The sequence below is a fragment of the Trachurus trachurus genome (genome assembly GCF_905171665.1).
Source record: "Trachurus trachurus genome assembly, chromosome: 5".
Lineage (NCBI taxonomy): Eukaryota > Metazoa > Chordata > Actinopteri > Carangiformes > Carangidae > Trachurus > Trachurus trachurus.
Genome location: NC_139896.1, coordinates 36,079,816 through 36,297,290, shown reverse-complemented (window position 1 = coordinate 36,297,290; position 217,475 = coordinate 36,079,816). Strand labels below are relative to the sequence as shown.

Genomic DNA, 217,475 nt, shown 5'->3' with positions numbered 1-217,475 from the left:
TATATCTGAAATTGCTGTTAAGAGCAGGGACCACATGAAGGGCACTGCTGCCACAGACAGATTTACCCATGCATGCCGTTCTCCTCCCATCCCTCTTCTCAGCTCTGTATCCTCTTCCATAAATCTCATTGTCGTTCTTCCCTGGTTAATGGTGACCTCAAGCAGGCTCCTCTCAACTGCCGAAGCCCTCGCGTTGCATATATGATGAGCATGGAGGGGAAAGTCAAAGTGACCCCCAGCGCTGTGATGAAAACCCATGCAGCCTGAGTGCAATAGAGGCTCTTCTATAATTCAGCGACCGCAGAAGAAGACAGAGCGAGCAGCGTTTTCTTTGGAACCACACAGCACGCGGCGTGTGAGCCGTGCTGCAGCAGCCGGCCGCCACCCCTCCGTCCCTAACATCACTTAAGTGCAAGAAGAAGAACAAGGAGTAAACAGAGCAGTCTGACCGGGGCTCTGAGTCATCTGAAGAAGAATAGAGGATGAGGGTGCTGAAAGATGAGCTGCAGTCTTCGGCACAGAGACGAGCGCAGAGCACCTCTCCAGTTGTGTTTGTGTACTAAAAGAGTTCTCTTTAAGCCATTTTGATTCAGCTGAGTCACTGACAACCTGCTATCCAGCCTCTATGGCTGGGGGTTTTATTGTCAGCTTCCATCTTTTGAGTTGACATTGCTCTTCCTGTAGAACAAAGCTATATTTCCACTCAGACTGATCTGCCTACAGATGTGCAGCCTATATTGCTTTTGCATGCATAAATCATGACCTGACAGGCAAAATGCATTGCCTTCGGTGGAGCCCAGACCCCGGCGAGTGTATGAACGAGGAAAATAATCAAACACAGTGATGCAGAGCGTCCATGTGAAACTGTGAAGCACATATGTCCATATTTCCCAGACCACTGCACATGGAAATCAAAGAACTTATTCCAAAGAAATCTGTATGTTTTCTCAGTGGCCAACCCCAACTCCAACACTCCACCCCCGCCCCCCACCCCTCCATCTTTGCCCATATGGTTTCACGGGGCAGAGGATGCCAAGGTTGGAGGTAGCTGGCACGAATAATTACGATCAAAGAAATTACGGTGCAAAAGGAACAGCTGCTACCTCCACTGCTGACAAATCACTATGAGCAAGAGGAGACGGCGTTTGACAACAAGCGAGGGAAAGAGAAACAGGGAAGAGGAGGAGAGGTGGCGCATGCTCTACTATTCAAAAAGTTTCCCTCTAAGTATCTGCTGCTCCAAAACCCATTTAACATTTAATCCACAGTGCAGATAAGGCCTTTGGTGTCCATTCACCCGAAAGCTGTACAAATACAAGCATCTGTCCAGATTATCTCAGCCTGCCTCCATGTTCGGGCCAGGCTTGGCCCTAATTCTAACCTACTCTGAAACTTTATCCCGTTTCCTAAGTCTCTGACTTTGATTTTGAGTAAATGCACAGAAATTTCACCAGTGTTCGGAAATAGAAATAGCCTGGTTAAAAGAACAGCACCCTTGTGGGCCAGAGGTCTACCAGGACTGCAAACACGGGTGAATTTCCTCAAATAGAAATCCACTGGAAGACAAATAGGGCACAGGTTCCTTAAATCTTTTTTACTAAATCTCCTTCAGGGATGACACATACTGGGAAAACACTCAAGCATCCACAGCAGAGAAGATTTCCCCCTGCTACAACCTGTCCTTCTTGATGGGACTTGATCCTCAAATTAAAATTGAATCCGCCAACTCTATTAACTAAGTCCAGTCCCACCTGGTTTGTGGCTGCCAAGGGCTGAACATGACAGCAGCCTCAGATGTAGTTCAGGTGCTCTGGGCTTCAGGGACATGTGGTATAGGTAACCTGATGGGCACCATTTTGCAGATGTTCATACAAGTAACCGCACTGGGTATTAACGGAGAAACCAACGACTTACTTTTTTTTTGTAAGAGCGTCTCATTCAGCAGGTGTTTGCTGTCGTTCCCAATCATGAGGGAAAAGCAATAGAGATTTTAACTTAGAAAATGTACTGTAACCTTCATAAAACTTCACAACTATGAAACTTTGCAGTTGGAGGTTACGGGTTAGTAACGGATGGAAATCGATGGTTTAAGAGAAGTGACACATGTTTACCATGCCTCACCACGTTAAGACCAGATTTCATGTGCTCTCAGTGTTTATGTATAACCAATATTTTACATCTAATTATAATTTGTCACATATTAATAAATCAGTTGACTGAAAGTCCCCTCATCAGGCACACTATCACCCAAACTGGATATGAGCAGGACAAGGCAGCAGCAGCAGCAGCAGCACACATTTATTGTAAAAAGGTCCAAATCAGTGTTGTGAAGCTCCAAAAACACTGAATCTATACGTCCCAGTACAAATAGCATCTTTTCGTGAGATGATAGAAGCCAGTGTTTTTGAAACTCCATGCTCTGAGTTTGTCAAGCCGTTTCTCTAAGCTCTATTGGCATCATCTGTGTTATTCTCTCAGGCTTTAAAAAGCTCCCTCAGAGCCACAGAAGTGTTCCAACTGTTTTTATAAGTACTGCTGTTCGTGACGACTAAATTGATCTTCATGTGTAAAAAAAAAAAGAAAAAAAAAAAACACTGCAGTGCATCTTTGAGGCAAAGAGAGATAACAAATTCTTCAAAGTTGCAAAAAAAAAAAAAAACAATGTGTCAATATTCTTCTAGGAGAAAATAGACGTGACATCCTTCAACTTTGTCAGCTTTTCTTTACGGCCATATGTCGTCTGCTGCTTCCACCAGTGCCAAAGAAAACCAAGCAAAACACACACATCAGCAAAGTTATTGCACTGTTTGTATCAACAACGGTGTGACAATCTGGAGGCGATGCGCCATATTGCAAGACCGCCATCACTGCATGCTGAGTGCTGCCAAAGCTGCCATCTGGCAGGTGAGCTGCACGCTTTCCACTTGTACCTCTCCTCCCTCTCACTTCTCTCCTCCACTGTTTGTCACCACCTCTCTCTCTCCATCTCTCTCTCTCTCTTCCTCTGTCTGTCTGTCTGTCTGTTTTCTCTGTCTTTATTAGTCTTCCTCACTCCTGCTACCTGCAGTGTCTGTTTCCTCCTCTTGCTCTCCGCTCTACCTCTGCACCATCCTCACTCTCCACCTGTGCATGCACCTCCCTCCAGGCCTGGATCACACACTGAAACAAGCAGAAGCATGAAGATTGAAAGAGGGATGAAGGAAGAAAAAAAGAGTGAGTGAGTGAGTGAGTGAGTGAGTGAGTGAGTGAGTGAGTGAGTGAGTGAGTGAGTGAGTGAGTGAGTGAGTGAGTGAGTGAGTGAGTGAGTGAGTGAGTGAGTGAGGACAACAGCATATCAGCAGTGCCTGACGGTCTGCAGTGTTTTGTTGTCTCTCCCATCACTGTTGGTTTAATATCACTGTTTGTGTTTCTTCTCTTATTGCCCCTTCCTCTGTGCTCTCTCATGTACACACTGTATCTGCACACAAACAAATGCACACACATATAGTAAAGCAAGCGCATATGTATGAACACATACAAACACACAATGCAGACACACACACACACACACACACTGGGGGCTCTCCTTCTTCTTCCTTGGAGCTGTAGCATCTGAACAGTCGTGTTTAATCAGTGTCTCCGTGGGCAACCGGGGTAGTGGCTGGGGGGAGGGGGAGGGGGTTTGGGTTGGAGGTGGGGGGTCTCCAGCTATGGGTTAGTAGCAGTGAGCTGCTGTGCACTCACACACCGTGTAATTGTGTTACATACACTAATTCTCCTGATGCACTATGGTAGAGACTGCATGTCCCTGAACCACACCACACACACTGATATTTCCAATGACTCCAGAATCAATGTCATGGATTAAACTGCTGGTCATTTAAATCAGAAGCTGTTTTTCACAGGGCGGCGTTGTGCTCCCGTTTCCCCTTTTCCTCCCTTTGTAATATATCTTCTCAGACATACTAGTAGAGCTCATTTATCTCTGTAGAAGTCTGAGATAGCTCTTAAGTCATGGCGTGAAAATGGCAGAGACAGATGTTCTAAATTACTTCACCTACACTGGTCCAGGGGTTGCCTGCAGGGTCAAGAAACTCCCAAATAATACGGTTTCACTTGAAACCCTTTGTCCTTAAAAAAATATATCACAAAATTCATTGACCAATCCAACAGAAACCCATTTTTACACCTAATTACGCCTTGTGTTTCTGGAAATGTCCTCTTTTGCCTCTACTCTGATGCTACAGTGTTGTACAGTGAATTGCATTAAGGAAAGATTTCACCCAAATTAGAAAAAAAAACATTTTCTCTGATGTGTCTAGCCATTAAACTACAACCATGGTCTGAATGAATGGATATTTCTTTGTGACCTTCAAAGCATTTTGAAAAACCTCATCTGCAACTTTTCTTGTCAAATTTGTCCAGGTTTCACCGGATGATCTGGAGACCCTGGATTACATGATACTCATTCCTTCTAAAGCAGGCTAGTTCAAGTGAAAAGAGATCACAGCTAGATCTGTGGATTATCCTGAATAAGCAGCACATTGTTATGAAAGAAACATTGGCAAATCAAGTTTTGAGCTTTGCAAATGTCATGTAAGTGGAAATTCATTCAATCGTTCAAAATATGTGTTGAATATCAGAGACAGATCATTCAAAGCCTGTAAGCTTGTAAGACCAAACTGAGTGAGTGGCAGGGAGCCAAAGGAAGGAACATGTGTTTTCTTGTATTTAAGATAAAGTCGTGCTCTAAAAATTGGTCTGCTTTTGAGTTTGGAGTGGTTAACCCTTGACTACATAACTAAGGCTTCTTAGATGAGCAGAAATCATGAACAACCCGAACCCCAGTTTCATTTATGCCGTCAAATGCTGCAAAAGAGAGAGAGACAGAACTAATATGGAGATTCATTTAAATTCTAAAATTAGCAGGCAACTGATAAAGTGCCGGAGCGCATGACTGGCATCATCATGCCAAGAGAGAAGCCACTCTCTCACTCTCTCTCTATGTGAGAGGCTTTACCCACTCTGGAGGGGCCCAGAGAAGAAAAGCTAGTCCAACTGGCCAGCCAGATAAGCCAGACCAGAAAGAGCACACAGAGAGAAGAGGGGTTCATCTGGTTTGGTTTGCATGAGGAGGGGAGAGCCAAACAGTCGTGAATCCACCAAGCAGCCAGCCAGCCCCCCCCCCCCCCCCCCCCCACTACCACACAAACAGACCTGGGCTCCAACAAAGATGCACTTGGTCAACAGCATTGTTGAGGTTGGCGCTGTGACAGCTGCGTGTGTTTCAGCTCTTTCAGGCTCCGGCTCCATCGTAGCCCCCTGCCCAGCCTTATCAGGGTCCCAGTGGCTCCTGCTCTGCACGCGCTGCCAAGGCTGCACGAGCCCCAGCTGCACGAGACAGGGGCAGCAGCAGCAGAGGACCCACTATCTGCCCGAGAAACACTCACTTCACTCTGGTGCTCTCCTGTTCACCACTGATCTGATGGCTGCATCACAATAACACACAAGTGTAAAGAGTTCTGAGGGGGGGGGCAGGATATCTGCGCAAGCATGCAGCTTGTCTGAAGTGGACTGAAATTTCCATCCCACTGATAACGAAATGATTTTTGAGGCAAAGCTGCTCTGCCTCCTCTCTGTGGATGTGGTGCTGAAGCTGAGGCGTTCACAGTCCCTCTGTTTTCAGAGCATCGTCGTCGTCCCACTGTTACAAGTGGCCACCACGGACACAATCTGACCGATAACTCATGCAACATTTTCCTATCACACCTTGGATTCAGTTTGCACCGGCATCACTGAACGTCTATATCGCTGCGTCCGCGGCGCGTAAAGTCTATAGCCAACTTTACACAGCCGGGCTGCTGCTGCTGCTGCTGCTGCTGCTGCTGCTAGGTTACAACTGTGAAGGATAGACTTCTCACCTTGAAAGAAGAGGAGACTCATTCATGAGTAGCGCAGATCCGGTTATTTCGCAGATTTTTTTTTTCTTTTGGAGGGAGGAAGGCTGGAAACGTCCCGCGTCTCAGTCAGTCAGTCAGTCAGTGAGTGGATGTTTTGCGTGAGGACGCCAGATAAAGCGAGATAAACTGCCGCTTAATTTATTCTACACGCTGCCTGCCTGTAAAGTCATCTGGACAGCAGAGCATCTCCCCCGTCAGCCGCTCACAAGGACGGTACCAAGTGACCCTCCGCCTCGTTCAGGGATTGATCATCCTCTGTAACAGGCTACCACACAACCTCTCTCTCTCTCTCTCTCTCTCTCTCTCTCTCTCTCTCTCTCTCTCTCTCTCTCTCTCTCTCTGGATGCCGGTGTGGCGCTACGTGAAGTCACCCATCAGTTCTCTTGCACCTCACGTAGCCTACTACAGTGTGCGCTTTTCAGACCCAACCTCCGTCGCGTCATCCTTTGGCACAACTTGAGCGCATTGCAATACATTTTGATGTCATTTAGAAACGAGCCGTCCGCTTCAAAGTGTTTGCGCATTAATACACGAACGCAGATTAATATTGATAATATAATTATTACTAGTGAGAGATAATCAACATAGTATGCATAAAACGACAGATTGAACATAAATAGGCTACACCAATCTTCTGCACATGTCAGCGATAGACAGGATGGAGATATTGTCAGTGTGAAACGGGCCTGTTTGTTGGATTGATTGCTCTCTTCATGTGTTTATAATGTGTTTGCCTTCCACTTGTAGCTACAAATTGATAGGCTATTTTCCTGGTTTGAATCGTATCCTATCCACACATCTCCTGAAGTCATGTGGTTTGAAGTAAGTTTGAAGAAACAACCTGTTTAAATATCCACAAACTAAGGGATGAAAACCATTCACACATTTTATAAAGCATTCACATTTGTGTGTTTTTTCATTCAGAAGTCCAAATAAATCCACACAGCAGCATGCATAAGTTTCCTTTGAAATACTGCCATCTATAGGCTGAATGGTGTGACTGCATGTCTTTGTAATGTAAAAGCTGTGAGACAGCGCCTTTGTTGTACAGAGAGAGCCTTATTAATGCTATTACATGACTCACCTTGTCTTCTTAACTCAGGTAAACGTCCTCAATACATGAACCAGAGATATGTTGTATTAGCCAACAGCCAAATGTGTATGTGTTGTGTTTGTGTGTGTGTGTGTGTGGATGAAACTCCCCACAACCATCACAGAACTGCTTACATTGTTGAAAAGCTCAGTCGGCACTTCTGACAGTTTTCTTGATGTTTGTGGTGGTTGTGTGTGTGTGTGTGGGGGGGGGTCCATCAGCCAGCTGTCTGCTGCTCATTATCTGCCGTTTGGTGGGTTGAGATGAGTTGAGATGTCAGGCGGGGCTACCTGTTCCGGCCGGGCGGCTCTGGGTGGCCGGCGGACTCCCTCAGGGCTGGCCAGATGGCAGCTACCCCTCACTGGCACCGCGTCAGGGCCGTGGTCATGAACCCCTGTGACGCACAAACACACACACACACACACACACACAAATGCACACAAACGCCTGCAGACACATGAACAAATACAAACAGCTATGTAAACTTACACTTGAGGCAGTGCACATGCACATTAACAGTGCTGGAAATAGGTATGCAGATGCAGTGGAGGGGCTGGAGGGAAAGTGCAGATTCAGGTGAGAGGGGAAGTAAAAAATAGAAAAGCTCAAAGCTCTTTCCTGACATATGTTTGGAACAGGATTTCTGAGAGGTGTGAGGATGTGATTCTGCTTTTATAGATTCACTTGTACTTTATTAGAGTGCCTCCTGTATGCTTACATCAAATTTGAGTCTGTTTACTCCTTTAGGTTTAGGTTTAGATTAAAAAAAAACGCCCCAGGACAGACCGGTATGCACAGTACTGAAATCACTTGATCTAATAGGCTACTTTATGTGTCTTGACATGACACTAGTGAGGCAGAGGGCACCTGGAAGTTGAAACTGGTTGCAGCAGTTCACTCATTAGTGCCTCTGCCCCCCCTCGAGCTGAAACCTGACCCTAAATAGAACTCTGTACACACAGTAGAGATGCAGAGCCTTTGCACACTAACGGGTGTGACTGAAACTAGTCGGGCACAAACCGATGGAAAAAGCAGCACCTGAGGGGAAGCAGAGATCTACAGCTTCATCATCGTTTGTAATTAGTTACTTAGGTAACCACGGTGGTCACTGAAACAGCCCTGGCGTGCGTGATATTTCGCTCCGGCATTGTTCTGATGTGTTCATTATGATTATTATGCTGTTGCTCCAGGCTTCTCTCACAGACTGGGCCCAAGTGGAGCAGCCGACTAGATGCAATCTACTTTATGAAAATTACCATAACAACACAAAGCTGTGGAAGGAGGCAAAGGGAGGTGCATGCAAATGGAAGAGCAATGAAAGAATACCCCAGGCCCAATCAAGCTGTCATAACATACAGAATAATAACAACTGAAAGCCATTAAAACCTTTCACTCTGAACCGTTACACCTCACTGTGCAAAGAATAGGGCCGAGACATTCTCCTATCTCTCATTTTCCCTAAACAGCCACATATACACATCAGGCTTTATCTGACTCACATCCATCATCTCCAGATTATAATGAGACGTTCATCAAAAGGAGTCTTCTGCTGCAAAACAATTATCTATCTCCTTGTCACTTGCTGCTGTTCAGAAGAGAAAAGAAATTTCTCTTTTCTGTCGTTGTTGTCCGTATAAACATTTTCAGACAATGTTTTCCATCTGAAAGAAAAGCAGGGTTTTTCAGGTCAGACTGGTGCTTAGTGTGGGGGTTAATTATTTGTTTATGTGACTCCTTCAGATCCTAAGGGAAGCTGCTAGAATCTGGACAAGCCAGTGAAAATGTAATGTTTCCACCTTTGAACACAAACTACAGTGTCTTTGGTTTTGAACTTAGCCGACATTCATGCACACACACACACATCTGACAATATTCTGTATTATTCTTATTGTCAGAAAATCCTATGAAAAGACCAAAATCTATAATAAATTTATTCTGCTCAAAAAGCTGAATCCTGATGTATCATTTCCCTCTGTGCCACAGCTCCGTTGTTGTCCAGAAAACTTAAATAAACACATCAAACCACCGCATCACACTGCATGACATGTTCTCTCATTACCATAAACACAGGTACTTTAGTTTATTCTCAGTCCCACACTCACCATCCTGCTGTCATAAATACTCACTGAGTGTTAGTCCGTCCACAGCTGAACAGTGCCCGAGGAAAACACTATTTACTCCACAATGAGTAATGTTTGTGCCAGTCTGCTCTAGGAACTTATCTGGTCTTTTTTATAGAGGAAACTATATTTTTGACCTATTTTTACAGATTTCCATCTTCACTAGGAACAAATGGGCTCGAGGATAGTTCCCCCTAAATCCAGCACTGGTCTTAAAATATCTAGATGTGTAGCTAGAATGATAAAAAAGAAAAAGAGAGAAAAAAAAGAGGCCAATCATCAGGCAGGATACCTGTTTGCTCATTACTGTATTTTTTCACCAACAGAGGCAGTGAGACGATCTCATCTTCACCTGAAATGCACATACAAACTGCAAGAACAGCAAGCACTTAGAATCTAACGTTCACTCAGCCAACAACCAGACAGAGACTGCTGCTAAAGGCCCCAAAGCTACAGCCTCAACCCCTCACACCTCTACATAACACTGCTGTGACAGAGTTTCAACAAAACAAAGCACTGTGAGCTTCACAGGGTTGGTATTTATAGTTTTACACTGTAAAGGGAGCAAAGTCCAAACCCAGAGCCATTCATTGTACTTACATTAACTCACTCTGTGAACAGCAATTGTCCTAATAATAGCTAAAGACCGGCTTGGCATTCTTCTTTTAGCCAAGAACACGAGCAAAAGTGTAAGAAATGGAAAATGGTCTACCTGCACTAATAGAAGATGCTATTATTTTACTATTTATTACAGTAAGATGCTTCCAAGCCCAAGAAGCACATCATAACCTAACTACATAGTTAGTTGGTTATGCTGAAAGGATTCCTGCTTACAACTTGTGACATTTGGATTACTGATTCTGTACTGGATTCTAGGTTAATTTTCCATACAGTCCTCCTCATGGAAACCGTTTCTCATGTAACATCAAAATTGAAAACACGAATGAGCAGCTTTGCAGGGTTATGAGGGTTATAACTTAGACCAACAACCCCACCACCGCAATACAAAAAGGGCTGTAAATAATGATGTTTCTACCTGAGACTTACTGCTTCAGCCTCCGTCTTTTAGCACAGTATCTATTACTGTAAGTGCATATCTGAACCCCCTTTTACAAGAGTCTCATTTTACAAAGTCAGCCAGAGACTACAGTATGCTTCTAAAACTGATACAAGCAGCAGATGACATTTTACTATTTCAACAGCCACACAGTAGAAATGAGAAGCATTATTCTCTCTGCCTTTTTTCAGAATTAAAGAACCAGTTGTTTTAAAAATGTATCATCATTTTATGTAGTAAACCTCTGTTATCCCTTTAAACTATATTCAGTGTGACAATGAAAAACATGGGTGTTGCAGCAGTGAGAGGGAACCAGGGCAAAGATACATTATGTAGAAAAAAAAATCTCTCTGACCCCATTTTACATTTCAAGAAAGCCCCATGATGTTCTTAAAGCACAGCCGGCCCTGTTGTAGACAGAAAACAGATGATTGGCTGAGCAGCCATGTGGTGGGGGGGTCACCGGGTCACATGGTCATGTTGTAGCAGTTTAGGACGATGACAGCATTTCACAGTCACAGGAGCAGATGCACCCTGAGCTTCCAACATGTTCCTCACATGATGTTCCCATGTTCACACATGATGAAGCTCATTGGCTAACAAAGCTGAGAAGCAGAGGTTGGATGAAAACCAAAATGATATTGTCACACGAAATGAAAGACAAAGTGACAATAACATTATTACAACTGTAATATAGGAAATAACTAAAGTGAATGGAGGCTTTAATCTTAAGTGTCACATATGACCCCATGAAGGGGAGAAAACAGGCATTAGTGATGTCAAAATATGCAAATGAAATTACCATGCAATAATTGGAGCTTATCTAAACCTCTATAACTGTTATGGTTTTGCAAGCCACTTCAGTTTTGTCTGCATGTATTTTCTTTGACCTGTCACCTACCCAGGACTTCAGAACAGAGGATGTAAAAGCCTTTTATACAGTGAATAGGAAGTCAGCTTCTGGATTTTTACTGTGAAGCAAAATGAAAAGGAAACATTATTTAAGGAGTTGCTGCTAGGAAGGATGTGTCATGCAAACAGATCACCAGTATTATGAGCTCACACTTTTCTGCCCTGTTCATATTCTGCTCACTCAATTCTCAAATTGAATTAAAGCTGTAAATTAAAAACTAATGACAGAGGTCTCTTTCAAAAGTTCTTGACAGACTAGAAATGCTGCAGGGCAAAAGATTTCCGCCTCTCTGAGTTTTATAAACAGTCCACCTCCTCCACTGATTGAATTGAGAGTAAATTGACCCTTTTTCTCGGTTACAACACAGAGTAAATGAAGTTCTCTGATCTGTTTATGACCACACAGTGTTTATCATCAGTTTATTACCCCCATTGACTCTGAAGGTATTTTGCAGGATGCTGCAGCAGGATGGGTGGGGGGGCAGACAGTGTGTGAATGTGATACGAAGACACTTCACCCATCAGTCATGAATTTTCATCAGCTGACATTTGCTGACATTTTGTGGCTTCCCATTTATTCCAGTGCCCGTAATGCAACAAATCAATACTGTAAATATTGAGAACACAAAGCAGAGATGGACGACCAAAATAGTTTTGTGATGATGTTGAGTCAGTATTGATCGAATCAAAACTTTTAGGTCATTTAGGTGAAAAATAAATGCCACATTAATCGGCTCTAATAAATGTATGAGGCTGTGGGAAATTAAACACCACATTTAATTTTGGAGGAGAAATATCTGAATAACACTCTGAGGAAATTTCTCAAATTCGGCACAAGCATCCACTTGGACTCAAGGAGGAACTGAATAAATTATATACATGTAGGGCAAAGGTCAAACGTCGAGGTCAGTGTCGCCTCACATTCTTGCCCATAAGTCACTAATTCCTTGTCATTACATGATTGTCTACAAGGATACAGTGATGACGTGATGACATTTTATATCCAAATGGTCAAAGATCAGCTTCACTATGACATCATAATGTTCTGTAAAAACATTCCTGACCATTACACATCACTGTAACTCAGGAGGAGCCAGGTTGTGGCCATATTTCCTGTCATTTGGCTGGTTGGTAGAGGCAAACAATCACTTCTATTGTTCTCTACCACTTCTTTTTTATATGTATATATTTTACAGGAAATGGGGAGGCAGAGAGCGGGGGAATGACAGCCTTTTAAATAACATTAATTGTGTAATTTGTAAGCTATTCTGTAAAAAAAAAAAAAAAAAAAAAACCTGCAGCAACTCTGGACTTCAAACAACATCAGAAAGGATATTTAACACAAATTCACAATGAAGGTCAAGGGGATCAAGGCTCAACACATAAGAACATGTGAGTAGTTTATGTTGACTGACAGAGATCTTTCCCTTTTAGTGCAGCACATATTCAGTCTACATTAGTGCTGGTAGATTTACTTAATATCAACAGTAATTTAAAAAAAAAAGTTGTTGAAGCAAAGACAAAAGGAGACATGTAGAGTATTTTCTTTGAGGGGGTGTTCAGTGTACGCTGAGGTGAAAGCAGCTGCCTCATAACTGGATGATTAAGAGCATTAGTGTTGAGCTAGCTGGTAGTGCTATTATTGTACAGTAGAGTATGTTATTGTTAATATGTTGTCATCATGCTACTGTTAGTTTTTTGGAGACCACTTTAGGAAAACATATTTGTACATTAATTAGCCTAATGCTTTCATGTTTTTACAATAGAAATTGATTTGAGGATGAGAACAAATTGATGGCAAACATGTTGCAGCTCAGTTTCTCAAGCATCATCATCTCAAGCCAAAAACAAAACAAAACCAAGATGTCTCTACCTTTAATCTAAGCTCTTAACCTTAGATCCCAAAGGATGAATGTAAAGTCGTGAGCAGGCAGCTCTCTTGGGGAACCTGTAACTGTGAACATAAACTCAGTGAAATATATTTTAGCCTAAACTAATGTACATTCTGAAGAACTTTGTCTTATGGATGATTCCTGTTTGCCCAAAACGCCAGATGGCACCTTAGGTTTTGCGCGGTCTCAGGGTATTTTCTATCTGTCTTGTTTACTGACATGTCTTTGCCTCTTATTTAAATGTTGGGTTTGAGTTGAGTTCACTCCTCTTTCCCACACTGCGTTTATGGCTTCATCGCTCAACTGTGAATCACCTGCATGCTTGGCTTGAGCGTGAACCTGAGAGTCCTGCTGGGACATCTACCTGTTCCTGGAGGTCATTCCCTCTGCGAACAGGTGGACACAACTTGATAATCTCACTCAGCGTTTCCCCGTTTCCTGTGGAGCAGGATGCACTCTTTAAGCCAAATTGCTCTGGTACCCTGCCCACTGCACACATTTGAGCCCTGTGCAGGCATGAGGTCTTCAGAAAAATGCCAAGCTCTATTTTTTCTACCTGAGGCGAATGATTAGATTTTTATTAATGTAAAGTGAACTTAATAAAACTTGTGTTTTGCCATCAAGCGTGCAAATCAGTGTATTAAGAATGTGTTACAAGCCAGCACTCAGTGCAGTGTGCATCATATTTTAAGAGCACTTCCATATTTAGACCAGATCAGACTCCTTTTTTTATATAAAAGAGGGCTTTGAAAATGTTGAATATGTTTGACCTTCTTTACTGGAATTCATTTGCATCTGGCTTAGTGGATGAAAGTAGTTTTGTGTGCCACGTAAATTGGCGTTTTCTTGTCAGAGGAGGATGCTGTATGTGTAAATATTCAGCAGGAGCAGCCTGAAATCTTCCTTGGGGCTGCAAATTAATGTGGTGAAATATAAAAATGGGATGTAAAAGATGGAGTCGGCGGGCATGGTCGGACAGGGGCAGGCAGAGGTGCACTGTCGCAGAGCCCAAAGAGAAAATGAAAAGGCGAGGGAAATGTCTATCACTGCCATTTAACCACCAACTCAGCAAGATTTCTGAATGGCCCCTCCTGCAAATGCTCTGCGGGTCGCCCATTGACTCCTCGGCACAAATGACGGATTTTGGTTTAATTTGTGCTATAATAAATGTACCACATGAAATCAAGCGATGACAATACTTAATTTTGGCTTCTGAAAATGGCTGCTGATGAGCCCGGCCCGGGCATACTACATTGGACACTGACTCAGTACAATGTGTGGTGCTGATTAGATCTCTGCATGGTTTCTCTCACTTTCAGCCTTATTATTGGATTATTTCACAATACACAGGAAGGATGAAGCCTGTGCTCAGAATAGAGTTTAATGTGTGCTGCCTCTACCTTGGCACAAGAAATCATTGCACAGTGGTTGAGCAAATAAAAGGAAGCAAGGCAGAGCGAGAGAGAGTGTGCTTCAGCATCCATCCCTGGTTTTTGGAAAGGATTTGTTCGTCTCGTCATTAGAATTATTATATGAGCTAAAGCAGAGCAAAGGTGTCAGGAGGCATGTTAAGTCTCTCAACTTCAAATTAGCTCATCTTTTTTTCACCGCCACGCTGTAGGTGTTTCAAATGGATTTAATGGTCTCTGTGCTCTGAATTTGAAATCAGCATCTGTGTCCGTATTTATCAGAGCATGAAGATTTTTTTCTGTTCATACTGGCAGTGATGGTGTTAGATAAACTGTAACTAGACCACTGTTGCACTCCTGAGATATTGTTTATTACTCACAAACAAGAGAAGAGCCATGGAGGCTCACGGCTCTGTGAGGCTGTATGTTGGCACAGTGGAGGTTGAGATTTCATGTTGATATGCTGATATTTAGCAGCTATAAAAAAAATTTTATTCACCATCCTAGCTTTGAGTGTCAGCATGCTAACATTTGGTAATTAACACTCAACAATACGTTTAGCAGAGGCTTACTGGAGCTTCTCTGATTTAATTGGCCCAAACTGGAATAATTAGATTTTGACCTGGTGATGGTTGAATATGAGGAAGCTGAGGTTGGAGAGTTTTGCTCCTTCAGTCAACATACAGCAGTATTTTTGAACCCCAAATTGCTTTTGATGTGTCATCGGTGTGTGTTTGTGTGTGTGGGCGTACATCTGTGATAGAGTGTACTGTAGTGTGCACTGAGCATGCTGTAGGAACTGAATGAATGGGTGAATGGGGTTTGTAGTGTAAAGCACTTGGTCGTGGTCGATAAGACAAGAAAAGTGCTATGTAAGTGCAGTTGCAGTTTATCCTGAGGAGCAGTGAGGTGTTTCAGTATCAAGTAAACTGGACAGACTGACATCACTGACCACAGACACACCAGTAGCACGGCTGAAAGGTCATTTTAACATACCTCAGTGATTTCACATTTCTAAAATACTGATTCCAATTTTCCATGTTGTTCATACTGTATCTGACAGCAACATGGAACATAACCTTGTACTTTCACAGAGTCCAGTTTTGAGGTACTGGTATTTTAATTGAGTATTTCCATTTTTAACCCTGCTTTGGTTACCCACATACGGTTACTTTGCAGATTAAGATTTTACTCTCAGATCTTATGTGATCGGATCCATTGTTTGAGATTAAACCACCCAACAGTAGATTTAACTGCGCAGTTTTAATTAAATTAAAAGCTTCCCCTCAGCCAGCTACAACAGTAAAATGCTTCACTCTGTACGTATTGATGCAACTCTGACAATAATTCAATAATGTAATATAACACTGTGAACAGAGCAATTCTGCCAGCATAATACTTGAGTTAAGTTTAAAAATAGAACTTTTACCGTTGCATGTTTTTACAGTGTAATTATAATCTTACTGTTACTGGATTAAGGGTCTGTACACTTTCCCCACCACCATACATATCATGATTTAAAAACTGTTTTTACTCATACGCCTGAGATGAAATGAGGCTTAATGAACATGTTATCTCCCCACTCACTTCATAATCATAATAATGTTGAAAGCCTCTGATGTTAGAGAGGCATCAAGTTAGATAAATGGTGTTTTAATTAGCCTAGAAAATTCCTCGTAAGATATGAGTAAATGTACTTTGAATAACCTGTTCTCCTGATGGTGAATTTCCCTGTGTCGTATGCAGGTATAGGAGGAATTACAGGGACAGCACTGGAGGGGGAAGCTGTATCTCTGGGTGCTGATGAATCTAAAATGAAAGTAATAATAATAATAATGAAAGCAATGGAAATGTACAGTATAAAAAAAGAAAAACATGCAGGTTGCAGGTGGCTTTTCATCTGCCTGCTGTCGTATATGCTTTTAACATTACAGCTCTCTAATCTGCTTATTGGCTCCTCGCCATGAATGCACTTCACAGATAAAACCACCTCTGATGGACACTTTGTTTATCAGGCTTTTATTAATCAAAACACCCCAGAATACATTTTTTATTTAAAGTAATGTGCTGTCGGTCACTGTCAAACCATCACATGGGGAAAGCAAACACGCATGAGTTTTTTTATATGTCAGCTCCAGCATCACAGGCACCTGAACTCAGTCATCTTCCTCCACACTGCGTTTTCAAATTGCCAGTCCAAAGCAATCAGAAAAGTTTTGATGACAATATATCTGTCTCCGCAAGTTCTGATGTGACACATTTACCTGCTGAATGTCCACCCACCTGAGACCAAATACATATTTTTCTTTAATAAATAGATAATAACGGCTCTGACAGTCCTCTGCCTCGCCCTTGTATCATGCAATCACCCCTGCAGTCCCTCATATGGTTTGACGTTTGAATTAGGTGATGCAATGTGTTCATTTTCAGAGATAAGGCCAGTCTGTATTTGCTGTCACATGGAGTCACTACAGGAAAGATGATGACCCGTGCACCATGCTCCGCCGTAAAGCCTTAATAAGCGTGGCCCAGCACCTGCCCCAAGGAAGATCTGCAGTATCAACCATCTGATCAGCAGGTCAACTGGGATTTGTATCCGGGGTCTTGTCTGATGAATGAATCATTTCCTCTCATCTGTCTCTGAAAACACAGCGTGTCCAAAGGCTCGATTGTGGAGGACATCAAATACAGAGAGCCATGTGAAGGGAGAGGAAAACACAGACATGGTGCTGTCATGAATATATGAAAAAAAAACCTCTTCAGGGAGAAACATGTTGAGGCGAAGAAAAATGGATTTATGTAGGATGTCTTCAAAATTTTCTTTTTTGGGTTTGATGAAAGCCTACAGACATTATTTCAAGTAACATGACAATTTAACACTGCAACGCTATTCCCTCTTTGTTTCTCCCTCTGCATCTCTTTCCCTGTCTCACCTTTCGTTTAATTTATTTTAATTAGAACCTTGAAATAATTGCTTCTCATTGCTTTCAAGCAGAGTGATTTATTTTTCCCCCCTGGTGGTGGCTTCCTGTGAGCACATACTATGTTTGGCTGCTTTTGTCATAACCTTTCTCCGTGTGACGTGCTTTTACTGTAGCTGAGCCCCAACGCACTCTTCCACCCGCCATGCTTCACAGTGCTTCAGGGTTTGTTGTCATGGGTATAGAAATATATTATTATATTATAAAATATTTATTTATTTATTTACCATAGAACTTCATGTTGTCTCTTTAAAGCAGAAGTAAGCGATCCGGTGGTTTTGGCTAACTTCCTGTCAGCAGATGGAGTTAGCAGTCCCCGCCCTCGTCCCTACGTCACCACATTCACGCACATCCCTTGGCTGCACACACAGAGAGGACTGCCCCTTTATGCCGTTCTCTCTCCTCATTGGATAAAGGTGGTAGGATACAAGGAAAGTTTTCTCCTCGGCTCAGAGCAGAGTGACTGACAGACCCGTGTTTCAGACCAAACACTCTATAGAAGTGATTGCTGTTGAAAGATAGAACTATTTAAGACTTATATTAACACAAATATTCCGCTTACTTCTGCTTTAATGCAATGAATCAACATTTGTGGAGAGACGGAGGCTGTCTGTGTCTGTGTCTGTGTCTGTGTCTGTGTCTGTGTCTGTGTCTGTGTCTGTGTCTGTGTCTGTAGCTGGTCTGTTTCTTCCTCTGTGACACTATGAGCTCCACTGTTCACAGCATACTGAGTTCCAGTGGATGACATTTGGCTTCATTTCACTGAACATCAGCAGTGTAGTTTATTTTAGGGCAACCCAACATCCACTGCTGCCCCAAACACTAAATCCACAGCTGAATGCAGTTTCCAAAAATGCACCACTTACCCTGGTTTGTGTAAAGTTTGCTAGAAAAGCTCCCTGCTGTTTCAGCAAGGATGAAATGTTACTCATTCAGTAGGAACCAACAGGTTTTGGGCTGAGTGCCTTACAGACAACAGGGAGTTTGGATGATATAAAGATGGCCAAACTTTTTGCTGTGTACATAAGAAATAAAGTGAAGAATAACACCAGATTCACATTTAAAGCAAATTTGATATGCATTGGTTGAACTGGCACATATGTCTCACCGAGCTCCACTTAAACATATGCTGCAGTTTTACAATTAACATAGGATTACATGTCCTAATCACAGGATTTCAGGCTTCAACCGCCTGTATCTTGAGTGAATCCACATTCATATTCCCCCAACTAAACGCCGATCAACTTCTGATGCTGCTTTTCTCCCACAATAGCTTCCACGAGTCGACTAATCCTGGGTTTTCTCCGCTAAGACATATTATCAAAGGTTAAGCTACCTCGCAGACATAGAGGGAGCCCGCAGAATTCAAATATCAGTTGGAGTTGTGTGAGGGAGTTAATGAGAACGGAGGGATTATCAGAGTTATTGGCCATGATCAGGTCAATTGGAAGGTAGTCAAGCATCTGGAGGCTGTAATGTCTGCTGGAGGAAGGCTGAGTGGAGGTGGAGATGGAGCCCCAGACTGTCTCGGTGACAAGCAGACATGCTCTGGGTCATGCACAGTAGTAATTCCCAGAAAGGTCACACAAAATGACACCTACCAGCATTAAACCTGGCCCTGCTCTCTCTCCTCTCTCTCTTCAGAGCTATAATCTGTCTGATTCGTTTTCCTCGCACTGCTTGTGTCATCTCTCACACTGTTTCCAGCCCTGCCAAAGCCACCTCTGACAACAAGAGGGCAAAGGGGCAATCTCTGTCACATTGCTCAGTTGCAGTGTTTCTCCAGCTACATCATACCTGACTTAGAGGCACAATCTGGTGGCGTGTGGAACACCAGGGAAATCAATGAAAATTGATTCCACGGCGAATGTGTATAACGTTCTATTATTTTTTTTATTACCTAAGGAGGAATAGTATATCAAGGATTTATCACAGCGTTAGTATTACAATGCTAAAGCAATTTGGTCAACTCCCGCAGTAAATTGGCTTGTCACATAAGATAGCATTACTGAGATGAACGGAAAATGCCAGGGAGCACATTAAATTATGAATGATGGGAATTATATTAACATTTAAATGAGACAGTCATGGTCCAGTGGGATTACAAGTTTTCAGTGTTTATGGTGTGGAATGATGTATTGTGAGGAAATCAGAAAAGCACTTTAGTGTGTTATTGCATGCCTGTGTTTTTTTTCACAACAGCAGTTTACTAATAAATAGCAACCTTTTAAACTGGTGTGATAACTAATCATCATGATAGGCCCATTAACAACCGGTATTATGCAGTATATAAATAAGAAAAAAGAGCAGAAGCCCTAGCAGAGAGAGTCCATAAGTTTACATTTCTGTTTACTCCATATATATCTGTTCCATGTATGAGAAATATTTTTGATCCTGTGAGCATTTCCCTGGAATTGCACCTCCTGATTCCCCCTGCTCCAGCTCCAGCAAGCTATAAGCAATCACAGCAAAACACGTCCAGAGGGGACGGAGAAGGAAAATGAAAGCGGCGAGTACACGCAATGACCTTTGCAGACTCCAAGCATGATAAATGTCAAAGGTTTTCTGTTTTTAATTTGTCAGAGTTTCCAGAGAAGCCTGACCTATGCCTACTTTCAGCCACAGCGTTCCCATCACAGCAGTCGCTGAAGCGGCACCTCAAAACCTATTACTACCCGCCTTTGCTGAGGCTGGTGCTGTCAAAGCTGCAAATTAGCCCATTTGCAACCTTTCATAATGCACTGTAGCAAGGAACAGCATGTTTTTCTCAGGGAGGGCCAACACTGAGCAATGTAATGTATTGCAAATGTGACATATTGCAGACAGACCAGAGAATACATTCAAATTTGGCAGGTGTCACTTTTGTGCTGTTCTGCAATACATTATGCTTTCTTAGCAGATTTTGGCCCTTTTTGTGATTCTATGTGTGGGATGTTGATAGAGGAGAAACAGCAGCATTGTGCAAGAGGGCCTTGGTTTCGTGCTTATGAAAGTACAAACATCTTTAAATTCCTTCACACTGTGTCATCAATATGGATTTATTGCTAATATCTCACAAGTCTCCTGAAATCCCCAAAATCTGTGCAGTATATAGAATAGGTAGACCATTCTGTATCCGCTAAAATGTTCTCCTACATGTCTTCACCTTGATCTTACTCCAGGGAAGAAGATAACACAATTATTTCAACTCTGCTGGTTATTTGCTGCTGCCAGCTTTCTTTTCAAAGTGTGAAATATTATTTTAAGGGGGGAAAAAACTAAAGTTGCAGCAGCAGAACAAATCCAGAGGTCAGAAATAGGGACGCAGCGGCAGATAACCACACAGGGGTACACATTTTGGCTCAGCACCAAGAATCCATGAGACTCATATGTTCAAATCAATAGCTGTCATTCCTGTGCTGCAGCTGCATGAATACATTTTTGTGAGAATCCGAGTCATGGCAACCTGATGAAAACGTCTTTGTCCATGATGCTGTGGGTTGTACAGGTGCACTGAACAAGATAGGCCACAGCAATTTATTTATTTATTTATTTTGACAATACTCTGACTCATTCTAATACTAGAGCAAAAACTATGAACACATGAATAAACCTACAGTAGTAGTAGTATGGTAGTACAGTGTTTTTGGTGACATAGTAAGTTAGGAATACTACCACAACATATCATGTTAAGCAGTTGAAACTGAACTTTGAACTTGAAGTTGTTGGAGAACTTGTTAGCAAACTGTCGCCAATACACAACAGACCTGAAGCAACCACAGCATTATGGGACATGGTTCTGGGCACCTGTCCAATATTCAGTGTCATTTTTTGGTCTCTACCAAGCCCTGATTTATTACCTCGCTCTTTAGCTACCAAATGTTCCACTTAGTTCACCAGCTAGTTGCAAGCAGGTAGCCAAGTTGCAGGCTGTAGGCTAAAAGAAAAATAATCTTAAAGCTAATAAGTCACTCTCAAATTGTCGCTAAAGTTATTTAATTTCATCATATAGCAACCTAAAGAACCAGAGTAGTTATGTGATGGTAATTGCTAAGATGATGCCAGCTTGCCCACAATAACAATACCATCTTGCTCATTTTTTAGCGTAATGATTCACCATGTTCACCATAGTTTAGAGTGCAAATATTTGCTCCGTAATTGGTTTTAATACTAAGTGCAGCTGATAGAATTAAATCCAGGGGCAAACATAACGTTTTGCCTAATAATGGTAATAAATGGAAAATTCAGCAAAGTCATCATCGCTAGTTATCCTCTGGGACTATGGCTGAAGCAAAGATAATGGTGTTTGAAGAAAAACATGAAGTTTTGTGATCATCAAGAGACATTTTAGTCTGGAGCAATTTGACCGATTGACCAACCAACGTATTTGCTGCCATCCTGTGAGCCACTCGGGTTGAAAACATTTAAAATGAGTGAGACCTTGATTTCTTTCCCCACAAAGAACAGACATTTGAGTGTCAGAGGTTTGATTTCAAATTTCTGAAGTAGAGGCAGTTGGCAGAAGATTCATCCCCCGCAAAGTGTTCTTTGTTCCTGTCTTGGAGTGCTTGATCAATGAATAGGGAGCATAAAAAACCCTCTGGTCGATTCCACATTAGACTCCATCTTCCTTAGGCCTATTAATGGACATTTCTTTTTCTGCCTCTGCCTACTTTCAGAAAAGCAAGGTCGTATTTTCAGATGAAAGTGTCATTTGAATGGTGGTACTGGTCCCTCTTTATAGCCTGTCTGTTGCTCAGAGGTTTGCATTAGCCTGATGGAGTTTCAACCAGCTACTACCATCCTCATTTTTTAGGACATCTGCTTGGAAAGGCATTTGCACTCTAGCCACGTTACAAAGTCTGATCATCAACTGGTCATCAACTAAGAACGTGAACTCAAACATGAAGATTTTAATGCAAAGTTGGACCCATCAGATCGTTTTAGACAGATTTATGCTCAGAGGTTGTCTTTTCTGTCAAAGACAGAAAGAGAGAAACCTTTGAAAACCTCTCCCATCTGAAAAGCAGCAGAGCTCTTCAGCATTCATGAGGCTGCGGTACGCTGACCTTCATCCCATAACCTGAACCTTACTCCCCTCCTGAGACCCGATGTGCTGCTGGCTTGGACATTTTCCAAGGTCAGGTGGAGGGCCTCCATCCTGTGGGGAGGTGATGAGGTGATATGTCCAATGCCCTCTACTGTTAATGAGTGTATCTTGAAGGACCACAGGGGGTAGAAGTATGGCAGACAGCTTGAGGTAAAAGTGTCTCACACCACCATGTTTGTGTGTGTGTTTTCAGCTGAAGAGTGGTTGCTGCTGGAAAAGGATGCACAGAAAAAGAGGGGTCATATTTCAGTTTTCTTTTTCTCTTGCACAACAGTTTCAATGAAAATTAGAGACAAAGATCACTGCTGGGTAATTATCTGTAAGGGCAAACCTGCAAGCAATTATTTTTAGGTTCATTGATTTATCGGAAGTAAGATGGATAGGCTATCTTTTTGTAATCACATCTTCTCTCCTGTCTCCTGTTCAGCTTCTAGTGTTAAAGGAATAGTTGCTGTTTGTTTTTATACAGTGGTGAGAATTAGTGCACATTACAGATCCTGTATAGGTAGCTGAGGTCTACGTGTCATCATCAATAGGAATTGATGGGAGCATTTTGAGCCATTCTGAAAGGTGAAGGGGCTTTTGTTATTTTTTAAGTAGCTAATTTGTTGGGGCTGCTTTTTCTGCATTAAAAAGCAGGACATGACATGCAGCAAAGGGCCACAAGCTGGACTTAAACCCAGGCTGCTGCAGTAAGGATTAAGCATAAGTGGTATGATTTTTTGATTGTGAGAAGGTGTTCTTGAGGGGTGAAAAAAGACAGAATAACTACAACATCTATAGCTTTAAGGATCACCGCATCCGTTGGTCAGTCCACCACTTTTGTCCAGACTGAAGTATCTCAACAAAGTTTGGATGGATCACTATAACGTTTAGGACAAAAATTCACATATCTCACAGGATGTAATGACATTGACAACCGTCATCATCATCAGGTTTAGTAATGGTTTATGATGATGTATATCTCTGCTCAGCCTCAGTCATATATTGTGTTTAGTGCTAATTAGCAAATGGCAGCATGCTAACAGGCTAAACTACAAGGCTGAACAACTTACCTGCTAAACAACAGCATGTTAACAATGTTACTGTGTATGTCACTATTCATCTACTCATTCATATTTAATCTAATCTGAATTAGTAGTCTCTTTTTCTCTGTTACACAACAGATGGATCATGCGCTCTTTATAGAAACACCTGTCATGCTGCATTTAGTTTTTCAGATGTATGGTCGGTGCATAAGGAGGACAGGAACATCTGGGTATTGTTGTCTTGATACAGTCACCATCCCTACAAATCCTGCTAAGCAGTAGTGACAGACAGCACCGTGTGTGTAATAGCCCTGTGCTCCAGGATGAGCACCAGTACCTGTCTGTGAATTCAGAAATTACCATCCGAATAGTTTTCTAATGCTGGGACGGACAAGGCTGCGCTGGGGGGAAAAAGTTCTATAAAAGCTAATCTGGCACTGCTGCTGCGCCATTGATCGTCTGGCTTACTGTGGCTCTCCTCCAGACATATGAGTCAATAGATTATTCAGCACTGAGACTTCTATAAAACCTGTGACACTAGAGAAAGCTGGTGGCCTCTGCTGCCTGCTTACCTTAAAATATCTTTATTATCATTAATGGAATCATACGTTTGCGCCTCATGTTTGTCGTCTTACTTGTTGATTTTAATTTCTTTTTTTATGGTTTTAACTTTTCTAACTAAGCTAACTAGTGCTCAGATGTCAAACATCACTGCAGAGATGTATGCATTTTGTCGTTTTGAAAATGCAGCTCTGACTGTTATATAATTTAACCCAATGTTAACAACAATAGGCTACGTGGTGACAGGCATATGAGAATCTTTGACTGATGTTCATCAGTTGTTGAATTTCGCAGTAAATATGGTCCAGCGGCTCTTATGTTCTCTGGGCTTCTTAAAATAAGCTTCTTATGTGTTTACTCCAGTGTTTACTGAAGTGTGTCTGTGACCAGGCTGAAAAAATGCTTGATGGGGAGTGTTTTAGTGTTTGTTTAGTGAACAAGACCAATTAGGACTTCCACTGAGTCCAGTCATACCAGGATTAGACTGGAAATGTCAAAATGTGATTATATTTGACAGCATAACAGCTTGTGAAAATCCTTAAAAAAGATAAATAAATAAAGATGTACTTAAGGAAAAGAGGAGTTACGAGTTTTGACCAGTGCCTGTAACTTCAGAATACAGCAGGACAAGAATCTATTTAGAGCTGCTTCACTGCTGGTTTTCATTAGGATTATGAATTTGCCTTTTATATACTGTAGACGCAAGTACAAACATTACTCTCCTGTTCTGTGTATGAAGGTGTCTAATGAATATTTTAGGTTGGACTGTGGCCACGTTGTGTTGGATCACATTACCACAAACCAGCTGACTAGAAAACCAGGGTAGTCCAGTATTGGAGTGTTTGTTGGTTTCAGAGTCTGCTGTGCCAAGTGTAATGAAGCTGCCATCTTTATTATTGTGTGCTGTGAAACCTGAGGGCAACAGGGAGGGGTCCAAACCAACTGTTCCCCCACAGAAGTTAATCCAGTTGTGCTCTTGAGGCTTTGCTTCTTTGAGTTCTTAGCACTAATCATTTAATATAATTGTTCATTAGTAGAATCATAATGCTTTGGATTGCTATGACTGTATAGTGTTAACTGTTACTTACTGAAGTCTGCTGAATACACAGCTAGACAAACAGCTCTGTAAAAAAAACAACAATAAGAAATGGATCTATATATTGTATGTGGAAAAGCCATATTGCCCAGACCTATTTAGGATGTTACCCATGCAAACTGCCCCTTTACTGTAATACCTTAAAGAATCAACAGGTGGTACTCTCTCCTCCCCCATTTCCAAAAACGTAAGTGCACTGCCTGATTTTGCTATAGAACCCACCAGCCATCCAAACTCCCCAAATGTCCCCAGTCCCACAGTTTATGGTTAGTTTCAAACATCAGGACAAATGTCAAAAGTCTGGCTGGACTCTCTGGCACTTAAGGGTATAAAGGGGCAGCTACAACAACCGTGTGTGTGTGTGTGTGTGTGTGTGTGTGTGTGTGTGTGTGTGTGTGTGTGTGTGTGTGTGTGTGTGTGTGTTTGTAGGTGTGTGTGTGTGTGTGTGTGTGTGTGTGTGTGTGTGTGTGTGTGTGTGTGTGTGTGTGTGTGTGTGTGTGTGTGTGTGTGTGTGTGTGTGTGTGTGTGTGTGTGGCTTTCATTTCTGAGAATCCAGCAGCCCGTGGAAAACAAAATCATCTCAGCCTCCAAAACAGAGAGATGCACTCGACTCATGCAAAGTCTGAAATAGCTGTTTGAATGCTCTACTCAAGTCTTTTGTAATTACACTGACAGCAGCCGTAAGATACACAGAGGATCCATCATATCTATTATTCAGCTTTAAGTGGGTGGAGTGACACCGCTTGTTCTGAAAAAAGCACAAGGAGACTCAATTTTTCATAATATGTTGGAGTAACGCTCCTTATCACCACATGCCAACAACTCCCCACTGCAGCCTGTTTGTCATCTCGTATACATCCCATTAACAGCGTGAGACTGTGTGGTACATTTTAAATACCGTGTAACCGTGCATACAGTGTGTGGATGGATTTCATCCTGTTATTTGTCTTTACAGAATTTTGTCTCAAAAGTGACACAATGTTTCTGTCATTTTCTCCACACATTATTCTCCACTTCCTTAACCTGTGTGAAGGCTGGTAGCAGCGGGATGAGATATGTGTTGCAGTTATGTCAGCACATGCCCGTGTTGTATAACTTTACAAGGTCTGTTGCTCTGAGGCACAGATAGCAATCTACGGCTGTATAATAGAGGGCTCGTAAATGTCTCCAACAGCTTTGAATTTAGAGTTGCGTTAAAACATCCTGCCGCTTTGAGGGCTTTTCTGATTTACTTAGACATTTGAACATATTGAATGATGTGCCTTGTTTACTTGCTTCAAAGCTCTTTGCAAAATAAATGATTATGACATTCAGACTATGTGAATAGGTTTGCGCGACAAAATGAGAGAATGTAGTGCGTTGAGATTACTGGTCCTGGATGAGTCCTCTGCAAGATACTCGTGAAAATCAGCAGCAACAGTGGCAGCCAGCAGCACCGCAGGACAGAGCTGCACACGGAGTAATAAGCTTAACAAACTCTCTGAAGGGAGATTTAAGGAGGTGGACATGACGTGCACAAGCGAAGCACCTCAACATGCTGTTACCGCCGAGATACAGAGCTCTGCAGACTTGCTCCATCTTGTCTGCATTCCACAGCAAACTCAGGGAAGTGGCTTGTGGAAAATTCCACCTTTGTGGCATTTAAAAGGAAAGATCATAAAGATAAAGGGCAGGGTCTCAGATACAGCTAATTTGATATGAAGAAAGTTGTGTTACTTTTGGATTAAAGGTTTTTTTGGGGGGACCTGCTGTTTGGTTTTATGACCGATCGTATACCCCTGATGTTTGCCATTAAAGTATTAGTTTGACATTTTGGGAAATGCACCCAATTCATTTCCATGCTAAGAACTAGATTGGAAGAAGGTCACAGCTAGGACACTTTTAGCATTACACACAGACACAGGAAACAGCTGGAAAAAGCTGATCTGACATCTGTGTTGGTTGTCTGGTAACCTTAAGATGACAGCATGTGGTTTTTTGTACAGATTAATCAAGAAAAGTGTGTTGATTAGTCTCCAGTTATGATGCTGAGCTAGGCTAAGCTGAGTGGTGTCAAGCTTCTCGTTTTACTTTTGGCAAGAAGCTGTTGTTGGGCTGTTCTTTTGACAGCTGATACTTTTTCAAAGTTACTTTACAGGTATCGTTTGTGCTGCTGCATCCCACACCCTCACCCCCTCACCCCCTCCCACCCCTCATTCGCAAGTTAAAGTCATAAAAACACACAGTGAAACTTTTTATGCAAAGTCAATCAGCCTCTACCTGAGTGACTCTTTGGTTTTAGGTTGGACTTGGCTTCACATCAGATTGTCAGAGTGTTGCATAAGATTGGAAATCTCAACTGTGCTTTTTGAGTCAGGTTGGAGTGCTGAGGTTTGCATTTGGCTCAGTTTTAAGGCTTTTTACTTCAAAATACCAAAATTACAGCATTGAACAGCTCCACTATTATTCCTGGAGTTTAATTCAACTTTCAAACCCCCAGTTTGAGCCCTGCTGTGTTCGCTGCCTTTTAACCGCAATCATTTAAAGAGATTAAAATCTGGGCGCTGGGTTTTCTGCATTCACACAGCATTCAGCATGAATCAGTGTCCCTGAGGGACATTGGATTGGCTCATCAAAGGATAAATCTCTGCAAACTGACATGTCAATGAAGCCCTTCCCTCCCTGATATACATTTATTTCTCTCTTGAAATGTCTCTTCTTAAAAAAAAAAATAGGTCTTGATCTCAGCAAGACTACCTGAATATGGATAAAACAAAACTAATTCACTCCTGAGTAATAAATTATGAGCTACATATTGAGAGAATACTGACATGTCGGTACTTGGTTCACGTCAGGGCAGGTCTCGGCTTTCAAATCCGGCCAATTCAAACCGTAACACCCGTCTTTCCTCTGAAATATTATTAATATTCAATTATTTCTATGAAGGTTATATGTCAGCATTTCCATGCCTGTCTTTACTGTTTTTTCAGCGACCCAGCCTTCTTTCTTCCACTCCTTAGTCCTTTCTTCTTTTTCTTCCCCTTATAGTGTGGAACACTGCAGGTATAGGGAGCAGCATTGTGAACGTCTTTCAAGTCTCAGCATAGCAGCACATATCTAACCTGTAGTTGCAGCAGGCTGCTGCCCCCAGGGCCAAACCACCCCCACAGCCCTCCGGTGTGGTCCGTGTAGTGCTGCTGTAGCGCGGGAAAGGGTGATGGTGGTGATCTTCCTGACTGCTGATTGTCATTTGGTCAACTCTGTTTGTCATTTTTTCTGCCTGTATGAAACGTTGTCTGTCTTTTGAACTGGTTTTGTCTTGAAATTGAAACGAAAGAGGTTTTGTCTTGAAAGTCAGTCAGTCAGTGTTTAGATTTTGGGTTGATCTTGACCTACAGCCACCAGCAGTTGCTTAGTTGTGCGTGGCAGAAAAAAAAAAGCGGGAACAGGAACAGCTTTGCCTGGCTTTGTCAATACTAACCACCCGTGAAACTAGAACTTGTCACGTTTACGCTCTGGTTTTTGTGATGCACAATAGGTGACATGTTATAGGGAGCTGGAGTGTTGTGAAGTGGACTTCGTTGTTAATGAATGAAGAGATGCTATCTTCTTTCCCCCATTACTCATCTTTCTATGAAGCTGCCGGCTTCAACAATATAGAGTATGATGTGGGAGGCATTAATCTTCTCATGTAACATGTCTAACAAGTTTTTTCTTAAATGTCAAACTCTGTCTTTAATATATTGCCACAAGAAAAACCAGTGAAATCAAGCTGTCAGAACTGTAAGATAAACCATGAAACACCAGGACCTGCAGATCTCTGTCTTATTGAATCCAGCATATTGTCAATAATCAACATAAATGATGCAGTATTGCTGCGTTTGTCGAGACTGAACAGGTCTAACCTTTGTCTTAACAGTGTAAATTTTCTTCCCACCATACTGTTCCTCGCCTTCATGCAGTGCAGCATTCCAGGCAAGTTGAAACTCGACAGTGTGTGTCTTCTGTCGGAGGGAATCAGTTAAACTGGGTGGATTTGAGGCGGCACATACAGCTCTGTCACATAAGAGTGTGAAAAAGCAAAAATAAAATTCATGTTATACTCAAGTCACCTCCTGGCAGGTAGAGTTTAGACCACATGCCTTTCACACAATTTAAATGCTTTCTTTATTTGTTCTCTGAAGAGCACAAAATGGGCACTGAACTGAATTAAAACCATTTCTAAGATGGGTTTTTTTGTCCCGCACTTTAAAAAAGACTAAATGAGTTGATTTACATAAAAGTACGGTTTTTCTATGGCATTCCCCATCAGTGGCTTCACTCAAACAGGGAATAAATCCTCTAAACAACATCCCTTTGAAGGAAAAGCAAAGACGGTATCAGCAAACTTAAAAAGGGCTTATTATGTCTGTCATTTCCATAAAATTTGGGGTTTGAAAGTACCGCAGGATGCGTTTATTACTGATACATTTTCACCACAGTAATAAACCCACAAGTTTCCAGTTGCCGTCATCAGTCAGAGCTCCTCTTAACTGGAAGAAACATAAGAGAAAAGATTTTTATGGGATTAATAACTAAGTTATGGTTTAGTCCAGCAAAGTAACATTCAAGGTGACCGGATTAATTAGTGATTCAGAGGTAAACAAAACGACGAGTCTTTCAAAGTACTTTCATGTGACATTATCAAAACTTTAGGAGCCGAATGTGTTGCTGACTCATGCTTGTTATCACTATTCCCTTGCATTACCATATTAGTCGTCAATTTGTCCCTGCATCAGTAAAAACAGAACATTTTGCTCACAGTGATCGTCATGATTCAAAAAACTTTTGGGTAGGGGGAGGGGAGGGTTTTGGTTTAACATGCACTTCCTGCCAGCAAAAGGCCTATATTAGGGTGTGTAGTGGCTTCAAGGCAGATGAGGGGGCGCGGCTTAGCCCGGTTGCTGCTTTGCTATTGGTGGACTAGGGAACAAAAATACCTGTACCTGCAGCAGGTAAACAGACTGACATCAGACACAGCAGGGATGGATCACCTGGCAGGATTTACTGCAACCCTTCAACTTCTTTTCAACCAGCCAGTCTGGACAACTTGTCAGCTTTTTCTTGGTGTGTGTCTTTTTGTTTTGTTTTGTCTTGTTTGTGCCTTTTCTACAGGTTTGTGTTAGAGAGAGAAACAGAAAGGTTTTAGACATTTGTAGATGTATTTCTTTGGTTAAATGTCAGCAGCAGGTTGCAACGGTTGAGTTATTTTTTCCTGGTGTGCGTTTCACATGTCTTGCCTTTTCAAGCAGGTGAGTTGAGGTTGGACAGATGACAAAATGCACATTTATCAGCTATTGAAAGTTGTGTTTATCTATATGCAGGGAAATGTGTGGAGGTGATTCAATAGAGAGGCAGTAAGAGAGAGTTTTATATATATATATATATATGTTTGGTCTCTACATGTTCAACAGCATTTAGAGGGCTGGTAGGACTTCAGAAAGATGAAAAACTGTGAAAACAGGTCCTGTCTTGTGCTGCCTGGCACACCCTTCCACACACACACATACACACACTCACACATAGAAAAAGAGACATGAGCATAGACACCAATGGAAATCTTTTTTCATGTATTTGTTTCTTTCAGCTAAACTGCCACTTCTTCCCTACCAGAAACACAGAGGATCACGAAAACCATTGAGTGGAATCATCTGGATGATTTCTCACCAGAGGCATCAGCGTGTTCCTGCTCTAATGAAACCATCCATGTTTTCTATCCTTCATTCCACCGGAGTCTGTGTAAAGTGCCAATCAGATTTCAGTGGTTTGAAGAGTAAGACACATGGAATTTGTCATCTGGAGAGAGCTCTACAAAAATGAAGTCACATTGTGGTGGGCTGTAATGGTTGCAGCTTTTGAAATAAAGGCAAAATGTGCTCTGTGAGAAAAGAAAATTGCCTTTAATATCCTTTGTTGTCAAACTGCATGAATCAGTTCTACACAAGCACAGGACCTCCATTCCTCCTTCTTAACCTGCATTGCGACAGCAGTTGAATATCACTTGGCTGACTGCACTTTAGAGTTACGGCAGGATCACAGAGTGCTGGCAGCCCTACTTTGTGTCTTTTAGGCTGTCACTCAGGGGTTGTTATGTCCTCACCCTGTCTCTCTGCCCTCACTTGTGCGAGACATGGCAATAACATAATGACTACTAAATTCCCACGTTTCCACATCCACAGCAAACTCCTCATGCAGGGCTTGTGCCAAGAGGCAGCTTTGTGTCCGTCTCCTCATCTTATAACTGCACACGCAGAACTCAGACATGCATTGTCGTCATTGTACTGAGTAATTAAGTATTGAGTAATGAACATCTTTTACATCTTTCTTTCTCTAAAGAGTATAGTTTTCCCATCAGGTTTCTATCCAATTCCCTGTGGGACAATTAACCTGCCTCATTAGTACGGGACATTTCCAAGATTCTATTCGAAGCCTTAATTAAAGCTAAATGGGCAGTTGAAAGTCACTTGACAGCTACATTGAGCCCTGAGTCACCCAGCTATATTTCTTCCACCCAATTAGGATGGTGAGAACATAACGAATAAACAAACAAAGCAAGACGATGCCAGATAAGCAGCGATTCATACAGGCTAGTATTGAGTCACAGGGTTGTTAAGACAGACTTTCTCCTTAATCCTAGTCAGTGAGACAATAACAACCCCACCCTCACACAAGTACACTATCACATCCAAAATTACAAGTGGTATTTTGCAGTTTGTCCCATAAATGACATGTTTTAATGGCATATAAAAAGGGGGGGGCATCATTTTTATGAGCTACTGTACACCACAGATGAAAGACGAGTCTTTCCTGCAACGTGCATCACAAAACCCAAAGTCCCACTGCGTTACAAAGACACACTGACCCATGCTTTAAAATAAAACTCAGTCTTTATCATCACAGCTTCTCCTGCAGCTCAGTGAGTAATCAGCCATCCCAGCATGTGCCCTTACACATGAGAAAGACTTGTGGCTTGCTCCTCGACCGGCTTCTCCTGCACTACGCACCTCAGCCTGCTATTCACCTTCCTGTTGGACACAATGATGACCAGAGGGCTTAGCGCTGCATATAGAGAGGAGAAGAATATACGCAGGTCAGAGATTAGAGAGGACGTCATGGTCTTCCTCACAGTCAGAGTGTAGACCCAGAGCCCGTTGTCTACCCCGTAGAGCACCACATACAAGGTCACAAGGGTCACCACAGCTTTGGCAGCCCGTTGCTCGGCCCCACTACTTCCTGCACCGCTGCCACCGACACCCCCACTACTGCTGCGGAGTCCCTTCACCTGCCGGCTGTGCTTGTAAAGGAAGACCAGAATGATGAGACTGGCTAAGGTCATGAGGGTCATGGGAACCACGTCTCTGCCCACCTGGGCTGCCCCGTTTGCCTGTTTGGACAGCTTGGAGGGGAAGTTGACATAGCAGAACTCTACATTAATGCCATGGTTTGTGAGGGTAGAGTTATTTAGTCTGCCAAAGGAGAAGAGTATGGCTGCCGAGCTCATGCAGGTGTTGAGGAGCCAGAGGAAGAGGAAAACAAAGCCCAAATAATGAGCTAGCAAGGCGCGGGCAGAGGCCCAGCGTGATCCGGGAGGGGCAATGCTCAGGCACTGGTAGGCACTCAGAACAAAGGTGAGCCAGATGGAGAGAGAGCGGGAGGTCCTGTAGACAAAAATCACAGCTTTACAACCTATATCGCCAAAGATGTTGGCCAGACGGAAGGAGGCCAGGGTCTCCAGCAGACAGCGAACACCCACCACCAGCAGGTTTGCACAGGCCAGATGCAGGATGATGGCATCCGCTGGGAGGAGGCGGTTCTCCCGGTGCAGCAATAGGAGGAATGCCAGGATGACAGCAGCGTTACCTGGGACTCCCACAACAGTGAGGGACAGATAGAGCATCCCCCGAACAAACTGTTCTGATGACATTCCTGCAGAAAGAGGTGTAATAAATCACTAAACATTATCGCTATATCATGCTTTTTGAATGAAGTGATATCAGAAAAGTAGATAGATTGTCACACTCACCTGAGAACAGTCAGAGCTGAAGGTGTGGACGTTGTCTCTGATCCCCTTCTCCTCAAGTAGTCGAGTGGTTTTTGTTCTTATACTTGCAAACAGGTAATGGTTGTTGGATCTGTTTTTCATGGTCCATTGACTTCTCTTCCCTCAGACTCCAATTACTTGAGATCAATTCAGATGACTGCTTCTGTCCCCTCAGTGGGCTGTGACAGACAGGATAACACAGAGAGAGCTGTGTGTTTGGATGTACTTACATAGATCTAACCAGTGGACAGAGAAAAACTGTGTTAATGAAAAATGATCTCCTAGCTTCATGTTTATACTCAAAACTGATTAAAACTATTTCTCAATGTCACTGTTTCACTGCTTTCTCTAATTACAGATACTATAGTTAGATTTCCTTATTAAACCCTCAACTCTACTTTTATACTTTTTTTAAATTTCTGCAATCAATTTGAAAAGCCTCTACCTATTAAAGACACCTTCCTTGTGTTGGTTAGTCAGATACCAACACCACAGTGTCCTCCAGTGGAGGAAGCTGAAACAAAGTGGGAGCCAGAGTACGTTCCACTCTGTCTGCGTGATCAATCGCCTCCAGTTTCATTTGTAGAGCTCGACATAGTGTTCAAATTTATGATTGTGTAATTCACTCAGAGCAATAAAAGATCTAAAAATGGAATTAAACCTAAACCATGAGGATGTTTTAAGGGTGAATCAGTGTGGGTGGGCTTAGCTCAGTGATTTAGCTGCAACATGTCCCACAGCAGGGTCCTAGTAATGATTATTAAACCCATTTCTCATAAGAAGATAATGAGTTGTGTCCTCCACCAAAATTGAGACTACTACTACTACTACTACTTTCATAATTATAGTGAAATTAGTTCAATGCACAATAACCTCATTGGACTGGTTGTATTTATGCCTGTTTCCACATGTTTGAGTTTTGAGCCAGGTGCATATAGTAAAATATAATAAAATAAAACAGATCATATGACATTTAGTGAAGAAGAGAGATGTCTTTCCTGCTCTGCTTGATTTTTTTTTCTTTTTTAAACATATTTATATAAAAGACAGAGAAAACAAGTGCTGCAGGCAGGTGCCGCAATTGATAAATGAGTCTCTCTATGCAAAAGAATGAAAATACATTTTTGGCTCAGGGTTCCATTGAGCATTATGAATGAATCAATTATTTTTGAACGTTACCACAAAACCTAATATGTCACAGGGCTTAAGGTAAACATATTGTAGATAGTGTAAAAGATAAATCTAAAGTCATGGGAGGTCATTTTTTGCCCTCACCCTCCCTTTTAATGCAAATCATGAGTGTGAGAGTGTGAGACCTATCAATATCAGAGTGAGAGGCTGCTGAGCCAAAAGCTTCTTAAACCTCATTTTTGCTGTGGGACAGATTAACTGGCACAGTGAGAGATGCACTGAGTATTTCCTCGTCCTGAGTCAAACATGCACTTCAGCACATTCTTTTAGCTGCAAAAGGTTGAAAAGTGACAGAATTAATTGAGGTTTTATGTAAATAGCTTAGATTAGATAAGATAATTAGGTAATTATGCAAGAGTGTGATTTCTCTATTATTGCATCTCGCTGTCACTGTCAGAAAGTAAAAGATTGATGATATTGGTTTAATTCAAATTAATCAGCTAAACTAATATCTTAGAGACAGCCGTCAAGAAAATGAACACATTTAAATTTTTATCATGAACGTAGAATCATAACTGACATCATTTTCACATGTATAACTCACTCACGTGTCCAATACAAGAAAGCTACCATAAATTTAGTTTAGTTTAAGTTTAAGTTGTTGTATTAGAAAATGTCTATCATTTAAGTAATAGTTAAAGTTAGTTATAGTTTCCACGAGTTGGACAAAATATGAGAAACATTTGTGATTTTGAATATAATATAGTCCAATCTAACATTGTCACCTTTGCTCCCCTCAGTGTGAAAACAGTTTATTTAATGTACAGTGTTACTGAAAAGAACACAAAGCCAAAGAAGACTTGATGACAGCACCTGTTTGGGATTAGATCAGACTGTAAGGTTTTCTTTAAAAAACCAAAACCAAAAGTGTAAAATAGTAAATTTGTCTTTTATTGCACACAGAAAACATCATTTCCTCATCATAGTAAGACATGCATGGTAGGGTGGTATGAGCTGTACTTTGTGCATCAATGCTCTGGGTATAATGGAAACACTTCCTGTGAAATTAAAAATTAAATTAGCGTAATGGGGAAATAACAGTTTACATCAGCCATAAACAAAAAAAAAGGAAAAACTCAAAAAAAGTCTGCTTTTTAAAAGAACTTACCATGCAGGATGCTGTACATGATGAAATCCCCTTGGCAGGACATGCTTGAACTTGCCATTTTAATTAGCTCTCATATTAACATGTTAAAAACACACAGAAAAACAACATATCTTATGATGCTTTGTTCCAAGGCTTATTCTTGGGGGAAATCAAGCTACTCAAACAACAATTTCACTGCACAATCTGAATTCTACAGCTGAAAACACAGGTGGATAATTGACCAACAGGTTCAAGTGCTTTTACTTTGAGACATGTTTGCCATTTAAAGCATACTGTACACTGCTGGAAACCTGGAGACATCTTACAAACTTTTGTTAAAGCATACGTCAGCACTGAGAGTGAGGAACATAAATGAATAATGGCTGGTTGTCCCTATGCCCCCAATTAGTACAGACATGCATTGTTATATGGCTAATTGTCTTGCTCCTCTGTGTCTTTTAACATGCTCCCAGGACGTGAAGGAGGAAGGAGCGCACACCCAGGCACCAGCTGTGCATGTAAAAGCCTCTTGATGGCTCATTCAAGGCATCATCAGGCTGCTTTTGCATCAACAATAACCACACACTGTTGTCTCCGCAGGGGTTATTTAACTCTGCTTTTTCTATATAACTCCACAGGGAAAAAGCATTAAAATATTTCAAAAGATTGACATGCAGCCCCTCTGTCCAAGGAAACTGAAAACTGATGTGGGATTTAAAGACAGGAAACATCATTCAAGTTTAGAATTCATATAAGGATTCGCATATGCTATTCATATGACCTAAGGCATATCTCCTTCTGACGATGAACAATTTCCCCACATTAAAGCCTAAATCTTATTTGGGATGCTGTATTGACATTCAGCCTGCAGCACCTTCATTTCATATTAACAAAGGAGGGATTTCTGCACACTCATGCCACATTTGTTTGAAATTTGCTACTATATCTCATTCCAATACAGAAAATGGACTGTAATTACTGGCCATATAGTGATTGATCTATTGATTTTTTTTTTAAGTTTTGCTTGCTGTCATAGTTTTTCATCAGAATATCCCTTCACATGGGCGTAGCGGACGCGGGGTACACGGGGGACATGTCCCCCGCACTTCAGGGTCATTCTATGTTAACTCAACCTGAGTTTGGCAACTTTAGTTTAGATTTTGACTTTGTATATCATTTTTAAAGAGCTAAAGTCGGTTTCCTGGTGCTGTTCTGTTTGTTTGTGTGATTTTTAGCTGCTAAGGAGAGGTGCAATTGAATGCGAGAGGATGATAAATCACTCAATAGACCTTTGAACAATTTGTCCCCCTCACTTCTAAAATGATGGTTACGCTGCTGTCCCTTCATAACATGTTTTCAGGGTAGGACACCTTGTTCTGTGCAAAATTACCCAGTATGTTCTGAAAGGTATCTGCTGAATTAATCGTATTGAGTCTGTATCCCCCAAAACCTTTGTATTGCGGGTCATCCACTGCAGTGCAGAACAGAAACACAAAAAGGAATCTCATACTTTAACATACTTTACCTTTGGACAACAGACTTGATTTACCTATAAGAGATGGCCCCCATCACCTGCATTGTAAATGTAAGGGATCTGTTCATCAGTGCAGTAGTACACACTGTACATATAGGATATTGTTTTAAGACGACTTGAAAAACAGTGTGTATCCCTCAGTGCTATATGCCCTTGCTGTGCTTGCCTTCAGAGACCACATCAGATTAAGTGTTGTTACTGTAATTTGCAAAACTGGGCTGAACACTGCAATGTTGGGAAATGATCTCAAGGGACATAAAAGACTATAAATTGAAATTACAGGGGTGATTAAACAGTTATTGCACAACAGGCTGCAACTTAAGGTGAGCATCAGTCTAAACATAAAAAAAAACCTGTTATTAATACTATCATCATCTGTTATATCAGATGTTTACTGGATGAATGTCTGGTGTGTGCAGTGTGTTTATAACAGATTTGATTCTCTGTCTGCTTTGCCAGTCTTGACCGGTGCAGGCCTTGGCGTCATGGATCTGTGTGTGACCATCAAAGGGGTTTCCTTCCTCTTGCAAACAGGTATGGGCATCTTGGGGAACACCGTGGTGCTGCTGGCCTACAGCCACATCATTTACACAGAACCCAAGCTCCTCCCTGTGGACATGATCCTGTGCCACTTGGCCTTTGCCAACCTCATGCTTCTACTGACCCGCTGCGTCCCTCAGACCATGACTGTGTTTGGGCTCCGAGACTTGCTCAACGACCCCGGCTGTAAGGTGGTGATCTACGCCTACCGCATTGGCCGGGCTTTGTCGGTCTGCATCACCTGCATGCTCAGCGTGTTTCAGGCGGTGACCATCGCCCCTGCTGGACCGCGTTTGTCGAGGCTGAAGCCTGCACTTCCCTCCCTGGTCCTCCCCACATTCGCAGGTCTGTGGCTCCTCAACATGGCCATATGCATCGCAGCCCCTTTCTTCTCTATGGCCCCACGGAATGGCACTGTCCCAGCATTTACCCTCAACCTTGGCTTCTGTCATGTGGACTTCAGAGACAACCTGTCCTATGTGATCAATGGCGTGGCTGTCTCTGGGAGGGATTTTGCCTTTGTGGCTGTGATGCTGGGCTCCAGTGGTTACATCCTGCTGCTTCTCCACCGCCACAGCCGACAGGTGAGAGGGATCCGCCGCTCTCAGGGTGCTGGGGCAGAGACCAGGGCTGCAAAAACAGTGGTCACCCTGGTGGTTCTGTATGTGGTCTTCTTTGGGATTGATAACATCATCTGGATTTACATGCTGACTGTGGCTAAGGTGTCACCAGTGGTGGCTGATATGCGGGTGTTCTTCTCCTCCTGCTATGCCTCTCTCAGCCCCTACTTTATCATTTCTTCCAACAAGAAGGTCAAGGCGAAGATCGTGTGTGCATCTGAGCAGGATCAGCTGTCAGCAGACACTCAGGAGTCGAATGACAAATGACTCCTTCTCGGTCTTGACAGGCTGTTGACTCACCTGCAAGACAGCAGAGTTGTTAGGCATTTGTGCACAGAGAACTGTCATTTAGCTGAGCAATGGACCCTTTAGAAAGTAGCCTAGTGCTCGATAGAAGCGTCACTTCAGTGGTGCTACTGGTACCTTTTCTCGTGTATGTATGCCTTAATTTTTAATAGAATTGTACACACATGCACATGTGTGTCTATCTACAATAGCCAGTTTGTGATCAATTTGTATCAACATATCATTCTCATCATTATCACTGTAGGTGAAAAGAAGAGTCAATTCAACATTGAAGTTATTAAATCATTGTGCCAGCAATGCCAATAAGCTTATCTTTCTCTCTGTTTCTAATACTAAATGGATTGTCTGTGAGTTTGGGAATTTGACAAGAGGTCATTTGAACAGGGCTATGGCCTGTTCCTTTACTGTTTCAGGAAGCTTGGTGGTTCAAATGTTCAGAGAAGTTTTTATTTAGAATAATTGTAAATTAAAAGTGTGGTATTTATCTATCAGGATTATATTTTTGGCCCTGTATGAAATATTTTAGACTGACGTTGAATGCGTATAAAATTGAGATGATTTTGGTCCCTTGACGAAAAAAAAATCTTTGGGTAATCTCTGTTTTTCAATTACAATCATACATTTCAGGATTATTATTTTAGTTTAGTTTTTCACCTGTCTCCAAAATTTCCTAACGAAAGCCTGTTTTTGAGAACACAACCAACAATTTATCAATACAATGCTGCTCTCTGATTGGTCCAGACCGTTGTCAAGTATAATGACCGTTGCTAGGGACGGCGCTCTGATCAGCGCAGCACAGAAAAGAGAAATTTTACCTTATGTTTCATTTTTTACCGTCATTAAACAGCTTCGGACTAATAGTGATGTTAGAGATAATGACTTGTAACTTGTTACAGGGAGAGTGGAGGCTCCTTCCACATCCTGGCTGGAAACCAAACCTGCTGATCAGAGCCTCTGACCCGGTGTCACAGCTCCTCTCGTCTCAGTGGCACCGCGGCTCCGAGACACAAACGCACCCCGTAAACAGTAGAGTTAATCTCTTGTTTATGACAGATACGACTACACACAATACACACATCTTAACACGTGTATGGTAATCCATCGATCCACTGATTGATTATCAAAGGCTTCAAATGCACGACCGGGAGGCTCAGCAAAACAGCGGACGTGACCAGTCTTGCAGATTCGCTAAATGCAATTTTTAATCGATGAAAGTCGTATTTTGATCAACATTATGTTTCAAATTAATTATTTCACTCGTAAACCGTGTAATAAGCGGGGTAATGTATAGCCTCCGAACTATACATTATCCCTTACTTAAAACAATGGCTAGCCCATTCCAGTCTTATTACTTTTTTTTGCGTGGTCTCTGTTGCTGATCTCTGATTGGTTAAAATTTCAGGAGCGAGTTTTAGGGAACTTTTTATCCTTAGTTTAACCTTTCAGGCAGCCATCCTCACCTTCTGGCTCTCCTGTTGGAGATATGTATCTGAAAAATGTCTCTGTGAAAATGTAAATCACAAATCTTTCCTCCACGGTTTTATGTAGTAGCCCCAGCTGCATGTTATCAGTCGATCTTATCCAAACGACAACACCAGGTTGACAGCGCTAAGTCAGCCTGATAGACACTACCCGGGGATGAAAAACCCCATACGGAGACAACAAACCCCGGAAAAGGGAAGCGGAAAATGAACAAAATGTTAAAACAAAAGTGAAGTGAGACAAGTACTGAATACCTTGAGCACAGACATCTGTAAACAACCATATACCCACGAAGACAATGACTTATGGCACTTGCGAGTCATTTATCAGGACAAGACGAGCCAGTTAAGGTAAAGCTCACAGCATGCGCAGCTAGTAGTTAGCACAGTTTGACAACAAGACGCTGCGACGCCCCTGAAACTGAAGACTGATGATAAAGTATTTAAAGAGCCGTTTGTGATGATACCAAAGGTCTCCTCCAGTTTGTGCTTCATGGACAAGTGTTGTTTTATTTCAGGTGAGTTGTCTCGGTCGTTTGCTAACTAACGGGCGGCTCCTGCTAGCTAAGGTTTACCACGCTGATTAGTTTATCGTTACTCAGAGATAAGTTACTTCATAACTTAACCAAATACACGCATCAAATGTCTCTTTCATATTGGAAACTTTGATTTTGGTTTCGGTCTTTTCTTTACTGTTTTTTTTTTCTACATTATCTCTGCGTCTGTGTCAGGTTCAATGTGGCCGTGGTTGTTTTTTGTTTAATGAACAATCCTGGACGGATGCCCAGTCCTCCTCCCTGTCTCCTGTGCGCTGTGTGAAATGACCTGACTCTGACTGAACTGGTTCCAGCAGCACAGGACAATGGCCAGAATAGCCTGGTACCAAGAGAAGGTAAGACCAGACCACTGTTACATCAACACGTTTAAAAATGTAGCCATCGATGTGATTTCCAAGGAAGTACATCCAGTTTTACCTCAATTCAATGTCATTATTGTTAGGCTATATGTAGAAATAAACATGCAGTGCAATTAAATGCTTACTTTGCTGTTTCTACCCTGATACAATCAGCTATTTTATCTCACTAAAATCCTAGAAACCAGTAAATGAAAAATATAATGAAATGATGTACAATACAATATAATGAATAATCAGAGCAAATATTGCCCAGTCTTTGAAAAATATTTTGTAGAGTAATGCAAATGCATTTATATCTACATACTTTCCCCCATATACATCCACATATGCACATTGAGGTAGACAGGATAAGAATTATGTCACATAGAGAATAAAATAGTATCTGAAAAGATGTAACATTATTGAAATCCAGTATATTTTGTGATATTGCCACAATGTGCTGTCATTTTCCAATTGGCCAGCATTTATAAATTGTTTTCAAACTCTATAAAATTACATGCACAAACCTTTCTTTGATGTGATCCTTTCAGGGCAAAACCTTGGTCTGGTCCCTTTAGTCACTATGAACAAACTAAATCTTACTGATTTGTCAATCAATCAATCAATCAATCAATCAATCAATCAATCAATCAATCAATCAATCAATCAATCAATCAATATCCTTTATTTAACCAGGTAAAAAACTCATTGAGATTTAAAAACCTCTTTTCCAAGAGTGACCTGGCCAAGACGGCAGCACACAACAGCTCAGTTGCACATCACACAAGACTCAAATAAAATACGATCACACATTTGTGCCTAAATAAGGGCTGCAAAGCCTCACTAAATGCCCCCATAGTAAAAGTAAAGTATTACAACAGTTCTGTTGTTGTTACAGATCGGTGCCTACGATCAACAAGTCTGGGAGAAATCTCTGGAGAAGGCAGACCTGAATGTAAGACACCTATTAAAATCTCTGAAAATAAATGTGTGTGGTGAATCTCCGCTAAGATGAATATTCCTTGTGACTCCCACAGGGTTTAGACAGCAAACCAAAGAAGACGTGTTTCATCAAACCAGACCTCATTGATGTTGACTTAGTTAGAGGTAAGGATGAACAATGAGAAGGCGTCAATTGTATTGTACCTCACACAGTCAGTAAATCTCATAACCTGCAACGTTGTGCACATCTCCGTAGTTACATGTTCTTTTGTGTTGTCTTGTGTTTTGTCAGAGCAATAGAAGAGAGAATATCAGTTTCATAGTCACATTTGTCACAGTTTCAACAAAGCTGATCTGGACTCATTTGTATGTTCAGGATCCACTTTCAGCAAAGCCAAACCAGAGAGTCCCTGGACATCTCTGACTCGAAAGGGTCTGGTCAGAGTGCTGCTCTTCCCCTTCTTCTTTCAGTGGTGGATCCAGGTGACCTCCAGATCTGTCTCCTCATGTATCCTTGTTCTCTACTTCATGCAAGGTGAGTACACGACCGAGTGACACAACAAATTTGAATAATGTAAAATATTTTTTGCGTAATGATGTGAACTAGGGTTCCAAGTAACAGACTGCACATTGTAAACTAACTCACTCTTTGTTGTCTTGACATTATTCATATTCGCGTAGCATTTCAGCTCCTCTCATTCTTCTCGTTTACTGAGGGAAAATATTTTTATGTCACTTGGAAAATTAAGTTTTAAAGAAAAGTGCTGTGTACACCTGCTGCTGGTTTTAAAAACTAACACAAGGAGAGAATCTGCAGGTTTATAACACTGTTGCATCTTTGTCTTTCATTGAGTCACAATATTGAGTATTGAGAGACAGTTTGTGTGGTCCTTTAATTACTGTAACAGTAATATTCTTCAGGCAGGTGCTGAAAGATGATTTCATCTTCTCTTTTGACTGTAAATGAAATAAATACTGTATATTGTACTCAGACTTAAATCCATTCCTATGGCCTAAGTTCAGCGTCTCATTTGTCACAGTTTATACCATGTTACACCTGAGCAGCAGAGAAAAACCTCATTAGTGAGCATGAATTCTGTTATAATGAATCCCCTAAGAGACCGTTTTGTTTGCCAAATGTTTTGCTCCCCTCAGTGGCAGCCGTGGTGCTGTACTTGGAGGTCCCTGGGGCAAGTGCCAGCGAGGTGTTTGGGCCCATGTGTCTGATGCTGCTGCTGGGCACTGTGCACTGCCAGATTGTGTCGACTGAGTCCAGCCGGTGGCCCTCGGGCAGTCCAGCTGCCAGCAGCACCACCAGCCCCGCGCGCAGAAGGAGGTGGTGTTTTTTTTTTTTTTTTTTGCTCATTGTTAGGCACTGTGCACACTCATTTGCTTGTACTAACACACCTTCACCTCACAGCACATGCATAACCTCATCTCCACACACAGAGCCAAAGACTGCTACCTGTAGCACACAGCAAAGCCTCTCTGTCGCTCTCACTCCTGTGGCTCTGGCCAACGCCTGCTCCGTCTACCATCTCTTTTGTTTGTTCTTTCTCTTTTCAGACCAAGGAAGAGCAGGGGGCTGAAAAAACCTGAAGAGAAGAACGACAGCGGGGACACGGAGCAGCAGGCGCCGTGGCTCTCTGAAGAAAGTCAGCGATTATACAAGCCCGAGGAGAGGAGGGTACAGCCACTCTCTCTAGTCGGTCTGCAGTAAACAAACTTTGATCACTGGACAGAGTATAAAGGATTCTCATTCTCAGCAGGACAAGTGATGTTCAGCATTAAAAACAGCAGTCAACACCTTGGTGCTGGCTGTATTGGAAAAATAGCCACAGCCAGAATTTAAGCAGCCTCTGGCAACTGACTAGTGTTGAATGGTTAATGCTGAATCGGTCTTTGGTTTCCTTTTAGAGAGGCAGGTTTATTCTTCTTATGTTTACAATGTGACAAAAAATCCTCTGAGTAGGGCTTATGATAAATATTGTTAAGATAGATAGATAGATAGATAGATAGATAGATAGATAGATAGATAGATAGATAGATAGATAGATAGATAGATAGATAGATAGATAGATATGCATAACAAATAAGAGCATCAAAATACCAATAACTTTTGAAAATGTGTAATTTGCACATGTTGTGGAACACATTTGTAAGATACTTTATTTGTGATGTTCTCTCACAGAACAAGAGAAAGTCAGGATTTGGAGCATCCGATGAACTCTCCAGTGAGGAAGAGGAGGGGGTACAAACGGTTGAAAAGACTTGCCCGCCGACTCATCAAGAGAGACACCCCGCACATGTGTCTTGTGTGAGGAAGAGAAACCTAAAGTCTAACCCCAAACCTTCACTAAGGCCTCAGGTAAACTTAGTTCTTCAGTGTATCGCAATGAAAGTAATTGCAAGGTATTACTGCGAGTTAACTGTTCAAGAAGCATTCAATTGTAGAGATGCATAGAGATGATGCTTTGGTGGAGAAGAGTAATGATGTGGGACATAGACATGTGAAGCAGTCAATAATGTTCAGGTCAGTGCTTTACACAAAAAAACCTCTTCATCATTGATTCGGGAGCAGGAAGGGAGTGGTGCTTCTATCAAGGTGAAGCCTCGAGAGGTGGAGCGCCTCAGACCGAGCGTCGGCTCTCGCCCTAACTCCGATACCGACGACACAATGTGGGAGGAGCTTCTCCAAGGACCCGACTCTGCCTCCACAGGCAGCAGTGACAGCGAGGGGAACGGGAGGTACAACGCCAGCTCTGCACTCCCACAAACCACCACTCTGAGCAGTGACGATGAGAGCCTTCAGCAGGGAATCACCGGAGTAAGATCACCATACATCTTTAATCCTAGTTTTTATCTGTGGTTTTACAAAAGGGAATTACTGATTCAACATATTGGTAAATACTTAATCAAGGCCTTCAAATCTCAATACTTGAGATATGCCACACATTTATACTGCCAGTGTCTCGTATTTTATATGTGAAGGTATGTTTATTATGTGAGATATTTTATCTATTAAGCTGATGATTACTTTCTTGATAAAAATCAAATAGTAGCCTTGTCTCACTAACACAACACACCAGATCAAAACATATTGTTTTTCTTTGAAATAACAAATTATTTATTTGAGTCATTATTATTACTTTTTTCCTACACATTAGAAACCGTAAATGAACAGGAGGGTATCCGTTTTCTTTTTTCTTGTTTTCCTTTTAGAACCAGCTGTCTTGGCTTCAGGCGTGTCACCCATCCAAGGACCGGGTCAGTGCCATCATATGGGAGCAGGGAGAGTGTAAGAAAGCAGACATGTCTGTGCTGGAGATCAGTGGGATCATCCTTACACGGGTACATATTGTACTACATATTACTAGTCTGTGTCTGCACTTGAATATAGGAGGCAATATTGTAATGTTGCAGCATAACAAAATATCACCTGTCACTCTCTCTCCTGTGAACAGGTGAAGTTGGTGGAGCAGGGGATGGGCTACCTGGTCCTTGGCGGCCTCATGACCGTCACCCTGGCACTGCTTCCATTTGTGTTCCGCGTAGCTCAGCATCTGGACTTGTCGAGCCTCGGCTCCGTGTCCCCGGCAGAGCTGGTAGAGATGGCGGTGGGGCCGCTGGACGCCAAAGCCTACGCCTTTTTCTTCATCACAACAGTGCAAAGAGTCTGCCTGACTGGACTGTTCTTCTTCATGATGTGTGTGGCTGAGAGAACGTACAAACAGGTGAGAGGTCAGCCCTCTTGTTCTTGATTGCAGCTCAACTTGCACCATCCATGGATGGCAACATCTCACAGACCTCCATCCTAGTAACTGCAGATTATTCCTCATAATCAACACATTTGGAGGTTTTCTGCTCTGTCAAATATTATTTTGATGATGGTCTGTGCATCCATGGTTACACACCAACAGCAGAGATTCACAAATATAACAAAATATGGACAGAAAATAGCCTTTAGGTAGCACAATAACACCATGGTGATGTTAAATAGTACTTCCAACTTTCATTCCCATTCAGCATTATGGGAACCACAGTTTCTAAACGTTATTATGACAAATAAAGGCGAGACAAAAAATCCATCATCATGTTTTTAGTTTGCACAATATATTTTTACAAGTACAGTACTAAGTCTCACAATGTCCCATTAAGGTGGTTCTTGAAAAACAGGAAAAACCTGAACACTGTACTCTGAAAATAGTCAACTGTATTTCACAGTGGAGTGTCTCCACCAAAAGCTAAATAATGGGAGTGGAAAATGACAAGACAACCCTCAGGATCTAGTGGTATAACTGTGTTAAGTTGTATTACTATGGCTGTATTTTAATGAATGAATCTAGATTGTGTGTGACTAATCACCACTGACCCATCTTTGTATTTACTTGTACATGTGTTTGTCCCCCTAGTGGCAGCTGACAGAGCCTACAGACAACAGATCCTGCTTTTTTTGTAGGACTGCTTGATTCCGTCAGGTGCTTTGCATCTTTCACAGCGTGTCTGTGTTTCTCCAACAGAGGCTTTTATTTGCAAAGTACTTCAGCCACCTGACTTCAGCTCGAAAGGCCAAGAAATCTGAGATCCCTCACTTCAGACTGAAGAAAGTCCAGAACATAAAGATGTGGTTGTCACTACGCTCTTTTCTCAGGGTTCGTATCCTCCTGTTCTTTTACTACTTTATATTGTTTTAACTCTGTCACAGACTTTCCTTTGTTTGCAATGGTGCATCACTGACTTGCTTGTTCATTGCAGAGACGAGGGCCGCAGCGCTCTGTTGATGTCATCGTCTCCACCATCTTCCTTTTAGCGCTTTCCATTTCATTCATCATTTGTGCCCAGGTCAGTCATATAAGGGATTACATCTGATTAGAGAATGTCAGTTTTAACAATATTATCCAAATAGTGTGACTGGAATAGAGACAGAAGTGCTGTAGATTCCTAACGGGAGCACTGCGGTTTCTTTCTCTACTTAAGCTTCTGCACAGCCACAAGACATTCCTACAGTCTCTGACAAACTGGCAGCTGATGGTGTGGGCCTCCTCCCTCATCCTCTATCTGTTACGGCTGGCCACGCTGGGTTCAGAGACCAACTGCAAATACAGCAACTCCTCAGTGCTGCTGACGGAGCAGGTAGGTGCCCGTGGCGGCAGAACACCTGGCAGTGCAGCTTATTTCTCAGTGTGTTCAGCACAATGAGTGACACTTTGACTGATTGTACTGTAGGTTTAATTAAACGACTAATTCTTTAATAATATGTATAACTCTTCTTGGTTACAGATCAATCTGTATCTAAAAATGGAGAAGAAGCCCAATAAGAAAGAAGAACTCAATATAGTGAACAACGTTTTAAAACTAGCTACAAAACTGATGAAGGTGAGTATGAATTGTGGTTGAAGTGTTTTGCCTTGATACAAAGCTAAATCATTTAAAAATAACATGAACAAAAATACACAAGCAACAAAACAATTGTATGTTGAACAAATAATAAGCTTTCCCATTAGAAATAAAACTCTGTAGATCATAAATCTTCCTTTAATGTTTTTCATTTTTGTACAAAATAAAACAAAATATATCTTGTGACTCAACTTGATTATTCCAGTGTCTAGTGGTTAAGAGAAGATTGCATCAATATATCCCTACTAACTAAATGCTAAGAATGAGACGTATAAAAATGAATTTGTCAGTTCTGATATCTAATTTTAACTTTTCTGATGAAGGCCAGATGAAGCTCTATCTGCCAGTGGCCTACTGTATAATCCACAGTAAATTCTGGCTTTGACCATTTCTTTGCTCCTAGCTATGTGCCCCCGTGTTGTAAATAAAAACAACTTTGTATTTCCGCTTAACCTCCACCAGGAGCTGGACACTCCATTCAGACTGCTGGGTCTGACAGTGAACCCTCTGATCTATAACATCACTAGAGTGGTCATCCTGTCTGCCGTGTCTGCCGTGGTCAGCGACCTGCTCGGCTTCAACATCAGAGTGAGTGGAGACTCTCTGCTAAATGTTGAAATTACAGCTCTATGGTTTCTGTGGTAATGGAGCAAGAGGACAGAGCAAAAATGGATGAAAGCTGCACTTTTGCACATAAAGTTGAGTTTACTGCTCACACAAAGCACTATTCAGCCTGTGACGGACAGAGTTATTATAGCTTGGGCACTGTAAATCATGAGCATTCACCTGTCAGAGCCTGTAACAACATGTTGCATGGTGGAAGATCCCCACGATTCTGGTGTTTGAGTGGGGATCAAACTCATGACATCTTGGCCTGAGCTGCTTCAGTTTTTACTGTTTGTATAACTCCTGTAAACACAAACATTATGGAATTGCTATATTTAAGTGCTGCAGTGACTTTTAAACCCATTTTGTGAAATTTCTCAGTTTATAGTTGCATAGTTACAGATGTCAAATCTGTCGGTGTCAGAGTGGCGAGAGCAGAGGAGTTTAAAAGGGCTTTCAGGTGGTTAGCAACCAGTGCCTTAAGTTACACGTACTTTCACTGACACGCACTTTGTAAAGTCAGGAAATACTCAGAGGAACAGTTTGACATACTGAGTTTTAAATGTTATATGCCTTTGCCTATGACTTTCTTATAGACAGATTAAAAGATATAATTTTTATGTCTGTGGTTAGGTATGGGGCATAATTACTTTAGCTTAGCATTATTAGTGAAAGTATCTGTAGCTAAAATATGCCTGACAGCATACCCCGTCCTGATTTGCCCACGGCGCAGAGGTTAGAAACCTCACTGTGTCTCGTTTGCTTTCGGTTTATTTTTAATTATATATATTTCTTTACATTTATGAATATGACGCCCATCTTTTTGTTCTGACCGGTTTTTAAGCTGCCTCCCAGTGTGGCTGTTTGTAACAGGTAGAACCAGTTTTGATTTCTGATGCATTGTGACAGTTTGTCATTAGAACCACTCCTAGTATAATCTGGTCCTTAGGGTTGCTGGTTTATTTATGAACTCTTAGTCCTCACGCTAAGATAGGCCAGCTATCTCCCTGCTCTAGTTTTGCACTTCTTATACAGACATGAGACTGGTGTAGAATATTTCTCAGATTGACAAAGTGATCGTTTAACCAGGGATGCACCACTGTGATATATTATGATGTGTTGATATGTGCCGTTCTGTGAAATGAAATGACATCTCTTTAAAGCTGCTTTTATCTCTTCTCTTTAATTTGCAGCTGTGGAAAATCAAGTCTTAAATGTGAAAACAACCAACCACTAAAAGTCCGAGACACTGGAGACCAGGGATCCCACTGCAGAAAGCCCCTCGTCTACAAAAAGTGTGCAAACCTACTGTGACAGTATTTCCATTTGTCTGTGCCTTCCAGCTGAGACTTCTGTCTAAGTTTCATCAATCCTTCACAAGCCTGAGATGCTCTGACAATCGCTCACGCACCATTACTGGCTGCTAAGCTGGTGCAGCATCACACACTTTCTCTCGGCCAAGACACTAAACCAGTGCCTAACCTTTGACCCTTGAATGTTCCTCAGTATTTGATCAGGCTTCTGTAGCATCCATATTTCCCATTGTGTCTTGTACAGATAGGGTGTGGACACAATGTGAAGTGTAAATCCAGTGAATAATGTACATAGTTTAATCCTCTTCGCTTGTGTTCTTCATCAGTATAATAGTTCAGTTAACTACAAACCAAGCTGTGTGATATCTAAAGCCAGTAAATCAGAGTGGGCGAGCAGCTGTATTAATTGAATTTTCATAGGAATCACCTTTGAGTTCAACCTTTTTGTACTATTTAATGAGGAAACATTGTGGCTGTGAGTGGGCTTTATTTATTTTGGGGTTCTGTTTCAGCAACTTGTCATGGTACCTGACAGTCATATCTCTTTGACCACTATCTGCCTTTTGTATTCAGGACCATTTTTGAATAAAATAACTATGCAAAGAGGCTTTAGTTAAGCTTAAAGAAAATGTATGATAGAGGTGAATAAAGTCTCTTTTTCATCCATGGATGTTGGCTTCTGTGTGTTTTTTTTTAAAGCCAGCACTCTGTCTTTAACAGGTTTTGTTCTCAGTGTTTAAATCTGGAAGGTGCATCCACGTATCCTGCTGCATATCTATTACCAACGTTACGGTAGAAGCGTGTAAAAAATGACGTAGAGGCACACCTCCGGCTTGGAAGGACACCAGCCGGCCGAGGAGGCACCTAAGCACCAAGGACAGGCCGACCAGACCGGCTCCTCCGTCCGCAGCGGCGGACGCAAACTCTCGGTCCGGTAGATCCGGAGCTCCCGCTCTGCACCGACCGTGTTGACCGGCGTCCGCACAGGCTGCTGTGGCTGGCGGGACATTTCCCTACCGAGCAGGTAAATTCCTACATAACATAAAATATATATTTAAAAAAACAACACTAGATAATGATGCTTATAGAAAAGCATTATGACAGATTTTCATGGCAGATTTTGCTGCATGAACTCAGTCACCCCGGGGCAGATAGGGAATCATTGCTCGCCTTGTTCTTATGGCTTTGTGGAGCCAAGTGGACGTTTTTTTTTCTCCAGATGATGTGGCAGAGCCTTTTCCCTTCATCCTCTTTCTGTTTGCCTTCAGATATCTCTGTTGCTAAGGGTAGCCTACATAAAGCCATCTCCATAACACATCTTTAGAAGAGAGCAGTTCAGTGTGTATTGCGTTCTGTCAGAGAGAGGCATGGGGATGGCACATTGCAGTACATGTCCCCCTGATCCCTCTGTTTGCAGACCAGCTTGGACGATGCCCCTCTGAGAGAGAGAGAGGGACTCATTTCAAGTTTAGCCCAAACAAGACTTCAACATGTCAAGCTCTCAGAGAGACAATGGCTCTGCAAGCTCAGCAGAGGCAAAGAAAGCAGACCTGAGGATGAATGAGAAGAAATGCTGTAAGTAAACTCCTCCCACAATTAGATTTTGAACAAGATCTTCCGCATGAGTGCTGTTTAAGTCTCCAGACCCACTTGTAATCAAAGACCTTTTATTGTTCACTTTGGACTGAATTCACTAATTGTTTCCCAATCAGTCACCCTGTGACACTGAAGCTCCTTCATTCTGAGTCCAGCTCACAAAGGACAGTCTTCAAGCAGCTGTCAGTGGGAGAGAAAAGAGTAGTATACAAACTGTGACCAGTGATATAAAAATAAGCTGTGTGACCTGCTGCAGTTTCCACTGTAAGAAAATAACTTTTTCCCTCCCAGGATATTTCTCCCACTAATTATTTCTGATGCTGCTTTTAATCCCAATGCACAAATTATATTTATGTCTAAAGCAACATAATTATTTTTGTCCAGCGCACATTTGGCCTAGTTACAGTGCTGTCCTAAGTTATGATGAAATACAGCCACACAACACAGTGAATTCACTTTACAAAGTATTTTATTTTATCTTTTTTATCTATTTTATTAACATTGGAGACCTTGGCTTTTATTTCTGTAAAACTTTACTTTCTGTGCTTTATAAATGTATACATACTGTATGTCCATGTCTCCTGTGCAGCATGGGCTTCCTACATGACAAATTCTCCAACAGTGATCGTAATGATCGGCCTACCAGCCAGAGGGAAGACCTACATGTCAAAGAAACTTACGCGATACCTCAACTGGATAGGAGTCCCAACCAAAGGTAGCTGGTGGCTAGTTTTGCTTCCGACTTTAAATTTTAAAACAGCTCACTGCTCAGGTTTCAAAGTACAGTTGAGGTGGCCATCCTGTCTTTAACATTTCTCTGCTGTGTGGGAAACATAATCAACTTCTTAGCACAGTACATTCTAGTTCACAACCTGCATGTAGTTCTTCCTTATTAAGCATTTTAAGTCTGAGTGTATCTGTACAACATTATTCAGACAACCTTAAAAACATCTGGAAAAAGTTGTTGTTATATTAAGTAAGTATGTTTGTTATATTAAGACCTTTGACCTTGACCGATCATATTTTATAGCAATATTGTTCTGTACAGCAACCCTCCCCACCCACATGACCTGGATATTTACTCTACTGTATGTCAGAGTCTCTCAGAACAGGAGACTAAATTTAGTACCAGTTGATTCGTAATTGCTTACAAACACAATCCCACCGACGACTTCAACCAAACACATCGAGGGTGAAAGCAAGTGTTAATGTTCTTTTGTTCTTTCTCAGTGTTTAACCTGGGCGTCTACCGTAGAGAGGCCGTGAGAGCTTACAAGTCCTACGATTTCTTCCGCCATGACAATGAGGAGGCCATGAAAATAAGAAAGTGAGTTCACCTGTTTAGTCATTACATGGGACATTAATGTTTCATTTGTTGTACAATAAGGGTAACTGTTTCACCATCTACTCTCCGAGTATCACATTTCTCTTGGTCGCCATGAGTCTGTTTGATATTCTGCAGCCATCCACTGCTGCATCAGTGACTAAGCTGTTTTTTTGGGGCCAGCAGTTGTTATTTAGCTGGCATCGGCACAGTGTACATACATACACAAACACATCACATAGCAGCTCATGACCACCAAATCCTTGTGGTTATTAGATTATACTCAGATAAAAAGAAAATCACTATTTCTCCAGATAGAGTAATATATATATATATATATGTGTAGGTATCTCTTTCCCCTTGTGGTCTTTTCTGGTATTAATAAGTAAAGTGGGGTTTGTCTTGCATGGCTATCAGGAAAATGTGACGGGCTCTTGACAGCTTCCCAGCGCTGAATTCTGACCTAGATATTAAACAAGCTGCTGCTGCTGTCACTCTGAGGCTGACACAAGCCCTCCAGGGTGTTGCATTGACATCCAACCTGGATCAAACAGCTGCTGTAAATAATTCTGAGAGTTTGCCTTTTTTCAGATATCAGCCAATTGGGATTAAAAGAACAGCGTGACATTTTGTGAATATGCCCCAGAGTGAGTTAAGATTGATACTCTCATGTTTGCAAAAACATGCAGCTAGCCATTTAGCTTAACAAGGCTATAGAAAGAGGAGGAAACAGCTCACCTGGTCCACCGATAACATGCCACATAACATTACCTGCTTGCATAAGGACACCTAACAGTCCACATGGTTTGATAAGATTAGGGTTGAGACATTTTCTTTGGTGCAATTTGACAAAACTGACCTTGGTGACTTCCACATACCATTTACACATACGAATGACCTCAGCTAATAATTAGATAATACATAAGCACTAAGAATCAAGATCTAAATTTCACATACAACATGATACTAGTGATGTAACATCAGCTTCAGTGAATGTGGATTCTAGTGAATACGAGTCTCATGCTGAGTGACTCTGTGTCCACTCTCTCCTGCAGGCAGTGTGCTCTGGTAGCTCTGCAGGATGTGAAGGCGTACCTGACGCATGAGGGAGGACAGATCGCAGTGAGTGCTCTCAGCCTTTCTGTCCATCTGTCTCTCTGCCTGCCTCGCTGTGTTGGCTCATCTCCCAAAACTTTGAAATATCCAGAACAGAAGCACATCTGGCATTAGCACGGTCCTAATCCTGACCTGTCCCACAAACCCCTTTGTGTTCCTCCTGTCAGGTTTTCGATGCAACAAACACAACAAGAGAACGACGAGACCTCATTCAAGCCTTTGTGAAAGAGAATGCATTTAAAGTAAGGCTGGCAGCATTTTGTTTCTACTGCTGTGTTGCTTATATACTGTGATTGTTTTGGGCTTCAGTGGAAATTAGAGTTTGATTTTTAAACATTCATGCTGAAGTTCTCTCCAAAGATTTCTTCTGCACAAGTATAAAGAGTCACAAAGTCAGTGACTGTACAAGAACAAGGCAGTGTTTTATTGCTTCTGAATTCCACTTCTCATTTGTAGGAAGAACTGTGTTGTTTAAAAGTTCCACAACACAATCTCGCTTTAAACTAAACTTTACACCAACGCTTTTTCAGCAGCTTTAGTCTGTAAGTTAACTTTTTTAACCACCAGTTGTGCTATGAGTAGTGTTTTGACTAATGGTCCTCACTTCATTTGCATCTTGGGGCTGTCCTGCTACTGTTGGATCATTTTGTTAGACTGACAGTTGTTTGCAGAAACTTAGTCATGTCGAGAAGTCAACGAGAAGGAGAAGTGGAAGAATGCCAGCTAGCATACAGGGATGTCGGCTAAATAATGTTGGATGTGGAGAAAGTGGATGATAGTTTATCATGGCGTTGATTCAGTGGACAGGTTCACTGACTTCTCTTTCCAACAGGTGTTCTTTGTGGAGTCAGTGTGTGACGACCCAGAGGTCATTGCTGCTAATATTCTGGTATGTTCTTATGTCACCTACGGGATTTAAATGTTTTTCTGGGACTATGGGTCAAGCCCATAATCTATTAATATTATAAGAATCTGCAGTGTTATGTAAGAACTACACAACTCACTCACGTTGTTTGAATGTGTTGAATACCTGTAACAGGAGGTGAAGGTGTCGAGTCCAGACTACCCCGAGAGACACAGGGAGAGAGTAATGGATGACTTCCTTAAACGAATCGAGTGCTACAAGGTCACTTACCAGCCGCTAGATCCTGATCACTACGATAAGTAAGAATCAGTTACCTTTATCTAAATAGATAAATCATTGCTTTTTTCTTTTTGGGAAGAGTATAGGCTTTATGCACAGCTCCACTACTTCCTGAACTTTAGCCAGCTCCTTTATTTCCTGTCTATTGGACAAACTGATGAATCCAGGTGTGTCTGACCTCACAACAATGGTCAGACACACCTGGATTAATCAGTTTGTCCAATAATGTTAGACAGGAAGTAAAGGAGCTGGCTAAAGTTCAGGAAGTAGTGGAGCTGTGCATAAAGCCTATTATACCAAATATCTGTATCTTAAGGAGGGTTTAAGGGGAGACCAAGAACTTTGCATCCTCTCATTTTGGAGAATTATACCTTGCAATTCAAAGGATAAACACTAGATGGTGACAGTAAACAAACATTTGCTTCATCACAACCTGCAGGGACTTGTCTTTCATCAAGGTGATGAACGTGGGCCGACGTTTTCTGGTCAACCGGATACAGGACTACATCCAGAGCAAGATTGTCTACTACCTCATGAACATCCACGTGCACTCTCACTCCATCTACCTGTGTCGGCACGGGGAGAGCAACCACAACCTGGAGGGCCGCATCGGAGGAGACTCAGAGCTGTCTCCCAGAGGGAAACAGGTACGATCGGCAGCTCTTCTCTCACAGTCCTCATTTGCAAAAAGCAGTGTCTCCTGAAGAACCTCATTAGCAGCCTCTCTCTGGGAGGTAGCTCACTGGGAAAAGATGTACTTAACTTCAGTAGTTTAACCTGATTCACGACCTTCATCACATTTAATTCTCTCCATTAACCATTTTCTTGTCTTTGTCCCCTGAACATTAATCTAATGATGCAGAAATACCATTAGAGTAATGTGTAGATGATGAAGAGATCAATGACTGGGAACGCCTCTCTGTTTCTCTCATGCTCCAGTTCTCTCACGCCCTGCGTGGTTTCATTGAAGAGCACCAACTGTCAGATTTGAAGGTGTGGACGAGCCAACTGAGGAGGACCATCCAGACAGCAGAGGAGCTGGGGGTGCCGTATGAGCAGTGGAAGATACTCAACGAGATTGACGCTGTCAGTATCCTGTCGCCCAGCCTCCCACGTTATGCACTTACAGGGATTAGAACAGTTTCACTGAGCGCTGATTCACATAGACAGAAGATCTTTTGTTGTTTAAACAATACAGCGCTTTCTGACAGTAATTAGCAGAAAGGGGCTTGTCGCAGAAAAGACAATGTAGCAAGCAAGGAGAAGTCGCCCAAAAGAAGACCATACCAAGGGTGAAAGTGATATGTTTTTTAATTAATTAATTAATTATTATTAATTATTATTATTTATGAATTATGTCTGATTATTTGTACTGTTTTATTGTTTGTGCTCCATACCACTTGCGTGGTCGTGAGAAATAAATAAAGTAAAGTAAAGTAATATGCCCAAGGGAGTTAAAGGAACAACGAGTAGTTTTGGAAAGCAAGGTGTTTTCACACTACATTTCCCATGAGCCTCCGCACGCACGGTGAAATTCCTGGACCGGCGCAAGACGGACGAAAGCGAAAACATTTGCCAAGAATGTTTTCAAATCAAGAATAAAAGTCAGAAGTTTGAAGACGATCAGATACCGTCATAGTTCTGACCATAAACGGCGATCCGGCGGTGTTATTCCCATGACCCGCCGGGCAGCGTCCCGGAAACCGAAAGTAGGAAATGCTGGGCAGGTCGACCACTAAATAATAATATCGAAATAACGATAAAGACAAAACAATATATTTATTGAAAATGGAGCCATTAACAAGTGTGGGTAACATAGATTGATCCACATTAATATGAGACTCTTTTAGAACCAAAAGCAAACTCCTTGGCGTCTCTTTAATATTTTTTATTATAAGTTCTCTTCCTTTCTCATATTCTGTGTTTTATGTTTCAACTGCATTCTTGGTTTCATTGTAAGTTAAACTTATGTAGGATTGAAGCATTTCTTTTCTTTTTGTGCAGGCTTCTGTTAATCTTAATTGGACTTCTGGCATAAGATTGAACAAATGTGTTTCTTCTCCTTCCCCAGGGTGTGTGTGAGGAGATGACGTACGAGATGATCCAAAAGACATTCCCAGAGGAGTTTGCTTTGAGGGACCAGGACAAGTACCACTATCGCTATCCAGGAGGAGAGGTGACATGGGACACTGCTTCCATCCCAGTCTCAGAATCTCTCTGTCTCCCTTATATGTGTAGCACTTCACTAGCTATTTTCTACATAACATAGAGATTTAGATTAAACTTGTTTTATCTGGACAAATAGTCCTACCAGGATCTTGTTCAGCGTCTGGAGCCGGTGATCATGGAGTTGGAGAGACAAGGCAACGTGTTGGTCATCTGCCACCAGGCTGTGATGCGCTGTTTGCTGGCTTACTTCCTGGACAAAAGTGCAGGTAAAAACATAAAGTTATGATGAGTGTGTGACTTTAACACGCAGATACTGACATTTGGCTTTTTCCATATGTCTTCTTTGCTCAGAGGATCTACCGTACATGAAATGTCCACTTCACACAGTGCTCAAACTTACTCCAGTTGCATACGGTAGGTCAGCTCATAGATGAAGCTTCAGTTGACGCTGTGACAGATCCTTCTTCCTACTTTTTTTTTGTTGACTCTATCTTCCATCCTGTAGGTTGTAAAGTGGAGATGTTTTATCTGAACGTGGAGGCGGTGAACACACATCGGGACCGGCCCCTCGTAAGTTGTCCTGAATCAAGCTGAAAAATCACATTGTTGCTAAGTGTGCATTCAGCTTTGTTGAATTAAAGCCCACAGAAATGATCACCTGTGCAAAATGTTTGTCCATTATTTACTCACAGAGATAATTCCAAATTAATCCAGATCCACAAATCAGTCGGACGGGCTCTTTTTTGTTGTGCTGTTGCGATGCAATCACACTTCACCCCCACCCCCCGTATGTGAGGTCTTGCTTCTTTGTCTCCCTTCTCCTATATCCCTGTTTGGTCCCTTTTAACTTTAACCGTATTTAATCAGTCTGGCTTGAGCTGTGAGCTACCGAATGTGACAACTTTTTAATATTTCACCTTGAATGAAGCCATGGCTGATCATGCTACCCTGCTTGGCTGATCTAATCATTATCATCGCTCTGGTTGCACTCTGATATCAGGCTCAGAGATTTATGTATGAAAAGTTGCTGTGTTTGAACTGACGGACGTACTTTGACATCTACGTGTTTCCTTTTAAAACACTTACTCCCTCACTTGTGGAAGGTGTGTGTCTGTCTGTTGCCTTCAGGGTTTCCGTGGCTTCAGTTGTTTTGTACCTGTTGCTGTGAATCAGTGTGGACGGGACGGCTGGTTTGATTGGCTCTGCTCAGGTGTCCCCTGGTGTTGTGTGTTGCCAGATCTTCTTTTTTTCCCTTAACACCTGCGGTGTTTCATCTCCTACCAGGGTAATATCCCGAAGGAATCTGCTCTCATACACCGGCGGAATAGTTACACTCCCTTGTCCAGTCACGACCAGGTCAAGCGTCCCAGGCTCTACAGCGCGGGCAACCAGCCCTGGCTACCGCTCGCCCCCACCCCATCAGCTCTGATGCCAGAGGGACGGCACAGCCAAGTTAGTGAAATAGTTCCAGCCTCCCCTTTAAACTATAGTCACCGTCAACTGTGATCGAGTCACCCTCCCACCACAGTTGTAACCCTGTGTTTGGCATTCCCTCGCCTCACTCTTGGATCCTCTCGATGATTTAGTGTGTGTGTGTGTGTTGAAACTGACGTACATGGGACCCATCTCTGTCTGTCTTTCTCTCTCTCAGGGCATGTTGTTGGGTCTTGAACAGGTTGTTCTCCTCTTTTAATGTCGTTGCCGTCTTGCATGAACCCTGCTTCACCCCACTGGGCTGTATCCAGCTTGAATATGCAGAACAGCATGTCTCTTATTTGCTGAGGAAATCTCCCTATGAGTTAAACAAAAAGACGCCCCTACACGAAAGACATCCTTTTTTATTTATAAGTGATCACAATACACATAAGCATATTTTCTATGCATAATCTTCTAAAGCAGCGATTACTTTTTTTAAAAGCTGAAGCCGATTTGAGAATATCATTGCATTAAAAAAAGCCAGAAACCTTAAAAAAAAAAAGTGTTGAAATTTAAAAATGCATATTCATATTTGTATGTGTTGTGTATTTGTTGGCCTTGCCTTGTGCTTCAGCCCATCTCCACATTTCTATCTATCTTTCTCTTTCTCCGCTCCTTCTCCAACCCTGTCTTACAGCCCTGGATAGGAAGCAGTTCTTTGTGAGTATTCTGGAGACTCGCTATATGTAGCCAGCCCTTTGTTTTCTTTCCCATAACTCCACTCATGTCATGTTAACCCATGTCAATATGCTGCATGTTATTGCAGTGGTGTATTATATGTTTTATGGTTTTCAGTCGTTGGGTTTTTCTAACCTTTGCATAGTGAAAGCCACAGTTGGCTTTGTTTGATCTCAACAGCCTTATCAAGGACAGTCATAATACCCACTGGTTCTTAGGCAGTCTAATAAATGGCTGGACAACTTCAATTAAACTCTTTGATCAACTTTATTAGATCTGTTAAATGATTGCAGACAGGTAACACTATACTGTGCACAGATTAAATCATGGTGATCAAGGGTGTTTAAGTATTTGCCAAAGTGTAAGTATAAGATAATAGTTTGGAGCCAGATTAAGGTTAGCAAGTGATCAATAATCAGTCCTTTATTGAGAATGTTCTATCTAAAGAAAACTCTCCAGGATTGTGTAACTCTCTGCCACACTTTGTATAATGACCTAATTCTTCAAGTAGGAACATAAGAGTCCTGGTTGGCCTGGGAAGCTATTAGATTCCTTGAATAGGATTTGCTGCTCTAAGGCATTAATTCGTGAATCACAGTGACATTTTCTTTTTCTTGAAGGAATCCCTGTGCGAAGGAATCGACTTTGACAGCCCCGAAGAAACTAGTGGCTGTGTCCGCTTCTGAGTGAGGGAAAAAATCCTCTTTCTTCATGGCACATTGTCGGCGGAGTTCAATTGTGAAGCAAAAGACAGGAGAGGATTTTGAATATTTTTTTTTCTTTTGGAAATGATGGTCAGCGTAAATGTGAGATAAGGGTCAGAGAACATTTTGTTTAAAAGACAAGGCCACCTGCACACAATGTCATTTATGTTCCTATTTATCTCAACCTACTGTTTGTCTGTACTCTGCATGCTGAGGCTTTGAACTGGAGGCCTTATCAGTCTTATCATTAACTCTCCTGCATGTGTGCCACAATAAATCAATCAACCAAGCAAATGACAAAACATACTGGCACAACTGGCAACTAATACTTATTGTACTGTAAATAATACAATGCCTTACTGAGTACACAATATGTAGATAGAATTAGCTCCTCATATGCCTCTGAATGCAACAGAAACAGCTTATGCATTATTATGATGAAAATCTATTTTCACCATTGCAAACAGAACGTGTTATAAAGTAGATATTTTTGTAATACAAATCCACTCATCCACCACATGCAAACAACATGTAGTTGTGATTTTAAGCCATCATCTGTTGAGTCTTATATTATAGATTTGAAAGAATGTAGTCATTGGACTGGAGTATGGAGTTTCTTTTATGAAAGCATTTGTGTGTTGTTAGATAAAACACCACAGTGCTGGATATACTACACACCAGCTACAGATAAACAACTTTACTTTTCTGTCATAAGCTGCAACTTGCAAACCTAATGTATTAAGCTGATGCACCTGTCAATACATTGTTCATACCTATGCATTCTAGAAGTCAGTTTTTGTGCAACAAGACACAACATGTTGAAGTTAGATTAGCTGTTTCTTGACCTTTGTGTTCTTGTCATCATATTGACCAAGAATTTGTTTGAATGGCTTCATGCAAATGTATCGTTTCTTCTTTAATCCTCCCTAACATAAGCTATTTATATCAAATACTGGACAGTGGTAAAAGTTTTATTCTACGACTATGTAATGTTTGACTGTTGACAAGTTATTGCCCTGCTCAAAGCAGCCTCTTGTGCCTTTTTAGCAGACAATAAAAGTACGTTTTGAAGTGACATGATTTTTCAATTTTTCATAAATATATAGGAGACATTATTGTTATTGTTGTAAGTTATTTATTTACAACAGTCATTTAAACAATTTTCTTGGTTCTTAGAAAACGAATCATTTGCAAAATAACTTTAATCGAGTACTATACATTTTCTTGGAATACTATTTGTAGATTATGCATGCAGGTTAGAAATAACATAGCAACTACCCAGTATTTGCATTTAATGCCATTTAGCCTATACCTACCACTTTGTTTACATTTGAGAGGTAAATATTGCAGCCTACTTTAGAACTCCAATACATAGCCTGTCTGAGGTGTTCAGGTTAAGATGTGTTTTAAGCACATTGTTAAAGATTAATCAGTGGTTTCCAAACAACCCCTAGGAATAACCATTTGATCTTTTGTAGGGGCCCTAACCCCTAAGAAACACTGGTCTAAACCAGCTAAATGTGTAGAATGTAGTCAAAACTCATCTGGCCACATATCATCAGAGACGTTCTATAGAACGTATCATTATCAGAGTTCTTGATAATGATACAACTGAACAGAAAAACTGCATCAGAAAAACGACAGTGTCTGTGCTGATTGATGACACAGCAACAATAAAACACATTATATTATTGCTGTGGTTGTATCTATCAGGGAATTTACGGTAAGAGCCCATCGTGACGTCGCACAGACGCAAGTGACGTTCCACACACCAGCGGTCTCACTGGATGTTTATTGTTTGAGGCAGGGCTGCAGTCCACGGCAGGTGAGAAAACAACACAACTTAACCACTTTTAGTTCAACTTAATTCACTCGGTCGTGTTTTGGTTTGTCACTTGACAGGTAAAGGACTTAACCAAAGTTTATTCGGTTTTGCGAAACGTTCGAGGAAAAAATAAACTGTCGAGTTTCCTTTAGCTAACATGCTAGGGTTAGCTGATGAAACATGACATAGTTAACGTTAGCTACCCCGGGAAAACTATCATTAGTTGTGTCTGGGAACGAGCAACTACGTGTTTTCCACACACTTTCACAATAACTGTCACTAACCGAGTGATTATTTTTGTTGAATTGGGATTCAAGTAGCTCCATAAAGTGGATCTTGACGGAGAGCTCCTAGCTAACGTTAACTCCGCTCTCCCTGTGTCTTACCGCTGAGTTAAACTGCCTGAACAAAGAAAATTAAAACAAAGCAATGTCGCTGTCAGGTGTTTTACTCTACTGCTGTTGCTGTCCATCAGCACTTTCATTGTTATGCGTCCATTTAGAAGCAGTATTATGACTTAACAGCCAGAACATTGTAGCTTATCGGAACCAGCTTGCTGTGTATAACATTGGCTAACAATACAATTAGCCGAGTCAAGCTAATGTAGCTCATTGCTTCATGGTGAAGCAGCAACAGCTCCGAGCTAAATAACTTTATAAAACTAACTTCAACAACAACAGTCGTTAAATCTCCCAATTATTAATTTGTTTCATTGCTTGCATGCTTATCATTTGATTTGTCACGTTAAACTGACCACAGTTTCATATGACAACCACAGCTCTGACACATTTCACTCATGAATTGTAATTGTTGTTTTTATTCAAAGTAAAAGATGAAAAACAGTGGATTAGGCGTTTTTCCATCCAATACAAAGATGGCAGCCAGAAAGTAATTGTAGACAATAAACAGAATTTACATTCCGTTTCCAGGTTATTTAACCAAGTTAAATGTATGTGCAGTCGAACCAATAATTCTGCAATAAATCCTTCTTCCCCAAAGGTTGCTCAGATTTCCTTGAAATTGTGGTAAAATAAAGAATATCATGGGATGTGAATAAGACCTGGTGTATTCCAGTATGGCCTTTAAAACAAGAAAGAAATCCAAATGTAACTAAATAATTCCTTACACACTGTGATGCCTCCAACAAATGCCTCCATGGTCACTCACTTGCATTGGTACAGACTGGAGTTCAGTTCTGATTTGTTGGCACTTGTTTTCGCAGTTAGGATGTTGAGGCTTCGCTGTAAGACCAAAAATGGGAGCCACATAATGCAGGGCTTGACTCATCAGTCCTGTGTCCAAGAGCTGAAGACAAAGGTGGAGGAGCTGACTGGGATCCCCTGTGATGTGCAGAAGATTATGGTTGGTTACCCTCCCTCTAGCCTTGACCTTCGGAATGGAGACGCTCACCTCAAGGACTACCCAATCAAATCAGGTCTGTCTCTAAGAAGATAATATACTGGTAGACAAAATTCACATCATTTTTTTCTGGATATGTTCATTTCTATTACATGTTGGAGGTCTTTTTTTCAAAACTGGAAACAGCACTATGACTGTTTTAAAACTTACTGTTCAGTGATGTGGTCCTCAAATTAAATACAGTTCAAACTAGGGCAGAATATTATTTGTATGAACTGGATGAACTGACTCCTTCTTATACACTCTTTTGTGCAAAAGATTGAGTATCTGTAATCAGTATGATGTTTCTCCTCTCCATGTTGTCAATCAAAGTCTGAACTGGGTTTGTGTCACTACTTTGTCATCCTCCTCAGGAGACACACTCATTGTTGAGGAAGAGAAGAACAAGCCAAAGCCTCAGGATCATCCCACTGTGACTAAAACACCACGCCTGGAAGCCTCACCTGTGCTGGCACGTCGAGTGGTCCCAGCTGACAATTCCTGCCTCTTCACCAGTGTGTATTATGTGGTGGAAGGTGGTGTCTACGACCTGGCCTGTGCTCCTGAGATGCGAGGCCTCATCGCCCAGATTGTGTCCAGCGATCCTGCAGCTTACTGTGAAGCAGTGCTGGGAAAGACCAACGAGGACTACTGTTCCTGGATAAGACGTGACGACACCTGGGGAGGCGCCATCGAGGTGTCCATCCTGTCCAAGTTCTACCAGTGTGAGATCTGTGTGGTAGACACTCAGACGGTCCGAGTGGATCGATTTGGAGAGGATGCTGGGTACCACAAACGCGTGCTGCTCATCTACGACGGCATCCACTATGACCCGCTGCAGAAAGAAACCCCCGGCTCTGACGCCCCACCCCAGACTATCTTCTCCACCACAGACGACATAATCCTGGCCCAGGCCCTTGAGTTGGCGGACGAGGCTCGCCGCAAGCGGCAGTTCACAGACGTAAACCGCTTTGCGTTGCGCTGCATGGTGTGCCAGACGGGCCTGGTGGGACAAAAGGAAGCCCGGGAGCACGCCAAGGAGACGGGCCACACCAATTTTGGGGAAGTGTGAACATTGTGTAGTCTTTTCTCCCCTCTCACAAATACAATTACCACCAAACCCGTGCCCCAATGTCTGGCAATTCTGTCGGTCTGTCTGTCTGTCTGCTTGTGTGATCCTCTACCTCACATTGTCTAGTGACATCTATGGAGAATCTGCAGACACTGTGTTCAGCCTCTAACCTGTTCAGTATTACCTTTAACTGCTGTCAGTTCTCAAAGTCAGAAACACTACTGCAGAGCTCCGATGTCATTAAACCATCATGTTGGCCTGTTTAGGGATGGTTTCAAATCCGTTTAACCGGGTCCAGGAGAATATGCAAAGAATTCTTAGGATTTGTTTTAATCTGTTTGGAATACTTGATGGTGGGGTTGTATTAAGACAAACCACACAGTGGCTGATGTGTTGTCAGTTGCACCAACTTGCCAATATTTACCTGTGACTACCCAAACTTCTATATATATATATATATCTGTGATAAAACCCCAATTCAAACAGTTTTAAAACAACCACTAAGAATTATTTGTACTATGTGGTCCTACTCACTGTTGTCTTAAATGCAGCACAGCAAGTTTGACTGTTATTCATCATGTTGGTTATGTAGCATGTTTTTTCCCCCTGTGGACAGAGGTTTTAGTTGGAAACTCTTCCAGTACTTAAAGGTGATTGTCTGAGTTGTTGAGCACAAACAGCCTGTGTTAATGCTAAGCTAGAATCATCTCCATAAATATCCTATTTGCAGCATCACCTTGAATTTTCTGAGCAGTGGCCGGTGAGATTGAGGTTTGAGATTGAGGTAATGAATTTTGAAATACAATATGTCATATTGAAAATTGAAATCCAAATTAAGCTTAATTACGTGTGTGGGATTTTTTTTTTTATGTTGCATCATCATTTATCAGTTAGCTTATTTTAAATAACAAAAAAAATGGTGCTGAAAAAGAAACATTTTACAAAACCTGTAGTGCTTTTTTTTCGCCATTGGTACGACAGGTTTTCAGGTGTGTAATTTTTAATTCTGGTGTATAACTTAAGATGTCATGCTGTATGAACTAATCTTTTAAAATCTTGTTTTTTATTTACATTGCTGCACATTTTGAAAAAAACACTTCACTGATATTGAGGAGTGTTTCAGCATTGTATTTCAGAAAACAAATCATGGTGAGAAGGTAGGGGATTGACTATAAATCTAAAATCAAGTGCATGTAACTCATCCGGATTGAGAGTTACCTTACTCACATGTGCGTTTACTGTTCATGTATAGTCCACATATTATGTGCTTTGCTAATCAACATTAAGCATTAATCTTTAACCTTTTTCCGTTATATTTTTTTCATCTCACAGTCAGGGTGTTTGGGAACTATGAGTAAAGGTTTTGGTTGAATCTTGTAGTGCTTTTTCTAATATTAACACTCTGTTCTACTGTATGTTTTGCACAACTGGAGGACGTTCTCACATTTTCATCTTAAATCAAACATAATCTTTTTGGTTATTACTTTGAAACTCACTGCCTATAAGGATGAAGCATGCACTTATTTATGCTAAACTTTGGGTCAAAAATATGGGCCATTAAGATGTCAGTTCTCTTGTTGAAGCTCAGTTTATTATGCAGAACCAGTATTTCTATTCCACATATCTGTGATGGCAATATTGGTGTCAAGTTGTTGCCAAAAGTGATGATAATAAGTTTGACAACGGAGGAATGATTGGGACTTCCTGGTCTAGACTCTGAGATGGTGTTGAGAATAAATGAAAGGCAACGTAAAAATGTTAAAATACTTGTTTGTTTTAATGTGAATTATTATTTTTTCATTCATCTGTTACTTTAGGTAGATTATTTTTACAGTAATAATGGGTTATTCAGCTTGCATACAAGTGAAACTCTGAAACAGCATTGTTGTATTTTGTATCAGCCAAGTTCTCTGATGACTCTTCAAGGACAATAACAATGAATGTTGCACATAAAGCACTACAGAACAACTGGATTTACTTGATTTTTTTCAGTGTTGTGTCACAATAAAAAGTTATAGCCGATGGTGTTGTGCTGAGTCAATTTGTGGACTAATAACTTCAATTTGCACGGATATTGTTTTTAATCTATGGTTGTTACAAATTCAAATACACAGGTTGAGATATTAAATTGTGTTTCTTTAATTCAGTATATAGCTTTGATTTGATTTTTATTTATCTCAAACAAGCACATCAAAAGATTCACTGTTATGTCTAAATATTGTACTAAAAGATACAAATAGATACTTAACATATCATTTCTATAGCTCATTGACAATCCATGGGCACTGGAGATCAGCCCATTTGGCTCAACACTGATCCTGTGCCATAGTAGCTACTGGGATTATACTACCCGTGTTATTTTAAGGAACGCCCTAACCTTTAATAGGATCTAAGATGTGTTCACTGACTGTTTGACCAACTGCAGCAGCTACAATTGCTCCAGCAAAGACAGAGACAGTTTATATGCAATTATACTAATGGATGAATAGAGGTAATATAAAAGCTGTGTGCAATCTGCAAACACGGGTGAACGGTTCCCAGTGCAACGGAAAGATTCCTCCCAGAGTAAATGGGGAAATTATTCGAGTTAGGGTCGTTATTAGTGGATTAAAACGCCCCCCACTACACTGTCTGTGTTTTGCAGAAAGAGAGTTTGAAGAAGATAGCCTAGGCTACTGATTAACAGATTATTGCAGGTGTAGCTATGACGACGAGGGCTCGTGCGTCTTAATGACAATGCTGCTTTCTGATTGGCTAAAAAAGCTTAGAGCACAAAGTCCTTCGTGCAGGTGTATAGGAGCCGCTCACTCACTGCATCCTCACTGGTACAAGAGGCGGAGGATGGAAAACTGACCAACGCAGGAATCAAACAGGTGTGTGGTCGAGTTTTCTTTCTTTTTACATCCTGAGCTGCAGTTAATTTAAACACAGCTTTATATTAGGTATAGCTTAATTCGTCGTTTGGCTCCTATCACGTAGGGTAAATGGTGTCATCCAGATTTTCAGATAAATTATGATGGATTTAACTTTATTTCCCGAGAAATCCTAGCTTCTGCTGCCACATAGTGCCGATCTCAGAATTCATCCTCTGTAGCCCATATAATGTCATATAGATTATGTAATTCATAATAATTAAATAGTGTGATGTTAGGCATTGTATTATTTGCAGACTGGTTTCATGGAATTTGGGGGAGTTAAGTAAAAGCAGCCTTTTGTAGCTATAAGTGTTGACCAAGGTTTATTTGATTTATCAGACACTAACTGGGGCAGATCTTTACAGGAAAAGCAGTTCAATGAACTGCAGGGAGTTGAAGGCCAAGTATTAGGGCTAATGGAAACTTCAAACACTATCAGTGATGATTTTACCTAGTTGCATAATCTTCTGTAGACAGTAGCCTATATTGAAGATGATAAAACATTGGGCAGTGCCTGATTGTCGCAATAAAAACATTATTGTGAAATCGGGTGATGGACAAATGTTCCAAGGAGTTTGACGTAGATCTCATTCTGTTTTTTATGACACTTGCTACTGTCTTGATAAGAGTGGTATCAACACAGATGGAAATAGACAGTGACTAACTACAGTTTTATCAGTCTGAGGTTTTGTAATGACAGGGGAACTAATAGTTTCAAATCAAAACTAGGCCACAGCAGCAGCTCTGCTTATCTGCAGGTATAAACGTTATCATAGCTTCTCCTCTGTTCAGACTCATCCTGTCAGCCATGCAGCAGGACAGATGGGGACATTATAGGATGACATGGTACGGACAGTGAACAGGAGTGCTTTTGTGCCTGCTGTGGACCATGTAGCAACCCTTCTCTCTTTTTCACTCAGATCAGACAGGAGTTCCTTTATACTAAAACTCCAACTCTGTTCATAGCAGTAAAAGTAAAGTAAAAAAGGAAAGTGTTTACCCTCCAAATTGGCTTAAAGCTTGACCTCAATAGCTCTCAAATAACCACTCCTTTAATTTCTAATGTCTTAATGTAATGTTCATTTCTAAACACACCATAAGGAAGATGCCTTTATTCAGAATGTCTTGTCATCCAAGAGGGGGAAATAATCCCTAATCAGCATTACTATTACTATGTGTGTTATTTATATTTTATTTGCATTAAACCACCTACAACCAAATTAAGACTGACCTAATAGCAGACTGTTACAGTAAGACAACATGGTCACACTGGATATCATATAGCTTTCAGGAGGTTATTACTGCTGCCCTGCATCCCCCTCTGAAACTGATCCGGTCGAGGAAGATTAGGAGTGGCATGTGTGCTGTAATCTGAGTCACATGCAGCAGGAGGACTAGTTAGATATCTGTCAGAAACAGGCTAAGCTATAGCGCCCTGTCATTCTCAACCAGCAGGGCTGTCTGGTCCCCAGGAAGCTAGTGTTCATGTGAGACACCATAGGGTTACACACAGCGTGACATGGTGATGAGACGATACTTAGACATGTCTGAGTGAGCAACTGAGCCATTCAGAAGTATAGAAAATAGCCCAATAAATGTATACATTGTACATTGCTTTTCTAAACAAAAGCAGCCATTACTGCCATTACTTACTTTCCAGGCAGCCAATGATAATAGCTTTTGCTCATTGTGTATGAAAATAAATCTGCAAAGTCTTAAAACTTGCTGAAGTTAAGTATGTAGCATAATTCAATTATAATATATATCATATTATATTATATTATATTATATTATATATATCTATATAATTAGATTTCCCCCTCAAAAGTTATGTTACAGCAACATGGTAATATTGTTTTGAAAGATTCACAGCCTCATAGGCTGGCAGAAACGCAAAAACACAAATACTGTATATGCTGTTGTCTTGCACTGAGTAGTATGTTGGAGTTGGCTTACAAGAACAGTCTACAATTTGACTGGACTGCATTATGGGGGAAAATGGTTAACTGATTAACACATGATTTAATGCAACTGATTAGCTTGCTATAGTGGCCACACAAGTTTTTATTAATACAATATATTTTGAGTTGTCAAGAAATTAGTTTTACATTCGCCTGTGATCTTTTTTGATAGGATGACAATGAACACAATACAATAATTCTGTGTCTGCCACTGGACGCTCTGTAATGACCTGATGAGTCCACAACGGTGCATGCTTGTCCAGGTTGTTGTAAATATAATTGTGCAGTATGTTACAATTCTAGATCAAAACATCCAGCCCGACCAATACAACACGTTAGGCTAATAACTTAACAGCATCTAACTAATGTCTGAAACTGTTATATTTAACCCTGAGCTCTTCATAAACACTGATCTGGGATCTGGAGCTGTCCAGCCCTTCGTGGTGCTGATGACTGGTCACACAGAGGAGCTGGTTTCCTTTCCTCTCCATGTCTGCCTGTGTTTGTTGGAAACCTTTGTTGTTAGTGAATGCCCAGCTTCAAGACTGACTCACACTCAACAACCATGTCCTTATGATCATTGCCTGCACACTCTGTACTGTTATTTATTCATTAATTATGATGGAAATCAAAGTCTAAATTCATTTACATTAAAAAGAAGACAAGATTATGCCACTGCTTCTTGTGCTGTTGAATTTAAATTAGACATGGTTAGAGCCTTGAATTTCAAGTGAGGGGATGTTTGTGTTCAGCTTGCAAATGTTGTTTTATTTAAACAATCTGTGGTCCATTAACTTAGTGCATGTGTTCAATTTACTCTTTAAAAAGTGTTACTGTGTAGAAGAAAGGACATTTAAAAAAACAAAACAGAAAAAAATGTTTTGGATGGGGTGTAAACAATGTGGTTGAAATACTATATGGTCCATTCTTTTGTAACTGTAGTAACTTAACTCTCCATTTGTTTACTCTTCACAGAGTGAAACAGGACTATCTGTGCCACTGACCTGGGATAAGCACAACCAAGATGCCCAAAAGTGATACCTGGCCAGGTGGCATTGGATTGGAGACCATGACTGGCATGGACAGTGCTGGCAGCTGTGACAGCGTCGTCAGTGCCAATTCTGTCTTTGTAAGTAACAAACCTGAATCTGAATCTCACAATGTGGTATATAGTTATTCCACATTATTCAAAAGTGACAAGAAATATTGAGACAAAGATGGTGTGGGAAACTAAAACAAAATACAACCATAAAAAACTAAGGGGTAAATCTGGTTTCATGGTTTTGTGACATTTAGACAGGACGGCTTTAAAGGCGTAAACGTTCTTGTGTAAAAGAAATGTCAACTCACCTGCTATCCACTTTCTGACACTTCAATTTTTTGTATCACAGAGTGATGACAGTCTGGAGTACTTGTCTGCTGAAGAGAAGGCCTGTCTCATGTTTTTGGAGGAGACTATTGAGTCTTTGGATACGGAGGAGGATAGTGGACTGTCCAATGATGAACCTGACCAACTGCCCAATCCTGGCAACCTTGCTAACAAACTGGCTGACCTGTCAGCCTCCATGAGCAAAAGCAAGATGAACGGTGAGTTAATCATGGGAACAGATGCCGAGTTATATGTCAGTCTATGAAATACTTTGAACAGTAATACATTGCATTTCCACTGACAAATATTCTTGTTTAATTCACAGATTCAATGAAACACGCCTCTAAAGAACCCCTCAAGGAAAGTTCAGACACTAAACTCATGCAGGGCTACCTGGTTCCTACACCTTTTGTTATGGCGAATAGCAACCTGTGTTCTGCACCTGATAATAAACCAGGCATTCCTCCAGACAAGAACCTCTGCTCCAAGCCTCAGTTCACTCATTCAAGCAGCAAATCTGGTTACAAACAAAATCAGAAACCTGTCACTACCCCAGTACCTTTGGAGGTTAATGTTGCAATACCAAACCCCACTAAACCCAGAGACTACTCAGTTAGGACGCCTGAGAGTTATTTACCTAGAGGACCTCTGTCCTACGATGCACTTGTTCATCTCCGAAGGAGTGCCTCCACAAAGAAGACCCCTTTGTGTCCGACAGTTGATCATACCATAGAAAAACGCCTTCCTGCTCAAATGGAAGGTCCAAATCTGCCAAGACCTGACAGATCCCAGTCAGAGTCCTTCAAGTTGAAGACAAGTCCTCCAGTTGTGGCCCCTAAACCCAAAAAGATTCCTGCCAACGTATCTGTGAAAACACCAAATGAGGCTTTGATAACGTCAGACTCTTCATACGGTCTCAGGCATGCAACAGATCCGCAAGTGGTGAGACTAGAAGCGTTACAGAAGCTCGGCCTCCTGAAGGACCAACAGCCAGAAAATGAGACAGTAGCCCAACTGTCACCCCCTAAACCTAGCTCCTTTTTGGACTCGAAACCTAAAGGGTTCACAAAGGGTCTAGCCAATGGTAATCCATCAAGAAGCCCATCGTTTTGTTACTCTCAAGTGCCCACAGAGCCTAAAAACAAGCCTCTGCAGAGCAGTGCCAGTTTTCATCACTACTCAAGACGTGACCAACAGTCTGAATCTCTTACACATCCTGCTCATTCCAACGGATGGAAGGCAGCTGGTTTGGAGCGATCAACTACCCTGAACGGCTACAGAAATGGCAGAAACTGTCCTGAGCTGGGACACGTCGCAGCAACTGAGCCAGTGAAAAGCACCACTACAGCCCAGTCTGTACCCCACAAACCCTCTAACACAGTTGGATATACTGTGATGGTGGTGCCCGGGATGGGAGCTGATCGCAAGGAGGCGCTTAGAAAACTTGGACTGCTCAAAGACTGAACACTGGTAAACAACAGCAGGTCGTCTGCCCGCTTAGATGTGGTGCTTAGAGAGAGTTCAAGAGTACCATCAGCTTAAAGAGAGTTAGGGCATTAAGCGGGAACTTGGCACCTTGGCACACTAAAGCACGAGGATGACCAACAACAACTCATATGGAAATACCAGCACTTTTAATCTAGGCCGTGCTTGTTTACTGACAGTGAGGGCGGTTTCTTTCCCCAACTACTATTCTGTAGGTCCCAGGAGTATCTAGAAATGCACTTTACACATTTCAAACCCCTGAGACTGTCTGTATAATGAAAATGGTATGATAATGTAGTTCCAGTCAATCGGAATCTCTTACTGTGTTTACTGTAACAAAGTTAGACACAATAGCATATCAAATCAAATCAGCCCAAGACTACATATGAAAGTCAATCAATATCATCTTCACCCTTACATCTACAAATCAGATGCAGCATTGGTTGAACAGCACAGTTTTGCATAGACTGGTATGCACACTCAGGTTTATGGCCATAAGAAATGATTTGTCCTAGTTCAGGTTTTGATGCCTGGTGGTGACATACTGAAGCAAAACACAGTGGTTTTCTGTCTATCATGTTCCCTCTTCATTTCTGTACAAAAGATGCTGCTCCACTCTTCTTTTACTTAAAGGAAACATTAACCCAAATCTATTTTTTTTTTTTTTGCATTACTGATCATTTGACAGTTCACAGATGTGCCTATAAGTGAATCATTGAGAAAATTACTTGGAGAAAAGCCTCAAAGATAAGTCTATGCAGCTCTTCATTATTGTAAAACAAAACTTTGGAAGTGGTTTTGGGTGAGTTTTCAGGGGTTTTCTAAACTATAGCTAGATCTGATGTACCAGTAGTTGTATACCATCATTTTAAACTATGTTGACTAACTAACTTTATGTTGTTTAGATGGTCTCTAAACATGTTTGACAAGTTGTGTTCATGTGATTGCCTTCATGGTTGAAAACTGAAGATGTTCATCCAGAGTGAATGTGAATGTGTGTAATGGATTACTCCTTACAATTTCTTTACAATCACTCAAAAATAAAAACATAAATAAATAATAAAATCTACACGTAATATATCATGTCTTGAAATCTTCATCTTCAAAACATAAATAAATAGAGTACAGTGCAGTCATTTAAAATTATTTTTAAATTACGCAGCTTAGTTTGTGGAGCCATTACTACGCCTTGTGAACTTTGAAATGTAATTAAGTTGAGCCTGTAGTGAGAAGTTAAACAACAGACACAAAGAAGCAAAAACCCTTTAAGCCAAACTGCTACCCCTGTAAACCTGCTTCATCCAGCTCTCCACTTACAGAATGACTATCAGTCATTACTCATCTTACAGGCCACTCGGCCGATGAGAAAGCCTGCTCAGCTGTTCTTCCATTATCCGATTATCTGGAGCCCCACCTCCATGTGAACTTAGCAGCCCAGTGCTTTCCCGTCTTTGTTTTCTTGATATCCCTTGCACGGAAGACTTTCAATTCCTCCTACTGACTAATTTGAATGACTACGCAATTCTTATGTAACATCGCTGAAGCCTCAGTGGAATTAGTCCGTGGTTGACTACTGACTAAGAGACAATTACAGTTTCCTTCTGTTGTGTTATCTTATCAGTGGGGCAAGTGCCTCGCCTGACGGGACTGTATCTGTGTCTAGTATGTCTGCACGGGCACATAAAGGGTGTCAAATTTTGAAACTGACACGGGTCTTTGCCAGTCAAGTAATATTAAACAATGGATGTAGAAATCAAGCCAGAGCCAAAGTTAGAAATATGATACTCAGAGAGAGAAGTGATCTGCAGAAAGGATTGAGTTTATCAGCGAAGACACAAATGCAACTACAGTGCCAGAGATTAAAGAAAAGGATTGGCTTCAGCAGCCCCTCAATTAAAGAGACATACCGTACCCCTCAAAAGTTGAGTATCAGAAGAAATCTAAATCTATGCAAATAATAAATGAAGGGTTCTCTCATCTGAACCGGGGATTAGTAGTCACACCAAACTGACCCCAGAGGTGATACCTGAGATAATTGTCTACACTGCTGCCATGACAACAGTCCCCCTGACCCATTTGCTGCAATTCTACAAACTGGTCAGATGTGTCATTGGCTCAGATCTTATTTCTGTTCATCACAGTCTAACCTCAACTTTTGATGGCATTTTGTAAATTGAACAAATTCACTCACAAAGTGTAAACATTTATTTACTGTATCTATTCAGCAGCAAGTGGAGGTTTTTAAAAATGCTTCATGAGAGAAGATAAAAGGTGAAAGTGTAGTTTACATTCAGAACAGCAGAAAAAATTAGAGAAAAAAACATTACAGTAGCTGGACTTTGAGCGTCACAATGCACCAATCAAAAAGTACAGCGCCAAAGTCTAAGAGTAGCATCATAACATAGGTAGCATCTTTCACAAAAAGACATTCAAAGTGTGATTTAAAAACACAAGTCACCACTTGTCTCCTCAAAAGTGTCCACTGTAGATATTTCTTGTTAGCAGTAGTTATCAAAAAATCATTATTTGATCATTTACCATACACTGAACGTGATCACTCACATTACATGAAAATAGCGGACAGTGAGATGTGTTAGAGTGCGTACTGTAGTAGAACATGGGAGTTCACAGTCTTTTCAAATCCCCTCATTCTGGATGTGACTTTTGCTTTTTTTGCGCTTCACCTTCCCATTGGACACAGGGACACCCAGCGACTCCAGGCGGAAGGGTCGTGGCAGGATGGAGTCTGAGTGGGTGGGTGGGGGGTTCACGGTGGGGCTGCTCAGTGTCAGGTGGGCCGCGCCGTTAACCAGGGGAGGAGAGTGGATGGCTGAAGGCAGAGAGATGGAAAATGACTACTTTGAAATGAAAACATCAAGCTAGAGATTTCACACAAAGAGAATGAGGTGATATTATTTTGCAATAGATAGATAATAAACGATTGAACTGAAGGGCTAATATGTTAATAATTGTGGTTTCTCCATCATCCTGGATAGCCAAATCAGTGGAGTTCAAGTCCTGCATGTCCTGGTCCTACCGTGTCCCTTGGTGGCTTCGCCCCCCATTAGTTGGCTGGCTCTCTTTGACTTGAAGTAGCTGCTGGCGATGTTCTCACTGTCACTACGGTCCAGCATTTCCTTATACCGGTCCTCTTCCACCTGCCAAATACACACACAGGTGTAAGGCTGCGTCAGTTTGGTCCTATGTGTGTGTGTGTGTGTGTGTGTGTGTGTGTGTGTGTGTGTGACAGATGACAGAGTGACTGAAACAGAAACACACCATGAATGATTCTCCACTATCAGCAGCTGAGCCTCTGCGAGTTGAAGGTTTTGGATGCACTGCTAATGACACAAAAAGAAAGAAAGATCATATTAAAGTAAGAGAGTCTGTGGCATCACTTAAAGGGACATTGTGTAACTTCTCCTGTTATCTATTCACGAAATTATTTGGTTCAAAAGTCTGTTTTTCATGAATCAGTAATCCCCCCATCAACAAAGTGAAGTGTTCCTTTCAGCTCTGAATGAGCCGTTCATATCATTCATATCTCCATGGAGCGGGTAAGCTCGGTGCTGGCTGCCATGTGGTGTCTCCATGTTTTTACGTTCAGTGGCAGCGTGACGGTAGGAAACCACGGAAACTCAGCGGAGACACCGGAGCTGTCGGCTCAGGTGGAGGTGGCGTCTGTGAAAAGTCACCGTGGTAACGCAGTGAGGAGGAATGGAGCGTTACACTGATGCTGCATTCACCTGCAGTCGGGCAGACGGCCGTCGCTAACAAACCAGATGTCATTTTAGTCACAGAAGTCCAGAGAAAGCCAGTAACACGTGGGTCAGGTTAACAATACCACATCTCCATGACAACATATTGTCACGTGTATTGTTTTGCCTCGTGCTGACGGACCACTTGTTTACATAGAGGCTTGTTTATGCCGTTACGTGCAGCGGCTGTCGTCTGTCTGCCGTCTGCCCAATTTCACGTGAATGCAGCATGAAAAATACGACTGAGTTGCTTGAGATCTACAACCACAACGCTAGATGGGAGTAATTCCTACACAATGTCCCTTTAAATCTGATTATCTTTTACTCATTGTCTTTTTTCTTCACATGTTGTACCTGAGGGCAGTGTTGTTTTCTGCACCATCACGTCCGGCAGCCTCCACGTGGTGCTGTCCTCATCCCAGACAGCCTCTCTCTTCAGCCGGTCCAGGTTGCTGTAGTTGCAGTCTCGCCGCACCAGGGGAACCATCCGCTCCAGCAGGCCGTTCAGCAGCTGGCCCTCCCTCTCCAGCCGGCGGATGGTTGCCAGGTAGTCGTTTCTCTCCACCTCAAACTCTGCCTGCAGGTCACGGATCTCCAGTTTGGCTGCTTTCAACTGTAACAGACATGTCAATAGAGTACAGAATCATGTCCCATATGAACCTGTCACATGTGTTTACTGTCGCTGTTGGCCCACCTTGCCCTGCACCTTGACCAGAATTTGGTTTTTGGCATGAACTTCTTCCTGGATGGAGTTGTAGACGTTTAACAAGACGTTTTCACTCTCCTCGCTGTTCTCTGACAGGGCACGGAGGAGCTGGACTTTCCTCTGGTCGGCGAGGGTCTTTCTCTGCTGGTGTCTCTGCTGCAGCTCCTTGTTCCTGGCCTGCTCCCCCCCCACCACCTCCTGTTCCAGCTGCTGCAGCCTGGGGAGGAGAGGGATCAACAGGGATGATGCATGGACATGGAATAATGACATCAGACTGTGTAACTGTCTAACTGGCTAACTGTGCTTAAACGTAAAATGTGTGTGTGCAATTTTACCACAGAAGCCCACAAACCTCTCCAGGACATGTTTCTGGGCCAGAGGCCCTGCTGTGGGGACATCAGCTGAGTCTAGGAGCTTGTCTCCACCTGGACCAGTGTGGACACCAACTTCTCCACAAGGTCCAGCAGGCTAGCTCAATAAAATGAGGAAATATCATCAGAGAGTTTCTCAATCATCACATCAGTCAATCAATAGATCAATCAAACTTTGCACACAGTTAAAATGCAACATAAAGTGCTTTACATAATAAAAACACCATACCTCCCACCCCCAACACCCACATACAGCGTGAAAGTAAACATGGAATATTTAAAAGCAAGGACCTAACTGAAGTCTTAACGGTGCTCATTTATGGGGAAAAACTGGAGTCTCTCAAAATAAGGTGTAAAAGAGAATGAATAGAGCTGGGACAAATTAAGGTGAAACCATATATTTAAGATAGGGTCGGATGAAAATGGAATAAAACAATTAAAAGAAGTAAGAGAAATAAATACATACATAACTAAATCAAATAAAAATATGCTAAAACATAGAATGACAATGATAAGATCAGTAAACTAATGAGACAATAAATAAGTAATAATACAACAGTAAGTAAGAGTACTAACTAACTAACTAATATTATTAATAATAATATTTAAATTAATAATAATAATAATCATAATCATAATAATCATAATAAAATAAAATAAATGAAATCAAAATTGAGTTAAAAGCCAGAATAAAAAGGTGAACTCTCTGCTGCCCTCAGGAAGGCCTGTTCATTTTCCTGTCAGGTTCTTTTACTGTAGTTCTTCTCTGAAACATTAGTCATCTCATTTTGAAAGCCCTTGAAAAAGAAATGAGTGTTAATGGTGGTGGTGGTGTTGGACAGTACCTTGGTCTGAGAAGTTTCCCCAGTCTCACTTTGACACACAGCTTCAGTTTGAAAGCAGACCACGTCTTCAGTGACCTGTGTCATACAGCTGGAGCTCACTGTGTGAAGTTAGGAAACCAAACAATGCAGAGCAGTGTCAGCTAACAGGGAGTGGACACAGCAACAAGAACTCTTGATATACAAAGCCAGTTTATACAAACCAATATAGAAACTACTTACATGTCTCTTTGTTGTGTGTGGACGACTTTCTGTTGTCATTCTTGGTGACGGAGCTCCCCCTGCTGGACTGGGCCTTCTCCAGGTTCCACAGCTTGGATTCATAAGAGCAGCGCAGGGCAGCGATGTCCTCCTGCAGCTTTGCCTTGGATTCCTGCTCTGCATTGTACTCAGCCTGTAACTTGGCCAGCCTCTCCTCGTACTCCTGCAGAGAGAGCAGAATATGCACCATTAATCACCTTATACATGCAGAGATGTGAAGTGATATATCGGTGTGGGAACAGAACACTCTGTAGTTGCCTCTTTAATCTTTTCCTTCTCTGCTTCTGTGGTGCTCGACTGTGGCCTTGAAGGAAGATCAGGGGACGCTTCAGACAACTGACCAGCCAGCAGAGCTGCACGACGACAGAACAAAAAGGAGGAGATTTTACAAAGAGAAGCCAATACACTTTAAATTCTTCTGCAATATTGAAATAAAAAGATGTTGCATTCAAATACTTACTCGCCAGGTTAGCACTTCCCAGCTGGCCTGAGATGAGGGCCCGCAACTTCTTGATTTCCTCTTGATACTCTTTGAGCAGAGCGTCCTTGGGGTCCTCATTGACTCTGGGTCTGTTCTGGATGCTCTTGGCTCTGTTGGCGTAACGCAGAGTACTCAGGCTTTCCTCGTAGTTGTTGTCTGCAGGGGAGAGACACGCGATCATCAAGGTGCGCGTGTTCCCTCCAAGAGAGTCCTGCAGCAGCCTGGTCAGCTTGGAGTCGCGGTATGGGATGTATTTGGAGCGTCCGTCCACCAGAGCAGAGATGACGTTGCCCAAGGCTGAGAGGGAAAGGTTGATCTTGGTGGCCTCGCGCAGTCGTTCGCCGGTAGCACCAGTTTTAGACTGACGCTCACTTCCTGCCAGGTCAACCAGGTTGAGTTTACCTGCTCGGAGATGGTCCTGTCCGGCTGCGTCTGACAATATGGGTGACAAATGAATATAAATTAAACACAACTATTCTTTCCATGCCAAGATTTAAAAGGATAGTTCAACATTTTGGCAAATTTGACTATTGCCATAATCCCTATAGTCATAGCAGTAGGTTCATTACCTTTAATAATTGGTGCATGTTGTTTTGAGACGCCAGCTGCTCAGCCAACACAATGGAGGTGAACGGTACAGGTCCGCTGTCCCTCATCAAACTCATCAAATACACAATCCAACAACTCCAAAACACTCTCATGGACAAGTTGTGAGCTGAGAATTCACCACACTATGAGATAGTAATGCAATATTACAAGACAGATTTATTTTTGAGGCAAATGCAGCCAGAACTACATTCCAGACACGCCTGTTGGGCGGAGGGATTTCAAAAGTGCAAGTAGTTCTGAGTATTTGCTTCATGTGTCGTAATGTTACATAATAATACATGATTATCTCATAGCGTGGTGAATGCTCAGGTCACAACTTGTCCATGAGAGTGTTGTGGAGTTGTTGGATTGTGTATTTGATGAGTTTGATGAGGGACAGCGGACCAGTACCATTCACCTCCATTGTGTTTGCTGAGCAGCTCACGTCTCTCCCCCGCTGATCTCAAAACAACATGCACCAATAATTAAAGGTAATGAACCTACTCCTATGACTGTAGGGATTATGGCAATAGGCGAATTTGCCAAAATGTTGAATTATCCCTTAACATTTAAACATGATAATTTCCAAAAGTGGAATTGTTCTTTAGGTTTATTAGAAGATGTTATCTGATGTAGGCTACTTACACCACATGCCTCCACAAGCTCAGGTTGATGCAAATAAAAACTTCTTCATCTCACATGTAAGAGATGTTGCTGTGTTAAAGTTGTATAATGTGTGAAATGAAGTTGGTTAATAAAAAAAAGTGTGAGTGAGTACCTGTGTTGCAGATCTCCAAGTGGATGGTGAAGATGGAGTGGGAGCGTGAGGAGTCTTTGTTCATCAGTGTGTAGCCCACTGCCCGGTTCCTCCATCCTTGCTCTACGATCCTCTCACACTGGGCCACACCGTGCACCGTGTGCATGGACAGGTCGCGCACGTACACACCACGCTCCGGGTGCTCCTTCAACTTCACATTCACCAACCACACAGAAACACACTCAATCAGAATCTGTCAGCACGTTCACACACCTTCACCTAAATGGAGCTGTGTACGTAACTATTCTTTGGAATCACCACGACAACTTCTTTTTTGTGCTCTAGGCATTAGCGCTGTGTTCACTGTCAGGATAGATTGAGGAACAGGTTTCATAACCATTGTACTTGCCAAAGAACAGTGATCCTTCTGGTTTCTTATGTTACACAGTGTCTCTGGATTTGTTTATTGAACCAACCAGTGCTTAAAGACACTCACCTCCAATCTCTGTTTGGTGTCGTTTCCCAAAAGGTCTCTGATTTCTTCATTGTAAATCTCTAGGTAGGAGGCCCTGACCAGGAATTTGGTATTTTCTGCACACTAGCTTGCACATAAACATACACACACAGAATGATTCACCCAGACAAAAGGAAGTGTGCAGATTACACCAACATAAAAAAATCATCCACACTTTTTCATATAATGTTGCCTTGATTACCTGAATACTCTCAAAGACGTGTTCAAACGCCCGTGGGATGACCCCCCTCTGGGCTGCAGGCTCAGACACCCCCTGCATTGTGAAAGACTTACCACTTCCAGTTTGTCCATAGGCAAAAATTGTGCCATTATATCCCTCAGTGACCCCCTGTGGGGAAAAAACACAAAACAATGATGGGGCATTATGGTGATGCTATGCATGAGGCAAAAGGAGGAACACCCTGCTGACCTTTACAGCCTAGGTGACTGACAACAGACTGTTAAGTAAATAATGAGGTCTGCAATCAGTGGCAATAAGATATAGGCAACTGATGTGCTGAGGGTGTCCAGTGACCAGAGCTCCTTTTGTAATGCAGAACATCTGCAGACCTGTTTTGCACAGCGTTGAAAGCAAAAATAAATAAATAAAAAATAAAACATTTAAAAAAAAAAAAAAAAAAAAAACGTAGCCTACCTCAACCAAAGCATAGGCAATCTCATTGTACATCTGCTCAGTGGTCTGATCAATGAAGTAGGTCCCATCAAAGGTGAACTGTTTGGGTGGTTCAGCCACCACCACCCCGGGCTTCACTATGAAGCACTGGCAGCGCTGCAGGTCCATGGACAGCACCATGTTCGAGTCCAGAGCCTTCTCCCTGTCATTCAGGGGCCGGCACCGGACCACCACCTTCACAGACTCTGACCCCATCACTCACCTCTTCCCCCCCGGCAGGACAGGAAGCTCTACACAGACATGTCCACAGAGCTCAGCTGCAGCTAACAAACACTTGACATCCCAGAGTCCCCAGAGACCAGCTGCTTTCCACAGGCACCATACAGAGGGAAGAGGTGAAGAAAAGAAGAGATAGACCTGAGTGGAGGCGAGTGTATGTCCAGACACAGTAACGCTGAGTGTCCTCGTCCTCGGTGGGTCCTCTGTCCCCTGTCATTCCGTTCCTCTGCTCGTTGGAAGTTGCCTAGCAACCGTACACAACCGTTAAGGGACGAAATGTCCCGAGATCGGCGGACATTTTGGTGAGGAGGGAGTGAGGTCAAAGTTAGAAAACATAGAAAGTTGCTGTAGTACAAATGTTGCTGTAGTACAAATGTATCTGCCTTGTCTGTTTAGAACATATTTGAAGGGCTATTGCTTTTAAACTTCATTATTTTCCCCCTGATACAAAACAACTGCACAATGCAGTCTGTGGTCCACACAAAGGAAATGTATCATATTGTACAAATACCGTAAATAATTGTAGTGAAAGAATTTCATATGACAGTAAAAATAGCCTCCTGAGGTTATGATCCATTAGTCAAGGACATCACCTTTTTTGATTAATTGATTGATTAAAAAGAAACAACAACAACAACAACAATAATTACTACTAATCATTATTGTTGCCCTAGTTGATTCAGCTGGATGATGGAGGATGGAGTTGTGTATTGCTGTAATCTCCTGTGACCTTATTTGCACATCAAACAGTCCCCATGTGCTCTGACATTTAGAAAGTAGCCAAAGAATTTCCCGGCAGTGCCGTAAAACTTTATCATGAGGCTGAGGTCGAGGTTTTTGACATGCATGTCATGAATAATACAAAACAAGTTCTGCACAGTGTGAATTAAAACTGGCAATTTAATCTAAGAGTTCATAAGAAAACTGTTTCTTGGCCTTCTGTGGAAAAGATGGTACATTTTATGCAATACAAATGTGTAAATGTAATTGGGCCCATGGAAGAACAATATCACAGGTCATTTTATGATAACCAATATCCTGGGGCTGACCTATTATGACACATCAGTTTCTATGACTAGAACATGATACTACATCATCAGTACATCAGGGTTTACAAAATTGTATACACACCAATAAAACAAACATAACAATGGGTTAGAGACAGACTATGACAAAAAAAAATAAAACACAAAATTTGAACACAGCCTACATCCATGTGGCTGTGATATAAGTGCAGCAATATACTCTGAGGAAACACGATATAGAAAACAACTGATGTCACCATTAAGTTTTCATCATGTGTGTAATTCTACAGCTCGTACATCCCCAATGTCTAATGTTCAAACAGACAGAGTACGATGAAAGTTCAATGAAACAATAAAATTTGGTCAAATATTTGTGTAACATCTTTACAATGATAAGAAAAGAAAGAAAGAAAGAAAGAAAGAAAGAAAGAAAGAAAGAAAGAAAGAAAGAAAGACAGTTACGGTTTCAAGTGCCATGAGGTGCAATAATCACAGTGACCAATTCCAGTTTTAAGTTATTAATTTCATGCCATAAAAAACACTAATAAACTCTGATACCATAAGGGCAGATATAAAAAAAAATCATTTAAAAATATACTTAAAATTTTAAAGCTATAAAGGCAAGGTACAGTATATAACAGCCTAGAAAAATAAGTACCCTCCCATCAAATGGTTTGTGTACTGTTTACATTAAGTGCCAACACAGATTTAAACGGGTGCAATTCAATTATGTTTTCCAGGTTTTGAACTCTCCACACAACACCCATGTGATTTTAAAGAATATTTTGTGCAAAAGAATATAAAAAAAATGTGTCACTTAGTTTGCATCCTTTGAGGTTGGCGTTTCAGTGTCCACAGTTTAAACCCATTCCTTTCTGGAGGAGACTCTGCTTTTGGTTTTGTTGGGGCTCTTGTGCTGCTGGTCACTAGTGTTTTCCTCCCACTCGTAACAGTGGTTTACTCGGGCACAGCTCAGCAGGTGTGGCAGCTTATCCTGGGTCTCTGTGTAGTATTCGATCAGTTCTGCCATGGAGCTGAACTCAGTCTTGCATGTCTATCACAAAGATAAGACAAAGACACCACAGTAACAAATAATGTTACATTTCATTCTGGTTTGCAAATACATTTCTGATTGGCAACAACAATTCAAGTTTGTGGAGTTTGGAGTAAATAAGAATTAATAATAATATTTAAGAACAACCACAGACACAAACTGAATAACAGGATGCTGCAAGGCCAACTTAAAGCAGAAGTAAGGTGAATATTTGTGTTAATATAAGTCTTAAATAGTTATATCTTCCGACAGCAATCACTTCTATAGAGTGTTTGGTCTGAAACACGGGTCTGTCAGTCACTCTGCTCTGCTGTAAGCCGAGGAGAAAACTTTCCTTGTATCCTACAACCTTTATCCAATGAGGAGAGAGAACGGCATAAAGGGGCGGTCCTCTCTGTGTGTGCAGCCAAGGGATGCGCGTGAATGTGGTGACGTAGGGACGAGGGCGGGGACTGCTAACTCCATCGGCTGACAGGAAGTTAGACAAAACCACCAGATCGCTTACTTCTGCTTTAAGATGAGATCCACTTATGTGTTTTTTTTAGACACAAGATTTAACCATCTTAGTTAAAACACTTACCTCCAGCGAGAATTTCCCTTTCTTAGTGTTTTTTATGAGGTGGGTCATCAGGCCAGAGGGGAAGCGAACGATGAGAGAGCCACATTTGGGTTTTTTAGGATGGGGGCAGAGGAGGTAGGAACCAAGAACGTCATCTGCCAACAGGGAATAGCTGCTGTCACTGAAATACAAAAGATGTGTTACCATAATTCATAACGAAAACAAAAGACCTAGAGAAGGTAACTGTTGTCAGCAAAATGTGTATAACGCTTGAGGAATACTCACATTGCGATACCGGCCCAGCACCACACTGCCTGAGCCAGTGCTTCCTCTGTTTCGGCCAGGCTTGGTGCCCGGGATCTCCTCGCCGGAGTCTTGTCTGCTGCCTTTTCTGTTTCACATGTAAGAAGAGAAAACACTACTGATCTGGATTTGTTTAAACTCCAGAGATTCAAAAGTACAAGTGCTCCCCCATGTGTGTGTGGGAAAACATCCGATCCAGTGTAATACAAACTCAGTGAAGGGAATGTTTGGTTTAAACACAGCGAGTGGTGGTAAAACAAAAGCTTGTGTTTCAGTGCGCGAAAGAGTCGCATAATATTGGTGTGAGAAGCTCAGATGTGAAAAGGTTTAAGAAAAGTTTGATGACTCATGTGAGACCGGATTATGGTCCCTCACCTTTATCATGCAGTCGACATGACACCACTACAGACAGTGAGTGACTGCCCACCACCCCACACTGAAGGGTTTGCTTTACCTAATCAACTCTCTGACTCTGGACAGCGCTCTGTGAACACTTGGCCCACCTTGTGACGCGTTCAGGCGCTCCTGGACGTTGCGCTGTTTGAGCGGCGTGAACGTGAAGGAGCGGTAAGCCCCCGAACGCAGCACTTTGGTGCGGATGGCTTTCTTGCGAACCAGTGAGGGAGAGGAGGTGGGGAAGACTTCATCTTGGCTGCTGTGTGGGTCCTCAGAAGATTTCTTATTTTTCTGTGCATGAGGCAAAAAATGTATGTCAGTGTCAGTCAGTGGTTGCCATTCTCCTTGGACCATATGGTAAATCCATAAATGAATTACTTACAACCAATGTTATTTAAAATTTTTAATCATTTGGAGTATGAGAAAACCACAAATTAAAAAAAAAACAAGTCTAATGATGTGTGAAATCTTCTCCCTTGATTGGCTGAAATCTGCAAATATTTGGCTTTCTATGACTATCGTTTCCTTAAATAAGGAGTAAAACAATTTATCTAAATCATTCACTGATGCTAATTGTCATATAGGATTGCAAGTTCGAGGATTAAGGGTAAAAATGACTAACTAAAAAGGGAAATATTGTGGTTCAAGAACGATACACAGGAACAGAAGGAAGTGTGAAGGTCCAAACCTTTGTGCCTGGTAAAAGCCCTTGAAAAGGAGCTCTCCTGAAGGACACTAGAGCACTGACACTGAGAGGGAATCCGTGGTTGAGCAGTGAAGGGGTCCGACGAGGCAGCGAGCCCACACTGTCCTCCTGGGCCTCCTCTGGGTGTTTCTCCAAGTAAGACAGCTGGAAACAGCGGCACAGCAGCAGGTTCAGGAACTGGGCCTGGAGAAGAGAGGAAAGTGTGTCAACTTGATTCTTTAATGTGACCATTACATAAATACAAAAACACTTTTAATGCAACTGTTAACAAACAACTGATTTAAATGTCCCATGTAGAAATAATGTGACTGAGCAAAGGACATTTCTATTTCAGAACTAACTAACTAACTCTTCTTCTGAAACTTCCACCCAACACCAACCTCAGTTTGTGACCTCTCCTTATGTACTTACCATGAAATCAACTGTTGCCTTCAGGATTACAGGCTCCAACAAACAGTGTTAGTTTTAAGATTATGAAATTAAAGTGGTTCATTTCAGATTTGGGCCAGTTGCAATTAGAAGAGCTCTATTTGTGATTACAGTGAGGATGGTCTCTTTTTTTCCAACCAAAATGACACTGTAATAGTTGTGTTGCCAGGCGGCATGTTACTCTATCATGGGGCTGAACCATGTGCAAAAGAAATATATGGACAGAATTTGCAATTGAGATTTTACCTGGGGTGGTCATTTTTACCTTTTCATTTTCATTTTAAAAATAAGTTGATGGTGTGCTTTTTGTTGAGTCATGTTGGGTGTGCAGTAACACAACACTTATGGTGCCAACAACGCACAAAAATGTTGTGACACATTTGAACTTTATCAGAGAAACTGCACATGGGCATATTGCTTGTTTGATTACATTGCGATTGTGCGGTCCTACTGCATTATCCCTCTTATGGGCTCTATGCACAGCTCCACTACTTCCTGAATTTAAGACAGGTCCTTCATTTCCTGTCTTACATTATTGGACAAACTGATTAATCCAGGTGTGTCTGACCATTGTGACTACTCAGACACACCTGGATTCATCAATTTGTCCAATAATGTAAGACAGGAAATGAAGGACCTGCCTTAAATTCAGGAAGTAGTGGAGCTGTGCATAGAGCCCATTGCAGAGCTCCACACAGAGGCCTGATCAGCGATTTAAAACACCTGTGAGGGTGTGCAGACTTTAATAAAAAGGTAAAATAAAAATAGGAAATCACAACCAGTTCTGATCATACACTAGCCTACTTAATGACTTCTCTTTGGTTGTAAACATCTTACTTGTGTTATTGTGGTACATTGCCCCAATATTCACAGGCATTTTGTACAGGTTTTCAAACAGATTCAGCTGGGTCCAACTTTGATTAAATTCTCATACTCCTAACAACACGTCACTTTATGACATATTCACCCTTTGTTGCATTTAAAATTTATCTCATAATAGGACAATATTCACAGAATTTTAAAGTTTGAAATGCAGGTCTGCAATGTGATAAATATAAAACAGTGTTTCTTGACATTCCTCACCGCTCTGGCATGCCTCGCTTGAAAGACATGGCAGTAGAGCTGAGCTGTACTGTCTGTGCTGCCTGGGTTGTGGGAGACGAAGGCAAACTGGGCGTCAACGGGCCGGGCAGTGGACAGAGAGACTCTGCGCAGAGCGTGAGCCATCAGCAGGGTCTGAAGGAGGGGGGGACAAGAGAGACCAGATGTGAAGCTCCATCGTTGAACCTTCCATCAGCGAATGTGAATAATGCTTTCATGACAGACAAAACAACATCCATACCGTTTCATCCTCATTGTATATTTTCACACCTTTGATGGAGAACTTCAGAGACACAGGCCGTTTTCTCTTGCATGCCTGATTGAGGACAACAGACGCAGAAGTCAGTGAACTCTCCATCAAACAGATTTGAGTTGCTGTATGATAATCTCAGGCAGGAATCCTCCACGCTGATCTCCACTCACTTTAAGGAGCTTCAGCTGAGTGTGCAGTTGCTCTATCTGGTCGTCCAAGCAGCAGTCGTCCACAGGAAATGAGCCCACATACTTTACAGCAGAGACATACATTTGTAAGCAACACACACACAGCAAAAAACACACACACTGTGAAGACATTCACAGTAGAGTACCTCTGCTGAGCGTGTCACTGCAACACCATCTCTCACTGGTGCCTCACCCATGCTGCTGCTGTGTGTCTCTGAAAAGACACAGTAAGACAGTCTGAGCCAAGGATGACAAAGCCAGAATCAAAACATGTAAAACTTAAAAAAAAAAGAAAGAAAAACAAAAAAAGGGGGGGGGGGGGGGGGGGGGGGGGGGCTCAACCTTAAATCACAACAGTGAAGGAGGGATTAAAACCAGAAAGTCAAGGTAGGCTACTTCACTTGGGGATAGCATATACAGGAAGATTAAAAACGAAAAAGAAATAGAAAAAAAACGTGATTTTTGGATTTTGTGTCCGTTTTAGAAGTTGTTGATTCCCAGTCCTGAGAGCAGGACCGTGAATGCGTCAAAGCCACTGTTGAGACACGGGGAAGTGCTGCAACGTGTTTTGTCAATCAGTCCTGACATGCTCCAAAACACAAAACCACAAAGTGTTCAAGTGAGGTCGGATTAGACAACACGTCGGAACCACTTCCGTACCACCAACACAACAAACACACACCGCGTCTGAATCTAAACTCAGTTCAAAGGTCGTCAACAAAACTCGGAAATCCCACAGACTCACTGCTCCGAGTCCAGACTCTCCAAACCATCATCCACGGTCCACGGTCCGAGTCCCACTCACCTTCACCTGTCTCCGCTCGCGCTCCGTCCAGGTGTGACTGTCGGTGGCGCGAGGCGGGGCTCCAGTGAAAGGAACGAGGGGAGGAAGAGGGAGAGGAGGAGGAGGAGGAGGAGGAACACATATGAAGTGAAGTCAAGGATAACGTGTTGAATCAGCGCCCTCCCCCTCCCCCTCCCCCCGCTGCTCCCTCTTCCCAGACATTCCTGCTCGTGGCGCAACTCAGCCCGCTGACGTCACACCCCGCCATGACCGTGACCAATACACCTGTCCGTCACCTAAACCCCTGTCCCCTTTCATTTGATTTATCTGATGTTAACTTTTTCTAGGGTTAGGGGTTACTTAGTTATTACTTTTCTTTTGTTGAATTCTATGTTTTTGCACTTATATGTCTGATGATCTAAAACATAATGATGACAAAAAAAACCTACTCACATACCTTGTTTTTTTTTATTATGATAAAAGTTCTATAATTATAAAAGTACTACTATAATCGTGTAAAAATACTGCATTCAAAATCCTACCCAAGTATCCATGTCCTTTTCAGTATGTGTACATTTTTTACTCACCATTTGATATTTAATAATTAAATAAACAGCAAGTTTACAAATATAGCCATTTTATTAATGACTTGGAAAAAAATCTTAACAACACAAGGGATACATGCATGCAGGGTATGTATGAGCTATTATCCTCCTTATTCACAACACACATTTCTTACAGTTTTGTACTCAATTACAGTTGTGAAGCAGTAAAATGAATTTATGCGTATGCCTGTTTAAACACATATCAAAACGTGACTTTTTCACCCAATGTGATTTGTTTTTAAAATTAATACTAACAAAGCGTTTTATCCTCGGTTCACTCTTCGACCTGGCACCAGCAGGACTAAACAAATAATTAATAATATCATTTTATTGTAGGACAAATGTGGATAACAATTCAATTCAATGTTGCAGTGCTGCATGGCCCCAAAAATGTGTCCAGGACACAAGACAACAGACTTTAAATCTGTTTTATAAAATATTCATATTAATTAACATTTTAACCCACATTCTTTAACTTATAATGGACATTTCAACGTTCCAAACACTGATATCTTACATCAGTTGATATTAGCTATGTGTGCTGCTGACATCTACAGATGGGATGAGGAAGAAATGCAAAAACAGAAGTCACTAAATGGCTCTAGGTACAGTATGCTGGATCTTGCTATGGTTTCCCGAGCTGGCAGCTGGTCACACATCTGTCGTAACGGCAACACTAACTGAGCTGTTCTACACATGGTGATTAAAAGGAAATACAGAAACTCTCAATGTACAGTAAACTTAATGTTAGGATAGGATAACATTCTTATTCTACAATAGAAATAAAAAACTACTGTCCCGTTAAAAAAGGGGAGAAAACAATGAATAAAAGAGAGAGAGAGAGAGAGAGAGAGAGAGAGAGAGAGAGAGAGAGCGCTGACACCAAGCGGCAGACTGCTGCATCAGGCTGCTGCATCAGACTGCTGCATCAGGCGGCCCAGTGGTTGGAAGGCACTCCCACATTCACTATTTCCCCCTCTTTGACTTGCGAGTGGACTGCTTGCTGCTCTTGGCTCCTCTTTTGGCTGCAGCCCCCTTAGAGGACACACTCTTGGTCGCTGACTTTTTAACCACGGGCTCCTCGGTGGACGAGTCATCAGAGACGTGCTGACGCGATGTGCTTTTGGCCGGCGACTTTTTGACGGCCGGCGCTGCGGGGGTCGACTCTGTGCGTCTGGATCGCTTGGACCCGCCCCGTGTTGTCTCCTTTGGGACGACAATTTCTTCTTCCTCCTCCTCCTCCTCCTCCTCTGAGGATGCCTCTCTGAGCGCAGGTCGCCTGGCCGCTCTTTTGTTCAGCTTTTTGACGGCTGGCGTTTTGGGCTTTCTTGCTGGAGCCCCTCTCTTGACAGGTGAGGCTTTAGGTGAGGCTTTAGATGGCGGCGCTGATTCCTTCTTTGAAGCTGGCTGTTTCTTTCCCAGTTTCTTGGCTGGGGACACCGCTTTCTTGGCTGGAGACTTCTTTGCGAGGGGTGGTCGTCCCCTACCTTTAGCTTTTGTCTGACTAGCGCTCCGAGATTTCTTGGCCGGTGGGGGACGGCGAGCCTTGGGTGGAGGCCTCTTCTGAGTTTTCCTAAGAGTAATGTGAACAGGCAGCAGTTACTTAACTAGAAAGACTGTAATTACACACAGACACACACACACAGATGCGTGTGGGCGCAAGGCAACTGAAATATTACATTGATGAAAAGATAACGCCTACAACCCAACTCCAACACCACATATTTATGTAACGGGACATCATCAGATCCCAGTTGCATCCTAACCCGATTAAAATGGGACTTGATCTGTGTGATGTCAAGACCTCAAACTCTCTGAGTGTGTCTCCTTTTAAAACAAACGGATGGAATCAAATCCATGAACACAGCCCTTAAAACCTCCTCCATCCCATAGATTTCCCAAGCACAGTGTGAGCAGGGAGCAGTTGAATGTGAAAGTGAATGTGCTTTTATATTTTCATCAGTTGCTTCAAGTGTGAAATGATGTGCAAACTCCCTGCAGAACTGTGTTTTAGATATTCTGTATATTCTACCAACCTCTTACGGACAGGAGCTTCGTCCTCAGACTCCTCCTCTTCCTCTTCCTCTTCTGACTCCTCCTCTTCCTCGTCAGAGGAATAAGCAGTCCGCCTCCGCTTGGCTGGAGGTGCTGCGCTTTTCTTCGGAGGCTCTTTGAACTTGTCTGGGTACAGGATGGTAGGACTGAAGAGATGGAGAAAAAAAGAAATATGAAGCTGTATCACGCACAAATATTCAGTTAGCAAATATGTGGAAGTCTTGTGTGAAGGTTTTCCTGACTTCCTGGTCCCTTGATGTGTGTAGTTCCTCTAGCTTACTGCTTATCTTTTCTGTAATAGGGTTAGTTTTATTTACTGAATTGAATTTGTGTTGTTTCTTCTTTCTTTTTTTTCCTTGTTCCCTTATTTATTAATTGTATATGAATTAAATACATGACATAAAGAAAAAGAAAAAGTAGGTACGTATTCTTCACATTAAATGGTTAATAAATGAATGAAGATGACACATACCTGGGGTAGAAAGGGAACGAGAGCTGGTAGGTCCCCGTGAAGCCGTGTCCAGTGATCTGCTCCATCCATCCCAGGACTTTACACTTTGTCAGGGTCCGCCTCAGACTGGCCACTGAAGGAAACAGTTCCTCTTTTACTAATTTCACTTTGGATGCATACATCTTGTTACCCAAATCTTATCATGCAGTGACAAAACGACGTGATCTGCCTTTTGAACAAACTGCTAAACCATGTGGGCTTGAAATGTGGATGTAAAAACTCTCTGCAGAGATTTGGAGCTGTGGTTCAAAATATAAACCCATCTCTCTGCAATCCCCCCCCCTTTTTTTTTTTTTTTTTACACAAAAACAAGAGGAACTGTGCAGTTTCTGCATCAGTGGCCACACTTGACCCCTGCCAGGCCTGTTAGTGGATATGTGTGCTTGTTGGCACGTATTGAAAGAGTGCCTGCTTCCTGCTGTGTCGCTGGTAAAAATGTGTCATGTTTAGTTTAAAGAAGAACCAACTGTTTGACGGACCAGTTTTTCTCAGACAGGACATCAGACATTTCAATGAGATAGACGCACACACCAAAGCTTGATAGTACTGTACACTAACACTTTGAGTGATCATTTAAATTTGATGTGCTGGAAATTATGAAAGTGAAAATGCTTCACTCGTCCTTGTGAGTCCATCTCAATTTGTATGACCCGAAGAAAACAACATCAGTGGGTGGGAGAGGGAGAGGGAGTCTCACCTAACTGGTACTCTTTTCTGTCCTTGTTGGCGTCTAATAGATATTTGCGTAGAGTGGTGGTACTGCAGGTTTTAGGTTCATTCATGGCTGTGATGGCAGCTGTGATGGCGTCCTCCAAGGTGCTGCCTTTCAGCAGGACCTGGTTCCCGGTACGCTTCAGCTGGGAAAGACGGATACAGACATATTTAGGATCCATGATTTGGTTTATTTTGGATTTACACTACAGCTGCAAAACTGACTGCTTGACTTATTATTGATGAGCATTTTGACATTAACACAAGCAATAAGTTCTGGTTTGGTCAGTCAAGATATCTGAAGGCATCCCAATGGAATTTCAGGTAATGGGGTGGATATTGTTCACAAATGGTATGAAAAAGAAGTCTAATAACTACTCAATGTTGAATCAAAGCTTGAACTACTGAAAGAGACAGTCTGTCATCTGCCATTTGAAGCTTTTTGCTGCGGTATGTTTTTTTTTTCCATGCTCATGTTTTTATATGAGGCCTGTCATCGTGTTAACTGGCACTTGAAAAGCACTTATTTCCCCCTGGTTTCCATTCTGTATTGTATTGCAACATTTTGCAGTATGTAACAGAGGATTGGTAGATTTCATTGTCATTGTCAATGTCTTCCCCTATCCAGTCTGGAAACAAAGAAGGTCCTGAAGTGGTTCAGTGGGAGTCCTTATTGGTAGGTGACCATACAATCAGCCAGTACTTAACACTTTATGTGCTACCAGTATATGCCAACAAAGAATTAATCAGTGTGTTAATGGTGTTATGAAGACCTTTACCTGGAAAGTCCCTCTGGCTCCTGTCCCAGTGATCTGCTCCAGTTGTCCTTTCTCTACTGCCTTCACTAAAGCTGTTTTAAGGACCTCTGGTCTGAGGATGAACCAGTCAATAACTCATTTATATACGGTATTCAACGATCTCAGCTGAACAACCTTACACAGTACACCCATCTCTCTCTAAGTTACTGAGCCTCTGAAATCCAAGACACGTATTCACAAATCATCTCAAGGCTAAAAGTAGCTCCTAAAGTGCTGATCTAGGAAAAGCTAGTAAAAAATAATGGCAGTGTTGCTGATCCAAACTATATATACGTCAACTGATAGTGGATTTGATAGAATAACGATAGTTTGGAGCAGGAAAAGCCAATTAACTGGCTGATGGCCCACAAAAAAAAAGACTTGTTTAAGTTAAACAATCTTAGATTTTATTTGAACTGATTGAACAACTGAGTCTATTAAAAAATAATAGTACAATAAAGATGGAAGACACTGATAGGACATTTTACTATGATGGTAATTGTGTCACTCTTAGATTAGGAGTTCTCACTTTGAGTAAAAGTTGGTATCAGCGTCTTTGATTTAGGAGGAAACTTTTATAGACATGGGAGTACACTAGTATTACTAGTGCTAACATAAAATGCTTTGTGAATACAGAGCCAGGCCACTAGTAAAGCTACTCAACTTTCATCTTTGAACCAACTTGAACACATTTTAGCAGTTGTGCCTTTTAAATTCGTTGGCCCTTTCCAAATTCACATTTGAACCTTCACTTTTACAGGTTACAACACCACATTTCATATCCTTGGGTCAGTTATTGTTTTAATTTCACATCATGCTCAGAGAGTAACTGTAATGGGCTGTACCTGTTCTCGATGTTGAGGCTGGGGAAGTGCTGCTCCAGGTATTTCTTGATCAGGTTGTAGGAGGCCTCTTTGGGCTCACAGAGCCGAGTGATGATGAGGGGAAGAGCGTCTCCCAGAGACTCTGACAGCTTCTGAGCAGATTTCTAAAACACATGACAACACATTACAACCAAACACATCCCAGTGTCATAGGGAAAAATGGGAGGGCAACTGTTGATGCTACATGTGTTGATTGCACCAATGAAATACTGTACTTTCAACTGCTCACGAAGCAATTCTGCTACTAAACACATCCTCCGTTGTCTCTTTCAAGTTTGACCTCAAGAGGCTGTTTGTCCTCAGGGAGCAGGAATGAAATCTGATTCCTGATTTCCTGAGATTCAAGAATCCCCCGAAAAGCTCCTGGGCCTGATGGCCTCAGAGGAAGGGCGCTTAAATCATGCGCACAGCAACTTAGGTTGGGTGATCACTCAGCTGTTTCAGACCTTGCTGAACAGCTGCACCTTTCCTAACCAGTGGAAAAAATCCACAATAATACCTGTACCCCAAATCCCCAGGGCTGGGGCTCTTAAGGACTTTAGACCAGTGGCTCTCACTCCACTCTTGGCCAAATGTATGGAGTGAGTGGTCAGTAGCCATCTCAGGCTCCATGTCAGTGACCAACTTGACCCCTGTCAGTTTGCCTATAGACCACACAGGGGCACAGAGGATGCAACCGTTACCCTGATAAACTATATAGCAAAACATTTGCAACAGCCAAAAACACTGGCTCGGGTTCTTTTTGTTGATTTATGTTCTGCTTTTAATACTATGCAAATTGATATTCTTTTAGATCGACTTTTTATGATGAATGTGAATGGCGGGCTGATTCACTGGATTAGATGTTTTTTAACTGACCGCCCTCAAAGAGTTTTTATGAATGGTGTTTACTCAGATGAGCTGGTTTTAAATACCAGACTGTGGAGGTTGTGGATCAATCATTGATCACGCCTTGAGCTTCAATGTGAACTCAGAAAGTGTTTTAAAGAGAGCAAACCAGCCACTGTTTTTAATCAGGTAATTAAAGAGCTTTGATGTAAGTCTACATATATTGGAAATGACATACAGAGGCCTTGTTGAAAGTATTTTGCAGTTTAATATAGCTGCCTGGTATGGCAACCTGAAGGTGCAGCAAAAAAAGAAGCTTTCCTCCATAGTAAAAATTGCTGGAAAGCTGGTTGGTAAGCAACAACGACAACTCGGTGAGCTGTTCAACACCGCAGCTGTCAGGATGGCGAGACAGATATCTGAGGATGTTACACATCCCTTAAACTCAGAGTTCGAACTGCTCCCATCCGGCCGAAGATTCAGAGTTCCCAGAATGAGCCGGGACATTTTTAAGAAATCCTTTATTCCTCAGGCTATACAAGCTCTGAATATGTTATGATCATTTGACTGCACCTGGCAACCCCTTAGAGGGCTGTTGTTGTCTGTGACTATTTTGCACAACATTCAGTTTGTTTCCTGTTCTATGTCTTTTATGTGTATGCTGTAGTGCTTCGATTGTTTTATGCTTTGTTGTCTTGGAGAGGCCGAAGACAAATTTCCACTACGGTGGACAATAAAGTCTTTCTAATCCAATCTAATCTAATCTAATCTAATCTAATCTAATCTGTTGAAACTGAGTATTGTACATGACCTCACTTCTTCCCTCTGCTGTAACTTACCTTAGACAGGTTGGAGTGCTTCCCGATGGTAAAGGTTCCTATTAGGCCTTTACCCTTTAGCTGTGCCAGAGAAAGAGACAGAGACATGTTGGTTGAGGAAATCTGCTGCTTTTTTGATATCTGAGACCCTGTTTTATCTATATTCCTCCATAAGACAAATGTTAAGAGAAAAATCCATTACCTGTTTGATTGTGCCCTTCTCCAAATGTTTCTTCATAGCTTTCTTGATGAGGAATTTCTTCTTGTCAAGCTCCATCCCTGGGTATTTTTTCAGGATATATTTCATGACGGACTGGAATGAAACTCCAGTCTTGTCATTAGAAGACTGCAAGGTAAAAAGGATAAGAAATCACAAACGCAAATAAACACACACCAGTGACTGTGATGGGAGATGGATTCACAGAGTTTCTACACACCGTAATAGCTTCAATAAGGATGTTATCCACTTTGTTCTGAGTGCCTGCATAGTTGGAAACGGGAAGTTTTTTGCTGGCACTGACGCTAGCCCACGCAGGAATTGTCCTTTTCACCTTCTTGACTTTGGATTTCTCGTACTTGTAGCCGTCCTTCAACCTGTCGCCAGAAGGAGCAAGAAACAAGTTCAGTGAAGTGGCTCGGTCCTTTAGAAGCGATATTTCACTGTGATTATTACCACCCTTATCTTTATCACATCCTCACCTTAGTAGGAGAACATAGCAGTGTGTTGCGCACTGTCCAGCCGCGCAGTCCTTGCATTTGTCACTTTGTCCATTTGACACCGATGGGAAAGACAAAATTAAGTTTGAGAACATCTGTCTTGATGACCACCATGATAATTTGACCCTAGTCTAGTTTATATGTGGGTGAACTGTGTACATAGAGGTGAATGTTGGCTTTGTCGAGGTCTGGGAGAAGACAAGGAGGAGAAATTACCAAAATTATGAACTACTGACTTGAATAGTATGGATTCATATAATCATGTAATACTTCTATTGCAAATGACTAAATGGAATACGTTTACATGTTTACACTACCTGCATTTTTCATTAACTACTCTATATATTCTGATTCTATCTAAACAACTTGTTCATGTACAGCCAAATTGAAGGGCTGTTTCTAGAATTCATAAAACCGTTTGCTCAACGAAAGGTCATTGGACCATAATTCTGAACTATAATGTAGCATAGTAGTAGAGGATGTTACTCTTTGAGTTATGGACTACGTTTTGTCAATGCCATCGTGCTCACCTCCTGAGCTCCTCCAAGACTGCGGACAAAGGGACTGGTACATCTGACGTCTGACAACTATGGAAGGAGGGGAGGGGATGAATGTGGATGTGACAGGTCACATCTTTTGGGAATGCAACACTGCAACCATTTACAGGGAGCAGTCCGCCGTTATCCAGCAGAGGTAAGGATCATATAAACAGATAAAAGTGCTATCAAAGTGAAATATCGCAGTGTTCAGAGTTGCACACTAGCTCTCTGGTGAGACTCACTCTTTCTTCTCCGTCCCCTTGTCTTCCTTCGGCTCCTCGGCTCCTTCGTCGGCCTTCTCTCCATTCTCTGCTGGTGCCGTCTCGCCGCCATCACCATCGCCCTCCTCCACCTCGGCCGCTGCAGCTGATGATGCAGCCTGCTCCTCGTCAGCAGAGGGCGACTCCTCAGAGGAGGCTTCAGGCTCTGGAAGGAGAGCATTGACATTAAGGTGGAAAAAATGTATGCAGCTGGCATTTAAACATAGCAACAATCACATGATTACCCTTTATGCACTTTCACCTTCATGTATAATAAACAGAACAGACCTTAGGGTTTGCATCATACCCTGTGCTTATAAATATATAATAACCACAACATCAAGATCTATTAGTAGGATACAAGGAAGATGTGCATGGTAGTTCAAATTCAGATCTCACAAGACAAACCTTTGTTTTGTACACTTGCAAAGACCAAAACAAATCAATCTGTAAGTGAATGAATGACACTGTTATTGATTGACACAACGGCTGGGGGTCTACAGACTTGTTTCTGCGGTCAAAGGTTGTAATAAACTTGGGATAACTACTACACATCCATCGTCAGACTAGTATGGGACATGGGTGGGGGGTTGATGATGGGCTGACGTGTATCAGAGATGATGTTGCGTTCAGGGGTCTTGAGCTCAGGTGATATACGACCCCGGCCTCACCTTTCTCTGCTGCAGCGGAGGGGGCCTTCTCCGGGGTGGGAGTCGCTGCTGCTCGGCGTATCGGCATCACACGACACGAGATTAACCTAGATAGCGGAAACAAATAAGACTTAGACACATATGAACACGTAAGGACACACCGCTGGTTCCAGCTCCCCTTCTATGTACGTGTGTGCGTGATGAAAGAAAAAAAAACAACCCGTGAGACTGGCGGACCCACTTTCATTCATTGAGGCCCATTATGTTCAAACAGAAGAAAAGGTGCATTACTTTATAACAAAACACACACCGCATTCAAGACGGTGCTCATCCGCCAGGCTGGGCACATACATATAGACGGTTAGCATTAGAGCCAGCGCACGAGTGGCCAGAAAATTTCGGCAATTTCGCCATTTTGTCCGTGGGTTTATTCTCTCACACACACATACACACGGACACACACAGTAATGGCGTCGCACAAGGCAGATACAATTCATTTTAGTTGCATGGAGTAAAAAGCGACCGGGCTGAGGCGTTTTCCAGCAGCGAATCCGTGCAACTACACCTTTAGCGACAAACCAGTCCCATTGCGAATGAAACTTACCTTTTACTTGTCGAGAAAAGTGAGATACTTTGGAGTAAATTTCTGCACGATCCTTTATTTAGATTTCTCTGTTTACGAGCCCCGCCCCATTACGACCGTTGGTGACGTCGCTGCGTCAGCGGGCACGTCGAAGGATTCCCACTGTCATGGCCGCCAACACCGACAACTGAGACGGTTTATTTTGTACAGTCTTGTAACATTCATGCTACAAAAACATACACGATATACGATATGCGAGTAGGACAGTCTCTGCTGTTGTGTAGTGTCATTGAACCGCTCAGTCTGCTCTTAATTTGCCCCTCGGGGATGAATAAAGTTATTTGAATTGAGTAAAGGTGAGCTAAATTCAAATTCAACCACAAGTTTTCTTCTTCTTCTGTCTTTCATCTATTTCTATAAGGACCCCAAACATCACAGTGAAGTTGCCAGCCCATCCTTAACTCTTAATTTACTAACTCTGTTCAACATTATCACAACAACTTAAAAAAAAAAAAAAAAAAAAAAAAACCCCACAATAAACCAATTAGGATCGTATAAACATTGACTAACTACATTTCTGATGGGACTTGGTGTGAACATCATCATTCATCAGTTTCCCCCAAGCACCCTGAAACCAGCCAGTTCTCAAAAGCAGACATAGGGCCTATAGCTGATTAATTGATCATCGAACAATGATAATCAATCATTAAAGTTTTTTTTTTCATAGTAAAATTACCAAACAATTTCCTGTTTATGTTTTAATTATTTGCAAGGGCAGCTGTTCAGGCAAATAAATCAACTAAATATACCGGTAGATAGTTTTCTTGCAATTTAAAGACCACCAATCGAGCTTTGCCAGGTCAGTAATTCAATCTGGAATCTTGACTAATGTAATCAACTCGGTCAATTTTGAATATAGACAGACAACTGATGAAAGAAATGCCTCACAGGAAATTACATGGACAACTGAAAGCATAAGAGATCCAAGTGTAAAAAAAAAATGAAGTGGTTGGAGGAGCTGTCTAATGCTAACAACCTACGGTAATACCTTTGTCTTGGTTATCATGACAAGAAATAACTTTTACTGTTCAGTACAGCGTAGAAAGAAAACATCTCAAACTTGGTTCTACTTTCTGGAGAGAAAATAAATCCTCAAGCATACAACAAAAGAACAGAGCTCATATATCCTATATGATACAGTATGTACAGCACATGATATACCAGTATACAAAATTAGTGTGTTATCTGTACTTATTTTTTAAATTGGTAAAAACAGCAGCAACAAGAAAATCTTAAAGCTGGAACCAAATATTGTTTGGCATGTCAACTTAAAAAAACTGACTTAAACACATCACGACTAGACATACACATAACACATACTATACTGTACATACCCAAATATAAACAGTGTGGGGACAAAAGCAAGAAAAATATACAGTACTTAAAAAGAGAGTGAACTGATTGTTATCTGGTGCTTCAGTGACTCAGCAGACTGAAAGATGAAGTGGTGAATCCTGGGCTGGATGTCAGCTGCTCCGTCAGCTGCTGCTCTTGGTCAAACAGCTCCTCTGAAGAGGCTAAGGACGGTGTTGTCCAACACAGGAGAACTGAAACACTGCCTCAAGTCATAACAGACATACACACATTAAGATGTAGCTGAGCCACCAAAAGCACAACATCTGGAACCCCATCATCACCCAAGGAACAAATCATAAGAATCAACTTTTTTTTTTAAATACCTTTTTGTCTTTAATGTATTTACAAGCATTTAATCTGCTCTGTAGGTCTGAAGTATTACAAGCATTTCATGTTCAGCGACCCTGGCCATTTGCTTTTTAAAGTTGCATTTTTGCTCATTTCACTTGAATGTATCTGGTTTTGTTTTTGACAGTTCTGTGGACTGACTTGCATCGCTTCTTGAATGCATACCTCTACCTCTCATGAGGTGTATGTACATATCAACGCAGGGCAAGCCAAGGCTTTCTGGTTATTAGGACATAACCCTTGACCTCAAACATCATACATGGACAATGTTAACAGTTCCTTTTCATCTCTGCTTCCCCTTCATCCCAAAATAATTTTGCATTACCCTGTTTAAACTAAACAGTGTGGAGTCCAGGGAGGCTATTCATTTCGCAATTATTATTTTGTTATTATAATTAATTATATTGTTATTTCTGTTCTGTTTGTGAGCATCTGCAAATGTTAAATAACTTTCATATTTGCAGTCCTTAAAAAAATAATAAATTAAAGAGTCCAGAACCTATGTATCTTTTAAGTCTCTTCTTAAAAAGTAACAAAAGAAAAGTAAGTTAAAATTTAAAACAAAAATATTTTCTATGTATAATACAGGTATTTAGTGCTTCCGCCGTTGGAATCCAAACTCAAAATGGCGGCATGTTTTCAGAACCGTACCGCAGAAAAAAATTCCAGCCGTAAACATGTCATCCTGCCCACACACGCATTCTGAATGTTTGTTCTGCTGTAAGGATGCAGTTCGACTACGTCATGTCCCCGGGTGTCGCCCTCGTCAATTGTCTTCCGACTCCTCCTCCGCCTCCCGCAGCCAGGTGAAGAAGGCCGTGACAGACTTGAGGGCCACACCCTTACCCTGCTGCTCGGCGGGGTCTTTGCTCGTCTCCCACTTGTAGAAAGCGTCCTCGGAGATGACGTCCTCATCATACAGACAGTCAAAGAACATGCGGAGGAGGTCTGAGGACAGAGCCAGAGAGCAAATACAAGTCAGTCGCCGTCTTACCTGCGACGTGAAGTGGATCGATGCTTTGAAAATGAAATCTCACTGTTGAGTAACTGAAGTTTTTAGCTCTGTGTATTATATGAACACAGTGTAGCCTCTCTCTGAATCCTCATTGATCTGATGGACCATTGCTCAGGATTTACTTAATTATATTTAACGGTTTAAATATATTTTTAACACAACAGAGAATGAAACTTAGTACCCGATCAAAGTATGATTAAAGTTCTGAATTTTTGTGAGTCCCAGCAGTTTATTACACATTTCCTAATGATTTAATCAATTTAATCACTACAGAGCAGAAAATAGATGGATGGATGAAAGAAAGCATCCATCAATTAGAATTGAGTAATTCTTGTTAGAGATGCAGCTGAGAGCAATTAATAGATTCATCAATTGATCAATCAGTTCATAGGTTCAAACATATTGTTGTTGAGTGTTGAACATATCTGTTTCATGAATGAAATTCAAGACCCTTTAATACCAAAGCGATTTTTGAGGGAAAATAATCTAATGTCTCGCCATCTGTATCCCAAGAAATTTACAATTTATGAAATAGTGCTGAGCTTCTTTTCTTGTTTTCAATGGTCTGACATAGTAGTAGTAGCACAGTATCTGCATATTAACCAGGCAGGGAGGGGGTGAGGTGAGCGTTGCTTCTCAGCATCAGGCCGTATAACGTTTACATCCTGAGCAGAGATGAGAGGTGATGGAGAGATGCTCATCATGTTGCTGAAAGCCGAAGGACATCTCTGAGAAATCCATTTAACCTTTTCCTCTGAACTCTGCATAAGAAGCTAAATACTATTAAATGAGACATGATAAATCACATGACTCCACAATAGTTTGTTAATAATCCTTTTGATAATCTGTAAAACCACAAGATTAAAAAATGAATATTTATCTGATTCTAGCCTCAGTAACTTTAGATCAACAAGACCCGTTTGTGTTTGCCGTTGTAACCAGTAGCAGAAATCTGTGAATGTGAACATCAGTCAAGACTGTGCATGTCGCTTCCTGTAATGAACTCTAATCGCATTTTTCCTCCTGAGAGACGCTGCAGTGAGTGTATTAGGAAAAGGTCATCTGAGGCCACAGTTTAAGGCCTGCTTAAACTATCAAACTTACATCAAGTTAATATTACAGAGAATTAAATGCTGAAATTCAAAAGCTTGTGATGAAAGGTTTAAGTGCTCAGAAGAGGACGGAAATCTGAATGTTAGCAGTTCTGTGATAACAATGCAAACGTCATCTGCTGATGAAACTCACGAGACAAGATTGAAAGCTTCAGAGCAGATAAATGGATGTTGTGGTGAGATTAGGCAGTCTATTGTTTACATACTGCATCTGACTACCATTCAATCTTGTCTTGACAAGAAACGAAGCAAAAGAAAGAAAATAACCCTCTTTTATTCTTATTGGGGGGGAGTTAAGTAGCAGAACTTACTTGGAGGCTGATCGAGGGCGACGATCAGCGCCTGAAGTGCATAAAGTGCTTGCAGCTGTCGCTCAGTGTCTGAGTTAAGGTACTTGAGTAATACAGGCAATCTCCTCTGGATGATGGCCGTGTCCACTCGACAGTTGGTGTTATCATCTGTGCAGTAAAGCAGGGGGCAGAGTAAGTACACAGTGCGCTGCTGAGCTCTGCGCTTGGCAGCGTGTAAATATTGCAATCAGTGGTGCGATTTGGGCAAAATGTCGGAGTGTGTCCTGCAGGTGGTGGAGTGCTTACCTTTCACTGCTGCCTTACACACAGCTGTCATCAAAGCCCTCAGGAAGGGAGACGAGCTCATCTGAGATTCATCTAGGTTTGCCTGAGAACCGGAGCACAGAGGAGGAGAGGAAACATACAATTTGTCAATTTCACACAAGTCTCAGCTCAGCAGTAACACCACTGAAGAAAAGGAAACCATTCGTAGAAGAGTACAAAAAGCAACGCACAACGTGCTACAAAGTGCTGGTAGGAGCAACAGGTCTGTGTCGGGACTCGGAGTACGGAGAGCAGCCTGACACAGACCTCCACCCTCACACTCATCACTTGTCCTGGGTGGGTCTGCTCGTCAGTACTGCCAGACCGAGTCAAGACCGATTAAAGACCAAGACCTAGAAAGAATGTAGTCGATTCCAAGACAAGACCAAGACATTGACCTTGACCTTGGTCTTGGTCAAGACCTAGACCTTGAAAATGTGGTCAAGACTGGTCTTGAGACCAGTTTGAGACCAAGACTGGGAGTACCACCTCACTAACTGCCCAACTTTAAGCAACATTTGCATGATTTTTTTTTTGCATTGACCTCAGTTGTACAGTGGCTAATGGTGAATGGTGAATGCAGTCCTGTTTACCACCATTGGAGGCCAGGATAATTAGCTTCTGTATTAAAGCGCCGCCCCCTGCTTAAAGGGATAGTTCAACATTTTGTTAAATTCCCACACTATGAAATAATCATGTAACATTACGAGATGGAGTTGTTTTCAAGCAAAATGCTTAGTCGGAACTACATTCCAGACACAGCTGCTGGGCGGAGTGATTTAAAAAACACGAGTGGTTGAGAGTATTTGCTTCATATGTTGTAATGTTACATAATTATACATTATTATTTCATAGTGTGGTGAATGTGCAGGTCACAACTTCTCCACAAGAGGGTTTTGGAGTTGTTGGACTGTGTATTTAGGGAAAACCGAAATGTGCCGCGTCTCTGTGCCTCTCTCTCAAATTTGCCAAAATGTTGAACTATCCCTTTAAATCCAATATCTAACTTAAGGTATGTTCTAATGCCACAGTTACTTAAAGGTACAATGTGTAAGAAATCTAAAGCAACTGGCTGTAAAATTGTCCTAATATGTCACAGAGACTGAGGAATAATGTTCATATAACATGGTGAACTCACCAACAACAATCCTACAGCCAAGATATTCACATTCAATTTTTTTTTTTGCAGACCGCAAATCATGTTTATGTTTTGAATTTCTATGGTTGGCTTGTGTCGCCATCCAGCGCTTTCTCCCAGTCACAGCGTCTGTGGCATTTCAGCCTCTGGGTTGCCAGTTAGCTTCCACTGAGCTGCTATACAGCTGGGAGATAAAACGAGATCGTGAAAAAAAAAGATTGTTTTCTATTATCGGTTATTATGGTCATATTTCCTTGATATCACACAGTAGAAAAAAGCGGCTTGTCGCTCTGCCGTTTAATAGGCTACACAGCTTGCTGTTGTGAGCATGTAGCCTAGTTAGTTTGAGCTGCTGCTAAAGCTAAAGCTAAAGGGAAGAATTACAAAGTGAAAGTTAGAAAAGAGGGAGGAAATGTGGCGAAATGGAGCCGATGGTAAATGAAGTGATTGTGAACGTGTGGAGCGGTTCATGAGAGGAGTCTGTCCCGGTCAGGTCGCCTGTCTCCAGTCCTCATGTTTTATGATCCGACGTCAGAAAGTGGAGGAGAACTGGAGCGGCCGTTTATTCTGCGGTAAGTCTCAGATGTTGGCTCATCTACGGCGTGAAGAACACGCACTAAGGCTCCGGTAGATGCGGGGTTACAGTGTGTGTGTCTGTGTGTGTGTGTGTCTGTGTGTGTCAGCGCTGCACACACAGACACACAGCATCGGAGCGGTGAAATGTAACAATAACTTGCAGATCACCTGAGTGACGTGAACTCCACTCGTAGTTACTGTGAGTCAGCAATAAAACAGTGAGGTTGTTGATGAATATGTAGCTTTTTACTCTGCTTTGAGGCTTTGAGACTGACTGAGTGAGCAGAGCGGAGGTTAGCGCGTCGCTGTCTGGCAACCTGGAGTCTGGTGGGTAGGGGAGGGGGGACAACACGCTGCTGTGTTTTGAATTTGACTGCAGCAACAATTTTGGCCACATTCTTACATATTGTACCTTTAAGTATTTCGGTAACACTTTACTTGAAGATCTCATCATAACAGTGACATGACACTGTCATAAGAGTGACATGTCACAGTCATGAACATGTCATAAACATTATGTCAATGTCATAACACCTGGGTTTGTAGGGTTAGGGTTAACTGAATGACACCTAATAACAACGTTATGACATTGACATAATGTTTATGACACGTTCATGACTGTGACATGTGAATCTTATGACAGTCATATGAGACCTTCAAGTAAAGTGTTACCAGTATTTCACATATAAAACAAACTGCACCTCTGAATATTAACCACCATCTTGCAGAGTTTGGATGAAGGTTGACGACAAATGTGTGTATTCATGTATCAGTTGCCATACCTCTACCCAGTCAAAGATCTGCTCATCACTGGCCATGTCCTCCAGGAGGAGTCTCTCCAGCTGTTGTCTCAGCTCCTCAGGAGACAAGATCCTTTTAGACAGAGCTGCCTCAGGGCTGCAGCTGTCTGTCTGAACGAACTGGAGTTTCTGTTGTGTCAAGAAGAGAGGACATTGATATGGTGACATGAAGAGAATGGAGAGGATTTTACAAAGTGTTCTTTACCAGCAAATTTTAGACACAGACTGAGTTTTTCATATGACAACAGTAATTCTTGATTTGCACAGTGGCCTTCATCACTAACCTGTTGTGAGATGAAAGCCTGGACGTCATCTCCCTCTGGTAGGAAGTCGGTCCAGTTGAGGCAAGATTCCCTCCACAAAGAAGCCACAGTCCTATGGCTCTGTGGAGACAAGACCAGACAACTTCACATCTCCCGCTCTGAAATGTGTTTTTAACTCGGTGCTAAAGGCTGAATAGAGCTTTACCAATATACGTGGAAGTGATGACTGAAAAAGCATTACCCATATGAGTGTTGCTTACCGTATGTTTGCATAGTATGTGCAGTATTTCAGAAATTAAGATCCCAGCTCTTCCCACAGGAAGCAAAGGTTTGCTTAATTCACTGTGAACAAACCGAGAAGGCAAGAAATTTAATCAGGTTAAATTCATTTTCAATATACGAAAAGCTTAGTTCACAGGGAACTCTGCTGTAATCTGCTGTGCATGCGGACTCCTTTGGAGATAAATGAATTAGACCGGTCTAGTCATGTCAGTACCTAAAGAGCTCTCTCATAGAGAAGCCCCCTTCCCTCAGCACAGGGCTGAGCAGCTCGGCCAGATACAGCCAGATATGGGGAATGTCGATGGCCATGTCATCCGCTTGCTCCAGGGTGTCTGCAAACCTGGACAAAAAAAACAAACAAGAACCTGGTGAGGATTAGAACTACAGCATGTTATTTCTTGAGCACAGACAAAATATAATCAAACTCAAATTAGCGTTAATTGTTCACAAAGTTTGGAACTAGAACATATTTTTCTTAAGTAGCTGAAAAAAAAAAGACTTAATCTATTTATTTATGACAAGTTAAGGACGATAATGTCAGGAAGGTTAAAAACAAACAGCGTTTCATTGTAAGATATTTTTAGAAGAGAAATTTTGTATGAGCTATTAGAATTAAGGAGAAAAACAATACATTTTGAACTTGTGCTTGTATAAAATATTGCAGTATTTTCATATCAACATACCAACTAATATAACATGAGCAGAGGTTCAAAAACAGAACACAAAAACAGCTGCCAGCACTGCTTTTCATATCAGTCTCAATGCAGTGTGTAAATCCTTTCTGTATCTTATGTGTCTCTGTGGGGAAGAGCCAGACTGGAACGGTGCGCTGCACACGGCTCTACAAAAGGAGTTACAGCTCAAATCACAACAGACCTACATGATGAGGCCTACATGAGGAGGGGTGTGAAGAAACCTTCAGTTCATTGTGATACTGTGGACAGATTTAGATGCAGGAGTGAGAAAGAGCACTTCTCTGCAGAGCCGTGTGCGTATGTCGCTCAACGTTTGCAACAGTCGCTGTGTAGGAATGACAATCATAAAAAAAAAAAAGATTCAGTGTGTGGACCGACCCTTTGTAGAACTGGGGTTTGTGCATGATTCCTTGCTGCACCAGCTGGAACAGGAGCTGACCCATGTGGTCCCGTGTGATCTGACTGCGCTCCAGAGTCGACTCCACTCCGACGCGCACAAAGACGTGCAGCTGAGGGCCCAAATCGAACTCGTCCACACACTGGACAGCCTCCTGCAGAGACCAGAGAAGTATTAATATGACTGACTAAGCGTAGGGAGCGTAGGGAGGAAAAGAGGAGCTGGGGAAATCTATCGAGCAGTGCAGTATTTATTTCAGAAAATGCATCTTAAATTAGACACATCACTGTGTGGCTAAGCAGTTAAGACTAAATGTTGTTTTTTTTTACTTTGTTGACATGAAAACATTCAGCATCAGTTAGATGCCACAAGCTTCACCTGCCGTTGTGAGTCTCAGTACCTTGTAATCATTTATGTGCAGGAACTCGTCGATGATGGACTTGGACTTCCTCTCTATCTCCTCTTCAGAGAGAGCAGGTCTGTCCAGGGTCTGGACCACAGCCTCAGGTTTCACTGGCAATGCAAAAACAGCAGTGAGAAGGTGTCTGTGTGTGTGGTTTCCTAAAGCAACAACCTGCTCTCAGACACACATCATGTCATGGCTGTTGCTCACTGATTATTTAGAACAGTTCAAGCCTCAACATAGTGATCATGACGGAAAGTTTAAGACAAAATGTGATTTTTTTTTTTTTTATATTACACAAAATCTGGACAGAACAGATTAAAAGCCACATCATAATGTTTATGGACAAAGCTAATAATTTATTATATACGTATCACAGGATTTCAACTTGCTGTTGCTTCAAAAATAATTTACATGTGTGAATGTGAATAAAAGCACTGAAAATAAATATGATGATGAAGTAATGGTGACAATTAGGATAAAAATGTTCTTGTTGTTGCTGGTTTGAGAAAAACTGCAGCTAAAGTATCAAATCTGATGCTGCGTTACTGTAAAATAGATAACAATTCTTTTGATGGCTTGGAAGTGGCAGGGAGTAAATCTCGGTATGATAACAATTTAGAATGTCTATGTTTCAAATACATTTTCAGTTTGATTTATTTGTATCGCACCAAATTCAGTGGCGCATGTGGTGTGTTGCTGAGCTCAGTGTGTCTCACCAGGCTCTCTGACTCTGCTGCGCTCCGGCTCCGTCTTGTCCTCGGTGACGCTCGGTCTCCGGGGCTCGGCTCCCTCTCGCTCCCGGTCTCTTCTGGGCTCCTCTGGGTTTTGACTCTCCAGCAGCTCCTTTGAGCTGCCTCCCCTGATGAACGCTCCGGGCCGGGATGATGGTGGGGCAGAGATCAGAGGCTTCTCGCTGCGCTCTCTGCCCGCACTGCTACGACTGCTGGAGAATAAACAAGTCAGCAAGGATGGTAGCGTGAAGAGACAAATCTCTATTTGGGTATTGACATTTGATCCAAGTATAATCTTTGTCTATTTTGTAGTAAAAAGATGAAATCATGACATTATTGTCACTAAAACACAAATAGAAAATCAATCGAAAACCATAATTACAAAAGTAGTATTTGTTAAAAACTGAATAGACGTCACACGAGTTAATCATACCTAAGGTCAGACAAATTAGCAGAGAGGAAGGGCTGATGTATTAGCATTCAGACAGACAAAGACATGCTCTTCAGAGGGCGACGGGAGTCCTTCAAAAGACAATGATTCAGCCTTTACCTTCCCAGAGTTCTCCTTGAGTCGAAGTCTGGATTCTGTGGCGGCGTGGTGGAGGGCTGGGGTGAAGGCGTGGACTGCAGCGCAGAGAAACGGTTGAGGCCCGCTGTTCGTGATAGTTCTGTGATGGAGAGATAAAGTTGTAAGACAAATAAAAAGAAGAAGAATGAGCAGAAAACCCTGGGTAGAGATTGTGGATTCTTAGTCAGTCGTTTAATCGCTGCATAAGCTGCACGTAAGAGTTTTATTAGAAGTCAGGACCAGTAGAAAATACTAAATCAAAAAAGAGAAGGAGTTTCCAGCTGGCTTCAGGCCAAATGTAACGTGTCAGTATGTTCCGACATGTTACAGTGAAGAGTCGTGATGAATTCAGAATTGGAGCAAATTTCCAAACAACAATCCAACATTCACACCCACTTCCATGGAGTCACTGGCCAACTGTGTGGAGGTGGGAAAGCAAGCAGGTCTGACCCTCCCTCAGGCTCTGTTTTTTATCTTCACACTGTTACTTGTCAGTTTTCATGTGTACAAACAGGAGCAACATCAAAAGAACCTTCAGAGAAACACGTCTGAGTGTGTGTCGTCCCATTTTAACAGTTTGGTTCTGTCCCTTGCTTTAACGGCTGTTATTTCTCCTGTTTTTGACTGTGGCTGTTTGGAACGACTATGAACATCTTCAGATTGTGGTCAGATGACACCATGTAATGCTTCAAGTACACTGACACATGAAATCTGTGACATTTAAGACATTAAACATGTCTACAATCAGTTATGTGTAACTGAAACTGCCGGTGTTGTTATTCATTAGATGTTTAACTGTTACAACTTAAATCTTTGGGTTGGTTGCAAGGTCACAAACTGATATGTTAGTGCTAGTGCTTTGTGTGATGAATGAGGCTCTGAGACATGAGATGAGAAATACTTGGCTGTATGATGAAATCTATTTTCACCGTCTACTGGGTTGTGTGTTCTACCTCCAGGTCTTTTCATGTAAGGATGCTGCAGCTCTCTGTGTCGTCTCACCTGAATCACTGGCCTTGGCTCCTCCACTGCTGCCCTTCACCCACGTGACTTGAGCTCGTGGGCCCAGCTGGATCTTCTCATCCATTTGAGGCTGCAGAGACAGTATCATTAAAGAATAAGCCTCCTGCAAGGGAAACAGACAGCACCAGGACGAAATCTGAACAGATAAAACCTTAATCTACAGGAAACTCCTTTGAGCTCTGCAAACGTCCAGCAGAGGGAGAAATGTGTTCATTTTTAGCTCTGGCTGAATTCAGTTATCAGCGAAACGACCGTATTAATGCCATACAGTAGAGTACAGCCCAACCTCTCTGTTCAACTAGCACAGTAACAAGGCAGAGTGCATCCAGCAGGTGGAGCGCCAATAAAGACTGCAGTACCTCATAGATCCAGAGGGAGGAACCTCACACTACTGAACATGCACTGGAAACCACAATAATGTTTATCAGGTGGGAACAGGGACAGTTTGGAGTTAATAGTCCTGTTATGATGATCCACAGGGTTCACAGGTGGAAGAGGAACCACTGGTGAGACAGCTCGTCGCTGACACGGAAAAACACGAGGTGAACTTGTCTCGACATGAAGAACAATCTCACTTCTCTAAATTACAAGCGAGACTTGAAACGGGCAGTAGATTCCTCACACACCGTCAGACACACACACAGATGCACATCATGCTGCCTTGTCATTAGTTTAGGTCAGTGGTCAGTCCTGGTATCACAACAACACATTGTTCAACTTCTATTGGTCTGATGAGAATATCTAACTAAACCCTTTTAGATCCATGAATCGACTGCTTCTTAACTGAAGGGTGAAATTATGGGTGTGAGGAAACAGCATGCTGTGCTTTTTCTGAGACTGTTTTGGTTTGTGGACTTTAACAGGTGCTGCTGAGGAGACTAATCAATAGCAAATTAATAGTATAAATATTTAGCTTAATGTAACTTAATCCTGTGTCACATATCAACAGTATCTGACCATGAACATGTTTGCATTCACACAAATGCCCCCCATTCTCCTGCCATCTCCTAGTATTAACAATGCTCAGTATAGTATATAAAACATTACTATCTCGTTATTATATAATCAATATTTATTAATTATTATGAAATACCTGCAGCAGTCATTATTTATATTTCTGCTCATCTGCAGGAGCGTCCTGACTCACTTTATGATTCATTCATTAACTTGAAGCTAAAGCAATTGTGATAAATGACACCTGATAGCTTTTTCAATTAATAAAGTATTATTGTCCATCATATCTGATACAATATGTCAGTGTGGATATTTTATGACAGGTGCTACGATGCGTGTTGAAGGGGTTTTGACACTCAGAGCAGCTCTGTCGCGTCATGATTAAAGGGATAGTTCACCCAAAATTCAAATTTCACTCATTATCTACTCACCCTCATGTCAACTAAGAGCTGTGAGAATTTTCAGAGTCCTCCCTGCCTTCTCTGAGTTACGGGGGGGTCCGTGCAGCAGTATTTGTCCATATAATGGTTGTGAATGGATATCAACTTTCTTCGTCCAAAAAGACACACCAAAAAACATCCAAATACCTCCATACTGCTCGTCTGTAATGTCCCTCTTGTATTGAAGCCCCGACATGAGAAATTGTTCCGTAAAAAAGTCTATATTTTGAGCTTGTTTGTAGCGGAAGCTCCCAGTGTCTCGGTTCACTGCTCGTCCTGTGTCAGTGCAAATCTCGCGAACAATTTCTCATGTCGGGGCTTCAGTACAAGAGGAACATTACATACGAGCAGTATGGAGGTATTTGGATGTTTTTTGGTGTGTCTTTTTGGACGAAGAAAGTTGGTATCCATTGACAACCGTTATATGGACAAATACTGCTGCGCAGACCCCCCCGTAACTCAGAGAAGGAACGGAGGACTCTGAAAATTCTCACAGCTCTTAGTCGACATGAGGGTGGGTAGATAATGAGTGAAATTTGAATTTGGGGTGAACTATCCCTTTAAGACGATTAAACTGCGGCTCATTTGTTTTGTCGATTAACGGTTTGGTTACAGGGTGCGTTTGATTTAAAGCTGTCAATTCAGGAGCAAATCTCTGTCGTTATAGCCAACATCTAAACTGTATGACTTGGACCTTGAGGCTGCAGCCAAACTTCTTGTTTATATGTATCATGAACAGAAATGGCAGTAAAAAGGACAGTGTGCCTATATACTGTGCACTTTTAATATAAATAAAAAATAAACCACAAAAACTCTTGGTCTTCCTCAGCTGGTGGCGCTCTGGCCTTGTGGCCTCCTCACCTTAGAGATCTTTGGGATCTTGTTGGGGTCGATGGTCCTGCTGTTCTTTGTCATGGGCACAGTGTTCCAGGTCTCCTCTCTCTGCACACGCTGATCTCTCTGCTCTCTCTGCTCTCTTGGATCTGCGAAGAAGACACACCCACACGGACCAATGAGAGGAAAAGCTTCAAAACGGGTTGAAAAAATGGGTTTCAGTGCAGACGATGAACATAATAATGCAGTCAAACGGCTGTGAAAGTGGTTGACGGTGTGACATTCCTGAGCACGTCTGTAGCATGCTGCTTGCACATGATGATGAAATATTATAGGTTAGCAAACAGATGGGGGTGGGGGGGTGGGGGGGCTCGCTTCCTGTCTGCTTTTGGGCACAATAGCGTCTCTGCGGGCTATAGGGACAGGAAGTCTGCCTGTAGGCTTGCAGGCTTCCTGACTCACTATAGCTGTGCCGATGTGATTCTAAGCCTTAAAGAGGATTTACGCTGCAGGCCTGACCTGGCCGTCTCTTGCTGTCCTTGGAGAGCAACTGCTGGTGCACTTTCCTCTGCTCTTCTTGCTCTTCAATCTTCGCCTCCTTGTGGATTTGCTCGATGGTTTTCGGGCCCTGGTCGGCTCTTCTGGACACCCAGTTGTGCTTTAAAAGAAAAAAAAAAAACATGACATCAGAAACCACAGACAGTTGTGTCAGATTGTTTCGTTTCAAACTGATTCCTTTGTTCTTGTGTCTGAGGCCATTCAAACAAGAGCGCTGAGAATATATATATAAATGTGTGTGTGGGTTTTTATCACAGATGCAGCAGAGCACACACAGAAGAAGTTGTCAATCACACAGGAATATCCTAATGTCTGGGGACACGCTGATGAATTACCCAATGATCACAACTGACAGAGAGATCTGTTAACAAGCTTATCACTTTTCGACTAGCATTACAACCCATCATTTGCCATTAATATTTGTGTCATCCCATAATGCTGAACACGGAGCTTTTGTTTTTAAACAAAGTGGATCCTTGCGCTGCCTTAAAAAAAACCACAAAAAAAACAGCCTCACTCATTTTAATTTAAAATTTTGACAGAAGCGCAGCACAGTGGGGAAGTCACTCTGAGGCAGTGACATTGATTCAGAAAGCTCGTCTTAGGCGAGAGGTAGCAGGGAATCACAGTTTAATCAATGCAGACATGTCTCTATTGGAAAAAACGCCACATGACACTTGTAATGTCGAGTCATTTGCTCCCCGTTTGTCTCAATTACACAAAGTCCTTACGTCTTTGTCCTGCAGTGTTCTGATGCCGGAAAACTTAAATGTACCCTCTCTTACTTGTTTATTAGTTGGTTTAAAATAGAGACCAATACTGCTGCATTTCATCTATATACTAAGATGAGGCTGAGGCTAATTTGCAGCCGCAGTCCCTGGTTAGGCAAAACAACACAAATGCACTGCGACAGAACAATGAGGAGGGGAAAAGGAGAAAAAAAAGCAGTGTTTACATTCACATTTAGGTGCTAGACTAGACCATAAGTACATTTGAAGATACAGAGCCATACCCGTGCCAGAGGCATTAGACTAAATGTACGTTGTGTTAAACTGTGATCCATCTATCTGATGAAGTTCCTCAGATTTTCCATGTTGAAACATCATCTTGTTATTTCTGTCCACTCTGGACACACTGCACCTATTGTGTTTCTGTCCTCCTGGGAGAAGGATCCCTCCTCTGTTGCAATTCCCCTTTTCTTCCATATTTTCGACAGCTGAAATGTTTGTATTTGTCCTTATCCAAACTGTGGGTCTCGGGATAGATGGTTGAGTTTAGCGTATTTCAGTCCATAGAAATCAAAGGGATTTGATGTGATAGATGTTATGAGACAGGGCGGCTAGTTGGCTGTAGCCAGCTTCTACTGACTCAGCTGGTTTACTGATGAGATTCTACCTGAAGAGGTGAAGCCATGGGACTGATCAGCGTGTGGGTTCTGTATTTACTGGTAGTAAGAGCTAGCATGCCAGCTCATGCTTATGTCAAAGCACACATAGCTGTCTGGATTTATTATTTAAAGAAGTGAATAAAAAAACACGCACATCCTCGTAGCCCAATGTTGGGTGGGGGCTGGACCAAAAAACATAAAATGAAGGTGAAAAAAGTCTGCAACACCAAAAAGAGCTCCAATGCAAAATAGAAAATAGATTTATTGACCATAAAATTTGGTGTATAAGTCGCACTTTTTTCCCTTTTTTAAAACTGGTATTAACATGCGTTCTCAGTGATCAGACTGCAGTCAGATAGAGCTGGACCACTTGAAAGTAAGGCAACCAAGGTGCATTGAGGACTGATTGTGATCCGATGGGCCAAACCACCTCCCGGAGGCGGTCGGGGACACATTGTGACCACATTGAACACAGGTGTAAGCGGTAATGCGTCCTGTATCAGCATACGACCAAGCGGGCAGAACGGCGCTTCCCGTTACGGTAATTAACGAGACTCATTTGGGTCCGCCATAGTCTCCGACAGAAAATAATATTACTGTTATGGTTTTTTTTAACAGCGTTTCACCGTCTCCCATCTCTGTCAGTCAGCCCCTCCTCCTGCTGGACTCGGTCTCTCTCTCGAGCACGTGCTCGCAGGCACACACACACACACACACGTGCGTATGGAACGCTAATGTACTATATCGCGCTAAATATACAGTGTTCAAATTACCCTGCGATCTCTTTTCTTTTTAAATATAAAATAACAATAAAGAGCTACACTGCAGCACAGAAACATGTGGAACTTGTATAATGTTTTTATTACCAAATAGCAATAGAAAACCTTGTTTTCCCAGTTTGAGGCCCTCAAAAATAGACTGCGACATATATTCAGAATTTTACAGTACATGATGTTTCGAGCGCACAGGCTCTTCCTCAGATGTTACATCATATATGTACCTGAGTTCATTTGAAGACTGTGGAGTTTGGACTTTCTGCAGCTGTGTATTAACTCATTGAGTGCCGCGCTCCTTTCCAAAGTTTTAGTCAAGTGTACCGGCAATTTAGACCATTTTTGACTTTTTATGTAGAGCCATAGTGTATTCCATATTATTGCCACCAACACATACTGTAGCTCAATTGAAAGGTTTAATTTATGCTTCAAATGACCACAAACCGTTTGTTTCTACGTGCCTCCGTTCCTGAGAAAAGTCAAGCTAAACATGGCTGGGTTTCACCAAAATCCCTCCTTTTTTTCTAGAAAAGGAGATAGAGCGTCTTTTATGAAAGGTGCTCTGTTTGTGTCTGTCGCTCTTCTGACACTCGCATTTCTGGATCAAAGGGCTCGTATAAGATAAATATACACAACAATTGTTGTTCTATTCACAAAACCACCATCGGGGGCGGGGGGGGGGCGCCACTAAACAACAATAACACAGACGCACCGTGCCGTGTCACAGCCTCTCGCCGCGGAACGTGAGGGTCTGTCGGCCACAGCGGCTCGCGAATACCGGTCCCGCCGGTGGTCGCGGTCCTTCTGTGGTACGGGTCGGTGATGCCGGTCTGCTTTGGCCCAGAGACCATCACATTTTACCGCGGGAGGACTTTGGGGAGGACACGGTGTTGCTCGAGGTGAAGACCGGGCGGGACAGTCGGCTGAGAGCTTCCTGTTTCTGCTCCGAGCTGCTGCAGCCTTGCGGGTGAGAGCAGAGCAGCTGCTGCATCTGCATGCAGAACTCCGTTTGCAGAAGCCGAGTTATGATAAAAACTTCCAGATCATGAGCTGTCATGTGACTTTGATTGTCATCTATTTCAGTTCTCCTCGTCGTAGAGTCCCCAAATTTACATATAATGTGTATTAAAGTGTCTATTTTCATAATTTAAGAAAAAAGCAAAAAACGAAAAATCTCGTTTTTGGCACTCAACGCATGGGAACGAAAAACGAGAAATTACGTGGTTGGCACTCAATGAGTTAAATTAAAATAAATAAATAAAAATTTACAACCACACACACACACTCACCAATCTCAGGTCTATGACATCCTGTAACATAAAGCGTATCCGAGATGACGTCTTCCTTTCCTTGACGATTTTTTCCATCTGATTGAAATACTGATCCATTCGAGGCTGCAGAGAAAGAGAGAGAGAGAGAAAGAGACTTTATTTGAGACATGTAGTTCATATTCTCTATGTCTCCATTCAACCTACTGGACAGCTGGTTTCACTGATTTCCACATTAGTCTTTCACTAAGTCGACCAATTGTTGAGTTTATTACTTGGAGCAGGAGCCGTTCTGACCGCCCAAGATTAAATTGGATTTTGAGACAGCACTACAAAAATTGTAATAGCCTAAAAAGCACTGATCCAAATCACTGTAATGACCTGACATTAAAAGGTCCATGTTCAGGAAATTACCATATTAAACAGGATGGGACTCATCTGAAGGACACAAGTGATGATTTATGATTATGTTCTTTGGTATTTAATACAAAAGTGCACTGAGATCATGAGATCATAAGTAAATAAGTAAAGCAGAATCTGATTTTCTTATTTACAGCTTCCTTGGTAAGATGGTATTTCTCTTGCAGGGGGTTGATGAGGATCAAACCGAACATCGCAGTACAACAGAGAGAGAGAGCATGAGGGCCCTCGGGTCAGTTATGTCTTTCCAAACATCTGAGGACTCTAGCTGCGTCCAGCTGGGAGTCACTGATCTCTACTCCAGAGCCAGTCAGACAGAAAACAGCGAGGGGACACTGTGGGGATATTCCCTCCTTCCTCATAACCCACATAAGCGGTTTCTCCGCCTGCGGAGCTGAATTTGGCTAAGCTGGTGCCGGATCAAGTCCCACCACGACCCGAACTGTGCTGCTGTAAATCAAAATCATCGCCCCAGTCCAAGATCACCTCCTGTCCAGGTAAAGCAGTGTGGGGGAGTTCATCTTGGTGGCATGGCAGCAGAGACACACTGACAATCCTATCTCTTGGTTGTGGGTGTCATCCCTGCAAACACCTGCAAATTCTTCTTGTATTTTATTCCTAATGGGATCTAGTGGAAATGTCTACAGCTTTGCATCTGTGGACAGTGACAACAGATAGTTTCAATGTACCAACCTCGGATTATTCACATGTTTCGACATTGTGTTTTGAAGATTGCAATAATTTGATTTCAACGGACTGTGATCAGCAATGTGTGTAAAGCAACGAAGCTCCAAATTAAAAGAACAGTACAGATTTTTTGGAAAGATGCTTATTCCCTTTCTCTCTCCCCTTGATACCGCTTGAGAACATGATCATCAGCTAATCCAGCTCACCTTGGCCTTCTCAAAGTCGAGGTCCTTGCCGATGGTGGTGAGCAGTCTGCATAGGCACTCTAAAGACTCCTGGTCATGGTTCTTCAGCAGCTTCACCACACAGTCGTGCATGATGGCCTCCGTTAGCATCTTCAGCTTGAAGAGCTCGCCGATGAACTTGATGTTGCCGATGGAACGCCTGCGGGCCTTGTCCTTGGCCTCCTCCAGCTCCTCCTGGAGACGGTCGCGCTCCGTCTGACGGGATGGAGGAAACGCTAATCAAACAACAGTCTTTTTTAAAAATTCTCTTCAATGTGAAAAGTGTTTTGTTGTGTCACGTACCGATGCAGCAGAGTCCAGCTCCTTCTGCTTCCTCTCAAACACCACATCGTCCACCTTGTCTTTCTCAAACTCCTTCTGACACCGGTTTAGCAGCAGCTTGCGAAAGTTGACTGTGGAGTTGGGTTTGTCTGTCATGGGCACTTTGAGCTGTCCAGAACAGATATGGTGGATGGAGAAGAGAAAGAGAAGACAGGTAAGACCAAGCTAAAGCAACCGCGTCTCTTATTTTATAACTTACACGCTCAGGTTTCCATGACATAATTAAGATCATTGAACTCGGGGCGGTGTTTAGCTCAGTTGGTAGAGCAGCCGCCCCATGTGTTGAGGCTGTAGTCCTCACTGCAGGCGATCCTGGTTCAAATCCCGCACCGAGCGGCCCTATCCTGCGTGTCATTCCCCCCCTCTGCCTCCCATTTCCTGTTTCTCTCAACTATCCTGTCCATTAAAGGCAAAAAAGCCCCCCCCCCCAAAAAAAAATATAGTATATATATAAAAAGATCATTGAACTCAACTAGGGAAATTGAATTGACCACCATTGAGTATTTATAATTGAAGATATGCATTTTATGACCAGCTGATGATTATGATTATTTCTTCTTATGATATGTAACATCAGGCTGCTGGAGATAGTTTCCATCTCACCGTTTCTTCTTGAAAGTCAAGTCAAGTGGTATAACATCATCATCACTGTACTGAACTGTGCTGCATTTCATGGCCCTATGGCAGAGCTGAATCAACCTGTTTGCTGTGTGAACACTGAAGATGTTGTTGACTATATCTTGAGATGCACATTACATTACATTGCACATCATTCAGCATCCAGTAAATGTAAATGTAAGAGCAATATTCATGCACTTCTCCTGCCCAGAGCCTGTAGACAAGTCAAATGACCTAAACCATCAACCTTACAAACAGCAGCCACTCTACAGTGTGTGCACTTTTCATTCATTCATTACTGTCACTACGGCGATCCTGCTTACCGTGGCGAGGCAGCGGCACATGTTTCCATAGGCCACAGAGAAGCTGGGCTCATCGATGGCCTTCTCAAAGACCAGGTCGATGACGCCTTTCAGTCTCTCCTCCGTGTCGATGGTCAGGTCCGTCACCTGCTTCATCAGCTGGTTGAACTTCTGAGGCGTTAGCTTGTTCAGGATGCTGCGCACCTTCCTGAAGAGCTCCTAACAGGAAGTGGGTCACAACAGGGAGTTGATCACTAAAGCCGGGTTAAGACTACATGGTTTTTTTTCTTGTCTTTCACGACAAGATGCAAAATTGCTGTTCGTCAGTAATGTTGCGCTACAGGTCAGTTCATCATTCCCGATGTTCATAATCGGGCCCGACGCTGGAAATTTGTCGGCTACAACAAAATCGTGTGAAAATCGGCCAGAATTTGTGTAGTCAGATCCTGCCTTAAAGGGATATTTTGGCAAATTGGCCCATTGCCATAATCATTATAGTCATAGCAGTAGGTTCGTTACCTTTAATTGTCGGTGCAAGCTATTTTTAGAACGGCAGAGCGGAGCAGCAGGCTGCTCTGGGCTATGCTATGGAGGCTAAGGGAATTTCTTGGTTTCCCTCATCAAACTCATCAAATACACAACCCAACAACTCAAAAACACTCTGGTGGACAAGTTGTGAGCTGCACATTCACCACGCTATGAGATAATAACGGAACATTACGAGACGGAGCTGAGGTAAATTCATGCAAAACCGCTGATGCGCGTTGCGTTCAGGGACAGTTTTTCAGCAAGCAGACTCCGTAACGTTCCATTATCTATCTCATAGCGTGGTGATTGTGCAGGTCACACCTTGTCAACGAAAGCGTTTTGGAGTTTTGGGATTTTGTATTTGATGAGTTTGATGAGGGAAACCAAGAAATTCCTTTAGCCTCCGTAGCGTAGCTCTGAGCAGCCTGCTGCTCTGCTCCGCTGTTCTAAAAATAGCTTGCACCGACAAATAAAGGTAACGAACCTACTGCTATCATCAATCACAAATAACTTGGAGACTGTTTTGGATGAGACATGAAAATGGAACTGTTGTGAGTTCAATCCAGTGGTATTAATTGATATCTAACTCTACAACCATCCCCCATCCTTATTTAGTGTTGCGTGTGTTCACGTGTGTGTGTGTGTGTGTGTGTGTGTGTGTGTGTGTGTGTGTGTGTGTGTGTGTGTGTGTGTGTGTGTGTGTGTGTGTGTGTGTGTGTGTGCGTGTGCGTGTGGTACCTGTGTGCTCTGTGTCTGAGGATCCTCTGCAGGGAGTTCCCTCTTCAGGCCGGGCTTCCAGGCGTTCTCAGACTTTTTCAGCTGCACGTCATCGTTTACAGATACGTTCATGATGATCTTCCTGGGTGGTGGCCGCCGTGCACCAATGTTCATAAGCTGCACATGCAACGAAGGAACATAGTTGTGATACTGCCTCTACCATTTACACACAGTTTTCTATTTAAATCAGTCACCACTAAATGTTCTGGTTCAGTGAGAGTTTGTAGACAGTCCTCTTCTCTCTCCCTCTCCTCTCCACCATGTTCACATGTTGACATCATGAGACCAAGACAACACTTTGATCAAATTATTGAGACATTGAGATCTTTGTTGTGCTATAGCCACCACTGTTGTTAGCTTTTGTTTGAGATAAAGAAATGACCGTTGCATCCTTCTACTTTAAAGGCCCCATGATAGAACATCACTGTAGCAGGAACTTTTTATAGGGAGATTCTTGTCAAATATCCCTAACTTGTGTGAGTGTAGTGTAAATGTCTTGTCTGGAAAATACTAGTATGTTTCACACATTTCAAGTGTGGTAAAGGAACAGTTCAACATTTTGAAGATTCTTAAACACTACTATGCTGAAGGTGAAGATGAGAAGATCCTTGCTACTCTCATGTCTGTACTGTAATGTGTACGTGCAATCAGGAGCTCATTAGCTCAGCTTAGTTTAGACTGTAACAGGGGAAAGCTGTCAGCAGGGTTCCATGCAAAGCTGAAAATGATCTGACTAGTGCCTAGCTAAGCTTATAGTATCCTTGACCCAGCTTTATCCTTATCCAGCAGAAATGAGTTTTATCGATCTTTGTGTCAAACTCTTGGCTAGATAGCGAAAAGGCCTGTTTTTCAAAATGTTAAACTGGGTTTTTAAAGCCAATCAACCTAATTTGACCCTGACGAATCAAATCTCTTCATGCATCTCAGAGTGCTGAATTAACCATCAGCTAATGTATCAGATTACTGACCTCCAACATAATGTAACAAACCAGTGCACATTCAGAATCAAAAAACTGTTTGGTAAATGGTAATACAGATAACATGACGCATTTAAGTGGGGAAATATTTAAATTGGTACAGAGAGTTCAAAAAAAGGTAGAAAGAGTAGGTGTGTGTGTGTGTGTGTTTTTATGAATGATTATGGCAGGTTGGGAGAGCGTGTGTGCCTGTGTGACTCACCGCAGCGCCTCGTCCTCCAGTCATCTGCCTGCCAAAATCAGCGAAGGCAGGTGTGAAATCAGGTCCTCTGGAAATCACCCTGGAATCCACCGCTCGAGATGGCAACTTGTTTTGGTTCATCTGTGTGACATGTAACATACACAGTACATCATCATCATCATCATCATCATCAACAACAACAACAGCATCAACACACACCAACACCCACTCCCACACCCACACCCACACCCACACCCACATACACATATTGAAGCTAACAGCAGGGGGAGCAGTCATCCCCTAATAGTCCTGGCTACAGGGCAGAAGGAGTCAGACTGGTGTGTGAGTGTTTCTAACTCAGTGGTCTTAAAGGTGATCCCTTGTAAAAGACAGTCATGCCACATTACTGGCTTTTGGTTTATGCATTTTCACTGCACTGTCTATAAATTGTTCTTGTTGAGTTCAGTGAGAGAACCAGATGTGGGGGGAGGGGGGGGGGGGGGGGGAGGGAGGGAGGGAGGGAGGGAGGGAGGGAAGGAAGGAAGGAAGAAAGGAGCACAGGAGAGAGCGAGATAGTTGTGGGGGAGGAGAGAAGAACAAATCCAGCTCTTTGTCTTTCAGCTGCCCTTGACTTTCTCTCGACTCCTCTCCAGTGAGATTTCACCGTCTCCCACAGAGAATATGAGACTATGGGATTGTACCAATCAACTGTTCGCCGGTCTGGTTGTTCTTTTTTGGAGAGGTGGGGGAGGGGCATGTACTCTTAACACGGCCAAGTGTGACATAATAGCAATGTGATTTTAATCAAAACAGCATTTCAGCGGGCCATATGCTCCACCCATACATATGTGGGATCAGAGGAACGAAGCGAACTCTCTGCGGCGCATCTTTGATCCAGTGCACACGGTCTAACAAAAGCCATGTCTGAAACGCAGCCTGTTGCTGCAAACAAATGATAAAGAACACAGCTCCACAAAGAAGTGTATTGAATAATTAGGATGCATCTCACTGTTATTTCCATTATTGATTTATCTTATTAATCACGTAAAAGCTCTGCTACCTAACATTGCGAACTCGCAAAATTGGCCCTTGCAATTTCCTAGAGCCCGAGGTATTGTAGTCAATCTGTTCTCATTTTACTAGTGACACTTCATTTATGGTGATGAAAATGAAACGGTGAATCAGTCCTCACACATGAAAAGCTGGAGTCACAGAATGCTTGAGTAGATTAGTCATCGAGCAATATGTCACTGTTACAATAGAAATAGAAACTAAACTGAAATATTAACGATGCATAGCTCTTTTTAATTTACACTAGTTTAAGTGCAAATTCACTAAAATAGAAAAAATAAAATTTAAAACGAAAAGTTAATCAACAATTCTGATAATCAATCTGTGAAACTGAAAAGATGTTTTAGAAAACAGGAGATGAATTTGTTTTGAAAATGAATATCAAATGAATGAATGATTATAGAAATAATGTTAATGTAAAGCCAGAAAAATTCTCTCAAAATGTAGGGACCTCCAGAGGTTGTTCTGCACACTGTGCTGATGACATTTCCATCAGTACATCCACACTCTGCCTATGAATGTGGGATTTTTCTGGGAGTATCTGTACCGTACCTTGTCCAGCACCACATCGCTGATGGGTGGGAGTCCCTCAGGCTTCTGTATGCAGGCAGGCATGAACTGGAAGCCCAACAGGAAGTCCCTGTCATACTGACGCTTCCCACTGGGCTCAGACAGGTCTGGAGCATGGAGGAGGGGTTCAGAAAGAAAACCAGTCAATACAGCAGCTTTACACCCCGCCAACTCCAAAAGGCCCAAAAGAGGATGCTCCAAATGTGGCGTTTTGGGCGCAGCAATCATTGTGATTCCACTAAGACGCCCGGATTTTTTCACATTTTGGTCAAATTTCACCAAAGTCTCAAAGAGCGTCTTACCGTCCACGTCCTGTGGAGCCCCCGTGGAGCTCTCCTTGTCTCCAGGTGTGGCTCCGCTGTCGCTGCTTTCCGTCTCTGAGGTGTGGCCCGCTCCGTTCCTCATGGGCTCCATCTCGGCCTCGCCGTTCTCCTCCGGGGTGGAGGGCTTCCTCTCCGCCTCTGGGCTGCTGACGGGAGCTGGAGCTGGAGCTGGAGCTGGAGCTGCAGCTGGAGCTGGAGCGGGGGCGGGGGTGGAGGTGGAGGTGGAGGTGAAGGCTGACGGTAGGGGCACAGGGCTGCTGCTCAGTGGAGCCGACTGCAGGGCCTGGTCTCCAGCAGGTTGATCCGCTGGCCTCGGCTCATCCTTTAAACGCAAGATTCAGTTTTCAGACCCACAAAATTTGTCGGTAAGCATTACGCCCTGCTTTAACATCATTTAGGAGGATAATAAATTATTAACAGCTCAGCGGTTGCAGTCAAGTAGCTCTCTTTGAGTGTCTTGTGGGGGATTTAAAGCACAAAGGAGCTCTCTAGGTAATAAATGAAAGCCCATCACATTTAAAAACTACTAGTGTCACAATTTATCAAAATTAAACCATCTATAATTATCAGTTAAGAGGCTATAAGGGGGTCATCTCCAGTGAGGGTGAAACGCATCAACACAAAGACAGTGTAAAGAGGGAAAGGAAACAGATGAATGAATAAAAATAAGCGAGGGCAGGGGAAAGGAAAGTGACGACTGGGAGATGATTTGTTTTTAATCCAAACTCTTATTTTGGATTTCCGTAACGCGACATCTGCCAATTATTTTCTCAATTAATGGTTTCGTCTTTTGTATCATCAGTCAATGAAATACTTGGATAGTTAAAACATCCATCAAAATTCCCCGAGGCACAAAAGTGACACCTTCAAATTAGTTTAATAATAAAAAAAAAATTACTTACAGAACCTAGAGGCGTTTTATTTGTCGACTGACAAGAGAAAGCAACACATGCTCAAAGCTGAAACCAGAAAATGTTTGGCATATTTGCTTTTATAATTAACCAATTGTCAAATCATATGCTGACTAATTTTCTTGCATTCGGAAAATTGACTAATTACAGTGGCTACTTGTTGCTGCTTTAAGCAAAGCTACCCAGCCTCGTAGTGCTTGTTCTGTGCAAAGTAAAGAAGTCATGGCGCAGTCTGAGTCTGTAACGCTGGTATTGGTGGCGCGAGCTTTCTCCCACAGCTACGAAGCCAGAACAAAACAATAAAGGAAAGGAAAGGAGAACAGGACAGAGCCGATTTTACATTGACTGGGTCTGCTGAGCCATGAAGATGATGGATAACTCCTTGCTGTCGTTCTCTCCGACAATAACAACACCCCAAAGTCATTTGTGTCTGCTTCCCCAACCACACATGTGGAAACATTTTCAACTTGAACCATTGCCCACATTGTGCCTTTCCTCTTCTCTCTCTGGCTCACCGCCGTGATACTTGGTAGTCATTAAAAAAAAGAAGCTTATACCATAATAGGATGCCAAACATTTCAAAAAGGCGACATAATTGAAAAGTAGGTTAATAACTTGTTTCTATGTGTCAACAGACTTCTGCCAAGAGTGTAAACAGACACAATTTGGAGGTGAACCGATCTACTGTATACTTTAGAGCTTCCATGTTGTGTTTTCTTTCCCCTTCCTCCTTGCATTATGAGCCTTTTTTTTTTTACCTTGTCCTCCTTTTGAGGTTCGTCTCCAGCAGACATCTCTTCATTTGGTTTCCTCCAGGTCTTTGGTATAGCAGAAGCCGTCTGATTTACTGCAGGACGACACAAACTCATGTCAGACACCCACAGTAGATGTTACAGGGAAATGATTCAAGTAATAACAGCAAGAAAAATCAGTTTGTATCGGCAAATCTTACTGTTGTTCTGTGGCTTATCACTTTTGCAGTTTAGTTCGCAATATGATGAGAGCCAGAAAATGACATGTGATGCTTTTAGGTTACAGATGTTTGTGTTGCCCTGATGTGCTAAACCTCACTCATCTTTGCCCAAACGAAAGCAAACAAACTGTTTTTGCAAATAGTATTTAACACAGCAGAAAAAAAGAGGGATGAATGGAAGAAGGCAAACACTTTCTTGAGCTATTGAACAAACCACTGTGACATGTATGTGAACCAGAGCACATTCAGTCCCTCACAACTTTGTGGAGCATTTTACAACAACAAACGCATGATCAGAAAAATACTCCCATAATGAAAGATGGTTAAGCCGAGCCATTATTCGGCTCTGAAATATAAGCTGTGTTTTTTCTGGCAACTAAAATCATTAGCAAAATTCTGGTAATTTCCATGATTTTCTGGATGCGTGGAGTTTGTTCTCTCTGCCTGTGCCTCGTCGGGGAAACTCAATCAGCATCGTGTTTGCAGAGAGATTATCTGCAGTGCGTTTTATGTACGACCGTACATAAAACGCCCAAGTGTATCATAGGGCCACTTCATTTTGCAATTTAGCCATAATACCATAAAAGTATTATAGTAGTGTGCTCATAAAACAACATCTCTATTAAGGCTGATCTGCTCCATCCATTTTACTCTGCAGCGGGTTGAAACTCATCAGTTACTTCAACAAATGAATTTGGGAGCTGCAGAGACGGAGCAGATGTATACCTGTAGTGGGACTCTTCCTGGTGAGTGCTTGATGCTGGGACTCTGCTTTACTGTCAGTAGCGCCACCCTGCGCCTCTGTCCCAACTCTGGTGGCAAGGTCTTTAGTGTCTAAGGACTTGCTGGGCTCGTCGGCCTCTGTCGTGGCCTGCACTAGAGGCGGAAGGCCGGGGGGGAGCATAACTGGCATAGCTGGGGCGGGGCTTGAGGTCAGGGTGACTGGCACCACGGCCACAGGTGCCATTGGGGCAAGTGCAGCAGCGACGGGAACCTCTGGCCTCACGTCGGAAGGCAAAGTTTCAGAGGAGGCGGCCTCTCTGTGAGGAGGAGCGGAGGCCGGGGGCTGGAGTGCAGCGGGAGGCGGAGGAGGAGAAGGCTCGTGAGCCGCGCTCTCCGGCTCGCCCCCGGACTCTGTGAGGCCGTTCAAAGCCTTGGGGGCCGATGCGGGCGAGGCAGCCAGAGTTCTTGGGGCGTCTGAAAGAGGCTTGTCCGTGTTGGGGGTCTGAGGTGGCGCCGAGGAGGGTTTCTGCTCCCCGACTGTGGACGAGTGAGAGGAGGCTGAAGCAGCTGACTCCCTGGCCGCGGGGCGTTCGCTGGCGTTGGCCGCTGTCGGTGGGAGAGTGACGGGGGCGGTCACCGCAGCCGGAGAGGGAAGCTCTTGTTCGACAGTAGAAGTGGACTCGGTTACAGGTGTGTTGGCCTCCGGTCTCTCCACGGGGGCTTCAGGCTGCAGGAGCCCAGGTGAGGAAGACTTCTGGACAACTGGCTCCAGTTTTGGCGTTTCATCTGGAGGGAGGAAGAGCACAGGTAAATACATGTCCTTGGAGTTCAATTAGCAAAAGGTAATGACATGACAAATCTGCGAATAGAATAAAAAAAGAACGATGCGTTTAATTTAACAGAATCTGTAAAAAAAAAAAACTTGGTCAACTATAAGCTCATGATTGTGAAAGCCTGAGGGTCAACAATCCAGAGACTAGGAAAACATTTCCAACGTTTGCATGGAGGTTAGGAGCTAAAAACTGCAGCTTTAAGCATAAAAACATGCACATAAATAAAGAAGTTGAAAGATGAAAGTTCTCATTTTTGAGAAGGGCCAGTAAGACGTTCCAGCTAAGTACTAGGGAAGCAGGGAAACCTGCTGACACTACAGCACACTACTCTCCTGATTTGGAAGAGAAGTGAAAGTGAAAACATCCAGTTCGCAGCGGGTTCTGGGAAAACGAAAATGATTGATAAAATGTGTTTGGAGATCACTCAGTTACAGATGACTGAGTGGAACAAGGCTACTGGGGTCAGAGCATGGAGGCTGGAGGGAGCTGACACTGCCTGACATGGAGGCAATGACACAGCAGCACAACAGACCACTGGTACTTTAATGATCTTGAGAGTCTAATGACACCGTTATCATTTCGACATAAAACTTTGCAAGCTCTTTCTACAGTGGGCTGTCAGAACTATGAACCCCCCCACCCCACCCAACACCAGGGTGACATAGTATATGCACAAAAATGCACCAGCACTTTAAGTGTTCCTGTTGCATCAGCACTTTTTCTTTTGAAATCTGTAAGGACAATTCCTGGCAAATTCAACTCCTGGCTGTATTTTCCTAACGCTTTACAGTAGGTCTAAAAGGAGGAATCTGAAGATGTTCAGTTTAATTGCTCCTTTTTTGCGGTAGTTGTGTCTGTCCCCGCATCGCCACGGCAGTGATGAATGGGAGCGGATTGAAGTTCCGCCGCTTAGGCTGTTTACATCCCTCAAAGCCACAGACAGCGTCAGATGGAGACTCAAACATGCACCCAGAAGTTTATTTACTTCAAGCAAGTTGACAAGTTTCTAATTCAAAGTCTCGCGGAGTCTTGTGGAGTCTCGCGCGGGACCCAAGTGTTCACGTGCAGTCGGAAGCTCCCGTTTGTGTCATAAACAGAAATATCAACTCTTGACTTGCTTCAAGTAAACAAACTTCTGGGTGCATGTTTAAGTAGCCATCTGATGCTGTCTGTGGAAAAAAATTACAGCTTTGAGGGATGTCAACAGCCTAAGCAGTGGAACTTCCATCCGCCCCCATTCATTGCTGCCATGGCGATGCGGGGACACAACTACCGCAAAACAGGAGCGATTAAACTGAAAATCTTCAGATTCCTTCTTTTAGACCTAAAATGTTAGGAAAATACAGCCCTGAGTTGAATTTGCCCAGAATTGTCCTTTAAGCTGCTCTTGAAACCCAAACTTTTCTGCTCTATTTTCATGTTAGCATATCACAACTATAATATGTTTCATGTATTGTTTTTAAACATGCACCCTTTTTCCTTCTATGTATGCCCAGATCTATCTTATACTGGTGACAAATAAATCTGACTCTGGCGGTTAAGAGTGGTTTCTTCATTGGAGCTCCAGATGTAGATTTTAAAACAACAAAATGGCAAGGGTGATGGGGCAGACCTGGCCCTGGTTTGGTGTCTGAAGCCCCTGCTGTCAACGGCTGTGGCTGCTGTGGCTGTTGGGGCTGTGGGGGCTGTGGGGGCTGTGGGGGCTCCAGAGCGTAGCCTCCAGGGTGGGCCTGCTGTGGCTGAGGAGGCTGTGGCTGCGACTGCTGCTGCTGCTGCTGCTGCTGCTGCTGCTGCTCTGGAGTCTGGCTGCTGCTCAGCTGCTGCTGTGATTTGAGGTAGAAAATGTGAGGATAATGAGGGTGCGGCCATAAAAACTAGCAACACAGAAAACCAGAGAGACAGGCACAGAGATGAAGGCAAGCGCGCATACAAACAAATAAATAAACAAGCCCAAACGCAGGATTAAGCAGAAATAAGAAGTCCAATGGGGTATGGTGAGATTTACGAGGACAGCGATGGAGGACAAGACAGGAGAAACGAGACGGAGGATGAAGATCAATGCGGGGAGAATGATAGGAGGAGGGGAAGGGCTCAGAACGATGCAGAGTCAGAAGACAGAGGAAAGGGGGTATATACGTAAAGAAATGAAACCAAAGGGGGCACAAAAAGACAGAAAAAAGAGAGGAAAGACACTGTTAACATCCACAGAAGGACACGAGGAGGAAGAAGTCACAACATCCCTCTCCAGAATCCAGAAAAGGTTTTTCCAATTTGGGCTTGGTTCATTTCCTTTATTCAAATGTGTCAGTGGCATCAATAGTCCTTCACTCTGAGGCAACGGTCTGGCCCCGAAAACATTAAGTTCTTTGAACACATTTGAAAGGTAAGAGGACCAGAGTGGATTCTGTAGAAGGAGTAGGAGTATACAGACAGTGCTTATGCAATCTACTGTAAAAGATAGTGAGTGAATAGAAACAGTGATAGGAGGGAAGCAGGGGTACGACTGAAGGAGCTGACAGGCTTAAAGTGAATTTATCATACCACTAGAAGAAAATTACGTTTTTTTTTAAACAAGTTATGCCCCCGACCTGCAGGTCTAAACACATGTGGTGATTAAAGATGTTGGTAACATGACTCTTTGTTATTATCTGTGTCTATAAGTCTGCAAATCTTCTCAAGAACCTACAAACTAGGGCTGTCAGTTTTTAGAAAAATGACATTCGAACGATTATTGAATGACCCGTAATTCGTTCGGATATATTCGAATATTACCCCCCCCCCCCCGCGCCGCAGCACACACAGTCGCGGTGTTTTATTTTGAAAATTGACCGGATACTCTCGTTGTTTCATGTTTGACTTCCTGCCCAGCTTGACGCTTTGCTCGCGGCTCTCACACAAAATAGACCAGACGCTGCACGGCGCGAGCCGGCCGCGGAGGTGCACGCCGCGACACCACACCAGCGGTTAATATGGGCACAGAAAGTAAACTGGCTCCGCTTCTCGGCTGTTCGCGGCCCTTCCGCGTCCGGTGGACGTTCCGCGGCGCTATGCAGGCACCGGGCACTGCAGCCAAAGACGGTAAATAGAGTATCTTTGCTGCAGCCTGCATATCGAGCAGGTCATTAATGCTCGAATACGAACTTTTCCCCCCACATTCGAACGAATATTCGAATGTCGAATAAAAAGTGACAGCCCTACTACAAACTAATGATGATGTAAAGATGAAAACAAGAGGCACGTATCACCTCGCTCTCAGAGCCGTCATGAATTTCTCATGAGAGAAGGAGATGGCTGAATAAGAGCCGTTAGCCCTCTCACTCAGATACAGCTCCAGTCTAATCAGCTGCTGCTAATGCTACACTACTTCTACTGTAACCACTGTTATGTGAGAGATGGGGAAGTGTGTGTGTGTGAGAGAGCCATACCTGTGGTGGGGTGGGGGTAGAGGAGGGGGGACCGACAGGAGGCGTTGAGTTCCTGCTCCCTGAGCCCCCTGCCATGATCTCCTCTGTGATGTCCCTGCCACCCTGATTGGGGTCACGGATACGGATCTGGGAGGACAATGGCGCAAAAAAACAGACCTCACTAAAGCATCCAAGTCTTTGAAGGGCCCTGACCTTCACCACATGATTGTGAGCGTTTGCCTTAAGCTGCATTACACATGGCAACAGACTGACAATGTTGCACAGAGCCACAGGAAGTGAGCCTCAAACATGTGGATTGTGCAAAATGAAAGACCACACTGATAAGAGTAAAAGATAAAAGACACGCAGCCTCTGCACCAGGTAATTCAACACCTGGGGATGTCATGTGACTAGTGTCTCTCTCTCTCTCTCTCTCTCTCTCTCTCTCTCTCTCTCTCTCTCTCTCTCTCTCTCTCTCTCTCTCTCTCTCTCTCTCTCTCTCTCTCTCTCTCTCTCTCTCTCTCTCTCTCTCTCTCTCTCTCTCTCTCTCTCTCTCTCTCTCTCTCTCTCTCTCTCTCTCTCTCTCTCTCTCTCTCTCTCTCTCTCTCTCTCTCTCTCTCTCTCTCTCTCTCTCTCTCTCTCTTTTTAAAAAAAAAGATAAACTAGAACTGGTAGTTCTGGTTCTGAGGAACATTTCAGTCATAAGTTATCCCACTGTCTTTTCTTATCTGAATGTTGAAGTACACCGATTTAATTCACAGTAAAAGTCAACTTTCAGCAAATATGACAGAGAAGCTATTAACTCATTGAGTGCCGCGCTCCTTTCCAAAGTTTTAGTCAAGTGTACCGGCAATTTAGACCATTTTTGACGATTTTTGTAGAGCCACAGCGTATTCTATATTACTGCCACCAACACATAGGGTTAGCGTCCTGAGAAAAGTCAAGCTAAACATGGCTGGGTTTCACCAAAATCACTGCTTTTTTTCTAGAAAAGGAGATAGAGCGTCTTTTCTGAAAGGTGCTCTGTTTGTGCCTGTCGCTCTTCTGACACTCGCATTTCTGGATCAAAGGGCTCGTATAAGATAAATATATACAACAATTGTTGTTCTATTCACAAATCCACCATCGGGGGCGGAGGGGGGCGCCACTAAACAACAATAACACAGACGCACCGTGCCGTGTCACAGCCTCTTGCCGCGGAATGTGATGGTCTCTCGGCCACAGCGGCTCGGGAAGACCGGTCCCGCCGGTGGTCGCGGTCCTTCTGTGGTACGGGGTCGGTGCCGGTGGTCTGCTTTGGCCCAGAGACCATCACATTTTAGCGCGGGAGGACTTTGGGGAGGACACGGTGTTGCTCCAGATGAAAACCGGGCGGGACTGTCGGCTGAGAGCTTCCTGTTTCAGCTCCGAGCTGCTGGAGCCTCGCGGGTGAGAGCGGAGCAGCTGCTGCATCCACATGCAGAACTCTGTTTGCAAAAGCCGAGTTATGATGAAAACTTCCAGATCGTGAGCTGTCATGAGTTTTTGATCGTCATCTATTTCAGTTCTGCTCGTTGTAGAGTCCCCAAATTTACACATAAAGGTGTGTTAAAGTGTCTATTTTCATAATTTAAAAAAAAGCAAAAAACGTAAAATTACGTTTTTGGCACTCAACGCATGGGAACGAAAAACGAGAAATTACGTGGTTGGCACTCAATGAGTTAAAACAGCAGTTCCCAACCTATGAACCACAAAGCTACTGCCAGTGGGAAGACAAAAATCATTTGTGAAACCGGACAATATTGGTGAAAAGTAATTAAAGCAGAAGTGAGTGATCCGGTCGTTTTCGCTAATGCTGCGTTCCAGGCAGGCTTTTGAAATCGTAAATTACAGCTTCAAGTCACAACTTACGACTTTGTAGCGTTCCAGGCAACCCACTCGTGTTTTTCCGACCTGTTTTACCGGTGAAAGTCACTATAACGGCCACTCGTAACTTCCGACCGGTGAACTCGTACCAGATCGAACTGGTACAACTTCACGGTCGGAAAAATACGAGTTTCCTTGAACGCACCATAACAGTCCTCGTACCTACGTCACCACATTCACGGCGTTCCTTGGCTGCACACACAGCCCTGCATGCCGTTCTCTGTCCTCATTGGATAAAAACTGTAGGATACGATAAATGTTTTCTCTTCGACTCAGAGCAGAGCAGAGTGACTGACAGACCCGTGTTTCAGACCAAACACTCTATGTAAGTGATTGCTGTCGGAAGATATAACTATTTAAGACTTATATTAACACAAATATATCACTCACTTCTGCTTTAATAGAATAATTAATGATATTCTGAAGCAAAATTATCTTTCGAATCATTTTTCTCATATTAGGCCAATTATAAGAAGTTCTATGTCTATTTTCCTGCAGGACCACAGTGTTTATTTGTTTTCCATCTCAGTCTGATTGTGTGGTAAAGATTACATCACCACGGATTTCCATCAAGCAACAAGAAGGGTTTAAAGGAAGGAGAATCAAGTGATCCGAGACTGTATCATTTGGCCTACGAATTGTTTGGGGGGTTGGAACGTGGGCTGCCAACATTTTTGAGGTTTTTAAGTGGGTTATGGGTTGGTTGGGAGGTTGGGAACCACTGGCTTAAAGAAAAAAAAAGACATTTTTGTCAATGTTGTGACAACTGAAAAATAGGATTTTCATGACTGAAAGCTTCAGAAAAGTTAGTGAATGGCCCTTGAGGAGGAATTGTTTAGTATCACTTTCACAATGCTGTACTGAATATCTTCTTACTTAACATCAACTTTTTAACCTTTAATCTTTTAAAGGGATTCTTACTAGAGTAGGATATAAACGCTATAAAAAGGTATAAAATGGGGCTTTTGTGGTTGTTGTACAGTCAAGCATCTTCCCCCACAAATCATCTCTGACATTTGTGGTAAACTGACCAGTTTAATTATCAGATATAATGACTGAATTAACATTAATTATTGAGCAGATGTAGCTGATGTGACGTAGCACTGGTGATATTTTGCCACCTTAACTACTGAAAGTGACGCTCAGCACAGGCTACAATGAGCAGCTGCTGCTGATGTGCTGACGATTATAAATGCTTAGTGAACATTTCAAGTGGATGTGGATTTTTCCAAACTCATGGTTGAAAACTGCTTCACTTCATGAATATTTCACAGTCTGTCATTTTCACTAACTTACGCAGCGGGACAGTATGGACAACCCCCCAAAAAACTGCCAAACTACTAAGATACTCACTGTTTTCTTCTCACGCTTGGCTGGTGGAGGTTGCTGTGGTGTAGGCACTATAATGGAGGGTGAAGGGGAATACATAGGGTGTCCTGGGTAGTAAGGTGGGCCAGCTGTGGGGACGGGAGCAGGGACAGAAGGTGAGACAGGCGGGTGGTACCTGAGGGGATCTGAAGGAATTTGCGAGAGAAGAAAAAGAGAGACTTTAGTCAAACAGTCAGGGCTCCAAGACAAGTGTGCTACTGTGAGGCCAAAAATTCTGATTTTCCATTGTGATGCAGGAATAGCGCTGGACTGGGGACTCACGATATGGGGCAGGGTACTCCCCTGGCCCTGGACCAGGATAGAAGGTGCCAGATCCTGGAGGCTGTACAGAATACTGCTGAGGAGGTCCCACATAGGGCGTACTGTGGCGAAACTGCTGGGACAGGAGAAGGACAGGGAGAGACATTAACACGTCATCACCATGTGGTGAGAATTAGTAGACAGTAGTAGCTGACACCCAACAGTACTTTCTATGAAATCAGTTCGCACAAACCTGATTGATCACAGCTGCGCTTGAAGATATGAAAGTGAATCCTAATTCCTTTCACAAAATAATAATATTAATGAAAATGCTCTCCAATGTTCTCCGTTTTATGAATTTTTAATATAGCTACAACTAATATTCTGATCAAAAGACAAAACTTGTCCTTCAATTTTTATTTTTATCTTTTTTTTTTATGTACCTTGTGTATTGTTCTCACTTTGTTTTATTATTTCCTAGTACCGGTATTTATTAAAATGCACTTCATGGAGGGTTATTTTAATCTCGTTGCACTTTGTGCAAAGAAATAAACATTGAATCTTGAATCTTGAAAACTGTCCGTCTGGCCATGTCACGCTGCTTCCAGTCTTTATGCTAAGTTAAGCTTAGCTTTCCAGTGACTGGCTGCAGCTACATACAGTGAATTTGAGACGTCTTAATCTTTTTAAATCAATTTTAGCATTAGACATAATGTTAACATATGTAAGAATCTGTGTTAATTTTCACCAAGTAAAGAAAGAGGAGCGCTCAGACAAAAACAAGGCACACATAGCTATATCTGGAGCTGCTATATTAAAGTAGAGTGACTATAATTAAGGGTGGGTTCATTGTGTCTGTCTCACCGGTGGGATGTAGTACTGTGCCTGCGGGGAAGGGAAAGGCATGGGCGCCATGGTCATCATGATTGGTTGATTAGCGGGGTAGACAGCGGCCGTAGGAGTCTGCGAGCCGGGCCGTATGGAGGGGGTATTTGTGGGGATGGTGGGCCTCGCCGTCTGCATCTGAGTCCTCTGGAAAAACTGATGGTGGCATGCGAGAGAAAGAAACGAGAGAAACAACGACAGCAGACGTGAAGCACCATCCCACATGCAGCGCTCTCATTTGTGCATGCCGCCATGCTTTACATAAGTTACAAACAAGGAAAGTTTCTCAGATGTTTTCTCCACGTGGACACATTTCTCACAAAGAGACAGATCTGGTTTCTATCAGAAAGCTCAAAACAAAACAAAACAAAACAAAAAGAACTGAGGCCCAGCACCACAAACTTCTCTGAACTGACATCACCGTTACCAAACATCACATTGCAGCCACTCAGAGGGATACACTGCTGAATGATTTTCCAACAGATGTGTACACCCTTACTACCTTTTTATTCTCCCATAAAACGCTTTACTAACCTTCTCATTTGGATTTTAGATTAAGAGCGAACCTTTCCTGTTTAAATATCTCCCCCACAATCATCTAATCAAGCCAACTAAAGCTTTAAAAGCATGATTATAATTCATATGAAGCTAAATAGCCAATACAGGCGAGACATGGCACAGTATTGTAATCAGTGTGCTGAATAGTAGACTGTCTCATTTCTTCATTCAATTTCTTTTTCAATCACAGGCGCTTGTACAAGATTATGAGCCTAATGAAGGTGTGAGGAAGGTGCACATTAAAAAGGGCTCAAGTGTTCAGTGGGTTCAGGTTGAATGGAGCCTGGTTACACAACTGCACTGTTGGGGTGGGATCTTCTTGTGTCACCCAACATATGACTGAAGAAGCAGAGTGTAGCTGCATTTAAAGATAAGCAAACAAAAGCAGATTTATCTACATTTACTTCACTTTTGTTTGGTTAACTGTTTCACCTTTTTTGATCTTCAGTTAATCTACAATTCCAACCATTCCTTTAAGTTTCAGTAATGAATCTCCTGACTAACAACTAACATCTGACACACGCTCTGACACTAGTAGCTTAATGTCATTTGTCTGTGGGTCACTGGGTTTTTATGTCTTTTGAATGTGGGTGATTACTATTTAGGCGTTCAATAAGAGAAACTAACACATTTCCTTTAGTTTGATAAGCAACAAAAGACTCTGGAGTGCTTTTGTCAATAAGCTGTACCAGACTCCACAGCTGTAAAAAATAAAAGCTCTTGGCCTGCTGAATAGCTTCAAATACCTCTCTTTGTGCCTGAGCAACTTGGCCAACGTTGTACTTAAAAGTCACACATGGCATGTTTGTGTTGTGTTCATCAGGCAGCAATATGACCTCTTCTTGTGCCTCGCAGAGCAGTGAGAGTGAAGGAAATATACTGTAGCTGCCGCAGCTGGAATGACGTCTATGCCGACTATGTCTCAATCAATTAAAAGTCTAATGTTTGACGGGGTTTTGTGTTTCGACAGCACATAAAATTTAATGCAGGAATCTATCCGGGTGCGGGGCCCTGAAGAGAGGCCACTGCCGGCAGCTGTGACCGACTTCCAAACAGCAAAAGGCTCAGGTTGGGGAAGACCAGATCACCGTCTGCTCCAGTGGAGGAGAGCAGAATAAACAATGCTGTAGAAAACCATCTAAAAATACCCCGCAGGGAAATCACCTTTAACATAATAAATCAGGTTCAACGGCTTTATTGTAAACAGCCCCGCGGATATCTGGGAAATGACCAGGAAACCGTTCATTAGCAGCTACCTGAAGACGGTGTCAGTGAAACTCACTGGCATGGCCAGAAATACGAGTCGACAGACAGAAGATCTTTTCAACGCTGTCAACCAGAAATGTGTTCAGTCACTTGGACTTAAAACGAGTGCACTTTCTGACAACAAAATAAGTCCTGAGGGGATCTACAAAATAACAGACATAGCATGTAGCAAACACTTTATCACATGGACAGAAAAAAAAAGAAACTAAAAACACTTATCTTGAGGAAAAACATTCGGCATCTCTTTTGTTATGCATGCAGTTGATCGCATTGCGCAAGCTTATTAAAGATGAGTGATGGATGAAGCAAAAAGAAATGAAATTATGGACTGAAAAATTGAGTAATGATCCGGTACAGGATAAGAAAAGTCAAGATGTGGGAATAAAATGATGATAAAGGAGGTCTCTACTGAGCATACACTGTGTTGAAAATGAAGGCGGTGGTGGGGGGTTAAAAGTTGGGAGGGATGGGATCATTTCAGGATGATCCTCATCATGCCATGCAGGTCAGTCTGAGAGACTCTGAACACAGAGGTTAATGTTACCTGGATGGGCCTGAATCCTCCCTTGAGTAGTGAAAGCAGGAAAGAGAGAAAAGCCAATGGGAGACTGCACTGGTGAGACTGAAGCCCCAATACAAAAACAAGCATCATTCACCCCCCCCCTACACACACACACACACACAAATGACGGCAGGAAACTATTCAATTAGCTCCATCTACCTGACACAGTGACTGGTGCAGAGCGACACGCTCCGTACACAACGCTAAAGAAACTCAAGACTGTGAGTGTTGGTTTTGTCAGTCAGTGGGTGGTATTACAGTGGGACGAGCTGAAAAAGTCACAGTCAAAATGTCACATCAGCATTTGACTTGTGGCCATGTGCCACCCCCAACATAACATGCACACATACCCACATGCACATAAAGCTCCTTCATCCAAACAGGAAGCGTTTTCTTCTCTCACACTGAGCAGCCGGGGCCGATCTGCCCGTCCAGCTCTCTTTCTGCCAGATCGGTGTTTCCCCTGGCTGTCACCTACGGCGCTAACTTAGCAACACACATGGCGCCGGCCGGGGTGAGCCATAAGACAACTCATAGGTGTCACTGTCACCTCACTGCTCCAGTATCTGTTTTGTTTTGTTTTTTTTGCTTGTGCAATATTTACGACTAGGGATGTCACAATTATACATTCTTTTAGTACGATTATTGTCAGAGAAATAATCACTGTGTTACGATTATCACGATTATTCTGCATTAATTAATTTCACAACACTATGAATGTGTAAAATCGAATATAGTCAAAATATAATTACATTACTAATTGTTTACACAAAATATTTCAAGTATCTATTAATATACAGTATGACCAATTATCAACCCCCAGGGGAAATGTTTGGAATAATCAGGCCATAAATTGTCATCAATACCAAATGTTTACGTTTATTTTAATCGTTTTTTGTTTTGTTTTGTTGTTTTTTTAAATACAAATGACACACTAACATTTAAATTCCTACCAATTCAATGTTACTTTAGTTAAATGGACCAGTATCTGAGCATGCACCTTTATTTTGGTGTTCATCTGCCGATATGATTCTGACAATCTTTTTTGGGAAGTGACGGTATTTAAAAATCTTAACGATTAATTAATTGTGGCGTTTAATACCACGATTAATTGTGAAAACAAGTAATCGTGACATCCCTACTTACGATAAAGAAAATGACAGTGTTTACTGTGAATACCTTTTGTCTCCTTTTATGGGTTGATGTTTAAGTAACAGGCTTGTGTGAACTGATGCTGGCCAGATAATTCCTGTCACTTGAAACAAACAAGGTCTCCTACTTCGTGTTATCCAGCACTTTGGATATAAAATGTTGGTCAAAGGAGGAAATAAAATGAAATGAACCACTCATACCCTGTGGGGTGTCAGTTAAAGTGGCAACCATAAAATAAAAAAAATCTATTCAAGGGTTTTACTATTGCATGCCATTTCCTCCACTCATCGCCAACACAGCAAACACACACACGCAAGTAAAATTAAGATTAATAGAGTCATTTACACTCCCAGGAACTCTCTGGAGAAAGCAAGTGTTGTTTGTTTTTGTGGTAACTGTAATTTCCACTGGCGGTGACCTTTGGGTTCACACACTCGCTCACACTCACTCCCTCTAACACACACACACACACACACACAGAAGCTGTGTCTGTAATCCAAATAAGTCCGTTACACTGATAAGTGGGGGAATAAAAAAAAAGTGAAATAATGATGCTGCTTGTTAGAAGACAGACTTATGTTTTTGGCCAGATGAATTAATTTTCTGATCTCTATGCAGCCTTTTACTGTGCATTGAGTGTGTTTCATGGAGACAATGGCGGTTTTCTCTGGCGGTATAAAAGCCCACTGTTCAGCTACATCTGCTTTCTGACTCCACTTCCGTGGTGGCACAAGAGATCCCAGCGCCAGTTTGTGACAGCCAGAGAATGCCAGCAAAACACACCCGACACACTTTGACACCATACTATTAATAGTCTGGTGAAAATTTGTCCACAGAAGCATCCAGAAGATGAGGATGTTAGACAACAAGTGGCACATAGGGCCATGGAGGGGACCGGGGTGATGACACAGTCTTGGAGGAGGGAAGCCGTGTGAATCATTACAGCATGAATCAACACAACACAACACACAGATAACAGGAAGTCACATGGGCCCGATGTCCCAGACTCTTGGCATTCACAAGGTAACATACAAACAGCATCATAAATAGTACACCACCAGACATGAACACATTAACTGGCCCCTCATAATCTATTGACACTGATTCACCAAGCGTCAGCTGCCTGACAGGTTTCAGTGTCATTTATACAAGTGAAGCGTCAGACATGAATGCAAACAAACAGTGTCTGGAAGCCGTCCATGTCGTTGTTCCTACAGTGGAGCATGACCACTGGCTGCTACAACTTCATCTTCTACTCTGACATGCCTTAATACAGCTCTCTTCAATCAGCAGTAAGAAATAATCACAACTTTTGTCCATGAAGTTGTCATCTTACACAACAAATAAACAATTAATTAGTTGGTGTAATTACTGGAAAAAAAGAAAGCCTGGTCTCAAGACAGTGTTACCACTGGAAAAACTTGGACAGATTTAGCTTTGCATGCACAAAAATAACAATGTCCCTATTTCTATTTTCACACATAAAACAATTCAGCAAAACATCCTGGAAGCCCAGTGCTGACGCCACATAATGTCTTTTTTCTTTGCTTTATCGAAACAACAGTCTGCTGCACAGAAGGGCCCTTTGGTGTGTCCGGCCTTACTGGCACACACACACACACACACCACTTTATTAATGGCTGCTCAGCTGATTGAGTGTGCTAAGATGCAAGTGCATGACAGCTCCCGGACTCAATAAGCCAATTATTCCCATTTCTTTTGGTTTACAACCACAGATTGACTGGTTCCTGTGCTTAAAGCACAGAATACACAGTGTTGTGCCTGGCTGTCGACAGTGTGTGTGTGTGTGTGTGAAAATGTGAGACGACATGAAGTGAGAAATAAATCTAAGTCAGTGATACATGTAAAAATCCCTTATAATCCAAAAACATACAGCAGGGAAAATAAGTATTGCATAGAGGCCATGGCGGTTGAGTGAATTACTCATTGTTTTTCTTTTAGACAACTGTACCTGCTAACTCCACATCTCTCTAAAGCTTTCTGCTCACTGGCTGCTGGACAACTCCTCTGAGTGTTCTTCTGACTCTGGCAGAAATCTTGCAGGAGCTCCTGGTCGTAGCCGGTTTATGTTCTTTTCACTTCCGGATAACGGTGCATTCAGAAGTTTAGAAACACGTCCGTCACCAGTGCCCTCAGTACGTTTTTCAACATAAGGTTGTGAAGAGCTCTTTGCTTTTACCCATCATGACATGCTTCTTGTGTGACACCTTGGTAATGAGCAGCCTTTTTATAGGCATCAATTAGGACTAAACCAGCTCATTTGCACTGATAGTTTGCACTAATACTGACAGCTTCCATCTGCTTTCTTGGCTTTCCATTCCTTTTTGCACCTCCTCTTTTTCTTCATGCGTTCAATATTTATTCCCTGTGTCATTTCACTTCTACACATAACTTAATTTATGACATTTATGGTTTGTCTGAAGTGGATTACTTGGGTTGTTACCAACATCTGGTGAAAATTTCATGTTAATTACCTGATTAGTCATATACTATGTATTTACTGAGAAAAATGTTGACGCGTTCAATACTTATTTTCCTCTGCTGTATATGAATATTGTAAATCATGAGGAAGCAAGGCTGTGAAAATCACCAGTCAGGATACACCCAATGCAAGCGGGTCACCTGCTCCACTGACAGATATTTCTTTGTAATTACACAAGATCAATCTGGCCATAAAAATAAACATTTATAGAGAGAAAAAACACACCCAGAGGGAAGCAGCTGATTATATTGATTCAGCTGCAACAACTCTCAGAAAACCCTGACGACCAAAAAGCTCTTCAGCTGTATCCATGACTTGTCAGCTTTCAAATCTGAGACTTTTTTTTAAAAGAGCAGCAGATGCACCACAAACAGCTCTTAGCTGGCAGGTATCAGCAAACTGGTTGGCTGATGATGATGATGATGATATTGCGAAAAGGGGAAGCGGGAGGGGCGTTGAGCGGGGGTAAATTACCTGATGGTGGGTTGGTCGAGGGCCCGTGGCAAACTGGTGGGGGAGGGAGGAGAGGTCCAGCAAGGAGATTGAAGCAGTGATGGCAAAGCGGGGAGAAAGAAAGAGCATAAGAGAGACACAGATATAAGATGAGTGATGGAGGCAGATGCTTGAAAATACAGTACAACAACCACAGAGCACCAAAGCCTTAAACACACGGCGCAGGATGCAGCACAGACCGGAGTCAGAGTGTGCATTTGTAAATAACGGCTTGTCATTTCCACTTTGAGCACCAGATAGACTGGATTTACACAACAACAATGCAGATACCGAAATACAAAGTGTTTAAGATATTAAAATAATTCCCAGTGTCCTATGTGGCAAACCTTCCCATTGTATCATCCTGTACGCGACTTCCTTTCTGTATGTGTACAGTTTGACTGAGGATGGAACCAGGCATGATTCATACATATTGCTAAAACAAGTAGGGATGCCCCGATTGATCATCCACAAATCATCACTGACCTATTTGCATAAGCAATATGTGATCAGTAGACACACACACACACACACAAATCAGTATTGACCCTGGGTCAGCCAATCTCACTCATAGCTTACAGTATCTGTGAAAAATGTGATTGGGGCATTCCTCTATAAAGAATGTATTCTGAGAATGCGGGAAAAGTCAATGTAATAATATTTGGACACGTCTTACAAGGCTGGGGAGATTTCTCGCAAAGGTGTTAACGTGTTACTCATGTTAAAGGGATAGTTCAACATTTTGGCAAATTCGCCTATTGCCATAATCCCTACATTCATACGGGTAGGTTTATTATTACCTTTAATTGTCGGTGCATGTTGTTTTGAGATCGGCGGGGCAGAGACGTGAGCTGCTCAGCTAACACAACGGAGGTAATGGTACATTGTCCCCTGTCCCTTAAAACTCATCAAATACACAATCCAACACCTCCATGTGACCTGCACATTCACCACGCTATGAGATAATCATGTATACAACACACAAAGCAAATACTCGGAACTACCCGCGCTTTGAAATCCCTCCACCCAACAGCCGTGCCTGGAATTCAGTTCTGCCTATGCATTTGTCTCAAAAATAACTCTGTCTTGTAAAGTTACATTATTATCTCATAGCGTGGTGAATGTGCAGGTCACAACTTGTCCATGAGAGTGTTGTGGAGTTGTTGGATTATGTATTTGATGAGTTTGATGAGGGACAGGGGACCAGTACCGTTCACCTCCATTGTGTTAGCTGAGCAGCTCACATCTCTAAACAACATGCACCCATAATTAAAGGTAATAAACCTACTCCTAGGACTATAGGGATTATGGCAATTTGGTGAACTTGCCAAAATGTTTAAAACTGCTACACTAAACTATATACTGGTAGAACAAAACATCTGGTAGTGAAGCCCAATTTAAACCCAAATTAACCCCAGACTAATACAATTGTCACATGATGTCTGAGGAAGGTCCAGCCTCTTCATCAGTAGACCTATTACTATTTCTGCTCTCAATAATTACAGGCTACATATTCTGGTATAAATGTACAAGACTATTTCAGATGGAGGTTAAGTGAAGGGAGAGACGGATGGGAGAAAATTACACCGGTGTAGACTGTAATGTAAAATTGCAATGATACAGTACCACCACCCACAACCAGCCTCTGAGGAAACAATGAAGGAGACTTCCATAAATAAATACTACGTTAAACTGCTTCAGTGCCTTGTGCGGCTCATTGTGGCGACTAAACATAAGACCCTCCGTCACTGAGTTAATGAAACCTCCACAATTTCAGTAACAGCCGCAGTAGACCGCAAACTGTTTGGGTTCTCCGAGGTGGTCGCGCTGAGAATCTACGAGCAGAGGGACACTCACCGGGCGACTCTGTGGCTGTGCATTTATTGGCTGTGTCTGGGGAGAGTACACTAGAGGGGCGGAGCCAGCATTTTGTCCAGGGTTGTACGGAGACTGTCGAAAGAAGAAATAAGAAAGATGGACAGGAGAGGGAGAAGGTTTGTTAAATGGTCATTTCATCGTTTAACACCTTTAGGGGCAATCTGTAAAATTCCTCAACAATACACCAGACATCACAACACTAACTTACTCTGGATGCTGCTAGGAGAAAAGGTTTTCAATTGGGGTTTATGTACTGCGCAAAGATAATTGGTACCCGCAAGGACTTTTATTCTTCATCTGGTGTGCAGTGGGGCTCGGCAGGAGTGGGTTTTAAACAGATAGTTACTCTTCCTCTTCCTCGAGCCGCTGCTGATCTGGTTGTGATAATTTCAGTTTGCGCTGGCAGACTATTTATAGAAAGCTGTAGAGAGCCTAGAGCTGCTTTAGGGTGAGGCAGTGGGCCATTAGGCTGTAATGGTAAAGAGGAACATCTAGATTCCTCGCGAGCGCAGTCGCATACTTCCAGAGAGGCTGAGTCACAGAGCAACATGCTTGGAAATGGGAGCAGCCAGGCAGTCTCCCATGCCAGGTCCACAAGCAGCAGTTAGACTGAGAGGTAGAATGTAGGTCTAACCATCACAGCCAACGCTTCAAAATGTGACATTAATGCCGCTGTGGCTTTTTCTTTTTTTCATTAAACCTCTTTCAGCTGGAGACTTTTATAGGTCTGCGTAATGACAGACCCATATACCTGAAGTCACGTTGAGCAAATGTCCATGACCTCATGGTGAAATGGCTGTGGCGTGACTAACAGCTGATTAGTTTGGATTGTTTAACCAATAACACTGACAGTGTAGTCTTCCTTCTGGGAATACAGCAGCCGACGCAGCAGAGAAGGTTCGGTGGCAGGGGGTTTGTACTTGATAACATCATTTAATATCAAATGACAAGCCATAATTAATTAGAAAGCATATGTTCAATGTCTGACAGCGCCTCAGTCATATGCATGAGTCTGTACATGTATGAGTCAGCCCTGCCATAGGCTCCACAACCTGTTTATCTCCACTTTGCCACATGTATGCTTGGTTTGACCCCGCCTGACCCTTATCAGGATTACAGATGGAGTCCATATAGAATACACTAGATGTATGTATATGCAGTATATGCTCGTCTGCGGGCAGTGGTGCACAGGAATTGCTCAAGAATTTGACCCTAGTTTAAAATCACATCACTATCTGAATTGCATGTAAAACAACACAGTCAAGCACAGAGCCTATTGTTGTTGAGGACAAGTGTGGGAGATGATAAAAAAAGGAAAATAAAACATGAAGAAAGCTGATGTAGGAGAAGACATAATACATGTTAGGGGTAGGAGATATGGGGCCAGTCCATATTTCTATTTTTTATTAATTTATTAATTCCTGTTGGCCAGTCTTGTTGTGTATGTTATTTTGTTTATATTTGTTTATGACACTGGCCACTGGTAATTTTGTTGTATTCTTTTTTTCAATGACAATAAGGCTTCTATCTATCTATCTATCTATCTATCTATCTATCTATCTATCTATCTATCTATCTATCTATCTATCTATCTATCTATCTATCTATCTTGCAACAAATATATAAAGATTTTCTCAAAACAAATTGTCAAAATTTAAGTTTTTCACATCCAAAAATTCTACAAGAGATCCTAAAAATGTAAAAGATAATCTCAAGTGTTTCTTCAATTTAGCGTATCCTGTGGTGAAAATGTGTCATGGTGTATTTATACTGGGAAATGATAAACCAATAGTAACGTAGTAAGTGTTGCCCAGCCCTGACACAAGTCATGAAACAGAAAGAGACAAATGGACAGAGCAAACATCAACGTGCAGAGAGGATGACGGCGGACACAGTAGCAGACTCACCCCTCCGCCTGCCTCCCAGCCCTTAGGGTAGCGATATGGGGAAGCTGTGGGTACTGATACCTGAGAGAGCGCCGGGGAGTGGGCGTGGCCAGGCGGCGTACCGGCCAGGTTGGGGTGTCCCTTTGTGATGTCGTGAGCAGAATAAGGACCAGCATGCCTGGGTACCTGTGTCACATAAACAACCAGGATAGACAGATAAACAAAATGCTATATTACGTCAGATTTATGCACACAAACACACATACACACACACACTGATGTGGAAGAGGAACAGCACTGGCAGGCTTCCACAGGTCATTAGTCCTCCCTCCTGCTAAGGAATGTAAATTAAGCACTCCAGGATTAGCCCCTGTCCCTGTGTGTGTGCAGAGGTAAAGACCTGAGCTGTGCATGGGTGTTGGAGGCTGCTGCACTTGGCTGAGGACCGGGCTCTGGCCTGGGCTCTGGCCTGGGCTCTGGCCTGGGCTCTGGCCTCTCCTGCAGCCTGCTGGGCCAAACTATGCCGTGCAAGGATGTCTGAGCCTCATATGGCCAAAACTGGGTCAGGTAATGATACTGCATCCCCTTCAGCTGTGATCTATAGAGTGCCGAAGCGGAAGCAGGAAGTAACGGCGCCATGGGTCCTCAATTCGAAAAAAGTCTCCATACAAATGAACGGGAGTCCAAGTTTTATTTTGTGATCCGTTTGAATTGTGCCATGAGAAAAAAATATGACCTCTACCTGTTTAAAACATCACGTTTCATGAAGAGAAATCAGCAGTTTATCGTAAAACGACAACAGAAGAATGTATTTTGTGTGACGACCGCTCTAGGACTACAAATCTGGTGTCCCACAAAAAATACGTCACCAACTGACACGGGAAAGGGCGGCATTTGGTGACGTCACCTACGCCACCTGGAGTCTTTCTGGTTACGGACTCTTTGGAATTTTATTTTACAATAGGTTTACAACAAACTGCTGATTTCTCAGCATGAAACGTCATGTTTTAAACAGGTAGAGGACATATTTTTTTCTCATGGCACAATTCAAACGGATCACAAAATAAAACTTGGACTCCCGTTCATTTGTATGGAGACTTTTTTTCGATTTGAGGACCCATGGCGCCGTTACTTCCTGCTTCTGCTTCGGCACTATATACTATAGCGCACCTGATACAACTGAGTCATGATCTGGATATATAGGCCTACGAACGGGGAGGGGGGGGGGGGGGGGGCTGGGGGGGGGTACGGGTGGCGGTGGGGTAGGCACCAGTCATGTGAGCAATGCGAGAGGCAAAGATGAGATTTGACTCAGCTCTTAGCCTGTGGTGGTGTGGCAGGATGGGCTCTGGCTGCTGCAGCTGTGGGCTGGCAGCCTGGCAGCCTGGCAGCCTGGCACCGCTGCAGGTGCTGCTTGTTGCTGCAGCAGCCTGACACACCAGGGACTGAGAGAGGAGAGGAGAGGATACTGCAGGAAGAAAGCAGGAGGCAGACACTGTGACAGCCTGGAGAGCTCAGCCAAACCACCTCTTTCCTCTCCTAACAGAACCTGGCCAGAAGAGCTTTAAAGACACCTCCCTACACTTAGATTTGTTTTTTTTAAACCCTCCCAGCAGCGTTTTATGATTTGCATCTACTGGTACTACATGCATCATTGTGCGCTGCTTCTATAGGAGCGATGTGATCATTTCACCATCTTCTCCGTGTGGCCCACTTCCCTCAGATGACCTGGGATAAAGCAACTAATCTAGCTGCTGTTGCCATGGGAGGAGCCTGCTCCGCTTCAGGCAAGTGACTGATTCCGAGGACATACAGAGTGATGGGATGGGGGAGGGGAGGTAAGCGGCTGTATAGCGGCTGTACATGAGGAGAAATGAGGGGGAGGGTGGAGGGGGTTGATGGGGGCGCAAACCCAGCATCCTCTTTACAAAAAGAAAAAAAAAACCTGTTTCATGCCATGCGCAGGCTTTATTTCCACCAGTGTCATCATTGTTGCAGCCTAACCAGTAACCCCCCCCCCCCCACCCTGAAAAATGAAACTCCAGAGCTACAAAATCTCATAAAACCTTCAATGTTTCCAGTGCTGTTGTAGCACAGCAGATAAACGTGCTCACAAGCTAAACGGCCCGTCGTCCAGCGCACACTGACTCTCTTTGTGCGACTCATAGCTACAACCACCAATCCAGAAATGTTATCGCCGGCAACGTCGCCTCTCTGCCGTTCGATAATCAAAGCGGCAGATCTAAGGTAATACTGCTGCTATCCTTACAAATGGTGGTATTATCGACATAAAAGCACCACGGGGGATCACAAAAAAACGCACAAGCACATATTTTCCCTCACAAATGACTGCCACAATGTTGGTATTAAAATATCACAAACGTCTGAGTGATCGCCTTTCATTTAGTGTGAGGAAAACAAAATAAAAACGTTCATAAAATGCAAAGTGAAAAGGAAATCAATATTCTTATCTGTTTCCTTTAGTAAGAGACATTCATTTACAAGATTTTGCAACAGTGGAACTGGAGGTATCTTTGCCTTTCAATAGGATTGTCATTACACATTGTTGTCACACATCTCCATCTATCAAGCACTCTAACAAATGCAGGGAAATGCAGACATGGCTCAGGACAGTGCAGCAGAGGACTGGTCACTACAAACCAGATGATAAATAGCCTCAAAGTTCAGCCGAGGACAGAGCGCAGAGGCAGAATTTAATCTTTTTTTTTTTGTTTTTTTTGTTGTTGCTGTAACCAAATCTAACTGTGTAAGCCCGTAACACCCATGCCGACGCTCCAGGAAACTTCAAATAAAAACCAACAATTATTATGTCAATATCATAATGACAACTGTTGTCTGATGCGGGAAATGTTCATTAATTCAGTGAATTAGGCAGAGGCTCCCTGAGGTGACAAAAAGTCCACAGCAGCACTCCTGCGGTCAGATCACACCGTCTTCAAGCACACACACACACACACACACACACACACACACACACACACACACAAAGGAATTTTCATATTTGCTGTAAAATCGACTCAAATTTACACTTTCCAAGTAAACTATTCTTCTTCTGTCCAGTCTCAAAAGACAATGTGCAGCCAAAACATGAACTATTAAAAGAATGAAGGCAGGGTCTAAGTCATTGTTAGAGTATCTTGCGTGGTACAAAACACTCAGCGATTAGGGGCACTTGCTAAAACAAATCATCTCATGTGTGAATATTTTCTCGGGGCTGAATTTATTTGCAATCACTTCCCTGACACGTTCCGGCCTGAAAAACACTGTCATAATATATTGTGAGAGGGGCGTTTCTAATATTTTGTCCCACTCATTTATCTCAGTGAGCGTGGACTTAATATTAGAAACATGTGTTTGTAAGAAGCAGTGCAGCTCAGTGGCATCGAAATAAACAACCAAAACATAAACATAATAAACCTCCATAGAGGCAGTGTTGGAGATTAGACTTGTTGTGCGCAGTGGGACCTAAAAACACTGCAACATGACTGTCTGTGTCTGGTCAAGTTGAGCTTTTGAAACTTTTGCGTCCTCAAACTGTGTCCGACTGTGGACGTGGAGTGGTATGGGTGCAGTGCAGTGTTTGCACAGGTGGATTTCTGTACAGTATGTGAGTGGGGGCTGCATGCAGTGACTCACGCTGTAGACTGCGACTCCAGGCTGTGTGGGGAAGATTCGGTCATCCAGTGATGGCTGAACCCGTGGGATTCTGGTGAAGGTGCGTTAAGGAAAAGACTCTAAAGGGCATCTGGAGATGTAAATAAGTTTCCACTCTAGATGAGGGTTGGACAGCTTTGCAGCTTAGCACACCCTCATATACATGCAGGAGACACCGTCAAGTACTGAACCACATCAAACCTACTTTCACATATAACTCAACTTGGCCTGCTATGTTTTGAAACTTTGCCATTTAGCAAACGGTGACGTAACTGTGCTGACACAGTTTTTATTCTACAGCTCTGTTTATGTGCAGTTACATTAGCTGATTCAGATCCAAAGGGCTTTCCTCAAACCCCAATAGCTCGCTAGTTTAATTTCAAGGTTCCCCCCCAACCACCCCGCCCTAAATGCCCCATCTCCGAGAGTACACCATGTACCTTCACCATTTTGCAAGAGTTAAAGGGAAAATGTGAAATGGATTTCTGGACTACTTGGAGGCGAGGGGGGACGGTCAGAGCTGAAGACGAGACAACTGCTGCTCTCCCCGTACATGGTTATAGCCGAGGTAGAAACTCAATTCAGGAGGAATTTACTATTTCTTCCGCAACAAAGTAGAACAATAAAAAAAGATTAAAGAATTATCTCTTGACGTGACATTGAGTAAACCTCTAACACGCTTTAGCGAGGCTTACAAGAGGAGATAACTTTCTCTTACAGACGTAAATCAGATGTTAGGAGACAAAAGGAGGGGGAATGTGTACGAGCCACACAGAGGGAAGCCCTGTGCGGTTAGTAACCTGCTCAAGCAGTTGTCTCTGACAGGACACGCTCGCACACTGGCTGGTCACATGGTTTAAGGGAAACCGAACGTCTGGCTTTCTTCCTTTCACCCAAATCACGCCTCCCTCCCTCTCCCCTAAGCCCTCTTCCTTTACTCGGCTCTTGCCTGCAGGGGCTGTCATCTCTCGGCCCCCTGCCAGCACCTCCACTTGTAACCGACAACACAAGAGGGAGGGGGGGGGATAAAGAGAGAAAGGAACCGTTTAAAAAAAGACGGCTGCGTTTCAAGAAAGCAGAAGCACAGCAGGAAGCATTATCTATTTCATGGCTGGGGAATTTGGAGGAGAAAAAAAAAAGGAGAAAAGAAAACATGTCCATCCTCGCTCTCGCATCGTATACACACTGAGAAATTAAGAGTAATTAGAGGTTCGGTCTCTTCACACTCACATGACAGTCTAGGTAAAAAGGAGTACAATAACACTGCGCTATGATCAGACCATTTACATTTCTTCTTTCTGTTAAATCGTACGCCAACAATCCAACATAGAACATTTCCAAAGATCGCCTTTTCCATTATTCACAGTCTAAAAACCAATAACTTTGTGCTGCCACAATAGTAATAATCATTTGCAAATATTTCTTGACCCCAGTCTGGCCAGTGACAGACGGAGCGTGAGACAGGAGGAGGAGTGTCAACAGTGAGGCAACCCGATCTGTCTGCTCTACATGACCACTAGTAAACAGAGCTGTGGGAACAAGGCGTAGTCAGGTGAAACCGGGGCTCAACCTGCCGGAGCAACAGGAACAATCCTGGCTGAAGGTCGGGGGTCGTCGTCAGCGGCAGCAGCAGCAGCAGCAGCAGCAGAGGGCAGGACATGCAAACTCATGAATGATCAGGTGAAACCAGACAGAAATCTACCAGGGCTTTGGGCCGACTTGATCTCATTTTAAACAGCAGCCAAAATGTGAAAAAAAGAGGAGATTATTTGAATGGCTCAAAGCCCATATGCAGATTTCTGTCATTTCAGGAGGGAACACCTGATGTAATTGGATTGATCGTTGTTGTGCCATAAACCAGCAGTGCTATCTGACTGCATATTTCCAGTTAAGAAACACATTTAACTGGAGAACTGATCCAGTCTGGTTTCTTTTCCTTCTGCTAATTCATTCTACATGAAAACATGCTGATAAAGGGAATCTGTCCTTTGATATCAAAACATGAGGAGCTACATGAGCATCCATAATAATTAGCCAGCAAACTGGACATCAAAGATGTGAAACATGGCATGCTGACATATGAAGAGATGCTACACTGTGGTTTAAGTTGCTTTGCTTTTTTTTTTTTGCAATTTTAAGCTTGACTGCTGAGAGGTGGTGAAGACACCGCTGATGCTTGAGATGGAGCATCACATCCAGTTGTTCAAAGGTAATCCGACTGGATTTTGGATAATGGATTGGATCAAATCTTGACAATGGGTTGTTCAAAACCAAAAACGGATTCTGAGATCGGATTAGATTAGATCACATAATCCAATCTTGGTTTTCATCTGGATCAAACCCTCAGTTTGTGTTGTTCAAAACTGTTTAGTAGGATCGGGATAACGTTGATCCAAAAAAACAGGATTATACTGATCCCAGCAGTCGGGTGGATTCAGGGGGATTTCAGGAACAAAAAGTGATTTAAATCAAATAAACAATATTTATAATGTAGTATATACATTTATTGATTTATATTTTGCACCAAATTTTTAAACCATAACAGTGATAGTAAATGAAGTTAACTTTTGAATATTCTACAACTGAAAAACCTTTCCCCAAACTGAATTTAATGAAATTTGAAGTTTGAATTTAAAACACATGGCGAAATATTCACAATTTCACTAATGTACTGTCCATTTTGAGTGAGCCCATGCTGCTGTTCTAAAATTAAGACGGATTACGTGATCCTGGATAGCAAAAAAGGGATTTCAAAATCCGGATAATTTTTATCCAGATTACACCTTTTGAATTTATGTGGAGCCCTCCATGGGGGGGGGGGGGGGGGCACTAGGCAGGTAACCAGCTGGGCACAGACACTTCACAGCTCGACTGCATGCACGCATCAGGCTCGACCATGAAAGTGGCTGACCGCGCTAATTAGACATTATTCATTAGTTTGATCTCCATTTAATTTTCTGCTTGACGAGAGAGGGAAGGCACAATGTCAACTTAAAGACTTACAACAGGGATACTGCTTCAGAGAGTGGAAGTGGAACCGCAACATCCAGCTGGACAGTATGACAGCGATACTCTGAGAAGGTGCGCACTGCGCAGTGAGTGAGATTGGGGGGAAATTAAAAGGTTTGTGCACAGGCACTTCTGCTTCAAACAGGGTTACTACCTCCTGAGGTAGGCCAGGGTGTGTTGCAATATACGTTGTTAATAAACTGTTAAATCTGGCGCCCCGGCCTCAAACGTGCCCCATGCTGACCCCCCGTTCACTGAGGAGATGATAAAGTAGCTTCAGCCACTCCTCCTTGTCCCCTGACCCCACTGTGACCTGTAAGCCACATTTAGGAGGGAAAAGCTGCTGCTGCTCCCGCTTCCATCATTAGCTTACTGTAAAGCCACTTAAGTGCTGGGTGTGAGAGAGGGAGAGAAAGGGGGAGACAAGAGAGGAGGCACAGCCTTACAAATAGCAGGGGTGTGATGGGGAGGATGACGCAGCTCAGTAAACTTTAATCTGTATTATTACTGAATAAATTAATGGAAAACAGCTGTATAGTGAACAACCTTGTCCCCCTGACTGCAAAACACTTCAACATATCTAAGAAAAAGAGGCAAGAGCAGGTCAGAGCTGTGAGCTGTTTTTGCTGACTTAGCTGCTCTGTAGACAAATAACACCTAAATCAAATAGTGATGTTTGCACAGGCGGATGGTTCCACACAGGCTTTTTTTTTGCCACAGCAAAAAGGTCCTGGGTTACATAGATATGATATATACATTTCAAATAAAGCTAAGAGGAGCTTGCCATGTCACTTCTTAATGATGCAGTCTACCTGGAAGTCTTAGTGCAGAGTGTTGAGAGTGGAGGCACAGGAAGTGAGTGGAGACGGCCCAGATGGTGCAGACACAAACCCTCCTTCCCCCTGCTGGCCCACCGGCCACTCTCACACACACACACACACACTCTCACTCTCAAACACACACACACACACATACACACACAGTTGGATAAAAGCGGAGCTCACAAAGCTCTCACTGCCTGCTGTTGCTGAGACTGCTCTTTCACTACAGTATGAACAATAGTTGGTTGGTGGATTCATCTCTTACAAACCAAATCTTGAAGAAAATGCATTCCAAGGCTACAGACATCCAGAATCATTGTTGCTTCAGCTGTGGTCAGTCTGTATCTCTAAGGACTTAAATGCAAAATAAATAAATAATAAATAATAAAAATTAATTAATGAAATACCCCAAAAATGTATATTACATAAAAATATGTCCTTTCTGACACTTACAGGTTGAAATCCTCTCTCAAGTTGCTACTTCATATGGATTAAAGTCATGTCGAAAACATGACGCCAACATGGAGAAGCCAACATTTTTGTGCCCTCAAACCAAAACACATGCAAATGGCCTGTTCAGAAGAGGCTTCACTTATCCATTGGAGAGTCTGTGCTCATGTTAAGTTTATAATCTGCACAGGTCGAGTCTGCTCTCCTTCAAATTACAGGAGTCTTTGAAAATCAAGCTTTGTAAATAAGTGTGTTTGACTAAAGTGTTGCTGAACTGCGTTTGGTCAGACGCAGGTGAAATAAGGATATGACTGGCTGTGTCTTTAGACAAATGGATCCTCTCACTGAACATGCAATATTGCACTGGTGCATTTGTAAGTCAAAGCATCAGTTTTTGCTCTCACACAAATATGAACACATTTTTGGCAAAAGCTGTAGCACTACTTCCTGACAAGTAGCTGTGAATATTGTGAACTCCACTCAGGCTCATTGTGTGGGTGGGATAGAACTCCAAATGCGGAGTTCATCATTAATATCAAGTGCTGTGAGAGAAGTTAAAAGCAAAGTGACTACAATCAGAAAACGCCTTTTTTTTCACCAGTTACTGGGTAGATTTAAAAAAAAAAAAAAAAAGGCTGATTCTGTACTAAATGCAGGCACCCATTCAAAAAAACACACATCAGTGATATTGTGTAAATGTTTCTTCAGATAAAACAACACTGGCAGAACTCAAACAGTGTGCAGGATGTCTTCTTCAACAGGCCACTCCCTCTCTGGAAAGAACAGTCCTGCATGCTGGCTCATAACAACTCAGCAGTTTATTTATAACATCCCACAGTCAGTATACTCATGAGAATATCTTCTCATGCAGGCTGCACACACCTGTCCTGAAATACAGGACTACTGTGCTGTGACCTCCCAGCTGGGTCCACGCATGACGTCGCTACACCTTCTAACTGACTGAGTGCATGTCTGCCTCACTGCTTACATGACACTTCTGTGGCTTTGTTGGCTAAGATGTATCCAAACAGAAACATAAATCATGAGGACAATAAAAGTTTTAAATGTTTGCAAAGTTATGAGACAGAAGTAGTCAGCCACTTCAAAAAGAGATGAGAGTAATGTCCCGTGAGAGCCGAGGGGGTGTCCTGAGAGAGGAGCAAGGGAAAACGGGGGAAAAGCCCCCGGTTTTTTCCTCAGCTGGGCCAGCAGTGGGATGAGGTGAGCTGCTGTGGGGGGATGGAAAGAAAGATGGGAGGGCTGAAGCAGGCTGGCTGACCTGGGCCTTTGTTGGCAGATGGTGGGAAGCGCCACCTTGGCCTCTCGCACTGAATGTTAAGCAGCACTGCCATTGTCTGGCAAGCGCAGCAGCAGACGCATGCGCCGGTTGTTTCTCTGGCAACCAGGAACAGAAACAAACTGCCCCCCCCCCCCCCCCCCCCCTCCTCACAATTGCATACATACACTTACACGCCTCACCATCCTGTCTCTGAACCCTTGTGCATCTCAGGACTCCACAATCACACACGCCAACATCCTCCCGAGTGGGAATTCCCATACACTGGGCAAGGCCAGACAAGGAATCACATGCATCCTTGCTCTCCCGACCTCTGAAGTCTAAGGAGAGTGAGAGGTCAGACAAGTGGTGACACTTCAGACGGTCTGTTTTCATACCGACATGAAGATCACATGCTGTGTGGTCTAGTGTTGTGGTCAAGAAAACAGGATCCTGCGACCAGCAGGGTGATATTACATTTTCTTTTTATAAATTGACTAATTCAATGTTAGTGTAATTCACTCTTACAAGTAATTCCCCACCTGCAGTACGGATTATGTAATGAAAACAATAAGTCCTATCTTATTACACTGAAAGACATTCCATATTCAATATCACGCTATTAAATGGTTTTAGAGTCACTGAAGTGCCATACCACATACTTAGAACAACCTTTCAGCACTTTTCAACAACAAAGCGAATGTGATTCATTTCATAAAAGTTGGACAGGTGGGCTAATTCTTAATTTGTAATGACATTTGAAAATGTGTTACGTTAAGTAATTGCAAGGGCACTGCATGGCAATCTGATGGATGTGTGGAACAGGTTTAACAGGAACACTGATCCAACTGTGTCAGTGGACACAATTTCACAAAAAGGGGTCAGAAATCCCATAATGTGACACAAAATCATCCCTAAGGCTTGGCAATGGTTAAGTTACACTAATCAAGACAGAGCGATCACAAGAAACCAAAAAATAAGAGTTTAAAAAACAGAAATATTTACCATTATTCAAATTATTGCTATAGATCCCTATCCTTTACACAAGACATTCATTGAGTAAATGGAGTGCGTGCTGTTCTGTACTTAACTAGTCGACACAGGGTCTTGCAATCACACAGCTAAAAGTAGGCTAAGCAAATTTAACAGTGGTTTCAAAAAGCCTGGAGAGTCGGAAGAGGGCACGGCACAATGGATAAAGGAGCCATTATCTTCTGTGTTGTTTGATGTTCTCATCGAACTCGCAAATGCAAAGGCATCACAGCACACTTGTAATGGAGAGAAGGGGGTTTCACACTGCCACCTGCCATAAGCAGCTCCTCACTGCCCCTTGCAGATGTCAGGGAACACAGGAGCAGCTGTGATCAGGGGTGGCAGGAAATCAGGTTGAGGCATCCTCACACCCCCAAAGCTAAGCCACAACAGAAGCTGTCAGATCACAAATGACACATCCCTCTGCCACTGCCACTGACAGACAGGAGACGTCAACCTAATCCTCTCACACACTACTGCCACCATGCTGTAAATAAAACAGGAGGTGACATAACCAGTGACTTCATTCCACCAAAAACTAGGGTAGAGTAATGCTGGTCAAACCCAAAGGTAAAGGAGTGATATGGGGCAGTGACAGCATGAAGCTATGACAGGAAATGCTGACACAGAGTACAATATTTGGAGACAGATCTACGAGTGATGGCAGAGGGCAACAGCACAATTATGATCAGTGAAGCAATTTCAAACCTCTTTTATACAAGAGCAAACGTCAAAATAGATGTAAAGAGGTTCGTGAAACTAACCAGCTACTTTTTTTTTTATTGCTAATCAATGCGGGCTATGTGGGCCAGAGGGAGCCGGCCGGCCCAGGCACTGACAGGCCCGTCCAGGTGCACAGAAACACCCCTCCACCGGCTAATATTATGTGCAATGGGGACATTGCACATAACGTGCAGTTCTCACAAGCTGGGCCTTGTGCAGACTAGCATTAGCCCCATTAAGCCGGCGGTCATCACCGTGAAATGCATGATGCTTTCCATGCTCTGCGACGTTGCAAATTACTGACTTGTGCACTTGTGCTAACCACGGAGCCTGCTCTTTAATTAGCAGGCTGGCTCTGTAACGAAGCTAATGCACCTTGCTAGCCAACAGCGATAACTGAACAAAGCCGGCAACCGGTGGGGGAAAGCCCGATAGCTCGCCGGTAATTGAGCTTTCCTGCACTAAATGCTGTCAGTTTGTTTATCATTACCATATTATACCACTGCAGTTAAATGACACCCGATTTTAATCACGGGTGCAGCTAGACGTAGTAGCGAAGCGTCAACTCCCAGAAACAACATCTGACATTTCCGTTAGCTTTGACAACCGGCTTCATAGGCTAACGTTAGCATGCTCAGCTAGCTGATTGTCCCCTCCCCTCCCAGCTCCCTCCAAACGAAACCATCATCCCCGCATCCAGCCCTTTATTATCTACCACTAATAAAGCTGTAATATGTGTTACTCACAAAAGTAGAGGCGAACTGCATAAAACCACAAGCCATTTCCACGTAACCCAAGTCAAAAGGATACTGAGGTGGCGGTACAGCGCCGGGCTGAGGAGCTGTTGGGGCTCCCGGCGGCAGGGACCCGGAGGTCAGGGGAGCCCGCAGTTGGCTCGACGGAGAGGGGCCACTTCCAGGTCCGCTAACTGCGACAGCGGCTTGTTTGGGGACCACTTTCGGTGGTAAACTCATCGCAAAAAAATCAACAAATAAAAACAATACGTTAATAAATACTGATACAAACAACGCCTAGCTTGCATGCATTAGAGCAAGCGTAGTAGGTTCTTGAAGCAGGCCCCAGATCCCTTTAACGAACTGGGATAACGAAGCTCGAATAGCAACACAAACGTCTTTTTTTTCATGGAAAGTCGCTGTTCGGATCAGCGGTGCTATTCATGGGGACGGTGGGAGGTTTAGCCTCCCTCGCCCGTCCGGAACCTCTGCGGATCCGGCTCGGTTCGTTTCTTGCAAAAGAAATAATCGCCACGATCTTCAGCCTCCCTCGGCGATCTACCTTTTCTTCTCGACAAGTATGTTTTCTATCATTTTTTTCTCACAGAGATGAGAGACTTCGCCAACATGGCGTTGCGGCCACTTCCAGCAGTCCGGGCAGGACAGATGATTCGGCAATTCTCGGCCAGTTACGGAATCGCTCGGCTGATCCACTAACCTTCAGTCAAATTCAGATATTCGAAGCATTTTTTTAATCGTTTATAATTTATACGAAACACTGTTTTTTGTTATTGGGTTTTTGTTTTTTGTTTTTTGTTTTTTACTTTTGAAAATTGTGGCTGTGAAGTCCACAAGTTACGGGATCATAGTAAATAAACACCAATAGTTGAAGGCTTGTATTCTGCGCCAGCTGCAAACGATACCAAGGACTGTGAATGTAGCGCCACCTAGAGTTCATGCAGCTGCTTCGCATCCATAAATCAGTGATAATCATAATCTACCTACCATTCACGTCACCTGTTTCTGTTTGTTGATGTATTTGTTGGTTGGTTTGTAACCAGAATTACGTTTTTGTAATCTTTTTTTTTTTTTTTTTTTTTACAAAATTACAAAAAAGCAATTTGCCATTTTCATTTAAAAGTATGGAATGGGCCGGCAATGACCAATTTATACAGCTGTAGAGTAATGCCGACTTCATCATTTGACACCACAGGTATTCAACCCAAACATCCTTGATTATAATAATCTGAGACACTAGTGATTCTGTATGACAAACATGTGTATGTCAGAAAATGAGATTTCAAACAACTGAACAAAGTGCAGAGATTAGACAAAGGTGTTTTAAGACTGGTTTTATTATCAAAATAATGTGATGAACTCTTATTCATAAAAACAGGTATGGCACATCATGGCTTAGCCTAGTGACCAAGTTCTGAGTGAAAAAAACACAAACAGCTGATGCTTCCATTTAATGCTGTGAATTTCTGAATGTTTTCATACTGTAGCCTATCTGATTTGTATTCGTCTTCAATTACAGAGGTGAAAAGCCAACAATGGGACATAACCAACGATTGCTTTGTTTTTATACACAAATATCACATAAGAATCTCCATAAAATATAACTTTGAGCAGACTGGACAACAAATGTGACTGAGATATCTCTATTTCTATTGTTGTAGTATTAAAATATATTTAAGCCCATTCTTAATAAACTGCTTTAAAACTGTCCTCATGTTACCCGGAGTTCCATCTTCCATGAGGTTAAAAATCCTGTGTCTGGGTTTACTGTCATATAAAAATTTGTGATCATAAATAATACAGTAAACATAAACTGGAGCAGATCCAAGCACAGTGAAGAGTTACAAGAAGAAGAAAAAAAGTCACTTTGCTTCTTTGTCACATTATGTGACAAAAAGGGTGTTTGGTTCCCCCCATTTTTATAACCATCTATTGGGTTTCCAGTGTTCTAAAAGCACATCGATAGCTACATCTAACCTCAGAGTTTGGGGACAGCTGTTTGCTAAGCCAACAGCCCTTGTGGAGAAGCACTAAATAATACAATCCTCCAAACAGAACAGGCACAGTTTATCCTGATGAGGAGCCTGGTAAGAATTAAGTGGTAAGATGCTGGGAGTTTCAGTGGTTTTCCCAGTCCAGACAGACTTTGCCAGTATCTCTGGCTATTTTCCCTCAATGTCCATTTCACTCCTTGCTGATGAACAGCACCAAACTGACACAAGCTCACCAAAGCTCACACTTGTGTTTAGGGTTCATAGGTGCATCAGCTTTGCAGCCAAAGTGCTTTGAGAATTCCTGTGAATTGGAGACGGTGCCGATGACTCTATATCGTGATGGGCTGTGAGGATCTGTGATTACGCCCTCATGTGAGCTCTCAGGTGTCCTGACAGAGCACCAGACCTGCAGGAGAAACAGACACAATAACAGAGAGTGACTTTTCCACATGGTCCTTCAAAATAATTTGCTGATTTCTGTGAAGAGAATTAGGAGAGTTAAGAATTTGGCATTAAAGCTTCTGTTGTTTTTAAGGTAATCCAGGAAGGACTGAAGGACAAACTGATCAAATTTTATAGATCGCAGGTTAGGTGATTACAAAATATGATTTTGGCATTGTGAATGCAGTATCTCCACAGCTCATCCTTTTTTCTTATTTGCCATGCCATTACTCAAGACTTCATCCAGCAATGGTGACAAATTCTAGTTCTTCTTGTTCTTTGACTGGGATGTTTGAGCTTCACTGTGCAGAATGATGCATTTGCAGAGTCTGACACTAGAGGGATGTTTTCAGTTGTACATATGAGCAACATTTTGTATAAATGAGAAATTTGAAATGAATAAGAATTATATTTTCATAGAGTCTGATTTTTTCAGTGAGGGAGGAGGAGGAGATCTATTTTCAATTTTGTGGAAGAAAATGGAAAGAAGTTATTGTACCAAACAGAATATTTTCATATTCACAAGCATGTCTGGAAGGGATGATACGAACCTGGGCAAATCCTACAAAAAACAGCTGGTGGTTGGTCATTCCCAGGGCAGGCAGTGTGGCCTCCTCGCCGTTCTTTTCGATCCAGTTCACGTAAGCCTTCCAAGAACAGATGAATGATCACGTTACACACATGCAATCACTGTTTCGCTTTGCACATGAAAAGGTATGCAGTATTACAGACCAAAGAAAACAAAAGATCAACCTAAAGGCCCTCTACGATTTTCCCAAGTCTTAACATATACCATGTGATTTTCTACTCTGCCTCGTCGCCTATGACCTTTCATTACATGGAAAGAATGTGCATGTGAAGAAGTAACCAGAGGCTGACAAGGCCACTTATAACCACCTGTTGCATTTCCAGGCTTCACTGTAAACCAAACAAACTGCTTTTCCAATACAGACAAATTAACGTGACCCAAAACAACCTGGAGAAATGACGACTAATGCTTGGGATTAATCTGTGTTATAGTTGAACAACCTTGCAAACATGCAATCTGCCAGTGTTGCTCTGGAAACATGGAGAGTAACACTCTGAACTTTACATAATAATATAAACGACCCTTTGCACCAGCAGTAAGCTGTTTGTTTACATCAGTGACAGAAAGCTATTTCCCTCATGTTCAGTTCCTCCTCCTCCTCCTCGCAGACAGAAAATATTCAGGATGAGGGCTGCTTTCTATCTGATATCAGACCTTGTAGGCAGCTTTCAGTCCACCGTTGTCAGCAATGTTTTCTCCCAGAGTGTGTCTTCCATTCAAGGGCTCCTTGTTGATGCTGTAATTTCCGTACTGCTCAACCATACACTGGGTCTGCTTCTTGAAGGCCTCCACAGAAGAGTTCTTCCACCAGGGACGCAGGTTTCCATCCTTGTCATATTCTCTCCCTGGTTGAATTAAAGGGTGAAACAAAACTGTCTTCACTGCCAAGTTGTGCCTTAAAACATTTGTGTTTTACAAGGGCCATGATAATTGTCATTCTCTGAAATGTACATATTAAAAAAAGAGAAAGCCATTTAACCACCTTGGTCATCAAAAGCATGCGTCAGCTCATGTCCCATAACCACGCCTATTCCACCGAAGTTAAGAGCTCTGGAGAACATAAAAAAAAAAAAACTGGAATTACCACACTGCGGTTGTTTGTTTGCCTCCACCAACCATCCAGTTTTCAGGAAATACGATCTCAATCTCCCCTTCCTGAGTTACAGCAATGAATAATGGCCAGAAGTCTTTTTGCAGAACATAACAATGTCTCAGTGAACTTGACCTTTGACCATTTGCATATAAAATATAATCACTTCATTAACTTATCTTGTTAGATGTTAAATTGTGTCGTAATTAGTGTCTGGATTTGCAAAAAAAAAAAAACTTTATGAAGTCACAGTGACCTTGGCAGTTGACATATAACCACCGAAATGTGTTCATTTTGTGAACTGTGAATCTTTGAGTTAAATTCTTAGCTTCTTTCAGGGCTAAGATAATCAATTTCACAAGAGTGGACAAGCAGATCATTTTAAACCATTAGAAAGTTGAGCACCAATTCAACCTGGATAATAACTTTTTGATATTTGTGAGTACATTTGAATTTTGGGAAACATGCTTAGTAGAGTGATGTCTGTTCATTCAATATGAAGCTTAGCATAGAATGTAGAAAGAGAAGCAGCTAGCCTGGTTCTGTCTGAAGTTAACAGAGTCTGCCAACCAGCACCTTTAGGCAGATGTGGTGTATTAGTGGATCTGGTCTAATCTGGTCATAAGACAAAGTCATTTCCAGACCGTGGTGCAATGACTTTTTGGAGTTTTGTCATTATTAGGAAATTTTTGGATATAGAGACACAATGGCTGTTCAGTCCCATGGCCAGGCTATATCTACTGTACATCACAGAGCTGAGCTGTAGCAGAGCAACAGAGACAAAATGCAGACATTCTCTACTAAAAAAAAACCATTAGACTTTGCTGCACTGAATGATTGTTTCTTTTATCTTTAACATTGGAAGTCTGTATAATCAGTGGATTTCTCAATAGCCAGCATGAATAGCGGGAAAGATAAGAGAAGCAAAACCTCTTTATGTTTATAGGGGCAGAATTGTGAACTTTTTTCTGGTGTCATAATTATTTGGTGAACATTGAAGTTGTTGTCTGTTCTATTCAGATAAAATCTTTCAAATGTGATTTGGTGAACTTGAGGGGGAAAGTAACAGACGTACTTGGGCCAGGATCGACTATAGAACGGAGCCTGAAGGATTCCTGCAGGCAGAACCATCTCATTCTTGGTTGGGTTGTAATATGCATTCACTGTTGGTGGGGTCATGCTCCATCTGTAAAAACAAGGAACAGAGATCCAAGCGGACATCAAGGTCACAACGAATTCGGAATATTGATTCTGCCTGGTCGACTGTGCCAGGCTGACTACAGATCAGTTTGGATGGCGTGTGTGGACCCAGATCTGCCCCTCCTCCCCCCATATAGCCTAATTAGAGACAAGGATCAGTTCAGCGGAGAGAAGTTGGTTGCCTAGGAACATTTGTGGATGGAAGCAGTACTCTGCTGAGTCAGTATAATGGGAATGTGTTCCCATCAGAGCGTGCAACCTTCTCTCTGGCAAGAGGGGGGCTGGGGAAGAGGGTTAAAGGGAGCAACTCACTGGTTTCTGTTGGGAGTTTTCCTCAGCTGGTCCGCAGTCACTCTGCCTGAAAAGTTGTAGTACTGCATGACATTTTGGAAGTAGAGCTCTGACACGACCTCAAACTACAAGAGAGGAGAATAATCCAGGGTTTTAATGAAGCAAAATGGGAGATTTTGCCATAAAGAAATGTGACAGTGTTGTTTTGGGTATATGGCACAGTTCCACATTCACCCACATCATTGAAGACTTTGTCCAGCTTTGTGGCGTTCATGATGAATTCTGGATATCCAACCATGTTGTATATTGCATCTGCCTGTGCAAGTTGACATGAAAAAAATAAAAAACTGTAAACGACACATTTTCACACCAGGTGGCAGTGCAGCGTTTCTTCAGCACAGAGACAGTTCAAGTGGTCCACTCATTTCAGACCTCCCACCTTTTCCTTTGCTGCTTTCTTTGTCTCTGCGTCCATCCATCTCACGTCCTTCAGGCCGTCCTCAAACGCCCATTTGATTTCTCCAACCATATTTTCAGCCTGAAGCACAATAGAGACAGAGGCAAGTCAGAGACATCATCATCTGACACAGCAGGAGGAGCAGCTTAATGTCTGAGAAAGGACTTTGAAAAACGTACAGTAGACTTGCTGTCCTCAGAAAAGGTGGCTTTGACAAACATGGCTCCAAGAGCAAAGCCCAGAGCGCTGTCAGTGTCACTGACACACAGCTTCCATCGTGGAGTGCAGCTCTGCAACATCAAATAAACACATAAGGTCATGTTCTGTATACAATACATCCTCATATTCTCTTACAGGGTTCAGTCATTAATGTAATGGGAATGTGGCTTTTATTCCCAAGTGTGTCAGCCCACGTTGTCGGTTTCAATTAGTCACTTCCTATATTTCCCAGAATGAACATGACTAACCCAGATGAACGTGTATTCAGCCATGGGACTCCAGGATAGGTGGAAAAAACAATAGTGATTGTGAAATAATAGGGAAGTGAAAGTGATAATGAGAATGGTCCTGCTGAGACAATCACATGCTGGGAAATCGGCTGTGATTTTCTCTCTACATCAAGTCGGATGTCTCCGCTCTTAGTTTAAACTGGTTGCTGGTTTAAATGCCGTGGTACATGTACAAAAGATACAGCGGTGTCCAAAAGTCTGAGACCACAAGATAAGGATAGACATAAAATGTATTTACTAAACAGGACTCACAACATTAAAACCAGTATCTTGTCTGAACAATTTTGCCTTATCAGTGAATGTTGAAATAAAAAAATAAAGACAATGCAATTCAAATGTCAGCAGAGATTTTTCATTTGATATACACTAATACATAAAAATATCAGCTATAATTGCCACTATATGAAATAAAAACTTGAATTAATACATTAACTGGTAAATCCAAAAGGGCCATTGTGCTACAGTTTCATCCAAGAAAGAAAATCAACACTAGACAGAAGATGGGAGAAAATGGCGGGTGATCTTGAGAAATCCATGACCTCCGTGCCCCCCCTGCTTGTGCAGCAAAGCTGAGCTGTTATCCCTCTGCGGCCTGGGAGACACACAGTGTTCCTTCGAAAGGACTGAGTAGTGTGGTGTGTTTTTGTTTTTTTGCAGACAAAATGTCAACAACAGGACATGAACATGCCAACTCCAGGCAAATTTACACTGAAAACTGAAGTTATGCAATCCAACCACCAACCACAACAGCAGCAGCTGGGGAAGTGGAGGTGAATGACGGATGAGGAGCGATTTCATTGGTTAAAAAAAATAAATGCTAATTTAAAAGGTTTGTGGCACAACACAACCCTCCATCTGACTTAAAACATCACACGCAACAAGCTAATTCACTGACCGTGGGTTCAGAGAAATGTCTCTATATGACAAAAGTTATTATCAGGTGAAAGGAAGGACAAGGATGAGAAGCTGCATGTATACAGAGATAAAAATGAAGGCCACAGTGAGGAAGTGAGATGTATTCTGAGCAAGCAAAGTTGTAAAATCTACTCAGGCGCATACAGTAGGCACAGATGGAAAAAGAGACACAGCTGCACTCTCACATTAAGCAGATACACAAAGAGACACACAGACAGTTTTGAATTGTTATTACAGCCTGACCCAAGTGGAAAACAAGGCAGAGGAAACAGATAAGAGCTGTGGTCACTGGAGCCTCAGTCAGACAGTTGTCCAGTGAGAAGGAAGTACAACTTACTGCAGAGTCAACTCTGAGACCGACAGGGATTAAAATCTGGACATCCTCAGCTGCGTGCCTGATTAAAGGATCAGTTCACCAAATTTACAAAAGTCACTGTGCCAATGACATTTGTCTCACAGATTCCTGCATCCACGGCAATAGAAGAAAAAAAAAACCTTGGCCAATACCCTTGTCTGCTGGGGCAAGTTCCCATGAGCTGTCCACAGTGAGGTTGTTGCATTATCTAGAGTAACCAAGTCACTGTTCCTAGAGAGAGACGTGCTGCAAATACATTTTTGAAATGTGATTTTTAAATCTCCACAAAGGCAGTTATTTTTACTTTATTGTACTGCAGGTGTCTCCAGCAGACATTTATTCCAGTTAAGGAAAAGAGGTTTTTGTTTGCACAAAGTTTAATAGTCAGGTTGCAAGAGAGAACTGACAGAAATAACTGGTTGGTAATTTACAAGTCCTGTCACTTTGAGGGGAAAATGCTGTTTCTCTTTCTGTGCCAGTTTTCCTTTATCTGCGTCCACTACGGATGGATCCTCTGTTGAGTATCAAACACAAGAACAAGAGTTCAAGTGAAAAGCTGTCTAACCCAGCTGTTTGGCTTTGAGCCATTTCCTCTGCCAGCATATAATGGACCTCTACAAAGCCTACATATATTGGACCCAATAGGACTTTTTCTATTATTCTTTTTTATGATTTAACTGTTGTTTCAGGTCAAAAAGCATTAAAACGATGACAAAGCAGCAGCTGAGATCACTGTACACGATACACATGCTAAAAATACCTCTGGATGAAAATCTATCTGCAGTTCAAACATGTACAGGATTCTGTTTTACTTTATTTGTATCTGATTAATCCTCCCTCTGTGTTTAAATCTATGTGTGCCACGCTGGATACGAGTGTTTTTAAAACACTTACCTTTTTGGTTCCGTACATGACCTCGAGGAAGCGTTGCTCAGAATCCTGGAACTTCTGGTCCAAAATGGAAACCATCTTCCTCACCACCTTCATTATCATGTAATTGTTGAGGAGGCTACAAAAAAAAAACAATGAATTGATTTTTTTTTTGCATACAATTGTTCCTTTCAGTAAGACGATGGATGCTTATACAGTTTATGTCCGGCTCCTCTGTTCTGATTGAGTTTTACATAGTGTCTGACCTTTTATTTGTGTTAGTTATGAGGTCAGAAACTTTCTGGAGGTATTCTTTGGCATAAACTACCACCGGCTCCGTCTCGTTGATCGGCACGGGAGCAAACACTTCAGTGAGGTACGGCATCCAGTCCACTGCAGAAGCCAGATTCTGCACACACAAAAACAAAATGTTGAGACAGCGCAACTTTCCACCTCCTTTGTTATAGCTATGATATGAAAGTCAGGATTTGTAGGGAATGACTTTGTTGAGCACTATCTTTCACTCCTGTTCTTTTATCAAAGCTGACAGTATGAATGCAGGAGAGTCTCACTTTCAGGTCCTTGGCCTCCATCTTATTGTAGATGAGCTCTTCATCCCTCCTCTCCTCTTGGGGAACCGTGATGTTGGCCAGAGTGGTTTCAAAGTCTACGATCTCTTCCATGATGGCCCGAGACGTCTCCTCTGAGCCACCCAGAAGAACCCCCAACTCCGTTAGGAAGTGGAGGTATGCCGTCAGATACTGCAAAGTCCAAACAGACCAGTGAGGTGGGGGTGGTGTTTGTGTGTGTAATACAATTCAATTAGGAAAGTAATCCTAAACTATGCAAATATGACCAACAAGGCTGAGTCTTTCCCCTGAAGCTGAAATACTTCTCTTTTAATATTTATTGACTTTGCAAATGAGTAATGGACCTTTGGATCTTCTCAAACTCTAACTTAATTGTTTTTTTTCCCTCTTTCCTCTTTTTTTGTTCTCAGCTGCATCCAACTGTGTCCATGTCATTAGGGCAGAACGCTGAAAACTATTTGTTCACTGTACCTTTTCGTTTGCTGTTTTGTTGAGGTAGTAATCTCGTGAAGGCAGTCCCAGGCTGGACTGATCCACCTGGAGTCAAGAGAAATATCCTGTGACTTTCAGCTCTGGCTCCTTTTCCGTACTGACAAACGACCTTGTGTTTTCATTCCTGTGTTGCAAGCATGCAGGCTAAAAGCAGCAGCTCTCCAAAAGATACTATCTTTACCATTTGTTACGGTCTCAAGACACCCTACAATGGAATCAACTCTCATGCTAAAGTGCCAGTGTGAATCTAAAAACCACTATGATAATGAGCAGATCATGTCCAGGATCTCAGTGAAGATAACATCTATCCTATAGCAGCTGCTGCTTGCATCGGAGGGAGCTTAATGTAAGATATGAAAATGTGGCTGTAAGTGCGTTGCAATGAGTGAGATTTGAGAATAGATAAGTACATGGAACATGGAATTGTTCAAATCAATCAAGCTTATTAAAGGGATAGTTCAACATTTTGGCAAATTGGCCCATTGCCATAATCGCTATAGTCATAGCAGTAGGTTCGTTAACTTTATTTGTCGGTGCAAGCTATTTTTAGAACAGCGGAGCGGAGCTCAGGAGGAGCTATGGAGGCTAAAGGAATTTCTTGGTTTCCCTCATCAAACTCATCAAATACAAAATCCCCAAACTCCAAAACGCTTTTGTGGACAAGTTGTGACCTGCACAATCACCACACTATGAGATAATAATGGAACGTTACGAAACAGAGCCGTTTTCAAGGTAAATACAGAGACTGCTCGCTGAAAAACTGTCCCTGAACGCAACACGCATCAGCGGTTTTGCATAAATTTACCTCTAAAACAACTCTGTCTGGTAACGTTGTGTTATTATCTCATAGTGTGGTGAATGTGCAGCTCACAACTTGTCCACGACAGCGTTTTTGAGTTGTTGGGTTGTGTATTTGATGAGTTTGATGAGGGAAACCAAGAAATTCCCTTAGCCTCCATAGCATAGTCCTGAGCAGCCTGCCGCTCCGCGCCTCCGCCGTTCTAAAAACAGCTTACACCGACAATTAAAGGTAACAAACCTACTGCTATGACTATAGGGATTATGGCAATGGGCCAATTTGCCAAAATGTTGAACTATCCCTTTAAAGCCTAATGGATCCTCTCACCTGGATGATGTTACTGTTGGAGTTTTTGGAGTCTGTGCTGACGAACACGGTGAAGAAAGGCGAGGTGCGGTAGTTGGCTGACACTGTTCTCAAAACTTCCTGGAAGTTGTCCTTGTCCCAGGGTCCGGTCAGGGCCCACCCCCCTATCTGAGACAGACAAGGTTGAAGCAGAAGCTCAGAGACTGATGATGAATAGGAGGGGGGGGTGCTGAAATGATGAATGTGTGTGATGTTTGATTGCTTTGGGAAATAAGAATACCTGGGTGATTAGCTCCTGTAAGGGCTTAGCTCCTAATTCCTCAATCTTGGTCTCATTCATGCAGGCTTGATAATATCGCTGGGCCTTTTCCTCAGCTTTACTCAGACCTTTCATCGTCTTGTTTTCTACCAGAATACAGACATAAGATACACTGAATAAAAAACAAGCAGTATCGCCCCGGTGTAGGAAAGATTTGTCACAAACTGACACATTCCACCTTTCTTCTGCGGTGAAGGCAGCTGAGGACATCACCCTTACCTAGTAAACGCTTCATTACAAGCATGTTGTGCTCCCAGAGGTTGCTGAAAGGTCCCGAGCGTGACTTGCCCTCGGGGAGGGGGTTGTTCTTCACCCAGCCGCCACATGCAAAGTTGTAAAAATCATGGCAGGGGTCAACGGACCGGTCCAGGGCTCCTATTACTGCACTGGCCACAGTAATGCACGGCTCCGTTAAGCACAACCCAGGGTGAGCTGTACCGGGGAAAGATTTTTAAAAAGAGATCACCTTTAATTTTACATATACATCACATCCACTCTATCAGGCCTCTGGTGCAGTAAACACTTTCTAGATAAAAGTAAAAGATGTTTTTTTGAGTGTTGAATCTGAAAATACTTCACAGTAGGACAACCAAATATGCACGCAGATTTCCAGACCATCTGGAAACTATTACCTTATAAGAGGTCATAGCCAAGATATGCAGCCTGGGGGGAATATTCCTGCATGTCAAAATCCTTTGTAAATAATTAGCTGAAGTGTGACAGTTGATCTGGTGTTTATGAGAGGCAACGTCACATACTGTTGGCTGATTAATCAGTAGACAACAGATTAACAAATGCGGGAGAAGGAGCTTGGATGACTTCAACTGAATTATTCAGGGGTAGAGTTAGAGTCAATCAACCTTGTTTGAAAGGGTTTAAATGCCACTGCTCCTTGGCTTGTGTTAGTGCTTCAATGTGATTTCCAAAGATACTTTTTTTTCCCAAGAACAAACATTGTGTTCAGTCTCTCTAGAATCATAGTAGGAGGAAACACCTAGAGGGGCAGCTCAGGGGTTTTTGGCTGCTCTGTGTTACCTCTTAATACTAAAGCTGTTTAACAGGAAGGGCTTTAGAAATCCTTGAATGTTTAGAGAAGTGTAAGCATAGTGCAATTCCAGGGTACAGCTCAACTTCAATAGTTGACCTGCTATACAGAGTTTCTCTACCTGCCTAAATAAGGATGTGAGACAAAGACGGAGACAAAGTTACGAGCAATGATTAGGTTAGCACCCTGAGGAGAATTCATCCTTGTTCCTTTTATTATTTCAAAGTGTGGTCTGCCATGCGGCTCTGAATAGGAGGAAATGGCATTAAGTTTCCCATGGTAAATTTGAGGAAACCAACACAGATGAAACGTCGCCTGGATGTGATGCTAAATCCACAAGCCCCCTTTTCCATAATGAACAAGCTCAAGGGAGAGATTTAAGTTGTTTTTAGGCAGCTTAGCCGAAGGTGTGGTTTAGGTTTAAAAAAGAAATTGCACATGCTGCATTAGATGGTACAGCTCTGCTCTGTACTTCAAAGCCTCTCAGGACCCAGATGTCCTTTTTCAACCTGTCTTCTGCCTTTCAGGTAAAACCACACATGTTTTGACAAAATCAGCTTGTGATAGCCTGGTGATATATTTTCTATTATAATATATTAGTATGTTATTTACACTTCCCCACACACTTGTCTATTTTCAGATGCCTAGAGGACATTCAATCATTTCTAAAACATGTAAAACCAGCTTTAATGATGGGAACAGTACTGATTCTCAACATTTGGTAAAAAAAAAAACATTTGCTGTTTTGACATTTTAATTTCAGTCTTCATGTGAAGAGACCTGCGTGCCTGTTTTGGGTTGATGATGGGATGATTGGTTACCATTATAGGCAAAAAATTATATTACAAGGCCATCTTGACATTGTTGGAATATATTCTTATTCCCTTTCTCACCCACTTGCTCAGAGTTGGATGAAAAGATCAGGACCGCTCTAATATCTGTATGAAGCTGAAGCCACCAGCTTGTTCCAACACAAAAGACTGGAAACTAGGGCAAAACAGCCTGGCTCTGTCCAAAGGTAACTAAATCCACCCCAAGAGCTCACTTATTAGCACACTGTATCTGCTTTATTTATTCCGTCCAAACAACAAAGTCTACAAGCAACAGTTTTCTGTCCAAAAGGTAGTCTCTCACATAAAAAGGCTGGTTTGGTTATGGTGCAAGGCTAGCTTTTTGTTTCCCACAAATACATAAAACTGGTACCAATTTTCTCATCTGACTGAAATCAGAAAAGCATGTGTCCCAATTGCTGAATTACCTCCTTAAGCCTCTCTCCATTTTGTGTGTGTGCGCGTGTGTTTTCCTTTTTATTTTAGATTAGCCAGACTAGGTTTGTTTTGTTTTTCAAAAAACTTTTGTATAAGAATAAATAGGACATATGAAAGAGATTTTTTTTTCTGTAGTCATCTGGTTGTCCTACTTCCGAGCAAGCACATGTGTTTCTCAGTACATGTTGCAGTGGTAGAGAGTTTAAATAGATCTTTGCACTCACTCTGTTTGTAGAAGACCCCAGTTGTGATGAGAGATATGAACAGGCCCACTGACACCACACACACTAAAAACAGCACCCTCTTCTCTCTTTGTGTCCTGTGTGGGCAGCATGTGTGACTACGGGCGCGCAGTAGAGTCACCTGCATGAACAAACAGGAAGAACAGAACAACGTTGAGTGCTTTATTCAGTCCAATCCAAGCTGAATAAAACTATTCTCACAAGGTTTGTGTTGTTAATAGACACGGAATGACTTTATCTTATAAAATCAGCTTTATGATACATAAATACAGGCATGTAACAATGTCACCATGCTGAACTGGAAAATACTGTGAATAGTCAAACAGCTCCTCAGAGATGTGATGACAGGTTTGGTTTCAAAGCACAATAGTGTTTTCTGTCACGCCCCTTCAAGCCTTGGTGAAGCATTCTTCTTTTGTTTCCGTGTGTCTGATTTAACATGCACACCTACAGACATGTTTCTCTTTCGACCCAGGTTGGCAAAACAATCCTGTTTCAACCATATCTGATTGTTTTTACGGTTCACCTGTAAAGGCTGAGGAAGTCCAGACCAAGCACAGCAAACAGAAGTCCCAGGTTAAATAGCACAAAACCTCGCAGACAATCAACATACAAGAATTTACAATTTAGAGGAAGACCCAGCCTGTGTGGTTGGTGATTTAAAATTTGGTTTTGAATCATTGACTGGTGCACTGGATCTTACAACAGCACGCCTTGCTCTTCCAGTTTCGCTACTGAATGATGCTTCAGTTGAGGCTGCCAAGAGAATTTATTACCTACAGGAATGATTCCAGAGGCCACTCACAAATCTTTCTCAGGCCACATTATTACTCTGGCCAGACTTTTGACTATCCCCGCTGCAAATAAATGCCAGTTCTTGGACCTCACATATATCCCATGGTAGTCAATTACCCCCGAAGTGTATATGTAAGGATCCGATTTACTGCTATTAGCTTATATGAGAGTTCAGCAGTCAAGACTAAATGTGACCAAAGCCAATGCCAAAGCCACAGTGGCTTCTTAATCCCAGCAGCTCAGCATGTTTGGTTGGTTTGGACCTTAACAGGGTTTCTGAGTGTAATTGAGAGAATCCCACAGCCAAACCAGTGAACTTTCCAACTGCAGTTTATCACAGTCAGTTGGAAACCACAGCTTATTACCTTGAAAAGCACAAAGAAAAAAAAGAAAAGAAAAGAAAAGATTAAGGCAGAATCATGTTAAACTCTGTCTGAACTCCTCAGGTGTATTCCAGGTCAAACAAAACATCTGAAGAATGAAATCTCAGGTCTTTGTTCTGAGGCTCTCAAGTTGAAGTAAGGTCCCCGACCGTCTATAAAAGACTAACACAACCCTTATTTATCATGCCATTTTTTAAATCATACCAGTACAGGAACAGAAAACACACTAGCCACTTGCAAGTCTACATGCAGACAGTATAGGAATACAATATCAACATTTTTATACTAGGAAACTATGAAAAAAAAGACTCCTTTTACAAATATTCCAGACTATATCCTCACACACAATGTATAAAGAATTTTAATCATGTGTATCACATCAGGTCTGTCTTTGGGTTCAGTGGGATTTTTTGAAAAAAAATAAAACTTGACAAACTTGCTAAGAATATTTACATCTCACAGTAAGATGAAAAAAAGTGAATGTTCGCTTTAGTGCATTTTATCACTGTTGACAAAATTAGATTCCAATTTGCTGAAATGACAGCTGGACTTGTGACTCTTCACGCTAACAGTGCACATTTTAACGATGGGATTTCCATGCCATATACAGACTCACATAACACAATCAACATCCCATAAGTCCATCTTTTATCTCACCTGGAATGATTTTATTGCAGTAAAACCAATACAATGATTAAGCGACTCATCCCAGGTTAAACCTCACAGTGCAAGCCGAGGTGTCTGTAAGCAGTTTGACCTCTGTAATGTGTCATTAAGGCTTATAACAGCAGGAGCCCAGAGACCATCTCATTACATCAGGCTCTGTTTGTTTCAACAGAGACGCTTATTAGATTGAACTGAGGCATCTTGAAGTGACATTGTAAAAATGCTTTTCACCTTTATTTGAATTGCTCCCCATGAGTTGAGCTGGATTTATAACCACATGCCTTAGTTGTGACATTTCAAAACATCAACTACAATATCACAGAATTGGTGGACGCTGATATGAAATGTAACCCTTTTTAAAGGGGAGACACTACAGGTGAATAGGGTAAACATTTTAAATAACAGGTATCACCATGAAACTTCCCAAGTTTATCACTTAGATTAAGATAAATATTTTTTGTATTACAAATTTTGTCAAATTTTATGTTTAAATATGTAAATGAGGAAATATATGATGAAATATGTGATAATTTGCATACATTTCCAGAACCGAAATCTGAAAAATGGATAAAGGCACTTTCAAAATTCTTGTTTTATTTTGTTGACAGTTTTTACAGAGGGGATTTTGGATATCTCTTTTTATCACTCTGTAAATGAGAAAATACTGTCACAAGCCCTAAAAAAAATCTAATTTTGTCATGTTTTTAGGAATAAAATGTTGTATAAATCAGGCTGTGAATGATATATCAACAAATCCCTCTGTAAAAACCTTCAGAATACAGACAGGAATAAAACTGGAAGGTTTGGTGTCTCCAAGTGCTGCTGAAGTGGAGATTTCAGGTTCAGAGTCTCATTTTGAGAAAACGGCCTTTAAAGACTTGTACTGTAAAATTCCATAGATTGTTAATGTAAATCATACTTTTACAGTTGGTTGCGGATATGGATGATGGAGAGCCTACATCATTGTTCAGGAGAGAGAGCTTTACAATGATACCTGACATGACATGGGTCAGACAACAAGCACAGCACAGTCACAGTAGCTGTTAACTTTTGGTGAATTTAGGAGAAATCTACTGACGAAAGAGACAAAATGAAGTAAAATAACCACCTTAATGTGGATTATTTATTTTGACATTTCTGAACGAATACAGAAGAAAAATAGCCCAAAATCTCAAAATTGATCAGTGCATGAAAAAAACACTGTTTTTGCCTGTAATGTCTGTTTTCTTTCAAGTTTTTGAGATTTCATCCAAACAGAAGTTTTGTTTTTCATAAGGCGTGACCCTTTAAAATGCCCGTCTATTCATCAGTGTGTTGTATAACGATCTGTTGCTGATAGTGTTTATTTTTAGCGTGTTTACCTGCAAGGGGGAAGATGGGTAGATTTCTTCACCGGTGGAGTCCACCAGGTCCTCCTCGTCCAGCGTGGCTCTTTTATACGATGACATCTGAAAAGTCAAAAGCAGAAAAGACTCTCTCAGTGCCTCCATGCTCCTTCAAGCCCCTCTCCTCTCCTCTCCCACTGCTGTGTGAGCCAGACAGAGTTCAGCGTGTGACATCTACTCCTCAGCAGTCTCTGGAGCTTCAGGGTAGAATCTCCCTCTAAAATCCATCAGGAAAAATCTGGTTTGTCTGGTTGGAGCTCCTCGACTCATACACTGAGTGTGCTTACAAAAGAGTGTGTCAGTCCTCTTTCAAAAGCATGTCTCTGCCCCCTTTCAACACCAACAACACCTCTAAAAGCCCCCATGGTGTCTGGCAGATAGCCCTGGGGGTGAAACGTCACAGAACAACCCACACCAACAACAACCTCCTCCTCAAAGACCTTGGAATAACTCCTTGCGGGTCCTTCTCTTCCTCTTCACCAGAGTTGTGGCTCTTCCTTGGCAAACGTGTTCTTGACTTCCTCCTCAGCCCAGTCAGCACGAGCACGGCACCAGAGAAGACGGAACTAGTGAAAAACAGGAAGGAGCACTGACTAGAGCGACTTGTATGACTGAGAGTGTGTGGAAGTGATTGTGAGCATGTGTGTGTGTGTGTGTGTGTGTGTGTGCATTCCCCAATGTGGTTTGTGTTAGACTTGGGGGAGTGTAGTTTACACCCAGGGTCTTTTCTATAGGACACGGTCCAGCTGAAGGAGGAGCCAGGAAAAGAAATCAGCTCCTCCCACTCCATGCTTGTAGTGGCTGCCCACGGTAACAGTTACCTGATAGGCATGACACTCAGTCCTGTTTAACCCCTCACCCACAAGGCCACAACACATTCAGACAGAGCATTTGAAAGAATTTGCTCCTCATTAAGATGTAAAAAGATACTAATAACTGACAGGGTTGTTGTTGTTTTTATTTTGGGTTTTTTTTAGATGACAAAAAGCAAAAAAAAAGTGTTAACAAATAGTAAACTCAGATTAGTTATTGTAAAATCATCAACCCCACAAGATTAAGTCAGAGCAGAGTGCAGAGCTGATATGTGCATAACGTATTCTTCATTTTTAGTATGTAAAAAACACTCCTGTTAACCACAACTTTTCATGTTCAATGTTAATCTCAATCATTTCAAGCAATAATATATAAGAAAAATCTTATCCTGCAACATAATACAGAGATTTATTGACAAAATACTAACACACTAACCAAAACAGAGTTGCACGGTTGCACAAAGTATGCATCGACTAGACACAATCTGTGACAAGATTAGTCATCAACTAAAGTTCAAATAGCAAGACATGAGCCTGCTCACTCTTATGCTGTTGAACCTTTCATTTTGTAATAAAGGAAAAGCTCTTAAAGAGGCCAAAGTGCCCGATGGACAACAATGTTTGTTTGTTTTTTGTTAACAATAGCTGTAATTTATATGGGCAAATTAATTATTGTTTCAGAATAAAACAAATCAGTGTTTATTTGACCACAGTTAAAGCAGAAGTAAGTGGAATATTTGTGTTAATATAAGTCTTAAAGCCTTTGGAAACCTGACTTTAAATAGTAAAAATGCTTATAGGCTATTATATCAAAGTCAAGTGCCTCATTAAGCATCCACAAAAGTCTGAGTGACAATAACTATTCATAACTATTAGAAAACCTGGTTTAAAAACAGCTCATTTTGCTATTGAGGCACTATTGAGGCCACTGGTCAGGACAGTGTGGGCGTGGCAGATAACGCTATGATTGACAGCTCCCTCGTTTTGATTGACATCTCTCTAGCCCCGCCCAATGGCGACCGTTAAAAAACAAAAAAACAAAAAAACGTCCTGTGCATCGATTGATGCTACAGTATTTAGCCAGCTAACTAGACTACCAGCTTTCGCTTTGGAGCGTCATAACCGTCTTTGGTCGTAGTCTCACAGAAAAAAAAATGCTTTTAACTGTCACTCATGTCTGTGTGGGCGTCAAGAGGGGCTGACTGACATACACACACAGACAAAGGTTGCACTGGAAAGCTAATAAATGCTAAAAGCTAATCGCCAATTTATATCTTCTGACGGCAATCACTTACATAGAGTGTTTGGTCTGAAACACGGGTCTGTCAGTCACTCTGCTCTGCTGTAAGCCCAGGAGAAAACGTCTTGTATACTTCCTTGTATCCTACAAGCTTTATCCAATGAGAGAACGGCATGAAGGGCTGTGTGTGCAGCCAAGGGATGCGCGTGAATGTGGTGACGTAGGGACGAGGACCAATAGATCCATGACAAGGGCGGGGGCTGCTACTCCATCGGCTGACAAGAAGATAGCCAAAACGACCGGATCGCTTACTTCTGCTTTAAAGGTGCCCAATGGAGTTTTTGACTGCTAGTTGATTGAGTTGAATGTTTTCTTTTCTCTGCAGGTGATTTTGCTTTTATCATGCTGCTGCTGCTTTCACCCTGATCAGCGGATGGTGGTGGGAAGTCACACAGAGCCAATTCTTAGTTGCAGCTTATTTAGACAAAACTGTCACAGCTGCTGATTTCAGCTTCTCAAATGTGTGATTTTGCTGTTTATATAATTGTTCAATAGCTAAATATATAATATAAATATCTGAGTTTTGAACTAAAGTCAGTGCGTAAGCTTGGGCTTTTTTTCACAGCCTGTTAACATTTCATATACACAGTGAATAATGACTGATAAATCAGCAGATTGATTGATGAGGAAAACCATCATTCATGTTTACAAAAACAATGGTGAAAATGAGCAACAATAGCCTGTTTGAGTCTGATTCTTCCACTGCACTGCCAACATGATGAACCTCAGCTGTCCGTCAGCCTGACAGAAAGATGGCTCAGCGCTCCAGACTGGTTGCTCAATGCAGCGCATAACAAAGGAGAGGTAACGGTGGAAGGAAAGAATCCCGACTATATTCTGTCCAAGTGAAATATTTTCAACATACATCACATGTGTTGCCAGACTCTAACGGAGCAGCTGCAGATTGTCTTTGTTCTCTGAGTGTAATTTCAGTCTCCATCCACCTTCATGCTCTGGCTTCCATCTTCCCACGTAAACTTTCACTGAGCACAAGACAAAACCTGCGTCAGAGTAGAAACCTTTACTCCATGAGGCTCACATAGAGCCAGAAAGCAGGCCAGTCGCAGATTCACTATTTATTTTATTCGCCACATGTTTCAAGTAAAAAAAAAAAAAAAAAAGCCACAGAGGAGAAAAGTGTGTTCCCACCCCGCAAAAAATCCAGAGTATTCCAGACAAACCAAGAGCGTGGATTCCTTCTAAACCTTGTTCTCTATCAAACAAGATGCTGGGAATCAGATGTTGGCCTCATCTTAACCTTAAAACAGCAAAAACAAATCATAAAATACACATGTCCCACTTGTGCCAGTGTGTTTTTTAACTTTATTTATAAAAAAAAAACCTGCACCCACCCAGCCAAGTCACATTATCAGCTTATAAAAAGGACTGGTGGGACAAAATATGGAGGAGTGAAGTGATAAAAGATGCAGAGACAACAGACCGGTGCAGTAAGAGGACACCAACTGCTTTTAGGACACTTTCAATTACATAAATGGTTTCAAATGACCTATAGCTGACAGCAAAACTCCTAATGGGAATATTGATTTGATCTATTTTCTCTTTACACACACACACACACACACACACACACACACACACACACACACACACACACACACACACACACACACACACACACACACACACACACACACACACACACACACACACACACACACACACACACACACACACACACACACACACACACACACACACACACACACACACACAGCAGGATTACAGCTGCTAAACTTACTGAATTACTCAAACTCCACTGAAGTGTTACATGTCAAAAAAATATCCCTAATTGTAATCATGCGGTCTGCTTGGGTTCAGAATGCAGGGCAATAATTAGCCATATCTACTGGCAACAGGCCACAATGTTGTCACACAAACACACACACGTGCCTTCCACATCACACATTGACTGTTTTTGAACATTTTCCTGCATGGCATTCCACACTGGACTGAACAACAGCCCCCTTCCCTTTCCCGTGAGTAATATCAGCCCTTTCTTAGGAAATATGCCCTTGACCTTTGTGCCTGAGCTAATGCGTCATGATCTCCACCATGATATTCTAATCTGCATCTAATCCTAAAACTTGGAATCACATATTAACACTTAAAATCTGAGGATCTCGGCCTGCCGTAACTCGCCTCGGTGTGAAGTGCAGTTGACGTTTTGGTAGATAACATATGTAAAAAAAAAAGTGCAATCTAGTGAGGAGTTCCTGTTGATGGCCTGACCTGGTGGAAGTCACGCTATAGGAGGTGACAACTGGGAGCCATTCACAAAGACAAAATGATGCCGTTCTCATGCTAATACTCTGTGGTCAAGGTCAGCTCTGCACCGGTTCTGCTCCTATTGTGTCCCACAGGGTGTGAAGATGCCTTCCCACAGAAACGCTGACAGTATGAAGGGTCAGCATCCCACAATTCTTGGAAGTGATGTGAGGCCACTGCCTTTGAGCCAGGCTGTAAACCACAAACATGCGTCAGTAATTCGTCACTGATCCCTCAAACCAGACGATTATTTGTAGCGCGGAGGGCATTCCTCCAAGAATAACTGGAGTATGTTTGTGTTTGGGATTGGGTGCTGCGCTTATACGCAGCGGAGAGCGGACACTGCTTCACACTGTATTTCTTAAGAGAAAAAAATGAGAAACAGGGTGAGAATTTACAGAGAAAAACATGAGAAAATTAAGTTGGAAGAAGACTGGAGATGATTAATGTGCATGTTGGACGCAAGTTGGCAGTAAATACATTTTGCATCCAAAAGGAAAAGCAGCTCATTAAAAGCACCACGGTAAGGCAGGCAGATGCTCGGTCCCATGTGGCTTCAGACCACAGAAGAGGAACTGAGTAAAGACTAAACACAAACTTAGTGAGAATCTGGGCCTCAGAGTCTGTGTGACAAGTTGGTTGACCTCCATGACAGGAAGCAGCAATCTGCTAAAATACAACTTCTGCTCTTCAGCTTCCACCGACAGTGTGCTTATCATGAGTGTAAGAAAAAACACTTCCTCTTCTGGTGTAAAAGCATCACATCACTTAACCATTTTCTTGAATCCCAAAGGGAGAAGGAAGGCTGAGGCTGGGAAAACATTCCAAGAATACCACAATGCCATGTGTAAACATGACCACACTTCAACGCTTCTCACTACAAGATTAAACAAGCAAAGTACAAAGAGTTTTGTCCTATTCAGCATCATCTCATCTTGAGGGGAAACTGCACACTCTGCAACACTGTGCAACTGCACACAAATCACACACCTGTATTTTGTGTGAGGGTTCATTACTAGAGTGACAGCAGCTCCATGTGCTGCCACCTCAGCCTATGTGACCCTGTGCCATGTGCAGTATGTGCCTATGTCTTTATATTGACTGTGTGCTCACATACAAATGATGGAAACAAACACATGCAAATGCTGCTTCAAATCTCAATCATTTCAAGCAATAATATATAAGAAAAATCTTATCCTGCAACATAATACAGATATTTATTGACAAAATACTAACATACTAACCAAAACAGAGTTGCACGGTTGCACACAGTATGCATCGACTAGACACAATCTGTGACAAGATTAGTCATCAACTAAAGTTCAAATAGCAAGACATGAGCCTACTCACTCTTATGCTATTGAACCTTTCATTTTTTAGTAAAGGAAAAGCTCTTAAAGAGGCCAAAGTGCTCGATGGACAAGATGTTTTTGTTTTTGTTAACAATAGCTGTAATTTATATGGGCAAATTAATTGGGATGCTGCCTATGTCTTTATATTGACTGTGTGCTCACATACAAATGATGGAAACAAACACATGTAAATGCTGCTTCAATGCCGACATGGATGGATGCAGCCGTGAGCCAGTGTTGTTCTTACACTTTTATCTTTCCTGTCTACTTCAGTGTTTCTGCCTGAAGGACACAGATAAAGACAAAACTGTCTTAGTCTTTTAGCTCCTGACCTCTGACGTCAAGACGCCACTGGAATTTTCTTTCTTTCCACAGCACAGAGATGTTTCCGTAGGAGAAAACACCCTGATAATGTAACAAGAAAAAAAAAGCTTCTTTCCCAGGCAATCAGCTTTTCCCTGCTCTGGAACAGGATTGTTAAACTAAGCCGAGGCACTTTTACCAGAATGTTAACACTTCTAGTTTATTTTTAGTTGTGTGTGTGAGCAAGTGTGTGTGTGTGTACTCTTTGAAAAACATAAAATGAAATAAAGAGCTTGCATTTGTTTTCTCACACGTGGTGTTGCACGCTGAAGCTCTGAAATACGTGTGGATCTTAGTTGGCAAGGAGACACCGAGTCTCATATGTACGTTTCAGGTACTCTGATGTGCAGTGATCATATGTCACCAGGCAGATCCTGTGTCACCATCAGCGTATGTATCTACGGTTTTATGTTCAATCATCCTCTCTGCAGCATGGACAGCAATAGTTTATAGTTTCATTACATACTTCTGTAAAACAGTATGTTTCTAAATGGTTGTTCTGTGTCTCCAAACTGAAATGTAAAGAGTGTGAGGTGAGGAGTTATTGGTGCATGGAGGACAAACTCACAATGAGCTTCTCAGCCAAGGCACAGACAGATAACAGGAGATTACCTGTTCCTGCTGTTGTTATGGCGCCCTGCAGCACACTCATGATCACACCTAGGTAATGAATAACTGCAGAGTAAATCAAGCTCCCCGAGCACAGAAAATCGAGTCGTGTGCGGTTATTAAACCAATCGATCACACAGGCATTATTAGAGATCTGTGTGTTCCATGTCCGCAGAGTAAACAAGTTGACTGAAGCCAGCTGTTTGACTTAGCGCTGGGCCTGCTTGTTTGAACTGGCAGCATTGCAACAGCTTCCCGAGTTAGAACAACACATAATAAAGCATTTAATTAAGAGAGACAGGCAATGATACAGAGTTAAAGGACATGAAATGTCTTACTTTGATAAGAATAGACTGGTTTTGCTAATGCCCATCTCATTTTTATTTCTACCTTAGCAGCTTTGAATCTACCACCATGTGTACATTAAGTTGATTAATAAAACAACACCTTGTTGCCATACATTTTGGGTGGGCATGCGTTGGGTGACAGTTTACTTTAGAGAGGCGCTTAAACAAACTAGTGGAAGACATTCTGCATCTGCTACTGAAGGTCTGGGTTGATTTATGTTCAAAGTCTCTGTTTGCTTTGGGATATTTATGACTGATGACCTCTTTGGTGTAGTTGCATGACAAAACCCCTGCCCTCCAAGACCCCATATGATAAATGAGCTCACAGCAATCAAAGCTAACATTTAGACAGTAAGAGTAAATATTAAGTTTATTTCCCCAAACCCATTAAAATCAAGCAAAAACAATTATGCAACTGCTGTAGGAGCGACAGAGGAATTTTGGCTGAGATGTGGTTTGGGTTGCAACAGCTGACTTTAGTCAGTAGTGACTGAAATGCTGCACGGGAAACTGAAAAATAAGTTGATGTTGGCTACTAGAAGTAGTGTGTAAGTGTAAAGCTGTGATGGGGGAAGCATAGCCTATGTCAAAATTCCCATTGGGTTACACAGGAAGTTTGTGAAATGAAGGCGGTAAAAAAAGAAAGAAAAAAAAAGTTAAATGCAGCAATAAAGAAGCAAAAACAACTTTGTGTAAAGCAGCAAACCCCCCAGTCCCAGCTGGGAGGAGATAAACACAATGCAGCAACGATAAAGTCACTGAACCTCCCGTGAGCAATGGAACTATTATACAGCTAAAATAACATAGACTATAGGTTATAAAAGCAACATAAATAAAGTTAGTTTACTGGATCATTTCGTAAGGAACAACATTTATTCTCAAGTCAACAACCGCACAGCCAGTAATAATCAATCCCAGCGTACGACTGAGCACATGTGATGTTGTGTCAACGCGCAAATATACGTCTAACCCGATTAAACGTGTGGTGGTTGACCTTAACGGGATAGAAAGTGTGGTTAGTTGTGTATGTGGTGAGATGAGCGTCCTTACCCCGCTGTCAGAAGGCTGTCTGTCCTGTCCTGTCCTGTCCTGTCGCTCCGCTCCGCTGTGTGCTGCTCTTTGACCGGTGGACAGTGTGTGTGGCTCCGCTACAACAACCAAAGACACTGCGCTTCACTCTCAAGATAGTTCCCTGAAACTTTCCCCGGAAATCATGTCGCACTTCGCCCACGGTGAAAGAAAAAACACACACAGTGGAGGTGAAGAAGATGTCCTGTCTGAGGTGAAAGAGCCTGATTTAAAAAAAAAAAAGAAAAGAAAAGGGGATTTGTTTTTGTTATCTCATGTTGAACTGTTTAATAATTACGTTAGCAGTTATATTGTTCACCCCACTTGACACAATGTCCTAAGCTACTTCCTTATTTTGACACATGTGGTGGTCCCATACAAACCCATTGGCTACAACTAACCCGTCTCACTTTAATTAAAGCACTTCAGTTAACCAGCCCACACTCCAAAAGCTGTTTATCAGAGTAACAGTAGCTAACTTTTATGAACATGATACATACTTTTTAGGCTTTAATTTTCATTGCACCTACATTTATCTGGTAAACACAACATAGCCTATATATGTCAGTAGCTGGAAAATATTAGTTAATAGCCTACATATTAATGGTGATTTTAAGTAGCCTACCATTCAGTTATAGGCTATGCTGTTACTTGCCTTTTTTTAATTGCTTCATCCTCTTTCATAACACTTTCAGTTCCTTTGTAGAGTTACAACTTAGCAGTGTGACCCTAAATTCACCCACAAACGCCCCTGCACCCAAAAAATCATGACGGGTTAAAAAAGCAGAAGTTTCTATTGTCAGTGAAAGCTGTAGTAAAGACTGAGGTTGTGTCAGCCCCTGCAGTTCCTGTAGCTCACAGCGGAGAGGGGCAGAAGCTGGTCTTACAGTGACATCCAAAGGACACTACAGTAAACAGCAAGGAGCAATGCCTCATGAAATAAATGTAGAACTGAATCTGTCTACCAGTCACCTCATGAATTAAGGCCAGCCTGCTTAATGAAGTGGGAAGACCTGTGCTGTTTTGACAGCAGCAAAGTTTGTTTGCAGTGTTGGAAATACGATTTTACAAGATAATAATATTTCACTATATTTTCTATTCTACATTTCACAAAATTTTGTCTCTACATGTTACTCTTTAGTTGTTTCATAAGTGAAAATTAGGCATCAGTGAAAATAGGGTCACGTGGTAAAAAATAAATTTCCGGTTGCATGTGTAGCTATTTCCTCATTTGTGCTTGTGTTTTAAATGTAGGCTACTTCTTAAATATTTGAAGGGCCAGTTTAAGATGGGACACTTCAAACTAAAGCCAATAGGCTACAAATGCAGTGGGACATTGGTCCATAAGAAATAAACATGAAATCACAAATATAATGTTATGATACATTAAGTAGTTTACACTATCTGTATAATCAGACACAACCTCAAATCACCAATAATAATCCTTGATTATTAGGCCTATAATTATTATTATTATTGGATGATTCATTTTAATTTCATCATCATCAATCATTTGAAGACTGGCGACCTGTCCAGGATGTACCCCGCCTCTCGCCCAAAGTCAGCTGAGATAGGCTCCAGCTCACCCGTGACCCTAGTGCAGGATAAGCGGTGTAGAAAATGAATGAATGAATGAATCAATCATTTGAATCATTGACACTTCCACCAGTTGTAGTCATTATAGTTTATGGCACGCCGTTCCCTCGTGTTTCCGACAGGCGGAGCTCTCGGTCCATCTCCCATCAGCACTGCATCGTTATTTTAAGTTTTTTTTTTTCCCTGGTGGGATACAGACCGCTATTCTCAGACCTCCAATGCCAGTGTTGAACAAGTGCGGCCTTATATAAAAGGGCTGTGAAAGCAGCGGCACACATTTAATGAAGAGGGACTGAATGGACTGCGCGCTCATTTGGATGTAGATTTGTGCCTGGAGGACCACTTACAGTGAGTACAACTACAATTAACTTTTTGTTTTGTGTTGTTTTCTCACAGATAACAGGTTGCTTAGGGAGAAACGCGCCATCAGAGTGTAAACTGAAATACGGTTACATGTCGTTATACTGGTTATAGCCTACTTGTTTTTTTTGTTTTTTTCTTCTTTTCCATCAGCATCCGCTCTGAACAATAATGCGAGTTTGTCCGTGCTCTTCAGTCCGGAATGATCCAATTTTGGTTTTAATAAAAGAGGTTTTCTGAGGGGGCATCTGTTGCACTGACATCAGCTTTTTGAGTTTTGACGTGTGGTCAAGTCTGCAGTGGCATAGTGTAGTTTTACCTTGAGTTATACTAAGAATTATGATGTAATTTTCAATTACAACCATGAGGATCTTTGGATAATATGGGTCTGTGGAAGTGGGCTCATGGGTCTTCCAACATCCACTCCAATTCCCAACCCCCTTTATGCACAAGGGGCTGTGATAAAATGCCTCTGCCCCAGTTACTAGTATTTTTAAGTCAAATCTCAGATATGGTGTACACTTCCTGATAAATTGGGCGTTTTCATGAAAAGGTTTGGGAAGCTTTGCTTTAGACTGCACAAGCCATTTAGTATCCTGACACAGAGATTACAAAATCTGTTTTTTTTAAATAACTTTCTTCTCTTCAACTTATACATATTTATACACAGTGACAGATTTATGGCAGAATAAGATAAACAAGTGAGATGTTCATGTGTTAAAATGTTAGTTATTCTGGATGCATACAGGAGGCTGGGTGAGGCAGACTGGTGTGAGGAGAAAACCAAGTTGCCTGTTTAAAAAGTGGCAACTGTGGCAAGTGTCCTTGCCAGTCATAGAGAAAGAGATAACACAATCTTTTCTGTCTCACCATGCAAAGCACTCATCTGCTTTGCCTGTCTTGAAGTGGCACAGGGATAAATGTTTAGTTTAGTTTTATTATGGATCCCCATTAGTCGTCACCTTGGTAAGGACTATTCTTCCTGGGGTCCAGAGTTACCATGTTGGGGGGGTTTGTTGGGGGGTTTGATTGAATATTTTGGAGGCCAGCCTCTATCTCCCAGCCCTCCTCTTCTGAGTGTAATTAAAAGCCTAATCCGAGCTTTGAAGCTGCTATACCTGCTGGAGTAGCACATGTGTGACTGGCCTCGGGGCAGTGGCAGCTCTGCTAAGGAAGCCAAGAAGGGTGGAATCATTTTGGTGCTGAGAATTTTTTTTTTCTTTTGAAAGCAGCCGTGGTTCTGGCACAGTGGAGTATAGCCCGAAGCTGGCTGACACCATGGCCGAAGTGGGAACTAATGTGATACTGAGCGCGTTCCTGGGTGGCATGCTGGTGATATTAGTGGTGATGGTGCTCTGCTATTTCACCTGCAGGCTGGCTGGTTCACTTCCTGTGGGTGGACCAGGCAGATTTTGAGGCCACTCTTGGCCCGCTGCATCTGAGAAATGGTAACGGCAACTTGCCTCTGGCATATCACCTTGTACTTATTCAGGGCTGGATCATGCCCTGTGGGGTTCAAACCCGCCTGTTTTCATTAAACCAGATGGAGCATGGAAGCGATACCGGTCCAGACAGGATCTTGGAGTTGTTGGCAAAGCAGGCGGTTTCATCATAGTCAGTATGGAGAGGTGCTGTTCAAAGGTATGGGTGTGTGTGTGTGCATTGAATGGCAAAGGAGCTTCAATGGAAAACAAGTCCATTATATTGATCGATTTAACCATGTCAGTGTGCAGTACATTCACGCTGCAGTATGGAGTGTGTGACGTAAGAGATGTTTGCGCACAACCCTGTTCAGACTCAACAAAAAGAAGCAGAAGCCTTGTGTCAGAAATGTTCTGATAAAAGTGGGGCTATCTCCAGTTTCTCTCTCACGGGTGGATGTGCGCAGTCAATCATTAGGTGTTAATCGGCTTTGTTATGGCCCTTAAACCTCTGAGCACAATCCCATTAAAATGACCTTGACTATAAGCACTGGGGAAGAAAGGAGGAGGGTGTTGATAATTGCACATGAAAGCCTTACTGACCAGGAGCCTTCAGGGCCCCTGTTGTGGCTACTTACATTCACAGCAAGGCCTCACGCTTAACTTCAGCCAGCCTTCTTTTGTTTCTGCTGCGAAGCCTGATGGTGGGCTGAGTGATCTGTTTTCAACAAGTGAGAACAACAATGCCAATAAATATCTTTTCATCTGCTCTCGTTTTGAGAACAGACTGCTGGTTGTACTTGTCCTCTTGTGCTTTTTCTGCCTCTTTCTTCTTTTGTTTGGAAAGCTAGCACTGACTCTCTCCGGTTTGTCTTTAGATTGCACCAAGCAAGTAACTAATATTCCACTGTGGATGGCTGCCACATGTTCATTAAAGGGATAGTTCACCCAAAATTCAAATTTCACTCATTATCTACTCACCCTCATGTCGACTAAGAGCTGTGAGAAGTTTCAGAGTCCTCCGTGGCTTCTCTGAGTTACGGGGGGGTCCGTGCAGCAGTATTTGTCCATATAATGGTTGTGAATGGATACCAACTTTCTTCGTCAAAAAAGACACACCAAAAAACATCCAAATACCTCCATACTGCTCGTCTGTAATGTCCCTCTTGTATTGAAGCCCCAACATGAGAAATTGTTCAGAGAAAAATTAAATAAGTCTATATTTTAAGCTTGTTTGTAGCAGAAGCTCCCAGTGTCTCAGTTCACTGCTCTTCCTGTGTCAGTACAAATCTCGCGTGATTTGCACTGACCGGTGGAATCATTTCTCATGTTGGGGCTTCAATACAAGAGGGACATTTCAGATGAGCAGTATGGAGGTATTTGGATGTTTTTTCGTGTGTCTTTTTGGACGAAGAAAAGTGAGCACCATTCACAACCATTATATGGACAAATACTGCTGCGCGGACCCCCCCGTAACTCAGAGAAGGCACGGAGGACTTCTCACAGCTCTTAGTCGACATGAGGGTGAGTAGATAATGAGTGAAATTTGAATTTTGGGTGAACTATCCCTTTAAAACAATCCTGTGGTCACACTAGTCACCTACTGTATACACGTTAGGTATTTGCAGTGGGACAGCATGAGCAGGAAGTGTGTTATCTGGCTGAAATAAGTGTCCTTTGGTAAATCATCACAGAGTAAATACATATTAAACCAGTCTGTCAGAGGCAGGGTGCGACCAGATGACACAGACTTAATTATTGGTGTGTTTGTCCTTTTCTCTGGCAGCCGTGCGCCAACTGCAGACAGGCTTCCTCAGCTGCTCCAAGTGGCATGTTATGGCTGTGTAGAGCGACGCGTCAGCCACACAGAGACGACAACATGAAGGCGACAACCCTGCTCATCGTTTGCTCCTGTATGATCTTTGGGAGTCTTGGGAAGCCACAATTCCCAGGTCAGTTACTGTGTTATTAACCAGTCGCTGCTGGCGCCGTCACACAAGCAGATGAGAGACGTCCAGCACAAACTGCACAAAATGATTGAAAATCTTTAAGGAAAGATATTCTTCTACAAATGATTTCCTGTGGGGTTTTTTTTAAACTGGACATTTCCCCATGGAAGTCAATTTGTTTGCACCATAGAAAAATTAAAGAGATTAAATGGTTTGTAAAACATGATCATCAGATTAATCTTATCCGGTGTATCTGTGAGAGTTTCACCCCAGGACTGTGATATCAATTAATTTGACTACTTTGTAAAGAAATTAATAATAATAATAGTAATAAAATGTCCATTGTGTTTACCCAGAAGCTAAAATAACATTTTCAAATGTCTTGTTTTGATTCCAAAACACAAAGATATTTAATGAACTATCACAGGAGAGTAAGGAATCCAAGAATCGGTAAAACTATTGATAAAAGTTTTATTTTTGCTATTTGATTTGATGTGAGAGCATAGATAGTGTGACATAATACATACACAATGTGTCAATACACTAATCTGTTGACAACGTTTATTGAAGTGGTTCTACATTCTGAATAATGTGATCAATAAATCTGTTCAATCCTGTAACTACCAACGCTAACCAGACTCATTGTTTTTCACTGTGACACAGAGCAAGAGAAGGATCCTAAGTTTTGGAATACGTGGGCCCAGAGGACGCTGAAGGAATCTCTAACGCTGCAAACTCTGAATAAAAACAAAGCAAAGAATCTCATCCTCTTTCTTGGAGATGGTAAGACATGGCTTCATTGTTTTTTTTTTCCTCATTTGTGGAGAGAAATGATGAAATCCCCCTTAAAGGGATAGTTCACCCAAAATTCAAATTTCACTCATTATCTACTCACCCTCATGTGGACTAAGGGCTGGGAGAAGTTTCAGAGTCCTCGGTGCCTTCTCTGAGTTACAGGGGGTCTTGGCGCAGCACTGCATGTCCATATGACGGTTGCGAATGGGCCTCACATTTCTTTTTTTTTATTATATATTTTTTGGCGTTTTTGCCTTTTATTTGACAGCACATAGTGAGATAGACAGGAAAGGGGGAGGCAGAGAGAGGGGGAATGACATGCAGGAAAGGTCTGCCCGATGCGGGAATCGAACCGGGGACGCCTGCGTTGAGGACTGTAGCCTCTACATGGGGCAAAAGTGAGGCCCATTCGCAACCGTCATATGGACATGCAGTGCTGCATGGAGCCCCGCTGTAACTCAGAGAAGGCACGGAGGACTCTGAAACTTCTCCCAGCCCTTAGTCCGCATGAGGGTGAGTAGATAATGAGTGAAATTTGAATTTTGGGTGAACTATCCCATTAACCCTGTGTAAAACCATAAAAGTAGAAGGTAGCCTTGCTGCAGAAGGATACTCTGTATCCTCATAACCAAACACTCAGACTGTCAGTGCAGAGCCTCGACCATTTTGCCCTTGTAATTTTTTTTGATAAAGATATGAAAACGTATTGACAGTTTAACTGAGCTACCACATCTAATCGAGTTGAAATGATGATGTTACAGAGGATCCAGTAATCCAGTGGAACATAAATGAGATTTTTCAAATGTTTTCTAATGAATAGCAGCAAACAAAACAACCGTGCTGCCGCCACATCACTGGGCTTGTGTCTGTGCGGGGACGCTCATTGGTCACACAATAACTTTTATCCTCCATCGGGCCTCCGCTCTCTCTGTTTGGACTACAGGCACAGCACGACATTCTTGCGCACTGCAGCATACGTGCTCATGTTAGTGTAGTCAGGCAATAACAGACAGCGTCTTGCAACTTTTTTTGAACAAGCTGGTGAGACATAACAGGGAGAAATTGTCTAATGTTTACTTAATGATTGTCTGCTTTGTACTTTGAAAATCACTGGATTGTGACAAGACTCAGCTGCACAATGACGTGCTTCCTGTTTGCAGTTCAAAGCTTCAAGTATTGTGCAACAAGCACAATCTCCCACCGTATTTAAATGTTCATTTTAACGTATCTTTTTCTTGAGGTGTCTAAAACTGTTGCTTCTTTGGTGATATCTTTGTTTTTGTTATTTCAGTTTAGAACACCAAGCACCAAAAGCTTAATTTACGCCCGTCTTGCAATTTACAGATTTATAAAGATGTCCTCACCTCCTGTGGTTATCCTTAGTCTCAGGTATCTAGACAACCAAACAACAAAGAATCACTGCAAGTTCTATTCATCCAGCAAGTTACAGATTAACTACACAGCTTCTTCTCTTCCCACGTCACCAAAAGTATCTTTTTTCATCCCAATGTTTCTATCTTCTTTCTCCTGTGTTTGTCCTTCCTAAGTCTCTGTTTTAAAAGTAATTTGTATCAATGAAAATGTTTTCTCAACAGCAGCGACCTTGTTCCCAAACAGCAATCTTATATGAGGCAAACTGAGCTCAGCAGTGACTGGTGAATAGATAACAATGTTTATCATGTGGACGCTCTGTGGGAACATGAATGCAATTCTAACAGTCGACCTGCTTTTGTTGTTCAGGGATGGGCATTCCCACGGTGACGGCCGCACGAATACTGAAGGGTCAGCTAAAGGGGCAGAGCGGAGAGGAGACGCAGCTGGAGATGGACAAATTCCCTTTTGTATCTTTGGCCAAGGTCTGTTACAGTTATTATATCATACATACAGTATGTTTGATTTAACCTCCCAGTCACAATTAGGGAGAGCAGCACTCTTACCATGGTCAAGGAAAACTAAAAGCATGGTTACAAGCAAACCAGACATGTGACCACCTGGAACCTGTATATAACAACTGCCGGGGCACCATTTGAATTTTTATTTTTCAGTTAATTGTACACAATGTTTTTTGTGTACGTCATTTTGGTTCTAGTACTACTTACATAATTACAATTATGTATTACATTTCGTGCAATATCTACACACTTACACACTACAGTAATGTGCACTTTAGGGCCTTGTGCAAAAATGTGAAAAAGAATTTCCCTAGAGGGACAATAAATGTCTAAAAAGTAAAAAAAAAAAAAAAAAAAAAGTCATACTATCTAGCCCTTATACTCTTATCGTGCAATACAACTTGGTACCTATGCACTTTAGCACTTGTCACTTTAACCCAGCACTTATGCACTTTATCTCCCAGAAGCTCTTATGGTCCCCTACCCATAGAACGTGTTTGTCAGTATGTTTTACATTGTCTTAGTCGTCTTGTTGTCCTTTCGTTGTCTACATTATTATGTGTATCAAATGAACTGTTTTTATGTTTATGGAATTCCGGATGGAAATTAGCACTTTTGTTACAATCCGGCACATTTATATGTTTATATGTCCATTAATGTGCACTGTCCCATCCAAATAAACAAATAAAGTAACATATATGTATTGATTGTTGTGGCCATTAATGGCTTCCTGGCAAAGGCCTGTGACTGTGGACAAGGTCATATGTGTGTCATGTCATACTGTGTGTTATGTTACAGATATGATACACACATTGTTGAGTGGTTTGATCATTTATACCTTAGGCACACACAACATCAGCAATGACAATGTGAGAAGCAAGCATGAGTGTGGTAGCAACACAGATGTTAACAAATCCTATAAAACCACCAAAACTTTGATCCCACCACCAAGTATGTAGTCAAAGCCTGAGCTTATTTCTCGGCGCCTCTCCAAACACAGTCAAAAGCACATGAATGAGCCTCGGCTGACATATTCTTTCATTAGATTGGCACTCCAGCTGCATTTAGCGTAGGTGGTATTTGAGACTTAAATTCAAAACATATTTTCTTTCATCTCATACCTTAATAGCTTGCATTCATTGGCTCAAGTGCACAATAACGTATCTTTGATCATTATTTCCATCAGCCCAAGGTGATTTGTAAAAAGTGCTCCAATCAGAAGTTACTGTTCATGCCTGATTAAAAATGACTTAGCAGTAAAGACAGAAAATTAATGATGAATTGCATCAATAAATGATGGTCAACTCTAGCTGTAAACATCCCCTAGAGCACCAACCGTGTTTTCATCCATGGCTGGTATTGTAGGAATAACACCTGTCATGTTTAAACTAATGAGAGCAGAACAGCCGTAAAGTTTAACAGTCCTATCTGACGACATGTCCATGTGTCTCTGCAGACATACAACACTAATGCACAGGTGCCAGACAGCGCCGGCACGGCCACGGCGTACCTTTGCGGGGTCAAGGCCAACGAGGGCACGGTGGGCGTGAGCGCAGCTGCGGTCCGATCCCAGTGCAACACCACAGAGGGCAACCAGGTCACCTCCATCCTCCGATGGGCTAAGGACGCAGGTAGAGGAACACTGAATTAACACAACGAAGCACAGACATCTCCTCGGCTTGTTGCAGATTGTACTGCGTGTTTCATATCCAAGGAAACGTAATTCTGGGTGTAGTTAATGCTGTGTAAATAAGAAGTGGGAACACTAAGTGGGACGACTTGATCGCTCAAAGCACTGACTTTGAAGTGTTTTTGAAAGTGATGCTGTTAATACACATTTTTTCAGTCTGCTCATTCCTCTTTTTAGCTATTCATCCTTTGAACTTGAGCGTGGCTTGAAATTTCTTTATCACCATTTACTAACTTGACCCAAAGTGTTTTTTTTTATGTGTTCTCGTTTGAATATACAAGGGTTAGACTTTATGGACTTATTTTTCAAAAAATTCTCATGTTTGGCCGTCTTTGCTGTAAAGTTTCACATGGATTCTGGTTGTTTTTTTCTTCTTTTTCTTTGAACCCTATGTATCATTGTCATGCTGGCATATCCATAGAGCCAGATGGGAAGCATGAGGAACCATGTCTCAATGGAGAAATTGTATTGATTAAAATCCGGGGTGATCGGGGTGCTTGGTGGTTTAGTGGTTTACGATCCTTTGCACATACCATTCCCCCAGTCTCTCCCTGCGTTCCTGTCCACCCACACTAACTGTTCTATCAAAAAAAAAATGCTAAAAATACCCCAAAAAAGGAAGAAAGAAAGAATACGCCTGGATGATGACACATTTTCCTCCATAGAATCAATCAGAATCAATGAAAATGTGCTTTTACTTTTCAAGGATGATCACAGCTTTACACAGTCTGCTTGAACACAATGTTCTCGTCTGAACACAACTTTTTAAAGACAAATTGATAAAAGGCACGGCAGAAAAAGGAGAGCTGTGAAAGGAGTTAGTAGTGGATTTTCAGAGAGCGGTGGTGGGGATAAGCTGGGGGTGGGTGAGGGTCAGGGTGTGTATGTGAGAGAGACCATGTGTGTATGTGTGTGGGTTCAGGGGTCACAGATAATAAGAAATCCAATCATTCCAGAGGGAAGAGGGCAGGGGGCCGCTGACCTCCTGCACAAAGCAAATAGAAATGTGTTTTTCATCAGGTCACATTACCACACCGTCCCCTGCTGGAATGACCAGTATTGAACTGAGTACACCCTGAAGAGGAACAACTCTTTTAGGTCCAAAAAAAAAAAGTTCATGTGTTATTTTGTGATTATAACATTTAATAGCTCTTGAACCGATCTTTTAGAAAATAGACGAAAGGTTAAGGTCCAACTTTTTTAAAATTATTATTATTTACCAAAATTTGTGCTAAGAACGTTGTGTCTGGATCTAAACCACTGTTTTAATGAAAAAATGCACATGTGTGTCGACTACAGGCAAGTCAGTGGGAATAGTGACTACGACTCGTGTCAACCATGCAACTCCCAGTGCTGCGTACGCCCACAGTGTGGACAGAGACTGGTACTCGGACAATGAGATGCCGGATGAAGCAGTGCAGGCCGGCTGCAAGGACATTGCCAGACAGCTCTTCGAAAACATTCCCAATATTGATGTAAGTGAAAAAAAAATAGTGGAAAAACCATCAGCATCAATTTTGATAACTGATTAGAAATTTCCATCATTTTACTAGCAAAAATAACAAACATTTCCTTGTTGTTCTTGATGGATTTTTCTTTCCATTTGTGTGAAGCAAGATGAAGAAAAGAGAGTGAAACATTTCTTGATATCACATGGGAGAAATATTAAGCGGTCATAATGCCGTCTTGTCACCACCTAGATAGGTATTTGAGCTGCAGCAGCTAAAGCTAAATGGAATAATTACAGTGGAAGTTGAAAAAGGAAATGTGGTGAAATGAAGCTGATGGTAAAAAAAAAAGTGATGGGGAACATGTGGAGTGGTTCATGAGACAAGTCCGGCCCGGTCGGTCAGTTGGCCTGTCTCGGGTCGTAATGCGCTATGATCTGAAGGTCAGAAAGAAAATCAATAACCTGCTCAAACTACAGAATCACAAACACAAAGGACATGTTTACTATGGTAACAGATGTAGGTGTACTGCTGCTTCATCCCTCTGACTGCAGGTACAACTAATGCAGTCTAACATGTTTTAGAGAGGCATTTTCTTGGTTGATTGTTTGCAGTCAAGGTGGTTATATATTCATTTTGTTTTAATTTTAGTCATGAGTAAATGTTTGGTGCTTATAGGGAACCATTTTGCAATGTGGAATGTTTTTTAGTTTTTCAGCAGAACTGACTTGTTATTTGGTTGAGAGCTTTGAATCGTCAGTCAGCGGGGGTGGTACGGATTATTGGTTCAGAATGAAACATCTCAACAACACCAAGTATTTGATGGGTAGCCATGGGGTTTTGTACAGGCATTCATGATTCAAACACAATAGAAACCAATGACTGCCCTGATCGCCATGTAAATTCATGGTCAACTCTGCCACTTCCCTCCACAGCCATCAGTTGGTCATGATTTCAGTTTGTGCAGTGCTTTGGTTCATAATCATGTCTGCAAAACAAATGGCCTAGCACTTAGCTGATGTTAGGATGTGAACAGGATAAACCAATAATCATTATTATCATGTTGTTATAATCATGAGATTAATCAATAATTAACATGACAGGAATGTATACTTGCTGAAGATCAACATGTTAGCATTTACTGTATGACATTGCCTTCAACTGTGATGAGCATTTTTATGTTTCTACTGTACATTTTATTGCCATTTCATGAAACAAACTACTAAAATATCAGTCAAGAGAGTAATTAACAAATTAATTGATTTAACCAGAAAGCTCTCTTGTAACTACAGTAGTTTAAGATGACCAGGTAATTTTCATTGACCTTAAAGATGCACAAAATCATTAGAGAAAGGCTCTTTGAGCATGTACTTGTCACCTGCTGTAATACTGACACTGTGCTAACCAGATTGTGTACAAAGTACATTAACAACCTAACTGCAGCATTGTTCTGCTGTCTTCTTCTACAAAGGTTGAGTCTGTAATTTTGTTTTCAATCCTCCTGTTCTTCAGGTGATCATGGGTGGAGGGAGGAAATACATGCTTCCTAAAAACACGTCAGATGTGGAGTACCCCGACGTGCTGAAGCACAGGGGCACACGGAACGACGGGAGAAACCTGGTGAAGGAGTGGACCGACAGAATGAAGGATAAAGTAAATTTCTCCTCCTTCTTCCCTCTCTTTGCGCTTCTCTTCTCTCCTCTCCCTCTTTTATCTTTGCAATTACATTTGCATATTGACTTCAAAGTGACTGTGGTGTTACCATTCATACCGTGCTGCACGTTTGTGTCTTTTTTGTAACTGCGCAGAAAGGCCATTATGTATGGAACAAGATGCAGCTCTTATCATTGAACCCTAGCAATGTGGATTACTTATTGGGTGAGTTTCCCATCTCAGCGTCTCATTGAAGTGTAAATGAAGCCATATGTGTATGCATTTTTGCCATGGGCTTATTTTCTGTGTGTAATATCTTACTTCACTCTGAACTGTGCCTTGCCCTCACCCTGTTATTCCAGGCCTCTTTGAGCCTGCTGATTTGACGTATGACTTGGAGAGGAACAAAGACACTGATCCTTCACTGACAGAGATGGTGGAGGTGGCCATCAAGATCCTGAGGAAGAACCCTCGTGGATTTTACCTGCTTGTAGAAGGTTAGTTTGTATCTCAATCATAGTGAAATTGGCGAAATTTAAAAATCTGCGTTTTCACTTTCTTTCTTTCTTTTTTTAATTTACTGATTTCTGTCCAAAATCTGCCCAACTTATTTAATGAGTCATACAGATGCAGAACCTTGGATTGTCTTTGTTATCCTATCCTCTCTCGTTTCTTTCTCTTAAACTACTTCTGATTATCCACCTTTTTCCGAACGTCAAAAATGTCAGCCGGTTTTGCACTTCCGGTGGAATTGTATGGGCATATTCACACCAGGAAAGTCTGATAGTTCACTTGCTTTGGTGCGGACTACATTTTTTTTTACTTGGTGCGGTTTGTATTCACATTGCATTTTTTCACAAGCGGATCAACTTTGTAAACAAAAGCATGTGTGTCCCACAGTCGCTCAATCATTGGATAAAAATTATCAGCGGGATCTTCCACAAAAAGTAGCTACACATTGGAGGTCATGAATGCGTTTCTTGCTGCCCTTTCAATTCGGTAGTATTTCCAGTTGCACCTGTCCTGTGCTTATTCATCACTTGGAGGCTATGTGGCCGTTATGCAGCCGTCCCCGTGAAGGATGGTCAGACAACAAACACACAGACGTCTGCATGTGCGTCTGAAGGATGGTGCGCTACAAGAAAAGAAAAGAAAAAAAGGACGGCACAGCAAAAAAACAAACAAACAAAAAACATCTTTCTCTCAGGATGCCGCGTTGCCGATCGGCATAAGCCTACTCACATTTATTTCTGTTAATGGTTATCAATCGGATAACGACTTTCTGTTATCAGTTTAATAAAAAAATTAAGAATGTGCATCCTTTTTTTTTTTTTTTGTAATTTATTTTTTATTGACATTCAGAAACAGACATTCGCAGCATATACATCATGTGAGCATACTTCTTGCATCTGTTGTCTGCCCTAAATGCTGAAATAGTATTTTAGTTTATATCCAAGTTATGAGAAGAAAAACTTACAACCATAACAACAACTGAAACAAACAAACAAACAAAACAACTATGTACTGATAGGGAGTGATCTTTCTCATACATCATAGCTACTGGTTTGTGAAAATAAAATCCGGCCTATGAGCCGTGACAGTTATCCCACTATGATGTAAATTTCTCCAATTTGTGATTAACAAAAGCTGTTATCTTTTCCATTGTATAAATGTCCATTGTGATATCCATCCATATATTTATGGTTGGGCTCTCCAGTGATAACCATTTTCTGGTAATACTCTTTTTACAGGCCACCAGCAAAATATTTACTAAGTGTTTATCTCCTTTCGGCCATTCCTGAGGTATGTGTCCAAAAAACATAGTCTTACTCTCAAGGAGTATTTCATATTTGAAGATATCCTGTAGGGCGTTGTGTATTTCTCTCCAGTAGTCCCTCAAGACAGAGCAGTCCCAAAAAATATGGTAGTGGTTTGCACTTTGATTTCCACAGTTCCTCCAGCAGACAGGAGAGAGAATGTGCATCCTTAACTGTGACGGGTGCGTCCTCTCCCTCACCATAAATGTTTTCCACTGACCAAATATCAAGGAGGCAGCGTGTCTATCTGTGCTCCATGTTGACCCACGGCTCATTGTTGATCATTTTCACATTTACTGACAACAACGGAAGCCTGTTGAATCCAAAAAGGCGCTTGGATTTTGCATTTGGTTCGGGAAAGGTTCGGTTTGCATTCACACCGGACGTGAATCGCACCAGGGTTCGTTTGGGACTCTGGTCCGGACCAAACAAGTGAACCGAGTCCCAGCTGCAGAGGTGGTCTCGGTTCACTTGTTTGATCCGCACCAGAGTCCGGTAGTTTGTATTCACACCTCCCCAAAAAGTCCACACCAGAGGAAAAGTCTGTTTCAAGCGGACCAAACGAGCCTGGTGTGAATACGCCCTATGTTTACATTTTCATGGTTTCAGTCGTTGTCATAGTTGCAGTAAATGCATGGCTCTATTAACGCCGGCTTTTTACATGGATGTCCATTTATGTGGTATCCATTGTTAAAAGCGATGACTGAAACCATGGAAATGTAAACATACAATTCCACCGGAAGAGCAAAACCGGCTGACATTTTTGACGTTCGGAAAAAGGTGGACAGTCAGAAGTAGTTATGTCACACCATGACACATCTGGCTACTTGCAACATAATGTAGACAGATGTGTTAGATTGTCAGATGCACTGGGAGGGGGGACTGTATCATATAAGCGCTAAGTCTGACTAGTGTTTCTCGAACCATGGAGGCTTGATTAGTTATCACAGTAAATTTCCACAAAGGCACAAACAGATGATTTGAACTAAGTTGAACAAATGTGCCTTTCCCAGTCAGGACATGCTGGGATTGTCAGTTAGGACATTACACAATACAGTGGGGTGTGTTGAATGATTAGGATTGGTGGCATTCTGAGGAAACTGCATTGTTGTTATTGAATGAACAGATCATCCTATTTGTGTTCTGCCTGTCAGTGAAAAGATAGAGAGCTGGTTCACATCTTTGTCTCAAAAGTGGAGACACAGATTTGGCCATTACATGTCACTGAGTGGCGTCAGTTCTCATCATTGATTGATGAGCAATATTCTTCTGGAGGATATTCCTTAATTTGGTGTGAGCTCATCTAAAATGTCCCCTAGGTTGAGGTCTGGTGATTGTGAGGGCCATATGATGTGATTCACATTTGAAGAGTCATCAAATCAGTCAGTGACCCTCATGCTCTGTAAAAGGGGACATTATCATTTGCCAGGTTTTTACTCTAAAGGTCCAGTGTGTGAAATGGGAAGGGAACCGTGACATCTGGAGCGGTCCATTTATTAAACGAAATGAATGGTTGTAAAAGTTTATCAATACTTTAGAGACTAATTTTTACAATCTGGAGTCATGTAAACATGGATCGGAACATGGAAACATGAAGTTCTGCCAGCTGTGCGGCGAGAACAAATATGTGTACGAGCTGAGAAACGAAACTATGTATAATACTAACAGTATTTGTGAAAACACACACTGTGGCTGCACTTAGGCAGTTTTTAAATCAATTATTTATTCCTAGATTTATATGTTATTTTTCAGTTGTGCCTCTCTCACCCGCCCCCGACAACACACGGGGATTTAAATGTGAAACGCGAGTTTGTCCCCTTTCAGCTAGCATATTCAAAGATGGCGACGCAACATGGCAGCTTCGGTTGGGTGCACCGCCACCTATGTATTTGTAAACAACTCATTCTAAGCTACGAGACAGCTTTCATTTGTATGCAATTGTGATTAGACTTATATGTATTTATGAAAGCAATGTTTGATTTTTGCTAACAAAAAGCCAAATAAGTTGCACACTGTACCTTTAACATGTTATATGTCTGTAGCAGCCTAGCTTAGCATAAAGACTAAACCACACATTATTTTTGAACAATTATTGTTAACACTTAACATGCATTAGTAGTTGTATTTGCTTCGACAAGCATGCCCTCTGGTTACCGTCTATAAGAAAGAGAGAAACACCTTGAGGCACAAGGAAATCACAACACTGTGTGGTGAAGCCGATCAACTGAATGACTTGATGATCTGGAAGAACTGAGCATGCTTTCACTTGTTCTCTCATACAGGTTGGATATGACTTCCATCAAAATAAAGTGCATTTATGGATGACATTTGTTGACTGACAACAGAGAGGAAAACATGACTCATTTTGTGGTTTGTGCAAACAACAGTGGGTTCATGAACTCACTTGAATTAGAGTTTTCCTGCAAAGGCTAAGCATTTAGGTCAGCCAGTCTTTGCATTGCCAAGTTGAATAACAGCAAATGTGACTGGGGTGGAGTTTCTCAGTTGGCTGTGTCTTTAGATTTAGAGACTTTTTGGCTGAACCACAACGACATCACATGTAAAAGGGGAACTATGCAAGTCCGATCGCTTCTCCACTATTTTGGTAACGCTCCTCTTGTCCATTTGTTTATAATGAAGCCGGCAAAAAATCAATACATGGAGCGGTGTAGTCTTAACCATTATAAACAAAAGATTGCCGGTTACAGAGCTCGTTTGTGTCGCAGTGTGCAGAGATGAGAGCTGGGACACCGGGGCGCGACCGAGTAACTACACTGATGTTGCAATGTTGGTTTTCAGCCATGAGACGCCAGGTGGAAGGCAGAGAGCCTCCGTTCTCACTCATAACAAATCACAAGTCATGGAGTTAACTATCACAACTATCACAATTAGTCCAGAGCTTTTTAATTAAAGCAGAAGTAAGTGATATATTTGTGTTAATATAAGTCTTAAATAGTTATATCTTCCGACAGCAATCACTTACATAGAGTGTTTGGACTGAAACACGGGTCTGTCAGTCCCTCTGCTCTGCTCTGAGCCGAGGAGAAAACATTTATCGTATCCTGCAGTTTTTATCCAATGAGGAGAGAGAACGGCATGCAGGGCTGTGTGTGCAGCCAAGGAACGCCGTGAATGTGGTGACGTAGCGACGAGGACTGTTATGGTGCGTTCAAGGAAACTCGTATTTTTCCGACCGTAAAGTCGTACCAGTTCGATCTGGTACGAGTTCACCGGTCGGAAGTTACGAGTGGCCGTTATAGTGACTTTCACCGGTAAAACAGGTCGGAAAAACACGAGTGGGTTGCCTGGAACGCTACAAAGTCGTAAGTTGTGACTTGAAGCTGTAATTTACGATTTCAAAAGCCTGCCTGGAACGCAGCATTAGCGAAAACGACCGGACCATTTACTTCTGCTTTAAGGTAAAAATGTAGCATAGCCACGGGAGACATCCTGCCTAGTTCCTCTTTAATACAAATTTAACACAGCACTTTTTCAGATTAAAATGAACTGTATGCTAAAAATATGATTGCCCTAAACCAATGCAACTTTTATTTAAAGCAGAAGTAAGCAATATTTTTGTGTTAATATAAGTCTTAAATAGTTATATCTTCCGACAGCAATCACTTACATAGAGTGTTTGGACCGAAACACGGGTCTGTCAGTCACTCTGCTCTGCTCTGAGCCGAGGAGAAAACTTTTCTCGTATCCTATAAGTTTTATCCAATGAGGAGAGAGAACGGCATGCAGGGCTGTGTGCAGCCAAGGGATGCGCCTGAATGTGGTGACGTAGGGACGAGGACCAATAGATCCATGACGAGGGCGGGGGCTGCTAACTCCGTCGACTTACAAGACGTTATGGTGCGTTCAAGGCAACTCGTAACTCGTGTTTTTCCGACCTGTGAAGTCGTACCAGTTCGATCTGGTACGAGTTTACAGGTCGGAAGTTACGAGTGGCCGTTATAATGCACTTCCACAGGTCGGAAAAACACGAGTGGGTTGCCTGGAACGCTACAAAATCGTAAGTTGTGACATGAAGCTGTAACTTACGGTTTCAAAAGCCTGCCTGGAATGCAGCATTAGCCAAAACGACCGGATCGCTTACTTCTGCTTTAAAGGAAAACTTTGAAAGTTTGTGTGAAAATGATAAACTATGATATTTATTGTGATTGTTCCAGGAACTAACAAATTAGATTAGTGACACTTTGTGAAGTTCTGGCTTTTTTAAATTGGGTAAATATCGAAAAGAAATCTTTTGCAAACCAGTGGGAAACATTAGTGGTTCACTTAGTTTTCAATACAACTTAAAGTCTTTTACTAAACAGCAAGAAGCTTACAACATTCAGTAATATTAACACTGAACAGATGCAGAATATATAAATGCCTGTAAACAACTGAGACATAGGATCCAGTGACTCAAAGTTAGATGAGAGGTGCACAATGGTACTAAATAAATACATCTATCAACCAGGCAATCAGGGAAATGTGTGTGATATAAAAGGCCACCTATCTATGAAAAAAATACGCGAATCACTCCAGGAATGGTTTGTATTGTTCTGGTTTCATCATAATTGTCATCCTAACAAGCAGAGACACTGAGACAGGCATTCAAGTCAGTTTCAGCAGAAAGTGTCAAACTGATATTACATAGAGGAGGAAGAGGAATTTCAGTGTTGATAATCATGTTGGCAAGCACCTGCAAATATGACAGTTATTGTTGAGCCAGACTGAGGAGGAGTAGAGAGGTCAGCGTGTCTCAGACTGAGTGCTTCTTGGCTCGTCTAATCACGTCTGAATCTCCAGGCCTCACACCTTTTTCATGGTGGAATATTGGATGATGCATCTGAGTGATTTTTGTAACTTTACGAAAGCATCTGTCTGACATTAATGCCTACTTCACACAGTGATTGGACAGGTTTGTGAAGGTGAGAACGTGAACAGGGTTTCAATTCTGTTTTCATTCTCTTCAGATACTTTGGCATGCTGTCTGACTATCTGAAAGTTTTCCTCTCTCTAGAGCCATTTTTAGACAGTGTCTCTCTTGTGTGAACATCGTCAGTCATGGTCAAACAGCATGTCATGCGTAAAACACAGTCATCTGATGTGTTTTATGTTGTTTTTATGTGCTACAGGGGGACGTATTGATCATGGACACCACGAGGGTAAGGCCAAGCAAGCTCTGCATGAAGCTGTGGAAATGGACAGGGCCATCGGCCGTGCAGATCTCATGACCAGCATCCATGATACCATGACCGTAGTTACTGCTGACCATTCCCATATGTTCAACTTCGGAGGCTACACGCTCAGAGGAAACACAATATTTGGTAAATTGTTATTATGATGCACATATTTATTATTGTTGTGTTGTAGCAATAACTCATGAGAATAGCCTAGTTAAAATGCTGAATGTTTCTATCCACAGGTCTGGCGCCCAAGTTTAGTGACGTTGATCAGAAGCCATTCACCTCAATTCTATATGGGAACGGACCGGGTTACAAAGTCGTCAGTGGTGAAAGGGAGAATGTGTCCACCGTTAACTACCGTAAGTAAAGTAGTGTAGCCACCAGGTTGGTGTGTGTTTTATAAACCAAAATAAATTTTAAAGAAAGATCAAATTTAATAGTCAAGGCAAAATAGCGTTTTCCAACAGACTAATTGTAACAGAATGTTTTTCACCATATATCATTTCTATGAGGTGTCCAGAACAAGATACTAAAAGTCCTAAGAAATCCTAGTTGGGGAAATATGTTTAATTCTCATCAATCCAAGATTGATTTACTGTATAAAGACTATGGTGCCAATAAGGCCAGACAATAATACACCCCAGTGGGGCTATTTTTTTTCCTCCATAAAATGTAACATTTTTTGTATTACAAGTTTCTTTGAAAATGAATTTGAATATGCAAATGAGCCACACACTTCATTGTGTGTAAAGCTTCATTGTGGTAGGAGTAAAGGAAAAAAAAAAAAAAGCCTATTCGGGTGTATTTTGGGCATATTTCATTAGTGTATGGCTCATTTGCATATTCAAATTCATTTTCAAAGAAACTAAAAAAACAAAAAAAAAAAGTACATTTCATGGATACTTTCATTGTGTAAAGTTTCATTGTGATAGCAGTAAAGTGTTGTAAAGTAAAGTAAAGGGTGTTGTTTTCTGGCCTTCTTGGCACCATACACTTTATATACAGTAAATCAATCTTGGATTAATGAGAATTAAACATATTTCCCCAAGTAGGATTTCTTAGGACTTTTTTTTTTTTTTTTTATTGGTTTATTTGGATGGGACAATGCACATTAATGGACATATAAAAACGTGTAAATGTGCCGGATTGTAGCAGCTAGTGCTAGTTTCCATCCGGAGTCCCAAAACATAAAAACAGTATACATTGTCAGAACAACAACAACAACATAGTATTATAAAAAACGTAATGCAGACAACAACACACAACTTTAACGAAATAAAACATTGACATTTTGACAACACTTCCATTGACACTTTAATTATGTTGTTCTGGACACCTCAAAGAAATTATGTATGGTGAAAAACATTCTGTTACAATTAGTTCTATTTTTGCGTCCAAAATTAGCTAGATTGCCTGGACTATAACTTAATTTCAGAAAATTGTGCAGTTGGTGGTGAGTTTTATTATGCCCCAAAATAGGTAGGTATCATCATATTGAAGCAAATTTAGTCATACAAGGAAATATTGCAGGAAAGAACACAATATTAATTTGACCACTCCACTGGTATGTGCTATGAGTGATAACACAGTTTTAGCTAAGAGCATGCTTTAGTTGGGGTTTGCTGTGTGCTGCTGGCATTTAAAGTAGACTTTCAGGGACTAGCTAAGGGACGATTAATGGCAAATTACAGTAAGATATCACAAAATGACTTATTAGAGGAATTATGTAGCTCTGAGTGGTTATTAAGTAAACTCAGGCTACATCTGCGTAGCTAAGACAGGTGCTCTGTAGACAACACAAGGTTTTGTTTAAATGTCATCCTTCTTTCCTGTCTTTGTTCACGCATAAATGTTTATCTGCCATTGACAGACATGTGTATGCATGTTTACCTGTCTGCATCCCTGTGCGTGCGCACAAGATAAACAAGATGGGGGTCCATTCATAGAAAAACAACTTAGAACTCCACAGGGAAACTTTAATTAAGGATAGTGATTTTTCTCTCCATTTCTCATTATTACCATTTTCTTTTTTCTTTTTTTCCTTTTTCTTTTTACATTTCTTTCTCCTCTCCTTTCCTTCCTTTCAGAGGAAAACAACTACCAGGCCCAGGCAGCTGTACCTTTGAGCTCGGAGACTCATGGAGGAGAGGATGTTGCTGTATTTGCTAAAGGTCCTTTGGCTCACCTGCTTCACGGGGTCCATGAGCAGAACTATATCCCCCACGTTATGGCTTATGCAGCCTGCATCGGCCAGAATAAGGAACACTGTAAGTTAAGCAGTGGGACTGGCGGTTTACGTCCCGTCCTGTCCAGCATAGCAGCTCTTCTGACAGTCACCCGACTTCTCTGCTGACCTATCCCAGACCACTGTAGTCCTGTTAGTATCCCTGTTTAAACATTTCATACATTTTACAAAATCAAATTTTTCTTTGTTTTAAATTTTTTTTTTAAATTTCATGCAACAGTATATTGTTCATGGGACCACTATAAAGACACTGTCATGTTGTGATGATTAATGGACAAAGGCATAAGGTTGTCAGTTTAGTCTATTAAGGCAAATATGTAGAATATTACAAAAATCATTCACCCCCGATGCACTGAAATGAAAAATGGTGTCACAGAGATCTCAGTTGTGATTTGTCTCTCCAATAGTTTTTATTAAGGATTTTAGAACCTCTTTGTTTGATGTAAACTCTTTAGGTTTGAATTGATTGATTGGCTTTTCAAACATTAGAATATGTTTCATATTTTAAATGTGCAGTTAACAGAATCTACCTCATAAAGATCTCTCATGTAATTATGGTGTATTTACAACACATTTCGAAGGATACATTTCCCACCAAAACTAGAGGAAACTGAATGTAAACTAAACAAAAGAGAAGATAAAATGGATTTTTTGTCATACACCTTGTGCATACTTGCAAAAAGCCCACCTGCCATTGTTGTGTCCAATAACAGAAGTTGTAAAATCTCTTAACCAATAAAGAAAATGTGTTTGTTTTCTGATAAACAACTTGTTGTCAGTTTTGTTGTAACATCAATGGTTTTAACTTATCTGACATGTTGTTTTCTTTTAAATCTGACTTATATTGATTTCCAAAATGTATCTAGCCAAACTTTTTTTTTTTTATATATAAAACTTTTTCAGATATTGTTTCTCGAGGACAAAACTCTTTTTTTACGGAGACCAACTTTGAGACCAACTGAAGGCTGAAAGCCAGCTAATGCCATTTTCATAACATGTAGTTTACACTTCTCCATGTAAAGTCGCACATATTTATATTTTGTCACACAACACCAGCATGTAGCAGCATGTGGCATGTCATATATGTCATATATGTTGTACTTTTCCATCTGCTTTGCTGTGGCTAGTGAGGAATGTGAATGGGCTGAAGCCACTCATTCCTTGGCATCACATCTTCACTGGGAAAACAGGACCCATGAAGCATGAAAAGGGGAGCTTTAGCTTAAACGCGTATGAAATTAAGTCTTCATGCTGTCACCAGCACATTCTCAATATCAGTTCACACAATGGCCGAAGGCCTTGGGGGCCACGCTTTATGCTTTCATGTACACTTGCTTTAATGATTATGATTTTATGTCTATGCCTCTTGGCAGCTACAAATCGTTGTCCTGTAATCCTGCTTCATCTTTCCTATTCTATATTTAGAGATAGATGATGATGGGTATCAGATGGTATGACATGAATATTCAAATGGGCTTTCAACCCCCAACTTGATCTAGCTCTCAAATACATTTGTGCATGACTCACTGTGCCTCTTAGATTTCCAGAATAATGAAACCCTTTATTTCTTAAAATGATGAAACAGGTGATGAAACCAGTAAAATGTCTCACCATCAGTACTGGTACTTAAACTAGTTGTGTTTCAAAGGCTTTAACAAGGCATCGCTGACGAAGTCCTCTTGCATTTATTGCAGCACATCTGGTCTAGAGACCGTTACAGTTGGCCTCACAAGACATACAATTATCTCATGTGAGCCATACTCTATATCACAAAGCCTTATATAGCTCTGCATACCAGAAACATTGTAATTTTCTGTCTCACGGTTCTGAGACCTTGGTTTTTTTTATACACAGTTCAACAAGTACCCACATAAAGCCCACATATACTACAGTTGTCTATTTCACATCATAGTGGAAATCTTTTCAACTGTGCTTCTTTGAAATTAGGATTTTATCCACCATCTCTAGAGTCATTAGCCATTGTTGAGAACATAAAACGTTCAGCTTCTTAAATGTGGTATTTTGCGTTGTTGTTAAAAGCTGTTCAAAGTTTCTCCTTGTCCTCCTAAACCTCAATTATGAATTTTAGTCTATCATGAAGGTTTTATATTAGTAAAAAAACGTTTTAGAAAGTCTACAAAAGGTTGTTTATGTGTCACATTGTCATGGATTTCCGGTTTAGAGACACTAATTGACCCAATGATTAATGAAAAGATTAACTTTGATAAAACGACAGGGCTCACACAGCGCTGTCAAGCAAAATCATTGCCAGCAATACAGAGGCAGGCCAAGTTAAGCAAAGAAGAAAGAGACAAAGAATCAGACAGTTATTATTGTGTCTGCTACATGTCAAGCTAAGAAACCTCAAGATGCATAAAGTACAGCAGCATAAACATGTCTAATCACACTATCAATATCATAATGCATGAATGAATGCATGACTGTGATCAATGACTTTACTCCCACACTTTGATGTTACAAGTGATAAGACAACAGTTTAATCTTGTATAATGTTCAGATTATGTAATATGTGCAGTGACCACGCAACACCCAACACCAAAGCAAACCTGGCAGCTGGATCAACTTTTTATTTGTAGGTGGGGTTATTAATGGAGACAGGGATGTAATTATCATTGTCATCATCATCTATTTCTACCATGGTGTTTAGTGCTATTTTCATCATGAGGGAATTCAGATAGTGTTGGTGAGGTAGCTTACTGGGAGCATGTCATTAGTCACAAGTCTTGACATCATAGCAAATGATAATGATAATGATCAGGAGTCACAATACTTCAAGCCCTTTAACCGTCACTAGTGATTCATTGAGATTCAGCATGTGTGGGAGTTGTGTAACGAAGGAGGAATATGTACTGCTGATGTAGAGTTTGTCAAAGTTGAGACCAACCTGGTTCTTCTTTGACCTGATGACCTGGGAGATAGGGAGGAGAGGAGATGTCTTTGTCCATCCATGATAGCAGGAGGTAATCACTGATTTATGCCAAAGTGTGTGTGTGTGTGTGTGTGTGTGTGTGTGTGTGTGTGTGTGTGTGTGTGTGTGTGTGTGTGTGTGTGTGTGTGTGTGTGTGTGTGTGTGTGTGTGTGTGTGTGTTTTAGCCTATTATGAAGCATTCAATGAATTCACACTGTTTAAAATATTCAAACCTTGCAATGATGGGTCAAGGTCAGGTAGGTTTTGTGGTGGAGTGGGCAGTGTCTCTGTAGGACCTTTATAGCCCCAGGCAGAATGCTTTACATAGCAGATGTGATTATTATTTCTACCAGCATGTGAAGTTGTTCTTCTCAGAATAATTGAAGCGTTTCCTGGGAGTTTTCTTCATGGCACTCTGTAATTCAAGTGACTATGAGATTGTCTGATATTGCTCTGGTTGGGGTTTGGGCGTTATTTTCCATGGAAACACTGACAATGTGAAAACGTTGTTTTTTTCATTTTCCCTTTTGTACCACTGAGCTGAATCAAGTCGACACTAGCATCCAAGTCCTTCTCCTATATTTACTTACCCTCTCAGCTAGAGGAATTGTCAGCCTGTGACACAGTGATAATGTGGGAAAAATCTTACATTATGTTTATAACAAATTCCACAGCCTCCACATCAACTGAAAATAAAGTCTTCTAAGAATTTATGTTTGATTAACAAGACCGAATTTGGTTTCTGTGTTTCCCCCTGATGTGAAAATGAATTCCTTCTCATGAAGTGATAAAACAAATGAGTCAAAACCTACTTAAGATGGGCAATTCATCACTGTTGGCATTAAAGACTCCATTAAAGTTCCATTATTGACAAGTCATCCACTGGAGATTTTTAAAACGTGTCTGTATCAGCAGACAACAGTGATGTCTGAGAGTGTGCTATTGTAAGATCTCTTAACATAATCTAACGCTGGCCATAAGTGATGCAGATTTTCACAGTTTAAAGCTACAAAATAGCATCAGGTCTGTGAAGATATTACAGTAATAAAAAAATAATAATTTCAGTGCAGTATTTTAAAGCTCAATGACACATGGGTCAGTCTTCGTAATGAACAAATGTAGCTTCAATTAAAATGTGGAAGACATTGATATGTATCTGTTTTTGCAAGGAGTTTTTCAACCTTTGTGTGATATATATTATATACATATATAGTCATGTGCACATTGTGTGTAGAAGTGCCTCCTTCTCAGTGTACATCAGTCTCAGTCAGAGCTTTGATGTCTTGGGTGTAATGTAAAAAACTGTAACTGTTCTGCTGTAGATATACTGTAGATCTTGATTGACCCCGAAAAGTTCTGACTGTGTCATCAAAGTGTCTCAAGCCCTGACACGACTGACATCCAGTCGCTCATCAAACACATCACCTCAATCTCGCTGAGCGGCATGCTGTGAGATACTTTCCTCTCCAGCCTTTCTGCTCTGTCTATCTCCCTCTCCCCTTTGATTTGGCCACTTTTACTTTGAGTGATGTTTTATATTTATCAATCTATCCGAGTCTATATCAGGGACTCTCTCTTCAATCTGTGTCATGATCTCCACCCCTTTGATTCACTGTGGGCATGGTTGAATAATTGAAAAAAAAAAGAGAAAAAGAAAACGAGAGGGTTGGGATTCAGAGCCACAGACAGATCAAACTAAGAAAGCAAGGCGAGGCTGACAGCTACGGGCTTGCTGTATAAAAGGAGCAGTGAGGCTGCAAGAAGATGCTAATTCTCCCCTTTTCAAATCAGAGATCCTTTTTTGGCAAAAATGAAGTTGTTGACCCCCTTCTCTTGGGTGATGAAGCTCAGCTGAGTGTATCTAATAAAATCAACAAGGATCCATGATTCACTGCACAAAACACTGAGTTATAACTCAAAATAACCCTCACTCTTCCTTTTGCTATAATGTTTTATACTCATAAGGATTTCTACCAAGGTTACCTCTACAAGACTTGGTCATTCTTTGGATGCCATGTTGAGAGTTTCTGCCATTCCCTTTTCATGTTTCTGAACTTGATTATAATCTCACACAGTCTCTTATCATTACCAACTGAGAGGTGAACATGTCCTCATGCACCCTCACCCTCCAGCTCCAATCGACCCCCCCTCGACGGCACCCAGCATGAGGCCTGATTCCTGTGCAGCTAATGAGGGCAGAGAAAAAAAAATTAGGACTTGTCCGCGCCTCCTGCACATATTTCTATTTGAGTCTCCATACAGCCTCATGGTCATGAGGATAATGGCCAAAAATGCCCACAGAATGAGCGCAGACTGAGGACTATGTAGGAGATGAATGAAGCGGAGAGTGACACCAGCTGGGGTGGTCAATTATATGGAAGGACAAATGTCTAATAAGGTCAGGGTGGGAGGAATTTGCCCAGAAAATTTACATAATAATTAGAAGCACACGAAATCCAAGCTTTTACCTTCACTCAAAAGATCCCATATTATCCTCAATTACCTGAACTCACAGCAAAAGAAAAATGCAAATGTAAAAAAAGAAAAGAAAAGTGGCATAACCGCCAGAGTGATTACCACCGTCCAAAATGACAGACATAGTTGTTTTGTACTTGCCTTTTGTCAAACAAAGCCACAGTCCTCTGGCTTGTCGGCATGCTGGGGAGCATGTAATCAGAGATGTTGCCGTGTGTGTGATTATGCAGTGGATTTCCACTCTGTAAATGCTAGGAGTTGACTTCTGCCTGAGACCCCTCCTGTGTCAGCTGCAACTCATTTCACCAGCTGCATTTACCAACTGTTAGCCATTGATAAGCTAACACTTTCCCCCCCCCCTGCTCTGTTGTCTCTTATCATACTGTCACAGGACGCGCACAAAGTCAGTTTTCCATTCACTCAACAATGGAGCAGCTTCAGAGAGAGCTGATCGATGGCATCACAGATTACTGTGTGAGAACAGTACTGTGGGATAGGCTTGTGCATACAGACACAGAATACACTCAAGTGTGTCTTTTATGTGCTTGTTCAATTTCCTCAAGGGTAAGGAAACAAACAGTGACCCTAAACCCTTCTAACCCTGACCCTAACAACTGTGGATGTTGAGTGTGTGTTTTTTCTGGCTTTGATCTGAATGCGCATTTATTTCTTTCACACATTCACTGCAGATGGAGTTTGTGTACACATACTGGTATTCGGTTTGTTTTGTAGAGCTAAAAACGTTTTCCTGTTGTGCCAGTCAGTGAATTCTGGATAGTGCGCACAATATCTTGTTGTTTTATTGTTACACTTTGTAAATTCACAGGCTCGGAGTGGCATGGAGGGATCTACTGTATCAGTGAGGGAGGAAAATACAATGCTAATGCAATGTTCAGAGGCTTACAGGGTGACAAACAGGTTTTGTAATAGTTTGTCATACTCACAGATAAGATTTGTCAACTCTGCAAAGTCATCCCATTTGGAAGATCTCCAGAATTTCATCACTTCATTAGCGAAACCAACAGCCGAAATACTAAAGTTACATGAGAAAGTCTTGCGCCATGAATGTGCCCCTACGCTTGCCTCCTGTTCATCCTGACTGATGTACTTGACAATAAGCTATACCTCCAACATTATTGATGCTTCACATCTTCATAACCTTGAGTGATGGACTTTGGCTGTTGCTAAGCATTCATATTGTTTGGCCTTTTCAGTTCACATCAGCCTTAAATGCTCTATACTGTCTATCTGAGCTTTTCAAAAGAACTTTCCCCATTTCTATTTACATGCAGGGAGCTGGTAATTGTTGCAACTCAGACGTGACATGAATAAAAAGTTGCTGTCATTCAGAACTTTACTCTTCCTCTGCATTGTGGTTTCCAGATGCTGCTGCTGGAAAAAAACTGTATCTCACTCTGCTTCTTCAATAATTAATTTTCCCATTTTACCACTGTGATGCACAGTGCTGAGCATAGCAGTCAGGTCAGCAAAAACAATTAGGTGTGACTTTCACTTAAAGACAGGTTCAGTCGGGACCATTCTCCTCACAACTGACTGGGGTTGGGCTGGGTCAAAAACAATCCTACAGTAGATAAAGTGATAGTTTGGGTTAACCAGAGATAGACAGAGTACTCCACCCCAGTACTTGAGTAAGAGTACAAATACTACTGGTCAAAATTTACTCCGTTACAAGTAGAAGTAGCTCAGTCCACATGTTACTCCAGTAAGAGTAAAAAAGTACTTGCTTTTAAAGGTACTTAAGTACACAAAAGTACATGCTTTTAAATTTACTTTAAGTAAAAGTAAGAGTAAGAGTACATTTCTTATTTTTCACATCAATGAATTACTATAATGTTTTCTAAATGAATGTAAGGAGCTTTTAACTCTTGTTAGTGAGAATGAACTCTTTGCTGCTCAGCTGCACTGATGTGCTGCTTTTAGGGGTTAGGGTTTCCTTCTCTGACAAACACAGCTTGTGTCCAATAGGATTTTAGAAAAAGACCTGAAAGTAACCAGTACTTTTCAGCCTTCCTAGAAATTAACTCCAGTAAAAGTAAAAAATATTTGTCTTGGAAATGTATTCAAGTAAGAGTAATAAGTACCAAAGAAATCTAATACTCAAGTAAAGTACAAATCCTCTGGATATGTACTTAAGTACAGTACTCAAGTAAATTTACTCCGTTACTGTCCACCACTGGGGTTATCTGATGTGTGGTTGTATGATTCAGTGTATTACCTGCAGCAGATTTCTGTTGGTGGACTTCCAGTTTGGAAACGTAGACATGAGCACCGGCACAGAGGCTGGGCAATGTACCCCACTGAGAACAGATTCAGCAGTAGAAAACATGTTTTAGCCACTTACTATTTTACATTATTCTAACCCCTTTTCTTTGGAGCTTTTAGATTGTAAAGCAGGTCTATGTGCTATGTAAAGTGAAAACGCAAGTCCACAGAAAACATTTAAACAGTATATTAAAAGAAAAGCCATCAGGACATCTGTAACTTTGCAACATCACTACACAGCAGTAGCAGTAGCTGCCAGAGCCGCATTGAGGCTTAGAGCTGCAGAGAAAATCCAGGGGAAGAGGGGGACCTGTAAATGTTATGATAAGCCTGCAGACACATCCTCTTATGTGTATCAACATTTCAAATAAAACACTGGAAATTTGTAGAACATGATAACTTTGTAGCTGTGCCATGACTGAAGACTGATACTTAGAGAATGTGAATGGTTTACATGTCTCCTTGTATTTGGCCTTTTTCAGGGCCAGTGATAAAGTGCTGTCCTTCAATGTGTATCCTCAGGTTTGTGGCATTTCTACGGCTGCATTGCTTACCTGAATCAATGCATTCATCCTTAAACACAATATTTAATTGCACTGGTGCTGTCTCCTGCCTCACATAATTTATTTCAAGTGTGATATTTATACTGTGTTCATTTTTGCAAGAGAAAATTAGCAAATGTATTAAAGCCTCCATTACGTATGTGTTAAAACATTTAGGCTACTTGATGCTACTCTGGGGCGCCGAAAAGGGGGGGTAAAGGAGACGGATTCTAGGGGCCCATGATTGAGGGGGGCCCAGAGAGGCCCCTAATGATGATGAAATGATAATACGGAAACAAAATAATGACACTAAGTCATTAACTAACATATATTCACAAATGTTTTATTTTCAATGTCCTGGTAACAATAACTTTATTTGTTTTGGACACATCAATGCCTGCAGGGCCCCCCCTTCCCCCCCTCTATTTATGTAAATGGTTCAGTCCAACTGGATCCGCTGCAGGTAGCGCACCTGCGGTTTGTCACAGAGCGCCACAGCGGGCAAGGAGGCGGAGAAGGCAGTATGCCTCAAATAGCAGGCAGCCCAAAACGAAAAGAAAAGAAATTAAGAGAGGAGAAGGAGTTGAAGGGTCGACAATATGTCACCCAGTATTTCAGAAAAAAAGGTGGGTTTGTTAGTTGTGGTGGAAACTGTCCCTGTCTGTGGTCTATAAGCTAGCTCACTTTTCTCACCATGTTAGCTCAAGAAAACTCTGGATTTTTACATTTCACTGTTATTTTAAATAATCAATCCAGTCAAACATTTATCAAGCTGTTCTTATTCAATTAGTTGACCTCCCCTCTGTCAAAATGATGCCTCATTCTGAACAGAGTCAAGTGCACCAGCAGCTGCTGCAACAGCTCTCTGTCAGCCCCCAACTTCCCCTGCCCCTGAACCAGCCCCAGTGCCCCCACATGAGGAAGGAGATGAGCAGCTGTGTGTGTTGAAATAATAATAATAATAATAATAATAATAATAATAATAATACTACATTTACTACAGTCTCAAAACAATTGTCAAAAATACCATTAAAATGCATAATTGTATGTAAAATAGCATCAAAAAAATGTTGCGGCTGTGTTGGGGGCCCTGTAAAGATTCTTTTCATGGGGCCCAAAATCCCTAGCGGCGCCCTTGATGCTACTACTAACTTCCTGTCAGCAGATGGAGTTAGCAGTCCCCGCCCTCGTCATGGATCTATTGGTCCTCGTCCCTACGTCACCACATTAACGCGCATCCCTTGGCTGCACACACAGCCCTTCATGCCGTTCTCTCTCCTCATTGGATAAAGGTTGTAGGATACAAGGAAAGTTTTCTCCTCGGCTTACAGCAGAGCAGAGTGACTGACAGACCCGTGTTTCAGACCAAACACTCTATGTACCTAAGTGATTGCTTTCGGAAGATATAACTATTTAAGACTTATATTAACACAAATATTACTTCTGCTTTAAATACTGACTGTTGTGCAGGATACTGTATAGAGGCCTGCCCTGACTACAGAATAATATGCAGTACAGGTACAACACTATTTTCCATAGGATGCATTATCAGGTGCACTGCTCAGGATGCCCATATTCCAATAAAAACCGGATCTATGGGAATATTAAAGATTCAACAAGACCAATACAGAGTTAATCTGGTGCATAATCAAAAACAGTTCGCTAAAAAAAGTCAGGCTGCAGCCAACTGTTTTCATTTAACGACAAAAATGTCCATCTTTGACCCATTACTGTCTGTAATGTGTCTCTCTCAGCACCAGGATCAGATCAACCCAAAATGAAAGATTTACAGTATATTATACAAAAGGACAATAATAAGTGTCCAAGGTACATCTTGCTCCTTAAACATTCACCAATGTGATTTGAACTCATGTTGAAAACTTGTGAAAATAAGACTTTTCTGTCCTCCTGATCCATTTTAAATCATGATTTGTTCATAAAACTGCTGTTTTTTGTTTTTTTTTGGTGCATGCTTCACCTCCACGCCGGTTTTCCTTCCTCTGACACCCTTGAAAGGAAGACGAGCTGATCTCTTTTCTAGTCTCCTGGTTCTCACATAAGCCCTCTGCCCTCTCATGTTGGGCCCTGCTCACCTCCCCCCACGTGGCATCTCCACTGTATTCCACAGCTGCATGCATAAGCTGATCCTCATGGCACTACCCCCAACCCCCCCCCCCACACACACACACACACACCCCACCTCCCGTTACCTTGAAAAACCCAGTGGGGGAGACAACGCCAAGTTAACCTTTAATGAGCTTTTTTAGGCCAGAAAGCAGTGAGTGCAATATATTAACTGGGGCAGATATAAATCTAATGCGTTGCGATAATAAATTCTAAAAATTCACTAAGATAATTTATATTATTAGACATTCTGCTGCAAACAACGTCAGTGCAACATTCCACACAGATAACAACAACCATATCTGGTGAAGCGAAGTCTTCTTCAGCTTTTTCAATGCACCTAGCACAAGCAGTGGGTAAGTCAGTGCCTGCTGGCAATGCAGACCTCATGTTTCTTCTTCAGCTCCTGTGCAACTGAAAAACAATCGCATGGACATACCAAAGGTTGTGGCTTAGTGGTTTTTATCCCGTGTAAATGAAATGACCTTTTGGCTTCATCCAGCTTTACTGTAACAATCCTCTAGGGGGTTTCTGCAGAGGATCAACTAAAACAAAACATCTTTTTAATCTTGCACATGACATTTTGTGTCGTGTGTTTCACCCGTGATGTAATCAGTATTTTTCATCATGACTTGACATTGATCTGTTCTATGAACTGATAAAACACAGCGAGAGACCCAAGAGACTGGCGGCAGGGCTAGGAAACCAATCATCCAGCACTCCCTCAGCATCTTTGTTTTCCTCTTGAGTAATCACACGTCACAATCCGGATTGCTAGTTTCTAGATTTCTTTTGCGGCGGAGCCAGCTTTGGCTGAGCATTGTACTTTGGCCGATGTCCCAAAACTGTCGTATTCATCTGATCACAGAAGAGAACAACTTGCCAAAGTGCAGTTAATATCCAATTAACCTGATTGGTGAACCCAAATCGCTGCTCCCACAGGCTGCTACTGTTGATAATGCCCCCAATTAAATCACAATATTTGGGGCCTTTGGCTTGTTATATGGCAATTAACAGAACATCCAAGTCTTCATAACGGAAGGACAGCTTCTATTTGCTCATTCAAGATGGCAGCATATGAATGGCTACTTGAAATCCTGCTGAAAGAGAGAGCTCTTTGATGTGTGGTAATAGGTGACTTCTCAGATGCACTGATTCCTGAACAAACCGTTAGAGTAAATCATTATATAAACACTCAACCAACTGGATCCATCAGTGAAAGCAAACTTACAGTTTTTCTGTTGAGTAAACACTATAAGCTCCAGCAGACCTCAGCTTGTATTTTACCCCTCAGCTGATGAAGATATCATTTTTGTGGACACTGCACGATTACGGTATCACATCCTTCCTGAGCTCTTTGTTATACTAATCCCCATTTTCTAAAAAAAAAAAAAAAAAAGAAAAGAGAAAAAAAAAGCTCTTTATCTTATCTAACTCATGTGAGCATAAGTGTGTTTTAAAGTAAAAGGTCATCACAAAGGACATCTTCATAAATTTGAAATGTATTTATGGATAGCTCTTTGAGATGAACAACCCTCTTCATGCCTCTGAAACTCAGACCATCAATATGTCCATCTGGCTGTAGAATGGGATTAACCACTGATTACACTGAAAAATGGGGGCGATGACAGTGCAAGTACAGTACAAGGGAAAAAAAGATGAGGGACTGCTAAGAAATAAGTAATCCTAGCTATTTCTGTTTTTTATCATCTATATATATCAGAACTACATGTAGGGGTGTTTCAATTTTCTTTTCCTGAATATGAACAATAATCGACAGGTTAACAAACGTTTTGTAGCATTTTCACAAATGGTTTCAACAACTTATCAATGATTGATGGTGATTGTAATTGATGGCCATTATCCGAGCCTTTGCAGCAGCCGCCCCCAGGCTCTGGAGTAGCCTCCCCCTCCACATTTGGTCCTCTCAGTCCCTGTAGACTTTTAAATCGTCCCCAAAAACCCACCTCTTCCACCTGGCCTATCATTCAGCCTGATTTTATGTTGACCCCGTGGGTTTCTCTCTCCCTTTTAACTTTTTTACTGTTTCATGATTACTTGCACTGTTTGCCCTGTCTTATCTTTATTTTACATCTATTTTATATTACTTACTACTGATGTTTTATCAACCTACTATTGCTGCTGCTGTACTAACTTATTCTTATTATCATTGTTTTATTTAAAGGGATAGTTAGCCGTGAACTAGGTGTCAATGCAAATCGTGCGAGATTTGCACAGACACAGGCAAAGCAGTGAACTGAGACACTGGGAGCTTCTGCTACAAACAACCTTAAAACATAGACTTATTTAATTTTTTTCGGAACAATTTCTCATGTCGGGGCTTCAATACAAGAGGGACATTACAGACGAGCACTATGGAGGTATTTGGATGTTTTTTTGGTGTGTCTTTTTGGACGAAGAAAAGTGAGGCCCATTCGCAACCGTCATATGGACATGCAGTGCTACACCAAGACCCCCTGTAACTCCGAAAATAAATTTGAATTTTGGGTGAACTATCCCTTTAACTGTCTACCCTCCTATGTGCAGCACTTTGGTCGACCGCTGTCATTTTAAATGTGCTATACAAATAAATGCTGACTTGATTTGACTTGACCAGCAGTTCAACAAAGTGTCATGCACAGGAGTGGACACATTCAGCGGTGCGCTGATTAAGGAATCATAAAGAACCATGGCTCACCTTTGCTTTTCAGGTTTTACTTTCTAGCACGTTGTGTATGTGTTGTAACTGTCTGTGCTCTTGTGTGCATGACCATACTGTGTGTAAATTTGACAGGCACAGAAAAGGATATCTGAGACTTATCAGCCAGTCACCAATCATGGCTGTGTTTATATCAAATTTATATTGTGTTACGGGCGCAGAGTGGCGCAGTGGGTTAAGCAAGTGCCCCATGGCCCCGGTTCGAATCCCGCATCGGATGGCCCATTCCTGCATGTCATTCCCCCCCTCTCTGCCTCCCTCATATCCTCTCGACTGTACTGTCAAATAAAGGTATGAAAAAGCCCCCCCAAAAAATCTATATTGTTAATGTTATTCATATATTGTACATAGTTCTTTTTGTACCCATTTAGTTGCTTTTGTATCGGTTAAAGACTTATGTTTTCAAATTTTCTGTAGATATTTTATGAATATCGGTATCACAAATTCTTTTGATCACAATAATAGTGATGATATAACATAGTGAAAATATGATACTGTCACATCCCAAGCAAAGACCAAAGAGGCAATTATTTAAGTTGTATTATTTAATTTAATCATCAATTGGATATAGCTCCAATACAGAGCAAAATAATGTTTATGCACATTTTATTTTCTACTTTGAACTCATTCATAATTAATTAAACCGTCCCAGCACTCACACTGTGTTCTCCTGTTCGGCTTCTGCAGCCAATCGAAGCTGACATATATTAGCCTATACCATAAACATATCTGCAGATCAAACTGTACTGCTTGTTGACAGAACTGTTCTTTTTTTGTATGTGTTTGTGGTGTACTGCAGAAATCTTTTATTGATTTTTTAAAAACTGTGAGGAATGTTTCAACTCAGTTCAGATTGACTTGGCTTTTCAAAGCTTGGTGCTCTGACATATGCAGCTGCAACGCTAAAAACTTCAAAACACTCATGAGGATCAGTGCTCTGGGTAAAAATCTGATAGTAGAGATAGAACAGTTTGCGATGGGAGATTTCAAAATAAGTTCAGATGGTTATGTTTCTTTTTCGGATGTTGAAGCCTGGTGTAACAGGACATCTCAACCAGTCAAACAATGATAACATAGATTTGTTGTGAATTTTACTGAGGAGTACAATGTCCAACTTTATTTGCTGTCTCAAACAAAAATCAGTGCAGAAGTTGGTCATTCCTCAGTTAAAATCACATCATCTAAATAATGTGTAACAGCCATGTTACACATTATTTAGATTTTTGATTTTTGATTTTCTGGAGCCAGTCATCTTAAAAGAATAATAACACTTTTATAGAATAATAACACTTTTATATGATTTTTTTTTCTTCACTTCAGTGGGTTTAAATGGAATAAACCCACAAAGAGGATTTTGTTTGTATTCAGCCCTGCTACACTAAAACATTAGTGTGCTCTCAAAGATTTCTCAAGCCTCTGATTCATGACAACTATCTGTGCCATGACGATTAAATAATAGTAATAATGATGATGATAAGTGCATCTATGACTAAACAAAAACTACTTCTACTACAATACATTTAGAGACAAATATCCTCCAAGACTTTTGGTGCAAAAGAAAAGCTGTATCAGATGTCAGGTGACATCACATTTTTATCGAGCTGTGTTATCTTAAACTGCACTTTTCTCTACAACTTCTATTTCTACTGTTGCTTTTAAGGACAGACTTTAGAGATCTCAGCATTGTGTTTTGTTGTACCTTGGCTATAGATGGACAAAGTTAAACCTTTAAAAACAAATGGCTTTTGTAAGGATTTGCTGCTTCTTGAGAAATAAACAACTGTTATGCCACTGCACAATTTCAACACAGCTAAACATGGGTCTGATAGGTTTCTTTTTTTGCACATGCAGGTTAGATGGTTATTCAGGAGACAACCATCATTCATACCGGGTGGTGGTTCTGCTACAAATCTTTCCTTTGGAGAAGAAAATACAGCTGATCAGCCAATTGGGCAGCTTCTGCAGTTTTAGTATTC

At 42.0% G+C, this 217,475-nt stretch overlaps 12 protein-coding genes across 25 annotated transcripts; 6 read left to right on the top strand and 6 right to left on the bottom strand.

Moving 5' to 3' along the window:
- Window positions 1-32,141: 32,141 nt before the first annotated feature.
- Window positions 32,142-33,119, bottom strand: ora2 (olfactory receptor class A related 2; the record flags this gene model as incomplete). The annotated part of the gene is made up of 1 exon (XM_083972205.1): window positions 32,142-33,119. One exon carries the CDS (start codon window positions 33,117-33,119, stop codon window positions 32,142-32,144), a length of 978 nt encoding a protein of 325 aa, XP_083828331.1.
- Window positions 33,120-37,533: 4,414 nt separating this feature from the next.
- Window positions 37,534-38,475, top strand: ora1 (olfactory receptor class A related 1; the record flags this gene model as incomplete). The annotated part of the gene is made up of 1 exon (XM_083972681.1): window positions 37,534-38,475. One exon carries the CDS (start codon window positions 37,534-37,536, stop codon window positions 38,473-38,475), a length of 942 nt encoding a protein of 313 aa, XP_083828807.1.
- A 1,745-nt stretch (window positions 38,476-40,220) lies between these two features.
- On the top strand, window positions 40,221-49,816 carry phtf1 (putative homeodomain transcription factor 1). Of its 2 annotated transcripts, none has more exons than XM_083972676.1 (17): window positions 40,221-40,513; window positions 40,727-40,887; window positions 41,789-41,845; window positions 41,928-41,997; window positions 42,209-42,367; window positions 42,988-43,168; window positions 43,399-43,519; window positions 44,024-44,200; window positions 44,414-44,659; window positions 45,055-45,183; window positions 45,297-45,566; window positions 46,353-46,484; window positions 46,588-46,674; window positions 46,810-46,965; window positions 47,113-47,208; window positions 47,692-47,817; window positions 49,029-49,816. In XM_083972676.1, the coding sequence occupies exons 2-17, from the start codon at window positions 40,858-40,860 to the stop codon at window positions 49,047-49,049; spliced, it is 2,058 nt and encodes a 685-aa protein (XP_083828802.1). In that variant the 5' UTR covers window positions 40,221-40,513; window positions 40,727-40,857; the 3' UTR covers window positions 49,050-49,816. The 2 variants fall into 2 exon arrangements, with proteins under 2 accessions (XP_083828802.1, XP_083828803.1); XM_083972677.1 differs by having other exon boundaries at window positions 40,227-40,346.
- A 208-nt stretch (window positions 49,817-50,024) lies between these two features.
- Window positions 50,025-60,305, top strand: pfkfb2b (6-phosphofructo-2-kinase/fructose-2,6-biphosphatase 2b). The gene is made up of 16 exons (XM_083972680.1): window positions 50,025-50,172; window positions 50,566-50,723; window positions 51,334-51,459; window positions 51,975-52,071; window positions 53,124-53,190; window positions 53,352-53,426; window positions 54,017-54,073; window positions 54,224-54,348; window positions 54,768-54,975; window positions 55,268-55,414; window positions 56,400-56,504; window positions 56,634-56,763; window positions 56,849-56,911; window positions 57,003-57,067; window positions 57,782-57,949; window positions 59,272-60,305. Exons 2-16 carry the CDS (start codon window positions 50,639-50,641, stop codon window positions 59,335-59,337), a joined length of 1,584 nt encoding a protein of 527 aa, XP_083828806.1. The 5' UTR covers window positions 50,025-50,172; window positions 50,566-50,638; the 3' UTR covers window positions 59,338-60,305.
- Window positions 60,306-61,115: 810 nt separating this feature from the next.
- yod1 (YOD1 deubiquitinase) lies at window positions 61,116-65,607 on the top strand. The gene is made up of 3 exons (XM_083971484.1): window positions 61,116-61,180; window positions 62,403-62,615; window positions 62,953-65,607. Exons 2-3 carry the CDS (start codon window positions 62,408-62,410, stop codon window positions 63,648-63,650), a joined length of 906 nt encoding a protein of 301 aa, XP_083827610.1. The 5' UTR covers window positions 61,116-61,180; window positions 62,403-62,407; the 3' UTR covers window positions 63,651-65,607.
- Window positions 65,608-69,550: 3,943 nt separating this feature from the next.
- On the top strand, window positions 69,551-71,359 carry LOC310985945 (specifically androgen-regulated gene protein; the record flags this gene model as incomplete). Its single annotated transcript, XM_083971625.1, has 3 exons — window positions 69,551-69,655; window positions 69,918-70,113; window positions 70,221-71,359. The coding sequence occupies 3 exons, from the start codon at window positions 69,551-69,553 to the stop codon at window positions 71,357-71,359; spliced, it is 1,440 nt and encodes a 479-aa protein (XP_083827751.1).
- A 2,657-nt stretch (window positions 71,360-74,016) lies between these two features.
- On the bottom strand, window positions 74,017-80,547 carry kif17 (kinesin family member 17; the record flags this gene model as incomplete). The annotated part of the gene is made up of 13 exons (XM_083972204.1): window positions 74,017-74,210; window positions 74,418-74,538; window positions 74,660-74,721; window positions 75,493-75,751; window positions 75,833-76,061; window positions 76,197-76,269; window positions 77,280-77,481; window positions 77,577-77,671; window positions 77,779-78,231; window positions 79,166-79,355; window positions 79,641-79,742; window positions 79,861-80,007; window positions 80,314-80,547. 13 exons carry the CDS (start codon window positions 80,545-80,547, stop codon window positions 74,017-74,019), a joined length of 2,361 nt encoding a protein of 786 aa, XP_083828330.1.
- A 1,038-nt stretch (window positions 80,548-81,585) lies between these two features.
- sh2d5 (SH2 domain containing 5) lies at window positions 81,586-87,539 on the bottom strand. Of its 2 annotated transcripts, none has more exons than XM_083971704.1 (10): window positions 87,331-87,539; window positions 86,732-86,799; window positions 86,568-86,648; window positions 86,386-86,460; window positions 86,127-86,279; window positions 84,597-84,797; window positions 84,016-84,199; window positions 83,495-83,600; window positions 83,231-83,390; window positions 81,586-82,650 (listed from the first exon to the last, which is right to left on the bottom strand). In XM_083971704.1, exons 1-10 carry the CDS (start codon window positions 87,509-87,511, stop codon window positions 82,456-82,458), a joined length of 1,404 nt encoding a protein of 467 aa, XP_083827830.1. In that variant the 5' UTR covers window positions 87,512-87,539; the 3' UTR covers window positions 81,586-82,455. The 2 variants fall into 2 exon arrangements, with proteins under 2 accessions (XP_083827830.1, XP_083827831.1); XM_083971705.1 differs by having other exon boundaries at window positions 87,391-87,539.
- Window positions 87,540-87,904: 365 nt separating this feature from the next.
- hp1bp3 (heterochromatin protein 1, binding protein 3) lies at window positions 87,905-97,449 on the bottom strand. 3 transcript variants are annotated; one of them, XM_083972210.1, is made up of 14 exons: window positions 97,349-97,449; window positions 96,766-96,851; window positions 96,077-96,260; window positions 95,826-95,882; window positions 95,278-95,340; window positions 95,016-95,172; window positions 94,781-94,924; window positions 94,600-94,659; window positions 92,894-93,036; window positions 92,031-92,121; window positions 91,238-91,397; window positions 90,502-90,613; window positions 90,011-90,175; window positions 87,906-89,547 (listed from the first exon to the last, which is right to left on the bottom strand). In XM_083972210.1, the coding sequence occupies exons 2-14, from the start codon at window positions 96,830-96,832 to the stop codon at window positions 88,941-88,943; spliced, it is 2,010 nt and encodes a 669-aa protein (XP_083828336.1). In that variant the 5' UTR covers window positions 96,833-96,851; window positions 97,349-97,449; the 3' UTR covers window positions 87,906-88,940. The 3 variants fall into 3 exon arrangements, with proteins under 3 accessions (XP_083828337.1, XP_083828338.1, XP_083828336.1); XM_083972211.1 differs by lacking the exon at window positions 95,826-95,882 and having other exon boundaries at window positions 87,905-89,547; XM_083972212.1 differs by lacking the exons at window positions 95,278-95,340; window positions 95,826-95,882 and having other exon boundaries at window positions 87,905-89,547.
- A 1,529-nt stretch (window positions 97,450-98,978) lies between these two features.
- On the bottom strand, window positions 98,979-156,064 carry eif4g3a (eukaryotic translation initiation factor 4 gamma, 3a). 9 transcript variants are annotated; one of them, XM_083972664.1, is made up of 35 exons: window positions 155,302-156,064; window positions 147,163-147,232; window positions 143,527-143,691; window positions 141,599-141,691; window positions 139,724-139,756; window positions 135,577-135,597; window positions 133,188-133,364; window positions 132,345-132,459; window positions 132,048-132,208; window positions 128,811-128,945; window positions 126,998-127,208; window positions 124,556-125,338; window positions 123,615-123,703; window positions 121,925-122,267; window positions 121,605-121,729; window positions 120,003-120,122; window positions 118,785-118,940; window positions 117,540-117,737; window positions 116,560-116,706; window positions 116,239-116,472; window positions 114,947-115,051; window positions 111,459-111,597; window positions 110,967-111,088; window positions 108,691-108,781; window positions 107,671-107,788; window positions 107,106-107,332; window positions 106,384-106,496; window positions 105,965-106,137; window positions 105,106-105,231; window positions 104,870-104,951; window positions 104,631-104,729; window positions 104,329-104,475; window positions 101,815-101,896; window positions 101,530-101,676; window positions 98,979-100,039 (listed from the first exon to the last, which is right to left on the bottom strand). In XM_083972664.1, exons 1-35 carry the CDS (start codon window positions 155,463-155,465, stop codon window positions 99,858-99,860), a joined length of 5,493 nt encoding a protein of 1,830 aa, XP_083828790.1. In that variant the 5' UTR covers window positions 155,466-156,064; the 3' UTR covers window positions 98,979-99,857. The 9 variants fall into 9 exon arrangements, with proteins under 9 accessions (XP_083828790.1, XP_083828791.1, XP_083828794.1 ...); XM_083972665.1 differs by having other exon boundaries at window positions 107,106-107,329; XM_083972668.1 differs by having other exon boundaries at window positions 107,106-107,329; window positions 128,811-128,936.
- A 503-nt stretch (window positions 156,065-156,567) lies between these two features.
- On the bottom strand, window positions 156,568-180,437 carry ece1 (endothelin converting enzyme 1). 2 transcript variants are annotated; one of them, XM_083972519.1, is made up of 20 exons: window positions 180,364-180,437; window positions 172,685-172,810; window positions 172,221-172,307; window positions 168,998-169,136; window positions 166,680-166,892; window positions 166,422-166,546; window positions 166,163-166,309; window positions 165,016-165,081; window positions 164,527-164,715; window positions 164,221-164,363; window positions 163,979-164,093; window positions 161,485-161,595; window positions 161,288-161,386; window positions 161,087-161,164; window positions 160,870-160,973; window positions 160,433-160,543; window positions 159,250-159,317; window positions 158,922-159,112; window positions 158,230-158,325; window positions 156,568-157,643 (listed from the first exon to the last, which is right to left on the bottom strand). In XM_083972519.1, the coding sequence occupies exons 3-20, from the start codon at window positions 172,305-172,307 to the stop codon at window positions 157,467-157,469; spliced, it is 2,259 nt and encodes a 752-aa protein (XP_083828645.1). In that variant the 5' UTR covers window positions 172,685-172,810; window positions 180,364-180,437; the 3' UTR covers window positions 156,568-157,466. The 2 variants fall into 2 exon arrangements, with proteins under 2 accessions (XP_083828645.1, XP_083828644.1); XM_083972518.1 differs by lacking the exons at window positions 172,685-172,810; window positions 180,364-180,437 and having other exon boundaries at window positions 172,221-172,675.
- A 1,811-nt stretch (window positions 180,438-182,248) lies between these two features.
- On the top strand, window positions 182,249-203,010 carry alpl (alkaline phosphatase, biomineralization associated). The gene is made up of 12 exons (XM_083971004.1): window positions 182,249-182,325; window positions 185,545-185,710; window positions 186,371-186,490; window positions 188,243-188,358; window positions 189,851-190,025; window positions 191,384-191,559; window positions 193,045-193,185; window positions 193,341-193,410; window positions 193,548-193,682; window positions 200,132-200,323; window positions 200,422-200,541; window positions 202,270-203,010. Exons 2-12 carry the CDS (start codon window positions 185,590-185,592, stop codon window positions 202,533-202,535), a joined length of 1,632 nt encoding a protein of 543 aa, XP_083827130.1. The 5' UTR covers window positions 182,249-182,325; window positions 185,545-185,589; the 3' UTR covers window positions 202,536-203,010.
- Window positions 203,011-217,475: the final 14,465 nt, after the last annotated feature.

Coding starts and splice junctions, on each gene's coding strand:
- phtf1 (XM_083972676.1), top strand. CDS start 40,858: ATGGCCAGAATAGCCTGGTACCAAGAGAAG. Junction 43,169..43,398: donor AGCCCCGCGCGCAGAAGGAG/GTGGTGTTTTTT, acceptor TTCTCTTTTCAG/ACCAAGGAAGAGCAGGGGGC. Junction 47,818..49,028: donor TGCTCGGCTTCAACATCAGA/GTGAGTGGAGAC, acceptor TTTAATTTGCAG/CTGTGGAAAATCAAGTCTTA.
- pfkfb2b (XM_083972680.1), top strand. CDS start 50,639: ATGTCAAGCTCTCAGAGAGACAATGGCTCTGCAAGCTCAGCAGAGGCA. Junction 52,072..53,123: donor GAGGCCATGAAAATAAGAAA/GTGAGTTCACCT, acceptor TCTCTCCTGCAG/GCAGTGTGCTCTGGTAGCTC. Junction 56,505..56,633: donor ATCGCTATCCAGGAGGAGAG/GTGACATGGGAC, acceptor CTGGACAAATAG/TCCTACCAGGATCTTGTTCA.
- yod1 (XM_083971484.1), top strand. CDS start 62,408: ATGTTGAGGCTTCGCTGTAAGACCAAAAATGGGAGCCACATAATGCAG. Junction 62,616..62,952: donor GGACTACCCAATCAAATCAG/GTCTGTCTCTAA, acceptor CATCCTCCTCAG/GAGACACACTCATTGTTGAG.
- sh2d5 (XM_083971704.1), bottom strand. CDS start 87,511: ATGTGTTCCTCCTCCTCCTCCTCCTCCTCTCCCTCTTCCTCCCCTCGT. Junction 86,649..86,731: donor CAGTGACACGCTCAGCAGAG/GTACTCTACTGT, acceptor TCTGCTGTAAAG/TATGTGGGCTCATTTCCTGT. Junction 86,280..86,385: donor TATACAATGAGGATGAAACG/GTATGGATGTTG, acceptor CCCCTCCTTCAG/ACCCTGCTGATGGCTCACGC.
- hp1bp3 (XM_083972210.1), bottom strand. CDS start 96,832: ATGCCGATACGCCGAGCAGCAGCGACTCCCACCCCGGAGAAGGCCCCC. Junction 92,122..92,893: donor AGCCTCAACATCGAGAACAG/GTACAGCCCATT, acceptor GTTCATCCTCAG/ACCAGAGGTCCTTAAAACAG. Junction 89,548..90,010: donor GAAGCTCCTGTCCGTAAGAG/GTTGGTAGAATA, acceptor CATTACTCTTAG/GAAAACTCAGAAGAGGCCTC.
- eif4g3a (XM_083972664.1), bottom strand. CDS start 155,465: ATGAGTTTACCACCGAAAGTGGTCCCCAAACAAGCCGCTGTCGCAGTT. Junction 116,707..117,539: donor TGTGCCGCTGCCTCGCCACG/GTAAGCAGGATC, acceptor TGTTCTGGACAG/CTCAAAGTGCCCATGACAGA. Junction 104,952..105,105: donor TCTATGAGAGAGCTCTTTAG/GTACTGACATGA, acceptor GTTTGTTCACAG/TGAATTAAGCAAACCTTTGC.
- ece1 (XM_083972518.1), bottom strand. CDS start 172,349: ATGGAGGCACTGAGAGAGTCTTTTCTGCTTTTGACTTTTCAGATGTCA. Junction 164,094..164,220: donor ATAACTAACACAAATAAAAG/GTCAGACACTAT, acceptor TTTTTTTTGTAG/CCTCCTCAACAATTACATGA. Junction 161,387..161,484: donor CTGAGGACAGCAAGTCTACT/GTACGTTTTTCA, acceptor ATTGTGCTTCAG/GCTGAAAATATGGTTGGAGA.
- alpl (XM_083971004.1), top strand. CDS start 185,590: ATGTTATGGCTGTGTAGAGCGACGCGTCAGCCACACAGAGACGACAAC. Junction 185,711..186,370: donor TGGGAAGCCACAATTCCCAG/GTCAGTTACTGT, acceptor ACTGTGACACAG/AGCAAGAGAAGGATCCTAAG. Junction 193,411..193,547: donor CAATGTGGATTACTTATTGG/GTGAGTTTCCCA, acceptor CTGTTATTCCAG/GCCTCTTTGAGCCTGCTGAT.